A 244245-nucleotide genomic window follows, 5' to 3' on the forward strand; every position below is an offset into this window, starting at 1 on the left:
CCATTCTCATCAGCACACATGCTCTCTCTCTCCCAAGACCCTGCCCCCTCCAGCCACAGTCCCGTTGCTTTGCTCCTGTCACAGCCACACTCCTCACAAGAGTGGGGGACACTTGTTGCTTCTACCTCCACCCCCACCCTTCCCTCTTCAGCCTACCCCAGCCTGGCTTCTGCCCCACCACCCACTCCACTGCCCCTGTGCACACTAAACTCCCCAAACCCAAGGAGTACTTATCGCCTCGCTCACTCCCCGTCTCAGCAGCTTTAGGTCAGCTGACCCCCCCCGAACCCCTCCCCTCCCTGGGTTTCCGCACACAGGGCTCTCCTGGTTTTCTTCTGGGCAGCGGCCAGCAGCTCCTTCTCAGCCTTCTTGTCAGGTTCCTCTTCAACATGACTCTACTGCCAGTGCCCTTGTCCTCCCTCCACTTTTCCGTGGCTGTAGATACCACCCACATGGTGGCAGCCCACATTTCTGACTCTAGCGCATTCCTTCTCTTTGAGCACTGACTTCCAGAAGCAACGCCCACCTGACATTTATACTTGGGGTCTCCTGGACGTTTTGAACTCAGCCTATCCTGACAGAACCCTTGATTTGCTCCCGTGACCCCCTAGGCTTACCTGTATCACCTCCACCTTCCTGCTTGCTAAGGACTGATGCCTGATTCCTCCTCATCTTTCACGGCCAATTTATCCTCAAGTCCAGCAAAGTCTACCTCCAAAGTATACTTCTAATTCCACCATTTCTCTCAATTGCTGCCGTCACCCCGTTTTTTCCTGAACTACCATCCTCTCTTACCTGGATTCTGCGGTGGCCTTGTAACTGGTCTGCCTGCTTCCAGCTTGAGGCTCCTTCATTTTAACCTCCATGAAGCATTGAGAATTGTCATTTTAAATGTCATTCAGCCTTTCATTGTGTGCACGCGCATGTGTGTGTGCGCAAGTGTGTGTGTATGTGTGTGTGTTCAGAACGTTTCCATAGTCTATTAGGACATGAGTGATTCTGAATCTTTTCCATTTCCCCAGCTTCATCTTATGTCCTCTCCACTGGCCAGGCACTCAGATCTTCTCTCAGTTCCTAATGGTCTTTTCCTGCCTCAGGGCCTAGAATTCCTCCCTTGCCCCACAGCCAGCCCCCTTCTTGTCCTTCAGGATGGCCTGAGTGTCATCTCCTAAGAGGTTTTCCTCACTGTCCTGTCCAAACCAGCCCTCCCCCTTTAATTTCTATTTCAGTCCTCCATTTAGTTTATTTTCATATTAGCACTTATTACATTTGTAATTTATATTACATTTGTAATTATATTTGTTCATTTACTTTTACTTTTGTCATTGCCTCAAACATGTAAGCTGTGTGAGGGCAGGGACTATGATGGTTTCACCATTGTTGCCCAGTTGTACCCCAATGCTTAGCAGAAGGCTTGGTGCTCGGTAGACATACAATACAAGTTTGCTGAATGAGTGAACGAATACATGAATGAATGGTCTCAGCTGCTCAAGTCAGTTAGGTTCTGGTGGGGCTGGAATTGAGGTGTGGAGGAAGGGAAGACTATGGTTGGTAGAAAGACACTCCCTAGGTGGGATGGCCAGATTTAGCAAATAAAAACACAGGATGCCCAGTGAAATTTGAATTTCAGATAAACAACAAATCATTTTTTAGTATAAGTATGTCCGAAATTAAAATTTAATTGGGCATGCTGTATTTTATCTGGCAACAAAGTGAGCGAGGAGAGTGGGGTGGGAGAGCCTGATGGTGTCATGGGGCGAGGGACAGTAGGCAGAGCCGTTGGAGTCAGCTGAAGCTGCCTGAGACCTAATCAGGTGAGAGAGGAGATCCGTCCTGGTGAGAGGAAGAGGCAGCTCTGAGAGACATTGACTGAGATCTGGGTGGGGGTAGGGGAGCTGGTCCTGGGCTGGCGATGGGAATTCAAGTCCTTGCCCTTCTAAGGTCACAGGCAGAACCTGGCAGACCCTTCCTTTTCCATGACCTTCTGACTTGTTCTTAAATATAGTTCATTTCAACACAAGCTTACTGGATACCCTAGGGCATGCTGGGCACTGGGCCAGGTATTGAGGGCATGAAGATGAGTAAGACTTGTCCCTGCCTGAGCACCAGACAACATGATCCGGCTCCGGGAGGAAAGCCATCACCAGCACCCACTGTCCCCAGACACAAAGCTTTATCTCATTTAACCCTCCAAAGACCCCCACAAGGTAAGGCGTTATTGCTGCCATTTCATAAACAAGGAAATAAATGTTCAGGTGATTCTGTAACTTAGGAAAGGAAGTAAGTGATGGAGCTGGACACAAACTTGGTTTTCTGATCCCTTGGAGAAGAACTCATCCCTTGTGGAGGATCTCAGCCGTCAGAGCCAGGTCAGAGTCTGGTGGGGCTGGAGGTGGCGAGCAGAGGAAGGATTCTCCCAGACAGAGCGCTGCTTCCTGCAACAAGGGGCAGAGCACAAAATTCCTAACGGCGTCTTTAGACGCAGGCCCTGCAGAGCTGCTGGACACATGATAGGGAAGGCCATCAGCACACGTCCCTTGACGTCCCTGTCTTGCTGGCCTCTCCCAGTGACATTAAACATATTGTCTAGTGACCTCAGTCCCCCAGAGGCTTCTAAGCCAGGGGAAGAGAAGCAGTATGGAGAAGGGGCTGGTGAAATGCTAACCCCCTGACCCCTTCCCACCCCGAGGGCCCCTGTCCCTTCTGACTCTGGGGCTACAGCTGGGCTCATATTCCCTTGCTTGGAAACCCCATGTCTCATGGACTCTCGGATCAGGTGGGGCTCCGAGAGGGCCCCCTTGCCCTTCTCCCTCCAGGAAGACCAGGCTCTTCCCCCATTTTGACAGGTAGGCTCTTGTGGCAGCAGAGATCCCTGGGAAGGAGAGGCTGCACAGCCCATCTTGCTCACCCTTCCCAGGGTCTTCTGTGCCTAAAGAGTAGAAACTTCTGCCCACCTTTGTCCCTCCCACTGGCATTTGTGGTAACTTGCCGTAGCACAGATCTATGAGAACCAAGATGACCTTGGAACTTGTTCAACTAATTCTTTTTTTCTTTTTAATTACTTTATTGAAGTCATATTGGTTTATAACATTATGTAATTTCAGGTATACGTTATTATATATCAGTTTCTGTATAGACTGCATTGTGTTCACTACCAACAGTCTAGTTTTTATCCGTCACCGTACAGATGTCCCCATTAACCCCTTTCGCCCAAGCCCCACCCCCTTCCCCTCTGGTAACCACTAATCTGTTCTCCTTATCTATGTGTTTATCTTCCACATATGAGTGAAATCATACAGTGTTTGTCTTTGTCTGGCTTATTTTTCTTAACGTAATACCCTTAAGACCCTCCATGTTGTTGCAAATGGGAAGATTTTGTCTTTTTTATGGCTGAGTAGTATTCCATTGTATCTATATACCACATCTTTATGCATTCATTAGTTGATGGGCAATTGGGTTGCTTCCACGTCTTGACTATCGTGAATAATGCTACGGTGAACATAGGGGTGCATAAATCTCTTTGTATTGTTGATTTCATATTCTTTGGATAAATACCCAGTAATGGGATAGCTAGATCATATGCTATTTCTGTTTTTAATTTTTTGAGAAATCTCCATACTGTTTTCCGTAATGGCTATACCAGTGTGCATTCCCACCAGCAGTGTATGAGGGTTCTGTTTTCTCCACATCCTCTCCAACATTTGTTATTTTTTGTCTTGTTAACTATAGCCATTCTGACAGGTGTAAGGTGATATCTCATTGTAGTTTTGATTTGCATTTCCCTAATAATTAGTGATGTTGAACATCTTTCATGTGCCTGTTGGCCATGTGTATATCTTCTTTGGAAAAATGTCTGTTCGTTTCCTCTGCCCATTTTTTTGATTGGGTTGTTTGGTTTTTTGTTGTTGAGTTGTATGAGTTCTTTATATATTTTGGAAATTAACCCCTTGTCAAATATATGATTTGCAAATATTTTCTCCCAGTTGGTGTGTTGTCTTTCATTTTGTTCATGGTTTCCTTTGCCTTGCAGAAGCTTTTTAGTCAATGTAGTCACATTTGTTTATTTATTATTTTGTTTCTCTTGCCTGAGTAGACATGGTCTTCAAAAAGATGCTGCTGAGACCAATGTTAAAGAGAGTACAGCCTGTATTTTCTTTTAGGGGTTTTATGGTTACAGGTCTTACATTCAAGTCTTTAATCCATTTTGAGTTAATTTTTGTGTATGGTGTAAGATAATGGTCTACTTTCATTCTTTTTCATGTAGCTGTCCAGTTTTCCCAACACCATGTTTTGAAGAGACTTTCCTTTCTCTGTTGTATGTTCTTGGCTCCTTTGTCAAAGATTAGCTGTCCATAGGTGTGTGGTTTTATTTCTGGGCTCTCAGTTCTGATCCATTGACTTGAGCATCTATTTTTGTGCCAGTACCATGCTGTTTTGATTATGATAGCTTTGTAGAATATTGTGAAATCCGGGATTGTGATGCCTCCAGCTTTGTTCTTTTTTCTCAAGATTGCTTTGGGTATTTGGGTTCCTTTGTTGTTCCATATAAATTTTAGAATTCTTTGTTCTATTTCCATAAAGAATGTCATTGAGATTCTGATTGGGATTGCATTGAATCTGTAGATTGCTTTAGGTAATATAGACATTTTAACTATGTTTATTCTTCCAATCCATGTGCATGGAATATCTTTCCATTTCTTTATATCTTCTTCAATTCTTTCAGTCATGTCTTATAGTTTTCAGTGTATAGATCTTTCACCTTCTTGGTTAAATTTATTTATAGATATTTTATCCTTTTTGTTGTGATTGTAAGTGGGATTGTATTCTTGAGTTCTATTTCTATTAGTTCATTATTAGAGTTTAGAAATGAGACTGATTTTTGTAGGTTTTTTTGTACCCTGAAGGTTTTTTTTTTTTTTTTTTTTTGCTGTAGTTGTTTATTATTTCTAATAGTTTTCTCGTGGATTCTTTAAGGTTTTCTATATATAGAATCACATTGTCTGCAAAGAGCTGGAGTTTCACTTCTTCATTTCCAATTTGGATACCTTTTATTTCTTTTTCTTGCCTAATAGCTCTAGCCACAACCTCCAGTACTATGCTGAATAGGAGTGGTGAGAGTGGGTACCCTTGTCTTGTTCCTGTTCTCAGAAGGATGGCTTTCAGTTTTTCACCATTAAGTATGATTTGGCTGTGGGTTTGCCATATATGGCCTTCATTATGTTGAGATACTTTCCTTCTATGCCCATTTTATTGAGAGTTTTATCATAAATGGATGTTGGATCTTGTCAAATATTTTCTCTGCATCTATTGAGATGATCATGCAGTTTTTATTCCTTACTTTGTTAATGTGGTCTGTCACATTGATTGATTTGTGGATGTTAAACCATCCCTGCATCGTTGGTATAAATCCCACTTGGTCATGGTGTATGATCCTTTTAATGTATTGATGTATTCAATTTGTCAATATTTTGTTGAGGATTTTTGCATCTATGTTCATCAGTGATATTGGCCTGTAATTTTCCTTCCTTGTGTTGTCCTTGTCTGGTTTTGGTATCAGGGTAATGTGGGCCTCATAAAATGAGTTAGGAAGCATTCCATCTTCTTCACTTTTGGGGGGTAATTTGAAACGGATGAGTGTTAACTCTTCTTTGAATGTTTGGCAGAATTTTCCAGAGAAGCCATCTGGTCTTGGACCTTTGTTTTTTGGCAGGTTTTTGATTACTGTTTCTATCTCTTTACTTGTGATCTGTCTATTCAGATTCTCGGTTTCTTCTTGATTCAGTTTTGGGAGGTAATATGAGTCTAAGAATTTATCCATTTCCTCTAGGTTATCCAATTTTTGGCATATAGTTTTTCATAGTATTCTCTTATAATCCTTTGTATTTATGTGGTATCTATTGTAATTTCTCCTCTTTCATTTTTAATTTTATTTATTTGCACCTTCTGTCTTTTTTTCTTAGTGAGTCTGGCTAAGAGTTTGTCAATTTTGTTTATCTTCTCAAAGAATAAGCTCTTAGTCTCACTAATCCTTTCTATTCTTTTCTCAGTCTCTATTTCATTTATTTCTGCTCTAGTTTTTATTATTTCCCTCCTTCTGCTGACTTTGGGCTTTGTTTGTTCTTCTTTTTCTAGTTCTGCTAGGTGTCGTTTAAGATTACTTATTTGAGATTTTTCTTATTTGTTGAGGTAGGCCTGTATTGCTACAAATTACCCTCTTAGTACTGCTTTTCCTGCATCCCATAAGAGTTGGTATGTTATGTTTCATTTTCATTTGTCTCCAGGTATTTTTTGATTTCTCCTTTGATTTCTTCATTAACCCAGTGGTTGTTCAGTAGCATGTTGTTTAATTTCCACATATTTTTACCTTTCCCAGCTTTTTTCTTTTAGTGATTTCTAGTTTCATAGCATTGTGGTCAGAAAAGATGCTTGATATGATTTCAATCTTCTTAAATTTATTACAGCTTGCCTTGTTTCCCAAGATATGGTCTATCTTTGTGAATGTTCCACGTGCACTTGAGATGAATGTGTATTCTACTGTTTTTGGACAGAATGTTCCGTGTATATCTATTAAGTTCATTTGGCCTAGTGTTTCATTTAAGGCCACTGTTTTCTTGTTGACTTTCTGTCTGGATGATCTATCCATTGATGTATGTGGGTTGTTGAGGTCCCCTACTATTATTGTGTTGCTGGCAATTTCTCCCTTTAGGTCTGTTAAATTCTTTGGTGATCCTGTGTTAGGTGCATATATATTCATAAGTGTTATGTCCTCTTGGTGGAATGTCCCTTTTATCATTATATACCGCCCCTCGTCTCTCACTGTCCTCTTTATCTTGAATTCTGCTTTGTCTGATATAAGTATGGCAGCACTAGCTTTCTTTTGCTTGTCATTTGCTTGGAGTATCATCTTCCATCCCTTCTCTCTGAGCCTGTGTTTGTCTTTAGAGCTGAGATGTGTTTCCTGGAGGCAGCATATTGTTGGGCCTTGTTTTTTAATCCATCCAGCCACTCTGTGTCTTTTGATTGGAGAATTTGATCCATTTACATTTAGAGTGATTATTGATGTATGAGGGCTTAGTACTGCCATTTTGTCTCTTTCTTTCTGGTTGTTCTATATTTCCGTTGTTTCTTTTCCCTTGTATTTCTGACTGCCATTTCAGTTTGGTGGTTTTCTGTGATGGTTTTCTCAGTTTTCTCTTTATTGATAATTTGTGCCTCTGCTCTGATTTTTTGTTTAGTGGTTACCATGAGGTTTGTATAAAAGATCTCATAGATGAGATAGTCTATTTTCTGATAGCCTCTTATTTCCATTACCCCATGCAGGTTCCATCCTTTCCTGTTCCCCTTCTGAGTTACTGCTTTCACAAATTCTTTTTTGTTTCTGTTAGTTTGTGACTAAATTGAAGTGTTTATAGTTATTTTTGATGCTTTCCTTCCCTTTATGTTTTATGTTATAATGTGTTTGCTCACCTGTCCTGATAGAGAGCTGCAATTTTCTGAGTTTTTCTGTCTGTTTATCTCCTTGCTCAAACCTTGGTAAATCTTTGCCTTTTTGTTTCAGGTAGAAGGGCTTCCTTCAGCATTTCTTGTAAGGCAGGTCTAGTGGTGATGAACTCCCTCAGCTTTTGTTTGTCTGGTAAAGTTTTATTTCTCCATTGTATTTGAAGGATAGTTTTGCTGAATAGAGTACTCTTGGCTGAAAGTTTTTGTCTTTCAGTATTTTGAATATATCATTCCATTCTCTACTAGCCTGTAAGGTTTCTGCCGAGAAATCCCCTAAAAACCTGATAGAGGTTCCTTTGTAGGTTATTTTCTTCTGCCTTGCTGCCCTTAATATTTTTTCTTTGTCATTGACTTTTGCCAGTTTTAATATTATACACCTTGGAGAAGTTCTTTTTGCATTGATGTAATTAGGAGTTCTGTTGGCTTCATGTACTTGTAAGTCCAGTTCCTTGCCTAGGTTTGGTAAGTTCTCAGCTATTATTTCTTTGAACAAGCTTTCTGCTCCTTTCTCCCTCTCTTCTCCCTCTGGAATACCTGTAATCCTTATATTGCTTCTCCTAACTGAGTTGGATATTTTGAAGAATTCTTCATTTTTTTAAAATCCTAGTTCTCTCTCCTTCTCCACCTGAAGCATTTCTATATTTCTATCCTCTAATTCACTAATTCTCTCTTCCGTAAAGTCAGCTCTATTTTTTACAGTTTCTAGATTGTTTTTTATCACATTAATTGTGTTCTTAGTATCCAGAATTTCTGTTTGGTTTTTTTTTTTTTTTTTAGAGCTTCAATCTCTTTGGTGAAGTATTCCTTCTTATTATTAATTTTATACCTGAGCTTATTGAACTGTCTTTCTGATTCTTCTTGTAACTTGTTGAGTTTCTTTATGACAACTATTTTGAATTCTCTGTCATTAGATAGTAAACTTCTGCGACTTCAGGATTGGTTCCTGGAGACTTGTCATTTTCCTTCTGCTCTGAAGTGTTACTATAGTTCCTCATAGTGTTTGATGAATTGATCCATTTGCCAGCACATTTGTCATTATATCAGGTCACAGATTCCACCTGCCACTGCTGGGGGGTGGGGGCAGGAGCTGTGTTTTCTGATCCTGCCCCGTCTGCTGTAATTGTGCTGGTAGGGCCACTCTGCATTTGTGCAGACTGGCCGCAGCCATTCGGCAGGTTGTGCTCACGTGAGTGGTCCCTTTGCGCTCAGTGGGCAGGTCACACATCTCAGGCAGGGCCTCTGTGCTCAGTGAGTTGGTCATTCTCCCGCATGTGGGGCTGCTGTGCTGGGCAGGGGACTGGCTGAGCTGTAGCACTAGGCAGGAGGGGTGCTTTGCAGGGGCTGAGCCATCACCCTTCAGTGGGAAGCATTCCCATGGGAGGGACCGCCATGGCATGGTGGGCACTCCTGTGGGCTGGGCTACCACTCCTATAGTGTTCACACATGGGCCAGTCTCCGCCCCCACCCCCCCCCACTTACAGTCACATTGGGCCACTGTGTGACAATCTGAGACCTGGATCGCTGCTGCTGGGGAGGCGGAGGGGTGCACTCACCTAGTTCCACTGCTTCCCAGGGATCCAGTCCACCCACCTTCGTATGTATGGCTGCGTGGATCTTTCAGGCATCCTGTTGTCCATGTAGGGAATGTTAATGTATGTCTATTTAGTTGTAACTTGGAGGGGAGAGACAAGGAAACAACTCACTCTGCCATGATGCTGATGTCACTCCTCCAACTAATTCTTTTTCTGTCTCTCTAGTTCCCTCTGGCCCTACCTCTTTATTTTCCTTTGTATCTCTATGTTGTTTCCCAATTAACTAATTAATTAATTAATTTTCAAGGAGATATAGCTTGGGCATAAGGGATCCCCTCCTTGAGTCCTTCATGCGACTGACACATGGGATTTCTTAAAGTTGGATCCAACACCTAATGAATGAGTCTGGATGTACACTTTACACATTTTCCCAGTCATATTTGGTCTAATTCCTAGGGCTGCTCCCTACATGTGCATGCACACACGCAGTCACACATATAGACGCTTGCTTTTACATATTCTCTCACTCATGCTAGCACATGCATTCACACACAGACACAAGCATCTAGATGCCATCCATCTATCTATCCTGTAACAGAAGGCACTGGTGTATCAAGAAAAGCCCCCTTTCACTGGCAGTCTGTGGGAGAATTCATCCTCAGGGACTTTGTCAAAAAACATCCTGATGGGCCATTTGGGTCATGGAAGGCAGTCCTTGAGGGGGATGGGCTTGGACTGAGACAAAGCAATAATCAACAGAAGAATTTGTGGCGGAGGGCTGTTTAGCTTAGAAGGAATTTGGATAAGGAGGGAACCACAACGTGGTAGGAGGCTTGAGCCCAAGTAGAAGACAATTACCCATGGTGGGAATGTGGGGAAAGGGAATTGCTGAAAGACTTTTAAGGACAAAGAGTCTAATCATCAACATGATGATCTATTCGATTGTGAGGCAAAGGACTCTCCCTTAGTTACTTCCACATCTGCAGGAAAAGTCTACTGCAGCTACTGACCTTGGTGAGTAGTTTGGTGATGTTTTGAAGAAATCATGAAAAATGGACTGAATTAGGTGTTTTGTTTTTCAGTGCAGATGGAGAGTGGAAATGTCCATAGGAGGCAAGACAGAGAGAATTCCGCAGAAGCAAGAACTTGGAGCCAGAGGTGACTAGAGAGAAGGGAGGACACAAGGCCAACCGCATTCCCACCCCAAACATTCCTAGAGATATTGAGAGAGACTCTGGATTTCCCACTACCCATGGGATGAATGTTTGGGTTGATATTATCTCATCTCAAAGTACAAAATGACCCGAGCTGAGTTACATGTAAATGCACATATTAAAACAAGTGTGTGTTCACACTCACATGAGCATTTCTTTCTTCTTGATAGAGTGTGAATGAGGCAGTGATTTGGCAAGTATCAGGTTAATTTTATAAACAAAGACAGCCAAACCAGAATATTTAGGTTCAAAAATCTACCAGTGGCCTTAATTATCTGGTTTGGCCATCTAGACTCAGCAAATTAACCAGAAAATTGCTAAGGTCCTGCATTTGTGCTGGACAGACACAGTTTTAGGGTGGCCTGCCTCCTTGCAGATACATAGATATCCATCCAGATGTTATTATTAAGTATATCTCTCCACATGTTATTACATCTAATATATATTTGTAACCAACTCAGTGATTGTCCTAGATTATCTAGGACCAATCTTTCATACCAGGCTGGTTTTCTATAGCTACCTATCATGTGATGGAACCAAAGACTGAAAAACTAGGACATGCTAAACAAAGAAAAGGCCATTACTGCTTCTGTTCTCGTTAGTTTCCATTCTCTATTAATGTGTGCTCAGAAAATGCAATGAAGTTTACTATTAGCCTTAATTGCACATAACTGGCAAAGAAAGCCTGCTTTGAAAACAAAACCCCAAATAGGAAAATAAAAAAACAAAGGAAGAAATAGGAAGACGGCAGGTGTAATGACAACCTTTTGGGCCAAAAGAGAGGAGATTTGGGTTTGCACCTCAGTTTTGCTAGGGATTTGCTTTTGAAAATTTGTCAGGGTCATCACTGTTACTGTCATGGAGTCAGTGTAGGCGCTTTGGGGAAGTTCCTTCCAGCTCTAAAATACTGAGACTCCCCGAGAGTGTATAACTCAAGTAGATCATCAATGTTTACGAGGAGTGGTCTGATATGGTGGAAATAGTGCTTCTTAAACTTTAATGTGCAGATTAAACATGAATTGCCTGGGGATCTTGTTAAAATGCAGATTCTGATTCACTAGGTCTGGCTTTGAGATTCCTTATTTCTAACAAGCTTCTAGGGTTGGCCGATGTTGCTGGTCCGTGGATCATACTTGGAGAAGCAAAGGCATAAAACATAGTAGGTCTGGAGTGAAGTCCCAGGTTTCTTAACTTTGCTGCCCATAGTTTCTTATCTTTGCTGAGCCTCAGTTTCCTCTTTTGCAAAATAAAGAGTCTTAAATACATACTTCCCAGAGGATGTTGTGAGGCTATAGAAGATAACACATTTGAAAGCCCTCTCTACATTGTAAAGAGCCTTACAAATGTTTTTTGTTATTCTTGTTTCAGAGTTGCTGGCTTTACCTTCCGAGACTCCGGATGCTGCTGACATGGCAGGTGGACTGATGGAGTGATAGTGGTGTGCATCATGCATTTGCTCCACGGAGCGCTCACGTGAAGCTGTTTCCCTGGAAGCTGTTATTTGCAGCGCCAGATGCTCTCTGAGTCTCCCTCCGCCCTCTGATTGTCGGTCTGCTTGTGTTCCTGGCCCGAGACCCAGAGAGGCCACATGGCTTCCAGCTGTGCTGGGGCATCTGTTCACATTCCTCCCCCTCCCAGCTTGTGGGCTCTCACCACACGACTAGGGCTGGCCCTGGGCAGAACTCTGCACTAGGCAGTTTTTCCTCCCTGATTTCCCCTCAGGCAGCCAGTGCCATCATGCCCTCCTGCCCTCCTGCCCTCAGCTCACTCCACCCAACCCACCCCCATCAAACCTCAGGTCAGGAAAGCATCTGATGCTCAAACTCACAGAGTTAGCAATGGCTGATAAGACAGGGTGACCTCTCCCTAGGGGACGAAGCCAAGACGGGAGTGAGAACCACAAAGGAAGGGTTCAGGCCACAGTCCCTAGAAATGGCAGCAATTTTGGAAGGAGTTAGGAGGCCTCTCTACTACCTCTGAAATCCTAGACCATGGTGTCAGATCTGTATGCCTTGCCATTTTCCATTTCCAGCCAGAAATATCCCAGCCTTGCGGTGTTCCTGATTTTGCTCCTGACCCGCTTGGTTCTTGGCCACGTAAGAACTTGGGCACCCATGTCATTATCAGCCAGGGGTTCTCAACCTGCTTCCCACCAGGACAAGCTCGGCAGTGGGTGCTCACGTGAGGACACAGTCTCCTCCAAGTCCACTGGGCAATGAATACTACCTCTTAGCTATAACTCTACCCTTTTCTCTCTTATTCAGTCCAATCTCATCCAAGTAAGGAAGACTATTATACAGATAACCTTGATTTGCTCTGATTATTATTTTTTCAAGTACAGTGTTCCTAAACTTTGATGCTTTATTTAACATTGGTAACAAACAGTGACATATAATACTCTGTTGAGAACTCCGTCCATAGACTCTGTTGCTCCAACATTGGGGCCACGGACTGCCTGCTCAAGAAGGGGATTTGATTTTATGCAACAAACTCACTGAATACCTATTATGTACCAGGCTGCCAGCCTTTAAAGATACAAAGGTAAATAAGACATGGGCACAGTAGCCAGCTGGAAAGGGAGGGAGCTGTGCCTCTCCTAGGACACGGCATTCTCTCAGGCTTTTATCTCATCGACACCTCCTCTGGTTGCCATTATGGCTCTTTCTGCCACCTCTTTCATCCTTTCTTTTTTCTTCCTGGATGAATCTTATTTTATTTTTCTTTAAGTTTGTCAGGTTTAGCAATCTTCTCAGAAACTAGCATTTGAGTTTGTCAATTATTGCTCGTTTCTGGATTCATTAATTTTTGCTTTTATTTTTATGTTTCTACTTTCTTTGAATGTCCTCATGATTTTTTTAATTGAATACGTAGCTCATTAACATTCAGTATTATTTTATTATCAATAGAGTTTAGACTATACACTTGCCAGTGAAGACTGTTTTCACTGCATCCGCAAATTTTGATGTGTGTTATTATTGGGTTATAATTTTCATAACTATATTTTTCTTTGACCTATAAATTATGTAGGAGAGCACTTGAAGTTTGCCAAATAAAAATTTTATTTATCTTTTTGAAACTGAATTTTTAGTTTACTTCATTGGGGTCACAGAACATATAAAAATTATTTTTTGGTCTTTTTTGAGACTTGCTTTATGGTCTATTTTTGTAAATATTTTGTCATGTGTTCTTGAAAAGAATGTGTATTCTCCAGTTTGGGGGTACAAGATTTCATACATGTCCTTCAGACCAAGACTTAATAATAGGTTCTATTTTAATGATTTCTGATTTCTGTTCTTATTCAATTTTTGACTTCTTAAGCTTTGAGTTTCTGAAAAAGATGAATGGGACCCTCTTACTCAAATTGTGGATTTGTTAATTTCTCCTTGTAATTCTGTCAATTTTTGCTTCACATATTTCAAGACTATATTGCTAAACGCCTACAGATTTGGTTACTACTGTGTCTTCCGGACATAATATCTTTAAGTAATGATCCTCTTTATCCCTGTAATGCTTGGCTTTTTTCTTGCTTTGAAGTCTATTTGCCATTAATTATTAATAATATTATTATTGCTAACATTAATATTGCTACATCAGTTTTCTTTTTATATCATTTCACTTTCAACGTTTTTGTCTTACTATGAATTATGAACAAAATATAGATTGACTTTTAAAAATCCAATCTGAGAATCTCTGTCCTTTAGCAGATCCTTCATATCTATTCGCACTATACACATTTAATTGCTGGTATCCTTGGGTTTTAAGCAGGAGGTATCCAGGGGAACTGAGGATGCCATTGCCATTCCCAAGAAAATGAATGTGAATTCTTCTCTCACAGTTCTCCTGAGTCCTGGCCCTGGAAGTTACCTTCTCCTGCACTGATCTTACCTTCTTCTTCCATGAAGGTGCCGTCATCTTCGGTCCCGTCCTCTGTCCCCCACTGCTTGGCTCACACAATCCACAGGAGGGTGTTTTACTGGGGTGTCCATTGCCTTCAGCATGTAGGAGGGATGGACAAAGGGATTGACTTGGTTCAGCACAGGGAGCCCCACTAGCATCTGCAAGTCTGAGCCAAACCCTCTGCTCTCCCAGGGTTTGTCCATCTGGGTCTTCCTCCATCCTTTTCTCCCTGTGTCACTGTGCTTTCTGCTATCATAGTTCCCTCCACAACCCTGCAGCCTTGTGCACAGAGGCAGACACACACACACATGCACACAGACACACACACGTGCCTGAAGATTCTTATGCTGGCTCCAATATAAACTGGCTAGGGAGAATTTTGCTCTGATGAGTCCCATTAGCAGGAATACCTCTGCTTTTCTTTGAAGTTGGTGAAGCAGATATTCTTGTTTGAGGGTGGGAGTGGGAAAAGCAGAAGTGTAGGTAGGGACACTGATGTGGTGTCCAAATGGTGTTGATGGGGGAGACTAAAAAGCACCCATGTTTAACTCAGTTGTGAGTCCTGTGTTTCCTGCGCGCAGCAGGTTGGGCTTGGAGTGTCCAGACTCACTCCCCATCCAACCTGAGATTAGACCCCAAAAGGCTGCACTGAGCTTGAGTGGGGAGGTGATATCATTTCTGAAAGTCCCACCCTAGTGGCTTAGGGGTTGGAAACTGTGGAGACTGTGTGAGTGTCTGTGGTCTGGGGAAAGCCCTGAAAGGTAGGAGGCAAGGACCCTGACGTGCATGCAGTACATCAGGAGTCTGCAGGTGACGCGATGTGGGCAAGTCAAGAGAGGCCCCAAGAGACCTAGTGAGCAAAAGAGCACCTAAGCTTTTCCTAATGCCTCATTACCTTCTGGCCCAGCAAGAGGGGGCTCTCTTAGGGCCTGATCAGGTGCCAGGTGAAGTGTAGGGACCCAGGGAGACAGGGGTAACAGAGCCTGGGGGTGGGAGTGATGATGAGGACTTTGTATCATCAGGGCCATGGCCACCATCCAACCTTCACTGAACTGGCAGGATCTGAAGACCAGCTCATCAGAGACCCTACTGTGGGGTGGCGGCAGGGGATGGCTTCTATTGCTTGAAGGCCTTCTTGCTAGTGGGAAACAATCAAAGGGGCCAGGTTTTCTTGGTAACAAGAGAGTTCCAAAAACTCTAGCCTATGCTTAGGAACCAAAAAACCCCATTCAAAATGTATGTTCACACAAATCAGTGACCCAAATGATACATTGAAACAATTTCTAAACAATGTCCTATGGCCAATCATCCTCGTTTTCAGTAACTCAAGGATGGGATTAAAAGCCAGCGACGGTGTGGGTGGGCATGTCTGTATAACACCTGCTGCTTAAGCTAAGGGATCAAAGCTTCCACACGTGCTGATTGTGAGCGAGCTCTTTGCTCCTCATCTACAACAGGAACAGGGGCATATTCTTACTTGGTAACTCCCTCCCTTACTTCGGTTCCTCGACAAGCACACCCAGATATAACCCAGTCATCTAGCATCAGCTGGTCAAGACTGACTTGGATGGACAGAGCTAGATAACTACAGCATTCTTGGCTCTGGGAGCAGGGCAGCAAGAACACTGGGCTGGGGGCAGCAGGATCCCCTAATCTTAGGATCTCTTTATCACCCTGGATCTCAGGTTTTCTCCAGGCAGCTCAACACAAACCCAGATCTTTCGATCAACTCTGTGCAGACATCACCCCTGTGTCACCCACTAGCTCGGCTGAGACAGACTTGAGGTTTGTCTGTAGCATCTTGGGGATGGGGAAGAACTCTCTGTCCCCCTTGACCTGCCTTGGGTCCTGTCTCCTCTGGTGGGGGTGAGGAGGGGAGTCATCGGGAGCAGAGGGTACATGGAGTTCCCAAAGAGCAGCCAGGTGTCAGCCCCACTCAGAGCTCTGGAAGAAAGTATCTCAGCAGCGGGTGTGTGGGTGGGTCCCTTCCTCCCCAGCACCGGCAGTTAGAGTAATTGGCCCGATTACTGATTACCACCATGGCAAGTGAGGTGTGTAATTTCACTAGGGTGGGTGTGTGCTGGCGGAGGGCGGTCCTGAACCTAACAAAGTGAGTTTAGGAAAATGAAAGCTGGATTGTTGACAGGGAGGGCACACCTACACCTGGTGCCTCCAGGAGGAAGAATCTGCTCTAGGGGGCTCTTGGGGCCTGGAGTTGGGGGTTAGGGTGTTGGTGGAGGTACTAATGGTACCCTGAGATCTCCAACTTTGAGTCGCTTGCTTGCAGTGGGTTTATCTTGCTTATAGTGAAGCTAATGAACTCTAAGTCATGTCCAGCCCTTAGTTTGTCTTTGGACACCAAACTGGGGAGGATCTGACGATGGCTGCTACCCCTGCCCAGTCCCCGTCTCCCCACTCAGCTTTCCAGCCTGCACTTCATGGGTACAAAGTCTGGCTGAGGGCTTCATGCCAAGCTCATGGGCTCCAGGAGTCCCTGGGGAGCCATGAAAGGCCTGGATGGCAGGAGCTATGACGCCTCTGTGTGCGTCTCGCCTGTGGTCTCAGGCAGGCTGCACATACCACAGGACAGCGTGGTCTTAGCCTCAGCCTCCACCGTCCCCACTGGCCACACTGACCCAGGCCTCCCACCTCCACCTTGGCTTGGTTTCCTTGTGTCTAGGGACCCAGGGAAGAGGGCCTGATTGCGCAAGTTTGGGGCCAGACCTCTGCTGTGGGGGCTTTCTCTGGGCTCGAGAGGGAATCGGGGCCACAGGGTAGAGTAAACAGGCTGTGTTCCTGGGAAGAACTGCTGCCCTGACCAGCTGCTTGAGGTTGGGGGAGAGGGCCAGGGCTCCACACCCAGAGCTGTGGGCCAGGCCACACAGAATCATCCGGAGCGAGGGGAGACTGCACTCAACCAAAGGGTGAGCCCTCTCCTGTGCCTAATACCTCCCTGGCCCTTCATTTGAGCCTTCAGTCTGTCTTATCTTTGCTCGAAATCACTGACCTCGTCCTTAAAGTCCCACAGGGCTGGAGAAGCTGACCTCAGTGAGGCTGGGGACCGGGCCAACTGGGGGTTAGGCCAGAGGTGAGAGATAATACTCAACCTTTCTGAGCCAAACATTGAGAGGGAGCAGGAAGTTGTCCAAACTGGGCAAGGAAGCCCGGTGGTGCATGTGGCGGGATTTGGGTGGCTCGAGGGCTCCATCTGTCCTAATAGTACTGACTTTGGCTCTTTACCAGAATTGATTTTTAAGTCTCTGGTTGGTCAGAAACTTTCCTAGGATCATTCTAAGCCTAAGGAGGATATTTTGGGAAAAGAATGTCCTTATTTAAAGCTGAAAAAAGCCAGTGTGATTCTTGCTGTTCTAGTAAATTTATCAATCCCCTATAATTTTCTTGACCCAAAAGATAACAAACTGTACTCTTAAAGAAAGACTTAACCACATCCTTCCCCTGTGCGATCTCTTTGCTGCCCCTCTCCCTCCAAAACACAGCCTTACAGCCTGGCAGAAATGGTCAGTCCAGCCCACAACTCTAAGCATGGTTTCCCACCACTCTGAGTATATTGACCCTAAATAGTTCAGGCTGCCATCTCTGGGAAGCCCCTAATGACCTTTGGCTAGAAGCTCCCACAATGACACATGATACCTCTGTGTTTTGTGCCCCCAGACTCTCTCCTGTTCTGGGAGGTGATTGCACTCACAGAGGGTCCCTGAACTGGAGGGCCAAGAAGTGAGCTTTGCTGTCATGGGATCTTTCCCCCTTTGAGATCCTCCTCGCTCTGGGCCCCACCAGCATGAGTATAGCCATAACAAGGGTCCCAGGGTTAAGAATGGTCATGGTCAGGCCCATAAACAGCCCAGCTCATGGCCAAGTCAACATCACGGCAAGGCCAATGAGCCTCTTGGTTCCCTTATGTGCTGATCATTGTCTGTTCCTCACTCTACCTCTCCCCCAGACCCATTCTCCATCTTTCTCTGCTCTGTTCTGTGCTGACTCCTCTGGACAACATCTCCCTGGGCTCCCTTGCTGATTGGCTTCTGACTGGGTCCAGGCAGGGGAGGCTCTTTCAGGGGATCAGAGGAAGGAGAGAGAGGAGAAAGAGGTCAGGTATTTCTCCCTGCTCCTCCTTGCTTCAAAGTAATTCTTTGGCAATAGTTCCATGCCCCCAGACTACAGTTCCTGCCAGGTGGCCCATTCTCCATGGTTTCAGCTCTCATTGGTCTCTGGCTACTATTTCTTCCATCATCCCTCGGGCCATTGAGATCAAGGTGGTAATGATTTACTGCCATTCCCACACTCCATTTTCATTCCCCTAACCTTGCAAACACATCTACCAACTGACTTTTCTTCAAAATCTCTTCATTTGAACCCTCTGGGATGAATCGTGTTTCCTGAGATGACTGATACATCTCACTTCCTCCATTTCCCAAATAGACAGCGCTTCTCTGATTAACAGGATCCTCGGGTCAGTGCTCAGAGCCTTGCTGCCCTTACTTCTTCCAAACCTGCCTAAATGAGACAAGGGCTCTGGTCCACTCTATTCTTTCCATCTGGAGAAGTTGATTCTGCTCCGTCTCACCATCAGCCAGTCCCTTCCAAAGGGCCTGGTGGTGGACGTTGATGAACATTGTCAAGGCTATGGCCACACAAGTATGTCTTCTTCCCACATCATCAGTCAGAACTCCTGCGCATCCTCCTACCTGAAGGGGACAGTGCCAAGAGTGAACAGCAGGAATGATGCAGGTGGATATTGAACAGAACAGAAAAGAAAGACAGAAGCGAAAAAAACTGCATGGACATCCCAGACATTAGTCAAATAAGAGAAGTATTTCCATGCTGGGCAGGAGATGATGTAGCTTCTGGCGGGAAAGGAGAGGGAGAACGTAGTGCTCAAGAATAAAGCCCAAACTCCTTGACATGCATGAAATTCAATGACTTGCCCAGCCTGGCTCAAACTCAACTTAGTAGACTCTTCGTGCCACTCCCTCATACTCATGCACCCCAAGTTTTCCAGCTACTTGTTCTCCCCTAAAGTCTCTGAGCACTCTAACATCATTGTGCTCATGCTTTCCCCTCTGAATAGAAACCCCCTCTGCAGTATTTTTCTATCACTGTATAATAAGTATCACATAACATAATGGATTAAAAACAGCACCTGATCTCACCGTTCTGTAGGTCAGAAGTCCAGGTGGGCTCCACTGGGTTCTCTATTTAGGGCCTCACAAGGCCAAAATCAATGTGTCCTCCAGGGTGAGCTCTTATCTGGAGGCTCTGGGGAAGAATCTGCTGCCAGCCTCATTCAGGCTGTTGGCAGAATTCATTTCTTTATGACTGCAACACTGGGGTCACTGTTTCCTTGCTGGCTGTCAGCGGGGGTCTCTCTCAAATTCACCCACGTTCCTTCTCATTTGGTCCCTCCATCTGCAAAGCTGCAATGGCCCATCGGGCCCTTCTCATGCTTCACATCTCTGACTTAGTCTTCTGCCACCAGCTTGATAAAAGCCTCTGCTTGTAAAGGGCTCAGGTGATTAGATTAGGCCCACATGGATTATTTCCCTTTTGCCATATAATCATAAGAGTAACAGCAGGGGGTGAAGGTCATGGGGCCATCTTAAAATTCTGCTCACCACACTTTCTCTCCTTAGTTCAAACGTTGCAGAATTAATGACTCTTCTCACACTTCACTGACACTCCATTCGACCTCTTATCGCATTGTATTATTGAGCAATTTGAGAATAGGAACCATGCCCTACTCATCTTTGTATCTTCTATTGCCCCAATGCGTACCACTTAGGGGCTCAATAAACATTTTTTGAAAGACAAGAAGACAGGAAGGGAAGGAGAGAGGGAGAGAGGGTGAGGTAGAGGCTATAAGGACATAATGACAAGCACCTGAAGGGTCACCGGCTGTGAAGGATCACATTTCTATAAAGACGTTGAGGATACTAGGACCACTTCATTTTTTTTTGACTTTCCTCTTCCTCCTCCACCTCCTCTTTCTCCTCCTTCTTCTTCTTCAAACTTGGTTTGGAAAAGTTTCAGACTCAGCACTTATTTACTACCCTCGGGAGGCAAGAACTAATGTTTTATACCTTTGTTTCCTACCAAACTGCATAGTCTATTCATCAAAAGAACCAATTCAAGAAATTCGTCCTAAATTGTGTAAGCCCAGTGGTCACTCCCTCTCTCACAGGGCAGGAACCAAGAGGACAGGCCACAGAGGAGAAAACCTGAGAAGTGTGGGAAGTTTTCTGGCTCAAACAGTTATGGATGAGGCGAGGTCTCTGAGTTTAGCACCAAGGTTTTCAGGGGAATGAGAAAAACCCAATCCTTTTCTATTTGGAGAATCATCCATTTCAATAACAAGGTATCAGATTTCTCATTTGCATTCCACCAGATGAGGAGTGGGGGCAACGATCCCATTAATGCGGTCCTTCTCTTTCTTTAGTAATAAGGCATGGCCTGAAACACACCACTGATAAGGCAAGTAGCACCAAACCCAATGGCTTAGCCAGGCCCCAACTCCTCCTGCAGGGGTCCAAGTTGGCCCTTTCTTGCTCTTCCCACATGTTTCCAGTTTCCTCTTCTTCCTACTCCAGACCCAGGTACCAAAATGGAGAGAGGTGACCCAATTAAGGAAGTGCATCCTTTTCATGCATTGACATGAAAAAAAAAAAATAAAGGTGATACATGTATATGGTAAAAACCCAAACTATGGGCTGGCCCTGTGGTTTAGCGATTCAGTGTGCGCGCTCCGCTGCTGGCGGCCCGGGCTCGGATCCCGGGCGCGCACTGACACACCACTTCTCCGGCCATGCTGAGGCCACGTCCCACATATAGCAACTAGAAGGATGTGCAGCTATGACATACAACTATCTTTGAGGGGGAAAAAAAACATACAACTATCTTTGGGGCTTTGGGGGGGGGGATTAAAAACCCAAACTAAACAAAAAGATTAGACGAAAAGTAAAAATCTCCCTCCACACATTTCTCACCTACCCCAAGGTCCTCTCTCCAAAAGCTGTCATTGTTGACAGTTTCTTATAACTCCTTCCAGAGAAAATTTTTTATGGTACCTGCATTTTAGCCTCAATCATAATACTTCTGCAGTGAGTACACAGTTTAATTGGATCCTGATTTCCATAAAGATCATTTTCTCTCCTCTGAACTATTAAGCCAATTTAGAAGCATTTAGCAAAACCATTTTTCAAGCAAATTAAAGTATTAAACCTGTTTCCAGTTCATATAAGACAAAGATGAGGTGTTATTTTCATTCCCCCAGATAGCAGCTTCCTCTTTTCCTACCCACCGCCATGCCCCTCTCATTTCCCAGTTTATCTGTCTGCTACCCAGATGAAGGCAGTCAAAAAGTTCAGAAAGATATTTCAATATTTTCTCTCCAAAAGATAGAAAGTGGACAAAATCATCTCCTTGGCATTTTCCCAGCCTACCCTGACTTCAGCCCTTGATGGATGCAGCAAGAAGGCAATTACTGAGACATTCAAATAAGGAACAGCCATAATATCAGGGAAGCAGGAATCCTTGCTAGTTACAAAATAACGTCTTTGCTAGTTACATTCTAATTTACCTGTTAGGATGTAATTTGGAGGATTTATCGAAGTTGTGTATGTCGTGTGTGTGTAACTCTGTTTTTATTGAGGGTGGTAACTTTCCTGTTTATAAACAAACAGCAGAAGGAAGTGAGTCCAATGCTAGGACTGAGCTGAGCTGGGCCGAGCAAGACCTTAATTTAAAGACATCTCCTAAGAGAGATCCGAAGATCTAGATGTTGGGGTCAATGTTGGGCAAAGGTCTCCATCTACTACTTCTGGGATCTTTTCCACTCTCAGTCCCGTTATCTACATATCTTTACTCTATTTATGGCTTCACAGATCATCGCAACTCTCCAATCCTCTAAACTAGCTTTCAGACAGAATCTAAAATTCCTTTAGGTGTAAAGTCATTTACGAAACCTAAAGCAGTGTCTCCAAAAGTATGAACAATGAAAAGGTTTTCACTAGATGCTCCAGGGAACACTTAAGTTTGGAAAACCCTGCAGACTACACCTCCTGCTTGAAGAGTTCCAATACAGACTTGGACATGGAAGGCCCTGAGAAGTCCTGTGTTGAAGAAATCTATTTAACGCTGGATCATTTATTCATTCATTCAAATATTTGTTGAGTTTCTACCATGTGCCAGGTGTTACTCTAGGCACTAGAGCTATGGCAATGAATAGTGTAGATACGGTTTTTCATTTTGATTGGGGGAGCAGATAACACACAAGTAAAACTCTTAAAGATTGTTATGAAGAGTGCTGTGGTGGTGGGGCGTATCTACTCTAAATGGCATGGTCAGGGAAGACCCTCTCTGAGGACGTGACATTTGAACCGAGGCCTGAATGACTGGAAGAAGATCTGATGTGAGGATCTGGAAGAGCACCCCTGACAGAGGGGCTGACAAATGCAAAGATGCTCAGGCTGGGCTGAGTTTTGCATGTTTGGGGTCTCAAAGATGGAAGGCAGGTGCACCTGGACTAGAGAGAACAAGGAGTGGTATAAGATGAGATCTGAGAGGTGGGAAGGGGCCAGATTATCCTGGATCTTGTCATCTACAGCACAGCATTTACTTTACCCAGCATTTCCCAAACTTAGTTGATCATAGAACTTTTTTTTCTGTTATAAAACTATCTATTAACATCCCATAGAACTGGTATGCTATGGATCATAGTTTGCAAAACCCAGCCTAAAGCATTATCCCTCTCAGAATGTTTGCATCCTCTTGGAGTAATTGTGTTCTAACAGAGATTATTCTAACAGAATTAAGCTTTAAAGTTTTTTTAGACTCCAGGTAGCAAATGGGAGAGTATTTTCTTTTCTTTCCTCTTTTGATTTTTGTTTTAATGATAAAACATGTCCTGGTTGTCAAGGTTATTTTAAAAGTTCATAAAAGGTTATTTATGTAAATTATTGGGTTTTGTACATTTTAAATATTTTAATGCCAGTACTTCTCGAATGTTGGCTTTTTTTATTACACGCTAAAAAGGGTTTTTTTGGTGAGGAATATTTGCCCTGAGCTAACATCTATCACCAATCTCCCTCCTTTTGCTTGAGGAAGACTGTCCTTGAGCTAACTTAAGCAGTGCCAATCTTCCTCTATTTTGTATGTGGGATGCTGCCACAGCATGGTTTAATGAGCGGTGTGTAGGTCCACATCCGGGATCTGAACTGGTGAACCCCGGCCGCTGAAGCAGGAGTGTGTGAACTTAACCACTGTGCCACTGGGCAAGCCCCCTGAAAAGTTTTGAAAGCAGTATGATTGAACAACAGAAAGAGGAGGGAGGGACAAATAAGTTAAGATTCTTCTGTGTGGAAAAGAGATGAGCAAGTAGGACAGAGAGCTTTCAGCTATTATCATAGAGTTAAAGATAAAGGTCAATTATTCCTTATCCTCACTGAGGAATGAATAAGCAAAAGGGCACGAGCCCAGGAAAAGGAATTGAAATCAGCAATAAGGAAGAACCTTAAGACCAGCAGAAGAATGTGGCACTGTGAGGAATTACTGAGAAATAGCATAGAATGTTCTGGCCACTCAAGAGCTTTTTAGGGCCTGGGCAGGCTCCCCATCTGCCTGGGGAGATTTTAGGCTAACTTCCTGGAATCTCTTTTTGATACTAAGGCAGTGAAAGTGACAATAGGAGGGTAAGAAATTTAGAGAAAGGACTATTTTAGAGTTTAGGAAAGTTAACAAGAAATAGTTTCACCATGAGGAAGAACTCAGCTTCCAAAGCAAATCAATAATATTAAGATAAAAACAAAGGAATAATATCTGATGTTCATTGAGTGCTTGTTACATTTCAGACAACCTGCTAAGTGCTTTATGTGCATTACTTAATTTAATGTTCATGACACTGCTGTGAATTAAGAAAAAATTATCCTTATTATATAATCTAAGAAGCTAGGGCTTTGAGTGGTTGAATAACTAGCTCAAGGTCATGCAGTTCTTAAATGGCAGGACTGAGATTCAAACTTAGATCAGTTTGAGTCCAGAATCGTAATACTTCATTACTACTCTATACTGCCAAGACGTAGAGGCAAAACATTGATCATTAACTTGTTGAATTTGAAGGTAAGGTGGGGAAAAGGAACCTTTTTATCCTAGGTTGGAACACAGACCTCTAAGCTAAATTTTTTTTCTTGTCTTCAGAGGAAAAGAACATAAACCGCAGAACAATAAGAAGAAAACTGAGATGCTGTGGGTGGGCAAGATTCCCACCAAAGAAGGCGACCAGAAGTTCACAGGAAACATGGAGACCTTCAGCCTCAGATAATAGGAGGATCAATTTGGAAAGTAGAGCCTGAGGCCTGGGAATGTGCGGAGAGGTCCAGGCACTAACAAATCAGTCCTCATGGGAATAGAGTCGAGCAGATATGATTGTGCAGCCTTGGGAGGAAGCATGTGCCCAGGAATGACAGGGAAGGTCAGAGGGCGCTGATGAAGAAGACACTCTGACAATTGCCTGGAATGCCCGCATAGAACATGAGAAAACTTTAACACAAATTTAAAATGAGAAATTGGGTGGACTGGATAATGGAGTCAGCCTTCGTGTGGAGAAGCGGGAAAGGGATTCTATCCACTGAATGCTCCCAGCTCACTCCCACCACAGGCAATATGACTACTTAGCTTCTGCACCAGCGCATCTTTCATTGAGTTAGTTATTATGGACTAATGGGAACACATGTAATACACAAAGTGCATATTATGATTACACACACAGTTAAATACTAATACTAATATTACAGTGGATACCTATACACCTAGATTAAGAAAGAGAACACTATCAGTTCATCAGAAGCCCCTGTATCCTCCTCCCCCCACAGGTCACCATTATTCTAAACTTTGTGTTAATCATTCCCTTGTCTTTCTTTATAGTTTTGCACCTGTGCATGTATCTCTATTTATTAGATGATCTAATTTTGCATGTTTGAACATTAAATAAATGAAACCACTCTTTATATATTCTTCTGTCACTTGCTTCTTTTGCTCAACATCATATTTTTGAGATTCTCCCATGTGGATATGTGTTGTTGTAAATACCTTCATTTTTCACTGCCGTATGGCGGCATTTTTCAACATGCCACAAGTCATCTGTTCATTATACCGTTGATAGATATCTGTTTTCCTCCAAGGCTTTTTTTGGTGACTATTATAAATAATTTTTAGTGAAGGTTTTGAATCTCCTGGTGCACATGAACAAGAGTTTTTCTAGAGTTCCTATCCAGGAGTTGACTTGTTGTGTTGTCTGAGCATATTAAACCTCATTAGGTAGTGATACACTGTTCTCTAAGGTGGTTCCAATTTACCCTGCCTTCAGCAGTGGACGAGAGTTCTGATTGCTCCACATCTTTGCTAAAACTTGAGTTGACTGACTTTTTAATCTGGGAGGTGTGGAGTGGTATTTTGCTGCGGTTTTAATTTGCATTTACCTGATTACTAACAAGGTTGGACTTTTCCCCTCATATATTTATGGACCACTTGTGTTTCCTCTACTGTAAAATGCCTATTCAAATCTTCTGTTTATCCTTTTATGTGATAGTTTGTGGGGTTTTTTTAAAGGACTTTTATTCTTTATATATCCTTGATACTGATCCCTGGTTGGTTATCTGTGTGGCAAATATCTTGTTCCACTTTTTGGCTTGTCTTGTCTCTTTTGATGATGTCTTTTTAGAAATAGAAGTTCTCCATTCTAATAAAGTCAAATTTGTTAGTCTTTTCCTTTTAGTTTACCCCTTTTCTTTCTTGTTTAAGAAATCCCCCTTTCTAAACTTTCAATAAACTTTTAATTTTAGAATAGTTTTACATTTATAGAAAAGTTGCAAGAGCATTACAGACAGTTCTCATATACCTCACACCCAGTTTCCTCTATTATTAACATCTCACATTACTACAGTACATTTGTCACAACTAATGAACCAATATTAATACATCATTATTATCTAAAGTCCATATTTTATCCAGGTTTCCTTAGTTTTTCTGTTCCAGGATCCTATCCAGGATATCACATTACATTTAGTCATGGTATCTCTTTAGGCTCCTCCAGACTACGATGGTTTCCCAGACTTCCCTTGTTTTTGATGATTTTGACAATTTTGAGGAGTACTGGTCAAGTACTTTGTAGAATGTCTTCCAATTTGAGCTTGTTTGATGTTTTTTCGTGATTAGACAGGAGTGATGGGTTTTCAGGAAGAAGACCACAGAAGTAAACTGCCGTTTTCATCCTATCTTATCAAGTGTATATGCATTAACATGACATCAATGGTGATGTTAACCTTGATCACCTGGCTGAGGAAGTGTTTATCAGGTTTCTCCACTTAGAGTTATGTTCTCCACTCCTTTCTGCACTGTACTCTTTAGAAGGAAGTGATAATGCTCATACCACATTAATGAGGAGAGAGTTATGCTCCACCTCCTAGAGAGAAGAGTATCTATAAATTATTTGGAATTCTTCTGAATGGAAGAGTTGTCTATTCTCCCCTACTTATTTACTTATTCAATCACTGATTAACATTTATTTATTTATCATGGATATTTATTGATAAAACGTGGGTGATGGAAACCAAATTTGTGACTGTTGGAAAGAGAGGTTACAGATAAGCAAGGGACAAGGCTGGAGTAAACCTTGTGGATCTGGATGAGAGTTGAAGATGTTAATATGAACTCACGTTTAGCTTAGTATAGATCCTAATAGATAGATATAGAAATAATTATAGATGTAGGTGTGCCTATGTATAGCATATACACATACGTTTCCTGGCTCTGCCTGCTGAGAAGGTATACAATACCCAACAGCAATGAGCAACTTAACACCCAGATCTTGACTTCTAATACCATTCTCCAAAAAAAAAACAACCAGAGCTCTTTGGAGAAATGGCTGATTCTAGGACTGAGCAGGAAACATACAAGATGAGCATGGAGCATCTTATAGTGCCAGAAAGTGGTCAAAACCCCCCCACAATGATGGGGGTATGTCAAAGGGACACAAAAGCCTTCAGAGCTCCCTATGGCCAAAGCAGAAACAATTTGAGCAAGAAAATAAAAGATGGAGTATTGGATTATAACCCAAAGTATAAAAGAAATCCCTTTCTAATGTCAATATTCTCCTATAATATCGTCTAAGAGTTTTCTCTTAGAAGGTTTGTGTTTTCCCCCATTTAAACCCCTAATCAATTTGCAGTGGGTTTGTGTGTACTGTTAGAGGTAGAGATCCAATTTCATCTTTCTCCACATGGATAACCTGTTGTTCCAGCCTCATGTATTGAATAGCCCATCCTTTCCCCACTAATATGCAATACCCACTCTGTTACAAATAAGTTTCCAAACATTTGTGGATGTATGTTTCAATTCTGATTCATTGGGCCAGTTGTCTTTCTCTGCCCCCATATCCCACAATATTAATTATTAGAGTTTTATACTATGACTTGATATTGAGCAGAGTAAGCAAATCACGTTGTTCTTTTTTTTAAATCAGGAGTGTTTTTTCTGCATTTGGCACTTGATTTTCCAAATAAATTTTAGAACTAGTTTACCCAGATCCAAGAAAAACTTTTTTATTGGAATTGCATTGAATTCATAATTCAATTTGTAAATAATTGACATCTTTATTATATTGAATTGCCTCAGCCAAGAACATGGTGTATCTCTCCATCTATTTGACCTTACCTAATATATTTCTATAGAGTTTTATATTTTTCTCTTTGAAGAACTCGAACATCTTTTGTTAGATTTTATTCCTAGGAAACTTATATGTTTGCTATTATTGCAAATTGCTTCTTTTCACTCTTTTAATTTTCCCACCAGATAATTGATGGTACATAGAAATGCAATTGATTTTATGTATTAATTTTGTATCCAGCAATCATGCTAAACTGTTATTAATTCTGATATTTATTTGTAAATGACTTTGGGTTTTCTGCACAGATAATCACAACACCTGCAACTAGTGACAGTTTAGCTTCTTCCTTTCTAATCCTCATAGCTGTTTTTTTAAATTTCTTGACTTACATAAACTGGTTAGTACTTCTAGTATGTCGAATAGAACTGGTAATAATGGGCATTCTTATCTTGTTCTAGATCTTAGAAATATTTCAAAGTGTTGTTAAGTATGCTCTTTTCTGTATGTTTCGTCAGGTGCTTCCCATCTATGTCAAGTTTGCAAATATTTTTTTAAAAATCAAGAACGAATATTGCATTTTATTGAACACTTTTTCTTGCAACTATTTAGATAATCATGTGGTTCTATCCCCTTTAATCTGTTAGTATTTTACACCCTGCTGGATTTGGTTTGCTAATATTTTGTGTAAGATTTTCCTGTCTATGTTAATGGGTGAGATTCGCTTGTAATTTTCCTTTCTTTTACTGTTCTTGTCTGGTTTTAGTATCAAGATTATACTAGTCTCATAAAATGAATTGAGGAACGACTTTTCTTTATTGTCTGCAAGTGTTTGTATAAGATTGAAATGATAGGGTCCTTGAATGTTTGCTAGAACTTACTATATGCATCACCTTTTGTGCTCCACCTCACATCCTTCTGTTACCTCATTTACTCCAGCTATCACAACCACAACCAGCTACGCACTGGGGTAACCTGATGGCACCTTGCCTTGGCTGCCCCACCTATCTCTCACTTTCTGTCATAGGGCTTCTCTTCTACTGCTGTGAGGGGAGCCTGGAGAAACCTCTAGCACTTGAAGGTTTGCAAATCTGGAAGTTCAAGAGAGTTAACGCCCCATGAGGCAACTCATGACCAATGGAGTGTGGAAACTGGTGGATAAATGCTGACTTCTTCCATCCTTTGGGCAAACAATTCTTTTATTTATTTATTTTTTTGCTTTTTTGTTGTTGTTGTTGTTTTTATTATAATTTTTTGTTTATTGCAGTAACATTGGTTTATAATGTTGTATAAATTTCAGGTGTACACCATTATACTTCTATTTCTGCATAGATTACATCATGTTCACGACCCAAATGCTAATTACAACCCATCACCACACACATGTGCCGAATTATCCCTTTCGCCCTCCTCCCTCCCCCCTTCCCCTCTGGTAACCACCAATCCAATCCCTGTCTCTATGTCTTTGTTTATTGTTGTTATTATCTACTACTTAATGAAGGAAATCATATGGTATTTGACCTTCTCCCTCTGACTTATTTCACTTTGCATAAGACCCTCAATGTCCATCCATGTTGTCACAAATCGCTGGATTTCATCGTTTCTTATGGCTGAGTAGTATTCCATTGTGTATATATACCACATCTTCTTTATCCATTCATCCCCTGATGGGCACTTAGGTCGCTTCCAAGTCTTGGCTATTGTGAATAACACTGCAATGAACACAGGGGTGCATGTATCTTTATGCATTGGTGTTTTCAAGTTCTTTGGATAAATACCTAGCAGTGGCATAGCTGAATCATATGGTAGTTCTATCCTTGATTTTTTGAGGAATTTCCATACTGTTTTCCATAGTGGCTGCACCAGTTTGCACTCCCACCAGCAGGGTATGAGAGTTCCCTTCTCTCCACATCCTCTCCAACACATGTAGTTTCCTGTCTTGTTAATTATAGCCATTCTGATGGGCGTGAGGTGATATCTCATTGTAGTGTTTATTTGCATTTCCCTGATAGTTAATGATTTTGAACATCTTTTCATGTGTCTGTTGGCCATCTGTATATGTTCTTTGGAGAAATGTCTGTTCAGGTCTTTTGCCATTTTTTAATTGGGTTGGTAGTTTTTTTGTTGTTGAGATGCATGCGTTCTTTATATATTTGGGAGATTAAGCCCTTATCAGATGTATGGTTTGCAAATATCTTCTCCCAATTGTTAGGTTGTCTTTTCGTTTTGTTGATGGTTTCCTTTGCTGTGCAGAAGCTTTTTAGTTTGATGTAGTCCCATTTGTTTATTTTTTCTATTGTTTCTCTTGCCCTGTCAGACATGGTGCTTGAAAATATGTTGCTAAGACCGATGTCGAAGAGCATACTGCCTATGTTTTCTTCTAGAAGTTTCATAGTTTCAGGTCTTACATTCAAGTCTTTAATCCATTTGGAGTTAATTTTTGTGCATGGTGTAAGGTAAGGGTCTACTATCATTTTTTTGCATGTGGCTATCCAGTTTTCCCAACACCATTAGTTGAAGAGACTTTCTTTTATCCATTTGTATGTTCTTGGCTCCTTTGTCAAAGATTAGCTGTCCGTAGATGTGTGGGTTTATTTCTGGGCTTTCAATTATATTCCATTGATCTGTGTGTCTGTTTTTGTGCCAGTACTATGCTGTTTTGGTTACTATAGCTTTGTAGTATATTTTGAAATCAGGGAGTGTGATACCTCCAGCTTTGTTCTTTTTTCTCAGGATTCCTTTAGCTATTCGGGGTCTTTTGTTGTTCCATATAAATTTTAGGATTCTTTGTTCTATTTCTGTGAAAAATGTTGTTGGAACTTTGATAGGGATTGCATTGAATCTATAGATTGCTTTAGGAAGTATGGACAGCTTAACTATGTTAATTCTTCCAATCCAAGAGCACGGAATATCTTTCCATTTCTTTGTGTCTTCTTCAATATCTTTCAGCAATATTTTATAGTTTTCAGTGTACAGCTCTTTCACCTCTTTGGTTAAGTTTATTCCTAGGTATTTTATTCTTTTTGTTGCAATTGTAAATGGGATGGTATTCTTAATTTCTCTTTCTGCTACTTCGTTGTTAGTGTATAGAAATGCAACTGATTTTTGCATGCTGATTTTGTATCCTGCAACTTTACCAGATTCGTTTATTACTTCTAAAAGTTTTCTGGTGGATTCTTTAGGGTTTTCTATATATAAAATCATGTCGTCTGCAAATAGTGACAGTTTCACTTCTTCCTTTCCGATTTGGATCCCTTTTATTTCTTTCTCTTGCCTGATTGCTCTGGCTAGGACTTCCAGTACTGTGTTAAATAGGAGTGGTGACAGTGGGCATCCTTGTCTGCTTCCTGTTCTTAGAGGGATAGCTTTAAGTTCTTCACCATTGAGGATGATATTAGCTGTGGGTTTCTCATATATGGCCTTTATTATGTTGAGGTACTTTCCTTCTATACCCATTTTATTCAGAGTTTTTATCATAAATGGATGCTGTATTTTGTCAAATGCTTTCTCTGCATCTATTGAGATGATCATGTGATTTTTATTCTTCATTTTATTAATGTGGTGTATTACGTTGATTGATTTGCGAATGTTGAACCATCCCTGCATACCTGGAATAAATCCCACTTGATCATGGTGTATAATCTTTTTAACGTATTGTTGTATGCGATTTGCTAGTATTTTGTTGAGGATTTTTGCATTGATGTTCATCAGTGATATTGGCCTGTAATTTTCTTTTTCTGTGTTGTCCTTGTCTGGTTTTGGTATCAGGGTAATGTCAGCTTCGTAGAATGAGTTAGGGAGCTCCCCCCCCTCCTCAATTTTTGGAAAGTTTGAGAAGGATAGGTATTAAGTCTTCTTTGAATGTTTGGTAGAATTCACCAAGGAAGCCATCTGGTCCTAAACTTTTATTTTTGGGGAGGTTTTTGATTACTGTTTTGATCTCCTTACTGGTGATTGGTCTATTCAAATTCTCTACTTCTTCTTGATCCAGTTTTGGAAGGTTGTGTGATTCTAAGAATTTATCCATTTCTTCCAGATTGTCGAATTGGTTGGCATATAGCTTTTCATAGTATTCTCCTATAATCTTTTGTATTTCTTAGGTGTCTGTTGTAATTTCTCCTCTTTCATTTCTGATTTTACTTATTTGAGCCTTCTCTCTTTTTTTCTTGGTGAGTCTAGCTAAAGGTTTGTCAATTTTGTTGATCTTTTCAAAGAACCAGCTCTTGGTTTTATTAATTTTTTCTATTGTTTTTTTCTTCTCTATTTCATTTATTTCTGCTCTGATTTTTATTATTTCCCTTCTTCTACTGATTTGGGGCTTTGTTTGTTCTTCTTTTTCCAGTTCCTTTACGTGCATTGTTAGATTGTTTATTTGAGATTTTTCTTGTTTGTTGAGATAGGCCTGTATTGCTATAAACTTCCCTCTTAGAACTGCTTTTGCTGTATCCCATAAATTCTGGCATGTCGTATTTTCATTTTCATTTGTCTCCAGGTATTTTTTGATTTCTTCTTTGATTTCTTCGTTGACCCAGTCATTGTTCAGTAGCATTTTGTTTAATCTCCACGTATTTGTGGCTTTTCTGATTTTCTTCCTATAGTTGATTTATGGTTTCATAACGTTGTGGTCAGAAAAGATGTTTGGTATTATTTCAATCTTCTTAAATTTATGGAGACTTGTTTTGTGGCCTAATATGTGATCAATCCTGGAGAATGTTCCATGTGCATTTGAAAAGAACGTGTATTCTTTGGTTTTTGGATGGAATGCTCTGTATATATCTGCTAGGTCCATCCGTTCTAGTGTGTCATTTAAGGCCAATGTTTCCTTATTGATCTTCTGTTTGGATGATCTATCCGTTGGTGTAAGTGGAGTGTTAAAGTCCCCTACTATTATTGTGTTACTGTCTATTTCTCTTTTTATGTCTGTTAATAATTGCTTTATATATTTAGGTGCATCTACATTGGGTGCATAGATATTTACAAGTGTTATATCCTCTTGTTGGATTGTTCCCTTGATCATTATGTGATGCCCTTCCTTGTCTCTTTTTACAGTTTTTGTTTTAAAGTCTATTTTGTCTGATATGAGTACTGCAACCTCAGCTTTCTTTTCATTGCCATTTGCATGGAGTATCTTTTCCCATCCCTTCACTTTCAGTTTGTGAGTGTCTTTAGGTCTGAAGTGTGTCTCTTGTATGCAGCATATATATGGGTCTTGTTTTTTTATCCAATCAGCTACCCTATGCCTTTTAATTGGAGCATTTAGTCCATTGACATTTAAAGTAGCTATTGATAAGTATGGACTTACTGCCATTTTTTAACTTTTTTTTTCTCAGTGTTTTAGTAGTCCTTCTCTGTTCCTTTCTTCTTCTATACAGAATTGATGGTCTCTTTAGTTTGACCTCTGTCTAAAAGCTCTACTCTTTAACTCTCCTCCTCCCTCCTTTTATGTTTTTGATATCATATCTAACCTCTTTTTTGTGCATTTGTATCCATTATGTTATTATCATGGAAATAGATAATTTTTCCTATTTGTGGTCTTCTTTTCACCTTAAATCAGTCCCTTTAACATTTCTTGTAGCACTGGTTTCTTGGTGACAAACTCCTTTAATTTTTGCTTGTCTAGGAAATTTTTGATCTCTCCTTCCATTTTGAATGATAACTTTGCTGGGTAGAGTATTCTTGGCTGCAAGTTTTTTCCTTATAGCACTTTAAATATATCATGCCACTCTCTTCTAGCCTGTAAGGTTTCTGCTGAGAAGTCAGCTGATAGCCTTATGGGGTTTCCTTTGTATGTAACTTGACTTTCTCTTGCGGCTTTTAGGATTCTATCTTTATCTTTAATTCTGGACATTTTGATTATGATGTGTCTTGGTGTGGGCCTCTTGGGGTTTATCTTGTTTGGGGCTCTCTGTGCTTCCTGTACCTGGATGTCTGTTTCCTTCCTTAGGTTAGGGAAGTTTTCATCTATTATTTCTTGAAATAGATTCTCTGCCCCTTTGTCTTGCTCTTCTCCTTCCAGGACACCTATAACACGGATGTTAGTGCACTTGATGTTGTCCCAGAGGTCCTTAGACTGTCCTCACTCTTTTTAATTCTTTTCTCTTTTACCTGTTCAGCTTGGGTAATTTCTTCTAGTCTTTCGTCCAGCTCACAGATCCGTTCTTCTGTATCCTCTACTCTGCTTTTGAGTCCCTCTAGTGAATTTTTCATTTCCAGTATCGTATTCTTCATTTCTGATTGGTTCTTTTTTATATCTTCCATTTCTTTGTTGATGTTCTCACTGAGTTCATCTATTCTTCTCCCCAGATCAGTGAGCATCCTTAACACTCTTTGTTTGAACTCTCTGTCAGGTAGGTTGCTCATTTCTGTTTCACTCAGTTCCTTTTCTGGTGTTTTGTCCTCTTCCCTTACTTGGAATGTATTTCTTTGCCTCTTCATTTTGCCTCTTTCCCTGTGCTTCTGTGTACGTATTAGGTAGGCCAGCTACGTCTCCTGCTCTTGGATAGGTGACCTTATGTAAGTGATGCCTTAGGAGGCCTGCAGTGTGCTTCCCTCAGTTCTCAATGTTCCAGGGGTGACCCCTATGTGGGCTACGTGTGTCCTTCTGTTGTGGCCTATTTGCTCTCCCTGTAGGCACCCAGGGAGGCCGAGTTATGCTCCTGGCCAGCTGTTGTAATGCTCAGCTGCTTGTAGTTGTTGTGGGCCCTTCAGTCTCTTTATCAGGTATGGGGAGCCCCAGCAAAATTGGCTGCAAGTTCTAATACCACATTTGTGTTGCAGTATTTCTTTTAAGCGAGTAGGCCACCAGCATGGCAGGTTGTTAGGCTCAGGGCCTTACAATTGCTATAAGCCTCCAGCCTTTAGGTCTCTTGTCAGCTCTCTGAGGATTGCAGCTGGGTGGGGCTGGCCTCAGGCACAGGAGCAGCCAATTGTTTCAGGCTTTGGAAGGTGGGGCAAACCCCCTATGTGGGTCTTTGAGAAGCACAAGTCTTCTGCAGCTGACAAGCCTTGCCACCCACAGGTCCACACACACAGTCAACACAGTCCTGCCCTGTGTGCTCGCCCCGACCTCCCGAAGCAGACTCAGTCTCTCCACGGCGGGAGCCCCACACACTCCACCACTGCCCCACACTCTCCCCCCGCTCCTTGTGCACGCCCTGCCCCACTGAATTCGGCTCAGTTGCCAGGCTGCAGAGAATCTAGTCACCAATCTATGCAGGCCCACAAGTTGCCTGAGGGCTTGTTGTTGTGTGGGGCCAGTCTCTAGGGTGGGCTGCCTGCCCTGGCTGAGCTGGATTAAATCGGTGCTCTAGTGGATGGGGCAAACCCTGGGCTAGCACGCCCCAGGGAGAACTCCAATGGCGTCTGTGTCAGCATGCCCACACCAGGCCACAACAATGGCCGCCGCCAATGTCCCAGTCCCTGGAGAGGTCTCACCTCTCACCAAGATGCACTCAGGGCCTCTCAGGTGAGTCTCTTTTCACCAAAGCACTGTGCACCTTTCTTTCTGGTGATTTTAGGTTGCTTTCTGAAACGGGTGAGTTTGCGCATGGGCCCTTTAAGAGCCGGTTTTGATTTCTTTGTGAACCAGCTTTTCTGGGGTTACTCCCCAATGTTTCAGTAGCAGGCAAAGTCAGATATTATGCCACTCATCTCGATTGTGGTGGGTCCACAAAATGCCCCCAGTGGGGGCGCTCCCCGGCTCAGGTCCCCGCTCCTCCAGGGAGGGCTGCATACCTTTGTGCTGCTCCCTGGTGGCCGTGAGGCACTGCGGCTGGTGAAGGCAGCGTTTTTCCTCTCCAGAAGGGAGTTTCTGCCTCTTCTACCTCAATTAGGATTGTCCTTTGTTGCAGGAGTTCCTCTTATCCAGTTTTCAGTTCTGTCTCAGGGGTAATTTTTCCACGAGTAGTTGTAAATTGGCTGTGTCCGCAGGAAGAGGTGAGTTCAGAGTCTGCCTACGCCGCCATCTTGACTTCATCCCTGGTCAAACAATTCTAAGGTACATTCCACCTGGCAGGACTGAGCGTGAGCTGCCCATAGTGGTCACACCTTTGGGTTGGCTGTCCCCCTTTCCCTGTTTCATTTTTCCTAATTCCTTACTCACTCTCCAAAAAAACCACTTCACTGCCCCAAATAAACCATCTGCACCCAAGCCCTTGACTCAGGCTCTGCTTTCTGGGGGAAAGCAGGCTACAACATCTACTTGTGATTAAGCTGCTTGGGCTGCTATTTTCTTTGTGGGAACATTTTTAACTGCCAATTCAATTCTTTTTCTCTAATTCTTATAATCTATTCAGGTTTCTATTTCTTCTTTAGTCAGTTTTGGCAAATTTTATTTTTCTAGGAATTTATCCACTTCTAAAACTTCAAATTTATTGGCTAAAATTGTTTATAATAGTTTCTCAACTATTTAATTTCCACAGTATCTCTAGTTAGACCCCCCTCCTTTTAATCTCTAATATTGTTTATTTGCATCTTCTTTTAGTCTCAATTAATCTTGCCATGGGTTTGTCTCTATTATTAGTTGTTTCAAAGAACGAATTTTTGACTTTGTTGATTTTTCTCTATTATCTATCTTTTTCAACTTAATTTCTACACTTTTTTCTTTTCTTATACTTTTTTGAGGGTCATTTTGTTTTCCTCCCCTTAACTCCTTAAATAAGATGCTTAGCACATTAATTTTGAGCCTTTAAAATTTTGTCATGCAAGCATTTGCAACTGTAACACACAGACTCTGAAGCCACATTGGCTGAGTCCAGTCCCTGGCTCTGCTACTTGCTAGCTGGGTGGCTTCAGTTCGCTTCTCTGTGCTTCACTTTCCTTATTTACACCTGCCTCAATGGTTGTTATGAGAATGAAATGGATAAAATATGTAGAGTACATAAAACAACGCCTACCTGAGTAAATACTAAGTAAATGTTAGCAGTATCTATTTCTCTCTAAGTACTGTTTTTCAGATACATAGTATTGTTATTATTAAGTTCTTAGTATTTTTTCTTTTACAATATAATTTATTTTTCAGAAGTATGTTTTCCAATTTCCAGTTGTAAAGATTTTTTCCTGAATTTTTTGTTATTGATGACTATGGTGTTCATCCATATTTCCAGCTCTGCTCCCTTCCCAGACCTATGGGAGGATCACACTTCACTGACCCCTGATGTTAGTCACAGCCAAGTGACTTGTTTTGGTTAATGAAATGAGAGTAGAAGCATTTAAGAGAGCAGCGTGCAACTTTCCATGCTCTTCCCTTTCCTCAGGGATTGGGAAAACACATGTTGAGATGCCGGTGCCCCCAGATCAGAGCAATCTGGGACACTGAGCCACATACAGAGGGGGCAGCTGCCCTGGAGGGCTGTCCACACCTTGAACAAAAAAATGAACGTCATTGTGTCAAGCTCCTCAAGTTTTGATATTTCTACTACATCATAATTTAGCCTATTCTATTTGATATTATTTCTATTTTAATTGAATGATAGTCCAAGAATGCAATCTGTTTGAAAGCAGTCCTTTAAAGTTGTTGAGACTAGCTTTATGACCTCCCATGTGTCCAATTTCCATAAACAGTCCATGCAGGGCTTGAATAGTTTATTCTCTAATTGTTGTGTGCAAGGTTCCTTCAATGAATATTAGATCAAGCTTGTTAACTTCTCAATCCTCACTGATTTTTTGTTTCCTTAATTTATCACTTCTTGAGAGAGATATGTTAGTATCTCGCACTGTGATAGCGGATTTATAATTTTCTGACCATCCTGTCACTTTGTTCTATATTTTTGAGGCTATGTTGTTAATTCATACAAGTTTAGAATTATTTTAGCTTCCTGATTAGTTGACTCTTAATAGCATCTATCTGGAATTTTAAAAATGCAATCTATCTTCATCCTTTACTGGAACTTTAATTACAATTTATTGTGGTTATTGACATATTTTGATTTATTGCTGCCACCTTATTAAGGGCTTTCACTTGATTTTTGTACACATTACTTTAAATATACTTTTCTTGACTTCTTTTGTTCCACTTTACTTGGTTTGAAGGTATCTATTTGATGGTTATCGTAGCTATTTTTTATATTCATCCTTACTTTAATAAAGTCTGCAATTAATCAATTTCTGCATCTTCCTCCTGAACAATACAAAGATCTTAGAACACTTTAACCCTAATCATCCCTGCCTGACCTATATGCTTTCATTACCCATTCTTTTACTTCTAGACTTTCCCCACCACCCAGAAATTAGACATTATAATTAGTATTTTAAACAGTTACTATAGTTAGGATTTACCTAGCTATCCACCAATCTCTTTATTCAACTTTCCTTCTTGTATGTCAGATGGCCAATAGAAAATAATTTATCTTCTGCTTGAAATAAATTCTTGAGAATTTTCTTTAGTGAAGATATGCTGGTTGTAAATGCTCTCAATTTTTATTGGAAAACATCTTTCTTTTCCCTCATTATTGAAGGATGGCTGCACTGGATACAGAGTTCAAGGTCCACAGTCATTGTCTTTCAGCACCTTGAAGATGCTACTACATCCCTGTCTTCTACCCCTTTTTTGCTGTTGAGAAGTCAGCCAGAAGTCTAATCACCATTCCCCAGCAGGTGATCTGTCTCCTTGGCAATTTTCACAGTCTTCTCCTTTTTTTAAATTTTTTTTTGATGTTTAGTTTCCTATGATATTCCTAGATGTGAATTATTTTTTTTTTATCCATCTTCTTGGCATTCACTGGGCTTCCAGAAGTTCTCCACAGTTCTGGAACCATCTCAGCCCTTGTCTCTTTGAATATTACCTCTTCCATGTTCTTCTATTTTATACTAGAATTCGATTTTCTCTCTCCTTTATGTCCCTTAATCTTTCATATTTTCCATGTCTTCGTCTTTCTGGTCTATATTCTAGATAATTTTTTCAGCTCTAGCTTCTAGCTTACTAATTTTTCCTTAGCTGTGTCTAATCGACTATTTAATCTATCTAATCTAACTGAGTTTTAAGATTTAACATTTATTATTTTTTATTTCTGGAATTCTTTTTGGTTCTTTTCCAAGTCTAATTCGTTACTTATAGTCTCTTATTCCTTGCTCACTTTTTTGAGCTTCTCTTTTGTTTCTTTAATAAACCTATTAAACTTAGTTATCTTATATTCTGTGTCTAAAAATGGAAATATCTGAAGCCATTATGGGTGTATTTCAGCTGATTCTCACTCAATGTGCTTTATTTCCATGTGTGTTTTGTAACTTTCACTATGAGCTGCAATTTTCCTTGAAATTTCACCTGTGGCAAGTCTTTGAGTACTGGGATGAGGTTGAGTTCCTGCAGAGGATTTACATGTGATTCAGCCTGTGCAGTTCCAACCTAGGATCAGTTTACATTTTCTGCTTGAGTTTTTTTGGATCACACAGCCTATGAACTTGGACCACAAACCCAGATGAGCACTGGCTTGTGGTTGTGAATTCTGAGGGGATGTTTATTATTTTTCCTACCATCAGAATGACCCAAGCCAGTTTCCTTGATGTGCCCTTTTATGAGGAGGTTTATTTCTCATTCTCCTTACACAGAGAGTTCTGGGGTGTACCGTTTGAGGGCCTAACTTTATGCAGAATAATCCCTTGGCTGTATCTCCTGTCCCCATGTCCTGTGAAGCCATCAAAGGGAAAGCTCAAGGTTCCCAGGGTTCTAAATAGACTCTCAGGGTGAAGGCTGGCTTTGGTTCATGCTTGTCAACTTGTGTTCCTACTTTCACTTCATTTTGAGTTCTGTCAATTTCTTTCTTTTGTGCCAGCTTGGTGATACATTTAAGATTAATGGTCGTTTAATTAAAATTGTTGTCGTTAAAGTTATTTCAATTGAGAGGGTCATTCAGGGTATCTAATCCATTGTACTGTTAGAAATGAAACATCTTTTTCAAGACTGGGGTTGAGATGAAGGTAATGCAAACTTGACACATACCATTCTTTGTCAATTGTTCTGATTCCAACACCGCTTCTTCTCAAATGCCCTCTACTTAGAAGGTGTTTGCTGTTTGGGAGAAAGAAACATGGCGATAAATCCTTAATTACTGCAGATCAAATGCCATCTGATAGTTTAATACAGTAAGATAACAAGTGATTAGAGGGGAGACTATTATTAATAACAAAGCAGGAATTGTGTCTCCTCACATTCAGAGCTTTGACAAGGAAGTAAACCAGATGTAGGCACCAAATTAGCCTCTCTATATGGCCAGATTGCATTGTCACACTGACAGGGTATAACATATTAGTCCAAAGTTTAGGACTCATAGAATGGTGGAGAAGATAGGGGAGGGGAAGGTGATGTAGAGATGGATGTTTCTCTAGGGTTTCAGCTACCAACATGATGGAAGTGGTTGAAATACTTCAATCATCTCTAGAAAACAACAATGGATATTTTGACATTTGCATTTGGGATTTACTTTAAATTCTTGTCAAGATCAAGAATAAGGTTCTTGGGAGGAGGAAAAGAGGACAGGGTATGTCAGCATCACGGTGGAGTGAGTTGTTCCCTTTGTCTCTCCCCTCTAAGTTACAATTAAATGGACATTCAAACCAACAGAGGATTCCCCACACAGCACAGTGGGATGCCTGAGAGATCCATGTAGCCTTACATCTGAAAGTGGATGGATTGGATCCCTGGTAAGTGGCAGAACTCGGTGAGTGGAGCCCTTGCCCTCCCCGGCAGCAGTGATCCAGGTCACAGGTCATTATACAGTGGCAAGCATGTCTGTAAGATGAGGTGGCGGCAGCCTGGTCTCCGTGAACACTTTCAGAGTGGTGACTTGGCCCATGGGAGTACCCAGCAAGCAGCAGCAGCCTTGCCCATGGGAACGCTCCCCACCAAGTGGCAGTGGCTCAGCCCCCATGGAAGAGCCCTGCCCACCAAGTGCAGCAGCTCAGCTGAGCCACCCACAAGCTCAGAGTTGGCCAGCGCATGAAACAAAGTGCCCCTCCCCTCTTGCCTAGTGCAGCAACTGGCCATTGCCCTGCTGATTGCAATGGTCCTGTCCAGAGGAAAGCTACCCTATGGCAGAGCAGAGAAGCCCACCTGCATGTGAGTGCATGACCTACTAAGCAGCTGAGGCCAGCCCATGCAAACATTGAGCAGCCTTACCAGCACAACTTCCAGCAGACAGGGTGGGATCAGAAAACACAGCTCCTGCCCCCACCCCAGTGGTGGTAGATGGAATCTGTGACCTGATACTTCAACAAATGCACCGGCAAAGGATCAGTTCATCAAACACCATGAAGAACTACAGTAACACTTCAGAGCAGAGGGAAAATGACAAGTCTCCAGAAACTAATCCTGAAGTCACAGAAATTTACAATCTAAATGACAGAGAATTCAAAATAGTTGTCATAAAGAAACTCAATGAGTGACAAGAAAACTCAAAAAGACAGTTCAATGAGCTCACGAATAAAATTAATGAGCAAAAAGAATTCTTCACCAAAGAGACTAAAACTAGGAAGAAAACAAAACAGAAATTCCAGACATGAAAGACACAACTAATATGATAAAAAAAAATCGTCTAGAAACCATAAAAAATAGACCTGACATTACAGAGGGCAGAATTAGTGATTTAGAGGACAGAAATAGAGAAATACTTCAGGTGGAGGAGGAGAGAGAACTAAGATTTTTAAAATGTGAAGAAATTCTTCAAGAAATATCTGACTACATTAGGAAAAGTAACATAAGGATTATAGGTATACCAGAGGGAGAAGAGAGGGAGAAAGGAGCAGAGAGCTTGTTCAAATAAATAATAGCTGAGAATTTCCCAAACCTGGGGAAGGATCTAGACTTACAAGTACATGAAGCCAATAGAACTCCTAATTACATCAATGCAAAAAGATCTTCTCCAAGGCATATGATACTAAAACTGGCAAAAGTCAATGGAAAAGAAAAAATATTAAGGGCAGCAAGGCAGAAGAAAATAACCTACAAAGGAACTCCTATCAGACTTTCAGCAGATTTCTCAGCAGAAAGCTTACAGGCTAGGAGAGAATGGAATAATATATTCAAAATACTGAAAGACAAAAACTTTTAGCCAAGAATACTCTATCCAGCAAAACTATCCTTCAAATATGATGGAGAAACAAAAGCTTTCCCAGCTAAACAAAAGCTGAAGGAGTTTATCACCACTAGACCTGCCTTACAACATGATGAAGGAAGTCTTCCTACGAAACAAAAAGGCAAAGGTTTACCAAGCTTTGAGCAAAGAAATAAATTGACAGGAAACACTCAGAAAATCGCAGCTCTCTATCAGGATAGGTTAGCAAACACTTAATTATAACATAAAACATAAACAGAAGGAAAGCATCAAAAATAACTATAAACACTTCCATTTAGTCACAAACTAACAGATACAAAAAAGAATTTGTGAAAAGAGTAACTCGGAAGGGGAAGAGGAAAGGGATGGAACCTGCTTGAGGTAATGGAGAAAAGAGGCTATCAGAAAATGGACTATCTCATCTATGAGATCTTATATACAAACCTCATGGTAACCACTAAATAAAAAATCAGAGCAGAGGCACAAATCATAAATAAACAGAAAACCATCACAGAAAGCCACCAAACTGAAATGGCAGTCAGAAATACAAGGGAAAAGAAACAATGGAAATATAGAACAACCAGAAAGAAAGAGAAAAAATGGCAGTACTAAGCCCTCATACATCAATAATCACTCAAATGTAAATGGATCGAATTCTCCAATCAAAAGACACAGAGTGGCTGGATGGATTAAAAAATAAGACCCAACAATATGCTGCCTCCAGGAAACACATCTCAGCTCTAAAGACAAACACAGGCTCAGAGTGAAGGGATGGAAGATGATACTCCACGCAAATGACAAGCAAAAGAAAGCTGGTGCTGCCATACTTATGTCAGACAAAGCAGAATTCAAGATAAAAAAGACAATGAGGGGCGGTATATAATGATAAAAGGGACATTCCACCAAGAGGGTATAACACTTGTGAATACATATGCACCTAACACAGGAGCACCAAAATATATAAAGCAACTACTAACAGACCTATAGGGAGAAATTGACAGCAACACAATAATAGTAGGGGACCTCAACAACCCACTTACATCAATGGATAGATCATCCAGACAGAAAGTCAACAGGCAAACAGTGGCCTTAAATGAAACACTAGACCAGATGAACATAGTAGATATATAGAGAACATTCCCTCCAAAAACACCAAAATACACATTCTTCTCAAGTGCACATGGAACATTCTCAAATGTTTCAAAACTGAAAGCCATTCCTCTGAGAACAGGAACAAGACAAGGGTGCCGACTCTCACCACTCCTATTCAACGTAGTACTGGAGGTTTTGGCCAGAGCAATTAGACAAGAAAAAGAAATTAAAGTTATCCAAATTGGAAAGGGAGAAGTAAAACTCTCACTCTTTGCAGATGACATGATTCTACATATAGAAAACCATAAAGAATCCAACATAAAACTATTAGAAATAATACAACAACTACAGCAAAGTTTCAGGGTACGAAATCAACCTACAAAAGTCAGTTGCATTTCTATACACTAATAACAAACTAGCAGAAAGAATAGTCAAGAATACAAACCCATTGACAATCACAACAAAAAGAATAAAATATTTAGGAATAAACTTAACCAAAGAGGTGAAAGACTTATACATTGAAATCTATAAGACATTATTGAAAGAAATTGAAGAAAACATAAAGAAATGAAAAGATATTCCATACACATGGATTGGAAGAATAAACATAGTTAAAATGTCCATACTACCTTAAGCAGTCTACAGATTCAGTGCAATCCCAGTCAGAATCCCAAAGACATTCTTTATGGAAATAGAACAAAGAATCCTAAAATTTATATGGAACAACAAAGGAACCCAAATACCCAAAGCAATCCTGAGAAAAAAGAACAAAGCTGGAGGCATCACAATCACTGACTTCAAAATATACTACAAAGCTATAGTAATCAAAACATCATGGTACTGGCACAAGAAAACAGGCATACAAATCAATGAAACAGAGCCAAGAGCCCAGAAATAAAACCACACATCTGTGGACAGCTAATCTTTGACAAAGGAGCCAAGAACATACAATGGAGAAAGGAAAGTCTTTTCAATAAATGGGGTTGGGAAAACTGGACAGCTACATGCAAAAGAATGAAAGTAGACCATTATCTTACACCATACACAAAAATTAACTCAAAATGGAGTAAAGACTTGAATGTAAGACCTGAAACCATAAAACTCCCAGAAGAAAATATAGGCAGTACACTCTTTGACATTGGTCTTAGCAGCATCTTTTTGAATACCATGTCTACTCATGCAAGGGAAACAAAAGAAAAAATAACCAAATGGGACTACATCAGACTAAAAATCTTCTGCAAAGCAAAGGAAACCATGAACAAACTGAAAAGACAACCCACCTACTGGGAAAAAATATTTGCAAATCATATATCCTACAAGGGGTTAATTTCCAAAATATATAAAGAACTCATACAACTCAACAACAATAAAACAAACAACCCAATCAAAAAATGGGCATTGGATATGAACAGACATTTTTCCAAAAAAGATGTACAGAGGTCCAAGAAGCACATGAAAAGATGTTCAACATCACTAATTATTAGGGAAATGTAAATCAAAACTACAATGAGATATCACCTTACACCTGTCAGAATGGCTATAATTAACAAGACAAAAAATAACAAATGTTGGTGAGGATGTGGAGAAAACGGAATCCTCATACATTGCTGGTGGGAATGTAACCTGGTGCAGCCACTATAGAAAACAGTATGGAGATTTTTCAACAAATTAAAAATAGAAATTCCATACAATCCAGCTATCCCACTACTGGGTATTTATCCAAAGAACATGAAATCAACCATACAAAGAGATTTATGCACCCCTACATCACTGAAGCACTATTCACGATAGCCAAGATGTAGGAGCAACCCAACTGCCCATCAACTGATGAATGGATAAAGATGTGGGGTATATATATACACACACACACACACACACACACAATGGAATACTACTCAGCCACAAAAATGACAAAATCGGCCCCTTTGCAACAACATGGATGGACCTTGAGGGTGTTATGTTAAGCAAAATAAGCCAGACTGAGAAAGACAAACACCATATGATTTCACTCATATGTGGAAGATAAACTAACACACAGATAAAGAGAAGAGATTAGTGGTTACCAGAGGGGAAGTGGGTGGGAGGAGTGGATGAAAGGGATAAAGGGGCACATATGTATGGTGACGGATGAAAACTAGACTATTGGTGGTGAGCACAATGCAGTCTAAACAGAAACTGATATATAATAATGTATACCTGAAATTACACAATGTTATAAACCAGTATGACCTCAATAAAATTGTTAAAGAAAAAAAAGGGGACAGGGAAGTGGGATATCGAGATTACTTCAAGGACAGCACCCTGCTCAACATCTCCATCCCAACCCTGCAAGGAGCCAATAGCTGGCATTTTCATGACGGGGCACCCGAACTACTTGCTTAAATGTTCTCTCTCGACCCATCCTCATGCACATTTTGGGTTTCATCAGAGGGAAAGGCAGGGAGAATGCGGGGGAGTGTCAGCAAGTGGGATATTATTCTCCTACCTGGGTAGGTCCAAGTCAAAGACTCCTGACCATCAGCTCTGGATGGCCCTTAAACTTCCCAGCACCTGACAGATGAGGAGCCTGGTGATGAATAAGGTACAGAGGTATGTGAGGGACACTGGGGAGCAGAGGGAGGGCAGGAAAGAAAGTTCAAGGGAGTACTTGGCTTGTTCAGACAGAGAAGAAGAGTTGGCAGAAGGAGAGTTAAAGGTTAAAACCTTCCACTGAGGTAGGGCCTGTGAAGAAGGGATGGAAACCCCTGATGGTTCAGGCCTCTTCGCCACATTCTTTCTGGGCTTGGCAGCTTCCACTCAGAGGTCAGTCAAGCTGGACACCCCTCCTCCCCAGGTTCCAGGAACCCCAAATGAGCGACAACTCTCCTCGAGAATGTGGGTTGAAGGAAGGTCCTTGGTGGTGGCCAAGCTTACCCACAAATGGCCACCACACCTTTTCCTGCTGGTTGCCACTGCTCAGAGAGCCTGTCCTGTTTGCCTCTCTCCTTGAATCTGGTTGGGGGACTGTGGCATGAGACTATTGGCAGCTGTGGTCCCAGTTACAGACCATAGTGGAATTCTACCTGGACCTCGCCTCAGGCTCTGCTTAAATAAGCCAAGCGGGTCAAAGAATTTAGCTTCTCAGCCTTCAAGAGATTCTCACCGATACACAGTGTGCTTCCATTTCTCCACGAAGCAGAGGGAAGAGGAGTTTCAGGGTGATGGAAAGAGTGAGACGTGGATGTCAAGGCAGTAGACTTGGTTTCTAGTCCCTGCTTTGCAGCTCACCAATCATAAACGTAGGTGGGTCACCTAAACTTGCTGAACCCTCTGGGTCTAAATCCCACTGAGGTCTGCAAGGGAGGATGCGTTACATGATCCACTGGGTACAGGAGGACAGTATCAAAGGCTTCCTTTTTGATTTGTTTTTTTGTCTTAAAAAAATTAAGCTTTAATATGTTTAATATACAGACTGACACCAGCACCCTCACTTGGTCCTCTTATCAGAAAGTCACGGGTCAGGTATGCTGGATGAGGTCTCTGTGTGTGAGGAAGGAGTGTCAGGGAAGTCAGTAAAAAGTTGCAAAAGTATCAACAACATCATTTGAAATATGAATTTACATTCATTAATGTTAATGAGGAATCTCACCCTAACTGTATAGTATGACGAGATATGAGCTAATGATAGAATTTTGAAAATCATATTCAAATTTTTTTTTTTGCCAGTAGAGTTTTACAATCAATCAAGTTTAGAGACCACTTCTTGGCTCTGGGATGTGTAGATGATACAAAACAACACAACTCCACTGTCATTTACTCCAGAGTAAACCCCGCTGGAAGTGGAGGTGGACACCAAAAACAACAGTTTTGACAATGGTGACATCTTTCACAACACAGGACAATGGAGGCAAACACAACAGAGAGGGGCATCCGTGCTTTGTAGTATGTTTATCTCAGGCTAGAGGCCAAAGGCAATGGAGAAGAGCTGTCAACAGCCACATCTTCTGGAGTTGGGGCCCCAGGGAAGAGTTGTTTAACGCATTCCTGGGCTGCTGACGGAGTGTCCTTCCTGTTCTTCTGGAGAAAGACACAGGCGTGCCCAGGATGAGGCTTGCAGGGCTTCTGTTCATTGGTATGAAGAAAGGAGATCATTGCCTAATCATCTTCCCTGGAGACTTTCCTTTGGGGAAGGGGGGCTTCTTTTGAAAACAGTCAGCTTTTCCCTACTGACCTCTTCAGCAGTGATGTGACATTAACTGCACCGTAATCAGCGCCCAGGGTACCTACCCCCATGCCGCAGAGCCTCTCCACTTACCTCCCTCCCTAGGCTCTCCCATAAGACGCTTTTCCCCAGAAGAGCAAAATAAGAATTCCCCAAGGGTTAGGGGTCACTTTATCTCCTACTGGAGTCATAGTTGTTGCAAAACTTACAGCCACGGCAATAGATGTAGAAAGAACCCCAAGCCTCTTGTTTATTCCATGGATCTCTATGGTTGGAGTTGGGGCTGGAAGAGTCATCATTGTTGCTGGGGTTTGGATGGGAGCCCAGCAAATACCTGGGAGCCTAGGAGAGCTCTGGAGCTGCTTCTGCTTAGAGGTGGAGGGGGGAGTCTACACCTTCCTTTGTCTGGCCCCTAGGCTCTGCTTTACCATGCCTGCAGACGCTGTGTGTGGGCCAGCAGGCTGGCAGCCTAGGGCTCGAGGATGTGGGAGCAGGTGGGAAAGACAAGTGCCAAAAGCCCCGAGGAGGGAGACATGAGCTGGGCCACCGGGAATGGAGGCCTGGAGCCAGGCCGATTTGGATTGAAAAACCGGCGGTGCCCTACTCTTTCTGGGGCAGGCTGAGTCTGTGGATATTCACTTCTTATGGCCTTGCACACAACTCTCCTAGGGCTGTCTCGTTCTTGAGAAGTCAGGATTTCTGAGATGCCATGAAGCATCCTGAGGCTGAAAGAATCCCCCCAAGCTGGTGAATACAGAGCATGGTAAGATAACAGCTGAGTTAAGGCCACACAGGCAAACATTGAGTGGACACATACTGCCTCAGTGACCAACCCTGGCCTTGCCGCCTTGGAGGCAGGATCCTCCAAAGCCAGGGAGCCACTACGGGGTTCTGAGGGTGCTCTGTGTAAGTGAGGCTGGTCTCTCGAAGGCCTGTCTGGGAATCTCATGTTGCAGGTTCTAATTGAGAGGATTCCCACGGTGAGAGGGACTTTTTCAAACTTCGGGTCACAACCCATTGTGAGTTGTGAAATCAACTTGGTGGATCCCCAAAAGAAAGATGGAAGGAAGGGAGGGAGGGAGGAAAGAAGGAAGGAAGGAAGGAAGGAAGGAAGGAAGGAAGGAAGGAAGGAAGGAAGGAAGGAAGGAAGGAAGGAAGGAGGAGACAAAATAAAAAACCTCACAGGGGCCGGCCCGGTGGCGCAAGCGGTTAGGTGCGCGCGCTCCGCTGCGGCGGCCCGGGGTTCGCTGGTTCGGATCCCGGGCGCGCACCGACGCACTGCTTGGTAAGCCATGCTGTGGCGGCGTCCCATATAAAGTGGAGGAAGATGGGCACGGATGTTAGCCCAGGGCCGTCTTCCTCAGCAAAAAAAGAGGAGGATTGGCGGATGTTAGCTCAGGGCTGATCTCCTCACAAAAAAAAAAATAAATAAAAAAAATAAAATAAAATAAAAAACCTCACAGAGCATTTCTTGTTTCATAAAATTTATATACATGCATGGTATACGAGATCATGATAAAAACTTATTTCTTACTATGGGTTACAGTTAAAAATTTGAAAAACATTATTCTAGGAAGACCCTTTTGTTTAGGTTGATTTCATTGCTTATAGTTTTTTCCATTCATTCATTCCACTTTCACCATCTGGAACATAAGCAGAGAGAACAGTCCTAACAGGGGTTAGAAAAGATAGATAAGTTAACCTTTCCGGACTTAATATTTTTTTAATCTCTAAAACAAGGGAACTGACTGAGAGGACGGCCTGGTGGCTTCTGTCTCTATGAATCCATGACTCTGTGTCTCTCAGAATGTTCTTTGGGAGTTTGCTGAATTAGAGTCTTCCCTTCATTCCCACCATGCCCATAACCATAAAATATTTAAGGAGAAAAAAAGGCCCTAAAAAAGGGAAAAGCAAACAGTTAGATGGGAGTGCTCCAGAGAGAGCTCAAAGGGCACCTTTTTACCTGGAGAGCAGCCTCTGGAGAGCTTATAAACCTCTGTCCATGGGGACAGGGTCTCCGGGAACCTCACAGGGACAAGGTGATCCACTCCAGCTCTGGCACCATGGCAAGAGGTTCTGAGGGTGCCAGCCAGCCTTGAGGACAGTGACCAGGCTGCAGAAAAGAGGAGCTCATCTGCTAAGGATAAGGTGCAGCCCTGTGGCCTGACTGCAGGCCTGCCCAGGCCACCCGCAGGCACCCAGAGCCTGGTAGAGAGGCTGAGAAGCCAGACTCTGCCTTTCCCCAGATTTTGTGAAATGAAGTGCACAGGGGTGGACTCAGCCTGGCATCTCTGGAATCTCTCCTCCTAGGGAGGTCACACCTGGAAGGGCTCTTTTGTTTCTGCACAGACTGTTGAGTCTATAGCATGGTATCCTACACACCGCAAGCGCCTAGTAGATATTCCCTGATATAATTTTTCAGAGATGAATACTGACAAAAAACACAATCTGAACATCCTATAAGGACCACCACCCCTCCCAGGGACAAGTGAGAAAACAAGAACTGTTAACTTCAGGGAAAAGAAAGAGAAGATGAGTGTTTCCAGAGGTTCTGGTACATGTGTCCTGCAGCAGTCAAGCTAGAGGAGTTGAAAGCTATTAATTCTGTAGCACAGGACTGCTGCCTGTCATCAAAGTCTTCACAAGAACAGAATATGGATAGCAACCTCCCTTCCCAGTCCCTGGCTAGGGAGAAGCAAGATCAGGAGACAGGGAGTAATAACAACAAAAGCGGGAGAAGTGAATCTCATGTATTCCTGCTTCTCTACTTTCACAAAATTAAAATTCTTCCTAAGAATAAAGCTGAAGTGAAAAATCTACCTTTGTTCAATATAAATACAAGATGATTCATTATTAGGTGACAAACCAAGCAATATAGACAACACATGCTACAAAGACCAGAGAGTTGACAGGTCATTTTGGCCTGGAGATGTGGTGAGAGGCCTGATGTGATAGACAGGGCCTGAAAGAGAACAGGGTCTGGAGAGACAGAGGAGAGAGAGCAGTTCATCTTCCCCTCAGGTACTGGGGGAAGATGAACAGAACTTGGTTAAGGACACAGGGATGGGGCTGATGACAGCATGTGCTAGGGGCTGTAATGAAACCTATATCCTGCAAATCTGCCAAATCCAGAACCTCTGAGTTTTCCAAAGCTTGCTTACCTAGATTGTGGTCCAACAGGTGAAAAGCCCAAAGAAATATTTTTTGGGGGGGAGGCAGCATGGAACAGTGGAAAGTGCAGAGAGAAGTCCTGGGCTCAAGTGGCTCTGTCACTCTCCCGCCGTAAGAACTTCAACAACTCTGTACATCAGTGGTACAATGAGGAGAGTATTTTCTACTCCGTCTGACTCAAAAGGTCATGATGGACATCAAATGGAGAGCTGTGAAAAGACACTAACAGTCAGTTACCATGGAATAGTTAGTACTCATCCGCTATGACTTTTTTTTTTTTTTTTTGCTGAGGAAGATTAGCCCTGAGCTAACATCCGTGCCCACCTTCCTCTATTTTATATATGGGACGCCAACACAGCATGTCTTAATCAGCGGTGCATAGGTCCACACCCGAGGTTCTGAACCTGCAAACCCCAGGCTGCCGAAGCAGAGCATGGGAACTTCACTACAGCACCGGGCCGGCCCCCTCTACTACTTTTTGATAAGGTTTATTTTTAAGATGCCTGGGTCACCCATCTGGCCAATTAAGCACCACAAAAGTGGCTCCTGAGTGATCAACCTCTTACAGAGGCTCATGGAACTTCCTGAGAATGTCCCGAGGTGTTGACTGCTAGAGATTTCCTCTTATACTTTTTTTGCCATGAGAATCACTGCTAGCTTTCCCGTGATGCTTTGGGCAAGGGGATTTTTTTCTTTTACTTTCATTACAAGCAGAGAATCCATCCATCAGACAGACAGAACCTCCAAAGGGGCACGTCCTTCATCTGTTGCTCAGAATAGATGGTCCATTCCCAAGTTCAATCAAACAATCTGTGTCTCTTCTATTTTTCTTAAACCTTTCCAGAGAGACAGTTTCCACACTACTCCCTTAATGAACTGTTTCAGTGGTTAACACACTTCACTGTTTGAAGCTTCTGCCTTCTGTTTAGCTTCAGTCCATTTCTCTTGGTCCGATTATTGAGAGTTTGAGAGGGACTGGTTATCAGACAGTCTAGCATAACTGTTTCAGAGGCCAGGGCACCAGCGGACTTGCTGGGCTCTAGTACTGTCCTTCATTGAATGGCTGTGTAATGTTGGGCAAATCACTTAACCTCTCTATGCCTCAATTTCCCCCTATTTAGCTTGTCCCTCTGAGCCATGGTTTCCTCTTCTGTAAAAAGTGAATGGCAATATCTTCCCTGCCTAAAGGAGGTCACCAATGCTGGATGACCTTGTGGGCATCTCCATTGTAGAACATTATGTTGTAAGCACTGTTTAAAACTTATACATTCTCCTACTGGACAATGAGGTGGAAGAAGGAGGGAACCATGTCTTTTTCATCTATCCTGTAGCATCTAGAGTGGTGCCTAGTACATTGCCATGGAAGCAATTGGAGTAGAGTAATTTTTAGCCAAAATTTTTTATGGCGAGTTTTCCGCATCCACCTACAATTCCAGGTCTCAGGATGTACTCCTTACCTCCCTCCTTTCTTCACACCCATGTCGGGTAGGGGGATGGGGGGGGCTGGGGACCAGGGCCTGGGGAAGTTGAGACTGTGCTCGCTTGGATGAGGTTCGCGACGCACCGGGAACGTGGTCAGCCACGATCGCGGCCGAGAGGACATCGGGCGGGGGCGATGACGCAACTTCAGACTCCGTTTTCCGTTTACTCTTTTATCCTAGCGTGTGGGGTCGGGCTGGGCTCCCTGGCGCTCTGTAGCATTAACACGGCGGCGAGTGGCGCCCGGGATTTCCCACGAGCGCGGAGGGAACCGTTGGTGTCCGCGACAGCCGCCCGCCACCCCAGCGCCCCCCAGACGACGGAGGAGTCCTGGCCGGGTCAGCCTAGGTGCGGGTGACACACCTGGAAGAGGCGTCCGCAGCAGGCTGGGTAGAACCACGGCAGCGGGGATGGGGTGTGGGGGTGGGGGATAGGAATGCATCCCGGATCAACGCAGGCAGAAGCATGGACCTGCACACACATAACCATGGAAAACTCTCATGCACGGAGGGCAGAAGCCTGCCTTGCCCTACGGACGGCAGTCGTGGAGGACCACACCGGGCAGAGCCTCCAGGCGACGGTGCAGTGGTTGATTCCAAGTCAAGATGGTTGCAGCGCGGCTGGAGCGCCGGGCAAGCTGGGACTGGACCTGGGGGCGGGGCCCAGGGAAGGGGCGGGACCAGGGGCGGGGCCTTGCAAGGGGCGGGGCCAGGTGCTGGGCTGTCTCTGCTTGTCAAAAGGCAGCAGCCGAGCCAGAGGCGCCAGCAGCGCGGAGCAGCGTGCCCACCCGCCAGACCAGGTGCGGACCCCGGAGCGGCGGGGAAGGGGGTCCCAGGCTCGGGATTGGGCCCGGGCTGGGGGCGTCGGGGATAGTGGGCCTGAGTGCCCGGGTGCAAACACTAGAATCTAAGTCGCAGGGGCAAACTTGGCGACTGAGATCCGGGCTGTCGTGCCATGAGGCTGGGGCACTGAGGGGACACCGAGGTCTGAGAAAGAGCTGAAGTTCGAGCCAGGCTGGCCAGGGGAGCAGCGACTTCCTCCGCGCTCAGGCAGCCTAACGCAGAAATGCTCCACTAGCACACTTCCCAGCACTTGGGCAACAAGAAGCATTTGTTTCCTTCCTCTGTCGGGGCGCCCTGGCATGGAGTGGAGGAAGAGAAAGGGAGAGATTGGCTGTCGATGGTGCTAAGATGTCCTAGGGGTGGAGTGTGTGTAGCCTTATTATTTCGTAGGACCCAAGGATGATCACTTGCAATGGTAGAGTTGGATCTTTTAAGTAGAGCTTTTTTCTTTTTTTTTTTTTTTTAACCACTAATGATTTTAGACCTAGTTGGCCCTAGTGCACTGGATTTATTTTTTCAGGAGAGCCTGTCCCTAGATGTCCAGAGGAACTCAGGGGCAAGCATCTAAGCAAGGAGGGGCTCAGGGAGTAAGTTCTGTTTGGGGAGTGAGGGACCCCACCTTTGTGGGTGGAGGGTGAGGAGGATTCAGGGGAAGTATCTAGGAGGGAACAGCATGCTGTCTCGAGGGAGCAGTGGACATTGGCCCCCCTCCCCCCATGGACCACTGAGGCTGAGACCCAGGCTGCCTGGGCTGGGACAGCCCTGGGTCTCTGAGCCCGGGCCCTTCCCGCATCTCCTCCTCCTCCTTCTCCACCTCCTCTTCCTCCTCCTCCATGTGGTGAGTGAGTCAGCCTCCTGTCTGGGCTCAGTTGCAGCCAGAGGGGCCAGAGCCCAGGCAAGCAGTTGGGCAGGCATTTTCTGAGCTTTGCAGAAGCTCTCCTGGGCAGAGTTCAGCTCTGCTTCTGCTCCCTGCTGGAAGGCCGTTTTCCTCGTGGCTGGTGTGGCCACTCCTGAAGGGGACACCCAACATGGCAATGATAATGGGATGGCTATGGTATGATTCCAGAAGAGGTTGAGTGTGAAGGGATTATGGCTTTGTGGTAAATCCACATCTCTTATCCTTCTCCTAAGATCAGGAGGGGCATCCCAGCACTGCAGATTTTCCAGCCCCTCATTCCATTTCTGCCGAGTGATCTTGTTAGCAGCCGACGTCTGTTAGTGAGGTGGCTGTGCACAAGAAATCGGGAAGGTTCTGGGACTAGGGAAGCCATGGTGTTGGCAAAGAAGGTTTTTAACTCAGGCTAGGAAGTGGGGGTGGTTTGCTAAGGCGGGAATGGATTATCTGGACCCCAGATCCTCAACTCTATGAACTGAGAGTGTTTTGTGCTGGGGGACGTTCCTCAATCGGTCCCTGTCCAAGTGCTGGAGGGGGTTGTGGGTCCTTCTGAAATGGTGTCAGGACTGATGTGCAGCCAGACCAGGAGGTAGTAAGACTGCAAATTTTTCTCTGGCCTTTGTTTTGGGTGCTTCAGATCCTTGAGCAGCAATAGGAGCCCCAGAGCTGATTGCCCCCTACTCAGTGGCCTCTCTGGACCTATTTGAGAAGAATCCACAACCAGGCTGTGGAGCTGACTCAAACTGTAAAAAGCTGGGGAATTCACAGTCTGTGCCCTGGCTGGGTCCCATGGCTTTGGTTTGGCTGGTCCCTGGTCAGCCACAACTTGGACCCTTTCCAGGGTAAAGGAAGAACTGGAGAGTGGGATAAGGAAGAGAGTTAGGAAGCTTTCTCGACCCCTCTCAGTTCTTCAGCTAAGGTAGTCACTCGTCATTTGTATAAATATTGTGGAGGGCCGGCCCCGTGGCTTAGTGGTTAAGTGCGCGTGCTCCGCTACTGGCGGCCCGGGTTCGGATCCCGGGCACGCACCGACGCACTGCTTCTCTGGCCATGCTGAGGCCGCATCCCACATACAGCAACTAGAAGGATGTGCAACCATGACATACAACTGTCTACTGGGGTTTTGGGGAAACAGAAAAGGAGGAGGATTGGCAATAGATGTTAGCTCAGAGCCAGTCTTCCTCAGCAAAAAGAGGAGGATTAGCATGGATGTTAGCTCAGGGCTGACCTTCCTCACACACAAAAAAAAATTGTGGAAAGTCTGGTGCTGTTTGGGGTGCCTTGGTGATTTGTGTTTATGGTTTCTCAGTCTTCTCCCCTTACTCAACCTCAGACTGATCCTCTTTTTAGAACTAAGTCCTGGAGGAAGCACCAAGAGGACCTCTTGGACCCCCACCCTCCACTCTCAGAACAAATAGCCAGTGTGCAAAACCAATGTCTTCCATGTTTGGAGGAAGGCCTGGGGCCTAGTGGGCCAGACCAAGTGGCTATCCAAGACAGGACAGGGAGTCCCAGTCGTTCAGTTCTTTACCCCACATCCTATGGGGGCAGCGACCTCCTGGTCAAGAGCTGCCTCTGGAACCTCTGCTAGAAACCTGCCGTGGCCTAGTCGGGTTCTAGTGGCTGGAGAGTCAGAGTCAGGGGCACTGGAGACTCTGAGGTAGGACGGCATGCCGGTTTGTTGCTGGACAGGATGATTCTAGGACTCCAGCTTTCCATTTGTAGCTGCTGCAAGTCTGTTTTGGAAGCAGGAAGAGGGAAGTAAGGAAATAATGGGATTTGATTAGGAGCGTCTTGTATGCCCAGCATGGTGCTCGGCCCTCCGAGGGATGACAGGAAGCAGAACCCACGAGACCAGACCTCTTCCCCTGAGACGGTCTGAACCCCAGGGTGGGCAGCACTCTCGGGCTCTCTCTCCATTACTGTCTGGTTCTGAGAGGATCTAGCTGGACACAGCTGCTGGCTGTGGCTCTGGACCTTCAGGGCGTTGTTTTTAGTTATGCTTTCCTCTGATTCCTCCGTGCACGTCTCCTGTGTCAGTGCCCTCCTAGATGGGCTAGAGACAGTGACCATCTAATTTATTGTCCAAACTGGGATACTTTTGAGAGTGAAAGGGGACGCTATTTATAGTTATGTGGGGACATTAGAGATAAACCAAAACTGTCCAGAGCAAACTGGAACATTCAGTCATTCTAGTGAACACCACTCCAAACCCAGTGGAGGCCACAGTGATGAAGAGAAGATGGGTGGGTGTGGGTTTAATGAGGAGAAGAAGATGGGGGTAGTGCTTAATGATGAGGGGAAGATGGGGGTTGCTTCATTCTGAGGGCAGCCTCAACACCCCAGCCTGCTCCCTGGGGTGCAGCCAATTGCAGTCTTATCCTTGAGGGCAGCGCTGCTCCCAGCCACTCTCTCCCAGGACCCAGCCTACTGCTCGTGCGACTTCCCTTCACCCTTGACTAGTGACTGGCCTCGCCTTTGGTTTTCCTGCCCCACCCGTACCTCAGACAGGGACAGGAAGGCCTGCCAGCTCCCCTTCAGCTGCCCCTAGGGGAATTGGGGTTCATACTGGAGCCAAGACATAATCTCATGCTTCCTCTTCCCTCTTCCCCATATCTGCAGCCTCTTCATTTTGTCTGTCCAGCTTCCAGACCTCTGGGGGCCACACCATCCCCCAAGAAAGTCCAGCTCTAAAGCAGGTAAACAACCAGGAAGGGCAAGGTAGTCAAACCTCGCCCATGTGGGAAAAGGGCACAGGTCACTTGTAATCGGGTTCCTGGGAAATGTTAAGCAAAGTGGAGGTCAGAGCCAGAGAGAAGCTTCTTAGCAGCAGATGGGGTCAGTTCCTTTGGACACTGGAGTCTGACTCTCCAGTCTGGTCGGACTATTGGGGAAATGGTCCAGGGTGGGGACAGACTGTTCTTGCTCAACCCAAGCTATAGGCGTTGGTGGCAGCAACTGCATCCTGCCGTGGTGACGTGTGGAAGAGAAACTGCCCCCCTTCTGAATCCTTGGTCTTCTTGGTCCAGATGCTCGGGGCAGGCTCCCTGGAGAGTCCCCAGAGGTCGGGTGTGTGAGTGATTGGGGTGTTGGGCGTGGTGAGGTGGAATCTTCTAATGACTTCGTAATGACTCTGTCTGCTGTGGCAGGAAGGAAATCATTCTCATCAGCAACAAATGAAAAGGGCAGGTGAAGCCTTCTTGGGAAGTCTCGCCCTTTGAGGTAACTTGTGGGGAGGGGGAAGGGGAGAGACCCCCTGGGCTGGCAGGGGTAGGAGGAGGTGGCTGGTCGGTAAATGGCGGGAGCAAGAGGTAGAAGCAGCAGGCACTTGGGGAGTCTGAGTGTGTGTCATGCTTTTGCAAACCTGCCCTGCAGGTCCCACGCCAAGGAATAGACCAAGCAGTGTTCCCAGAATCGGATACCACACAAAGTCCCCATTCTGCACAGGGAGAGTCTTGGTCCTGAGCAGGGCGTGGGCAGCTGCACCAGCGGGAAAGTGGAGTTTGGGCAGGACCCGGCAGCCAGTTCCTGGGAAGCTGCTGCCTCTCACTGGCCTCCTGATGACAGATTGAAGCTTTGAGGTGTTATGCAAGATGTGACATTCCAGGCACTGTGGGGCACCCAGGAGGCCCAAGGCTTTGCTGGTGACACACCCAGTGTGTGCCACCTGCTGGCACTGGAGTTGTAGCTCCAGGAACAGCTACTCACTGAATGCTCAGCTCAGTTATACCAGGTGCCGTGCTGAGTACATGGCCCACGTGGCCACCCAGACCTGCCACATCCTGGTGAGATGGGAACCACTGTTATGTTCCTTTTACAGATGGGAAACTGAGGCTCAGTGAGGTTTGAGCAACGTGCTAAGGTGACACAGCTGGCGAGTGGGAGAGTCAAGACTTTCGCTTGGGTCTGTCTTAACCTCTGTGGAACTCTACCACGTCTGCATTCATGGGCATTCACGGGTGGCCACAGGGCGTTTAGGGCCATGACTTGCACACAATTTTTGTTGTTGTTAGTGCCATCTAGTCAATTCCAACTCCCGGCGACTCTGTGTACAGCAGAGCAGAACCCTGTGCTGTATTTTTGCTCCGTCCTCTCACCTTCTGGCGCTGTATCAGACAATGCTCCACTGCTATTCATAGGGTTTTCATGGCCCCTTTTTTCAGAAGTACATGGCCAGGTCCTTCTTCCTAGTCTGTCTTAATCTGGAAGCTCCACTGAAACCTGTCCACCATGGGTGGCCCTGCTGGTATTTAAAATCCTGGTGGCACAGCTTTCAGCATCAGAGCAACATGCAGTCGCCACAGTATGACAACCGACAGACAGATAGTGTGGTTCCCTGACCGGGGAAGAAACCCCGGCCGCAGTGGTGAGAGCGTGGAATCTCAACCACTAGACCATCAGGGCACATAATAGGCCTGCAGTAAACATTTGTGAGCAGCAGGGTTAGATTTGCTGACTAGTTTGAGCAAGTTGGCCTGGGAGCAAGCTCAGTTTGCCCACATGTGACTCCAGGGACAGTGGGCTCTCAGAAGAAGGCTCCCTCTGCCAGCACCCTCAGGCCTCAGTACCTCTCCGGCAGTCTGGGGTACCTTACTCAGGCAAAAATAGACAAGAACCTGAGAGAGGTAGCTCTGTGCAGAGAGATTGCATGGCATCAAAGAAGACTTGAATGGTCTGGAAGGCAAATAAGAAGCGCTCTTTCAGTTTCAAACAAGCCACTTTATTGATAACCTGCTATGCTAAGTGCACCAAGGAAGAAAAGCCATGGTCCCATTGGCCAACTGGAGCTATTCTCACCTTGCTTACGTATTCCCCTCCTGGCTACTCCTTCAGGAACCCTCCTGAGCCCAGGCCACCTGGAAGGAGAAATGGACTCGAGCCTCATCTGAGAGCTTCTGCCTGGTGCTGTGCTGATCACTTGTCTTCTTTAATCTTCCCAGCTTCTCTTTGGAGTAAGTTACTGTTGTTCTCTCCAGCACGTATATGGGTAAATCAAGGCTTAAAGAGATGCAGTAACCTGCCCATGGCAACAAAGCCAGCCCGTGACCACTGTTCCACACTGCTTGCTGGTGTTGGGCTTGACCGTACAAGCCACTCCAAGTGCCAGAGCCAAGAGACAGAGGTAGGAGGAGGAAACGCTTAGCTTGTTCCTCTGCTGACTTGTCCCTCAGCTGTGGTTCCCAGGGTTCCTTGGTATATGACTGAAATCTTAGGCAGTGCTGTTAGAAGCTGTGCTATCGGCCTGGTGGAATAGGAGAAACACGGGGTTCAAGTTAGACACACTTGGGTTCAAATCCTGGCTTTGTCACTTTTTAGCTTGTGACCTTGGGCAAGTTTCTTAATGTCTCTGAATCTCGGGTTCCTTATGTGTAAACTGGGGGTTTAGAGTTGCGTGAGGGTTAGAGATGATGTAAGTCAAATGCCTGGCACAAAGGAGGCCCTTGAAAAGCATGTGCAGACAGTCATTCAATAGATATAGACTTCATATCTAAAATGAACAAGTTGTACTAGATGAGTTTCTAAAGCCCGTTTCAGCTGTAGTAATTGCATTGTCCTTCACGTAGGGACCTGGTTTCTGGCTTACGTGTGCACCTGTCTGATGTGCTGTGTACAGGTGGCTGCGTACACGCCACTGCCTGACTCTGAGAGCCCTGTGCAGGGTCTCCCGGTGCCGTTGAAGCCCTTCCTCACTGGACTTCCACCAGCAGTGGGTGAGGGATCCCTTGGTGACACAGCTTCCCCACACTTGGCATTCTGTTCGTTTCAACAAAGAGCCTGGTGTTAGTGCTGAGCACATTCTAGGTACTCAGTTAATACCCACAGAGGTATATTTTTGCCAAGTGGATTGGAAGGGATGTATACTTTCCTTGGGCACCGATTTTGAGGAAAGGACATGAAAGTACCAGAACCGTGTGTCTGCCAGCTAGTCAAAGCACGTGGGGCCAGAGCCAGTGATGGGATGTACATCTGTCCAGGGCTTCTTGATCATTTAAAGGCTCCAAGGGAGGTGAACTGAAGTTTAACAGTCTCCACTGGCCAACTGTTCGGAGCCTGGCCTTGTTCTTTGACCCTCTGGCTTGTCCAATCTGAGAAGCAGGGGGTGGCTGGAGGGTTGGGGTGGAAAGAACAGGGGAGGTGCTGTGTGGAAAGGAGCAGAATGCCCACAGAGAATCCCTTCCCATTCCAAGGATTGAACACACTGCCTGGGGTCGCTGGGGAAAAGAAGAGTTAGATATACGTCGCGTCCTGGCAGCCACATAAACAGCCAGCTGCCCACCCACCCAGCCACCCACAGGACAGAAGAATGTGGCTGGCTAGGCAGTTGCATGGGCCACCCCAGCCCACAATCCTGTAATTACGCATCTGGTCTGTGCCTGCCAGCTCCAGGGGCAGGCGAGTGCCTCTGCCCTGGGTCTCATCTTGGTCACCAAGCCCATGCTGGACTCTGTGGCAGGGCCCCACCTACTCTTCAGCCACCCCCCACCCCCGACTCTGCCCCGGTGTCTCTCTCTACACCAAACTTTGACCCTTGTGAGGCTGAGATATCATATAATAGCTGACAATCATAATAAAACAATGGTTATTATAACTTCTATGTTCCAGGCACTGAGTTAAATGTTTTTCATGCATTTTCTCGTGTATGTGTCTCAATAGTCTTATGAGGTAGGTAATATTGTTATTCCCATTTTATAGAAGAGGAAACTGAGGTTCAAAGAGATTAAGAGGTTAAATTTCTTGCCCAAAGCCATCAAGTTCCTAAATCAGAACCAGAATTTAAATCCAGGTCTTTCTATGTCCCGAATATATGTCCCTCCTTCACTTGGCCACTGCCTGTCCCACATAGCGCCCTTCACCCAGCTCAGGCTTCTCCCTTCCTTCCCCTTCCCGTCTGAGGAGGGCTGGAAAAGAGGCAGCAGGTGGTGCCAGTGGAGGGTGAGTGGGACAGTTCCAGGCTGGCCAGGAAGATGCTGGAAAACAACTTCGGGGCAGAGTTCCTTGTTCCAAATGGCTCTGAATTTCCGGACTTCTGCCAGGGGCTGGAAGCTACTTCTGCCCAGCCTATTTGGCAAGCACACCGACCTCTTCGGTGCCATGATGTTAAGAAGTGGGGGATGGGTTGCCTCAGGTAAAATTCCATTATAATGAACTCCATTTGCCATCTGAATGGCTTTGTTGAACTGGAACTATGTTGACTTGTGTGCAGTGGAAGAATCAAGTATGCAGCCTGAGAAACTGGAGGTAAAAACGAGCTAATTCATCATTGGGTGTCTCTTAGTAAAGCTCCAGAAAGGTTTAGAACCTAGAAGGAGAAGAGTCAGACGCCCTTCTGGTTCCTCCTTGAATGCCAGTCTCCTGGATGGTTGGGGGGTGCGGGGGGCAGGGGGAGAGCTGTGTGCTGAACTCCACCTGGCAGTACTGTGACTCTTCAGTTGTGCATTTCGCCTACTCTATTGTGAGCCCCTGAGAACAGGTCTGCATCCCATCTCTGAAGTGTCACCACTCAACACAATACCTAACACATCACAGATACGCTCAATAGATGTTTCTTGGATAGAAACATATTTGTAGGTAGACCGGGTCCCCGAGCGAGAAAGGAGAGTTGAAGGGCAATTGCTTTGTGTGGCTAAAACATCTTAAAAAATAGCTGAGCTGCAACTCAGATGAATTCTCCCCAGTTATTGAACCAATTGTGTGCAATAACAGGCACTAACATTTCCCGAGCAGGTACCTCATGCCCGGCAGCGTGCTAAGCACTTCACACGCATTATTATCTCATTTAATCTTCATGGGCTTATGAGGTAGGTATTGTTATTCTGCTCATTTAACAGGCGAGGAAACAGAAGGATAGAGAGCTCAAGTCATTGATTCTGGTCACACAGCTGGCAGAGAGGGAAGCCAGGGCTGGCACCCAAGCAGGCTATCTCCAGAGCTCAGTGTCTTAACCATGTCTCCCTGACCACAAGGCTCTGCTGTCACTGTGGGATGGATCTGGGGACCAGGGCCAGACAGGTAATGAGTGAGGCTGGAGGGATGCAAACCCTGGTGGGGTGGACCAGAGGGCACAAGCCTGGCCTACAAGGGCAGCCTCACTTCAGACCGGCGGAGTTGCCAATGGAACTACAGCCCAGTGTGGCCAAATGATCCAATTTTTTTTTTATAGGAAGCTGGACATCCAGACTTTTTTCAAAAGTGAAATCTATTTTTTTTTTAAACACTGACAACTAATTTAAAAATTTATCATCACTGGTGGTGATCGGGGGGTGATGGTGGGATGGCGAACAGAACACATCCACGGTCAGGTTGGGCCTGCGGGCCTGCAGTGTGTCCTCTGGCAGTTTCTTTATTTTAAGCAGTGACTGTTACATAGAGGGTATTGTTTATATAGAATTCCTTCCTAAAGGCGGGAATGATCACTCTCCGTGGGCACTCCTCCCAGCAAGTGATAATACTTTAATGCAGAGTGTTTCTTTCTGGAGAGCTATCATGAAATCTTTCAGTCTATGATATTCCATGAATGAATTCTCTCCTTTCCTCCTTCCCTCCCTCCTTCCTCCCCTACTGTCTTCCCAGTTGGATATTTTCCCATAGGTATTAGAAAGAATGTTCTGGGTAGAGAAATCAAAAGGAAACTAACAGCCCAGGAAAGGGTCTCTAGGCAAAGAAAAAGTGGAATTTGGGGACTGGACTTAGAAGGCAACAAACGATGCTTGTCATGCATGATATGAAACCCGCTCTGCACTCTGGGCTTTCCTGGGCTGTGAGGAGCTCGTGCTGCCAGAGGGAGGATCGTGCTCCATGTAATATTTCAAAACGCTTCTTCACAGCCTTCTACTTTATACCTGGATTTAGTCCTCCTCTTCCTCTTAAATACCCGGGAAATAAGAGTAAACTAATAACTAACGTTTTTATGGACTATAACAATTTTTATAACACACTTTAAATATTTTATCTCAGGCCGGCCCCGTGGCTTAGCGGTTAAGTGCGTGCGCTCCGATGCTGGCGACCCGGGTTCGGATCCCGGGCGCGCACCGACGCACCGCTTCTCCGGCCATGCTGAGGCTGCGTCCCACATACAGCAACTAGAAGGATGTGCAACTATGACATACAACTATCTACTGGGGCTTTGGGGGAAAAATAAATAAATAAAAATTAAATAAATAAATAAATATTTTATCTCAGCTGCTACAACAATCTTGTGAGATGGGCAAATAGGTGTAGAATCCCCTTTTTGAGGCTTGGTGACGTAGCAGTGTTTTCTTCCTCTTTGTTCCTCCACTCCACAAGAAAGCAGTGGCCTTGGAGGCCTGAAACCCAGGGTGCAGAGAGCCCCCAGCTCCCAAAGGCCTTCCCTCACCTGCCGCCCTCACTCCCCACCTGGCGACCACAGGTGGGGGTAGGGGGGGCAGATAGTAAGTCCAGATCCCTTGACTAAGGTCCCCACCTCCCTGAAAATCCCGCTCCAGGGGGGTGCAGGGCGGGCATGGGAGAGGCCCTCAACTGATGAGTGGCCAGTGGCCAGCCTCCTCCCCAAGCCTACCCCCACCACCTGTCACCCTGAGCTATTGTTCCCAAAGCTGGGCAGAAAGTAGCTCACTGGAGGGAATTATTTCGTGTCTCTTAAACTTCAATCCTGGGCTGCTGAAGAGCCTGGCTGCAGAGTTGTGTTCAGGTCAGGGGGAGTTCCAGGAGAAATAAGGGGTGGGGGAGCAAATGGGAAGCAGTGGGTAGAGGGGCCGCCACCTTCCCCCAGGGGCGGTGGTGGGCCATAGCCACTGGCTTCCTCCCCTAGAATGCTGCCCACTGGGCCACCTGACTCCAGCAGACAGAAGGGAGCCTGCCCTGCCAGCTGGAGCAGAGTTTCACTCACAGCTCATTTAATTGAGCACAGGCTCTGAGCTGGTCCATCAGATTCCTTCTCCAAGGATGTTGGCCTCTGCTGGAAAGAGTGTTGGGTAGAGGGAGTGGAAATTCTGTTACCTGGTGCAGAGGCCCGGGTGGGCATCAGGCCTGGTTCAGGGCAGCCCGGGGAGGAGCCTCAGCTAACTGCTGAGGAGAGAAAGGGGTTGTTCCTCTGGAGAGCCTGGATGTAGCTCCTCCTGTGCTCTGAGGCAGCATTGAAAGCTGCTCTGTGCATCAAATCTGTTCCATCTTTGCCCCTGGGTACCAAAGAAAAACCAGGAAGAGGAAGGTGGCCAGTGGGTAGGGCTGGGGGAGGAGGCTTACAGTTTGGAGAAGGTTCACGGGTTGGGACAAAGGCAGCTATTTCCTACCACTTTGTGGCCCTGGAGAAGAATCCTCCAGACAGATTAGGCCATTTTGGCCTGAAATGTTGAAATAAGAAGGTTATCTTCAATTATAGATCCAAGAGGAAGGCTGGGCTTGTGTTAACGACAGCCAGCTGTGAGTGTGACATCCGTACTCAGGGTTTGGGCTGGCATGTGCACACATGTGTAGGGGACTTCCCACATGTGTCCATGTTGCAAGCTGTTTGTGACCATCGTGTGTTTGTGATTGATACCCTTCCTTAGAGTGATTCCTGGCAACAAGGAAGTGACCCTGTTGACTGGGAGAGAGGAGGGAGCCGAGCGGACTGTGGAGGCCAGTCTGGGCATCTGTGTGGTAACTCAGCTCTCCCCGTGCCCAGCAACCATATCTGGCCACTCTGGACAGACGGATGCACTGAGGAAGGATTGAGCTGGTGACCTGCGGCCGAGTCCTTCACCAACTTCCGTCTGCCCTCGCTGAACCTTTTGTTCTTTCTTTTGGTTTTTTCTCACAAAACCTCTTTTTTCTTATTCAGCTGGGCTGAATTTTCCAGAACTCGCTCTTCTTCCTCTCCCATCCAGCTCAATTACTGATGGTCCTATTCCCAGAGTAAAGGATTCCCCCCAAAGGAGGACAGGGGGTGATGGCTCTGGGTTGCAGGAGAGGCCCACTGCTTTGCTGACTTCCAGGGCCCTTTCTCAATGACCCAGTGTGAGAGAGGCTCCTTTTTATTCTCTTCACAGTGCTCAAGGTCAATTCGGGTTGAAATGGGAATCTGAATTGAATCTGAAAGTCTTCAGTTTCAAACTATCATTACAATAATTGAAAATTCCTAATATTGCAGACTCAATGGGTTTACTAGAAGAAGTACTCAGTAGAGGAAAGAATGGACCATACTTCTGACAGGTCTTTAAAATGAGTGTGAGCTTTTATTGGTTCATCTCTTCCTGGTGCCCCTCTCTCTCCAGCCGTCAGGGACTAGTTTCTCTGCCTCGAATGCGCCCTTTCCCTTTTGCCGCTTAGCCTTTGCACAGGTGCTGTTATCTGCCCGAAACCCTCATTACCCTTCTTAGCACTGCCACGTTAAACTACAATCCTTCCTGTCTCAGTTGAAAGGCTGAGAAGCGACCTCCTCTAAAGAGCCTGCTCTACCCGCCAAGACAAGGCCAGGTGCCTGCCCTCCCACGTGCTCCCATCATACCTGTGCTCACCTGTATTGTAGCATGGATTGTACCCAATTATAGGTTCCTGTCTGTCTCCCCAAGTAGACTGTAACCTTCAAGAGGGCAGGGGCTATGTCTTACTCACCAGTGCTTCTCTGACATATAGCGCAGGGCTTGCCACATAGTCAGTGCTTAAAACCAGGCAAGGGTCACCGTCAAAGATAAGGCATCGGAGGCCAGAACCAATGCCCACCACAGTGTGAGGCCAAGAAGAAAGACTGCAGCCTCCGTGGCGCTCCAAGGGGGTTCCCAAGAGGAAATCTACACAGAAGGATGGCTGGAACCCTGACCAAACAGAGGATCTGGAAAAGCTCTTTGGGGAAAATCATTCTAACAGAGGCACAGCCAGTGTCGCCTTGGGGTGACTGCTCTGCCCTCTAAAGAGAATGGAACCTCCCCCCTTGGCCAGGCCCTGAGAACTTCATGGATACATGAGAAGTGTCCACCTCCTCACTAATGACCCAGAAGATCGAGAGGATGTCTTTGGGTCAATCAGCCCCTTTTGGGACTGGAGCTGCCTGGTGGAGAGTTATCCCAGCCCTGCCCCTCTCAGAGGATGCAGGGATCCTTCACTGATTCTGACACAGGCCTCAGCCTCTATCCCAGGATAAGTGAATGGCCTTCCAGGGCCTCCAAGAGCTGGGAGCAACCAGGAGTCCAGGCCCGCTGAGCCAGAGCCAGCCCAGTGTCAGTGTTAGGGGCCACAGCGGGCCAGCCTGCTGCCAGGGCGGTTGCAGCACTGCCACTCCTGGCTCCAGTCCCCAGGCCCCCCACCTCAGCCTTTCCCAGTGCTCTGCCTTCTGCTCCAGGCGATGGTGGGCAGGAGTGGGGTGAGGTTGCCCTGGTAACAGACAGGGGGGCATCACGGGGCTGCTGAGCCCCAGGTCCCGCTAGGGGGAGAACAGATTGTGACAGATGTGTGACAAGCACTAGATGATGGAGGCAGCGGGAGAGAGATGGCACTGGGTGAGAAGAGAAAGGAAGGATGATGGGCAGAAGGGGTTAGTAATCAGTGGCACCTTGGGAGCCACAGTCCTTATCTTCCTTGTGGAGGAAAAGTCCAGTTGTGTGGCTCAGCTTCTCTGTTTGTTGGGGAGAGATTAGAATGATCCATTTTTCCCACCCTGAGCTGCCAGATTTTTGAAAGCCACAGGCAATGAGTGGGGTGGTCGGTTTTTCCCATTTCAGCAGAAATGTGGCTTTCTGGACAACGTTTTATTGGGGTGGAGCATTTGGAACGGAAGGCAGGCTTCCTGCCCTCCACAGCACCTCTCTGGGACCTATGAGTCTCCTCCTTTTCCAGGGCCTGAGCTCTCTGACGATTGTACTAACAACAGTGATAGCTCTAACAATGAGAGCTAACCTCTATAAAGCTACAGTGTGCCGGGCACCGTGCTGAGTGCTACGCAGAGATCTTGGTCCCTAAACAGCCCTGTGACCCAGGCACCGTCATGTTCCTATTTGTAGATGAGGACACAGGGGTGGGCTTTGGGGGAAGCTAGACAGTAGTCAGGTAGCCAAGGGTATCAGGCTGGCCAAGGTGGTTGCGGAGGTCAGCGTGGGTTCTGATACCAAGGATCCCGAATATCTCGGAGCTGGCGGGACCCGGGGTGGGGAGCTGACTTTTTGGTGCAGGAAGAGTCTGAGTGATTCAGAGATCATGTTGGTCCCAGAGGGAAAATAAGGCAAAGAAGGCTGGCTAGCGTGGCCTGGGGTGGGACGGGCCTCAAAGCTGTCTGTCTGAGCAGGGGTGGACTCAGGCCTACGTGGACTTGGGCTGAGGGCCCAGCACTAAGAAAGATGCTTAGCCTAAGAGAAGCACCCAAGAGCACTGAAAACTGGGCTTGAATAATACTTGGGAGAAAGAAGCATTTCTCTCCTGTTGTCCTGAGGCCACTTGGTATTTTTGAAAATCCCATTTAGCCATTGGCTGTATCAGCAACAGCAAGAGTTCGGTCTCCCCCGAGTTGGGCTATACCTGCTCTCTCTGTATTCTTGGTGCTGTCCATTTGGGCTGCCTCAGTTTCTATTCCTTGATCTCCAAGTCACTGACAAAGAGCGTCCTTGTCCCATCAACTCTGGCCTGTAGCAGATACCCTTGGGGAGTACCCCTATCCTCGTATCCCAGGAAAGCCACCCAGAGGAGGGAGAGAGAGCAGGCCAGGTACATCCCACTTCCCTCCAAAATACTCCCTGATTGTCTTGAGTCCTTGTCCATTTCTCTATGCCATGGAGTCTGGAGCCAGGAGCTGAAGTGGGTCAGGCAGGAGCGAGTGGGTAACCCTCACCCACCTCTTTGTTTCTCTGTATTGTTTGTGAGGGTGGAGTCAGTGTTGGGTGGTCCCACTGTAATCTCCATCACAGCTTCCTCCATGGCCTCTCCACAACTCCCCTCCTCTGAAGAATGAAATTCCAGCCTCCTCCCATGGCCCATTTTCTCCCCACCTCTGTCCCCCTGGAAGCTGGTGAGAGAGGTCTTGGGACTTTGCCAGGGGGAAGGCAGAGAAGCACTCTTCCTCGTTGTGTGCCCTTGGACGAGTCATTTCCTCTCTGATGGCCTCAGTTTCTTCAGCTGTAAAACCAGAGAGATTGGGCTGCAGCTTATGAATGGGCCGGTTCCCTACGTTTCATCAGCCACTGTCATTGCCCACGCTTTTCGGCAGTGACAGGACATGGCCTGCCTGTTACCTGGAGAGCAGTAATCAACCCAGAAATCTTGTTGACAAAGCTAAGGGCAGAGTTTCCACTGGAAAAAAGCAGCTTGCAGGAATAACTGTTGTTGATAAGAAGTGGAAATATATCTAAGTTATGTATCTCCTGCCCCCGCTGCCTGTGGCCTCATGGGTTCCTGCCTCTGGGTTCTGCTCAGCTCCAAGAAGCTGCTAGTGCTCCCGAGAGTGACAGTCAGCCAAGAAAGAGTCTTGGTGAATGGCCAGTAGAGTGCAAGTTTGTAGCCTGGTTTCTATGGAGTGACCTGCTAACTTTGACATTGTATGGGGTGTCAGTCCATGACCTTTATCAGGTTCTCAAAGGTGATGTCTAGTCCCCAAAGGGTTAATTAAGAAGCACCTTCTGGGGTAAACGCCTTCCTGTAATTGTTGGGTCATCCACCACTTAATTTCCCATGGTTCAGTCAGTCATTAAAAAGTTGGGTACACCTCATGGGTGTTCTTAGAGTTGCGGTGCTGGGAGACAGCCTCGCCTGGAAACAACTGAGCTCAAGACAGCGGAGGCAGGCAGGGCTGGTGGAGCTCACACAGCCACTCAACACTCTTCCACGGAGCCCTTTTCATGGGCGGGAAACTGCTCTTTCCAGGTGAAGGCCATGGAGGCAGACGCTGTCTGCACTCACCACCTAACTTACTGCCTTTGTGGGAATCATGATAATTCCTGGCAAATTTACCAGGTATAAATGAAAATCAAATGTCGCCCAGGCTAAGCTTCTTCTGCTTTTCCCCTGCAATCTCATTCACATCATAGACATTGTAGATTTTTATATTTTTTATGACAATTTTCTGGCAGATGAGGAATGGCCCCCTTTTTCTAATTTGCATATTGGCTCCATGGTGTGGCCCCGCCAATCTCTCCTCCAGAGACCCTGTGGGAATGGCCTAGTAGATTTATCTTAGGTTCATCTTAGATGGCTGCAAAGAGCTGGTCTAGCACCAGTGATGGAAAGCTACAGGGGCTACTTCATCTGTGCATAATGAAGAACTTTCTAAGCGTAGAGCCATCCAAAGAAAACGGATTGCCATGAAAGATCATTCCCCATCAAGAAAAATATTCAAGGACAGGCTAGAAAACTTGCTAGAATATTATAGGAGGGATTTAAGATGATTGGACTAGGTGGTGGTAAGTTTCCTTCCAATCCTGAGATATTCTGAGATGACTGGTATCTATTGGTTTGACTTTGGACATTGTAGTCTACACAAAATAATCTCCATCCATTCTCACCCATATTTAAAATATGTTTGTGTGTAGGAGCTGGGGAGACAATGGGGGCAAGAGGTAGTTTGGACAAGTTCTATTTATACAGTGCACTTTCCTCTCCCCTTTCCTTCTTTTTTGTTCTATTCCCCCTCAGCCTCAGTCCCCCTGAGACTGATCTGGAAAAAGAATGTGGTTATACATTGGGGATGGTGGAGAAGGAAGAGAGGGAATCACCTTAGCTGCCCATGATATTGCTGTGTCTGAGTTACACTAGAATAAAGAGATGACAAATAAAAAGTCACATAGGTCATCCAGTGTTCAGTACTCTATGCGCAGAGTTGAAAGGATGATGAAATGAGAAACAGCAAGAAAAAGGTGTGCATACACAAGCACATATGCAGTTGTAGCTGGCGTGCACACACGCCTATCTGCTCCAGAGAGGGCCCACATGTGGTTGACTCTGTGTGTGCCAATTTTAGGAAGAAGAATTTTCTCCTTCTCTTCTGGGAAATCACTTGGCTTTCTATTTCTTTCTAGAGGGAGGAGGAGCTTTGAGCCAATGTCAACAATTAGAAAACCCAGTTTTGGTCACTCCAGTCCCAACCTGGCTGAGCGAGGCCCCCTATCCTGGGCTCCCATTCTCCATGGGGCCCATTAGGGCCACGTCACTCATCCCCTTCCCGCTCCTTAGCATCTGGGGTGAGTGGGCCTCACCTGCGCCAGCTGTATGTTGGGGCTCATCTGGTTACTGAGGGGCCAGGAAGAAAGCTCAGTGAAATGGTCCTAAGGCCTCACCACGATGGGGATTCTGGCCTTGGAGTTGCGTACTTTCAGAGCTGGAAAAGACCCTAAGGTCAGACCTCTTGTCTACCCCACTCCTCTGAGTCACAGCTTTACCGCCCTCGGGACTCCAAGGAGGGTCCAGGGAATGTGACGGAGTTAAACTGAGCCCAGCAGCACACTGATCCTTGTCTTGCCAGGGCTCTGCCCAGGACCCCCCACAGGCACCACCCCCCGAGACTGTCCTAGGCGAGACTCTTCCCCGGGGATGCCCATTTCGCAGAAGCGCTGGAAGATGGCATGCTTGTTATGTGAGTTGTCTGGCAGATGTGTAGGAGAGACAGTGCTTGTGGCTTCAATGACTGGAAGGAAACACGTTATCTCATTTCTTGCTAAGGCAAGGTCAGGACTGAGGTCAGGCTCTGCCAGGGGTTTTGATGTGGGATGCAGACCCCGGAGGAATGGAAGCCAGGGGCTTTCTGCAGAGCTGAGCTCCTCCCCACTGCTTTTCCGAGGCTCAGTGCTAGGGGTTTGGGTATTTCTAAAGCAGGGGTAGGAGGGGGTTGCTCTGGGGACAGCCCCAGCAAAAGCAGTGGGATGTTCTATGTATTCAGAACATGAATTGGGAGTGGGGTGGGGGGTTGTATGACGTGGCAAAGGGGGGTGGTATTAATCTTTTTGTTCCATTTGTCCTTTTTTTACCCTGTGTCTTTGCCCCACTTTCCATGCACTTGGACCTAGAGGCTAAATCTAGCATAATCTCTCCTAAAAGGACCGTCTCGTAGTGCACAATTGCGTGGGGAGGGGAGGCCTGCCTGGTGAATGGGGTTTTCCTGGATAGGAGGGGCTGGCTGGCAGAAAGGGGATCCTGGCTGAGGCCTGCCATCCCTTGATCCTGGGATCCTTGGAAGGAAAAGCGCCACGATGTTCTTCTGACCTGGGGATGGTTTTCTCCCTGACTTAGTGGAAGTGAAGGGCGTCCAGGCCTTAGGGTTGGGGAAATGACTGAGATATATCCCTTAGGAGAGGCAGCAGAGCAGAGCCTCTAAGCTGCCTCAGTTTAAATCTAGGCCCCAAAGACAGTCAACTTCTCTGTGCCTCGGTTTCCCCATGCCTAGAATACAGATAATAGCAGTACCTGCCTGCGAGGTTGTTGTGAGGATTAAACGAATGAGCGTAGGGAAGAACTTGGAGCAGGGCCCGGCACAGAGCACTAGTGTCTGTGCTGATGGTTATCACCAGAAAGGGAGGAGTCAGGAGGCAAGGGAAGCACTTGGGCATTGCAGACAACCTGTCCTCATTTGGCCCCCGCCCCTGCCGTGGGACCCTGGCCAAGTCACTCAAAGTGCTCTAGACCTTGGTCTTGCCATCTATAGAGCGGGACCATTCCTCACCTCACAGAACTGTTATGAGGCTTACGTGTGATCCTGTGTGTAGAGCTCGGCAGGTTGTACATAGTCAATACTCCATGCACCTTTTTTTTAAACTCAAGGGTGGTGGTCCACCTGGGTCTCAAATCTGACTTCTGAAAATCTTAGGGGTTGAGGACACAAAAGCAGTGGTCCTTTCTGTACCCACTTGGTCCTCGCCTCAGTCTTCCTGAGGAACAAGCAGGGAGCCTGGGAAATTGATAAGGCCATGGGGTAGAATCCAGAAGAGCCTGGTCAGCTGGCAGTACAAGCAGAGGGAGCAAAGGCGAGCCTGGCTTGGGGGTAAGTGGCAATGTGTCTGTCTCCAGCAGGTACGCCTCCTCCGACCATGGTCCTGGGGAGGGGGCCGGCCTAGCTCAGATTGCCTCAGCTCACCATCTGCCGGTGTTTTCCTTGGCTGTTTCTTGGGGGCTGCCAGTGCCCGAGGGGGTGGCAAATGGGCTCAGTGGGCTAGCAGTCCTAAGATTGGCCCAGGTCTTGGAAGCCCATCGGGCTGTCCGCTTCCCTGCCTAGTAAAGGCACTAAGAGGCAGAGAAACAAAGGCTGGGGATCTGGACCTTCCCCATCTGTGGTTTGGCTTAAAGGCCTTTGCTAGGGCTCGGGGTCAGGTACCTGCACATCTATTATCTCCCCAGCCACCCCCTGTAGGTGTCAGTGAAGGAAGGAAGGAAGTGTGTGTATGGGTGGGGGTGTGTGTGTGTCTGTCTCTATGGGTAGACGAGCAGGGCTGGGTGTGGGTAGAAGTGGGGAGGGTGAAATTCTTGGTGACCCATGATGCAACTAAGACCCCGAGTCTGGGCACCAGAGTCAGCCCACCTTCAGCCTTCGCTGAGGCCTGGGGTGTTGAGCATGTCTGGGGAAGAGCTAAAAGTGGCAGAAAACATCCTGTTTAAAAGCAGTGCGTTGCTGTATTTAACCCCTGCGGCATCTGCTCCGCCTACACCCAGTCTCTGCAGACAGGAGATCCCAGACACCTTTCTTTGACGCCAGCACAAGAGGCCAGGCCCTGGGCTGCGTCCCAGCCCACACCATTTCCAGGTCCCCTGAGGCTCCTCTGCAATCTCACCTGGAGCGTTGGTCTCCTTCCCGCCCTCAGCAGCGTGCCAGGCCACCTTCTGGCTCTGCTTCCCTGAGCATCCCTAAAATGTAGGGTAGGGGCCATGGGAGCAACAGGGCTCCCTCAAAAGAAGCCCTTCCTCCCTCCTGACACCCTCTGCTGTGGAAGGAGAAGGAGAGCCTACAGCAGGAAGGCTGTTTCCTTTTGCCCACGTGCTAGTTGCTGCCCCCACCCCTTCCCACTGCTTCTTACTGCTCCCTGCCTCAAGGGAGGGCCGTTCCGGGCTGCTGCCGGGCTCCCACCCCTCACCCCTGCCAGCGATGACGTGGCACACCTGCCCCCAATAAGCCACTTCTGTCAAGTTTTCAGTCCTTGATCTGAGAATTAAAGTCCCTGGAAGGAGCCTCTCATACCCACTTGTTGGGCCCATTAGAGGACTGGCTACGGGGTCAGTGCTGATCTGTAGATACAATGTTTCCCCTTTTTCATTTCAGAGTCTTTTTGGTTGGAAGTGTCCCGGAGACCTCACAGAAAGGCGCCCAGGGCTGGACTTACCTGCCCCCTGCTCCTTTAGGTTAGTGTACCCTCATCAGCCACAACCTCCCTGGCTTTCTGTTTTCCAGGGACAAGGGTGGGCCTCGGAAGGTAATACTACCCGGGCTTTGCAAATGTGGGTCCTGTGTCAGCAGAATCCACAGCACCCCAGCAGCCCGCAGCTGAGCCCCAGAGCCATGCTGGAGTCAGGGCGGGAGCTCCGAGAAGGGCAAGGAAGGGAGGGGCTTGCTGACTCCCAGGCTGGGACCCCAGGGGGCTGTCCAGCATGGTGATGCTATCCACCTCCTATCCACCTCCCAGCTCCTCTTTCTCTCTCCTGCCCTCCCCTCTCTGCCTGTCATTCCGGGGAGGGCCAGCTCTCAGGCCATAGATGCCTGGGCATCTTTTCCACCTCTCGACTCTGGTCTTGGGCCCTGGCTTCTTGGTAGCAGCAAATAACCCCAAACAGGGCCGAGTTTTCTCTCAGTTAACCTGAAATGGTCCTGTTCACCTAGGCCTCTCGCTGCCAGGTCCAGCCTTCTGTCCAACCTAAGCCAGTGCCTGGGACCCCACCCCCGGGCCAGGAGCCTTCCTGACGTCAAGGCAGTACCTCACCCCATTGCAGGAAGGCGCTGTTGCCGTGCCGTGGTATCATGTTATTCCAACACCTTTGCATCAAAGCCTCTCCAATGAGCCCATGTGATGCTGAACACCTGTTAGACTGATTTGACTGATATTCCCCCCACCCCCACATCTGATTTCTCTTTTTTCCACCAAATTCACCGGATGTTTGGTCGCGTGGATGACACAGACTCTGTAGCAACATCATGATGACTAGGAGTTGCAACATCTCAGCCGACCTAGGGTTAAGCCACAAGCATCCTAGACAGTTTCTCCTATTGCCCCACAATGGTACTGGGCCTCTGGGATCCCTGCCCACATCTTGGGTGTGTGCGTCACTCTAGAAACCAGGCAGTCAGACTGGACTTGAGAGGGGCCATAGGGACAAGGCTGACAAACCCACAGGCACTTTTTCTTTTCTTTTTAGTTGTTTTAAAATTATAGGACAGGCATATAAAACATAAAATGGTGTTTTAATAATAATAAGATACCATATACCTGCCACTCAAAGAAATAGAATATGGCTACTACATAATGCCTCTGCATGCCCCTCCTGTTCTCACTCCCTGAAAGGTTTCTGTTAATCATTCCTTTGTTCTTTTTTTTTAAGTGTTTCTGTCTCTGAGCATATGTATATGTATAAACATCATAGTTCAACAAGGATCAGTCTAGCTGTGATTGGGATGGGCCACAATGTAGCTATTATTACATTTAAGTTCTCAGGAAAAGAAAAGCTGAGAGAGAAAGTCTGTCTGTGATCAGGGTCCCCTCTACCCCTTTGGGATTGATGGTATCTATCCTTATCTGTCCCACTTCCTTCCTTTGGCGTGAAGCTCTTTGTGGAATTTTTTTTTTTTAATTAAGTATTTGTTTTGTGCATTTTGTAATTGTAGTTGCTAGAGGTACCTCAGGGTTTGGGCTTCTCTGGCCTCATTTGTAAAGAGATTGATGATAATAGGACTCACCTCATTGGGGTGCTATGAAGATGAACTGAAATGAGACTCTACCGGGCTTTGAGATGCCAAACCTTGGCTCAGAGGTCATGGGCCTAGTCACTGAAAAGAAACTCAGAGCCTCCGAAGGGCCCCCCAAAATCTACCTCTCTTATGTCAGGGAAGGCTTTCTCTCTTATTTTTCTTCTGACTTGAGGAACCCTCCTGTCCTGGGGCCAAGGGGCCACTTAAACCTGTAATGACCCTTGTAAGGACTTATAAAACTGGGAGGCAGTGGCGTCTGACACAATTTGAGGGGAGGTCTGAGGTACCCCAGAAGCAGCTCTGAGCCTGACAGCAGTCGAGATCAGAGGTGGCAGGCGAAGCTGAGGCCCAGCTGCTTCCTGAAGAGGATTTCCCGAAGCTGTTACATTTTGTTCTCTCTCGTCTCTCCTTTCCTCAAGCGTGAAATCCATCTCTAGATGATTATGCCATTGATAAAAACCATCTCTGAAAACAAAATTAGTTAATCGCGTGTGACTCACATTACTCAGAAGGATGTTCGGAACAATCTGTTAAATTTGTATTGGAAAAAAAGAGGGATACGATTTTGATTACCTTGGTACCAGGACAGCAGGGCCCCAGGCCTGTCAGTCCGGAGCCGTGTGGCTGCGATGAGCTGGAACTGGAATGACAGGTCTGATTTGGGCCTGTGATCTATTCTGTTCCCCTCGCCCTCAAGAAAAGAAGGGCTGAGAGTTTCACTCTGCGTGTGAGGCTGTTGGAGGGCTCCCGCTTTTCTCTTGGAGGGTGTTGCTGGGCAAGATGTAGGCGTCTGAGCTGCTGTAGGTCTGCTACTGAGTGGTGTGCATACGTTCATTCATGTAATCCTTCCTCACATCCAAGAAAGTAAAGCGCCGTTTATTCTTTGGTGGGGTACAGAGAGGCGGAACACCTCACCTAAAGTAGCCACCTAGTCAGCGGCAGATGCAGCCTTTGAACCCAGGTGGTTTGATTCCAGGCCAGGCTATGAGCGGCTTCACCACAGGGCCCCCCACGGAGTCACTCCAGCCGTGGGTGAGGGAGCCCTGCTGCTGCTGATGGCCAGCGGAGTGTCAGGAAGGTGAGCTGGGGTAGGGAGAGCCATGAAGTGAGGGTGCCAAAGAAATCCCGCTCAGGCCTGGGCCCTGGGGAGCTGCACAGCTTTACTGAGCTCCCGGCAGATGGGGGTGGAGGTGTGCAAAGGATGCCAGCTGGCCCTGGCACTGACTCCAGCTCTGGCCACGGTCTACCTGCTGTTCCTGCAGGGATGGAGGCAATGGCAGCCAGCACTTCCCTGCCTGACCCTGGTGACTTTGACCGGAATGTGCCCCGGATCTGCGGGGTATGCGGAGACCGAGCCACGGGCTTTCATTTCAACGCTATGACCTGTGAAGGCTGCAAAGGCTTCTTCAGGTGAGTCCTCCCCAAGGGCGAAGGGAAGGAGAGGAAGCAAGGCTTCCCATGAAGAGAAGCCCTGCATTTTCCGTGTCTCTTTCCTCACTGTGTCCATGGAATATGCCAGCTGTCACAGCCACTGGGAGCCACAGGGTCTTGGGGAGGCGTATCTTCTTTCTCCCCTCCCCTCAGCTCCAGCTGTGTCCTCTGACCGTCTCAGGAATTGCTTTCCTGATTTTGCTATGTAGGTCCCCATCTTTCCATTACCCATTGACCCATGGTACCCCTGCGTTAACCCATGTGTCTGCCCTTCCGGAGTGAACCTCCTAACCAGTTGATGATCACAGCTTCTTAATCCAAGAGACAGGCATGTCCTTGGAGAATCCCAAGAGTTTGGCCTCAGAGCCTGCCCTCCCATCCAAATCAAACCGTTCCTTGGAATGAGGAAAACTGCATCCCTGGTTGTACATCCGTCCTTGACCTGTGCGCATGTCTTCACCCAGGTCAGAAAGCCAGCCTCAGAATGCCCAGGAATGTCAGTAATGTGCCACCTTCCTGGTTGATCAGGGCCAGTTTCTCTACCAGCTGCCTCTTCTCCTGAGAGCCCAGCATTATAAGTGCAAGAGTATGGGAAAGAACTGGAAGGGCCAAACGAAGGATGTTCCCATCCAGAGCCAGGGAGGGGGGATGGGAAATTGATGAATTGCAGGATGGATGGGAACCATGAGAAATTAACATTTGGCATATATTGGAGAGAGAGAAAGAGAGAGAGAGAGGTCTGGAAGAAGGCAGCCAAAAAAGAGCTTCTGTATAATAGTCTTGATTGGAGGTGAGTAAAGAGAAGGACAGGGCATTAGCTATCAAAGACAGGAGAGAGTGAATCAAGTCCAGAACAAGGACGCAGAGGTTGGCCTGGTTCTGTGAACTGAAGAGCTCACCAGCTTTGGGGGCCGAACAAATCAGAGGCCTCGGGACTCCCCCCCAGCTCAGGGACTCCCAGGCTTTATAAGGGCAGGCTCCTGACTCATTGCCTTGAGCCGCAGGGTGTCTGTGGGTCATAACAGCCTGTTTGGCCAGGCCCGAGTTGCCTGCTTACCTTCCCGGCAGGCTGCTCCCTAGCTCGGGGAACCAGACCAGCAGCATCGCTGGCTCCAGGTCCTGTTGCCACGTCTCTTGTTCCTCTGGCCTAAAGCCTGCACTTCCTGCAGGGTGGGCCTTCCAGAGCCTGGGCTGTGTGTCCCAGGTGCCACCTGGACCCTTTCCTGCCAGGGTCTGGGAGTGGGGAGCTGCCTTCTGAGTGATCATGGAGAAGGAGCTGGGTGCACACATCAGGGCCGCTTCCTCTCATCAAACTGATCAGAAAGGTGTGGGCTGTAGTGCCGGCTGTGTCATTAATTAATTGTATGTCCTTGCTCAAATCTCTTGACTTCTCTATTTCAGTTACCTCAACTAACTATATAGGTGTATTAATATCTGACCTCTCTTGTGTATAGCATTAATGTGAGGATTAACAAGATGACATACATAAAAGAGCTTTAAAAACATAAAGCACAATATAAGTATCTATTTTTTGAGCCTGATGGGTCAATACTCAAGTCCTTGGTGGAACCCTGCCCTAATAAAATAAGCAGAAGTCTCTCTGGCCATTTACCCTCCTTTTATTTTTTCTTTCACACACTCCCTCTCCTGATTTTAGAGTGTGTCTATGATCCAGGCATTGGGCTAGGAGCTGACAATATGGAGACTCTCACCAAAGGTCACATCTCACCATCTGCAACCTAGAGGTCTCCACCAGCTCTTGGGGCTGGTTTGGTTAGTTCATGGACCCCCACCCCAAATCTCCTCTCTTCCTAGGCATCAACCCCTGGGGTGCAGCTCTGGGAGATGGGACCCTTAGGAGGCTGCTTGTTGGATTAGGACATATTGGAGGTCAGTTCCTCACTATGCACCCCTATGCACCTGTGCTTGCTGCCCTCAGACACACCACTAGGCTCTGAATCCGTGCGAAGGACGTGTTAGGTATCTGGGTGGAGGGAGAAGAGGTTCCCCCATGCTCAGGGCCTGGTGTGGGAGATGGCAAAAGGGACAGGAATGGCACATTTGCCGTCTCTCACACCAGGTTTCCTTGTGCTGTTGCTGGCTGGTGGCCACAACCCCTGCCTGTAAGGCCTACCATTGGGGCACAGCTGCTTTTGTCTTGTTACCCTGTCCTCAGTCTGCCTTATGTCTTTACTGTCCCTGTCTTGATGACTGAGCCAGGCTGCACTTTCTGAAGAGCCAACATCCCTGTTGTTGTTTGGCTTGAATTTTGTTTGATACACACACACACACACACACACACAAACACACTCACACACAGTCGATCCTCATTATTCATGGATTCCATATTTGCAAATTTGCCCACCTGCTAAGATTTACTTGTAATCCCCAAATCAATAGTTGCAGCACTCTTGTGGTCATTTGTGGACATGTGCAGAGTGGTGAAAAATTCGAGTCTCCCAATGCTCACGTTCCCAGTTGATGTCAAACAAGGTGATGTTCTGCCTTCCGTTTCAGCTCTCCTGCTATAAATGTGTCCTTTTTGCAGTCTACTTATTGCCACGTTTTTTGCATTTGTATGCTTTTTGATGATGATTTCACTTTTTAAGATGGTCCCACACATAGAGCTGAAGTGCAGTCAAGTGCTCCTAAATGCAAGAAAGCTGTGATGTGCCCTGTGGAGGTAATCCATGTGTCAGATAAGCTTTGTTCAGACGTGAGCTACAGTGCTGTTGGCCATGAATTCAATGCTAATGAGTCAACTATATATATTAAATAAGGTATCTTTAAAAAGAAAACACACATGAAATAAGGTTATGTATTGATCAGTTGACGAAAATGTCAACCAGAGGCTCACAGGAACCTAGCTCTGTATTTCCCCTAGGAACAATGGTTCAGAATTCACTAACTCAGTGTTCATGGTGACTTTATAAAACATAACTACCACAAATAACAAGAATGGACTATGTATACATAATTTCTCCTCTTCTTTTTACCTCCTCTACCTACTTTTCCTTCTTTGCTTCATCCAAATTCTATTTGCTATTTTTCCATTTTAGTTTAGTTCAGACAGTTGTTTGAAAATCCTGTTGTGACTTATATCTGTTTGTGAAATTCTGATCCCAGGAAGGAAAGTCTATGTCAGTGGTGGGTACCTTCTCTGTGACATGCACCACATCCTTGGGAAGACAAAGATAAATGCAGTCCTTGCTCTCAAGTAATTCACTCAGCCCTTTCAGGCAGTTCCCAAGGAAAGAGCATCACTGTAGTATTGGGTCACTGGCAATTTTCCAAGCCCTAGGGGCCAGTAATCCTATTTGACTGTTTAGTGTTTGGTTGACTTCTAAGATAGTCAAACTAAACTGCTCTAGGAGCTAGTTGTGGTCATCCCAGCAGGTCCAAGACTCGTAGCCAAACCAAAGTATGATTATGAAGGTTGGACAGTGACCACATTCTATTGGTCTATGGTCAGGAATCAGAGACCATTACTGACCAGTTCCTCCTACAAACTATTTCATGTTGTTTCTGCTTCCTGCTCCTCTGGCATTCATGGACAGCCTCAGAGAAAATATTTCCAGTGTGAATAAAAGGTTGGCATGGGCAGGCTTGTAGATGATTATATGTCTTGGCTGTATATTAACAACCATAGTGTAAGTAAGGGCCAGAGGGGGCAAATACATAGGTCCACTACAAAATATAGATATAGTGGATGATCTATGGATGAGGTGGATCTCTGGTCATGGATAGCTTTGTCCAGGCTTTCATATAAAGGGAAAGGCATAAAGGACAGAGAAGAAAATCAGAGGGGCTCTTTTGATGAAGGGAATGAAGGTTATGGTGAAGTTTAAGAGGTGGTCCTGGGAGGCAATGTTAGGAAAGACTACTGTTGGTCTCTCCATCTTGTCTTCTTCCTCCCTGTTGATACTTCCTTAATCACGACACTGTGAAGCTGCGTGCTACAAACACCAAGCTAACAAAGAGAGTGTGGAGAAATGCCTTCTTGTTTGCTGGCCCCAAAGTTCTCAGGGACCTTGTTAATTATGGGTCTTGTGGAGTTCAGTGGGCAAAAGGCAGGCTGGTGAGCATCCAGGAACATGAGGAATGTTCTGGCTTTCAGGAAGTTCACCCCGCTGATATTTGTAGGAGCCATGATGTGAGGGGAAGCAGAGAAAGGGGGCAGATGTCCAGCCACTTAAAACTCAAAGTGCTTAAAGGCAATAGAGTAAACAGAGAGGAGGGAGGGAAAAGAGAGTGGCTGCCCAGGGCATTCTATGGGCACAAGTGAATGAGTCACCAAGAAGTCAGTGTTGCTGGAGAGAACTTTGTCCAGGTCAGCTCGGCAGCTGGCCTCCCTCCACAGCTGCTCAAGGATGTGAATGGAAGAGAATGAGGGGGGTTATCTGTGGATGGGCCAAGAGTAATCTTTGGAAGCTTGGGTAGAGGATGCCAGAATATTTGGAGAAGGAAGGCCACTGGAGTTGTCAAGAAAGGCAACTGCAAGGATCTGAGAAGATCTTGCATTTCTTTTTGGTCAGAGTTTTATTTCTTTAGGAACTCAGCCCTTCTATCAGGGCTCATTGCATGAATTTACTCTCGGCACGTCTTGGGGATCCTCTCTGTGCTTAGGCAGCATAAGGCCAGCAGAGAGTATGGTCAGATGTTACCCCACACTTCCAAACCAGCCAACTCAGGTGCTGCCTCCAGCTCAGTGGCTTCTTTGTCCTACAGGAGCCCTTCAAACAGCTTCTGCTTCAGGCTCTTGGACTTTTGGGGGCATATTTTTGGCTGCTGCTCTGGCTTGGATTGAGACATGGTATATTTATGACGAGGACCATATTGTGTGAGAATCTCAGAGGCTTTGGAATCAAACAGATCTTGATTCTAATCCCAGCTTTCACACTTATGGGCTGTGTGACATTAAGCAAGTTATTTAACTTTCCTGTCCTTTTTCATATCACCTGTAAGATAGGGATAATATCTATCCTGAAAGGTTGTTGAGAGCATTAGAGATAGGATGGGGAGTACCGGCATAGAAGGCTGTCAATAAGTGGTAGCTATTATCATCATCCCTTTGTTCTGTCTTAGTTTCTGAGAACAGACAATCCTTTCCTCTCCTCTATTGTGGAACCTGGAATGTGTGTGACTGTGATGTGTTGGCAGGGGTCTCTGAGAAAAGGTCCCTGAGCAGAAGGAGTTCAATATCAGGTGTGAGAAAGGAAGAACCAGGCCAGGGACTCTAAGAGTCCTTCACGTCAGTCATGGGCTCCGTGGGAACTGGCTGGTGCTCAGAGAAACTAGACAGTGGTCACTGTAACTCGCACAAGGGCTGTGGGTCTAGACATCAAGAGCAACAACATATAAAGCAACAATGTTCTGAGCCTCTGCTGCCTGCAGAGGTCTGCCCTAGGCACACAGAGAGAGATGTAAGACATGGTGTCTGCACCAGGGTCTCAGACTCTCACTGGGATGGTTAAATACTGCCTTCTCCAGCCACCCTTCAGCACTCCCGCCCACTGCCTCTCCCTGCCAGCTTCTCGCCCTTCCTTTTATTTTGTGCTTACTTTGTGTCAGGTGCTGCTTCTTTTATTTAATTCTTACAACAATCCCCCTCTGTAGGGTTGCTTCTGTTTTACAGATGTGGAAACTGAGGCATGGGGAGATGAAGTAACTGGCCCAATGTTGTGCATTAGGATTTAAACCCAAACAGATCAGTCTAACTAAAGCCTGTATGTCATTTTTTAGTTTTTAAATAGTTATAGTGGGTGGTGGATTTTTTAATAAGTAACGCCTATGTATGGTTTTAAAAAAGATGCAAACAGTTCAAAAGGGCATGGAAGTGAAAAGTAAGTCTCCCTCTCAACCTAATTCTTGGGGCCTCACCTCTTCCCCAGAAGCTGTCACTGTTGCCAGCTCATTGTGTTCGCTTGCGGATTCTTTGTGTAAAGTGTGGAAGTGTGTTTGTGTGTATGTGCACACACGTGCATGTATACTGTCCTCACTGTCCTGCATCTTGCTTTTTTGTGTGTGTGTGAGGAAGATTAGCCCTGAGCTAACATCTGTTGCCAATCCTCCTCTTTTTCCAATCCTCTTCTTTTTTTGCTGAAGAAGATTGGCCCTGGCTAACATGCCTGCCCATCTTCCTCCACTTTATATGGGACTCTGCTACAGCATGGCTTGACAAGCAGTGCGTCGGTGCACGCCCAGGATCCGAACCTGCGAACCCCTGGCCGCTGAAGCGGAGCGCATGAACCTAACCACTACACCACCGGGCTGGCCCCTGTGCATCTTGCTTTTATCAGCTAAAGAATGTTTCTTCAAGCTTGCTCCCAGTTCAGCATTCTTCCTCTGTCCTTTTCACAGTCACGTCGTTTGTGTGGAGGTACTTACTGTGAATTAATGAACCAGTCCTCTGTTGAGGGGCATTTAGGTTCCATCCTCCGCTTCGCCAGACAGTGCTGCAGGCACCACCCTTGTGCATGTGTCTTTGGGCCCATGGACTGGTCTACCCACGGGATGAATTCTTGGAAGTAGATTTACTGTGTGGAAGGCTCTGTGCATTTTACATGTTGGTAGATAGTTGCCAAATTGCCGTCCAAAAGAAGGGATGTGGGCTCTTTACCAGTGTTAACCTACCTTCCTTTAAAGTTGGTTTTTTTAACCCACCTGCTGAGAACACCTTGATGCTACCACATATAAAAGTGCTGTGTAGGTCCCACCTATCAGACCATGTTGGTCTTTCACATCAGGAGCTCCATCAGGCTCCTGTGTCCAGACCAGGCTCTGGGATTGCTATGACAGTCAGACCTGCAGCGGAGACAAAGCCCAGAGCTGGTACTTGGCCCCAGGCTTGGGTTTTATACCATGTGTCTCTGCTGGCAGGGGTCACCTACTTAGAAGGACCCTCCTGTCCCAGGTGCTTGACACTTTTGTGAGCTGCTTGTCTCTCATGTTTTGATGAATTGGTCTCTGGCACAAGAATCGGTCAATGTCCTCTCTCACCCCTGGCTTTCTAGAAACTGTGTCTATATTTAGTTGCACCACCCCTACCCCCCTTCCTGAGCTGGGGTATAATTGCCAACCGTCCAGAGGATGACAGGGTTCCAGGCTCAGGGAGCAGCTGAGGCAACTGGCTCCCATGGAAACCCGAGGCTCTTGTTTCTCAAAACCAAACCAGCTCACAGGCAATTAGTGTTGGGAAGAAGGCAGGGCAGGATGTGGATCTTCAGGACAAAGCACAGAGCCAGGGCTGGCCAGTCTGGCTGCCCTGACTCCTTGTGGGCAGAGGCTAGATGACAGCCACATGTGTGGAAGTGCCCTTACAAGGCGGGAGAATGGGGATGAACTGGGCCTCAGAGCCCACAGGAACCGTGGCCCAGCAAACAACCATGCCGGGTCGGACACACCTGCAAGGCAGCTGGATCTGCCTGTCAGAGCTGACGAAGGAGCTTTCCATCCCCCAACGCTGACCCCACAATCCAGACTGTGATGATGCTCTTTGTGATGTGTAACCTCCGTCTTCCCAGCTACAAGTCCAAGGCCTTTCTTCTGCTTCTGTATTTAGCAGAGCCAGGAAAGAGCTGGTTATCATATTTTTTTAATAATAATAATCTATGTAAGTTTTTAGGCTGCTTCTGCATTGCTCAAATAATGTGGGGACACACTGCAAGTTTGGTGGGCTTCCTTCCTTCCTTCTTCCCATCCTTGTGTCCCTCTCCTCCTTCCTTCCCTCCTTTTCTTCTTTCTTCTCCTCCACCTCCTCCTCCTCCTTCCTCTCCATCTTTCCCTCCTCTTCATTGTCATCATGGTCCTCCCTGTCCTCTTCCTCCTCCTTTTCATCTCAATGTTCTTGGGCTTCATTCTACAATTATAAAGCTGGACGCATGGGCACTGCTTTTCTTCCCCGCTGTATTTTAATTTAACCCAGCTCTGCGTTCTTCTGGATCCCTACCCTCAGCCTCATTAGAGTCCACTCCTGTTGTCAGGTGAAGTTGGGCTGAGCGGCTGTCCCCAACTCTCCTGTATGGGGAAGCCTGGGATTGGGCTTCAAATTTACAACGTGAGAAAAAGAAAAGAAAGATGGTGAAGTTCCAAAATCTCTTCCCAAGCAACCTTGCCATTGGGCGAGGAGCCCTCTGGTGAAGATCAGAGACAGGCCCCCTAGAGCCTGAGGAAGGAGAGGCAGCCTCAGAAGGATGCAGGGCTGCTGCCTCCAGGGCCTTGGGAGCCTCTCAGCCTCCAGCACACAGCTGGAGAGAGGCTTTGGCTCATGGGTCTGTGGGGCCCCAATGTGTGCTTCACTTAGTGACCATGGCCCTGGAGAATTAATAGGAAGAGCTCGGAGCCAGACAAGACAGTGGTGGGAGAGTAGAGCAGCCCTTCGGCCCCCAGGCAAGTTGCCTGGTTGTAAAAAAAAAAAATGAAAATGAGAGTTTGCTCTGAATTAGAAACTCCTGGTCTTTGTGTAGGTTTAGAGAATTATGGGCATTCTGGGGCCTGAGCATTTGTGGTAACAGCTGGAACCTCAAGAAGCACAAAGTGGAAAGGAGTGAAAGAGGAATGAATCTCACGTCCTGGAATAGATAGCTATGTCCCATGGTGATGACAGTATCTCATTTCTGGGTGGCCCTCAAAGTTCCCAGGGTACCTCCATAGTCTCCTGTCCCTCTAGAAAGCTGCAATAGAGGGATAGAGGCTCAAGGAGAAAGGCTTCCTGTTTCCACATAGGCACGCAAGAACCCGGTGTACAGTCTCTCCCTGGGCAGTCACTGCATGGGCTGGATGCAGCCCTCAGTGGACTGGACTTGGGGCTAGACCACCCCCAATAGCCTAGCGCTACTCTACCCCCCATATGGCCTGGTCTGCTGGTGGGTCCCTTGGATGACGAGGGTTGTGACAGGAGTGTCCTGGGGCCAAGGTCCAAAGCCAACAGCAGCTACTTCCGGAACCACTAGGTCGTCCTTTGCCTTGAGCTGTGCTCAAGGGCCAGCTGCCTGGAGCTGTTTGCCTGTGGGCTCAGCTTCACTGAGCACCTTGAGTCTCTGAGGATGAAACAGTCTGTTCAATCCAGAAAGCTAAAAGCTGAGCCTCAGATCCCTAAAGGTCCCAACTTGGGAGCCTTCACTTCTTGCTGAATCACTTCACTGATAAGTTTCTCTGCCTTACTGGTCCCATCTAGAAAATGTGGGGGTATATTAACAGTCTCTTGGGTCCCCTAAGGATCTTAGAGTCTGATTACCTGTGACCACCAGGAGAGCTGTTCCTCTGGTCTCTTCTCCACTGTTCCCATGGGTCAAGTTGGTTTGGCCCCCATCTGTCCATGTTGACTGATGGGTGTGATTGTCCTAAACCCGTGTGTGTTCTCACACATGTGAACAGTGAGCCATTTTTCACCAAGAAACGTAACTAGTGTGTGACATCTGGAGAAGATGACATTACCAGCTCATCCCCTGGAGAGGGAAAGGGTTGATCCTGGGCCTTTGCTTTGAAGGCTAGGGCGTCTCCACAGCTCCTTGGAAGATGCTGCTGCTCATGGAGAAAGTGATTCCACTACCATCTTTCCCTGCTAAATCCTGTCACCTGTCCTGCGGCAAAAAAGAAGGGCTTGCCCCTGCTGGGGCTGAGGAGAGTAAGAGGAACCTCTAGAACACGGATAATGAGAGGCCTCTAGGGGGAGTGTCCTTTATGTGGCCTCCCAAAAGCCCCATGCCGTGTGGCTCAGGAGAGAAAGCTGGAATTAGGAAAATGAGCCGTCATGCTGCACATGGCCACACAGGCACAAGTACACACTTTTTTACATAGGATACCAGGGATGTGCTGGCTTCCTAGCGAAGAATCTTTGGTAGTTTTCCGCTCTTACAGAACCCTTGCTTCCTCTGCCTTTTGAAAAGCCGAGGCCAGACCTCAGAGCTCCCACTCGCTCCTCTGGCCTCTTCTCATTCTGGGCAGGTTATCTGAACGTCTACAGCTGTGGTTGGTCCTTTTCTCCCTTCTCCATGCACCTGTGCACATGTCTGTTCCTGGATTGGGGATGCTTTCATTATAGATCTCTGGACCCTAGAAGACTTAAAGCCAAGACCTGCATCCTCGCCTCTTATCACGGCTCACTAAAAGCAGGGAGGGCTACTCTGCAGATTTCAGTATTTAAAAAATTTTTGCTAGGCTAATTCGCTCATCTATTTCCTGTGTAACAAAAAAGGAGGGAGAGCAGAGTGCTGTAAAAGTAAATAAAAACAATGATGGGAGCAGAGCAGGCAGTGAAGGAGGAGGGTGCGGCTGGCACACACAGCCACGGGTGGATGGGGGTGTGGTGGTCACAGAGTGGCCCAGGGACTGGGATGGGCCCCCGTCCTCTGTGGGAGAAATGGAGATCTGGAAGCCTCGTGCACAGGTCTCGGTGGTCACAGGCCCAGTAGGCTGTTCTCCTGCAGCCAGGGTTTAGAGGCTGGAAGGTGGGTGACCCAGGGGAGGGCGTGTGCTGTCTCGGCAGGCGAAGCATGAAGCGGAAGGCGCTGTTCACCTGTCCCTTCAATGGGGACTGCCGCATCACCAAGGACAACCGCCGCCACTGCCAGGCCTGCCGTCTCAAACGCTGCGTGGACATCGGCATGATGAAGGAGTGTGAGTGCTCAGGACCCGGGCGGGCGGCTGGAGCAGGACTGGCGTCAGCGGAAAGCTCTGGCTCCTGTGTGTTCAGGTTTGGCCAGAGAGGTCTGCCTGCCCTTCTTCCTTCGCTGCTGGCATCCGGGGTCCTGCGCTGAGGCGTGAGTGGGACCAGCAGCCTGGGGCAGGGTGGGTGGAACTCCAGGGTCAAAGGCACCGATGGGTCCCGCGAGCCTCTTTGGATCTGAATATGTGTCTCGGAGGCCTGGGAAGGGCCCCCCCAGTGTGAGGCCTGTGAGGAGGAAGGCAGGGCACTGCCTTCATGAGCCCCCGGGTGAGTCCTCCTCCAAGACATCATCACTATTCTCACAGCTCCCTGTTCCCTAGACCTGTGGAGAAAGGATGAGTCTCTAGGACTCCAAGGTTCTTGGGACTTTGGGAAAGAGGCTTGCCTGGCTGGGGAGGGGCAGGAGGGATGCGGAGAATAAATATTCAGAGCCTAGCTGGTGTCAGGTCCCACCCCAACCCAGCCTTCCAGGCACTCTGGTGCCGTGAGCAAATCTGGGAGCTGGTGCCCAGGGGAGACTAGGTGGAAAGATGTGATAAGGGGAAGCACTGGACTCTGGCATGACCCTCTAGATCCAGATGGAGAAAGAGGAGCGATCCTCTAGGACTTCCTGCCCAGCTCTGGGGTTGGAGGAGAGGGCCAACAGGGCAGATCCACATGTTCTGACTCACGTTAAAAACAACCCCTGGACTTTGCATCTGAGCTCAAGTACCAGTTACTTGGTAACCAGGGTAGCCATTGAATTCGGCAGACCCTGGAGAGGCTAGCCAGGCCCTCCCTGGGCTGGAGGCAAGGGCACTAGACCGGAGGCAAGGGCACTGGACTGGCCTGGGCATGGGTGCCCTCTGCACGTTCAGCCCCCACCCTGCCCCTGGCTCCCTTCTGCCTGCAGTCTGCACCCTGACCCCCTCCCCAGCCCTGGGCAGGACCTATACCCGGCTGAGCTGTGGGCCTGGGAGGCTCAGGAGGGGTGCTCAGATGTAGGCACCCTGGATGCCCTCCTGGCTATGGGGCTGTTTTCTGGGAGGGATGGGGGGGCAGGTACAGGGAAGAGGCATCCTTAATAAGGGAAAAGTCACTGGGTGGGGCTTAGGAGATGGGAAATGTCTTCCTTGATGGAAAAAAAAATTTTCTGTTGTTGGGGAACAGAGGCAGGGTGGAGGCCCTTGATAGGCTCCCCTCTGGTGGGTCACAGCCCCTCACTCCTGATTCTGGCTCCCCAGCCAATACTGGCAGCCCTGGAAGAAGTTCCCAGGCTGTCGTTCTTCCTTGCCCCCCGGGAACATGCAGGCCTGGACATGCTGATCACTCCTAGCCCAGTCCCCGGCCCCGCCCCGACTCCTGTGTTTATCCTGGAGCAGTGGAGGCTCAAGGCCTGGGTGCCCTGTGGGGCTTCTCACGTGTCGACTTAGTGGGGCCTGCTCTGTGCGAGGCACGAGGGTGGACTAAGATGCAGCTCGCAGCCCCAGCACCTGCACCCACGGATCGTACAGCCTCCACAGGGCAGGGAACCTGGCTCTAAGGCTCCAGCCAACCAAGACTGGCATGGAGTCACACCACTGGGATTCTGCCACAGGAGTTCTGGTAGGGCCACCCTCACTGATGTCCCAGAGCCCCGTCTCCTGTCTCAGGAGGAAGGAGATGTTCTATCAACTTAGAATAGGAAGAACACTTAGAAATCATGTGAGAGCCAGAAAGGTAAAAATATCAAGATTAGAGTCAGAAAGCATGTTGGAACTAGAATCCAACACCATGTCCCCTCCTAGATCCTTCTGGTCCCCACAAAGAGCGCTGTATCCATGGTGGTGAGCAGGCCTTGAGTGTATCAGGGTGCCCCTGCCCCACATGGTAGGTGGGCCAGCAATCCAGAAGTAGATGCTCACCACCAGCCCTTAATCAGCTTTATGCCTCAGCCACCTCAACCCCAGCCTCAGTCCTCCCACATGGAGCCCCCAGCTCCCATCCTGCTATAGCCCAGGGCAGCCCCAGGCCCCCATCCTGCTATACACCCAGTGGAGCTCCGTGCCCACCACTGTCGTGATGCCAGAGTAGGGACCTATAGTGAATTAAGGATGGGCTGATGGGGCTGAGCTCTCAGGGTCTGGGCCCCAGAGCCCCAGTTCAAGTTAAAGCCCCAGAGCCCCCTCCAGCTGTGGGATGCCTGTCAGTGTGCCCGGGCCTGGAGCTCCTAGTGCAGAACTCTAGGAGAGCTGCTCATTTGTCACCTGAGCTGGCTGTTGTCCCTAAGGCCTAGCCTCCCAGAGACAATTGAGTGTCAACATGGGTAAAACCACAGGACACTCCAGGGCTCCCATGAAAGGAGCTGCAAAACCAGGCTCCTATCTGGAGGGGGTGGGGGGTGGGGCCCTTCCCTAGAAGAGGCATGGGGAGGGGAAGGGGAGGAGCCTGGAAATGAAGGTTTATTGACCACCCACTGAGGGCCAGATACAGCATCAGGTACATGCCCTTGCTTGTTAAATTCTCACTACAATTCCTAAATATGTAAACACTTCTGTTGTTTTTAATTGATGAGGAGACTCAGAGGAATTAAAATATCACATCTCTAAGCTAATAAGACATGGGTATCCGCCTTCTAACCTTGGTCTGTCTGCTTCCAAAGTCCAGGCCCGTGGGTTCCATCCACCCCAGCGCAGCACCTCAGACACCCGCAGGGCCAGAGCTCCTCCACATGGGCTTCCAGGCACTGCCTGGGGCCCTCAGGGGTGGGCTGAGGAGGGCTTTGTTCCCCCTGAAGACTCCCTTTCTCTCTCTTGAAGTCCTAGGGGCCTCTACATCCTTGAGCTCAAAAAATTGCATAGCTGAGTTCTTGCTTCTTGTACATCTGTCCTGCACAGAAGCACATTTCGTGTTAATTTGCTTCATGCTCTTCCAGATGTGCGTCTCTTCTAGTCAGCATGAGCACTGCACCTGGCAGGTAGCAGGTGTTGAAGACTGAATGTTAGCTCCCCATCGTGCTTCTTTGTATGTCTCCATCTCCTGTGGGTCTAGAGATCAGGAAGATATCCCAAACCAGACACTGTCTGTGTCGTTCACTTGGAAAAGCTTGATGCCCTCTTCCTTGAGGCTGTCCGCAGGCCTCCAGGGGCAACTTGAAATGTTTTCAAGTTGTTTGTGCTTTCAGATCTTGACTCCCTAACTCGATTCTCGACTTCCTGGAGCAGGGAATGTCTTGCACGGGAATAACTTGAGCAAAGCCGTTTGCGCCCTCAGCAGGGAGCCTAGATGGAAGGCAGACAAGTTACTGAGCAGCCATACGGATTTCACCAAGTCAGTCACAGATCCTGCTCTTGATTCGTGGGAGAGCCCAGCAAATGCTCTTTCAGAATCTATCTGCTTTTATTCTAGGTCAAAGGCTTTTAACTTCAAAACAGGTGTCCTCCTACATGATAGTAGTGGTATTTTTAGTAGCAATTCATTGAAAAAAATGATAAAAAAAATTCCTATGAAATTAATAACCCCTTTAAACAAACGATTTATTTCATAAATCACAACAGCATCTGTATATGTGATACTTAAGACTTCTTCAGTCCTCAGACCGTGTCACCTGGAGGGAGCCCCGTGGATTGGCACCCCCGTTTGAAACTAGCAGATCTCAGCATTTCTTCCTCTAGGGTGGTGGTCGTGTGTGATACAAGTGATCCAGAGGAACAATGTCGGAAAGTTAAACTTGAATCTTCTTAACTGCATCCTTCTAAAGTAAATCATTTACAGACTCTGCTACTTTATTTTTTCACACTCTCCAGATTGACTGGAACACTTTGTGTGTTCCATGGCTGAGGACCAGAGTCCTACTGAGCAGTCATAGCCGATTATAATCAGAGGCGGTGTGGGGTAGTGGTTATAACCACGGACTCTAGAACCGTACTGCCCAGGCCTGGATAGCAGCTCCACCACTTGATGGCTGTGTGACTTTGAGCAACAGATAGAGCCTCTGGGCCTCCGCTCCCTCATCTGCAAAATAGGGATAATAGCACCTGCCTTAAGGGGTTGCTATAAGGACTAAATATATGTGAGTTAATATGAAAGAAGCACTTAGCATAGTGCCTAGTACATAAAAAACTCTCTATATTTTATCCATTTTTATTAACACTATTTTTTATTACATAAAACTCGATCACAAGTATGTCCTGCTCCCAACAGATTAGAAGTAACTCTCAAGGGGGATAAAGGCTCGCTTCTAGAGATAGACACCAACGAGAGGAGACGACATGTAGCTTCACAGAAGGGAGGAAACTGAAAGCCATGAAAAGTAGCACAAGAACTCAAAATCAAAGCAGGCTGAGTCATATAGTGCAGGAAAACAGCCCTAAACAATTCCGAGGTCATAACCTTGTTCCTGCAAAATACAGTAATTGTTCAGAATGATACCTCTGAATCATCAAGAAAAGGTTACATGATGTTACAGGTGTTCCGTTAGAAGGTATTCTGTCTTGAAAATATTTAAATCACAGTTATTTAAATTAAACTTGTAAGCTTTGCTCAGTTATCGGTGGACTGGCCTATGCCGTTCCCGATGTGGTAGGGTACATGCAGCATTGGTGCACTGTCCTTTCCTGAGCCAGGACAATGACCAGCACATAGTAGGTACAATCAGCATTGATGTGTTAGGTGTCCAATCTATGAGACTACTGAGCAAGCACCACGGCCAGGAAGCCACACTGGGCTGGCCTTGGTGGGGGAAACGCAGGAATTGTAAGATGTGACCCCTGCCCTTAAGTAGTCTACAGGCTAGTGAAGGAGACCTTGAACTTCTTAGCTCTCTCTCTATAGGCATTTACTGGAACCTGTACTAACCATAAATACTACAGAGTGGAAGACAATTGGATGCCAATGTGTATGGGAAAAACTAGACATACCACAGAAATAAGAAATGAGAGCTCAGTGCAGATGAGGGCAATCAAGAAAGGCTTCATGGTGGAAGAGGGCTGTAAGCTGGGTGCTGAAGAGCTGATAGACCTTGCACAGCTTTTGGGGAGAGAAGACCCAGCTGGACAGGCATCCAGCACAAGTGGAAATGCAGTGGCAAGAGTGAGCAGGTCGTGTTCACAGGTCAGAAATCCCAACAGGACTAGAGCAGACGCTGTGTCCACGGGCACTGGGAAATGAGCTTGGAAAGTTAGGAAGAAGTGAAATCATGGAGAATCTTGCCTTTAGTTTGGACATGGTAAGCAGGAAGGATCCAGGAATTTTCTGAGCAGGAGAGTGACACCACAGTATCACAAGGGATGGTTCAAGCCTGTGGACACCCATGGCATGGCTGGCAGAGCCAGTCCCCTCTAGCTCCGGTCTTGTCGCCTCCTCCGCCCACCCCTCAGCTGAGCAGGAAAGACCAGACGCTTGACCTTGGAGTCCCCAGGCTAGGGCCTTGCACGCTGCCTTGAATAGGATGCTCCCCACACCTTCCTCTCCACCTCACTTGACCTCTTCGGGTCTGAGCAGACACCCTCTGTGGGAGGGGAGTTGGCAGCTCTCTGGGCAGGTGAGTCAGTACCTGGGTGTGGCCTCCTCAGTCCTCCTCCTGGTATGTCCTACCTCAGCTGTGGAGAGAATGTGCCATCTTTTGCTGCAGGCTTCCCCTTTCTGCTGTGCATGAGGCTCTGGTGGCCCATTCTAATCCCCCATAGCCTCTCCCTTACCTCCTACAATTTCTCTCATCCTCCCCCCGCCTAAGAAGCCTGGGCCAATAAGCCTCTCTCGAAGCCCAGAACCCACGCAATCCCGTGTTCTGGTTCCTTTCCCTGCTGTTGTGAAACTCCCCAGCTCTGTGGGCAGAAGCCCGGGCAACACCAGCACAGAGCAAGTAGCTACAGGCCGAGGGCCGTGGTGCCCACTCCTGCTGTCAGAGTTCTGCAAGCCCCGGCCGGGAGTTCCGTTTGCCCGGCTGTTGTGCCAGGCATCCTTGCTCCCAGCCCCACCCTCTGGGCAGCTGCCCCAGCACAGGGAGGCAGGCACCACCCCCAAAACCCCTGCATAGCCTGAAGGTGGGGTAGGGTCTGACATCCTGACCAGCAGCTGGAGAGAACTTTCCAGATTAGAGCTGTGAGGTGTCATCTTCAGGGACTTCTAGAGGACTCTAAAGCTTCCTTGGGCAGAAATTTCAAGACTAGACAGGGTGGAGGAGGGGTTGTGTGGCAGGGAACCAAAGAGGCAAAGTCTAAGTTGGTCAGAGTAGATCAAATGCCCAAGTTCCATGTCTGGAAACCTGGACATGGGAATGGCCATGTCAAGGGGTCTTCTCAGCATCTCCTAGCTTCCAGCACAGTGACTGGCCACAGAGTGACTCTTTCACCCTCTCTGCATCCTGATGTCTCCCTCAGGATCACAGACTATGGGGAGAGGGGAGAAGAAACGAGAGCTAACATTTAATAGAGCATCTGTCCTACGTCAGGCATGCATTCAGTTCTCAAAACAGTCGATCCTTTGAGGTAGATGTTATCACTCCTCCACCCCATATACACACACTTTATGAAGGAAAGAACAAAAAAGGGACCTGAGAAGAGACTGTATGGTCCAAACTTCTCATTTTATAAACGAGAGAACAAAAGCCTAGAGACTTCAGTTTGCCCAGAGTCATACAACTTGTTCTTGAGAACCCAGAGTCCCTCAGGCCCAGACCATCCCACCTCTCAAATCCTTGTTTTCCTCTTCTCCCATGCACCTGCCTTTTCAACATAGAAAACTCAATTTTCCATCCATATCATGGGCTTGGAGTCCCCCATGGCAGGGAGGCCCCAGTGAGCTCTGAGTGTGAGGGGAACAGCCCTCCCCTCTTATGCCTTTTAGCACCTGGAGGAAGGTTTCTTGAGGAGCTGCAGGCCCAGCCCCCCTGACTCCCCCTTCCTGCCCCCACAGTCATCCTGACGGATGAGGAGGTGCAGCGGAAGCGGGAGATGATCCTGAAGCGGAAGGAGGAGGAGGCCTTGAAGGACAGTCTTCGGCCCAAGCTGTCCGAGGAGCAGCAGCGCACCATCACCATCCTGCTGGACGCCCACCACAAGACTTTCGACCCCACCTACGCCGACTTCGACCAGTTCCGGGTACCGCTGCTCGCTGGCTGGGAAGGAAGGAGAGCCACAAGTGTAGCTGGGATGTGGAGAGTGGGGTGGAGGGTGAGGGAGATTCTGGCACAGAACCCGGGAAGGGATGGATGCTGCTCTGTCCCTGTGGCCCTGGGGAGGCCTCCCCCTCCCGTAGGCCTTCCTCAAAGCCACTCTTGTCAGAGATCAGGGACAAGGTAGGAATGTCTCCCAGAAATGTGAGCTTCTGACATTCCATCTTTCCCCTCCAGCCGCCAATTCGCAGGAGTGAGGGTGGAGGGAGCTATTCCTTAGGGCTCTCCTCAAGACACATGCCCAGCTTCTCCGGGGAATCGTCGTCTTCCTCCTGCTCAGATCACTGCCTTGTCTCTCCAGGTAAGTGGGACTGCACCCCCAGGGGCCAAATGAGCCGGGAGAGGACCCAGAGCTTCCCATCCCACCTGCCCTTTCTTTTTCAGAAGAGGGGTAACTTGCCCAAGGGCCCGCGCTGGGGAAGAGGCCAAGCTGGGGTGTCTGTGGGGCAGGGTCTGCCTACAGAGCATTTGCTCTTTCCTCTGAGCCAGGCTTCTGCCCCTGGCTCTGTCCCTGGGGATGACCTGGTTCCTTTAAATGATATTTTGAGCCTGAACCCTTTGGGATTTTGTTTTTTGTTTTTGTTTATTTTCCCCTCAGTTTTATCGAGATATAGTTGACATATAACACTGTATACGTTTAAGGTGTACAACATCATGATTTGATATATGTATATATTGCAAAATGATCACCACAGTAGGTTTGGTTAACATCCATCCCCTCACATAGTCACAAAGATTTTTTTTTCCCTTGTAATGAGAACTTGTAAGATTTACTCTCTTAGCAACTTTCAGATATACAAAACAGTATTGCCAGCTATAGGCTTCAGAGCCTGGGCCCTGTGGAAGGTGAAATTTGGTGTGGAAGGAGAACATGTGGGTCTCACTGCAGCCCGCCTTACTCCTGAACCCTGGGGGACCACTAAGGCCTGGAGGACTTATCCCCTCCAGCTCATCCTTGCTTTCTTCTTATGGTCCTTTTCTACCTTCCTCTTCATCTTCTGCCTCATCTTTCTGCCCTTGTCATTTATCCCTCTACCTCCCATCCAACCCTGCTGCCCTCTGCTTGGGACTGGCAGGGATGGAAAAGCCTCCTCACCTCTGGTAACTAGAACCCCCAGATATGGTACTTCCAGACTCACTGATGGATCTGGCCCCAGATCCAGAACAGGTGGGAGGGGCCCCTGTGCCAACTGGACAGAGATAGCAGTGGAGCCAGACATCGTGTCTACCTACCCGGGAGTGACAGGACAGGGTGATCAGGGGATTGACTGACCCTCCAAGCCCCTTACTTTGTAGGGATCCCTCCTATGTGTTGATTTTCTCTACCCACCTTTCTGCTTTTTCCCTGGATGGCATTCGTATCGATGAAGGTCAATCTGCATGTTATACATTGGTCTGTATTTTAGCTTTTAATAATAATTCCATAATATTTAGGAGTTTTGATTCCCTCTCATAGGTTAATTGATTTGAGGTGCTCACCCCCACCAATGATATGTTCAGTATAGCATATATTTATTTAAAAATTCAAACTAGTTAACATTTTTAATTTTTAAAAAATTATTATACAGAAGTAATACGTGTTCATTGTAGACATTCAGAAAATGTAAACTAAATTATGTATGTGTGTGTGTATATATATATACACATATAATCTTTAATCTTACTACCCAAAGATAATCACTGTTAACACTGTGATGTATCTCTTTTCCATCTTTTTTTTTAACACATATGTATATTCAGAGATGAAATTGCACTATACACAATCTGGTAACTTTCTTTTTTCTTTTAATAGTATATTGTATCATATTTTCATGTCATTCAGTATACATCTAGAACATCGTTTTTGAAGGCTGCATGGTATTCCGGAATATGAATGTGCAATAATGTATCTAAATCCCCTATCATTGGATATCTATATTGTTCCCCAGCTTTTCATTAAGATAAGAATATGCTTGTGGCTAAATATGTGCACTTGGAATTTTTTCCTTATGACGAATTCAAGAAAGTGAGGTTACTGGTCAAAGAGTGTACATGACTGTAGGCTTTTGACCCCTGTCATCAAGTAGCTTTCTAGAGACTTGCACAAATTTATGCCTCCTTTAGCCTGCACAGGGGTTGCCTCATTCCCTGCATCTTTTCAAACACTTGTGTCAACATTTAAACAGATTTGTTTCTAGTTTATGGGTGAAAAGTGTAGATGTTCTACTTTGCAGTTCTTTGGTTACTAGTGAGGTTGAACATTGTTTTGCAAAAGTTTATTGGTTCCAAATTCGTTTTTGATTTGAGATCCTTGGGAACAACGTGTGGTCTGTGAAATCACCACTTGAGGAGGTCTCGTTTCTCGGAGTGTCTCTGATCTTTGATTTTCCTGCCCCACTCTACTGAAAGAAAAACAGGGGCCTTCTAGAGGGAAGCCTGGGCTAAAGAGTGGCCTTGAAGAGAGGCGGTCACCGTGGGATTCCCAGCTGGCCCTGCTGCCAGGCCTCAGGAGGTCCTCAGAGGGCCAAGCAGGAGGAGGCCTGGCTCAATATCCTTAAGTTGTTCCTTCTCTTCCCTCATCCTTCTCCAGACATGATGGAACCAACCAGCCTCGCCAACCTAGAGCTGAGCGAAGAAGACCCAGATGACCCCTCTGTGACCCTGGGTCTGTCCCAGCTCTCCATGCTGCCCCACCTGGCTGACCTGGTCAGTTACAGCATCCAAAAGGTCATTGGCTTTGCCAAGATGATCCCAGGATTCAGGTAAGAAGCTTCTGAGTCGTCTGGGGAAGAGAGTCAGAATCCTAGACTGAGCCAGAAGAAGGCTCGGAGATCCCCAATCCACTGCTTCCCAAAATAGAGACTCAGACCCTACCCCAGACCTCCTAAATCAGAATTTCTGGGCTAGGCCTAGGAATCTGTATTTTAGGACGTGTAGCCCATCCAGCATTACTTGGCAGGCCAGCAGTGGAGAGCTATCCATTCCCTTTGGATGATGGAATGGAAGCCCAAAGAGGTTCAATGGCCAATAACAGGATTTCTAGTGTTGGAACCATTGTGTCAGAGCCAGGTCTAGAAATCTTAGTTCACCACTGTGTCCACTCCAGTTGGCTTGGGTCTAATCTTGGTATTATCCCTTTAAATTAAACCTTCATTAATCCTCCACACCCAATTCTGAAACCAGGATGAAGTGATAGAGAGGAGAAAAGATTGGGCATGAAGACTTGTGAAGTAATTTTGGAATCCCAGAGGGAGACAGATTTACTGGCATATGTGACCTGAGCATCCTTTATCCAATTTGCCCTTCACCCAGAGCCATTTCTTAACCATAATGAGAACGTTTTGCCCAAATTGATAAGCATAAGGAATTTTACTGGAGTAGAGATCCTCCATTATGGATTCATTCACACAAATTTCATTCATTCATTCAAATGTTTTATTCTTTTGGTAATAATGGCATGTATAATACTTACATTTAAATAGTCATGCAGTGTTAAGTATTCTTAAAAAGATAGAATGTTGATGCTTTTAGTGGATATGTTGGGAGGTAGTTATATCTATATTTATGTATATTTTTATCTTCATTCATTCTAAAAGCTCATTTGGAATATTGCCATGAAATACACAATGTGGTTGAGAGACAGAAAAAAATAAATCAATATTAAGCATTATCATCATCATTTCAGGTAGTACCAAGCGTCGCAGTTGTAGCCAAAGGGGCAAAATGTTTCCTACATACTGATGCTTAGATTCAGGGCTAGAATACTGGGAGCTGAAAAATGGCCAGCTCTTGACAGTGGCCAGCTCTGGATGGAAACTAATATGAGGTGCCATTTATTCTTTCATGAATCTTTCTGCTGTTTAGGGAAGCCGTCAGTTACTGTCTAAATTACCACATTGCCTGCTAGCTGATGGTAATTCACAGAGCTAACCCCAGCACTTCCCAGTTTGTTTTTGCCTGAGACAGCTGTCTCTGTGTTATTTTATGCCTCTCACCAACCCAAATACCAGGGATTCTCCAATGCTCTTCCCCTGGAATTAATGTGAAAATTGTAAAAAAGAGAAAAATATCAAATGGCGTTGAGACACTCTTACCACATTGCACATTTTGGTTGTAGCAAAAGGAGTCAGGACCACTCTGGCAGGCAGGCAGGAGCAAGCTAGTGAGTGTCACCTGTGAACCAGCAGCGCGATGGGCCTGGGATTTACCCTCCAGAGCCTTGCCTTGGAATTGACAACAGATTCCACTCCGCTCAAGTTCCAATTCCCTCCTCCACTCTTCACATTACTGTTTTCAAACTCCATGTGTTCCAAAGTCTTGTTTTGTGTAAACAGCTAGAGAAAAAGCACTTCAAGGTGCCGATGGACACACTGTAGCACCCGGCTCCCATCCTGATTCCAGGGAGCAGGCCTCATCTACCCAGGGTTAATCCTTCCTTGCCCAGTGGGGGGTTGGATGAGAGGGCCCCCGAAGCCTGTCCAGATGCTAGGGTTTGGTGCTTCTAAGTGGTTGCGGATTACACACATGGGAAAACTGTCCTAAAAAAGAAAGTTACTCATTTAACTAGATTACCCCAATACAGCCCCCTCCACTAAGTAACCTGAGCCCCCATTTTTCTCCCATGCCCTTGGGCCCATCCCTTACCCTCACCACATATACCCTGACACACATAGCACCACCTGCCTCTCAATTTCTCTCCCCAGTGACTACCCTCTTACTTCCCCTTTCAAGCCTCATTTTCCAGACTTCCTTAGTCTAGCTCTCTAGTCATGGCCAGAGTGAGGAGTATGTGAGCAGGTACTAGAGCGGCCCAGCTACTGATGCAAAACCGGTTAAATTGATCCTGAAGATGCTTAGGCTGGCTTCTCTCTTTTCAGCCTGACTCGAGAAGTCCTCAAGTGGAATGTTTTCCAATAAAAATAGAGCAGGCTTTAGCAAGAGCTCTTGGGGGGACTCTGATGTGGATACTTTCTATGGCCAGACGGAGGTGATGCTGAGCCTGGCCTGGGGCCAGAGCCCAGGCTCCAGCGGGACCCGGGCAGGCCAGTGCAACGGCTCTCTGGTTCTGCCGGTTTCTGCACTTAGGGGTTCTGTTTTTCCAAGAAGTGAAAGAGCAGTGGCTTCGTCCCGGTAGCTTTGATCTTGCTTCCTGTAGGCAGGAGTGGAGGGTGTGGGGAGGGCAGGATGAGACTTCTGTGTGGGTAAGTGTGCTGGGGGACAGGTTGAGACTCCAGTGCAGGCAGGGGACCAAAGTGGGGCAGGACTGGATGGGCTGTACTGGGTGTGAACTGTGCACCACGGTGTGGCCACAGCCCTGCTCCCGCCTCCCACCTCCCACCTCCCCTGCATCAGCCTCTCAGTCTGAGCCCCGCAAATCTCCCTCCCTCAGCGCAAATCTCCCTCCCTCAGCGCTGCAAAAGAAATGCGTGGAGGAAGTGGTGTCAGGAGCAGTATCTAAATGGCCAGGAGCAATCTTGCCTCTGAGAACCAAGGACCCCAGGGTTTCACTGCCAAGAGAGGAGTTCCAAGCGAGAGGCCAGATCGGCAGGAACCCAGCCCAATGGGCTTAAATGCTTTCAACCTCATTGCCATTTCCATTCCCAGGGGCTCCTTCCAGGGTCAATGGCCTAGGGGTCCCAAGGCTTCCCTTGCCCTCTGCCCTTCCCTCTCTAGTCCCTCGTTCATCCATCCAACAAACAGCAAACTGTGAGGGATCAAAGTTGACTAGGACGCAGTCTCCAGGGGTTCAGTGTCTGATGGAAGAGATAGACATGTAAACAATTGCTGCCAACAAGATAAGAGGCTAAGAGAGGCTTGCTAGAGGTACCGTGGGAATGCAGGTGGGGAGGGGCTCGCCTCTGCCTGGGGGTGGGAAGATGAGACAGCAACACATTTCCAGAGTACATGGCAAGTGCCCAGAAGCGGCTGCAGGTGTAAAAACTGATCAGGGTATAAATATTACCCAGGTCCAGGGAGGAGGAACAGAGCCCGAGCTGGTGCCTATCACAGCAGCAACAGCTCTCTTACTGGTTTCGCCTTTATCTCCATCTCTTCCCCCACCCACCACCATCCTGGTTTTGGCTGTGAGCTGCACTTAGAAAGTCCCTGTATTTCCAGGCTAGGGGTGGTGATTTGAGGTCGTTCTAGGTTTGCTTTCATAGAAGTAGCATGTCTGGATCACAATAGGCAGTGGTCCCCCTGAAATCTCTCTGGCCAAGCATCTGTGGATGTTGTTCTCTTCTGGCCATCCATTTTGAGTGGGCCCTTGAACAAAGGGTTATGTACAAAGATATTCCTCACAGAACTACTTATAATAGCAAAAATTAGAAGCAACCAAAATGTCCAAAAATAGGTGAATGGGAGTCTGATTAAATAACTTATGGTATGTTGAAATGGTGTAACATTAGACAGCCCACTGTGAACTGGGCTAAAGAAATTTTAGTGATGTAGGAAGTGGGACATAGAATTAGTATGAACTCAAGTAGGTTAAAAAAAAAAAGAGAGAGGGGCCAGCCTGGTGGTGTAATGGCTAAGTTCACACATTCCACCCGGGGTTTGCCAGTTCGGATCCTGGGCACGGACCTACGCACCGATCATCAAGCCATGCTCTGGCGGCGTCCCACATACAAAATAGAGGAAGATTGGCAAAGACGTTAGATCAGTGGCAATCTTCCTCAAGCAACAAGAGGAAGATTGGCAACAGATGTTAGCTCAGGGCCAATCTTCCTCACCAAAAAAAAAAAAGAGAGAGATATTTGCATAGAAAAAAGATAGGCAGGAAATATACCAAAATGTTAATTGTGGGTATGAGTAATTTTAATTTGCTTTTATATTTTTTCTGTATTTTCCAAAGATTCAATAATGGACATGTTTTATTTTTATAGTGAGTTAAAACCCAAATGAGAGTGGTGTTAGTTTTTTTTTTTGAATGTGGATTGAACATTTAGAGAAAAGTGACAAGGATGGTGATACATCAAGACACAGTGTCATTAGGGCTCTCTATCCTGGAGAAGACACAAAGGGCACATAATAGCTTTCTTTAAACAGTTAAAGGGATGTCCCATGGCTAGTGGAGAAGTCTGGTTCTGTGTTCCTTGAGAGGACAGAACTACAAGTAGTGGGTGAGTGTGGCTTCGTGTGGGTTGTAGCTCAATAGAAGAGGCTCTTAACTCAAGAGCCAACAACCTCATGGCTGTATCCAGAGGCCGTGAGCTCCTTGGCACTGGGACAATCCTGCAGAGGTAGTGTGAGAGCCATCTGTCAGGAATACTGAAGAAGGAATTGTCCACATAGCCTCTAAAGAAGACCCTTCCAACTCTAACACTTTGTGATGTTTTTTTTCATTGCAGACCTTTTGCTGGCCATCCTAATCATGCCAGCCTTTTCCTTCTCCATCATCTATCACCTTTGACACAGAACTCTCATCAGTTGACATCCACTTCCCATCCTTTTACAAACCGAAGTGCAGCCACAGAAAGGATGATAGCCTATCTACAAGATATCCAGGTGGAAATACACAGTCAGGAAGAGAAGGGAAGAAAAACCAGAAGCAAGTTGATCTGTGGGCCCTGCTTTTTCCTTGTCATTGTTTGCATAAGCCCAGCTTGTGACTCAAAGTAGTGGAACTAGTCGTTGGCCTCTTGACTCATCAGCATGTATTTATTGACCCTCTCGTTGTGCTCAGGGCTCAGTGATCAGTGTGGGGGAAACACTAAGGTAATTAAGAGGTGGTGCTGGTCCTCAAGTAGCTTACAGTTAAGAGCCAGAGACAAGCATATAAAGACCAGAGCTGAAGGGGAAAGGGCAAAATAGCAATGTGCAGTGGGTCTTAGAATGGCTCTAATTCTGCTAAAGAGAATCAGGGGGTGGGGGTGGGGCTCCAAGGGACACCTCACCGGATTCAGGACCAGAAAGACAAGATGGAACAGAAGAAGAATGGCATTCTTAGCTGCCGCTGTTGCATGCTCAAAGGCAAGAGAACACACAGCATCTGACTGTGGACTAGTCCAACGATGCTAGAATGGAGGGTTGGTGGAGTTTGCGATGGGAAGCAGGGCTGGAAAGACAGATTGGAACCAAGTTATAGAGTACAGGCTTGATCCTGGATGTCTGATAATCAGGAGGATTTCTGAGCACAGGAGTGACACTTCCGTGTAGCAGCAGTAAGAAAATGAATGAGAGACCCAAGAGACTTGACTCCAGGATTCTAGAGGGAGAAGCTGAAAAGGACAGTGGAGCTCTGAACCAGAGCAGTCCTGGTAGGAGTGGGAATGAGGTCAAGGGATCAGAGGTGTCCTGGAGAAAGAGTTGGCTGAGCTTTAGTACTGGGAAGGACTGGAGGAGAGGTGGGGGGCGGGGGAGAAAGCATGGGAGTTGTTGAAAATGACTCTGGCCATACCTTTTGTAGACCACCATATTCATTCCATAATCCTGGGAGCTTCCTCAGGCTCTGTCTTCCTGTCCCTAATAGCTCTGGCTGCTTAGGCCTGGGAGATCCTGGCAAGTCACTGGGTTATCCTTGTCTTAGGACTTTCTTTCCTTTTCTTTGTCGTCCTTGTCTTTCCTTGTCTCATAATCACAGTCTTGAGTTGTTCTCCCTCAAGAAACAATCAGTCTTGTCCTTTCCAACTAGGCTGCAGACTCCTCAATGGAAGACCCAGGGCACATGCTGGTCACCTGGCAGGTGTATACCTGTCAAAACACTACGCTGATTTGCATGACTTGAAGGTCTTGACCAGTAACCTGACCCCAAAACCCCTACCCTCCCCAACAGAGACCTCACCTCTGATGACCAGATCGTGCTGCTGAAGTCAAGTGCCATTGAGGTCATCATGTTGCGCTCCAACCAGTCTTTCACCATGGACGACATGTCCTGGACCTGTGGCAGCCAGGACTACAAGTACAGTGTCAGTGATGTGACCCAAGGTGAGTCTGGGCTCCGCCACCATCCTCTCTAGCTCCCAGACTCTGGTTCCACCTTTTTGGGATCATGGGCCCCAATCAAGCACATCAGAGGGGATGAAGTAGCAACAGAGAGAGAAGGGCGAGGGTCAGGACCAGTTGGAGTGGGATGCAGGGTGAGGTGGGGTGGGTGGCTCCTCAGTTCTGCCCACAGCATCTGGCCGTTCTCTCTCATAGCCGGACATAGCCTGGAGCTGATTGAGCCCCTCATCAAGTTCCAGATGGGGCTGAAGAAGCTGAACTTGCATGAGGAGGAGCATGTCCTGCTTATGGCCATCTGCATCGTCTCGCCAGGTATGGAGCCTAGCAGTGAGGAACTCAGGGATCTGAGACATGGAGAGTATGAAGGAGGAAGCCTTGCTGAGGGCTAGCAGAGCAGTCTGGAGGGAGAGGTGAGCAAGGAGAAACAGACAGGAAATACCCACTTTGCTGGGTTTGCACAGCCCATATGGTGTGTACATGATGAAAGGTCACTCACTGCCCTTGGCCTTGCTCTAGAGAGATTGTGGGTGATTCATAGGTGTGATTCTGAGGAACTGGATAGATGGGGTTTCTCAGGCCACAGACAGGCCTGTATGTTCCCATTACTCAGGCTCTGCTCTTGTGTGCACTGGACTAAACTTTCCTGAGGTCCTCTGGGGGCAGGGTACAAAACCCTGGGGCCTGTGGATTGTTCTGCATAGACAGTTCCCCTGACAGATTTTGGAGGCAGTGTGCTGTAACCTTTGAGCTCTTCTGCCTGTTTGGGGTGGGAAGAGAGAGGGAGGCTAAGGAGGAGGTTATTGTGGTCCTGAGGATCTTGTACTAGTGCTGAGGCCCAAAGGGGGCAGCCCTGCCTCAGCTTGGCCTGTGTTCAGGGAACAAGGAAGTGGCCTCTGACCAAGGATGCTATCCTGGGCTGGGGGCCTAAGGAATGAACATGGGCTTCCCTCCCTTTGCCCAGCCGGCATTCCTTATTCATTCATTCATACGCTCAGCAAGGATTTATTGAGCACCTACTGGGTACCAGGCACTGTGTTAGGCATAGGGATTCAGCAGCAAACAGGACACAGACTTCTCTCCCGTGACGTGTAGGAGGAGACCTTAAACAAATACTATTTAACAACTAATTCCTAATGTGGAGGGAGTTATAGAAGTACATGATACTTTAGCAGGGTATAATAGAAGGAGGGAACCTGATTGTAGTCTTGGACAAGGAAGTAGGGGCTCATCAGGAATGGCCATCTTGAGGAAGGTCTTTTAAGCTGTTACCTGAAGGATCAGTAAGTCAGGCAAAGATAAAAGAGCTGAGTTCCAGGCAGAGGGAACACAAATGAGAAGCGTGGAGACTAGAGAGCATGGCGCATCAGGATATTCCTGGAAAGATGGAGCACAGAGACAGAGGGAGAGAGGTAAGGTGGACCCACAAATGGACATGGGGCTTGATCCTAAATGCAATGGGAAGTCGTTGAGGAGCTTTAGGGAGGACTGTGATGTTATAGGTCAGCAGTCATATAGGAGGATGCTGAGGTTGGGTGTCTGTGTGTGGGCCAAGGGTGATGGGGAGATTGAACAGTAAGGGACCCAGCTCAGAGCTCCTGTGCCTCCTTCGCCCACCTCCCTGTGCCCACAGACCGTCCTGGGGTGCAGGACCCTGCGCTGATTGAGGCCATCCAGGACCGCCTGTCCAACACACTGCAGACCTACATCCGCTGCCGCCACCCACCCCCGGGCAGCCACCAGCTCTACGCCAAGATGATCCAGAAGCTGGCCGACCTGCGCAGCCTCAACGAGGAGCACTCCAAGCAGTACCGCTGCCTTTCCTTCCAGCCTGAGAGCAGCATGAAGCTCACGCCCCTCGTGCTCGAGGTGTTTGGCAACGAAATCTCCTGACCAGGGCAGCCTGTGGTGGCGCCTGGGTGGGGCTGCTCCTCCGGGGCCATGAGCTGGGGCCTGGGGCTGGCTGCTGCCCAGCAGGCCTTCCTGCCCCCTCTGGAGTTCAGTCCCTCCTCTCCATCCTCCCCTCCTCGCCTGGCCCATCCTCTCTCCTGCCCACCCTAACACCAGGTCCCCCTTTCCTGCAGGCCACAGGCTGCCCCCAGTCCCTTAAGACCTCAGTCATGAAGAGTGGCTGTTTATTTGACCAAGAAGCTCAAGTGGGGGCAAGGGGAAGAGGGCAGAGGCTGAAGGCAGGGCCTCGCCTGGGGATGCCCCCATCACTCTAGAAGTGGCTGCTGGCTGGTGCCGAGGGAACAGGCAAGCAGGAGAAACACACCCATTCCTCAGGGACAGAGAAACCCAGACCTCCCCCTGCTCCAGGCCCACCTGTCCAGAGCCTGGGGAGGATCTCCCCCCATCCCCACCCATGAAAAATAACTGGCCACAACCCCACCCCACCCCCACCTCATCCTGCCACCACTCTGTGCTGTTCTGTCCCAGGGCAGCTTGCCACAATGGGGCCTTCTCCTTCTGCTTCCCCATCCCAGGCCTGTCTAGGACACTCACTGCCAAGGATGGACAAAAACAAGATGACTAAGGTCACAACTCCCCCTCACCCACCTCTATTGGCCAAAAGGCACTTGCCTAACCCCTCAGTGCCCACTTTATCCCATTGCCATAGTAGCATTCTCCTTGGAAGTAGCTATGGTAAGGTGGGCTTTCTCCCCATGCCTGGGGCCACTGGCCCAGAACCCACCTGCTGAGAGGCCCAAGGAGGGAAGAAAGCAGGGCCCAGGTGGTGGGGGACAGACAAGCTAAGCCTCACAGAAGAGTAGTGGGTGGTGGCCATAGCTGTCCCTATCACCAAGCCCAGGGCTCCTCTGCCTGGATCTAAAGGGTTGATTGAAGTGGGAGCTCTCCTTCCGACCACCCATGTGGCAGGACTGAGTTGCGTCCAGGTTGCAGTGAAGCAACAGGCACCATCCTCATTCTCACCCTGCCAGCTCCTTATCTCCCACCCCGGAGAGAGAGGACCTGCCGCAGGCTCCAGAGCCTCGCCCGGCGGCCGCAGTCACTGGTGTGGCCTCGCCCTGGGATGGCCAAGGGTAATCCAGAGATCGGCCCACTATCCCAAGCACCCCACAGTGTGGAGAAGCAGTGCCTGCTTTGCTTACCAGCAGGGGCCACGTCTTCTCCACCTGGCAGGGTGGGAGGGAGGAGAAGAACTTCCAGACCCAACAGCCAAGTCATGCTCCCCCTGTCCACCCAGATGTGGTTCCAAGACTGCTGGTCCCCAGGGAGAAGCAGGAGCTAGTGCCCCAGCCCCTCACAGTGTGGGTGGAGGGAGGAGATTGGCCTCTGGTGTCTAGTCAGAGAGAGCATCTAGGGGTGGAGCCATGTGGGGCTGGTTCCCTTCTTATTCTCACTCTACCACCCCAAAGTCAGAAGGGGCCTGTGGGGCAGGGCAGGGGTGGAGGGTCCATAACTGCGAACTCAGACCAGTCCAGGAGGTGGGAACTCTCGTCTGTTTACTTGGGGGTGGGGATCCTTGGTGAGTGAGTGAGTCGTAGGTGTGTGGGACCAGCACAGAGGGGGTTCTTTCAGGAGGCATAGAGGTCTTTCAGATTGTTGCTTGAGTTTGGGGAACACATTGCATTTGATGTCTCCACAGGAGGGAGTTAATGTCCGTAGGATGCCCCCTCCACCTGCGTCTGCTGTTCCCTGGAAACCCCCAGAGCAATCCGACGTAGCACTGCAAAGCCCACCTGGCCCAGTGTTTCTTCAGGTGGAGAAACACCTGACAGCCATGGTCCTTAGTGCAGAATACCATCCTTATGGCTGAATCTTACGTTTATTGAGCATGAGTTATTTCCAGAATCAGACTCCATTTTGTACTACGTTCGTATATAGTGGGTGGTAGGGACCACTGGTGAAGAGATATTTAGGAAGGGAAAAACTTACATGGTGAAAATTCTATACATTCATTATTGTTGTTGTTATTTTATAAATTAGGGACAGACCTTTGTTATTTGATTTTAGCTGCAGAATATGTTGGTCCAGCTTGCTATTCAGTGGGAGAAAAGGCTTGAAAAATCGCTAAACTAGTTCAACCCCCTTGTTAAAGAAAACTGACCCTGAGAGGAGGGCGTGACACACTCAAGCCCATAGAACTAGTTAGAAGTGACGCCACGACCGGACCCAGACTTTGGACTTGGATTCAGCGTGCGGTTCACTAGACCACACTTGAGCTCCGACCCCATTTCCCATTCCCCAGGGGCCTGACCTGGTCCCTTGGCGGAAGCTCTGGATTTTAGACAGAACCAGTGTAGATCCGGGACCCCGCCTTCCTTCCCTGGATTCTCACCCCGCTGATGCATCAGGAGGAGGAGGGACACCTCAGCCTCATCTCAATGTGAATCGGACCCCCACCCCCAACGTGGCCCTGGTCGGATGGGGTCTCTGCCTCAGCCCTGTGTCATGCTGTTGCCTTATCAATAAAGTGCATTTGTCTTTGTAATGTCTCCACCTTCCCAGCTCTCCCTCTGGTGCTGCCTCCTCCTCGGGACACACAGAGAACACCAGTCACTCTGCCCTGGGGTCCACAACAACCCAGCCCACTCCCCAGGGAAGTCGCGGAGCTGGGAGGGAAGAGAAGAGGAAAAATGAGACTTCACAGGGCTGAATTGGGAGAAAACCTTGTCATCTGTTCCATTCTAGAATGAGAGAATGTGAAGGTAGACATTTACAAATCTAAAACTCTTAAAGTATATTATTGGAAACCTGGGAAAATGTGCACCGAAATGCCAAGCAAACCAGATTCCAGGACATAGGAAAATCCTGCTGGCTGACTGGAAGCAAGTCGGAGAATCCGAGTGAGGCCCACAGAGAAGGCTGGAAAGCTGGGACTAAAGCAGCAGCAGAGGGCTGTACAGAGTGCCTCCTAAGTGGTTTCCAAAGAGGAAAAAAATTTGCCAGAAATTTGCCCAAAAAACCAGTGCAGAAAGCTTTGCTTATGGTTATAAGAATGGCTTATACTTGCACAGCGCTTAGTTTGTGGCAAGTCCTGCTGTAAATAAACGCTTTATGCAAACCAACTTGCTTTATCCTTATAAGGACCCGAGGGGAGATGGACTGCTACTACCCCCATTTGATAACCCCCATTTGATCCCCATTTGGGATAACTTGCCCAAAGCTACGCTGGTGGTAAGTGACAGAGGTGGGATCTGAACCCTTGGCAGCTGGTTCCAGAAGCCGCTAATTGACTGCTGCGCTATGCTGCCTCCCACTGAGTTGAGGGGCCTGACACATGAGAGACAGTCCTGCCAGCTCTCTACTAAGGAGGACGTAAGGGAGGTTCCTGTTCCTGAAGGAGGCCCTGAGATGGGGAAATTGGAGGTGCTGGATCAAACAGTGCTCAACTCTCAGGAAGTATTCAGTCACATGTGTTATGTCCCATCAAGGGTGGCTCTTACCTGACAAGCTCAAGAATGAAGCCCAGGCAACTGTTATATGTGTCTTATATTTGAAATGCTGTGCTAGTGACTTGGAGAACTAAAAATGATACCTATGTATAAACAGGACTCCCAAGGGACCCAGAGAGCTAATGCACTCCCCTCCGTTTCCCGAGGAAGTGAGGTTTATGATAAAGGGCAGCATCGCTAAACACAGCAGGCAAAGTAAACAACCAGAGACACAGCATTGTGATCTGTAAATGAGAATTATGCCCAACCAATGTATTTATTTAGGAAAAGTGGGCCTAGGAACCTGTGTGAGATTTACTTTAATTTTTCAGAGGTATCTGAAAGATTTCAAACCAAAGGCTAAAATGTATCACTGTGGGATGGGACGGGAGTAGGAGAATTTGAGATAGAGCCTGAGGGCTATTTTGTCATGAAAAATGAATGGGCTTAGAGTAAGGAAACCAACAGTGCATAGATGGGCATGCCTCTGGCTGGAGACATGTGAAGATGAAGTTCTTGGAAACTGTTAGGAGAATCTTAGCATCTTATGAATGATCTAGAGGAACACAGAATCTCCAAGGCTGTGTGTTACAATAAACTTTTCTGGGTAAACTGAGAGGAATGCACCCCAGAAAGACCTTCTGGTTAGGATAAAGTGATTTTAAGTTTTCAGATTCTAAACTCTGGTTCTACACCTGTGCTGTTCAATAAGGTAGCCACATGTGAGTATTTAAATCAAAATTCATTAAAAGTAAACATTTAGCTCTTTGGTTGCACTAGCCACATTTCCAGTGCTCAACAGCCCCAGGGCTACGGGAATGGACAGTGCAGATTCAGAATATTTCCATCATCGCAGAAAGATCTATTGGACAATGCTTGTCTACGCAGTGCGTTCTTAGCTGGTACCAACTGCAGATGATGTACTTCTGTTGATCTGTTGGGCAGAAAGCCACTAAATTATTTGACATTTCCGATCAGGGAATATCCTCCCTTTACATCAAGCAATGCTGCACCCGGACTGCTGTGAACTGGTCGGCTCCGCCAAAGGGACATAAAGGTAAAACATCTCACAGGCCATGGGGTGTAGGTTCAGAGCTTCACGTGGCATAAATAGGTCAGTGGTGTTCCGGGAAATATTGATTCCTTCAGCCCCGGGGGCAAGCGAACAGGGCTGTCCAGAGTGGCCAGAGCCTTCAGGTCAGTGTCTCTAGCTTCTGCTGGGGCTCCTTGAAGCCCTTGGAGGCTGTCTATGCAGTGTGGTGTCTGTCTGTCCCATGGCCCTGCAGGGGACAAGGTGATGAGTGGCATCTGGCACTCCTAGCATAGCCAAGGCGATGCCTCATCATGCCAACGTGCTATCGGTGCCTACTACTCATTGTAGGCAAGAAGGCTGTGAGGCTCACAGAGGAGTCTGTGCTCCAAGTGACCAGGAAGCACAGCAGGATGTGGAGCAGTGGCTGGCGGGCAGGGGAATGGATTTAGAGGGGGCCGTCACTGCTCCAGACAGCTGCTCTGAATCTCTGTCATATGCAATATACGAGATGGATTGCAAGTCGGGTTCCGGGGAAGCCGACTCTGAAATGTAGATTGAAGTGCCACCGGTTTACTGGGGAGAGGTCTCCAGGTCACCAGCTCTGCTGGCAGGGAAGGAGGTTGGATCAGGTAGAGGGAGCAGTTGGGCTGCAATGCAGTCTCAACAGAGGCCTTGACCAACCCTTAAAGGGAATTCTAAAACTGGGATGGCCCTTCAGATGGCCCCAAGTTGAAGGGAGGGAGCTGGCTTTTATATTGCTGCATCAGCTAGTCATTGGATGTAGGCTGTTCCCAGGAAGAGAGTGTGACCTTGGCATGACCTTAAGCTAGGGGGCTCTTTTCAGCCAAGGGCCAGTAGGACTGGGGCAGTGGTTGGGGGTGGGGGGGTTCATCACATTTTGTACAACCAGGTGGTCCTTTCAGAGTAGACTGCTCTGCCTTGGGGAGGGGCTGGAAGGCTTCCAAGGCTTCTCTTTGGCTCTAGGGATGGAGGGAGATAGCACAGTCCCTGGAGCTCCCTCCAGAGGAGGGTGTTTCCAGCCTCTCCCAAGCTCTGGACTATCTGGTGGTTTTTCCCTAAATCATCCTGAGCTTCACCACTAGGTGGTGCTACTGCCCTCCTGGGACAGATTTGAGCCAGTACCTGCTCTGGCTCTGTCTCTTCCCATCTCCTCCTAGCTTTGTGAAGGCGGCTGAGATCCAGCCAGGCCCTGAGTCCCTGCTACTGCAGACACCTGATGGTGTTTATCTTTCCTCGTGCCAGCGACCAAGCAGGACAGATAAGGGACCTGCTCTCTGGCTTTCCAGGCCATCTCTGGAGTCATAGCCAGGGGAGAATCTAACACTCACCTTTAACCAAGGGCCCCCGGAGGCTGAGCTCATGTGGCCAGGGCCTCTGAGCACCTTCCATGCTGGCCTCAGGTTCCCTCTGAGGTCCAGCCTGGCGGTGCAGTCCTTCCAATGTTTCCAAGCACAGACACAGCCCTGATCTCAGTGCTGGGGACAGAGCCATGAATAAGATAGTCACTGCCCCCAAGAAAGGCAGAGTCCAGTGGGAGAAGACAGACCTACAAACAGACCATCACCCAGCAGCCCAGACAGAAGCCACAAAGTGGAACACTTAGTGGCAGAAACTGCTGGGTCCCTCTCCTGGCTTTGCCACTTGCTACCTGTGTGACCTTGGGCAAGTTACTTAATGTTTTTGAAGCTCAGAATCTTCATCTATACAATGTGAACAATAATAGTACCCACTTCTAGGTTTGTGATGTGATATAATCTGCATTAAGCACTTATGGAAGTACCTGGGCATAACTCATGACTCATAAATGTTGGCTAGCATCCTTATTAGGTTGCACAGTGGAGGGAGGGTCCAATAAGTTTTCATCTGGAGTTGACATTGCTCCCATCCACTGACCACTGGTTTTTGCTGGGATCTCTGGACTGGCCCCAGATGGATGTCTTTGGCCCCTCCTCTGGATCTCAGCCTCCGGAGCTCTGAGATCCTGCTCCATGAGTATCTACCTGAGCTGCGGGAAGGCGTCATTGTGCCATCTTGCCACCAGGGGGCAGGTGTGCAACTTAATAAGCCAAACCGGCCTCAACTGAAAGAGCCCGCTGGAGAGCCAAGTGTGGGAGATAGGAAGGTGGGCACTGAAATCTGAAACACCTGGCACTCGAGTTAATACTGTCGCCAGCTTCTTTCAATTGTGGTCTTTCTTTGCCAGCTTCACTCCCCACGGTGACCACCGCCATCTCGACTTCACTGCACACATATTACAGACCCAAAATGAATGTCGGTCTTCTCTGGGAGGAAGGGTTATGCCCAGAGAAAGGGGAATCAACATGAGCTTTGAGAATCAGGTTTGCTCTATGTTTTGTTGTGTCATCGTTTCTCACTCGTCCACTCCAGCGTTTCCTGGACTCCTGCTCCTTTGGCGACCTACAAAGCCCCCAGTGATCCGGCCGGCCTGCCTCTCAAGGGTCACGTGTCACTGTCCAGCCGTTGCAACTCAAGCCACTGCCACATCCAACCACTTGCAGCTCTCTGCCCGCGTGCCTCGGTGGCCAGCCTCCACACCAGCAGTTCTCAAACATTTGGTCTTAAGACCCCTTTACGCTATTAAAATTAAGGCCCCCCAAAGAGCTTTTGTTTGTGTGGGTTATAGCCATCAATATTTACCACGTTAGACATTTAAGTTGAGAAATTTAAAAAATATTTATGAAATTTTTTTAAATAACAATAATGAATCTGCTATAAGTTAGCATAACAGTTTTCATTAAAAATAACCTTTTTCCAAAGCAAAACAAATTTAGTGACAAAAGGGTATTGTTTTACAGTTTTGCAAGTCTCTTTAATGTCTGGCTGAATAGAAGGCAACTAGATTCTCAAATCTGGTTCTGCATCCCATCTGTTAGGATATCACACGTCACGGAACCTCTGGAAAACTCCTCTGTACACAAGTGAGAGAATGAGAGTAAAAAAGAGAAATAATGTCTTACTATTATTATGAAAGTAGTTCTGACCATGCAGAGCCTCCAGCTGGGGCTTAGGGACCCACAAGTGTCCCCAGACTACACTGTGAGACTCATACAGTACCTTTCCACGTGTTGTTTCCCTGGCCTGTTACGTCCGTCCCTTGCTGCTCTTTTTTTCAACTGGGCAAGCTCCTTCAGCTCCTTTAGTTTCCAGCTCAGCTTCAGGTCTTGTACAAATATTTCTGTGAACTTCTCCATGCTTGCTCCCTACTTGCCCCTTCTGGGTAGAATTGTGCACCCACTCTATTGTAGAATGAAGAGTGCATTGTAGTGTGTTTTAAATTTCTGTTTTGCCTTTGGGGCTCCCTACCAAACTGGAACAAAGGAGAGATTCCATAAATATAGCCGAATAACTGAGGAATGAATGAATACGGGGCCATGTGCTACCCACCTCTGTCAGCATCTAGAAGATCTGATCTTCACAATAGATGTCAAGTTAAAAAAGTTCTGCTTGGGTCCCTGCTAGAAAATGAAATGCAAACAGACTTATGCAAATTTGAACACCTTCCCTTGAACTTTGGAAACTGAGAAGTTAAGTCCCTGTGGCTTCAGAACCCACGTGCTAACGACCTCTCCCTAAGTCATCTACCACATGGCCCTCATTCTGTATGTGGACAGTTTGTTATGTGGACCAAATGTAGATCTTAGCATTTATGCCCATTCATATTTATCTGATCTGATTTCTCCCACATCTTAGCCTGCCCAAATCTTTTGAATCCTCATTTTGTCATCCAATCTTCTGACCATCCCTCCCGGCCTTGCATCTTCCAAAACTTGGGTCTGCAGACCACGTACTGGGTTGGCTGAGACAGAGCTAAGACGATGCCCTCCTGTGGGTGGACATTAGCTCACTGACCAGAAACCCTTGCGTTCAGTTGTTCAAGACCTCCTCGGGAGCCAGGGAAGGGGGTGGGTAATGAGAGATTGAGTCACAGGAGAAGAGAGGAGTTGGAAAGACCCAGGCATCTGCAGGAATTTGGGGAGCTTGTCAATGCTTCCACAACCCCTCTCTCCTCAGGACCTGATAGTCTCTCGCCAAGTCTGAACAGATTTTATAGAATTAGACCAGATCTGAGCCAAGGATCAGGGATCCAGGGATATCTGATATAGAGAATGCAGGAAGAGGTGGATCAAGTATCAAATTCCAAGCTGGATTGTTTTGCAAGTTCTGTCTGAGCTGGACTCAGGGAAGAAAGACATAGTCTCCTGGATACTGGTTGCTGAGAGGAGAAAGGCGTCGGGCAGTGGGCAGGACTCTCCTTCGGCCTCCATACCTTGGTGGGGAGTGGAGAAGGCACACCTAGCCCAGACTGGCAGCCCTTATTTACCTCAATGGGGCCTCCCCACTGCGCTCTTCACTTGTACCCAAAATCCTACAGGGCATCTGAAAAGGCCTGTGCCACTCTGACCCAACCCCATCTACTTAAAAATCCTACGGACACCTGTGAACATCTGTGGAGCTGGTGTGGGACTAGGGCCAGGCGAGGGCAGGGGCCCCAGCTGTGTCTGCGCCTGGCTCCTGTTTCTCCATTTGCCTACCGGGACGGCGGGGTAGGTCAAGCAGCCCATCAGAAAAAGCTCAGCCACCAAGGCCAGCCCAGCCTGGGCACGGAGGACTGTGAATACCAGGTTCCGAGGGCCAGGGAAACCCCTTCCTGCTGTCCCTTCTGTTTGCTCTGCTGCCCCCAGCCCCCCACCCCAGTTCCACTGATTTAAATTTCTTCCCCTCTCCCACCCTGGAGCCCAGGGGAGCTGAGTGTCAGGGAGGGGATGGTGGAGCAGCCCTGGGTGATAAAGCGGGGATGGGGAGAGGTGATAAAGGGGATGGGAGAGAAGCCAGCCCCACTTCCTCTCTGATAGGGACCCCACCCCAAGGGGCTCCCTGCCTCCTGCCGTGTTTACAGGAAGGCCTTGAGGTGGTAGAGGCGTGGATGGGAGGGGAGGGAACCTTGTTGGTGGGCAGGATATCAGTGGCCTTGGAAGATGACCGTTCAGCTTTGGTTCGCTTGGCTGTTAGTTCATTCTTTGAGCAAAGGCTTACCACAGCTCCTCCCACCACAGGCCAGCCCGCTGCTAGGCTCTGAGGGCCACAAAGGCAGGTGGGGCACAGGGGCTCTCCCACCCAGTCTCCACACCACTCCTGGCTTGAGGGAAGCAGTCAAGGTAGTAAATAAGAGTGTGGACTTTAAAATCAGGTCATCCTGAATCTTGATAGTGTCTCTTACAAGCTGTGTAACTTGGGGGAAATGACTTGAGCTCTCTGGACCTTGTTTCCTCATCGATGAATGGGGACATAGAGTTTTTATGAAGATAACACGAAGGAAGGCTTGTAGCATGGTGCATGGCAGGACCTCGTCTAGGGTGGCAGGTACCAACAGCAGACACAGCATCGAGGGAGCAGGACTTGAACCAGCTGTGAGACTGCTGGCAATCTACCCTTGTTCTGTTGCTTTCTGTAGAGTGAAGATAATAATGGTGCTGACTTCATAGGTGTTGTGAGGACTAAAGGAGTTAGTTTACGGTGTTTAGAATTGTGCCTGGCATGTAGTAAGGGCTTGATAACCATTAGCCTTTATTATTGTAATTTTCATCACCATCTGGGGATCCTCTCCTCTAACCCATATCCTCTTCCTTATGAGGAGCATCGTCCCCCAACATACACACATCCCATGTTAGGGTTGGAGGAGGTGGAAGTTGACACGCACAGGTGGACCCCTCTTGTGAAGGATCAAGCTGGCCCTCCAGTGTGCTCACAGCCCTGCTCCCTCCCCAGCTCCATGTGCTACAGGGCAGCTTCTGTCTCCAGTGGAGCCATTGAGGCAGGAGAAGCTGGTGGAGGAGAGCTGGTTGAGGGGCGCCTGGCCCCAGGGCACCCTGTTGCAGGCCAGGGCTCTGCTCAGCCCCATTATCTCCTCCTGCAAAGCCTCCTCCACCCGCCAACCCCGACCGAGATTATAGACCCTCAACTGTCTCCAACTGCTCTGATTCAGGGATAAGGCTGGACCCTCGGCCCCACTCCACACATGCCCTGGCCACCCCCACCTTGCCAGAGAGGGTTGAGGGGAGCTGCTGCTTCCCTGAGAGCTGGGGAGATGGGGGGCACGTGCCCCAGGGGCTGGGGGCTGGAGACCAAGGATGGGGGCAGCCAGGGGGACACTGCCCCCCACCCTCAGGCTGCCTCCAGAGCACGAGGAGGAAAGCCAGTCTCTGATGGGAGAGATCTCGAAATCTCCCCGGTCTTCCTCTTGATTCAGTGCTGTTCTGTCTCTCTGTGTCTCCAGCCGCTTCTGCAGTTTCTGCCTCTCTCTCAGGGTGCTCTTTCCCCACCCCCAGAGCCCCGAAGCTGTACACCTGGCTCCTCACATCAGATAACCAACCACAGCTCCCCTCACCCCACCCGCTTCCAGCAGCCCCCTCCTCGCCCCCTGCCCTCTTCCTCTCCTGCCTCCCCCACCTTGTAGCTCCCTGACTCACCTGATTCCCCTGGGGAGGGCTGAGGTGGGGCCCCCAAGCCTTAAAGCCTTACTGGGTAATGAGGGTGTGAGAAGACAAATCTTCCTACCCCCCAACACACACATACATACACGCACGTGTGCACACACTCACATACACACACACTCACACACATGGAAACTCTATACCCCTGTGCCCTGCAGGAAACAGAGTGAGGGGGTGGGACCCAGGGACCAGCCTTGAGGTATGAGGAAAATCCAGCCTGAGGAAGTGAGGGGGTGGGGGGCTCACAGAAGGGGCTGCCTCTGGGGCTGGGGGTTCCACAGCTTCCTGCTTCTAGGCAGAAAGAAGCTTCTTCCCTTTTCCAAGGCTTCCTGCTTGAGTGAGGTCATCTGAGTCCTAAGGCTAGAGGCCTTCCCAACAAGGCCTCCCTCAGGCCAGGGTCTGGGTTGGGGAGGTGGATGGATGCATCTGGGCCATTTGATCTGGGACATTTGCAGCCTCCCACCCCCCAACAAAGGCCAAATAGGGAGGAGCTAGGGGTGGGGGCCCTCGTGGAGGAAAAAGTGCTGAGACTGGAGGATGCCAGGGGTTCTGGAAGCGGAGAAAGGGGTGAGAGCTGGGCAGGATGGTGAGAAGAGGAGTGGTGGACACAGGAGGGAGTGGGCAGGGACTGGTGGGTGCCTGGGAGCTGGGGCTGGAGGTTTTAATGCTTCTTGACAACAAATGAATCATAGGCAAATTATGTGGAAATGATGGCGTAAATAAAGATGTGTTATTTCAAGGCCCCAGTGTGTCGTTGTAGGAAGACAGCTGAGGGGGGAGGAGTGGGAGGCTGCCCAGGCCGGATGGTGCCCGTAGGTGGGGGCCCAGGTAGAGTTCCTGTGGGGGGCGGTAGAGGTGATGGCCCACTCACATCTCATGTCACCTTCAGGGTGATGTGAAACGGCAGGTGGCCGACCACAGCCCGCCAACCCCTCCCCCAGAGCAGAGCAGCCTCACATCTCCTAAGCTCCTTGGCGATCCCCCCAACCCTCCCCTAACCTTAATGGGGCCACTGCTACCCACACACATTGCTCCCTTTCCTCAGGGCCTGCTCTAGACTTTCCTTGGTCCTGTCCTCTGGGGACTGTCCCTCCAGACCCAGGACAAGGTCTTGCCCTCAGCACTGGCACAGGAGCCAGTGGACCTCCGGGAGCTTTCAGTGGACAGACCACCCTGGAACCCAGACAGGGAATCTGGGCTTTTTCCATCAGAAAAGCGCTCAGCTCACACCCACAGTGACAGTGCCTGGCACATGGACAGAGCCCAGTAAATATACCTGCTAGATGAATGAATTCGTGACCTCCATAAGGTTGTCAGGGCCTCCTTATAGCCCAGTCTAGGCTTCTGGTCAACCTTCATCCCCCCTCTTCACAGCTCTTCCCAATGCTGACAATTATTAAATGACTAGAAAAACGTATACACTGCTACCACCCTACACAGCCATTACCTCGTGCCCATATTTCCTCTCGATCTTTTTCTCTATGCTTATCTTAGGCTTTTTTTTAAATACAACTGCCATCACAGGGCATGCACAAATCTATATTCTCCTGTGATGCTATGTTGCATTCATAAACATCTTTTTAACAGCTTCATAATTTTCTATTAAGTGGAAATATAATTTACTCACAATTTTCCAATTGTAGGTGTTCAAATTGTTTCTAATTTTCCATATTATAAAGAGTGTGGTGGTAAACATAATTATGCACATATTCCACTCCCTCCTCCCTGAATTTTGGCTGTTGAAATCTAGTTTAGGGTACACTGGATGGGGTTATTGAGCCAAAAGGTAAAAACATTTTATAGCTCTTACTATATACCGGTAAATTGATTTCAAAAGAGGTCACACCTCCACCAACAGCATGTATATTTCACTGCACTCTCACTAACATTTGAAAACGGTGCCTACCTTCGTCTTGTTATAATTGGCATCACTTTGATGACAGTCAAGTTGAACATTCTCCTGCCTTTGCTTACTAGCTGTGTTTCCTCTTTCCCTGAAGAGTCGTTTCTGTGCTTTGAACTTTAGCCTACCACCGTTTTAGTGTTTCTTGTCAACTGGTGCGAGCTCTCCCTATCAGAATGATTTTAAATCGTAGTGGATTACAATCGAATGCAAATCTCTCCTTTGTGACATTCTCTCCCACTTTGGATTCTGACATGGCACTTCCCCTTGCTTCATTTAAATCTCTGACTGTTCCCTCTCAGCCTTCACCTGCTGCCACTCCTCTACTCCTGAAATCTTTGTTCTCTCCAGTTTAGGTATGTAGCCATCTTCCCGGTTCCCTTCCCTTCTCTCCTCTCTTCTCCTCTGCTCTGGTGGTCTCATCCACAACCACCTACAACTCCAGCTCTCACTGATGATCCCGATCTTTATTGTCCTTCCCTCCCCTTCTAGCTCTAGGTAGCAACTGTCCACTCAGCATCCCCAATTGTCCCACAAGCACCTCAACTCCATACATCCATAGCTTGACTCTATATTCCCCTCCAAACTGCTTCTCTTCCCATATTCCCTAGCTCTGCTGTTTGAATACCTTTGGGTTTGACGTTGGATTTGGAAGGGGAAGGAAGAGGGTAGAGGCTAGCACACCTGAAGGGGGAATGAGATTCTACCAACCTTTAGCTTAAAGGAGGAGGGCTGGGAAGAGGAGGAGAAGGACAGTTATCTAGGGAGACGCTGCTCTGCGACTCAGTTTCCCTGCTTGCCTATATACTAGGACAGGTTCCAGGTCTAGAGGTAGATGCTTGGAAGTCGAAGTGAGTGGCCGTCCTCCTAGAGCAAATTAGCCCTTCACGTTGACCTCACTGGCCTCCTCCTCTACGTCTTGAGCCTTTTCCCCAGCAAGGGACTAGAAGGGCTGAGGAGGTTAAGCTACAAGTTGTCTAACCCTGTGCTGTTCAGTACGGTGGCCACTAACCACACGTGCTATCCAGCCCTGGAAACATGGCTAGTCAGAACTGACACTTGCTACAAGTGTGAAATACACACGGGATTTCAAACACTTAGTATGAAAAAACGATGTAAAATATCTCCTTAACAATTTTTTGTTTTGATTACATGCTGAAATAATATTTTACATATATTAGGTGAAATAAATATACTATTAAAATTAATTTCTCCTATTGTTTTTACTTTTTTTTAGAAAATTTAAAGTTACATATGTGGCTCACGTTCCGTTTCTATTGGATGGTGCTGGTCTAGTCCCTCCCAGCTGGCAAAACACGGGGCTCCAGGCTGAGAGGCAGTGACAGGTCATAACAGATACAGATGCAGACCCCACTGGAGATGTGGGCCAGCCAAAGCTTCAGCCGGATGTCACCAACCAGTCAGACACTGAAGGACAGACTCTCAGTGGCAGGTGTCCCCCAGGAAAGGCAAAGCAAAGCAACGCAACGTTTCCTGGATAACTCTATAAGCCTGGAGTTCATGGAGCCCTCTGGGCAGGGGCTTGGCTCTCCTGAGCTGTTCCTGTGGATGCCCTGTTATTCCAGTAAATCAGTCACCCAGGGCCACCCCAGAGCTTTCGATCTCCTCACCTCAACAGTTCACGGAGAAGTTCTCCATCATTCCATTGGGCCAGGCCCTGGACCCCTCTCCAGAAGCCCATGGGCATGCTTCCTTCTGTCTGGAGGCCTGTCTCCCACCAGTTTGGGCTTATGCTCAGCCCACCTGGAGGCTAGAAGGGATGAGAGAAAAAGGACATTCTGAGCCTCTAGACACACTGCCTGGGTCGCAGGCATATTTTATGCTCCATTTCTATTGCCTCTCTTTCCTGATGTCCCACTGATAGGGGAACAGAAAGAGAATAGGAGGGGGCCAGAGTGGCGGACACAGCCCACTGGACTGCGCCCCTGTCTCATTCTCCTTTGCCTGTGCCCCAGCTGAGCCATAGGAGGGCACTGGGAGCTGGGGCAGCAGTCTGCCCCTCCTCCTCCCGCCTAGAAGACTCCACCTCTCCCAGGTCCTGGCTGGGATCCGAAGGCCCCAGGCAAGTGGGGGAAGGGGAGCCACTCCTACTTTCCCAGCAGCTGCTGCTGCCTCTTCCTGTTTTGCTAAAACTCTGGCTCTGGACCCAAGGGGGTGGGGGAAGTTACCAGCGGTTCCCGCCCCCCAAAAGGTCAACCTCGTCCCCCTGGTCCTCTTAGCTAGTTATTTATAGCCCCGTAGGCCCTGGCTGAGGGAGCTACGTCGCTCCTCCTTCGAATGTCTGCAGCTGTGGCCATTGCCCCAGGGATGCAGCCAGATGTGCAGATCACTCCAGATGTGTAGTGCCAGGATCTGGGAGAGGAGGCGAGGCCCTTTCTGCTGTCGGTATGGGCACTCCCTACAGCCTGGTCCAGACTCCACTCAATCCTGAGTCAACCTCTGAGTACCTGAGGAGGCGCGGGGAAGGTGCCACATATTTTCCCCATTGCCAGAGCCTGGCTGACTACCCCGTCCACCCCAGGAGGGTCAGCCTGGGCTATGGACCCATCTGGATTCTTTTGCATAAATTAGGTCAGTACTCATTTGAGACTGAGTTTGTAGGAGAAAACTGAAGCTTAGAGGGACAGAAGAGACAGGACGCTGTCTTTCGTTCCTAATGTCAGCCTCCAGCTCCATCCCTAACAGAGCCCAGTGTGCGGCAGGCTCTGGGCTAAGCCCTTTACTTCCCCATCTCATCCGTCCTCACAACGACCCTAATATGGCAGGCACTTCACACCTCAGTCTGCAGATGAGGAAAGTGATCCTCCAAGAGGTCAGATAACCCTTAAGATCACCCAGTGAGTAAGCAAACTCCAGCCCAAGCAGGCTGACTCCAAGTTCTCACCTTTGATCACAATACAACCCCACCTCCCTTTAGCCATTCCTCTACCCATTTTAAATGGTTCCTTGAAGGTTCAGTGTAGACACCTGGAGCCCAGCCTCAGGGTCTGCCCAGGGGGAAGAGGGGCGTTTGTCTCTCTGCCTCCCAAGCCCTCCTGTCCCTAGCCACTCAGGCCAAGCTGGATCCAGGGATGTGACATGGGCAGAAACTTCTAGAATCACTGTTCCAGGCACAGAGAGGGGCAAGCCAGAGCAGGACCCCTGCCCCAGCCTGCAGAGACCCGATGATCCATCAGGGCCCTTCCAACATGGAACTTCCTTGACACTGTGAAGCCAGCATCTCCTTTGCAGCATGGGTTGGTGGAGCCTCTCATCCGATGGTTCTCTCCACCCCAGACTCTCTGTTTCAGCTGTATCCTGCTCTCCAGGAGATGATGAATTCCTCAATGATAGGGGCTGTGGCTTCTCTTGCTTCTGTGCTCAAGAACCTGGCACAGAGTAGATGCTCAATAAATAAGATATTCTACTAAATGAAAAAGAGTATAATGGTGGTCATATTTGAATATAATGGTGGTCACCCCATTTCGCCTTCACATCAGCTTTTCACTCCTTTCATGCCTCCACTGCCCTGACACAGGGCAGCATAGTCCAAACCCACCCTAAAAGACACTCTTGGGGAGAGAGGTGAGTGTCCTTAGGGCAGGACCTCCTCAAGGTCTTCCCTAGAGATTCCAGGGCCAGAGGTAGGGGCCTCCAAAGAGGAGCCATTAAGGTTTGTAACAAGATGGGACCCTGCCCTCCAACCAATATAGCCACTGGGGCCACACAGGGTCCTGCTGGGGGCATGCAGCCAGGCCGAACCCCCAAGCCTGCCAGTGGGTGGACCACAGCATCCCTGCAGGGGCCCACTGGAGCGAGTAAGTGTGAGCTGGCTGCAGAAAGGCATTTTGCAACTCAGACGAATTTCTTCTCGCTCATGATTAGAGTATGGCCCAGTGGCTGCCTCCGTGACCATAATCTCTGCTGGCGCAGGCATCTCCGGGGCTGGGCAGTGCGGGCTGTGGAAGGAGCACTGACCTAGAAGCCGGGCAGTTCTCTGCCCGACACTGATTAACCATGTCATCTCCGACAGGTTATTTCCCCTTTTGGTCCTCAGTTTCTTCATCTGTAAAAGGAGTGGTTTGGATTAGGTCAGGGCGTCCCAAACCTAACCACAACTTAGAATTACCTGCGGAGCTCCAGATTGCTGGGTACTACCTGCTCCCCTGCCCCAAAGACTCAGATGGGGCCCAGGAATCTGTTTTCCACAGGTTCTTCTAAGTTATTTCGATATAATGCCAGGTTTGGGGGATCCTATAGACCAGCTCATTTTATAAATCATTTGCAGCTCTTAGGAGCAAAATTCTAGTAAATGGAATGGCCATCACAAGAGGTTTTGGTGCTATGGGGTGTTATCAGAGGGAAGGGTAGTTTTTTCCATCATCATCGTCATCATTACTATTATTATTACCATTTTGCCGTTGGCATAATTGTTGTGGAGAGATGTGCCCTTGTCTGTTTGTTTCTCTCACTAACAAGGCTCTGGCTTCAGTGGGCCCTTGCTTACCTCAAGGCTGGGAGTGGGGCTAAGAGAGGAGGGGAGGGAGGGATGGGCCTTCCCTGGTGGGTGGGGCCTCTTGGCAAGGGCACCTCTCTCTCCCTCTCTCCTGGGTGGAGTTTGGCCGGATGGGCTTCGGTACCCACCTCTGGGGCTGAGAGAGTGCCTTCCCACCCAGATTCCTCCCCCAGTTTTGTGTCTCAGCCCCAGAGACCGCTCCCTTCTGCTCCTCCCATCCCCACTTCCTCCCCAGGCTCCCTCAATCCTCACCAACCTCATTCTTCAGCCTTCTAATCTGTTGGCCACCCCTGGCTTCCTTGCCTCCCTAGCCTCACCCTTGCACATGCCATTCTCCCTACCTGGAATGTCAACCCTCTCCACTCCCCCCACACTGACTTACACTTTTGGGCTCCTTCAAAACCCAGCTCAAAACTCCTACTTCACTCAGGCCAGGATCACTCAGGTCTTTTTTTTCTTTTTTTAAAGGTTTTATTTATTTATTTTTCCCCCAAAGCCCCAGTAGATAGTTGTCTGTCGTAGCTGCACATCCTTCTAGTTGCTGTATGTGGGACGCGGCCTCAGCATGGCCGGAGGAGCAGTGCGTCAGTGCGCGCCCAAGATCCGAACCCGGGCCGCCGGCAGCGGAGTGCACGCACTTAACCGCTAAGCCACAGGGCCGGCCCACTCAGGTCTTTCCCCCTTGCTATGTACTCAGTTACACTTGGAAGAACAGAATCAGGAAACTGATTTCAACTCAGAGAAATAAGTCAAGATGATCTAAACCAGCTCCTTCATTTGATAGATGAGGAAACTGAGGCCCAGAGAGGTTGTGATTTGGCCAAGATCACACAAATAATGGGATTTTTTAAATGGTTGGCTTGGCCAGAGGCTTTCAAGTATTTTATGTGTTTGTTTTGTTTCCTCGATGCACTGTGATCGATAAGAGGGCAGAGACTGTGTTTTTGTTTTTGCCTTTAATGTATTTTATCTCCGCACGTGTGTGTGGGTTGTGTATCCAGGGGCTAGAATAAACAACTGCAATATTTCTTACACCATCCAGACAATCCTTGTAAAGCTCACAGTGGTACAGACTTTTGCATATATTCTTTATATGGTCTCAGACCAGCCCTGTGAGGTAGGTAGCCAAGATACTGCTATTTTACAGAGCAGGAAACTGAGACCTAGACAGGTGTGACCCAGGAAGTTAATGGCAGAACTGGGCCTAGAACTCAAGTTCGCTGACTCCCAGCGGCAGCCCAGGGCTGATATCCGCTATGCCTCTCTTCTAGCTCTCTCCTGTGTTCCCGGTTGGGGACCTGGGGCAGTCGAGGGGCGACCTCTGCCATCTTTTGCATTCATTGTGCCTTCTTCGCCTTGGGGTTGAGGAGATCCTGTTTTTGGCTTCCTGCCCCTCCCCGTCCTGTCCCACTGCCTTCTCCTTGTGTCCCCCCACGGCACTGTTGGCACATAGCATATACACATACACTCAGAACTGCAGGTGTCTAGGGCAACAGACCACAGGGGAAACCACATCACCTTTGTTGATGCTGGAGGGAGGTAGGGGGACGGGGGCAGGGACTTGCTTCGTTCTCTACACCTGTCTCAGTCCCCACGGTCATCTCGCCTCCCAACCTGAGCCATCTGGACTTGTAGCCATGTCCCAGCCATTTCCTGATTTATTGACCCAATTCTGGCCCAGGAGGAGGTATCACCTCTTCTCTCAGATCCTGAAAGCCTAGATGAGGATCTGCCTGGCTGCCCCCTAAACCCACACACCCCCAATCCTAGCTGGAATACTTACATAGCTCCTCTGATCCCGCCTGTGCAATGCAACCGAGAAAGGTGGGAACCAGGGACGAGAAGACATGGCTGGGGTCACTGAGGCAGGAAACTTGGCATCTAGAATGTCACACGTAGATCAATCAGGACCTCAAGTAACCAGGCTATGCTGGAGCAGAGGACCTGGCAGCAGCTTCTCCATTGTTTTGACCTGTTAGAAAAAACTGCACAGGCTCTGAATCAGACTCATTTGGGATTAAATCACTTACTGGCTCTGTGACCTTGGGCAAATCATTTCATTTCGTCTGTCTGAGCTTTAGTTTGCTCGCTAAAACAATGGGGCTAATAATGAGATATAAGTGAAAGGGCCTTGAACAGCACACGATACAAAGGAGATGCTCAATAAATCCTAATTATCTCCCTTCCCCTTCCTTCCTTCCTTCCTTCCTTCTTTCCACTTGTTACATCTGGTCCCATCACTTACTAGTTGTATAACTTTGGGCAGGCTTCTTAACCTTTATGGGCCATACTTTAATCATGAGCATAACAAGGATTATTGTTGAGAATAAATGATCCAATGTTTGCCAAGGGGCTAGAATAGGGCTGCGACATGGTAAGTAGCCAGCAAAACGTAGCTAAGAAAGGAAAGGAGAGGAGAAAGAAAGAGAAAGAGAAGGTCAAGTAGGCCCAGAACCCCAAAGAGAAGCAGAAGGGGGGGTGCCCTCAGGCTTTGTACTGGCCAGAGACTCTGGGAAGACTCGAGGGAGCCAAGTCAGATCCTGTGGGGCGAATGTCTTCTGCTGGGAGCTTAGCTGAGCAGCCAGTGAGAGGCCTGGACTCAAGAGCCTTTAAAAACAAACTTCCTATGGTAACCAGGGTAGAGGAGAGAGAGGTAGCCTGCATTTTTCTGCCTCATGTCTCTTAGAGTTCCTGGAGACTCTCTAACATACCCAGCAAGGGGTGTGTGACTTAGAAACTGGCTTAAGCCTCTGCCATCGGGGGAGGGATGGTGATGGAGTGGTAAGTAAAGCTGGCGAGGGACACAGGCCAATTTCCCAGATGCAGGTCTCACATGCTGTCTTTTGCTCCATCTATACGTTGGGGACAGTGAGTCCTGGTGTGTGTAGAAAGCCATGTGCTGGCTAAAACGGGGACAGACAGAGGCAGTGGGGGATACCCTCTTTGCTCAAATCTCTCAGAACCCAGTGATTAGGTCAAAAAGAAAAAGAAGGCTGACAAACGAATACATGAATGATACTCATGGTAGAAATGAGCAAACGAGGGCCTGATTTCAGTCCAGAAATAACTACAGGAGTCCTGGGGGTACTGGGAGGGGGCAGTGTGTGGCTAAAGGAGAGAGACAGCAGGGGAGAGGCTGAGAGTCTGAAGTAACCAAGCAATTTTTCTGGATGCTGTGGACACTGAGGAGGGATTTGGAAGGCAGGCGATCGGTCTCGAAGTGTGGGCTGAGAAGAACACACATGAGTGGAAGAACATGTGTCTTGCAGAGTCGGCATGGGGAATCATGGGAAAAAGGGTGTATTGGGGGTGTCCAGCTTGGGAATGGTCCTTGAAGACCATGAACATCTGTCCGAATTCAATAAGTAACCCATAGGGAGCTTGAATTCTGTGCAAGGCACTTAGCAAGACACTACAAGAAATGCACCCATGACTAAGGCAGTAGCTGGGCTCAGGGGATGTCCACTCTTGAACATTCTTGGAAAGAAGGAGGAGAGTTGAGACAAGTAGACTAGGTGGATGAAGGTCAATGTACAGAGAAAGACTGACAATGTGCTGGGGTGGGGTCCTGTAAGGGAAGGAAAGAATCTCCCTGGCTATGGGAATTGGGGAGAGGCTCCTAGAGAAGGTGGTATAGACCTTGAGGATTGGAAAGATTTCAGTAGGAGGAGAAAGGGACTGGGAGGACATTCCTTTTTGGAGGGAACATGATGAGCCAAGGTAAGGAAGTGGGAAAGCATGAGGACATGACGGGGAGCAGCAAGCAGCCTGGTAGGGCTGAAATAATAATAGTAATAAGAGCAGCTAACATTACTGAGCACTAAGTACTAGAAGGCACTGGGCAGAACAGCCAAAAAAAAAGAGAGAGAGAGATGTGTGTGAAGTGTGCTGCCATGTTGTAGGAGGGCTTGGATGCCAGGAAAGGAGTTTGTCAGGATAAGTTAACAAGTGCAGAGGGGTTGGATCTGCCTACCTAGTGAGCACTGGGACAAGGAAAGGGACTAACTTAGGAAGTCAGCTGCTAAAAATCCCAGGTAGCAACAGGTGGTGAGGCCGGAGCTGTGCTTGTGGGAATAAGGAATCTATGGTCAGCAGTTGGACCTCGGCATGGCCAAGCCCTCCTAGGCCACTGTGGACTCTTGCTTCCCATCTGACGTGGCTCTACCTCTGGCTTAGCCTCAATTTCTCCTTCTGTAGAATCGTGAGACTCTAGGGGCTCCTAGGATTGAGGGAGGTAGGATGGGGTCAGAGGGAAGCTGTGCCCTGCCTTCCAGGGGTGTTGCCTCCCACCACAGGAGAGCCTAGCCTTTGGGGTGGTGGACCTTTCCTCTTCCCAGGATCCCTTGTGTTTCTGACCCAGCAAATTGCCGGAGGCGACAGGGCTGATAGCCTAGGCCGGGAAGCACAATGGCCCCTGACCCTGAGGTCCTCAGCCCCTGACCCCTGAATCTGACCTTCCCCTCCTGCTAAAAGGGAGGGGGGCAGGGAGGGCTGCTGTGCAAAGCGGCCGGAGCTGAGTTTATTAGCTGAGGGAGGGCTGGAGGCGGCTGCATTCCGACTCACAGACTGGAACATTTCTGTGATCCGTTGTAATGCACTGGGAGACACTGGGCACATTGCTGAAGTTTGACTCATAGGGACCGGGAGGGGGAAAGTATGGGGGAGGGTTGTGGAGGGAGAGGAACAGGAGGAAGAGAGGAAGAGGAGAGGAGGGAAGGAAATCCCTTGAGAAATTTCTTTAAAAAAAGAAAACTTTCAAAATCCGCACCACCCCCATCCCCTTTTTCTTTTAATAGGAACAGGCTGGACCCTTCTGTTACCCTCAGCAGGCGTGGGGGGGTGGGGGGTGGCAGAGGGGGAGGGCTGGGCAGTGATTCAAATCAGATCCTGGAACTTTCCTCAGGCAAGTCGTACTTGGAGGGGTGGGGGGGTGTCCGTCTGGGATTCCTTGCGCGAGACTTGGGACTCCACGCGTGTCCCAGCATCCCTCCGTGTGGCCGTTTGCTGGTGGGCTGTGCGCTCATGTACTTGTGCGCGCGGGGGTCCTTCCCCGAAGCGTGTCTGTGTCAATGTAAACATGGATGCACGCTCGTGTACGTTGTGTATGCAGGCTGCGTGCGCTCAGGTATCGGGGTTTCCGGGAATTGTGCGCGGGTCGGGGCGCCGCACCGCGGCTCGGGCTGAGCAGCAGCGCGGCGGCCGCGCGCGAGTCGGAGCCGCGTCCCGCGTTCCGGGTTCGGCGCTGCCTCCCCGGCCGAGCGCCGCGCCCCGCCGCGATCTGGCCGCGCGGGGTGTCTGCCGGGCGCCGCGCGGGCCGAGGCTGCCGGGGTGGTGTGTCCCCGGGCCGCGCGCGCCTGCCCCCTCCCACCCCTCCCCCTTGGCCCGCTCTCAGACTCAGATAAAGCATTTCCTTCCATTGTCATCCTACCCGGCCGGCCGGGCTGCCAGGGCCCTCCCCCTCCCGGCCCCCTCCCTTCCTCTCGCCGTCTCACAGTCGCTCTGCAGCCTCCGGCGACTGGGGGGATGTGAGGCCGGCGCCCCAGCCCCCCGCCCCGCCATGAGCCCCCCGCTCTGAGGGCCCCGGCCCCTGGATGCACAGCCCCGGCGCGGGTGAGTACCGTGCGGCCGCCCCCCGCCCCGCCCGCCCCGCCCTGCGCGCGGCCCCCAGCGCCGCCCGCCCGGGCTCGGGCTCCGGCTCCGACTCCGGCGCGGGCTCCGGGCGGCCCCGCGGGCCCGGCCCGGCCTGCGCCCCCCGACCGCGCCCGTCCCGCCCGACTCCGCGGGGCGCTGGCAGGCTCCCGGCCCGGGCTGGTTCCGGGGCCGGAGGGATCGGGCCTCCGGCGGGCGCCCACATCCGCCCGCCCTGGGGCAGCGACAGGCCCGAGGGAGGCAGTTGGAGGCCCCGGGCCGCCGGTGCGCGGGCCCGGCGTCCCATCACCCCCATTCCCGGGGAGGACGGACTGGGGGACCGGGAAGGGAGGGACGGCCGCCGCGGCCACGGGAGGGGGCGGTGCTCCGTAGCGGAAGGTTTGGAAGCGCGAGGGCAAAGGGCAGGACCCACAGAGTTGGGGTCGGGCTGTTGGCACTGGACGTGAGCTCCCGCATCCCGCGGATCCAGGCAGGGCCGGTCCCCGACCCCTCCGCTGGGGAAAGGGATCCCTTGGAGGCAGGGTCCCGGACAGTGAGATTTCTCTGAACGCCGCTCCCCACCCTTGCTCACCCATCAGGGTGAAGAGACACCTGTGCCCAAGTGAGTTGTGAGGTGCCAGCAGGGGCGCGGCAAGGTGGGGACCGCAGGCTGTGTACTGAGGGGTGGGGAACAGGATGTGCGCCCCCCAGGCCTGGGGGTGTCTTGGTGCTGGGGAGTGTGCGAGCAGGCTGCAAATCTGGCAGCTGGGCTGAGCTCTGACGCCACCTGGAGTTTCTAGGCCTGTGGGCTGGGAGAGAGCCTTCTGGGGCCTGCAGGCCACCTCGCTCCCCCCACCCCCATTTCCTTCCCTCTGGCTGGCCACTGGGATCTGACCTTGCCAGCCACTGCTGCCCCTCCCACCAAGTCCAGGCCGTTCCCTTGTCCCTGCTGGCCTGCCTGCATACCCGGAGGCCTCCCCTTGCATCTGGACGCTGGCTGTCTTGCTGCTGCCCATCCCTCCCCACACCCGGATTCAACGTCTGCTTGAGGCCCAGCTCTACCTGCCAGTTTCTAGGGTGAGAATGGGGCATTGGCCCTTAGCAGCCCTGTTGGGAACTCAACATCTGAACTCATCAGCCTGTTCCCGAGACTTGCACTTGGACCATGGGGACCTTCCTCAAGACCCCTGCCCAGCCACTGGGCTGAAAGAAAGGAGACTGTAACTCAGTTCCCTACCCTTAATGGGGCACCCATTTCTCCCCAACAGGACCCCACAAGCCAGGTCCCTGAAGTGGCTTAGGCTGCCACACACACTTCTCTCCTCATGCCAACCCTCTTACACTTCCCAGGCTCCTTCTCCAGCTGCTGCAAGCTATCCCTTACCTGCTCATTGCTTAGCATCTCATTCTACTTATTCTCTGTTCCCTTACCCACCTCAATTAATAAGTAATTTTCTTCTTCTATGCAGTCATTTCTGAGGGAACTAAGGCACAAAGAAGTCCTGATGGGTTGTATCCAGTGAACCTAGACTGGAACCAGGTCTTGAACCTGCTGGGACTCCTCCCCTGCCTTTAGTTCCCTGATGTTCCTGCACCCGGCAGGGCCAGGCTCAGAGCTGCCTCTTGGTGTTACATCTGGAAGGGCCTGGGCAGGGTTCCCCTGAGGCCTCCGTGCTCCTTAGCTTGAGCCTATGGCTGAGTGTCTCTTTGGCCACCAGGACTTAAGCTGGGATCCTGAGGCTGGGAAGGTTGCATTCAGGTCTCGCACCGACCCTCCCAAGAATTTAAACTGGCCACTCTGCTTTGACACTGAAGCTCAGTTTCCTCATCAATAAGATGGGGAGAAAATTTCAAGTGTACTCCCAGATCACAGAGGAGGAGAGGTTGACCATAAAGAGATGCATCAGTGTCCAGTGTGGGGCTGTCATGCTCCTCACTTCCTTTAGGGATAACGGACCCCAGCTTTCGTCCTGGTGGCTTCTGGGCATGAGAGTTGGAACTTTCTCGTCCTCTTTCCCCTCCTCAATCCTGGTAGAAAGCCCTTGGGAGTGAGAAACTCATGTGCGATGGGCGTGGGGGTGGGCACCCTCTTATAGCCGTAGGCTTGCTTGCCCAAGGACCTGGAAGGCAGGATCCCGGCTAACCCCTACCTCCTTGGTCTTGCTTCTCCTGGCCTTTCATTAAGAGCTGGTCATTTTGAAGTTAGCAGGGGCCTTAGAGAAGATGAGCTGATGTAAGGCCCAGGGTCACCCAGCCAGAGAGCGGCAGTCCGAGCGGGGCTGGAAGCAGACCTAACTGCTGGTGCCCATTCTCCTGGCCTTCTCCTCCCCGGGCCTGGCTCAGGTCCTGCCCATGCCCACCCCTCACACCTTGGCCTTGGCCTGTTCTCAGCCAGACTCGAGACCGGGGCCTCCAGTGGTGTGTGGGGTCTTGCTGGAAGCAGGGCCGGAGTCAGGCCTGGGAGCTGGGGGGAGGGCATCGGTCCTCCCAGGCTCCGGGACTGCGTTTGTGTGTGTTGGATTCGTTCACTAGATGGGGCACTTCCTCTGGGGCAGGAAGCTTTGATTTCCTGTGGTGGGGGCATTGGTAGGATTAGGAGTGGGGGGCTCAGCTCTGGGCCATCCCTGATGTTGTTGTTTGGGACCACAGAGAGGCAGAGTTTCTGCCTAAGGCTGCTTCCTCCACCCAAGGGGAGGCAGGAAGGAGAGCACTGGTGAGGAGGCGCAGGCTGAGGCTGGAGAAGGAGGCCTTGAGGGCAGCGAGATGGGAGGGGGGTGGGCAACCCAGCAGGAAGCCTGGTCAGCAGGTGACCCTGCCGGGTATTGTGTTTCCCTGTGATATTTCCCGTTTCTGTGGTAACATTCCCCCGGGGACCCAGGCCTTTGGGCTGCAGGAAGGTGCCCCCAGACAGCCCTTTCCTTAGAGGCCTGCGTATTAGGAGGAATCCAGGCAATCTGGGGATCTAGGCAAGTGGGCTGAGCGAGCACTGACCCGGGGGCTGGGTGGAGGCCCTTTTGCATCTCCTGGGGGGGAAAGGAAGGAGGGGGGCTGTTGGACTTTGGGGAGGGCTCTGTGCCTCTCTTCATCCCCTCTCTCCACCACCCTCCCCCAGCAGTCCTCCCTCTACAAGGGGGAGGTAGACCGCATGCTGCCTGGGGCAAGGGGTAGGGGTGGGGGTGGCAGAGGTGGGAGGGACGTTTTCATCAGCAGAGCACAGCTCCTTTGGTCCTGGACCAGTTCCCAGAGGCAAAATAAATTCAGGATAGCATCTGTTTAGTGTGGGTCAGCATGTGACGGGTGTGTGTGCACACTGGTTGTGTGGTGGGGGTCTGCGTGTGTGCCCCTGGGCTGTGTATGTAGATGGGGTGGTTCCGTGGCAATTTGTGATCCATGTGGTGGCTCCGTGTTGGGTGTTTTGAGAGTATGCACACGTGTAGCACAGATGTGTGTCATCTGTACAGTGTGCACCTTTGCAATTTATGGCTCTGTGTGGGGTATGTGGGCATGTCTTGGGGGGATGTATACCTGTGCAGGAGTGGCTTTTTAATAGAAGTCCAGATGTCGGCTGGGAAGCACCATCTCATCCATGGTCCTCAAATGCCAATTTCTGGACTGTTTGCTTCAGAGTCAAAAATAAAGATCCTTAGGCACCATTCCAGACTGACAGAATCTGCAGGCGTGGGGCCTGGGAATATGGATTTTAACATGTGCTTCAGGAGATTCTGGTACAAAGCTGAGTTTGAGGACCACTGATCTGGGCCAACCTCTTCATTTTTTCTTTTGAGGAAAATGAGACCCATAGAAGGTATGTGGTTTGTCCAAGGATACAGGGCCATTAAGAGGAAGAACCAGAACAAAACTCATGCCTTTCCAGACCCGTCCAGGGCTTACCCGTGCATCCTGTGTGTGTGCAAGTGTGCACATGTCCACACTTGGTGTGATGAAGTGGACCGGCTAGGGTTGGTGCGGATGCTTACTGCGCCTCGACCTTGCCCCTGAGGTCCTGGCTTTCTGACCTTGCTTTTCCTGTTACATCCTGCTTCCTCCTCCCTAGGGAAATCCTGGAACCTAAAGGTGATGCCGGCAGCCAGGAGGCCCCATTTACTGAGCCAGTCATTCAGCAATTCATTCATTCATCGGATGCTTACTGAGCCTCGCTGTGTGCCAGGCACCAGGCACAGTAATGCACTGAACACATAGGCAGAGCGTCTGACCTCAGGGAACTTCCACTCTAGTGGAGGAGAGATAGTAACAAGTAAGCAAGTAAAGAAATGAGTATATCTATCTAGTTACACGTTGTGATCACCCTAAGAAGGAAATGAACTGGGTACAGCAATAGAGAACAACAAGGTGGGACTTCCTTAGATAGGGTGGCCAGGGGAGGCCTCCCTGAGAAAGTGACATTGATGCCTTCCCTCACCTCCCTAGACTAGAAGTGAGCCCTCAGAGGCTTCTGAGCCATGCTTGGGAACTGCCTGGGTCCAGATGAGGGACCTGGGCTGAGCGCTGGCTGAGGGTTGGAGCCAAATTGCCAGCCTCTTGCCTGGCATGGAAGACAGCCAGGTCTCCACTCCTCAAGCAGCCCCCAGAGGTTTGCAGGTGGGGAGAGGAGGAGGGGGAGCTGGACAGGGCTGAAATCGAGGCTGCCACATTGCTTGGGGGAGCAAACTTTTCCCTTCATGGGGCTGAGTCCAGGGCCCTGCGGACATGTTGGGTGTTGGGAAGCAGCAGCCTCTTGCCAGGAGCTCTCGAGCACCACCCCATTCCTGACCCTCCTGCCTCACCTTCCTCCCACCTCATTCCCTTCCTCTCCAGCTCCCTACCTGGGAACTCCTGTGCCAAGTCCCGCCCCTCTGGGTCTAGCCCGGCTGCCTCTGTGGCCACTGGGATTTATTTAGCCGGCTCAGGAATCACTGTGGCGAGAAGGGTCAAGACTTAGAGAGGATCTGGGCCCTGGAAGAGAGGACAGGCCAGAGAGAAGGGCTGGGGCAGGGACCAGAGAAGACAGGGCAAAGCGAGGGCTGAGGCCGGCCAAGCAGGGGCCCGGGCAGGAGAGAAGGCAGGAGGAAACCTCTGGCTGAGCACTCCAGAGCCTCCCCTGGGCCCTTGGAATCTTCTCCCCATGCTGGTGAGACTCCAAGCCCAGGAGGGCAGACACCAGCTAGAAGGCAATGCCCCTCTCCCGTCCCCCTGCAGTCCTGCCCCTTCTCCCTCTCAGGAGGTTGCCTTTCACATCAGCTGGCAGCCTTCAGACTCTCTCACCTCCAACCTCTTCTGGTAGGTTTTTCCTGAGGGGCCCGGAGCTGCGGGCTGCAGGAAGGTGCAGCCCTTTCCTTAGAGAGCTGAGTATCAGAGGAGCCCTCATGTAAGAGAAGAGGCCCTGTCTGTCCCTGCCACTGCCTCTGTTCCCACCACTGCCTCTGTCCCCGACACTGCCTCGGCTGGCATTCCACCAGGGACCTCCTTTAGGCTGTTCAGTGCACAATCCCCCTAGACTCGTGTGCCTCCCAGGCCTTGCTGCCCAAGCTCAACCCAGGCCCCTCCACAACCCCCACAGCAAGATGGGGAGGGGACTTCTCCTAATGAGGAGAGCCCTGGGCTAAACTCACCATCCCCACCCTGTCTCCAGACCACTTCCTTTTTTTCCATGTTGCCTGCAGGGATTGGAAACCCTGGTGGTCAGAGACCTTGGGCCTTCAGGGAGAGCCTCCCGCCTTGGGGAGAACTTGGGGGACCCCATCCCCCTTTAGGAGTCCAGCTCAGCTCCCTGCGGAGCCCATTCCAAGGAGCGCAGCTCTGGCTCCTCCAGTCACCCCCAGCCCTGGAAGTCCCATTCCTCCCTCCCCCGGCTCCCCAGATGGCAAGGAGAAGCGGGGCAGGCTGGGAGCCACAGGTTCGGAAAGAGTCCGGGTGGGGGAATTCGGCGGCTGGGCTGTAACCGGCTTGTTTTGCTTGCCCCACAAGCCTGCACGGGCATCCGCTGCGCCCTCCGGGGCGTTCAGGTTGTAGAACTGCTCTCAGAATGACAGGCTGGTGGCACCCGGTTGGGGCAGGGGTGAAGGGGGGAGCCCCAGGCAAGGGGGAGCTGGAGGGTTAAAAATAGCAGCAGCCGGGTTTCGGTTAGCAAATGTGGAGGCGGGGAGCTGGAGGCGGGGCAGGCGGCAGCAGTGTTTGCCCGCCGCTCAGGGCTGTTTCCCCTGGGTCCCAGGAGTGAGTCACGGTTGGAGAGCTCCAACCTGATGAGGTGCTGGCACAGTACCCCCACCCCCACCCCCACCGGGGCGAGGGGTTGAGCGCAGGCTTCATCCCTGGGCTTCTAGAGGATGTGCATGTCCCTTGCAGGCCTTCAGGGCTGACTTGAGAGTTGGGCCAGGGGGGTTGTGTGATATAAGGGAAGAAATGTGCCATTCTGAGGCCAAAGACCTGGGTTTGAACCCCAGCCGAATGGCTGTGGGACCTTGTGCAAGGCTGCCAAGGGCTCTAAGTCTTGGTTTCCTAGTCTTTCAAGTGGGGATTTTCTCATAGCCATATGTAAACACTTGGTGGATTCTAAAACGCCCTACAGATGTTAATTATCACCTTACACTCTGCTGTGCCCATTGCAAAGCCTGGCAGAAGGGCCTTCCTGCAAGGCCACAGAGGGAGGCATGGGGTGACCTCGGCAGAGTCCCTATTTCTCCTGCAAGCAGCTAAGTATAACGAGGCTCATGGCTCTCTGTGCCTCGGTTTCTCTGTCCGTAGTGGGAAAATAATAATAGTTTCAACCTCATGGAGTTGCTATAAAGATTAAAGTGAGTAATGTTTGCACCATGCCTGGTATGAAGTCAGTGCACACAGAATATTCATCATTATTATTAATGTTATTGTTCATATTTTTGAAGGTCAGACACAGGGAATGTTAAAGACATGAAGCACAGAAACTGGGCCCAGCCCCAGTTCACAGAAAAAAACCAGGCCAAATTCACTGTTCCAGATTCCTCCACCCATTAGGGCCTGGAACAGCAGGAATCTGTAGCCAGAAGTCACAGGGTGGACCCCGTGTCTCTTTCACTCCACTGCCCCCAGCCTCCCCCAGTGAGGCAGGACGCCAGGGGACTCAAAGGCCTTGCAGCCAGCTGGCAATGAGGAGAGTCTGAGATGGGACCGCCCCGATGGCCCCGATGTGGACTACCTTGCCAGCATCTGCTGGGGTGACCTTTATTTTAGCCCCTCCCTGGCAGCTCTTAAGAGGAACATGAGGCAGAAGAGGGATGGGAAGGTCAGTGATGTCAGCTGTGAGTATTCCCAGCACAGCGGCTCTGGAGGAGGCAGGAGGCATTTCTTTCAGGAAATGATCATTATTCAGCCTACAGGCATTCGTTAAGTAAGTCCTGACTTGGTGCCCAGCCCCGTGCTAGGCCCTCTGTGTGATTCAGGAGAGGCAGAGGATGCTGGGTTGTAGATAACGCAGAACCTCAGAGGATCTGGGGTCCAAAAATACAATACATGGAGTCGATGAAAGCCCTGTGTCCTAGTTCTCACGGGAACCAGAGGACGAGGCTCGACTCTGCTGCCCATTGGCTGTGCCATCTTTATATTTGTGTGTGTGCACATACCCATGTGTGTTCTCTTTTATTATTACAGAGGCAGTTTGTGTGCGTTGTAGATAATCAGACAACACAGACAAGCAAACATTAAAAAATAAAAACCATCACAATCCCAGCAGTCAGAGATCACTGCCACAATACCTCAGCGCACACTTGCCCATTTCCTGATACGCCTCTATACGTTGTACTTGTTACCAAAATGAGATCACACTGTGTGTGCTGTATTTTCAGTCAGTGATCTCCACCTTCCACGATGGTAAATTTGCATCTCATCGATTTCCCAGGTGGCTAGAAATTGTCCTTCTTAGCTGGTTTGTCCAGATCAGTACCCAGGACCATGCATCTGGAGATTGAGTTCCCTGAAGGCTATGTAAGCACCCTGGCTGGATTTGTGATCTGGAAAAACTCCGGCCGACCGAGTCTCAAGGGCAGCCCTGGCTGAAAAGAGAGTCATGTCACCTGGAGAATCTGCCCGACAGACCCGTCCTATCTTCCAAAAATAACAGGCAAAACGAAGCGAGTGGCAGGGCACATCTGGGACGGGGATCTCTGGGGTGTCTACTGTCATTAATATTAATGTGGCATCCTGTGAGTGCCAGCATTCATAGCTTGTTGCTATTCATGGACTCGCATCCGTGATGCCCTCAGGCCATGGAGCCAGCCCGGGACTCCGCAGTGGCCTCTGCCTTCCCCGCCCCAGGTCCAAGGGTGCTGTGTTCCTAGTCCCCAGGAGCCTGGCCCACAGGTGGGTGCTCCCTTCAGCTCTAGTGGGTAACTTCATCCCTTCCACCTGCCCATGGCCTGCCCTTGTGTGTGTGTCCTGAGAGAGAGAGAGAGAGAGAGAGAGAGAGAGAGCAAGAGAGCATCTCCTCCCAAGGGAATTCACTCCTGAGTAGCCACTGGGTGGGTGACTTGCTCTGGTTATGCAACCTGCATTTTGTCCAGGGCTCGCCAGTTTCCAGACTGCTTGCACACGGCGTTTGATCCTCTGCGGCAAACCCTGGGAGGTTTGCTTGTTTAGTTATGCCCTGCTGGAGGCAGCTTACAGGAAACAATAAAATGGTAACATGTACATATAAAAAGCAGGGAAAATATAAGATGAAAAAGGAAGTGAAGATGGGGTCAGGGAGTGCCTCCTGGAGACAGAAAGCACGGGAGAGACCCGGGCAGAGGTGATTCTCTCTGTCTTTATTTTTATTGTTGTTGTTCTGGATGGAGAACCAGCACGCTGTGGGAACATGCCGACTGGGGGTCACGCCCAGGCCTTCAGACGCTGGGACCGACCGCACTGTGTCCACCTCACTACCTAAGAGGATGTGGGTGGAACTAGTTGTCCACGCCACTGTGGTGATCATCGGCTTAGGTTCTGGAGCCCCAGAAGCCCCACTTACCATCTGTGTGACCTCAACAAGTTTCTTAACCTCGCTGAGCCTCAGTTTCCTCCTTTGTAAAATGAGGATCATAACAGTATCTCCCGTATAGGGTTGTTGTGAGATGGTACAAGTAAGATGCTTAGCACAGTAAACATTCAATACACGGTTGTTGATCATTACTAATATTGTTAATTAATAATTAGAATAAGATAATAATTATTAACATCAACATGATTAATATTAGAAGTTAAACTTTTCTCTGGCAGTCTCTGGAGTGGGCTGACTGGCCTTGTGGGTGACACAGGTGAGAAGAGCCGAGGAAGGCACATATCCTGGCTCACGTGCACCTGGAAGAGGCAGAACAGGCAGGCAAGCAGGAGTGGGGTACACGGGGTTGGGGGAGCGCAGGATCTGGCCGAGGAAGGCCCAGAAGCTGAGGGAGCAACAAGGAGGGCCAGGGAATGAATATGAGACCTGAGGGGAGAAGGAGCTGCTCTGAGAGGCAGCCTCGGGGCGGTGACCGTGCTTCCTGTTGGGGCAAGCGCTGGCCCTTGAGAAAGACTGGCTGGGGCTGGCTGCTAGGAGGGAGCAGCTGCTCTAAGTGGGGCACCGGGTGGTGGGGGAGGAGGAAGAACAAAGACACAAGCTGACAAAACCTCGACTCTTCTCCCCATATTACAGAGGGGGCCCCCATCTTGACTGTTCAGGATGTTTTGCTTATGATAGGAAAGATGGTGGTTAGACATCATGGTGAACTTCCTATCTCAGGGATTGGAGCTACTGGAGCAGGAGAGTGAGGGTAAGTGGGAACTTATGTCTTTGAGGGCTTTCAGGACCTGAGAAACCCTAGGGCAATTGGGACCAGGGGGCTGGGACTGGGGGAGCATGCCTGCTCGGGAATTCCCTAAGTGGTCCGAGCAGGCCTAGCTGTCAGGAGAAGGCTGTGGGTGACAGGAAGTGGATGCAGGCTCTCGAGGCGGCCACCCTGAGCCAGTGGCTTTGCCCTCCCCTTCACATCTTCACACAGCTCAGGCAGGGAAGACTGAGTGGCGGTCTGAGAGGCTCCCAGAGGCGGGCAGGGCTTGAAGTAACCCCTGTTTCTCTTTGCCAGAGGACGGCGAGGCTCTCCAGAGAGCGCCCGTCCCCGGAACCAACAGCCGCATAGCACTCAGAAGGCCCAGCTCCCCCGGCTCAGGGTCCAGCGGGCCTCCATCCATGAGGAAAGTCCACGGAGTGCAATAGAAGACCAGGGGCTGGGGGCAAGGAGCCAGGGAGGACGCTGTCCCACCCCCAGGGAGCTCGAGCTGCCGCTGCCATGGTTACGTCTGCTTCCTGTTTGATTCATCTCAAACAGCAGCAAGGGGGGGGCGCCGGCTCCAGCTCGGGCCACCGCTGTGTGGGGCTGTTTACAACAGCCGCATGTGGGATTCCCAGAAAGAGACTCCAAACCGGACATCCTGCGGCTGCAAAATACCCAGGTGTCAAGAGCTAAAAATAGCTGCCACAGGGCCCCAGGCGCGGGGAAAGGGGCATGCTCGCTGCGGAGGCGGGCGGCCGGCCTTACGGCCCTCACACCCAGCCTCCTGCTCGGTGCACAGCTGTGAGCCTGCAGGGCCTCAGTCCCCTTGCTGGGGACAGACAGGAGGCCTTCGTCTTGGCAGGCCCCGTCCCAGGCCGCTCACCTGTGAGCCGAGCCTCTGCCCCACGAACAGCTGGCCCCTCTGCCTGCACAGTGGAGCTTGCTTTGCTCTCATGGGAGAGCCTCAGAGGGACTTGGAAGCTTCTAGAGAGAGGACATGGCAGGGCACTCGAGAGCAGGGAAAGTGAAACCGGTTCTCCTCTAGGACCCCAACCCGTGGCCAGCCCCTTGTTCCCGCATGCAGTCCAAAATCATTGCTTGGAATCTGCGAAGTCAACAGTTGCTACCTGTAAGTGATTCTTCCGGATTGTCTTCACAGGGGCTCACAGATGAAACAGGCAGCTTCTGCCCTCCAACCTGCAGCAGGGCTCTGTGAGGCTCTGTGCTTTTTCCATTTTTTCCTGGGCCCAGTTAGGCCCTGCATTTGCTCTCTGCCCGCTGGCCTGTGGGGAGTGGAAGGGCTGGGGAGCAGTGGAGAGTATGGGTTGAGAACATGGATTCTGGAGCCCAGTTGCCTGGCTCGAGTCCCAGCTCAGCCACTTCCACGTTATGTGACTTCAGACAAGTTATTGAATACTACTGGGCCTCAGTCTACTGATCTATATAATGAGGATAAAAACAGTACTCACGTCATAGGTTTGTCGTGAGGGTTAGATGAGTTGGTAAACGTAAGGCACTTAGAACAACTCCTGGCACATAGTAGTGTGTTAGTTTACAGAAGTTCAGATGGAAGAGAAAGGGAAGAGACTAATCAGGAGAGGCAGGGGATAAGAGATGGGGCAGGGAATGCATCTGGGAGAAAATGGACTGTGGTAGAGGGCGGGAGGATGAGGTTGGGACCAGGCACTGAAATGCTTATGCCAGAAGGGAGGCTGCAGACAAGTTCAGGGGCAAATAGTATTAATCACCACCATTGAGGAAGCACTTACCATGTGCTAGGTACTTCACACACAGCATTGTTCATCTCCGATGACCTCTTCCAAGTGGATATTCTTATCCTCTTATGACAGATAGGGCGGCCAAGGCTTGACCAGGTTACATTGTGTCCCTGGCTCTCCCTGCTGGTCACTGAGGGAGTCAGAGTTTGAACCCAGCTCCATCTGACCTCAAAGCCAATGCCCTCTATGCTGTGCACCCTCACTGTTATCACTTCGTGTGGCAGGAGTTTCCAGCCAGCTTGCAGCCCCCTGGGTTCTGGATAAATTGGAGCAATAAGCAGCTTAGTGCCAAGACAATGAATGAGCCATAAAATTAGTAATAAGCAAGAGAATTTCTGAAAGGAGGACATAAGAAATTTAAAAAAGAGTTGATTCTAGGGAGTTGGATGTGTGAGAAACTTTTTGTTGTACACTTTTTCGGGCTCTTTGAATTTTTTTAGTATCTGCAAGTAGTATACTTCTTAATTTTTAAAAAATCATGGGCTTGGGGCTGGCCCAATAGCACAGTGGTTAAGTTCATGCACTCTGCTGCGGCGACCCAGGGTTTGCCGTTTTGGATCCCAGGTGCGCACCAACGCACTGCTTGTCAAGCCATGCTGTGGTGGCCTCCCTTATATAAAGTAGAGGAAGATGGGCACGGATGTCAGCCCAGCGCCAATCTTTCTCAGCAAAAAGAGGAGGATTGGCAACAGATGTTAGCTCAGGGCTAATCTTCCTCACCAAAAAAAAAAAAGAAAAAAAAATCCTGGGCTGTATTTTAACTCCTTGAAAGTGAGAACCAGGTTTCATTCATATTTCCATCCCTTCAACCTCTGGACCAGTGACCTCACATGGAGGTATTTAGTACCTGCATTTGGGATAGACTTCTTGGGTTTCCCCTGCACTGGTCTGCTCCGGCCTGGCTGTACCACTGACCTGCCGGGTGACAGTGACCTAGACCCTTCTGCTCTCTCTTTCCTCTGCAAAGTGGGAGTGTCGGCCTGAACAGTCTCTAAAGCCCTATCAGCTCCTAACCTTTTCAGGTTCTGTGACCTAAGTGCCTTTGAGAAGAGCTCTTCTCCGTGCTCGGCCCTCACTCTGTGTCGGAGGCCTGGCAGCCATGATGTTCTTTCTCGTGTTTATTTATTCTTGGATCTTCCTGAAGCCATTTCACCCCCAGCTTTCGTCTTCTCTGCCAACTCCCACGCGGAGTCTGGCTTTGTCCCGCCTGTATCGGGGAAACAGAATCCGAGCTGCAACTCGGGGTGTGGAGGGAGCGAGCCCTGAACCCAGGACCTGGCCTCCTGCAGCTGCCCACTTTCCTCTCACCTGCTGGGGCCCATGTCTTCCTGCTGCTCCTTTTCAGCCAGGCAGGAGACCAGGCAGTTGGGAACTGCCTGGGTGCCTTAAAAAAGACACCCGAGGCATTGGGAGGGGGCTTCTGTGTGGCAGTGCTCCTAGAGAAGCCCTGTCCGTGACAAAGGGCCTGCGGCACCTGGGCGAGCAGGTGGTCAGGCAGGGCTCAGGTTTCTGCTGTCTTGTGTAGGCCTCGGGCAGAGTTCCATCTGCTGGGCAGGTAAGGGCAGGGGCGGCAGACCAGCTTGTACAAGTGTGCGGGGGATAGAAGGTGGCGCTTGTGGCTGCTCTGGAGGTGGCTGAGGGCCGGGGGCAGGATTTCTGGGGCTCTTGGGTTCTGGGTGAGATCAAGTGTTCTGGTCTGGGAAGGGGACTTGGTAGGCCCAGGTGCCTCAGTGCCAAGTCAGTGGCCTTTTCAGCCCAACTGCAGTTGCTTCCAAAGGAGGTAGAAATGGGGGTAGCCAGAATTCCAGAAAGGAGAGCTCTCCCGCCGGCCAGGAGCCGTGTGGGGAAGGGTCCAGCCCTATGCAGTGTTCTCGGTCCCTCAGGTCCATTCACTGCTGATATTATTTCAGTCTGACCCCACATTAGTGGTAAGAGCACTCTGAGAGGGGCCGATGAGAAGGGTCCCCAAATTCAGCCTGGGATGCAGGAAGTCCACTTTCTGGTTTCAGTTCTGGGTGACTGGGTGCCTTTAGATAGCTTTCTTCTCTCTGGGACACAGGTGAGCTGTTCCCCAGGTCTTATCTCTGGTGCTCTGGGCTCTTCTAAACGCAGAGGCTCTCAGCACGGAGCCAGGAGTTGGGGGAGAAGCAGAACTTTTTCCAGGAATTGCTTTTGGAAGCAGCCCCTGTTGGCAACACACACACGCGTGCATGCACGCATGCAGCTTCTCCGAACAGTTTATGTCATAGATTATCATCGCAAAACATCCCTTTTGGGCCTGGTAACAAACACTACAGAGTTCAGGACCATTAGTTTTTTTTCCTATCCAGAGGGTGGATGGTGCCCGGAACAGTAGTTACCAGGGGAGTGAGGCGCAGAGAACCTGGCTCTGCTCCGGAGCATGAATGCAGCTGACCAGCCCTCAGGCAGGGACCGAGGGCAGCTAGAGAATTCCTGGGAGGCAGGGACTGGACTCTAGGCCTGACACGGCCTCTGGGAGTACACCCGGAAGCCCAGTTCAGAAACCTCTCTTGGGGGACCAGGTCCTGCAGAAGAAAGAAGAGATTTTAAGAGAGCCCGGGGTGGGGGGTTACCACATCCTGGGGAGGGGAGGTGCCTCCCACACCAGTGTTCCTTGGGGCTCACAAACCTTGAGAAATATTCAGGCCATGTCCTAGGCAGGGGCGCCAGGAGAGAGTCATTGTGTTTGATTCACCACTTCCTAACAGAGCCTGCCACGTGCCCAGCAAGGGGTTAGGCGCAACCGGGCATGCCTTACAAATGACGCCACAGAGACCATGATTAATGGAGTGTTGAGGTGGTGGACATGGAGTGGGTGCTATGGGAAGAGGAGAGGAGAGGAGAGGTCAGGGTGAGCTTCATGAGGAGATGGGCTTGGGCTGGACTTCAAGGGATGGGCAGAATTTGAACAGGTGGAGCAGCGTGTCCCTACCAAACATCGTCATCCACAGTATAGGACATCAGTGTTTGGGCACAGTTGGTCGGAGTCTCCCTGTGCCTCCTCCTCCAGCAGAGCCTGCCTGCAGGGAGTTCTCCTTTTTCAGCTTCTGGAAGAGGAACTGTGGCTGCCCCTTAGACACAGACCCAAAAGAGCAGCACCCACCAGTTGTCCTTCAAAAAATATCCCTTCTGCCCCAAGTCTGGCCTGAGGAGGGCTTCTGTGTGTCCACCAAATGCCCTTCTCAGATGGCCTCCCAGTCTCCTGGCATCCTGTCCCCTTGGCCCTGGGCTGGGCAGCAGGAGGGAAAGGTGTCCATCTTGGACAGATGGCCTCAGGACTCACCTCTCTTTCCCCACCCCAGCCAGCCCCTGGGCTCCTCAGGGCCTCTCTGCTGATGACCGGCGAGGGCCCTACTGAAGGGTTGCATGGGTTCTGAATTGGATGGGGGGGCCCTGGGCTGGGCTTCGGAACCTGGGAGAGATGGCCATTTCCAGAAGGAAAGATTTCTATTTCAGGTTTTCCAAGAAAAAGCGTGAGCTGTTCTCTTCTCTGGGGGAACAGAGGCTACAGGACACAGGATGGGGCAGTAGGAGAAAGTGGGTTCCTACGATGGGGTCCTTGGGCTGTGCATTCCAGACCCACCACTTCGCAGCTCCCACCAGATCTCACTTGACCTCCAGGCCATGACCTAGTCCCTCCCCCACTGTGGAAGCCTCTGAGCAGCCCCACTCCCCTCTTCCAGGCCTGCTCTTCCCCCACCCTGTCTCCCTCCTGGCATCTGTAGGGCTGTCTCACCAGCCATGCTCTCCCGCCTCCGGCCCCACTTCACCTCCCAGCCCTCTCCTTTCCCTTCGGGCTACGGGAGCCTCCACACTCCCCAGGGAGATTGTATCTGAGCACATCAGGCCAGGCTGAGGGCATTGCTGGGTAAACTGGGGCCTTCTTAGGTTCTTGCTGTGGCCTGAGCTCCAGCAGGGCAAGATATCTGAGTTGCACGGTAGATTGGATGGGAAGTGGGAGCTGGGACTGCTGTCCTCCAGCTTGGGAATTTGAGGAAAGGAATGGGGTGGAGTGTTCTCTTTTTGGTTAGCTTCTGGTGGAGGTGCCAGGTTGTGGAGTGCTCAAGCTGGTGTGGGGCCTCCTAGAGCGGCAGACAGCCTGCCTGGCTTGGCCCTCTCTCCTCCCCCTGCCCGGCCCCCTCCCTGCAGCCTCTTCACTCCGTCTCTCTTCTCTCTACAGATGGGACCCAGGTGAGCCCGGGTGCCCACTGCCCCCCTCCCGCTGGCACAGGTAAGAGCCAGGCCTGAGCGAGCCCGTGGTGGGGAGAGGAAGATGATGGAAAGGACATAAGAAGGGCGAGGAGCTGGGGCGTGGTTCCATGGGGGGGGGGGGGGCGGAGGTTCCTGGGGGAGGGGGCAAAGTTGGGGTTTCATGGGGAAGGGGTGAGGAGTGGGGATAAGAGAGACGGCTCTGGATCAGGCTGGCCCCAGTGCCAGGAAGCACAGGAGGAAGAGGAAAGGCAATGTGCGCTCGTCCTTGCTGGGCAGCCGTGGAACAGGAAGGCAAGCAGGAAGCTAACAGTCGTTCACAGACCCCCTCCTCACGCAGGCTCTGGGCGAGATGGCATGTTTTTGTTTGTCGGCTCTTCCAGTCCTCACGCTGGCTCTGCAAAGTGGGCATGGCAGCCCTTGCAGAATGGAAAGATGCTTTGTGCTGCTCGGGTGGGAGGGGAAAGACCCTCTCCTTGGTTCTCTCACGGTTCTTTGCCTCCTCTGCTGTTAGGATGTGCTGGGCAAGGAGGGGAGTGGACTTCTTGCTGCTCTGGCTTAGGACATGCCCGTGGGGCTGGGCTGGGCTGGACTGGATGAGGGCTGGCCCTTCCTTAACTTCAGCCGGTGTCCACTGGGGGCCTGCTGGGTGCAAACTACATACCCGATGCCTAACAGTTACACAGAGCAGGGAGAAATGAAGGTCAGGTATCCCCTTTGCTTCAGTCCAAAAGCTTACAGGCAGGTTGGGGAGACAGGACACACAAATAGAGAAATAGTAGTAGAATGCAATGTGTGACCAGTGCCAAATGAAGGGACAACTGATTAATGAGTTCATCCATTCATTGAACAAACATTAAAGTCACCACCTATTGTCATTTAGTCCTCCTAGATGCATAATTGTCTAAAAAATTAAATACAGAAATTGGAAAAAGAAACATTAATGAACCCCACCTCTGTGCCAGGATGCATTTTAGAGGGGGATAGAGATTTATTCGTTGATTCAACCAGTATTTTCTGGGTGCCTGTCATGTGCTGTTCTAGGTGCTGAGACTGTGAGCAATAAACAAACCAAGGCCCTGCCCTTGGAGCTGAACTCAGACATGGTCCCTGCCCATGTGGTGTTTACAGGGCACAGAGCCACCGCCATGATTGAGATCCAGAGGAGGGGGGGAAACGGGGTGCTGGGCTGCATCTAGGGAAGAGAGAAGACTCCAGCTGGTCTTGGAGGAAAGGGTAGGATCTGGAAAAGTAGAATCGAGGGATCAGGGTAGCACCAGCAGGGGGATATTGTGAGCAAAAGCTCAGAGGACAAAAGGTACATGGGCTTGTGACAGGACAGGAGCTGACGGCTGAGGTGGAGGTTCGTGTTCAGATGTAGGAGACAAAGTTGAGAGAAGCCGGGTCAGCACCAGATTGTGGAGAGCCCCAGCTGCTAAATCACCCCGAGAGGTGTCCCCAGGGTTGCAGGCAGAGCCCCTTCCACGTTCCCGGCAGCCTTCTGCTCTGGAGGCCCTGGCAGTGCTGGGAGTGAGGGCTGGGGCCGCTCACGATCTGTGTGTGGCCGAAGCCACTGGCTGCAAGTCTGGGTGGCCTGCCTTGGGTTCTCCAAGGTCCCTCTTGCATCATCAGGGGAGTCACCCCAAGAAGCCAGGACACCAGACGTGGGAGGACTGAGACCCTTCCTGGGGCAGGAATGTGTTGGCATTGGAGGCCCAGACTCAACCAGAATGAGAATCTGGGGTCCCTGAGTGGACACGTGAACACAGCGTGGAGGCATCAAAACCATGCATTGCCTGCTGAGGGCCGCATCAGCATGCACAGCCGTCCCGTCTGGACTCTTGACATCCGGAGAGTTGTGGCGGGCACCTCCCTGCCCTGCTCCTCTCTTGTCTCCATCTCATGGGCACAGAATCTTAGAGCAGATGCCCCTTAGCGACAAGCTACCGCAAGCCCCTCTTCCTTTGCCCAGTGAGAAACCCCCATGAGGGGAGGTGACCTCCTGGAAGCAGATGTGAAAATGGAGCGAGAGCACTCCTGGGCAGGACTGGAACCCGTGCTCATTCTGTCCTGATCTGGGTGGCCTCAAGCAGGTCCCTTCACCCAAGCCTCAGTTTCCTCATTTGGGGTAATGGAATAGTAATAACTGTGGGGGTGCTGAGGTGAAAGGATTTTGCAGACGCCGAGCACATGTGCTACAGATGTTAAGGTAATGATTAGTAATGCTGGAGTTGAGCCTGGAGGCTGCTTTTCCTGACTCCCTGGCTGGTGATTTGCCACATGCCTTCCAATCCCCTCAGCTCAGGCCCAGAGGACAACCTGTGGCGGCCCCGATGGGGGGGATGCCCGGCATTGGACCAGCTGAAGGAGGCCTCTCCAGAAAGGTTTCCCGCTTGTGTGCTGTCCCAGGGCACCTACTCCCACCCCCACCTGCTTCCCCTACTCCAGGATAATCGCCCTGCAGCCGCACCACCTCTGAGCTCCTCGGAATGTCTCTGCTGCTCAGCCCAGCCTGGCCCAGCTGGCTGTGCTGGCGTAGAACCTGGTCTGGCAGCTAGTTATAAATAGCCCCTGCACCCACGGCCTTGGCAGGCTGTTTCTGGCGTGGGTGCAGAGGACACTGGAGAAGAGGCAGCTGAGCCTGCCGTTCTCACTATGCCAGGCCCAGAGCTGGCGTGAGGACACCTGGGCCTGTGGGCTGCGCAGGCCCAGGGTGGCGGCCAGGGCTGGCTGTGGGTTTGCGCATGGCTTCTTTATCCTATGGCTCGGAACAGAGTAGGGAGGGTGGCGACTGAGGGGGCCTGTGAGGCCCTTTGGGGATGGAAGCTAAACAAAGGGGACTATTTGCCTGTCAGATCACTGTCTGTGAGCACAGCTCATTGGAGGGTGGCTGGGCCAAATCCTCATTCCAGGGGGCAGGAAGGGAAGGAGAGGGCAGGGCTCAAAATGTACCACCAGGGGGCCCTCAGCCCATCTCTAAATCCCCACAGCCCCCAGCAGCCCCGCTGGGAGAGGCAACATATTGAGTGGAAAAGCACGATGTTGGGAGTCAGAAGGCTAACTGTATACTTTATGTGACCTCCTTTCTCACGGATAAAATGGAATTGAAAATACCTACCTCGCGGGACTGCGGGGAGGATGAAGCGAGGAAGCGGCCCCCGGGGTGTTGCCACTGTCAAGCGAGCCTGAAGGAGGCCCATCAGGCTGTAACCGGGCCCCTGCAGACCAACTTTCCCGCTGACCCTGCCCTCTCTGTGTGTCCTCAGGCTGCCCCAGGCCCCGTGCAGACACGCCAGGCCCTCAGCCCCAGCCCATGGACCTGCGGGTGGGCCAGCGGCCCCCGGTGGAGCCCCCGCCGGAGCCCACGCTGCTGGCCCTGCAGCATCCCCCACGCCTGCACCATCACCTCTTCCTGGCAGGCCTGCAGCCGCAGCGCTCGGCAGAGCCCATGAGGGTAAAGTTAGAGCTCCCCGCACACACGGCAGCCTTGAGCTCAGCCCCCCGCCCCTCTCCCTCCCCTCAGCCTCCCCAGACCCTCGTCTCAGTCCTCCACTCCTTGCCCCTCCCTGGGCGGCCGGCCCTGCCCACAGCTCTCCATGGACACGCCGATGCCCGAGCTGCAGGTGGGGCAGCAGGAGCAGGAGCTGCGGCAGCTTCTCCATAAGGACAAGAGCAAGCGAAGTAAGGATGGGGGCCTCCCAGCCGGCGTTCCCCACCCTTGTGGCACGTGAGGGCTGGGGTGGGAGCGCCGCCAGCCCCGTCTCCCTCTGCTTGCTGGGCTCTGCCTGTGAGTGTACGTGGGGGGCGGGGGGCTCAGGCTTCTTGGCTTTTGCCTGAGGAGTCCCTGGGACGCCTTGTGCTGGGGGTGTGGGCAGGGCAGCGGGCAGAGAATGTGCCAGGGAGGCCACCTGTCCACCACCTCCAACCCACTCGTGGTTCTCTGCCCCTGCAGGTGCTGTGGCCAGCAGTGTGGTCAAGCAGAAACTGGCAGAGGTGATTCTGAAAAAACAGCAGGCGGCCTTAGAGAGGACAGTCCATCCCAATAGCTCCAGCATTCCCTACAGGTAGCTCCTTCTCCCACCTGCTCCCTATACGTCAACCTGTGAGCACAGACAGACTCACCCCCTCTTCCTCCCCACTGCCTGTCACCTGATCCTGACCCCTTGCCTCTAGTCATATTGCCTCCCCTAGCCCCCTGCCAGCTGACACCTGCCCTCTTCTCTCCTTTAATTCTCTCTCCCCACCCTACCTGAGGCCCTTCCTCCCTATACGTGCACACACACACACATACACACCACGCTGGCTTCCTTCTTCCACATGTGAGTCCCTTCTCTCTTTATGTCTTCCTCTAAGCCCCAAAACATCCTGATTCCTAGAGCAGGGTCCTCCCACAGGAGACAAGGAGTCCCCAGTGTGTCTGGCCTCACCCAAGCCCCGGGACCCTGGCTCCTATGCCTACATCAGAGGTCTGCATTGTGGGCTGCTGGTGGGATGGGTGGCCCAATGCTGCCACCTGGAGATGGCCCCACACTGCCCGGCCTATGCACTGCCGACTCCCCTAGCGGGTCCAGGGTCCACGCTCGGGAAGGAGCCTGTGCGGAATGAGGTGGCTGCCAGGTCTCTGGGCGTCCCCAGCCATCTGAAGCAGCCTTGGCACTCACTCCACAGAACTCTCGAGCCCTTGGAGACGGAAGGCGCCGCCCGCTCCATGCTCAGCAGCTTTCTGCCTCCTGTTACCAGCCTGCCCAGTGACCCCCCAGAACACTTCCCTCTGCGTAAGACAGGTGAGTGGGACAGGCAGGCGGGGACCCTTCAGGGAGTTAAGGGGAAGGGCCTCGGCCGAGGTCAGGAGTGTGGAGGAGTGGGAGGGCCGGGCCCGGCCAGGGGAGGTCAGCATGGGTGGTGTTCTAGTTTTCTCTTTGGCGCTGCCTTCTCTTACCTTAACTCAGAGATGACGGGAGGGAGGGCTGATGAGGAAGGTGGCTGTGGGGCCCGGTAACGCTGGTGCTCCCGCAGTCTCGGAGCCCAACCTGAAGCTGCGCTACAAGCCCAAGAAGTCCCTGGAGCGGCGGAAGAATCCACTGCTCAGAAAGGAGAGTGCCCCGCCCAGTCTCCGGCGGCGGCCTGCGGAGACCCTCGGCGGTGAGGGCCAGCAGCGGGGCGGGGGTGGCTGGTCTGGTCCCTTTGGGTCAGGTCCCACCCAGACAGAGGTCCCCCCCCCCCTCAGGGCTACGTGCATGGTTGTACAGGGTCTGTCCTCCACACTCGCTGGGGGGGCGAGTTGGCGCTGAAAGACAGCCCCTGCTCTGTTGGCTGAGCTGATGTCTGCTCAGAAGGGACACCTTAAAAAAAAAAGTATCCAAAGGCACCGGAGTCTCATGGTGGCCTGCCTTCTCCCTGCCCTTTTGGGAAGAAAGCAGGAAGCAGAGGCCACCCGTGGGGAAGGGGTTTGTACCTGGATATCGGGACGGGGTCCTGGCCTCTGACTGTGCTTTCCTCTCCCCACTCTCAGACTCCTCTCCCAGTAGCAGCAGCACGCCAGCCTCGGGGTGCAGCTCCCCCAATGACAGCGAGCATGGCCCAGGCCCCGTCCTGGGCGCAGAGGTAAGGCCTCGCCGGGCCGGGCTCTCCGGGGCAGTGCTGAGGCTTAGCCTTCTTCTAGGCAAGTGGCCCTGAGCAGGCGGGGGCCGCAGGGCCTGGACAGCCCCCACCCAAGCCTCCTGGGTGTTCTGGGGAAGGCGTGCGCAGGGGGAGAGGTCTGGGACCAGTGACCCTGCCCTGCTCCCCATGGCAGGCGCTCTTGGGCCAGCGGCTGCGGCTGCAGGAGACCTCTGTGGCCCCGTTCGCCTTGCCGACAGTGTCCTTGCTGCCCGCAATCACGCTGGGGCTGCCTGCCCCTGCCAGGGTGAGTGGCTGAGGCGCCCTCTCCCCGCTCCAAGCTCCCAGCTTCTTTCGCCCCCTTCTCCTACAGCCTCACCCCATCACCTTCATGTTCTCTCACCCAAATCTTCTCCCCTGTGACTTCACCCTACCTCTTCCCCAGGCTGACGGTGACCGCAGGACCCATCCGACTCTGGGCCCCCGGGGGCCGGTCCTGGGGAGCCCCCATGGTCCCCTCTTCCTGCCCCATGGCCTGGAGCCTGAGACTGGGGGCCCCTTGCCCTCTCGCCTACAGCCCATTCTCCTCCTGGACCCCTCAGTCCCTCATGCGCCCCTGCTGACTGGTGAGTCTCGCTGCTTCTCCAGGGGAGGGGCTGGACCCTGCTCCCTGTCCTTCCTGCCCCCTCTGTAGCCGCCCATCCTGTGTGTCTCCCTGCTGAGTCCCTGCCCCACACCCCATGCCCCTGCTTCCTCCCATTCCTCCCTGTGGTTGCCTCCTTATGCCCCACCCCACCGTTCTTTCCAGTGCCCGGGCTTGGGCCCCTGCCCTTCCACTTTGCCCAGTCCTTACTGAACACCGAGCGGCTCTCCGGGTCAGGCCTCCACCGGCCGCTGAGCCGGACCCGCTCAGAGCCCCTGCCCCCAAGCGCCACCGCCCCCCCACCGCTGGGCCCCCTGCAGCCCCGCCTGGAGCGGCTCAAACCTCATGTCCAGCTGATTAAGGTGAGGGGAACGGGGTGGGGGAAGGTAGGGAGGGGCTGCATAACTGGGGGCCCTAGAGGCTAAAAGAAGGGAGGCTTAGGGAGGGCAGGGACCTGGAGGGCCAGAGAGATGGTGTGGCTTCTGGGGGCCAAGAGCTGCATGGCCACTGGAGTCCCACCGAGATGAGTGGCCACCCAGCCCAGCCCACATGTCCCACCCCACACCCGGCACTCCAGCATGGCTTCTCAGCGGGCGTCTCCTCTCCCCAGAGGCCAGCCAAGCCTAGTGAGAAGCCCCGGCTGCGGCAGATTCCCTCAGCTGAGGACCTAGAGACGGATGGTGGGGGAGTGGGGCCGGTGGGGGACGACGGCCTGGAACACAGGGAGTCGAGCCACGGGCAGCATGAGGCCAGGGGCCCTGTTCCTCTCCAGCAGCACCAGCAGGTATGGCAGTGCCCAAGTGCCCCTCGGAAGGTGTAGTCAGGAGACTCTGGGGCCTGGCATAGCTGGAAAGGAGGGAGATAGGATATCAGCTCAGGGGACAGCTCTGGGACCCACGGTTGCCCTGCTAGATCCACAGGGAGGTACAGACACACACACATACGTGTGCATACATGCACGCACGCACACACTCACACATGCACACGCACACTCCAGTAGCCGGCCAGTCTCACAGGGTGAAGCCACGTGCCTTGTCCAGCAGTAAGGCTGGCCTTTCATGGGGCCGCACACATTCCTGTCCTAGTGCTTCTCCCCCGTGAGCGGCTGTGCTGTCTCCAGGAAGGTGGCCAGGGCGGGAAGTGGGGCAGAGCCAGGCTCAGGCACCTCACCCGGAACTCTCTCCCCATGTGAATCAGACCATGGGTATTAGTTTGCTAGGGCTGCTGTAACAAGTACCACGAACTGGGCAGCTTAAACAACAGAAATTTATCGTCTCACAGTTCTGGAGGCTAAAAGTCTGAAATCCAGGTGTTGGCTGGGTTGGTTCCTTCTGAGGGCTGTGAGGGAAGGAGCTGTTCCTGGCCTCTCCCTGGGCTTGTAGATGTCTGCCTTCTCTGTATGTCTTCATGTGTCTTCCTTCTGTCTGTGTCTGTGTCCAAATTTCCCTTTATTTTTTTTTTTTGTGAGAAATGTCAGCCCTGTGCTAACATCTGCCAATCCTCCTCTTTTTATGCTGAGGAAGACTAGCCCTGGGCTAACATCCGTGCCCATCTTCCTCCACTTTATATGGGATGCCGCTACAGCATGGCTTGCCAAGCGGTGCGTCGGTGCGCGCCCGGGATCCGAACCAGCGAACCCCAGGCCGCCGCAGCGGAGCGCGCGCGCTTAACCGCTTGCGCCAGCGGGCCGGCCCCAAATTTCCCTTTTTTATAAGGACAAGAGTCATATTGAATTACGGTTCACACTAATGACCTCATTTTTTTTTTTTTTGTGAGGAGATCAGCCCTGTGCTAACATCTGCCAATCCTCCTCTTTTTTTGCTGAGGAAGACTGGCCCTGGGCTAATATCCGTGCCCATCTTCCTCCGCTTTATATGGGTTGCCACCACAGCATGGCTTGCCAAGCAGTGTGTCGGTGAGTGCCCGGGAACCGGTAAACCCCGGGCCGCCGCAGAGGAGCGCGCGCACTTAACCGCTTGCGCCACCGGGCCAGCCCCTAGTCACCTCATTTTAACTCGATTACCTCTGTAAAGACCCTATCTTCAAATAGGGTCACATTCTGAGGTACTGGGGTTAGGCTTTCCTTCATAAATATGAAGTGGGAGCAGGACACATTTCGGCCCACAACACGTGTTAACAGTCCACACGCATGCAGTGGCTCACGCAGGTTCCGTGTCCTTAGGCAGTTACACAGTCCTTGGAGACCAGGAGATCCTGGTCAGAGCTGGGCCTGAGGCCCCTCACCTAGGTTCTGGCTTTGGAGTCCCGGGAGCCCAGGGAGCTCTGGTGGAATGGGGTGGTGAGTCTCCGGTGCAGACCTTTGAGGGGCTGGTGGGCAGGGGGCTCAGAGAGTCAAAGGCCAGAGTCCCGCTGGGAGGCAGGGCTAGAGGCATCCTGGAATCTCTCCAGAAAGGGGCCTGCCTGGAGGTTCCCAAGGTCTTGGGCCCAAGCAAATGGTACAGGATCCTGAGAACCTGAGACTGAGGCCCCCTGTGTCCCTCAGGTGTTCCTCTGGGAGCAGCAGCGACTGGCCGGACGGCTTCCCCGGGGAGGCACTGGGGACTCTGTGCTGCTTCCCCTGGCCCAGGGCGGTCACCGGCCCCTGTCCAGGGCTCAGTCGTCCCCAGCCGCGCCTGCCTCACTGCCAACCCCAGAACCCGCCAGCCAGGCCCGTGTCCTGCCCAGCTCAGAGACCCCCGCCAGGACCCTGCCCTTCACCACAGGTAAGAACCACATAAGCCTCGGGCAGGAGGAAGGGGCAGGGGCCACACGGAGGCTTGGGGTACAAGTCCAGGTCTGTGTCATGGTGTCAGGACATTTTTTGAAGCGACAGAGCACTTTCTTGGTCCTCCTAGGTCCCCACAGCGTCCCATGAAGTAGGTGGAGTGGGTGGTGGTTCTCATTTTACAGATGAGGTGACCCAGGCTCAGGACATCTAAGGTGACAAGCTCCTGGTCACATAGCAAGCTGGCATTGGGCCAGGCTACAAATGTGGCTCTCCTGGCTACTAGTTCAGGTCTTCCAAAAATGATGTTTATTATTGTTGTTCTGCTTGTCAAAAGAGCTCAAAAGCATTTTAGAAATTTTGAAAAATACAGGAAAGCATAAGAATAGAATAAAAATCACCGGCCAGTATCCCACCACCATCACTCTGAAACGCTGCTCTCTCAGTTCAGTCTTTGTTCTAGCCGTAGGTACACGTACTAATACCGCATACACGTTGACTACGTTTTGTACCCTGCCTTATTCAGTTAACGTGTTATGAGCATATCGTGATATAATTAATCTTTAAATATGAGATTTTTATGGTATTTCATCACGATATTTTATTTTTATTTAAAGATTTCTTGTTGGGCAGTTAGATGGTTACTCACTTTTCCTCACTTGAATTTTGTTGTACATAAATCTTCACTCATCCCTGGGATTGCTTCCTTGGTGTCCCTGGGTTAAATGGTGTGAGCATTTTGAAAAGCCCCGGTGTCCTGAGATGGGCTGCAAGTGACCCTCCCACTGGCAGGGTGCAGGGCCCTCCTCTGGATGTCCCGCTGTTCGGGCTGAAACAGTCACTTCCCCAAAACTGCATCTGCCTTGTCACATGGCCCAGTGTCACCGTGGGCTTCCCAGCGCCTGGTTCTGGAGTTTCTGAGGAATACTTTCTCTCAGGCCCACTTGGCAGCCTATTTGGGTCATGACACCCGGTGTGAGACCCAACATCAGGCCTCCCTTTGTCAGGCTCTGAGCTCTTGAGGTCATGGTAGACGTATTGGGCATGTGAGGAGGGTCAGTGTGTCAGGAAGGCAGTGGCCGTGTGGCAGTTGTATTGTCTGGGGCTGTGTTGGTGTGTGTGTGAGGTACCTGAGGCTGCCTGGGTAAAGGGTTTGGGGGTGTGCGGATGGGTGTGAAGGGGCCGGATGGGGTATGTGGGACCATGCGGGTGTCTGGTGTGTGTGCCGGGCCTGGATCCATGTGGGTGCTGGCTGCGGGGTACCGGCGTGTGCTCTGTCCGCAGCCAGTGGCCCAGGGTGGCAGGGTGGAGGGGATCTCCCTGGGGTCCGGGCCCTGATGCCTGCTCCCGGCAGGGCTGGTCTATGACTCGGTAATGCTGAAGCACCAGTGCTCCTGCGGAGACAACAGCAGGCACCCAGAGCATGCGGGCCGCATCCAGAGCATCTGGTCCCGGCTGCAGGAGCGGGGTCTGCGGAGCCAGTGTGAGGTGAGGAGGCGGGGGTGCTGGGGAATCGGAAGAGGTAAGAGTAATGGCAGGGAGGGGCTGGGAGGCCCTGGAGCCAGGGTGAGATGAGGGGCCAGGCAGGTGGTGGTCATGCAGGGAAGGGGCTGAGCAGGGCCTTAGGAGCTCTGTGGGCCCTTCCACAGTGTCTCCGGGGCCGGAAGGCCTCCCTGGAGGAGCTGCAGTCCGTGCACTCCGAGCGGCACGTGCTCCTCTATGGCACCAACCCACTCAGCCGCCTCAAACTGGACAACGGGAAGCTGGCAGGTAGGGGCCCATTGGCGCCTGGGGCCCCCCCACCTCCCCGGGCTCACCCAGCCCACCCAGCCCCTGTGCCCTCATGTCCCAGCTTTGCTCAGCCTGTGCCTCCAGCATCCTGGACATCCCCAAGCCTCCCCTAGGCCCTCTGCTGCCCACCCACACCCCGCCCTGTGCACCCGCCCTGGCCCTCTTTTCAGGGCCTCCCTGCTCCCGGCAGGCCAGAGGCTGAGAGGACTCAGCTCACACACACTGGGCCTCTCCCCACAGGGCTCCTGGCACAGCGGATGTTTGTGATGCTGCCCTGTGGTGGGGTTGGGGTAAGTGTGCCCGGGGTCTCGAGCGAGCATTGCCACGGGCTCTCCATCTCCTCCCTTCCGTTCTCCCAGGCCCAGCCCCTGCCAGCTTGTTCTTGTGCTTCTGCCAGACCCAGTGGGCCAGGGGCTGTCCCCTAACGCCCCTCTGCTGGGTCCTCGACCCGTCAGAGTCTTCCAAGTGAGGAGCTCTGTGCCTCGCACTTAGAAGGTGTTTGGTAAATGCTGAGTGAGGCTCAAGGGCAGGGCCAAGATGGGGGCTTGGGATCATCTCATCTGCCGTCATAAGACCCTGGTGGTCGGCATTGGCCGTTCCATGCTGCCGCCTCTGGGCAGAGTCAGGGCACCTGGCCTGGGGCAGTGGGGGTGCCTCCATGTCCTTGGCGATACAGGCACTCCCCTCCCATTCCCCAGCTTTCCTCCCTCGCTCCTCGCCCTGCCTGGGGGCTTCCTGCCTCCTCTGGCAGTGCTCTCCTCTCCTGAAAAGGCCCTGCAGCGGTTTCCCAGCCAGGTGTGTGGAGGCAGGGTTGGAGGCCTAGTTCTGGAGGGAAACGGAAGCTGTAGCTGGGGGGGGCTGTTGGGAGCCAGTCAGCGCCCTGTTCACAACTTCCCATTTCTTGCCACTTTCTGATTTTTCCAACTGTTGTTGCTTCTGTTTTCTCCTCCCTCCTCTCCCTCTCTGTCTGTCTCTCTCTCTCTCTTTCTCCAGCTTCTTGCGACTCTCTCTGCCTTCCTCGCCTCTCTTGGTCCGCCTCGCCCTCCCCATCTCCCCATCATGCCCCCCGGCCCCTCCCTAGCCTTGAGGCCCAGGGACTGGGTTTGGGGGGCCTCCCAGCCTGGGCTAGGGGCCCTGAGTGGAAGACAGTGGTGCAGACGGCCCCTCGAGCTCCGACCGTCCCGCAGGGCCTGAGCAGAGTCAGCTGGGGCTTAAAACCCCCTCCCGGCCCAAACCCCAAGTCCCGCCCAGGTAACGCCATGCCCCCTCCTCTGACGGGGAGGCAGGCACGATGCTGCCTGCAGAGTGCTGGCCAGACATGGGCCGGTGATGTGGACTGAAGCTGGGAAGGAGAAGTCATGCTGGGATTGGGGGACGCAGGAGGCCTTGCCTTTGGGCGGTGGGGCACTGGGGAGGCAGCACTGTCTGCCCAGCTCCCTGCCCCTGGGGTCCTGGCCGTGGGATGGGCACCGCCCCCTGGGCCCTGGCTCCTGTGGGAAGCCTTGGATGATGCGGGCCCTGACTCTGGCCCCCGCAGGTGGATACTGACACCATCTGGAATGAGCTGCACTCCTCCAATGCAGCCCGCTGGGCCGCCGGCAGCGTCGCTGACCTCGCCTTCAAGGTGGCTTCCCGTGAGCTAAAGGTAGGAGTTTGGGTTGAAGGTGGGCAAGCCACAGAGGAGGCAGCAGGATGGGGCAGCGGCGAAGCCCAGACCCGGAACCTCAGACGTCTCATTCCTCTTGGTTATCATCACAAGGTTTTGGAAGGGAAACTGAGAGCTTTGGGGACAAGATGAGATCTGAACCCTAGGCTCATGTTACTTGGCGAGGAGTCAAGCAGACACAGGGTCATGATCATCCAGGATCATTTAACAGAGGCCTGCTGTGTGACCATAGGCAAGTCGCAGAGCAGCTCTGGGCTTCTGTGCATTGGCACATTGGTTCTTATATAGACCAGGTTGCTGCCTGTGTTCGTTTGCTCTGGGCTGGGCACCTGACGGGGCTTGCCCTGAGGTCTACGCCCCCATTGTTTAGGAGGTTATAGTTCAAGGCTGTCACGGTGTCCTCAGTGTCGTAGCTCCTCCGTGGGGCTTTGCAGTTAAGAGCAGAGCTCCGGGTTTAAAATCCTGGCTCCACCATTTTTATATTTACAACCAAGCAACTTTGCACAAGTTGCTGAACCCACCGAAGCTTCAGATTTCCGCTCGTCTGTAAATAGAGATAATAATACTGTTTATTTGATGGAGATGTTGGGAGGATTAGATATCATTTACCTCAGAGACATGTTGTGAGGAGGAAGTCCAGTGGTTATAAAGTGCTTAGCACAGTGCCAGGCTCGTGGTTTGGGCCCAGCACACAGTAGCTGCTGTTACGACAAAGTGACAGCAGCCAGGACACACCAGGGTGAGGGGTTCTGTGTTCATGTCCAGCCTAGAAGCAGAGGATGTCCAGCCTGGGGGCCGAGCACCTGGGCACTTCAGATCCGGCCCAGCCGCAGTCAGATGTGCTGGCAGCTGTTCCCTGTGGCTTCTCGGGGCCAGAGCCTGGGGCTGGGGCAGGTTCATGGAGATGTGGGTCAGAGGGCTGGCCATTGGTTTACAAGCGTTCTTTCTGTTTCTAGAACGGTTTTGCTGTGGTTCGGCCCCCAGGACACCATGCAGACCACTCCACTGCCATGTAAGGCCTGGGTGGGGTGAGGGGCAGGCCCCCAGGGCCTTCCTGTCAGGACATTCCCCCCCCTTCCCCTGCGCCTTCTGAGCCTGGGCCGGGCCAGAGGCGGGTGGAGAGAAGAGGCTGGAGAGGTGGAGGCTACGGAGGGAATGGGCTGCCAGGACCTCTCTTCCCCCTCCAGGGGCTTCTGCTTCTTCAACTCAGTGGCCATCGCCTGCCGACAGCTACAACAACAGGGCAAGGCCAGCAAGATCCTCATTGTGGACTGGGTAGGTCTCGCTTCCTGGCCCCTTCAGATCCAAGAGCCCTGTGGAAAGAGCCCTGAGCCTGGTGTCGGAAGATGTGGCTTTGTGTCCTAGTTCTGCTTAGCCTCCCGAGCCTCAGTTTCCCCCGGTGTAAGATGAGGAAGGTAGTAACACCCACATCACGAGGCTGTTGGGAGGCCTGGAGGGGGCGCTTCAGGGGTAGGCGTTCGGCCATAACAAGCTCCTACAATGGGAGGGGCCCTCTGAGTGTTGTTTTTTGGCCTCTATTAGCTTATTTCTGCAGATCTAATCGTGTCTGCATTTCCCCTACACGTAGCGACAATAACAATAATAGCAGATAACATCAGCACACCGCTAATTGCATGCAGACACTGGCAGTTTTACATGTGATGTATTTAATCCTGACAGTAAGCTGGGTTACAGCTGAGGAAAGTGAGCACAGAGAGGCTAAGTAACTTGCACACAGCCACACAGCTAGTAAGCCCTGAGACTGGGATTTGAACCCAGGCTGGGACATGCATCTACCGCTCTAACATCCATCTAACTACTGCCAACTACCGCAAGCTGTACCGCTCTGCACTGACATCTGTGAGGGGGACGTTCCGCCACAGATGCTGAGGACAGCGGAGGCACTTTCTTCTCTTGTGTCCATGCACAGTCTGTGGGTCACCAAGTGTAGGGCCACAGCTTTTCCCAGGAGGGGCGGCGCGGGGTCTCACGTACCTGCCCCTCTGTCGCTGAGCTTGGTTTCCGGTCACCTGCATCACTCATGACCTTGGGCAAGACACAGGCGAGGCTTCCTGACGTGTGTGATCCTGCACTCTTCCCTGTGCTGCTGCTAAGCCACCTCACATGCTTCCTCTCGCTGGCTGCCCTGCCCTTGGCACGCCTCCTCCCCTTCAGGGTCTCATATTATAGCCACCCCATCTAGCATGTTACATACATATCTATACACATATGGAGAGGCTGAGGCTCAGAGGGGGCCAGTGGCTTTCTTGAGGCCATTCAACAGTGTAGCTCTAGTGTCCCGACCCCCAGTCTAGGGTCCTGACCCTCAGAATGGTTACTGACCTCGAAACCCTTCTAACCTGTCCCAGTCTCCATCTCTCTGCTTCCTGACCTTCCCTGACCCACTGCCCGTCTATCTCCCTGCACAGGATGTTCACCACGGCAACGGCACCCAGCAAACCTTCTACCAGGACCCCAGTGTGCTCTACATCTCCCTGCATCGCCATGATGACGGCAACTTCTTCCCGGGCAGTGGGGCTGTGGATGAGGTAACCGTGTGTCCACTCCACACCTTCCAGCCCCGTTGACACTCCCTCGTGGCCCTTACTCTGCCTCTGCACAGCTAGCTGTGTGATCCTGGGCAGATTGTTTAGCCTCTCTGATCCTCAGTTTCTCCATCTGGAAGCAAAGAGGCTGGACGAGCTGATCTTGCCGCACTAACATCCTGGGATTCCTCTCCTGGGCCCCTGCTCTCCTCATGTCTCTCCTGCTTCCTGTTTTCCAGGTGGGAGCTGGCAGCGGTGAGGGCTTCAATGTCAACGTGGCCTGGGCTGGAGGTCTGGACCCCCCAATGGGGGATCCTGAGTACCTGGCTGCCTTCAGGTAAGTGCTTTGGGGGCCTAGAGGAGGCCCAGTCCAGCAAGGCAGCCCTCTCCTGCCCCTTTTCCCAGCAGCACCAAGGTGAAGGTGATCAGCTGATTTGTCAGCCTGTTGTGTAATTACTAGACATTGTAAGTCAGCCCCGGGGTGGGCCTTATGGACTGAGACGAACAAGAGGAGAGGCACTGTGACTGGCCTCTGGGGCCTGCAGTCCCGATGGGAAGGCAGGAAACACAGAATGAGGAAGTCAAAGGATGCTTCATAAAGTCACACATTACCAAGAGCCTATGCTGAACGGAGCACTGGCAGACGGGCAGGGTGGAGCGAGCAGAGCTACCTCATTCAGTCAGAGAAGGCTGCCTGGAGGAGGTGGGCTTTGCACAAGAGGTGAGAAACTTGAACTGTGGAGAAAGAGGAAAAGCAGATGATGTCCCTATAGGGGAGTTGCTTAGGAAAAGCCATTCTAGGAGAGGGGCTTTGGGCTCTGGCAGGAGCCCTTATGGATTTTACTCTGGAGTCCCTGTATACCAATTGGGAAAAGAGAACCCTAGAAGTAGGTCTCCAAGTACTTTCCTGGAGATATTCTCCATGAGAACTAATTCTGTAGGATCCCTGGACTGAAGTTCCTGGCATCTGTGTGCCTGGAGCCCGGGCCTTGAAAGACACCAAAATGGACCCCAGTGTTGGGCCAGGGATGGAGGGAGGCAGCTGGGGATGCTGGCAGGGGCAGAGGATGAGAGAATGGATCTGGGTGGCCCAGGACCTCAGAGGGTGTAGTCACCCTGGTCAGCTCTCAGGTGGCGAGTGGTGAGGTGTGGTCCCCTCAGTCCAAAGTGGGGGCAGTTAAGTACGGAGCGTTTCTAGTCCCCGAGGCTTAGTGACCCACCCTGTCCTGTGGCCTTGCCTACTGTGCCCCACACACACACATTCACTCCTCTTTCATGCCCTCTGGTGCCCCATCCTTCGCTCCTTCCTGCCTCTTGCCAGTTAAGAGCCCTGGGTGGCTGAGCCCTTGGGCTGTGCAGGGACATGGATGGCCAGCCAAAGTCAAGGAAGTTGGAGGGATCCACTAATCCTGCTGGGAGATTGGGTGCTCCACAGTAACACTGGCACCAGGCAGGGGCCCTCGGCCTCTGCCCCCGACCCCCCTGCAGGTGTGTTGAGCCCCCGTCTCCTCGCACCCTCACAGGATCGTTGTGATGCCCGTCGCCCGAGAGTTCTCTCCAGACCTGGTCCTGGTGTCAGCTGGGTTTGATGCTGCCAAGGGTCACCCCGCCCCACTGGGTGGCTACCATGTTTCCGCCAAATGTAAGGAGGGCCCAGCCCAGGGAGAGAACAGGGATGAGGGCCAGGCTGGGTGGGGAGGACAGCCTGAGTCGGGAAGGTGGCATTGGCCGGCCAGGCCGTGAGTGTGAGGACTGGGGTATGGTAGTCCTATGTTCTGTGTCCAGTCCTGTGGCTGGACCAGGTGACCAGTCGGTTCACCATGGAAGGCCTAAGCCACATCCTGGGGGCTTAAGTCTAATAGACAGCACGCCCAGCCAAGAGGACTCCCCCTCCTCAAATTGTGTCATTCTCAGGCTGGGCGGGCAGCTTCTCCTGAGGGAGGTTGGGGAAGAGCAGCGTTCTCCAACAGAGGGAGCCCGCCCAGCCTACCGGGCCACAGGGCCTGGAGGACAGAAAGGAAAGATAGTGTGGCTTAGTGAAAAAGACACAGGCTGGTGCTGATGCCCCAGGTTCAAGTCCTAGCCCTGGCACTTACTAGCTGTGGGGCCTTGTGTGATTCCCTCAGCTTCTCTGAGCCTTGAGTGAGGCATGGGTTTTACACGGGATTCCATGTGAATGCACTTGGGAAAGGAGCAATTTATGCATGAGTCATTGTTTATAAGAAGGAAGCAAGCAGGGAATTAACAGAGGTGGAGGGGTAGAGCGGGTCCACCTCTCCTCCACCCGACCCCCTGTGCCTCCCCACCCAACCTCTAGGTTTTGGGTACATGACACAGCAGCTGATGAGCTTGGCAGGAGGTGCAGTGGTGCTGGCCTTGGAGGGCGGCCATGACCTCACAGCCATCTGTGACGCCTCCGAGGCCTGTGTGGCTGCTCTTCTGGGCAACAAGGTGAGCTGCCCGCCCCCATCCATGCCTCTGTGGGGCAGGGAGCCCGGCTCTCCCAGGACTGCCCCAAAGAGCAGCGGGTGGGGCGCCTCCCTAAGGGCTCGCATATAGGGTGGGGGTGGCCAGGCCTGGAAGGAGGGGCACAGAGTGGACCCCTTCCTCAGGTCAGGTCTTTGGCCCACGTCTCCTGCCCTAGACAGAGCCAGGAGCACGTGCCTGTTTGTGCCCGGAAAGCCAGGGCCCTCGCAGTGGGAGAGAGCTGGGCCTCTGGGTCCCTGAGAGACTAGAGGCCGATGTACTATTTCGTTCTGTAGGTGGATCCCCTCTCAGAAGAAGGCTGGAAACAGAAACCCAACCTCAACGCCATCCGCTCTCTGGAAGCCGTGATCCGGGTGCACAGTGAGTGTGGAGAGAGGACACCCGCTGACCCTAGACTAGGGGGAACCTCAGGGGTCTGTTGCCCCCAGTGACCAGGGCTCTCAGGCTTCCAGCGCCAGGCAGGCCAGGGCTCTGCTGCTGGTCTGGACTAGGCTTCCTGTGAGTCATTCCAGCAGTAACGGTAGGACAGCCCCCCATGAGTGGATCCCCTCGGAGCCCTCTGGATGGACCTAGTGGGACCACCAGACGGTGGCCTCCTCAAGGTAGGACTGGCCTCCCATCTCCTGCCACAGCCCCAGGCCAGGGCCAGGGCCAGGCCTATAGCAACACTCAGGCCTTGTTGGCCAAAAGCACTGGTTCCCATCTTGACCCTCAGTCCTGGCCGCAGGGGCCTTGGAAGCTCTGCCCACTTTGGAGGCTGGGTCTTAGAATAACCCCACACTTGGAAAGCACTTTAAATTTTCAACTTCAGCTCGGCATCTATGGAGCACTTTATGTCAAGACCCATGAGCTATGCCAGGGATACACAAATGAATACAATAGATTTCCCCACATCCAGGGCTCAGCAGGGGGAGCGTGCATGACAGCAAAGACGTGCTGGCACTTTGAATGGAGCCCTCACACTGGGCCAGGCTGAGCTGGGCGTGTTCCTGGACGTGATTTCTCACAACAGTGGGCAGGAGGGTCATGTCCATGGTCTAGATGGGGCAGTGAAGCCCAGGGTGGGTAAGTGGCTTGCCAACGGCCACGCAAAGTAGCCGTGGTGATAGTCAGCTCTCCCGATGCCCTGTCCTCCCCTCCCACACGCTCCTGTCCTGTGTGCGGGGCTGAGCAGTGTTGGGGGCTGCATGTGAATGGGACGCTGTGCTCCAGGAGGCCAGGGGCCTATGAGGTCACTCTGATACAGACCCCATCCAGGGGAAAGTGGGTCCTACTGGTGCTCTTAGGAACCCCACAGCTGTGGGAATGGGTCAGAGGTGGCCTTTCAGCCAGACGGGTGGGAGAATGGCTTGGGCACTGGCTGGGCCCCCTCACAGCCACGCTGCATCTGCTCTGCTCACCCTGTCAGGGCTGTGGGGGGCCAAGTTGGGGAAGGTGTTATGTTGAGAGTAGAGGCAGGTAAGAGAGAGCCGACCCCAAACTGAGGACATGCCCACTTCTCTCGGGCCCTTGGCCTGAGATGTCCAGCCTCGGTATCAGTCTCGGCCGCATGGTGTGGCAGGGTGGATGGGCTTGTTTCCCAACCCTTTCTGACTCGGCTTCTTGCCCCAGGTAAATACTGGGGCTGCATGCAGCGTCTGGCCTCCTGTCCCGACTCCTGGGTGTCCAGGGTGCCAGGAGCCGACACAGAAGAAGTGGAGGCAGTGACTGCACTGGCATCCCTCTCCGTGGGCATCCTGGCTGAAGAGAGGTAATGCCAGACTCCTGGCCGACATCCTCCCCACCCCTTGGACGCTCCCAGCTTAGATCCCAGAACCCGGCACAGCCACGCCAGCCTTCCCAGGCTTCCTAGGAAGCTGGGCTAAGGGCCCTTCCTGGAGCCCAACCCGAAGCCCCTGGCCCTCCTGCACCCTCACCCTTGTTCCTCCCCCAGGCCCTCCGAGCAGCTGGTGGAGGAGGAAGAACCTATGAATCTCTAAGGCTTCTAAATGGATCTGCCTGCCCACGCTGCCCTTTGGACCTGGTTCTCCTCTGACCTCTGGCAACAGTGCCCATTCCTGGGGTCTTCAGAGATCCTTCGGGCAGGTAGTTGGGGCCAGAGAACAGCCCCTTGGCACTCACCCCAAGGAGCCTGAGAAAGCCCCTGGGTCTAGGATAGGGACCAAAGAGGACCCTGAGAGGGGGCAGGCTGGGCAGCCAGCCAGGCCCCAGTAGGGCTCTCCCAAGAACAGAGTCTACCCCTCTGGGGTCCAGGCCCCCGGCTGGGCCCCCATTCCTCAGGACTGCACAGAGGACTGGCTCAGCCGGGCCCACCCATAACCACTATTCTTGGCTCTGTAGACCCCGGACTTTGCACACAGCCCCAGGCTCCACACAGAAATGTGAACTTGGCCTCAGCTAGGGTGGCCCTTCCTAGGCTCTGAGGGCTGCAGTGGGGGGAGGAGGGAGGAGCAGGAGGAGTCAAGGGGTCCCCTATCCCTGAGTGCAGGGGGAGTCCCTCCTCTCGCCCGCTTCCTCAGATGACTCTGGAAGCTTCCCCCCACCACCACTGGGCAGTGAGACAAAGCTCCCTCCGAGAGCAGTCATCAGCAGGCCTCCCATCTGGTCCCGGCCCCTGCCAGAGGCCGCCCTGCGTCGACCATCTCAGTGCCCTGGCGGAGCAGACAGGTGCTCTTGGAGTTCTGTGCTTCCTGATCCGATGGTGCCAAACCCTTCATCTCCCCTCAGAAGCACAGCATGACCCCAGGGATCCCTTGGTCACTGCCCCCCGCCATGAGCCTTCTCTCTTTTTGGGGTCTCTGCCACTCCAGCTCTGACCCCTGCCCCACATAGGACTAGCTTGGCTGAGGGCTAAGGGGGTGGGAGAGTGGATGCAAGATGTGAGGGAGGGGAGGCCGCCCTGGCAAAGTCTTCACGGCTTCTGGGGTCCAGGCCTGGGGCCAAGAAGGAAAGTATTTGTGTGTGTGTGAGAGAGAGTGTGTGCGCGTGCGTGTGTGCGTCTTCTCCAGGACTACCATACCCTGTGTATGTATGCATGTTTTTGTAAAAAAGAAAAAAAATGGAAAAAAAATCTGAACAATAAATGTTTTATTTGCTTTAAAGGCATGTGTGAAAGGGCCTCCTGGGGATGAGGGGTGTGCGGTGGGCCTACAGCAGTATAGCACAGCGTGTGTCTGACTCGATGTGGAGAAGGGAGCAGGTCAGGCTGGGGGGTGGTCCCCCTCCAGCTCCTTGCTCCTCTGTGGCAGCTGCCTGGCAGGAAGAATTCATTCTGAACACACCCGAGCTGCCCTCGCCTGCCCGACCTCGGGGTAATAAGGAGGCGGCAGCTTTGGGCTGAGTCTACAGGCAGAGGGCCCGTTGTGGGGGTGGGGGATACACACTCGGCTCACTAGGGCATCCCCAGTCATGAATCAGACCTGCCTGGGTTCAGGTCCCAGCTGGGAGCTCAGGTAAATCAAGTCACCTGGCCTCCTAGGGGCCTGTGTTGATCAGTTAGAAGCTCCAGAAATAGACACTGTTTATGGTCCTTTCCTGCTCTAATGCACCGTGACTGAAGCACATACGGAGCCTAGCAGAGAGAATGGGGCGAGGCAACAGGCCTGGACATGCTCATCCAGTCTCAGCAGAGAGGAAGGTGCCAGGGCTGCCGGTGCCCGTCTTTATGGTTGAGTCAGCCAGGCTTCTCCAGCCGGCAGGAGTAGAGGCCTCGTTACCTCAGACCCGGCCCCAAGCCTTCAGAGCCTGTGAAAATATGACGGAGAGCAGGTTTATCCCCTTCCCCTCTGTCCTGGCCTTGTGGGTGACAGACACTGGATCCCACAGGGGCTGCTGAGGCTGTGCCCATGGGCATCCTGCCCTGGCTGGGGGTGTGCTCAGAGAGCCTGAGGAAGAGAGCTGAGCTGGTGGGCTCTGCACCTGCCAAGAGGGACCAGAGGGAGAGGGCCTCCAGCCCGAGACACTGACACCCTCCCCTGCCTGCCAGGGCACACTGTGAGCTAAGGAAATGGCTTAATGAGACAACTAGAGACCCACCAGCACCACCCTTCCTGCCCACCGCTCCCAGGTCCCACCCCCCAAGAAACCACCAGAGGCTGTCTGATACAAATGGCCGCTGTATTTCTGCTAAAGTGACAGTGACACAGATAAGGCAAAGAGCTGAGGGGGAGGACACGTCAGGTAGGAAAGGAGTGGACCGTGCAAAATGGCAACCTAACACAGACAGATCTTCAAGAGAGCCCTTCCCTCCCGAGTCAGGTGAGCCCTTGGGCCAGGGGACAGGCAGGAAAGCCGATTTTGTCCTTGAGAAGGGAGATTAAAAAAGATAACAGCTCTAGGTGAAGGGCAGTGAGTAAGGCGGGAGTGGGGGAGGCATCTCCTGGCCTGGGGTGATCTAGGGCCACGAGGGGCCGATGTGAAGAGGCGGAGCCGAGATGGAGAGCTGGAGGTGCCCTGGCAGTCTTGAGGGGTCTTTCCAGTCTACGCCGTGCCACCCCCTTCCCCAAAGCCCTTCTGGGGGCAGGAGCACCTTCCCCAAGACCCTTAGTCTGGCCTCATTCGGGGAGACCTGCTCTGGGGGGTGCGGTACGTGTACGCGGGAGGACTTCAGGTGTTGTGAAGGAGATGATGGTCTGGCACACGCGTGGGAGACCGGCTCTGGGTGGAATGGGGTGGGAAGAGGGACACTGAACTCTCTGCTCAAGTCCCCGGGCCTCGGGAAAAGACCCAAATGTTGCCATCCTGGGACCGATGAGCTAAGCTACCTGACCCTGGGGGAACAATAGGATGGAGGTGCTGGGTGGGAGTTGAGAGGTCTCTACTAGAGATCCATTACTTGATCTGACCTCCCCAGGTTCCCACCCCGGCCTGAGGGAGAGCTCCTGGGGCAGCAGGGACCAAGCCACCTGCCCACTGCCCCTTGCCCCCAGGCATAGGTCAAGGCCCTATGTTGCCCTGGTCCTACTTACAAAGATTCCTCACTGAGTGCTAAGAAAATAGATCCACTTGAAAAGGTCTAAAGCTGCCCTCCAGCCAGCCCAATGAGGAGCAACACGGCAGGACCCCTTTCCACGGCACCCAGGTCTCCCCCAAAGGGGACGGGACAGCTTCCCAGGAGACCACAGTCCTCCTAGTGTGTATGTTCTGCTGCAGTTCTGGGGTCCCTAAGGGGTAGAGCAGGCCCACCCAATGTCTCAGAGGCTGAGTCCAGGTCCTGAGGACCCCAGGGTGCAGAGACCTCACCCCCTGGGTCAGAAATCGCTGAGGATGCTGATGTCGGCAAAGTCAGCCCGGTAGCGGTGGGCGTAGAGGCTGAGCAGGAAAGCCCACTTGAAGGAAATGAAGCTCCAGACGCAGGAGAGGTAGTAACTGTTGGGGTCTGTGAGGCCTGCAGGGGAGAGGAACCCAACCATGACTTGAGAGGGCCTCACCCATGACCCCAGCCACCACGCCACAAGCCCAGGGCAACCCCTCCCCACAACCTCCAAGAGAGGCTGAACCAATCCAACGAGAGATGGACGCTGATAGAGCACTCAGGGTTTGCAGGCAGGAGGCAGTGGGGATGAGGGAAGGGCAGGGCTGGCCAATCACAGGTCTGTATCATCTACTCTGTTTCTGTGACTTTTACCCTAGGCCACATTCAACCTGCTTTACCATCAGACTCCCTTGGGGCAGGAGAGGCCTTTGGCTACTTGCTGGCTGCAGCCACCAGGGGGTGCTCCCATCCCAGAGCTGGGCCGAGAGACTAAAGGGTGCTGCTAATAACTGACTCCTGGTGCCGACCTGCAGCGTCCACCAGGCTCAACACTGCCCACGCATTAACCCTTCACCCCCAGGGGGTGGGTACTCTCATCCTGCCCACTTTAACGATGAGAAAACCCAGGCACAGGAAAGTTACGGGATCTGCTCAGTCCCTTGGACATGAGCTTTGGAACCAGGCCTCGAATCCCGGGTCCACCCCCCCAACACTCCCTTCCGGGCCCGGCCCTCACGCTGGTGTTGGGTGATGGCCAACACGAGGAAGGTGCAGAAGGTGGCGACGGAGACGGCCGAGAAGAGGACGCCCACGAAGAAGAAGCCGCGCAGCCCCTTGAGCCACGTCCTCCAGTAATCCTGCATGTACATCACGTGGGTCACCAGGACCCACAGCGCGAGCACACCTGCCGGACAGACGCGGTCAGCAGACTTGGTCAGCGGAGGGATGCTGCAGTTCCCCGCTCCTCACCCCACCTCCAGCCCAGTAACCCCGGGACCCCAAGGGCCCTTTAGGTCCACTAGGCCAGACCTATTTACATAATAAGACTAAGGTAATGTTGGCCTTTTCATTCTTATTCTCTCATGACTGTGGAGTGGAGTTTTCCAGAAGCCACATGGCTTTGTGGTATCACAAGGACTGGAATGCAAAAGCAGATAAGAGAATCTAGCTGCCTTCTATTAAGCCGGACATTAAAGAGATTTGCAAAAATATAAAACCAAGCCATTCTTCTCCCTAATTTTTTTGTTTTGGAAAACATGAATATTTCTCACAAAGAAATGTTATGTTAACACAATGTTACTTTTACTATTACTTTAAAAGCTTAAAAATGTCCTCAGTTTTAATTTCTAATATGGTATGGATCGATAGATATAACCCACATAAACAAAATTTCCTTGGGGTTACACTAATTTTCAAGAGTGTAACGGGTCCTGACGTCAAAGCTGGAGAACCCTGCAGTCCAGCCTGCTTTGCGGGAGTTCCAGCTGCCAACCCTGAGGGCCCAGCTGTGGGAAGCAGCCCTCCCACCCTGGTGCTCCACCTCCACCTCGCCCTCAGGGGCCACATCTGCAACATCTCAAGGCCGGTGGCTGAGCTCTTGGGCAGCCAGGCTCTTCTCAAGCTCTGTGCATTGGTCTCGCCGGATGAGGAGGCCTAGTGGTGAGACCTCCCAAGGCCACCCAGCACCCAAGTGGCTTCTTCTTGCTCTTGGCCAAACTCCATGTCACTCCCTCCAGTTTGCTGAAAGGTCAAGCCAGACACCCCCAGTCTTCCCAGGGCCTGCCCTCTGGGCCTGGCTGGGCACTTCCCCTATGACGCCACCTGCCACTCAGCCAATACAATGAGTGCCCTCTGTGCCAGGCTGTGCCTGCCGGCGCAGCCCGAAGAGTGGAACAAATATCAAGTCCATTGGCAAGGGTCTGGAACAGAGCTGCGGGGTCCCTGCAAGGGAGGAAGAAAGGGGCAGAGGCTGCAAGCTCTTGGCCTGTGCGTGGGCCACACGGGCTGCTGGATCCTAGAGTCAGGAGACCTTTCAAAAAGGGAGGCACACGCAGTACATGCAGAACCGCAAATGTGCAGAGGAAAGATAGGCATCTGGTTGGGGAGAGTGGTTATCTCTGGAAAGCTAGAGAAGGCAGGCAGGCTGATCGGGAGGTGGTGGGGAGAGGGCTCTGACTGAAGCTATGATGTTTTATTTCCTAGGCTGGGTGGTAAGCATAAGGGAGTTCGTTAAATCGTCTACACTTTTCCACATGCCTGAACTATTTCATAGATTTTTTTTTTAAGTCAAAGAGAAAAAAAAAGGCAGGGGGGAGCATCATCACAGAGCTATGCTCTGGTTACCAGCTCAGAGGCTGTCACAATTCAGGTGGCCTGGCAAGGGACAGAAAACCACGAGACTGCGAGCCAGGAAGCCTGGGGCCTGGCACGGCTGGGCCGCTCGTGACCTCTTGGTGCTTCCACATCTAAAAATGGGTGAGCCCAAAGGTCCCAGCCTGGACACTTGGTGACCTCAGGGTTCCACACCCTTGTGAGGGCACAGGCCCCCCAGCTCCTGCAGCTTCCATCCCACTGTCTGACCCACAGTCTCCCAGCTCTGCCCCTGCCCACCCCTGACCTTCCTTGGGGGGATGGCGACCTGGAATACGAGTCCCTCCAGCCCTGAGATCAGAGTGAGCCCGGACAAGCGTCTCTCCATCGCTCCCCAGGCAGGAAGCTAGAGCAGGCCAGAGTGGACAGAATAATAATCCCACAGTTTCAGCGTCCTTCTTACGTGATCAGACGTGTGCCAGCCACCCTTCCCAGAAGTCTTTCCTAATCCTCTCTTTTGCATCCTAAGTGTTCATTTGGGGAAGCTGTTTGGTTTCTTAAAGGGGCCACAGGAAGGAGGTTTATTGTCACTGAGCGCATTCAAGGGAGAGTCAGATGGGCACCTGCCTGGGGCAGTTCCACTTGCCCTCTGCCTCCTCGATGTGCCATGGAGGGGGTGGAGTAGATGAGCTCTGATACTCTTTACCACTCAAAGATTCTGGAAGCCAGCTCAGGAGGAAAATGAGGTCAAAGCAATTCCTCTGTGACTCAGCAATTTCTGGGTTAGGAAATGCTGAAATAGGGGCCTGTGGAGATGCCATCTCTTAGTCCACTGGCCATGCTCCAGTGGTTCCCCAAAAACACTCACTCCCACATACACCCACGTACCAAATGGGGCTGAGCTGGAAGAAAGGGAAGACGGCCATCTTGGGTGTTCCAGGTCCCAGTTCTTTGTTAATAAGCAGGCAGAACCTTACCCATCTCTCACTTCCCCGCACACAGGCCTCGCCTCCAGATAAACACAACCAGGTCTGGAAGCAGGCCCATTCCCGCCCACCCTGGCTCCCACCACTGTCCCTGGAAGAGGGACCTCCCCCACCAACTCCACCCAAGGTGGCCAGTGAAGGAGCAGCAGCTCCCACCGGTCCCCTCCCACACTTCAGGCAGGAGGCAACGGTCCCTCGGCCCTGCACCCTTCCCTGGGACACTCTGCGACTCCAGGAAGCCTGGTCTGCACAATTCAGAGCAGTTCCCCAGGCCCGCCCGCTGCATGCCCATGCCAGACCTCACCCATCACTCCACCCAGGAGAGCAGGGCTCACAGCTGACAGGCTAAGGGCAAGGAAGGCGCACAGTGGGTCAGTGAGTGTACCCCTAGAGGCCTGGCTGAGGTGAGGAAACAGAAGCAGCCCAGGGGAGCCCAGAGGGAAACACAGACGAGTGGGACACTGGGCCTGGGCCCCACCATGTCCTTGCACCCCTGCCTGGGGAAAGCAGGCCCCGGCAGCCCAGCGCTCCTCTCGCCTGCCCTCGGCTCATGCAGGAAGAACACAGAGCTGTTTAGACACTGGGGCAATTTTCCTGTTCTTTTTCTCTTTCCTTGGTCTTCTAGACCTAGGGCAAGAGTCTGTGTGTTGCCCCAGGGTTCCCAGAGCAAAACCATTTCTTCTGCAACTGCCCTTCCTCCAAGCCACTTCTTCCCAGACACCCACCAGGATGGGAGCGAGTGGGTCTCCACCCACGAACGCTCTTCCCACTAGACCCAGGGGCTCCATGGCTGACCCTGCCCCAGAAACCAGCACCCCCCACCAGCCTCTGCCTGGTACACAGGAGGAGAAGGAGCATGCTGGGGCTACCCTACGGTGACTCAGCAGTTTCTCGGCTGGAAAATGCTAAGTCAGAAGTGGAGTGCTCACACGTCAGTAAATCTGCTGATCCTTCACCCTCAAAAGAGGAAGAAGGCTGACTGGCTACAGACTCTCTTGGGACACACTCAGGGTGGAGAGGGTGCATGGCCCTGGCCTGCGACTCCTCCCCCACCTGCCACACCACCACCACCACCAGCACCACCGCCACCACTACCACCACCAAGCAGCAAGCAGCTTTGGCTCTTCCATGGCCACCTCCTGGTGTTGAAGGTCACGGTCAGGGAGGCACCAGCACCAGGGTCCAGCTGGTTGCTGCCCTGGCACCTCTCCATGCAGGCACCTCCACAGCTGGCCTGCCTCAGAGGCTGAGCCTGTGAGGAGGGGGAGAGGGCAGAGTCTGGATCAGAGGGAAACCCTGGGCCTCCCTGTAGCACAAGCCAGAGGGCCTTTTCCACAGCCCTCAACCGGCAACTGCGAGATGCGAGATTTGGAGAGGACACGAAATTGCAACATTTCACCTGGGGGTGTTCTCAGAGATCATCTCTTTCAGTGGCATCTCCTCCCACTCCTTACAGATGAGGAAACTGAGGCCCAGGAGGTCACACGGCGAGGTAGGGCTCACCTCCACCAGGCCGGACTCTGACACACACAGCTCTGATCCCAGGGATGGCCTCCCTACTCATCCCCAACCAGCCCCCTGGTCTCAGGTCTCATCAATGCAGCCACACGGCCTCTCCTGGAGACACCACCTTCCCACCTTTCCCAAGGGGAAAGCAGCAGGGCTGGCAGGAAACAGAAAAAACTGCAAGGAGAAGAGAACCATGAGAAACATGCAGAAAGCAAGGAGCCAGTGGTCTGTAGATCACTGAGCAGAGCGGGGCTGGCTGCCCGCAGGGAGGACAGGAACCCACAGGCATGAGAGCAGCCCAGCCGGGGTGCCCACCGCCCTTCCTTGGTGGTCCCCCATGCTCTGCTGGGCATTGCATGGGCTGTGGTTACCTCTGCCCCTCTCATGAGCAGAAACCTCACTTCCCATTCCTTCTCTACCCAGGGGTGGCACTCAGAAAGCTCAGCGGCAATGAGTAAATCTAATTTCTTTTTTCTTTTTTGTGAGGAAGATCAGCCCTGAGCTAACATCCGTGCTAATCCTCCTCTTTTTGCTGAGGAAGACCGGCTCTGAGCTAACATCCACTGCCAATCCTCCTCCTTTTTTTTCCCCAAAGCCGCAGTAGATAGTTGTATGTCATAGCTGCACATCCTGCTAGTTGCTGTATGTGGGATGCGGCCTCAGCATGGCCGGAGAAGCGGTGCGTTGGTGTGCCCCCGGGATCTGAACCCCGGCCACCAGTAGCGGAGCGCGCGCACTTAACCGCTAAGCCATGGGGCCGGCCCAATCTAATTATTTTTCAGTTAGTCCGTTTAGGGCTCTTTGGGCAGAGGATTTTAGTAATGGAATAAGATCATCATGTGTAAAAGTACTATCCTGACAAGTATTTTTTTCCAAAGTGCTTTCCCCCCACATTATTTCATGTCGCTGTGTAACCCTGGACAAGCTATTTATTTACTCTAAGCCTCCGCTTAAGCCTTATCTGTAAAATGGGATGATAATAATAATAATAATAATGCCTACTTCATAGGACTAATATAAGAATTGAATGAGATGATGGAAGCAGATTGCTTAACACAGTGCCTGACACACAGAAAATAATAGAAAAAAATGTTAGCAAGTAGAAATAATGTTTTGTTTTCACACCAATTCTACAACACAGAGAGGTTAATTGTGTGCCCAAAGGTGCACAGCAAGTACCAAGCATTGGTGAGCATGGGGCCTCCACCAGCGCGCTGCCGTTCTCACCCTGGCACTTGCCTCCCCTTCCCTCCTTCAGGCACAGAAAGGGCGGCCAGCGGGGTTTAGTAGAGCTAGGCCAAGGAGCCACAGCAGAGGGGTGGCAAAGGGACACCAACGTGGTAGAAAGAAAATGTCCGGGTCCTATCAGATCCCCAGGTCTCCGCTGAGGACTCTACTGGGGTGGGGTCCACCTTGGTAGGCAGACGGGCTTACCCAGGAACCCCCTGCCCTCCCCCTTTCCACTTACTCCTTCTCTGCTCTCCCCCAGCCCCCAGGGAAGGGGCGCTTGAGGGACGGGGATCCCCCAGAACAAGTGTGTGTGTGTGTGTGTCTGTGTGTGTGTGTGTGTGTGTATGTGTGTGGGGGGGGGGTCTTCACACCTAGCCGTGTGAAGGGGGTGCGAGAGAACCGGCCGCGCAGGGTGGACGCTGTCCTGGGGCAACTGTCACCGGCAGAGAGGCCGCCGCGCTAACCTGGGGGGAGGGGAGGGGCGGCAGGCGGCGCGGCAGGCTGGGCCAACCGCAGAGGCGGGACGTCGGCGCCCCGGGGTCGCGCCGGGGCTCGGGCGGCATCGGGTCCCGGAGGCACCCGGAGAATGCCCGGGAGGCCGGGGCCGCGCGGGGCCTGCGCTGCCAATGGATGTTTTTGGGTAAACACCCCACCCACCCCGCGCCCCGGGGAAGCGCCGCCCGCGCGGAGCCTCCCGGAGCGGCTGACAGCGCCTCCCCGCCGCCGCGCGCCCGGAGCCGGGCCCCGGCGCCCCCCGCGCGCCCCGGGGTACCTGCGAGCCCCCCCATGGCCGCGGTCCCCGGCTGCCTGTAGACCACCGTCCAGACGAGGAAGATGGAGAAGCCGGCCACGGAGCTGAGGCCGGAGTAGGCGGCGCGGAGGCCGAGCTGCAGGCGGGACGGGGCCATGAGGCTGCGGGCGCCGGGCCGGAGGGCGACAGCGGCCGGGAGTCACAGGTGCAGGGCCCGGAGCCGGCAGCCGGGAGCCCGGAGCCGCCGGCCGCCCCGCGCTCCGCCCCCGGCCCGCCCCCCGCGCCGCCGGCACAGCGCCCTCCCCGGCCGGAGGCCGCCCGCGCCCGGAACCAGCCCGCACGTCTTGGGCTTTGCCAAGTGAGGTCCTCGGGCTGCCTCATCGTTTGGAGATGCCTGTAAAAAAGACAGGTTCCGGGGCTCGTCCTCAGACCTACCGTATCAGGATATTTGGGCCTTGGCGGGGCCCGGACGTATACATATATACCAGCCAGCTGCGGTGATTACTTTTAAAAGTTAATCTCTGAATAAGAGGCACTTTCTAGTTTAAAATTTAAGATTTAAATGTCTCATTTCAAATTAAGATATAAAAATTAAGAAATATATGAAAGTACACAGTGAATATGATTCCTTCCCCCCTGCCCTATCAACCAGGTTCCCTCCCCAGAGTTGCTTTACGCACATCTTGGAAGATTCTTCACGCTGAAGTTTGAGAACCCCTGTAACCAGCACCTTCTAACCTCAAACACCTTAGCCTCATCACAGCTACTCTTTCCTTTCACCTCCGCAAGCCTCAGGCCGGGCCCTCCCCCCCCCCCCCCCGTCAAATACTTACCAAACGTCACCCCTGCCCCCAGAATCCGACCATTCTAAAGTAGACACTGGAATCTATGGCCGGAGCATATGGAGCTCCCACCGTGGGCCCAGCTTCATGCTGCCAGTGGGAGGGAAAACCAAATATAACCCAGAGCCCTCGAGCACTTATGATCTAGCTGGGGGGCCCATCACATACTGCACAAAATACAGAGCCAATATCCCTTGCATTGGTTTTCTTTTGCTGCTGTAACAAATTACAACAAATTTAATGCCTTAAAGCAATACACGTTTATCTTACAGTTCTGTAGGTCAGGAGTCCAAAAATGGGTCTCACTGGGCTGAAATCAAGGGGAGGGCAGGGCTGCCCTCCTTCTGGAGGCATAAGGGGAAAATCTGTCTCCTTGCCTTTTCCAGCTTCTAGAGCACCCATGTGCCTTGACTCATGGTCATTTTCCTTCATCTTCAAAGCCAACAATCACATTACTCCAACCTCTGCTTCTGTTGCTACATCTCCTTCTCTCTCGCTGACTCTGCTGCCTCCCTCTTTTCCCTTATAAGGACCCTTGTGATTAAGAACCCGGATAATCCAAAATAATTTCCAGATCTCAAAACCCTTAACTTAATCACATCCGCAAAATCTCTTTTGCTGTGTAAAGTAACATATTCACAAGTTCTGGGGATTAGGACATACATATCTTGGGGGGGGGGCGTTATTCTGCCTGCCACGCCTGGAGGGATATAATCTCCATGTGCAGGGACCGTACCACTTTCCTTCACACCAACACCTAGAAGAGTGCCTGGCATGCGATAGCCCCTTAGTAAACATTTTTGAATAGATGAATGAGAGTGAATGGAAGTAAGCCTCAAATAAAGATAAAGGTGGTCATATACAAGAAATCTAGGCAGGGCAGGATTAATTGCCAAATGAGTGACATAAACCAGTGTAAACCGCATTTACTTCACTTCAGAATAATCTGGGGAGGTTCTTTAAAAAGAAAAAAGACCCCAAACTCCGGACCTGGCCTACTAAATTTGAATCTTGAGAGTATATTTCTTAATGAGAAGTGATTTTAATGTGGTGAGCTCAGCACCCAGCCCTCCTTAGGGAGCTGCTGACGGAGAGAGTTAGAGCTGGCCGTTCAGAAGAGGGAGCAAGTCCATGGTCCAGAGTACACGGCCACGGATGGTTTCAGCGCTGGCCGGCTAGGATAATACTGCAGGTAGTAGGAACAGCATGTGTACAGCCCAGAGGGAAGAAATAACATGGCAGCTTTGGGAAACTGTAAGTAGTTTGTGGTTTGTAGGTAAAGTGGTGGGTTTTGAGGTTAGAAATGTTCTGAATGTAAAGGGTCCTGCATGCTCTGCTAAGAAGTCTGTCCCCATCCCCATGGAGCCAGGGGAGGGAAGAAACAGTTCTGTATTCTAGAAATGTGGAGGGTAATCATTTGAGGGTGACTTGCCTATGAAAAGACTAGAAGCAGAAAGATCATTCAGACAAGTCCTTCATGTCTCTGTGCTTTAGTTACCCCACCTATAAAATGGGGACAGAAGTGGTATGTGCTTCAAGTGTTGTGATGAGGAGTCAGTGCTTAGAAGAATGCCTTGCACACAGTAGGTGCTCAATAAATGTCAGCAAGTATGATTAGTGGTAGGAGCACTGCTGCCATGTCAAGAGATGATGAGGGGAGTCTGAAAGGTGATCCAGGCAGAGGCAGTGAGAATTGAAAAGAAGGAATTGATTTAAGGGCTAAGCCGTTTGAATCTTAAAGGTCAGGTAGGAATTAATGAGCTGGGCAGACAGAAGGGAGGAGAGCAAAAATATTATGAGTGGACATACCAGGGGTATTGGAGAGCAGTAAGCAAACTTGTTATGATGGAGCGTGAGATTGTGTAAGAAAATAATGAGAATTATGTAATAGTTGTGTGGGCCAGGTTGTATAAGAAGGTGAAGAGCAGGCTGAAATTTTTTCTTAATTGAGGAAGCAATAGGGAGCTGTTAAAGGATTTTACACTCAGATGGGTCACCACTTACTGTGTAACCCTGAGCAGATTCCCCTAACTCAATAGAACTTTCTGCCCAGAAGAAAATATTCTATATCTACGCTCTCCAAAATGGTAGCTGCTAGTCACCTGTGGCTATTGAGTATTTGGTATGTGGCTAGCATGACTGAGGAACTGAAATTTTAAATTGTATTTCATTTTAATTTAAATAGTCACACCCGGCTAGTGGCTACCTTATCAGACAGCACAGGAACCTCTCAGGACCCCTGTTGAGCAGTCTATATAATGGGAATGATGATGACATCCCATAGGCTTGTTATAACCATGGAGATATATTGAGACACTGCAGTTGAAGCACTCGACACAGCAAGTCAACAAATAATCTTCGCTGTTGTTGAAATTGTTGTTATTATTACTGAACAAGTGTAGCATGATGTAAGCCATGTATTAGGAAGATTATCTAGACTGTGGTATCCAGGTTAGATTTGATGGTAAAAGAAAATTGTAGAAGAGAAAGCATTCACGAGGCTATTTCAGTGGAAAGGTGTGGGATAATTAAGACCGTATCTGGAGAAAGACCATGAGAATGGGAAAGAATGGAAGGATTATGGAACTGCAAAGCACTTGGGTGTGCATTGCACATTCTCTTCTTTCCACATCAGCTTCCTTTCCAAGGTACTTTCAGAGAGCACATTTCCATCCCAACCCAAGACAAACACCACTGCCCCCTCCCCCCAAGACAGACACCCACTCTCCCTGCCTGCAGCAGAGCACACTAATGCTCACCATTAGCATCTCTTCTTCTGGCACAGGACCTACTAAATTTGAATTTTGAACACTTTCCAGCTTCCTCGAAGTTAAATTGATACCATGGGATCGAGTTCTGAGCAATGGAATCGAAACAGAAGCAATGTGTGCCATTTCCAGGCTGGGCCCATAAAAATCTCCCATGTACCCTCCATCCCCTCTTCCCATTCTGTGACTTTAGAAGCCACATGTTGAAGACAGCAGCGGCACGTGATGGAAAGAGCCTGGGACCCTTGAATGAATGAATGGAGCAGAACCCCCCCATGCCCCAGACCCTCATCGGACGGTAATATGAGTGAAAAATACACCTTCGTTGTGCTAAGCCACTGAGATTTTGGATTGTTTGTTACAGCTAACGTTACTACCCTAATGCACCATCCCTCATTCCATTTCAGGTCATGTAAACATATCCCGTATGGACAACCTGTCTGAACCATCAATCCCTCTGAATTCACTTTTGAATTGGGCCCTACCAATATTAAGACAGACTCCTAACTCCCACCCACAGACATCTTGCCTGCTAAGACATTTCTTCCTTACTCCCCTGAAGCGGGCACATTCCAGACATACATCTCTTCCCACAATGCTACGTCAGGGATACCCCTCCCGAGCTATATTCCAGTTGATTGAGTTTATTGGACTTGTCAGAGCTTCCTCCTCTCTGCTCCTTCATCCCCACACTGAGGGACCTCTGATGTTCTTTGGGGCATGTCCTTGTTTACTTGTGCTCCAGCCCCAAACCTTGGCGTCATTTCTGAGTCCTCCCTTTCTTTCACTCCCTACATCCAATTCACTAGCAAGCGCAGCTGGGTCAGCCCTGTCCCTTCTCTCCATCTCCTGCTACCAACCTGGTCCAGCCACCATCATCACTACCTGCCCCCTGCAGCAGCCCCTAACTAGTCTTGCTCTGCTCATTCTTTCCCCTCCAGTCCATTCTCCAGCCAGCAGCTGGCGTTATTTAAAAATAGCAACCAGGGCCAGCCCCGTGGCTTAGCGGTTAAGTGCGCGCCCTCCACTGCTGGCAGCCCGGTTCAGATCCCGGGCGCGCACCCACGCACCGCTTCTCCGGCCATGCTGGGGCCGCGTCCCACATACAGCAACTGGAAGGATGTGAAACTATGAGGTACAACTACCTACTGGGGCTTTGGGGGAAAATAAATAAAAATTATAATTAAAAAAAATAAATAAAAATAGCAACCAGAACACTCCCCCTGCTTAAATCCTTCCAGTAGCTTCTCATAGCTCTTCGGGTAAATCGATCAGGGTCTTGATGATTACAGCGAGCCTCACCCTGCTCATTTCACTGCAGGCACATTGACCTTTCTGTTTCCCGAACTTGCCAAGCTTGTTCCTGCCTCAGGCTCTTTGTACTTTGTGCCTGGAAAGCTTTTCTCTGAGTGCTCATAAGCCTGATCCCTCATCCTTCACGGCTCAGCTCCAACGTCACCTCCTCAGAGAGGCAATCCTGTCCTCCCTACCTAAATATGATCCCTCACTCTGTTTCATTTCCTTCAGAGCACTTATCCCTCTGTGACATTGTCTTATGTATTTTTTTATCCTTTCCACCCCCACCCTCCCCATCTCATCGGAATACAACCTCCATGAGGACTGGGGCTTATCTGTTAGTTGACCAACTCCTCTCAGTTTGCCCTGGACTGTCCTGGTTTTACCACTAAAAGTCTCGCATCTCAGGAAATCCCTCAGTCTAGGGCAAACCACGATGGTTAGTCGCCCTACCACCTGCCTTGATCACTTCTGTATTCCCAGTACCTAGTCTAATGCCAGGTGCAGAGATAGGAACTCCACAAATATTTGTGCAGTCAGTAAAGTATGGCTAGCTGTCCATAAAGAATTCTTTGATCCCGGCTCTAGGGGGCAGCCTTCTCCAACCTTGTGCCTGGAGACCCAGCTTTGCAAGGTTGGGCTAAAATCTCCTGTGCATTCCGATGCTGGCGGCCCGGGTTCAGATCCCGGGCGTGCACCGACGCACCGCTTGTCCGGCCATGCTGAGGCCACGTCCCACATACAGCAACTAGAAGGATGTGCAACTATGACATACAACTATCTACTGGGGCTTTGGGGAAAAAATAAATAAATAAATAAAATTAAAATCTCCTGTGCATGAATTTAGGTAGGGAGTTCCACAAGATTCTCCCCAGAACTCACGTGGTCCTCTTGCCCACCCCCAGCCCTTGTGGGGTTCAAGGCTGAGGACCCTGGTTAAGGCAGCTTGTGGCTGACACAGAGGTGGATCCACTCTCCCCACCCTACCTCGGCTCCCCCTCCTGCAGCTTCGTCTTCCTCCTGAGGTCAGGCTGATAGACCACAGAGCAGAAAGGACTATTCTAGAGAGGAGGAGCAGGTGGCTCGCTGCAGGGAGGAGCTGGCCCCATCACAAGCATCCCAGCTGCCAAGGCTGCAGGAAGGAACCCAAGTGGAGGACTCAGATCCGGGGGGTCACTTTCACCCCACTCCCAGTGCTGTTGCCCAGGGCTGTGGCTGCCTTCTCCCCCTCGAAAGGGATGTCTTCACTCCTCAGGGCTAGAGAGAAACTGCTCACAGTCTGGCTTCTCACTGAGATCCCACTTCCTCTGCCGGCCCACTGACAGCCTGGAGGTCCATGCAGAGGACAGGATGCTAAGTGAGAAGATGCTGAGCGGAAGCAACAGGTCTCTGAGCTCAAGAGCTAAATGAGCATCAGAGGCAGCGAAGTGAGTAGAGGAGGAACGTGTGTGTGCAACTTCCATCTCCTGACCCGAACCCCACAGTCACAGGTACCTACTCCAATTCTCTTTTCCCTTCCACTGTGGGGTTGTTGTTGGGGGTCGGGGGAGAGGTAAAGCCTGCAATTAACCTCTCCATGGACTTGCACCTGGTGCTGTGGGGGGTGAGAGGATGCTAAGCTGAGCGCAGGAGGAGAGGTAGTAACTCTTGCTAAAGGACAATAAATGACAAAGCCTGGCATGAGGATTAGTACATATTTGTCCTTTAGATTTGAATGTGGGGATTGGATTCATTGAATGAGAAAGTCACCAGGAGGCTTGATTGGTAGACGCAGATCCCCCTCTCGCCCAGCTGCAAGGGCCCTGGTGAAGTACAGGGACTAGAAATAAGGCTGTCACCTGTGCCTAGTCCAGAGCATGGGACCCAGGAACAGCACCCTAGAGAGGTTCAAGCGGCCACATCTGAGGGGGCTTCCTGGAGGAGGAAGGGGAGGGATTAAAGATGGACTGAGGCAGTGCGAGGAATGGAGAACTGGGTGGAAAGGGATCAGAGAGAAAGACAGATAGAGGGAGCCGTGGGGGAGGTGAAAAGGACCCATGGCAGGACTGGGGGGAGACTCGGGCCGGCCCCGCGGCTTAGCGGTTAAGTGCGCGCGCTCTGCTACTGGCGGCCCGGGTTCGGACCCCGGGCGCGCAGCGACGCACCGCTTCTCCGGCCATGCTGAGGCTGCGTCCCACATACAGCAACTAGAAGGATGTGCAACTATGACATACAACTATCTACTGGGGCTTTGGGGAAGGAAAAAAAAGAAGGAGGATTGGCAATAGATGTTAGCTCAGAGCCGGTCTTCCTCAGCAAAAAAAAAAAAAAAGAGGAGGATTAGCATGGATGTTAGCTCAGGGCTGATCTTCCTCACTAAATAAATAAGTAAATAAATAAAAGGAGAGGGGGAGACTGGTTTACCTATTTAACTCCGAAACCTCTCTTGAGGGCCTCTGTACCCAAGGCCCCAACTGTGCAAGGCGTGCAGCCTTGAGCAAAGCAAGGCCAGCTTCTGCTCTCCGGAGGCTTTCGTTCTCTTGGAGGAGGAATCAGTAATAATTAGGCAATGATTTAATTTCTGTTGTGGTGAGTGCCAGGCATGTGGCAGGGAAATAGGGCCCTGCAGGGGGGGACCCTGACACAGGCTGGGTCTCTGTGGGGGAGGAGAACCAGGTTGGGGGGCGGCAGCAGGTGAGAAGCCCCTGCTTTGCCTGGCACTGAGGGGCCCAGCAGGCACCCACCCTCAGCTAAGGCCTGAGGAGCCTGGGGCCTGGGGAGAACTGAAGCTTAGATGAGGGGAAATGAGGGGAAATGCAGAGTCCGGTGGGAAGTCTGAGCAGCTGGTGTCTGCTTCTCCATCCTGGAGGCCAAGACTGATACCAGGAAAGGAGGGAGCTACCGGCTGTCTCTCAGGCAGAACTGCAGACTTCCTCTCCCTTTTCCGTTTCCCTCTCTGGACCTCATTTCTCTCCGTGTCCCTCTCTGGACTCCATCTTTGCAGCCTCCCCTGGGCTTTCACTGTGTCCTCTCTGGAGGGAGGAGATGGGCAGTGGGGCTGGTGTCCAGAAGTCTTTGGATTGTTCAGCTTCCTCTCTGGCCCCAACACTTCCCGAGTGGGATTTGGGGCAGGATTGGGGTCTGCTCTGATGCTAGGAAGGGGCTTCTCTCTCTGGCCTGCTTGCCTGATTACTCACCTCCTTGCCCCCACCTCAGCCGGTGCTCTGAATCCAGATAGAACCAGGCATCTCATGAGCAGGGACCAGGGCCCTACTAGGACCCCTGCCTCAGGCTCCTGCAGTGCCCTTGCCAAGTCCCTAAAGCAGGAAGGCAAAGTGGGTGCAGTTTGAGTCCTGAACAGAGGCCGTGGACCCAGGATGGGTTGGAAGATGGGAGCCATTGAGATTAGGGTTTTGGGAAGGCTGGGGATGTTGGGAAGAGGGAAGGGGAGGAGGTCGTGTGTGCGTCAGCCCCGGGAGAGGCTAGGAATGGTGTAGGTGGGGATAAAGGCAAGTGCAGACTGGGAGCTGGGACAGGAGTACAGGGGTGAGGGCAAAGGAGAGACGCTTCGAGCCTGAGGGCAAGTGGCCACAACTGGCCTGGAGCTGCCATTTCAGAACACTGATCACTCAAGTTCAGAGGCAGTGTCTGCTGGCCATACACACACACACACACACATCCGTTGAGAAGCAGAAGCTGGAGGGAGAAAGCAGCTGCTAATTTATGTGCGTTCATATAATCCCAAATCTGCCTGGCAGGCAGGCCTGTTTCCCTCCCTTCAGCACAGCTCCAGACCTGCCCCTGCCTTCTCTCCTGCTCTCCCAGCCTCTCCTTACCCTCCGGCCACCACCGTCACCACCACAGGCCTGTTCAGTGATTATTTCCTTGCCCCTGTCACACGTGGGTAGCTTGAGCACCAGCCAGAAGAATGTGCCTCCAGAAAAATGTGGGGTCCCTGCCCTCGGTCAGCTCCCCACTGGTCCCCAGCCTTGTCCAGCCCTGTGAACCTCCCTCTAGTGTGCCTACCTCCCCCACTTAGAGAAGGCAGGATCCCGTCTCTGCTCTGCCTCCCTGCTCCACCACTGTCATAAGTGGTTCACTAGCGACTGGCTGTGACCTGCTAGTCCTGGGAAGGTTTGGCTCGGTGCCCATCAGCGTTCCAGCTCCCTGCCTCTGCCCCCACCCCAGGAATGGGCAGGGAGGAGATGGGGGAACTGAACTGGAACCACCCTTGGGGGAAGGAGCCCAGGCAAGCATCCGAGGACCTTAAATCTTCCAGAGTCAGGAGGTAGAGCCCACATGTGGGTACCTGGGCTCTCTTCTCAGTCCCTCTCCATTGCCGGTCAACCATGGACAAAATAGAATGCCAGGGGTGCTGAGGGAGGCTGCAGCAGGCCCAGGACCCAGGCACAGCCCTGACATCTTCTGGTATCCAAGCTGGGCCTTTTCTGCAGCCCCACTGGAGCCTGTTAGTTAAAACTTCCTCCAACCCCCCACTCTCCACCCAACCAACCAACCTCAAATGACACAGCTGAGATTTGTGAGCAATGTTTGCAGCACAGAAGGAGAAAAGAGTAGGGGACAAGGAAGCAGTGAGGAGGGACGGAGATGGAACAAAATGCCCTGAAAATGAACTGGGAAACCAGCTCTTCTCCCTTCAACCCTGCCCTTTGTATAGGCCCTCAGCAGGCACCAGCTCACTTCCCAGTTCCCATTCATTTCATTTCCACCCAAAATCACTTAGCGCCTACCTTATGCCAGACTCTGTGCTGTGTAGGGAGGCCTGACCAAGTTAGTGTGCTAGGGGCATAAAAGAAAATTCCACTAGACTCTGTGGTCCTGAAGCCCATTATCTGCTCGGTTTTAGATCTCCAGTTTCCAGCAGAGTTCCGGCAGTTAACAATAGATGTTGAATGAATTAAAGATTCTGTGGCATTGCATAGGAAGGACTGAGGAAGGCAAGGTTGATCAGGGAGGCAGCACAATGTAGTGGTTTGGCGGATGGGCTCTGTAGTCAGACCACCTGAGTCTGGCTCTATCAAACTCAGCTGTGTGCCCTTGGGCAAATTACTTCACTTCTCTGTGCCTTCAGTGTCCTCACTTGCAAATAGGGATTGTTCTGAGGATTAAAAGTTGATGTCTATAAAATGACAAATATAGTACCCCGCACAGTGAGCGCTGGAAGAGATCATCCTTGGGCTAGAGGATGGAGTGGGGATGGGGCACACTGGGTGAATGCACCAGATTACTCACTGGTTGAATCAACCAGACTTGGTGGCTGATTGGATGTGGGAGAAGGGACCGAGGTATCAGGTTCCTTGCTTAGGCAGTGGTGGCGCTCCTGGAGCAGGGAGCTGAGAGAGGCAGGGCAGGGGGAGGGGCAGGCTGGCGTGGGAAGGGAGTTTTAGACCAGCCTAGTGAGAGGCACCTGTGAAGACCCAGGAAGCTGTGGGCTGCACAAGTGTAGAGCTCAGCAAAGAAGCCTGGGTGTGAGGAACTCAGCCCAGGGTCAAAGCCAGGGTCTGGGAAGCCCTCCTTACCCGTTCACCCTGCTCCACTATCCCTTGGGGGCCTCTGCAGTGCCCTGCCACCTGCCTGAAGGGAATGGGGCAGAGTGGGAGGAGGTCCATGCCTGGCAGAGAGCTCCTTGGATGGGTAGACTGCATCAAGGGACCCTGCTCTTCAGCTTCCATTATCTGCCTCTTCCTTCCCTACCTCTGGAGCCTGTGCCCCCAGGTGTGCAGGAAATGACTCTGGATGTGGGCTTTTCCACCTTCGTGGGAACTGTCAGTATATTTGAGAGGCAGGATTGCAGAGTGCACACAGGATCCTAACTACTCACTGCTCCACATCTTCCTAGTTGTGGGACCTTTGGCACATCATTTAACCTTTTCATGTCAGCTTCCTCATCTATAAAATGGGATAACAATGATATCTATCTCATAGGGTTGTTGTAATGATTAAATCAGTGCCTATAGATAAAGTATCAAGAACGGGGCCTGGTGCATGTTATCTACTGTTATTATTATTTATCTGCCCTAACACACCTGCCAGGCATCTAATGACAGTCAGGGAGGGTGAAGGCCGCACCAGGGCTTGGTGTGATTATCCCCAAGATGACTCACCATCTAGCTTGAGATGTCTTCCTCAGACACACTCCCCTCGTTCTCTGCCTCCTCCAGGCCTCCAGCTCAATCAAATATCTACTGAACTGTCATTCCACTGGTCAGTCCCCACCAGGGGATCCTGAGAAGGAAAAACTGGCCCCATCATCTGCCCTGGCAGGAGGTGGGGGGCTTGCCTGCCAGTTCTAAGAGTGAGACACCTGGAAGGCCCAATCCCGATGGTCCCCCCTGGCTACCAGTGGACAGGCGATCACTGCAGGCCATCGTCTCAGTCTCCCAGGAGAGGGGGAATGAGAAAGAGACGTGACAAAAGAAAGGAAAGGATGGAGTAGTGTTGAGGGGGGGACAGAGATGGCAGAAAGTGGGTTTGGAACACTTTCATTTTCACCGATTTGAATGACTTTCTTTGGATCCTTATACCTTCTCCCCCCCTACACACACACACATGCTCAATTTCCCTGTCTGTAGCTTCCTCTCTTAGGCATATCATCCAGGTTAGAAGGATGAATATGATGTATACACAATGCAGTATAGCATGGGGGTTAAGCGGAACCAAGCAACCTGGGTTCAAGGCCTAGCTCCACCATTTACTAGCTGTGTGACCTTGGCAAGCTACTTCATACCTCTGAGCCTCAGTTTCCCCACCTGTAAAGTGAGAATACCAGTAGTACTACTTCATAGGGCAGTGGCAGAGATTAAATACCTGTGAAGCACTTGGAACAGTGCCAGGCGCTCACAGGCTACGGTGGCCTGCGCAGAGGTCTGCAGGTGCCCAGCCGTCCAGCCTCACTCCCTGCTCCTTTTCCACATGCTCAAAGTAGGCGCAGAAATGGAGGACCCCTTTCTGACCCCACTGCATCTCTGGAAGCTCCTCTGCAAGAACCTCTAGACCAGGTCACTGGCCCCAGCAACCGGAAACTTCAATCCGTGCCCCCTCCCCCACCCCAACTCCTCCTCCTCACTCTTCCCCGTGCACACCTGTGCTGCCCAGCCTGTTTCTCCTCCCTGACAATATCCAAGCTCTTCTTCTTCCTTTCAAATTCCCAGAAGTCGGGCGGGTGGGTTTGGGCCTGGGGCCAGATTCATTCTCAGCTCCCCTCCTTCCCTGAAGGGGCATTCAGAACTCCACCACCCTTTTCCAAAGTGTGGACACAGCAGATAACCCAAGAGGGTGTTTGTTCAAAATAACAGATTTTTCCATTTCATGCCAATAGGACTGAATCTGAATTTGGGTGGATGGAATTTGCTTAAAAGCTCCCAGGAAGATTTTTTTATACACATTAAAATTGAGATTTTAATCACAATTAAACCCCACCCCATCCCCAACTCCAAGAAAATAATCATCAGTGGAAGTGGGGGCTCAGGCGTCCCAGCGCAGGGGGGATGGGTTGTTAGTGATGTCTTTCCCAACCCAGGCAGGCTCAGCAGCAAAGGGGGAGGGGAAGAGATGGGCAAAAAGGGAGCGAGTCCTAGAAAGCTGGGGGCGGGGCGTGCGTCTCCCTCCAAAACTCTCATTCACGTCCTGGGCAATTACGGGGCCGCGGGAGCCTCTGTCCTCCAGTCACTGTCTCTCCGTCTTCTCAGAAGCAGGAATGGGGCGAAGAGGGCGGCGCTGGGCCACCTGCGCAGTGGTGGAAACTGAGGCCCCGGGAGGAGACGGGCCTTGGGGCTGAGCCCGCATAGAAGGCTGGAATCCTAGGGCTCCCTCCACCCGCGGGGTCTCCGGGAAGCGCGCGGCGCGGGGTGTGGCCCTCTAAAAACCTCTCTTTTCGAAGCTCAGCCCCAACTCCAGCCCCATCCCTCCCGAGCGCAGTCCTTCCTCACCAGCCTCAATTTCCCTGCCTGCGCCCGGTGTGTGTGTAGAGCCGGGATTAGGGGGATGGGGGGAGTGTAGGGAGCGCAACGGTGGAGGCTCGGCGGCGGGATTCCCCACGGGAAAGCAGCCCAGTCCCTCCCCCGGGCAGTCGAGACCCTGAACCGAAACAGGAGGCAGGACGCCCCTGGCCGGGAAGCGGCCCCAGCCCGGATTTCCCTCCCGGGTGGGGCCGCAATGACTCACCCCCTTCCCCCTTCCCCCGGTTTCCTTGTTTGCATTTCTCCTCCCGGCCACGTGGCGGCCGGTGGAGCCACTCAGCGCCCCTATCCCGCCACCCTGGCCGCTGCGCCCCGCGCGCACACCCCAGAGCCGCTCCTGCCCGCTGGGCATTCTCAGGGCGCCGGATCGTGCCCGCGCCGCATACCCCCGAGTCCGGACTCCACCCCTGCCGGTGCTCGTCTCCTCCCCTACACCCTCCTCTACCGTGAGGCCGGGCGCCTCCTCCCCGCCCCCTCCGCGGTCCGGGGAGGGGAAGGGGGCGGGCAGCGCAGGGGGTGTGACAGCTCCCGCCCGGACCAGTGCCAGCTGCAGCCTCGCTTGAGCGCCCGGTGCCAGCTGGCTGTTTCGTCTGGGACGGAGGCGGAGGCTCGGGGCTCCTTGTCTCTGGGGGGGGACTCCCCCCCACGCCCCAAGCCCTCCACCCACCCAAGAGGAGCCTCTCCACCCAGCCCTGCCTCTGGCTCCCTTGGCAGCCGGTCCAGCTAGGAATTGGCCCTGATCGCTGCGCCTGGGACTTAGAGCCCGCACCCCTCCAGGATCCCCCTATCAGAGCTGACTGGGGGCTCACTGGCCCCCCCCCCCCCCACCCCCAGCTTTTTGCTAGAGCCTGCACTGGCTGTGTGAGCTTGAGAAGGAACATGAAGGTGGGTAAGGTGGGGTGGGGGGGAGGAGGAGCGGGAGGAAGCTGACACTGTGGGGAGTTTGGGTGGGAGAGAGAGGGTTGGTCAGGGGTGAGGGAGGAGAGGAGAAGAAGGTTTTGAGCTAAAGCTGCATTTCTGGGGGATCCAGTGAGTCCATAGCCTCATACTGGGAGGGGTGGAGATCCCTGAGGGGACATGGGCAGTGGGGTGGGGCAGAAGTCCAAAGAAGACTGGGAAGAAGGGCTCCATCTCTGGTGCGCCGGCTGGAGACCCCTAAGTGCGCCAGACTAGCAGGCCCCGGTGAAGGTCTTCCTGTCCCTCCCCCGGCTTCTGGCAGGGTTGCAGCACTTGGCCTGACCAGTCCAGAGGACTCTAAGGAAGTGGTTCTGCCTGGGGCAGTTATGCCCTGGTCCAGCTGCCCAAGCCCCATGGCTGTCCGCCTTCTTCCCCGTGTCACAGGTTGGCTGGCCAGGTGAGAGCCGCTGGCAGCTGGGCCTGGCTGTGGAGGACAGCCCAGCTCTGGGAGCACCGCCGGTGGGAGGCCTCCCGGACGTGGTGCCGGAGGGGACGCTGCTCAACATGGTCCTGAGGAGGATGCACCGGCCCCGAAGCTGCTCCTACCAGCTGCTGCTAGAGCACCAGCGCCCCAGCCGCATCCAGGGGCTTCGCTGGGTGAGTGCCCGTTGCCTGCCTGGGCCAGGGCCAGGAGCCAGGGCTGGAGGGGGGCCTGGATCGGGAGCACAGGCATGCTGCTGGTGGCCCAGCTTGATCTGGGGGCGTAGGGGGTACTATCGGCGTGGATGGTGGGTTGGGCAGATTGGCTGCAGTGTGCGTGGGTGCCTCACACAGCTGCGCTGTGTGTGTTTGTGTGCGTGTGGTGCCCAAGTGCCCCCATTTGGGCATGGTGGGGAGAGGAAAGGGATTTGTCATTTATCTGTCACCTGTGTGCCTTGAGTTAGGTGCTTGTGTGTTGTCCAGGTGGAGGGGGGAGGCATATGTGAAACAGTGGGGGCCAGGTCAAGTGGGGGTGAGGTAAGCTTAGTTACTATTCTTGAGACATCACTGTGGCAACATTCTCCTTTAGTGAGCTGCTGAACTGCACCGATTCTGCCTTTCGATCTTGGGGTGAGGTGGTCATGTGAACACTGCATGGCCTCTGGCTTTGGGGGGCTCAGGGAAGGAGTCTGAGAAGTTTGGAGAATCTGAGTTGATTGGAGCCTCTCTGTCAGTGAAGAGCATCTCTGGAGCTGTGAGAATGAAGGAGAGAGCAGGAGGGGAAAGAATGGTGGTTGGGGGGGAGGGCAGGGTCCAAATTAGCAGAGAGCTCCCAGCAGCCAACCAGACCTACTAGAGTGACTTCACCTGCTATTGGCAAGTCCCACTGAGTAGAATGACCACCACCTTCTGCCTCCCTCCTCTCCCGACCGCCATTGATATTTACCAAAATACGAGGCTGACTTGAAAAAACCAAGGCCCACCAACGGTGGCGGGGGGAGGGTCCTCCTCGCAATCAGAATGGGGAGGAGAATGTCCCTCCCCAGATCTCCCCCCACCCCTTCCTCCCTGGGTCTTCTTGATAAGGGGCCTCTTGGGCGTGGGTCCTGCTCAAGATGGGGCTCTGGAGGGGCAGAGGAGCTGGTCCCTCTGGGCTTAGTTGTCCTCTCACCTCCTCTGGGTCACTGGCAGTAGCTACTGCTTGGAGCCAGTGGGCTGGAAACCTCCCTCCCTCCTTCCCTCTCAGGCTATAATTACTTGTGCGTTTCCTGTCCCCTTCCCAGCTTGTAGAGGCAAGGTGGGGTGGCGTGGGGGGAAGGTCAGGTGTCAGGACAATGAGGTCACTGGAGGATCCCCTGGGACCCAAAGTCTGGGAGAGGGTGGAGGAGGCCGCCAGGCTGTCTCCTGACTCTCCCTGTCCCCCAGCATTGGAGGGCTGGTGTGTGGTGGGGAGGCAGGAAGGGTGGGAGTGAGGGTTGCTAGAGTGTAAATGGGGTCAAAGGCACAGAAACAAGGCCCCTTCCCTGCCAGGTGGGGGGGCACGTGAGGACTGGTGACTAGATTTTTAGGGCCGGGGCAGGGGCCACACCCTCTCTGATAGCATCTCTGGGGAATGGGGGTGGGTGGTTTCAGCCTATTGCCTCTGTGTTTCAGAGGCTGTGGGTACCTGTGTAGCTGCACCTCTTGTCTCTGGGTGATACCTTTGGCCCATGAAGGGCTCACGTGAAGGAACCGGTGCCGGACAGGGAGTATGCACACACAGGGTGACGGGTGGACGTTGTAGGGGAATGGAGCCCAGAGCCCCAGGAGGACAGTGCTGGGAGTTATTCAGACCATACCTACCTCTTGGGAACCCATCAACCTCCTGAGGTCTGAAGAGAGCACTTTCTGTTCCTACAGACCAGGGCAAGAAACAATGAAAGCAGGTTACAGCAGGAGGGCCTGAAGTTAGATGCAGAAAGGACTTACCAACTACAGCAAAGGGGACATTGAAATGGAATGGAAGAACATTTCCTTTGGAAAGCATGGGAGGGAGAGGAGATTGTCTGATGTCTGGGAGCCAACACAGGGATCAATCTATCTAGAGGCAGGGGCGAGATCAGGATGGCCTCTGGTGGGTCCCACGTGCTCAGAGAAGCCTGGGATGCTTCTCTTTGAGTGATTGTTTTGGGGGAGGCGGCTCTATTCTCAAACTCAGAAAACATGCTTTCATCCCATCTGTCCAAATAATGCTAATAGTTGATCCAATACCTATCCCAGGCACTCTTGTAAGAGCTTTACCTTTATCTTATGAAATAATCTCACAACAGCCCTGTGAGATAGGTACTGATGTCATCATCTCATTTTACAGATGAGAAAACAGAGGCACACAGAGGCTAAGTGACAGGTCCAGGGTTACACAGCTGCTAAGGCACAAAGCTGGGCTTTGGTCCCGGGCAATCTGGCTGATCCTGGCAATCAGGAGAGACTCCAGGCTCGTGATGTACTCTCTCCTGCTGCAGATGGTAACCCTGACACCCCAAAGCATCACTGTGCCCCATGCATCCTTTCCCTGTCCCGCCATGCACAGCCTTGGCCCGAGACCGTAGCTGTGGCCTAAGGGAACTGGTCTGACGGGTCCCCACGCGGCTGTCTGGCTCTGTGCCTGCCCCTCCAGTGCAGCTATGACGCTCAGTGACAGGGAGGGTGAGTGGGGCGGGCCGGTACCAGGGGAGCTAGCTAGTACCTCCTCCTCCCCCCAAGTCTTTCCTGTTCAGGCATGAGAGGAGGTGGTGGGTGAGGGCCTTCACCCCGACCCATACCAGCCACTTCCTTGCCACTGAGAACCCCTAAGCTGACCCTCAGGGTCATCAGATCAGGGCCAGGGGCAGCCGAGGTCCATTTCTTGCACTGTATCCATGTAATAGGTGCCCATCATGAAATAACAAAGTTTAATCAAATTACTTAACATTTACTAAGCAGTTACCATAAGCCAGGCCCTGCTTCGAGTGCTTTATATTATGAACTCCTTTGATCATTACCCTATGGGATCGGTATTATTACCATCAACCCCATCTTACAGATGAGGAAACTGAAGCACAGAGAGGTTAATAAGCAGCCCAAGGTCAGACAACCAGCTGGTAATGGGAGAACCAGGATTTGAACCCAGGTGTCTGGCTCTGGAACCCACACACTTGATCCCTGCCCCTGAATAGTACCCCACCCCCATCCTAGGAAGTTCCCAGTGCTGAAACTTTGTTTAAGACAATGCTTCCAAACTTACTTGCTCATGGAACATTCCAGAGGGCAGAATGCCTCTACTCTCTCGACTTCCATGGCACACAGTGGGGAAGCATGGGGTGGGCACCGTGGGCGATGGTAGGGCATGGTGGCTAAGAACACGGGCTTTGGAATCAGCATGGGGTGATCCTGGTGCCTCTGTTTACCAACTCTCAGGGCAGGTTGTATAAGCTCTGAGCATTCTCCTCTCAACTCTGAAATAGAAGACAAACATCTCCTTCCAGGGGCAGCGTTGGTAGCAGAGTTATTCAATAGGATCTTACATTTCTAAGCAGTTGTGTGACTCTGGGTAAGTTACTTCATTTCTCTGGGCTCCTGCTTTCCTTGGCAAAATGAGAGGATGCCTTCAGGTCTCTTCCTTAGCCCTGAGGGGCCAGAGCCCCCATCCTCTGAGCCTTGTGCTCATCCCCTGGGGCAGGACAGGAAATGGTTTAAGCAAGGCCTGCGGATCTGGGATCTGGGTCGTGACCAGCCTGACCACATGACCTGGCATTTCCCCTCCTGCTGTGCCCTCTGGGGTCAGAATAATACCAGGAAGGGAGTGTGTGCTGGAGCCTGGGTCGCGGGCACCAAAAGGAGTTGGGGCACCTGGGCATTTTGACATGAACAACAAGTCATTAGCACTGGGCACTGTTTGTTCCAACACAGGGGGCTGGCTGGGTAGCGTTCCTGCCCTTCCTCCTTCTCTGGCTCCTCCTCCTCTTCCTCATTTCCTGTCCTTGAATCTCCAAGGCTCTGTGTCTGGCACCAGGCTAGGCCTCATGACCGGGGCAGGGATACCCTTGGGACACCTAGAGACTTCCGCCCAGTGCTGGTCCAGGCGCCTACGCACGCCAGACCTCAGGCCTCTGCCTGGCGCACAGTGAGAAGGTGCCAGGATCAGGGAAGGAGGCTCTGGCCCCTGGCCTGATTGTTCCCCACTCCCCCAGCGAGGTCCTCTTCAGGGACCTGAGATGAGAGCAGCTGGGAAAGCAGGAGAGCGCTCCGGTGAGGAGGAGGGGAAGGGAGAGGAGCTGGGCAGGTGTGGCAGGTGGAGTGAGACCAAGAATGTGAGCACTTCAGGGTAGGAACTGAGTTTATTCCTGGCCGTCTGGCTCTCCCAAGTGTGCGTAATTGACTTACATGGGGCACTTCCCCTCAAGACTCTTGCTCCCTCGTAAGTCAAAGCGGACAGCAAATAGCTGCTCTGCCTGCTTCATATCTGATCCTGTTCCATGTAAGATCAGAGGAAATCATGGAGGTGGTCATGCATCGTAAACTGTAAAGGGCTCATAGAGGGTAGGGCATCCTGTCCAGAGATGTCCTGTTCTTGGGTGGCAGGAAAAGAAGGGCCGTGAGGGGCTTTCATGGCCGATACTCCAGGTCGTACGGGCCCAGGAGTCCTATGGCTCAGTTGATATCCAGGGCAGGGAAACCTTGTTAACCAATGTTTCTACATAAACCCGTCTTCCCGAGCCAGACCTATGTGCTGCCAAGTCTTACTCTTACCGGGTTCTGGACTAGTGGCAGCATCTTGAAGGAACAGCGCCTTCCAGCCAGCAGCCGCCCTTGGCCTCACAGATGAGTGCTAATAGCTAACATGTCCGTACAGCTCTCTGCCAGGCATGCTTTAAACATTTGATGTATATTGACTCATGTAATCCTTCCAAAAGCATTGAACTGGTATTGTGAGTGTTTTATAGATTTAACAGACAAGGAAACTGAGGCAGCGAGAGGTTAAGTCCTGTATTTGGGGTCACACTGCTAGTAAATTGGAATCCAGGAGTCTGGCTCTGGGGTTTGTGTCTTTTGTTTGTTTGTGTTTTTAATAAGGAAGATTAGCCCTGAGCTAACATCTCTTGCCAATCCTCCTCTTTTTGCTGAGGAAGATTGGCCCTGGGCTAACATCCTGGCCCACTGTCCTCTACTTGATATGTGGGATGCCCGCCACAGCATGGCTTGATAAGCAGTGCGTAGGTCTGCGCCTGGGATCCGAATCTGCGATCCCCGGGCCGCCAAAGTGGAGCGCACAAATTTAACCACTACACCACCAGGCCAGCCCCACCGGGGTTTGTGTTTTTAACCAGCTGGTGGCCCCGAAACCCGCAGAGGGCAGGAGACTTGCCCACAGCCATGTGGTTGGGGACAGACCCTGGCTGGGGATCAGGCCTTGGGACCCCAGCCCAGGAGTTTCAGGCCTCCCAAGCGGCTCACTTCCTGGCCTCTCACAAGCCTTCTTACCTCATATCCTCATGCTCCTCCAGCTCCATCACACCCCCCTAAACAGGTGCGGGTTCCCTGGCAGCCTGGGCACACCTGGGCCCTGAGTGAGCAGAAGGGGATCTCCTCTGTGGGGAGGCAGTGCTTGGGTCTGGAAGGAAGACAAGGGTCTGGCGAGAGAGTGGCAGGGTGGGAAGAGGCGAGTGCCTGGCGCACGGGGGTACTCAGTGAGTATTTGCTTAATTGTTGAATGAGTGGCTAAATGGATGTGTTTACAGTTGGGATGGGGCAAGAGTCAGGGTGATGGGAGAGAGTGGGGTCCAAGAACTGAATTTGAAGCCCGGCCTTCACGTGCACACCCTCCCCTCTGCCCTCAGACGCCACTCACCGACAGTGAGGAGTCCCTGGATTTCAGTGTGAGCCTGGAGCAGGTACAAGCCCGAGGGGTGGAGCTGGGAGGGGGCAGCACGGCCTGGGGGTCAAGGCCTGAGCCAGCTGTGCCCCTCACGCCCCAGGCATCCACGGAGCGGGTGCTCAGGGCTGGGAAGCAGCTGCATCGACATCTCTTGGCCACCTGCCCAAACCTCATCCGTGACCGAAAGTACCACCTGAGGCTCCATCGGTGAGTGGAGGCCTTGCCTGCACCCTCTCTTTACTGTGCCTGTCCCTCTATTCCAGCATCTAGCAGAACTGGGGCTGGGTCCAGGATGGCACCTTGCACATGGAGAGTTCCTCCCTCTCCCCTGCACCCTCCTACCATTTGATGCTCCTTCTTCTTCCCTGTCCGCTTCACCTCCCATAGGCAGTGCTGCTCTGGCCGGGAGCTAGTGGACGGGATCTTGGCCCTGGGGCTTGGGTTCCATTCCCGGAGTCAAGCCGTGGGGATCTGCCAGGTGCTGCTGGATGAAGGTGCCCTCTGCCATGGTGAGCGGGAGCCTGGGGTGGGCACCGGGGCTAAGCAGTCCTGGGGAGTGGGCATCGGGGATCAGGAGGGGTGGGCATTGCAGTGGGGGCCTCATACCCACACGGCCTCAATCTCCTCTCCTCTCCCATGTCCGGGCCTCTGCCCCCAGTGAAACACGACTGGACCTTCCAGGACCGAGACACCCAATTCTACCGTTTCCCGGGGCCGGAGCCAGAGCCCGCGGGGCTCCATGAGCTGGAAGAGGAGTTGGTGGAGGCTATGGCCCTGCTCTCCCAGCGGGGGCCTGATGCTCTGCTCACTGTGGCGCTTCGAAAGCCGTGAGTCGGGCACCCCGCAAACCCAGGTCCCACGTGGCGCTCAGCATCTGTGGTTCCGCGGTTTCATCTGTGAGGGGTTCCCTGACTTCTCACTGAGGGAAAGGACCATGGCTGGACCTGAAACCTGAGCTCTGGTCTGCATTCTGCTACAGACTTGCTGTGTGACCTGGAGTCCTCTCTCCCCCGCTGCGCCTGTTCCTTCCTCTGTAATTGAGGGTGTGGGTGTGGGGCAGGTGGCCTCCACAGACCCTGCCCACTCTGAGGCGTAGCAGTGGCTGAGAGAGGTGGGCATTGGAGTCTGCAGGCAGGTCTGGGTTCAAATTCCAGTTCCACTGGCTACTAGCTGAGTGACCTTGGGCCCCTGCATGCCAGCTTTCCTCTTCTGTCAAAGGAGGATGACAATGCCCACGTCATGGGGTTGTTGTGAGGCTGAAATAATGCATGTGCAGTGCTAGTGTGGTGTCTGGCACGTGGTGTGCACTCGGTGAAGGCTGGCCCATTATTGATCACAGCCATTGCTGAGGCCTGAGCTTGGGGGTGAAATGGCTCCCGCCTGGCCACAATTCATCGTTTGCTTCCTGGCCCTCCTGTGCCTGCAGCCCAGGTCAGCGCACAGATGAGGAGCTGGACCTCATCTTTGAGGAGCTGCTGCACATCAAGGCTGTGGCCCACCTCTCCAACTCGGTCAGTCCCCCAGCCCAGCCCCGCCCTCGCCCTGTGATGGCCAGAAGACACTTCCCTCCCCATCTGTCTAGAGCTTGGACATTTCCATCTACTTTCCTGCCCCCAGCGTCCTTGTCTGACAATCCTCCGGCCTCTCCCAGCCCATGTCCTCCCTTGCTTTGCCTCCTGCGAGTTCTGGGCCACGTGACCCAGCTGCATCTCTGTCCCCCGAGCACTCGTGTCTTATGACCCAACTCCTTACCCCAATCCTGGCCCCTCTTCCCCTGGACTCGTGCCACTGACTCTCCTCTCCCTGCCCCTGCAGGTGAAGCGGGAATTGGCGGCAGTTCTGCTCTTTGAACCACACAGCAAGGCAGGGACTGTGTGTAAGTCAGATGGGACAGGAGGCAGGGCTCCTGGGGCCTGGACGTGGGCAGAGGCCTAGGAGAAGCATGGGTGCCTGGGGGCGTGTCTGACCTGCTCTTCTCTCAGTGTTCAGCCAGGGAGACAAGGGCACCTCATGGTACATTATCTGGAAGGGATCTGTCAACGTGGTGACCCATGGCAAGGTGGGTGTTCCCTCCCTCCTTACCCCTGGGCTGTAACTGCTCCCTCATCCATGTCCACAGAGCAGTGCCTTTAATGGAGCCAAGGCTGCGCATCTCCCAAGTCTCCTCCTGCCCAGTGGGTCTCCCGCTGTGGGTCTGTCCCAGTGATGGCTAGGGGGGGCTGGGCTTGGCTGTGACCGAGGCCTGGCTGCAGGGACTGGTGACCACGCTGCATGAGGGAGATGACTTTGGACAGCTGGCCCTGGTGAACGATGCACCCCGGGCAGCCACCATTATCCTGCGAGAAGACAACTGTCATTTTCTCCGGGTGGACAAGCAGGACTTCAACCGTATCATCAAGGTGCCATTGCTGGGGGCGGGGAGGGCAGGGGACAGGAAGGGACACTTCTCTAGAGAAGTGGTGTGGGGCAAGGAGGAGGGACCAGAGAGAGCCTGTAAGGAGCAGGGAGAGGGAAGAGAGGGAGAAGCTTGGAGATGATGGCTGGAGGTGGGAGCACAGCCCTCCAGTGAGCCCCATGAACTCCAGCTCGGAGTGGGAGACCAGGGGGTGGTGGGGTTATGGAGGATGGGGGACTAGGGTGCAAGGGGAGGCAGTGTAATGGAGATTGGGCTCCATGGAGGGAGGCCAGGGAGGGATGGGGCAGAGGAGGGGCAGGCTCAGGCTGCATGATGGGCAGGGGTGGGAGTAGGGAGCAGATCCAAAGCTGTGGGCATTGAACAAGATGGGAGAAGGGCTGAGGGTCCTTGTGGGAGCCTTTTGGGGCTCAGGGTCTGGAATAGGGGAGGTCGGGGGAGAGACCCTAGAATGGTGGAAAGGAGTGGTGTGTGCTGAGCCCTGGGTGTGGCTTCTTCTCCAGGATGTGGAAGCAAAGACCATGAGGCTAGAAGAACACGGCAAAGTGGTGTTGGTGCTGGAGAGAACCTCTCAGGGAGCCGGCCCTTCTCGGCCCCCAACCCCGGGCAGGAACCGGTAACACACCACCAGGATCTCTCTTGCCCACCTTCTCTCCTTCTCTTTCCCAGGCTTTACTCCCTTCCCCTGTGTCATACCTCTGCCAGCTGGCCCACTGGGCGTGGAGAGTCATCCAGAGACTAAGATGCATCCCTGAATCGGCCTCCCCTCCACCCCAAGGGAGGACAGGGCAGGCGAATAGGGAAGAGAGATAGGATTGATTATTGATGTCTGCCTGGCTGTGGGAGTGGGGATGGTGGCACAAGTGCTATGGATTGGCCGTTTCTGCTAGGTATACCGTGATGTCTGGCACCCCGGAGAAGATCCTAGAACTGCTGTTGGAGGCCATGAGGCCCGATTCCAGTGCTCATGACCCAACAGGTAGGGGCAGGAGACACCCTGCCTGCTCTCTGACTCATCGGGTGGTCAGCTTGGTCTGGGAGAGGGCCAAGCATCCTGCATCTGACCTCATTGGGCGCTGGATTGGTCCATTCGGCCAGTCAGCAGAAAGTCCTCATTCCTGTGCTCTTGGCTTGGGTGGGGAGCTGTCACAGGGCTGGGCATCGCTGGTACCTTGCCCATGGTGGGGTTGGGGGCAGGGATGCTCCAGCTGTGCATATGCCTGTGCTTAGTAGACTTGACCTCTGAAGCCCCCACCTGTCCCCCCGCCCCTGCCCTACAGAGACTTTCCTCAGCGACTTCCTCCTGACCCACAGCGTCTTCATGCCCAGCACCCAGCTCTGCGCTGCCCTCCTGCACCAATATCCTTCCAGCCCCAGGGTGATTAGGATGGTGTGTGGAGTGGGGAGGAGGAATCCCTCATAGCATGGCTATGCCGAGCCCTCCAAAGTATCCACCTTGTGCCAGGCCCAGCTTGTAGGCAGGCCTTGGGCGTCCTGCTCCCCGTTTGCCTGCGGCGTGGTGGGGGGGACCCGCTGGATGTTGTGGTTCCCTTGACTGGCGCCCACCTTCCACGCGGAGCCCGCGGGAGGCAGCGAGCAGGAGCGCAGCACCTACATCTGCAACAAGAGGCAGCAGATCCTGCGGCTGGTCAGCCAGTGGGTGGCCCTGTATGGCCCCATGCTCCACAATGACCCTGTGGCCACCAGCTTTCTCCAGGTACCTGGGAGGGAGGTAGGGCTGGACCGGGCTGCCAGGGTGGACATGGCTCCAGCCATCTCAGTGCATCTTGGCTCCTCCCAGAAACTCTCAGACCTGGTGAGCAGGGACGCCCGGCTTAGCAACCTGCTGCGGGAGCAGTGGCCGGAGAGGCGGCGACACCACAGGTGATGCTTTGGCTCCGGGTTAACCTGTCATAGGTGTGCTGGGCAGCGCATCGGGGACTGCGAGCTCGCGGTGCACGCGGCGGGAGCGTTGGCGGTGGTTGCTCATTTGTCTAGTCCCGCTTCTTTCCGTTCCTTATTCTTACCAATCCCTGGCTGTTCACCCTCACGTCACGCGTCGTCCATTCTCATGCGTCACGCGGTCATTCATGTGTCATTCTCGTATCCTGAGCACACCTGGATGGTTCTCACTTCCTCCATTTGCACGTATTTATTACCGGGCACCATCAGTGCCAGCTCCTGCCGGCCCCTCCCGGTGAATCTCCTGGAGTTTACCTTGGTCTCCCCACACATTCCCACGGGGCAGCTGAGGTTTGGGGAGCGCTCATCCGCTGTGGCGCCTGCTCTACCTGATGCCCCGTCCATTTCTCCCGCGGACTCTCTTCCCTCCCCTGGCCTGGGAGAAGCACCGAGTCCAGGGTCCAGGTTTCAGGCCCCAGCTTTGCCCCTCTCTGGGCCGTGTTCACCAAGTCATGCTAACCTCTGAGCCTCGGTGAGGGCGATGGAATCCAGAGCCCCGGGTGCCTTCCTGCTCCTGGCCCCGTGCTGTCCTGCCCGCAGGGTCTCTGGCTCCCATCTCACCACGCTTCTCACTTGCTCCACAGGTTGGAAAATGGCTGTGGGAATGCATCTCCTCAGATGAAGGTGCCCGCCCCGAATTGGCTCCTGTCCCCTCTGTCGGAGCCCCAGCTCCTTCCCTCTGCTCCCCCGGGGACCACTCAGCTCCTCCTTCAGGCCCTGCCCGAGGGGCTCTGCGTGGGAAGTTTCCCCAGGCAGAGACACACCCTTGGGTCTGTGATGGGTGTTCACATGGCTTTGGGGACACAGAGGTCTAAGGTCACTCCCCCACCCCCACCCCCAGAGGCTTCTATCCTGACTGGGAGGTGACTGCTGCTCATAGTTAGAGCCCCTTAGCAGTTCCCCCTGGGAGATAAGGGATGGGGCCTGAAGGCAGCCTCTGAAGCCCCTGGTTCCTGGTGGCCAATGCCAGGAGCCCAGAGGAAGGCAGGCCCATCCCCGGGAGCCAGAGGTGGCCAGTGCCATTCCTGGCAGGGCCCAGGGGGAGCAGAGGGAGACAAGAAGATGTGACTGGAGCCGAGATTTGGTGAGGAATGGTGGGAGAAAGGACTGGAAAGGTAGGTTGGGGCTGGTTGTGGGGAGTGTTGCATTCGGAATAGAATCCAAATGCCCCACCTGGGCCTACCGGGCTCCTCTCCCACCTCGTCTCGTCCCCTTCCTCCCTGCCGGAGACTCTCACAAGCTCCTTTTCTTCTATAGGTGAAGTTTACTCCTTGGAACTTTCTTTCTCTGGCTCTTTGCCTGTGTGGATCCTTCTTATTGTTCTGATCTCAGCCAAAATGTGGGGTTCCCAGGGAGGGCCCCCATCTCCCTATCCAGAGCATCCCCTATGCAGACCAGTGCCCTGCCACGGCTGCTCCCCTCCGAGGTGTCCTCTGTGGTTTTCTTCAAAACATCGTCACTGTGTAGAATTGTTTTTTCCTTTGTCTCCTTGCGTATTGTCTGTTAGTATCTGTCACATCCCTCAGAATGCTGGCTTCACACGTGAGGGGCCTTGACCTGTTTCCCAGGGCTCACACGCTGCCTGGCCTGTGGCTGACGCTCAGGAGCCAGCGTGGACTTGTCCTCACAGGCAGGGCACGGTGTTAGGTGCGATGCAGCAGTGGGCTGGGAGAGCCCCCTGCCTGGAGGGGCTCCCAGTGGAGGGAGGGACAGAGCTGCCAAGCAATCTTATCTGTATAAGGACAAGGATGGGGGCTGACCCAGGGTCAGGGAGAGCATCCCGGGAGCTGACTGCTGGAGCTGAGAGCGGCAGGGTGTGAGGTGGAGGGGTGCCCGCCCATCAGCCCTGGAGATGGGAGAGTGAGAGCCGGGCCTCAGAGGAGGCCGGGAAGGTGGGCAGGGGCCGGAGCGTGCAGGCCCGTGGGCCATGGTCAGGGGTTTGGTCTCTGTCCTTACAGCAGTGTGAGCCATTGGAGCTATCTGAGCCAAGGATTGACAAGATCAGATTTGTGTCTTGAACTGGGCAGCGAAGGTTGCGCTTTATGCAGCGGACAGTGATGGCCTAGAAGCCATTAGGAAGCTGAACTGGGCTCTGGTCAGGCAGACTGGGGGAGGAGGGAGGGAGGCACCAAGGGGCAAGGGTGGAGGAGGATAGCTGGGCTGTTGCAGCAGATGACAAGTGAGGCGACCTGGGCAGGTGGAACTGGGGGGTTGGCCCGGGCTGGGGAGGGGGACACAGGGACACCCATTTCAAAGAAGAATCCCCAGAACAAGTGACAAGCTGTGAGGAAGCAGGGGAGGCGGGAACCTCAGTGCAGGAGAGTGTCTGGGAGGAGCAGTCTGGGAGGCAGGATGAGGGGTGCCGAGGGATGTGTGGAGTTTGGGGTGAGGGAGCACAGACATGGACAGATCCACGAGGCATTTAAGGCCAGGGCTTGGAAGAGAATTCAACACTGGTGGTGTGGTTTTGAGAGTCTTCCATGTGCCGGTGGCATGTGAGGCTACGAGGAATTCTGAGACGAGCTCTGAGATTTGGAAATCCGGGGAAGAACCGTGGACTGAGGTGTGAACCTGATCTCCACAGTCAGAGCTGGAAGGAGGGAGAAAGTCAGTCCCAGCGTTGGCAGAACAGTCGGGGTGGGCAGAGGAACCATGGTAGGGAGGCCTTAGCCCAGCATGGTTTGCTGCATCAGCCCACTGTGGTTGGGGTTCACGCAGGAAGGGTTGTGGGATTCGACAGGGCAGTGACACAGTTGAGGGTTGATGGATAAGCGCACAGAGGGAGAGAGGAGCAGGATAGCATTCCAGCTGGGCCACTTAGCAGCTGTGTTGCCTTGGGCATGTTACTTAACCTCTCTGAGCCTCATTGATTTCATCTGTAAAATGGGAATGCTACTACTACTACTATTTTTGTCAAAGGGCTATTGTGTACATTTAGATACTTAGAATAAGCATGTACTTAGTCTGGTATATAGCAAAGAGCAAACTAGCAAATGGTAGCCGAAGGAGGAGAAGAGAGAGAAACCAGAGCAATAGCTGAGGTATGTTCCTCTCAGAACAGCTCTGGACCTATTTGGCAGACAGGGTGACACACCTGTAGAGGGGGACAGACTTGTTCTTAGCCCTACTCTGTCTCTTCTCCTGGAGCCTTGGTCCCTGGCGCCTGACCTGGCTCAGGTTCACGCAGCAAGCAGAGCCCCCGGGGGGTGTGCATGCTGTGTGGGTCCCATGCTCCCAGTGACAAAAGCATGCTCTCCTTCGTGTCCTCCAGGCCTTACTTTCTCTCCCTCTCAGGCCCGGAACATACCTGTTTGGCTCCCCAGCCAGGACGAGCCCTTCCCCAGCAGCAACTGTGCCATCCGAGTTGGAGATAAAGGTTGGTGGTTCGAGCCAGCCAGGGGATAGCCGGCATCCTGCGGTTGTCATCCTCGACCTCAGTGTACCCTGCCAAGGATGGCACGCTGTACTCCTTGGGTCTCTGTTCCAGGCTGTCAGGCAGAGCCTCCCTCCTGCGCCCCTCTCCTTGGCTCAGGGCCTCCCACCAGTTCTGCGCAGCGTACCCACCCAGGCTTCTCCTTAGCCCCCTTGCCGCCTCCTCAGGGCCCCTCCCACTGCCCTCTCCCTCCTGGGGCGGGGAAACCAAGCAGCCTGCTCCCCCAGCTCAGCCCGGTCTTCCTCTCCAGTCCCCTACGACATCTGCCGGCCGGACCACTCGGTGCTGACCCTGCAGCTGCCTGTGACGGCCTCGGTGAGAGAGGTGATGGCCGCGCTGGCCCAGGAGGACAGCTGGACTAAGGGGCAGGTGCTGGTGAAGGTCAACTCTGCAGGCGGTGAGTTGTGTCTCTGAGTAGAGTGGCCCCAAGGGAGAGGGTCCCCTCAGGGCCATGCCCAGATCTCCCACATTAAGGTCTTTATCATCTTGATCAACGTTAATGATGGTCGGCATTTATGGGAGGTTTATTCCGTCTCTTCAAAGTGCCTTGTGTGTCATGCTTAAGAGCATGGACTCTGGAGGCTGCTGCCTGCATCTGATCTCAGCCCTTTACGTCACTGCCTGTGTGTCCCTGGGCAGGATACTTAATCTCTCTGTACTGTTTCATCATTTGTAAAAGGAGGATAATACGAGTACCTGCTTCATAGAGAATTGTGAGGATTAAACGGGCCAGTCTATTAATGTGTTTAGAATGGAGTCTGGCACATAGACAGCTCCACATGGGTATCAGCTGCTCCTATTACCATCCCCGTGCTTATATATTCATTTAATCCTAATCAGGATCTTAGGAGACAGGCACTTTTGTCCTATTTCCAGTCAAGGACACTGAAGCTCAAGGGGGTTAAGCGACTTTCCCAAGCTCACACCGTCAGTGTAGCTGGCCTTTGCCTTTAGGTAGTCTTCATTCATTTAGTCAGTCAGCAAACATCTTTGAGGGTCAGCTATGGGCCAGCAATGGATTAGGAGCTAGAGGTACCAGGTGAGATTGAGCAGCTTGATGGTTAAGAGCATAGACTGTGGACTCCCAGACCTGTGCTGGAATCCGAGACCTGCTGCTTACCACCTGTGTGATCCTGGGCAAGGTGCTTACCCCCTCTGAGCCTCCGTGGCCTGGTCTGTCAAATGAGCACTATAACTGTACCTATCACACAGGACTGCTGTGGCTACTGAAGGAGATACTGTGTATAAAGCACTTAGCATGGGGGTAGCATGAGGATTATGAAGACCTGCCATTGGCAAACGTGGCACATTAAAAACCACTGTTGTCTGTGAAGAACACAGCCCAGGTCTGACAGCTGGAGCCCAGGGATTAGGAGCATCCAGAGAATAATGGCAGGGAGTGGAGGTGAGAACAGCAAAGCCTTCTTTCTCCAGGAAGTAGGGGGAGAGGATGAGGTCACCTGTGCCTGTGCGCTGCTCTGGGAAGCACTGCCCTCTGCTGGCCATCTTGGAGAGTTGCAGTTGCCCAAAGCTGGTATTTGTTGAGACCCTGCTCCCGCGCCAGGCGCTCTTCAGAGAACTGATCTCCAGATGGTTTTGATTGACACTCATGTCAGTAACCAAAATTTTATTACAAACCCTCTACTGTGTGTATATTTTCCTATGTCATACACATATATTCCTACACTAACGTTATGTAATTATAAAGCTACACACAAAATAGAAATGCAAAACAGATGAGAAAAATAAATCTAAGTAGAAGAGCTAATATTTTCTCCTGGATGCATGGATGGCCTCGTGTGCCTTACCCTGGAGGCTACTGATCTAGGGACTGGGGACTCAAACATGACTAAAAACACAGTCCCCATCCACGGAGCTGGTGAAAATGAACACCGAGGCCCTTGTAAGTTGTTCCCAATTTCAAAGGGCTTTTATATGTATCATATACCTACAGCTGCTATTTATATAAATTATTTCATTTGACTTGTGAGGAGTCAGGGCAAGTCTATTGTCTCAGTTTGCCAAAGGAGGAAACTAAGGCTCAGGGAGGTTCCCACCTTGCCCAAGTTCTGCCCGTCACATGAAGAATCCCCTTTCATCCTCCTCGGGGTGCTGCCCTGGGCGGTGTATGTGCGTGGGCACGTGCACCTGTGCATTCACAGCACCCGCCCAGGACTCCAACCCGCCACTGGGAGAAGGGGCCTCCCAGCCTCCTGAACAGGCCTCCACCCTGCGTCCAGTTACTCCCTGGGCTCCCTCTCTGTCCCCACCCAGAGCAGCCTCTGCTCTCTTTGCAGATGCCGTTGGCCTGCAGCCAGATGCCCGTGGTGTGGCCACATCCCTGGGGCTCAACGAGCGGCTCTTTGTTGTCAACCCACAGGAAGTGCACCAGCTGGTAGGGACAGGCAGGGCGCCAGGGCCCAGGGAGGAGCTGTGTTTTGGGAGTGGCAGGGGTGGGTGTGGGGGACAGTCACAGAGAGAAGAGAGAGGGGCTGGCTCTGGCTGCTGCTGCTGGCTCAGCTGATGGGGGGATTCCAAAGGTTGAGGGAGGGGGAGAGCTGGTTGGGAGCTGTCAAGGAGAAAGAGGAAGATCTGCCCTCATTAGGTGCTCCCCAGGGGACAGGAGCCCTACAAGGAGGGGTCTCAGTGTTGGGGAGCTGTCAGGATGATGCTCCTTGGGAGGCCCCATTCTTCAGAGGCCCCAGACTCTCTCCTCCCACCCTGTACCTCTCCCTGGATTACTCAGGCTCCCCCCTGAGCACTCTCCCACCTGCAGACCCCACACCCCGAGCAGCTGGGGCCCACCATGGGCTCTGCTGAGGGGCTGGACCTGGTGAGTGCCAAGGACCTGGCAGGCCAGCTGACGGACCACGACTGGAGCCTCTTCAACAGTATCCACCAGGTGCAGAGGCAGACTGAGGCCAGGAGAGCGGGCGGCGGGGGTGCCCCGCCCGGCACGCGCTGATCTCTCGTGCGCCCCCCGCCCAGGTGGAGCTGATCCACTACGTGCTGGGCCCCCAGCACCTGCGGGATGTCACTACCGCCAATCTAGAGCGCTTCATGCGCCGCTTCAACGAGCTGCAGTACTGGGTGGCCACGGAGCTGTGTCTCTGCCCCGTGCCCGGCCCGCGGGCCCAGCTGCTCAGGAAGTTCATCAAGCTGGCGGCCCAGTGAGTGCCCGTGGGGTGTGTGGCAGAGTCCTGTGGCCGCCTTTTCTTAGGTCCCCCATCCCTGGTCAGTATGTTGCCAACTCTGCCATCCCTTTGCTTCCCTGGCCCCCTGGAGCCTCGGCCTCTCCACTCCATCCAGCCCCAGTTCCCGCAGAGGCAGCACTGGCCTGGCGGGCTCCTGGGCCCCAGGCCTGGCTCTGTGGGTGTGGCTGCTTCCCCTGAGGGTCCCTGGGTCTTCTGCTCACAGCCTCAAGGAGCAAAAGAACCTCAATTCCTTCTTTGCCGTCATGTTTGGCCTCAGTAACTCGGCCATCAGCCGTCTGGCCCACACCTGGGAGGTAGGTGCGCTCTGGAGGGGAGTCCAGCCCCTCCCCCAGTCCTGAGGTCAGGCCCCATGCCCGTCCTGGGAGTCTGGGCTGGGGATGGGGCTCTCATCGCAGAGCGGTGACAGCTCCATCTGCGTCTCCTTGGCAGCGGCTGCCCCACAAAGTCCGGAAGCTGCACTCGGCCCTTGAGAGGCTGCTGGTGAGTGCTGGGCCTCGGCTCCTCCCTCCAGAAACCCCGATTCCTGGCATCCCAGCAGCCTCTTTCCCTGTCCTCGGCTACTTCTAGGATTTCCAACCCCGGTCCAGGGCCTGGTTCCCTTTGGCCTGTGAGATTGGGGAGGTGGCTGAGGACTGGGGTGTTCAGCGTTATGGTGGGGGTGCGTAGTGTCTTATATCCCTCAGGACGTGTAGGTGTGTGTAGGTATGGGGACATTTGCTGTGGCTGTGAGGTCCTATGTGAAGACCAGGACAGGCCTGGTGTCCGGCCTGGGGTCTGAGTTGCGGGGGGACCATCAAGGGGATGCTGACTCACCTCAGGACTCAGGAAGCAGGTCCTGGCACCAGCACCCACGGTGTGCCAGGGCCCGTCAGCGGCCCCTCGGGAGACTCAAGGAGCCTGTGGGCCAGACTAGGCCAAAAGATGAGGAAATTGTTGGGGAGCTGAACCCCCCGCCCTGAGGAATTGGGGGGGCAGAAAGGGTTTGATGGGGCTCAGGAGAAAACTGGTGCAGAGGTGTTGTAATTAGCATGGCTCTGCGAGCTCTTGAGGGAAAAATTCACCCCGTGGGGCTCAAGAGCTTCACAGGGATATACCCACCAGAGAGAGCCGGAGACAGAGACAGTCAGACACAGGGACAGGGACAAAGGCAGAAGAGAGAGAGTTTTCCATGAAACCTCAGGGCCCCTGTGACTAATGGCCGTGAAGTTTCCTTGGGGGCTAATTGGAGGCTGGGAAGCCACATGCGCAGACTGACAGTCGCAGCCTCGGGCCCCCTCCCGCCTGCCACCGGGCCTGCCTTGGTGAGATCTGGGCTGAGAGGAAGCTGAGCTCCGTGGGGATGGGCAGACGGCCTCTCCTTGGTGGGGTGGGGCGTTTGGTTGTGCTGTGGTATGTGGCGGGTTACGGCGTGCGGGACCCTCCCTCTCTCACTGTGGCTCCTTCGCTCTCAGGACCCCTCGTGGAACCACCGAGTATATCGACTGGCCCTCACCAAGCTCTCCCCTCCCATCATCCCCTTCATGCCCCTTCTTCTCAAAGGTAATAGAACCAATGCTTACCAATGCTTACCTTCCCGCCTCCATCCCTTCCATTCCTGCACCTCTCTGTGTGTCCACCCAGCCCTCTCTGAGTGATTCCAATGTGCTTATGCCTTTGGGAGCACAAAGATGAACTAGTAGGTCTCAGGCGAGAAGCAGAGTTAAGACATGCAGACAAATAGTGGTGACATTAGATGGCCTATGATATGAGGCCTACGGGATGCAAGGAGATTGCTCTGGGAGGTCAGAGGGGAGCCAGAGGAAGAGGGTCATGTGGTGGTGGGACAGGCCCAAGGCTCCCCATTATCAGCCTATCACCTTTTCTGGGCTGCAGGAAAGGGAAGGAGTTTGGGGACCTATGAACAAAACCCATCTCTTTGCAGACATGACCTTCATCCATGAGGGAAACCACACGCTGGTGGAGAATCTCATCAACTTTGAGAAGATGGTGAGTTCCAGGACAGTGGGCGTCTGCTACTGGAGTGGCTTGGGGGCTATGACTATGGCCTTGGAAGGGGGCAGGGGTGGGAGATGGTCTAAAGTTGTTATTAATAATATAAATATGAATACTTCTTTTAAAATAGCCCCTGCCTTACTCCATTGCATACCAGAGGGCCTGGTCTCTATTAGGGGGTGCTGGGGTGACAGCCTCAAATATCTCCCTTCAACCAGAGCCCTCCAGGCCTCTTCCTCTCTGAGCCCTTCCTGACTTCTGTTCTTCTTCCCACTGCCTGGTCTCCGCTGGGCTCTGGGTGTGCTGGGGCAGAGCAGACATGACCCCATTTCCTACAGCCCCCTCGTCCTTAGGAGCATCCCGCTCAAAGAGAGCTCAGGGTCTCAGCTGCCCCCCAGGCCACGCCAGGGGCCTGCCCCTCAGGCCCAGTCTCATGGCCTTGCCTTGCCCGCAGAGAATGATGGCCAGAGCCGTGCGGATGCTGCATCACTGCCGAAGCCACAGCAGCGGTGAGAGGGCTGGGCCCCCTGGGTAGGAACCCCCAACCAGTGTCCCCTTCGAGGCTCCAGCTTGGCCTGTCTCCCTGACTCCCACCTGCCCCCACAGTGCCCCTCTCGCCCCTCAGAAGCCGCGTCTCTCACCTGCACGAGGACGGCCAGGCGGCGAGGATTTCCACGTGTAAGTGGGGGTGGGGTGGGTGCTGACAAGTTTGCCAGGGCGGCATTCACAGGCACCTGCACACATGATGCTGCTAACACCTCCTTCACAACACCTCTGAGGCGCGCAGAACGTTATCCTGACTTAAGGATGTGCAAACAGGCCGGGGCGTTGAAGGAACTCATGGAAGGCCACGCAATTCGTTAGCGGTAGAGCTGGGACCCTGGCACTTACTCCAGACCTGCGTTTTTTAAGTGGCCTTCAGTTGCATGGAATGGGATTAATTCTAATCCACAGTTCATGCCACCCTGTCATCATTGGGCCTGTGCGTGATGTTGTGTATGTACGTATTCTGCTGACACAGTGAACACCACAGGACATAAGCCAAGTATGAGCACGTTGACGTTAACTTGTGTCTCCCTGCACAGTGTATCCCTTTCTTGTCCGCTCGCCTCTCCCCACCCAAGGTAACCACTATCCTGAATTTTGAGTTACTCATTTTCTTATTTTTTAAGATAGCTGTATCATATATATTCATACACACACACATATACTTAAAATGCCTCATATATGTAATATATATCATGACAACAAAATATTCTTTTGTTTTAGTTGTTTTTGAACTTGGTAAGGGGTGTTATGCTGTATGTAACCTTGGGGTCCTGCTATTTTCAGTCTGTGCTCTGAACCCCAGTGCTACCTGCCCCCAGGTCCGTGGGGGCGGGGCAGCAGTCTTCAGGACTGGCCGTGGGAAGTGACCGGGTGGGTGGCAGAGGGCAGGAAGGCGATGAGCTCCATGGAGGGGGAAGGGATGGGCTCTACAAAGTGGCGTGGGCGCCCCCCTGACTGCTGTCCCCCCCGCCAGGCTCGGAGCAGTCCCTGAGCACCCGGAGTCCAGCCAGCACCTGGGCTTACGTCCAGCAGCTGAAGGTCATCGACAACCAGCGGGAACTCTCCCGCCTCTCCCGGGAGCTGGAGCCTTGAGGAGGGGCCTGGGGGAGCAGGCACTTCCTCCAGGAAAGCCAGGGCGCGCCCGGGCCAGGAGGCCCACAGGCTGGCCACAGCTGGGCAGGGCTCTCCGCGGAGCGAACTCGGGGCCCCGGAGCGGGCAGTGAGGACGCAGCTGTCCCCTGTGATGACTGGCGGCCAAGGAGGACCTCGGAATGAGCTGGGCCCAAGGCCAAGGAATGGGGGACGGAGAGGCCCTGAGTGGGTGGGAGAGCTGAGCAGACGCTGGGACTCTGTGTTCAATAGAGAGCTCTCCACACCAGGTTTTTTCCAGATTCTGTGCCTCGTGGCTTTGTTGTCCGGCCATCTCCAGGCCCCTGTGGCTTGTTTCCACAGTGGACTGAGAGCGCCTGCATGTGTGTGGCATGGGTGGGGCCGGTTGCCTGGGGAGGGCAGGGTGGGGTGGGTGGGGGCAGTCCTGCTTTTCTTTCCACAGCCTGTGAGATAAACAGCTGGGTGTGGTCAGGGCTGTTTGCACGGGAGTGGTGGTCCCTGAGGAGCCTTATTGTTACCATCAGTTACCGGAGATGCCTGTGTTCTGCCGCCAGCCCTGTGGGGTGTGGCGGAGACGCGAGACCTGCCATCTGGGACAGGAGCTGAGGAGGAGGTGTGCCTGCCTCCAGAGTGGACGCAGAGAGGCTGACGGAGCAGCCCACCCCCGTGCGTGGTCTCTGGGACCCGGGCAGGGCTCCGGGATGGCTGACTGCTGTCCACATCTTAAGCCCTGGCCCAGGACCTGCTGGAGCCTGGAGCCCCTGTCAGCGGCCGGCCAGGGTGACCCTCGGCCCTCCATGGTGGTCTGAGAGGACTCCTACAGCCCAGCTGCAACTACCTCCTTCTGCCACCCCCTCCCGGCTCTGCCTCCAGCGCAGCACTGTTGGGTGGTGCTCACGCTGAACTGAGGCCTCTGAGGGGTGGCCAGTGGTAGACAGGACTCTGAGGCAGAGGCTTCTGCGAGGAGCCCATCCCTTGCTGAGGCGTAACAGGCTTCCCAGAAGTCAGATTTCTTATCAGTGGTGAGAACAGTCCCATCAAGCTCTGTCAGCCTTGAGGCCTCTCTTCCCTGCCCCTTCAGCATGTCCCCTGGGAACCAGCTCCTGCAAGGACCCCTGCCAGGACGCTCACTTGAGGAAGCTCCGGGCGGGGCCTCCCTCCTCTCTGCTCCCACTGTCTGGCCTGAGAGGGACCTCTGGGCCATGGGGATGACCCCGGAGTAGGTATTGAGCAGCAGGGCCCCTGGGCATGTGGAGGAGGTGGGCTCATAGCTGGAGGGAGAGGAGGGGCTGGTGTGGCCCTGCACTTGCTCAGCAGGTACATCTGTGGGGCTCAGGCTGGACGCACCCCCACCTCCCCTCACCCCTGCACTGCCAGACCCCTCATCCTTGCGGTCCTGGACACACGTGCACCCCTTCCAGAAAGGTCAGAGCCCTTGGCGGAGGTGGCACAGCTGGGATTAGACCTCAGGTGTCTAAGTGAATGTAAGTCAATGAACAGTTCTCTGCCTCCATTTCTCCATCTGTAAGATGAGTGTGAGGATCTCAGTCCAGCTCTGAGTGACAAGTCCAACTGCAGCTCTGCCACTGCAGGCAAGGTGACAGCTGTGGGCAGCCTGTGTCCTCAGCCTGATGGAGGGGCAGCATCGCTTGGGTGAAGCAGGCAGAGCCCACTCTCCCGGGGAGAGCCTTGGGTGGAGCAGACGGCAGGGGTGACCAAGCCAGTTCCCTTGCTGTAGGCAGAGATGGAGGACCACAGGGCATAGAAGCTTCGAGAGCTAAGCAATCAGGACATGAGGCCTAAGCCTTGGTAAGTCAGGACTCTCAGGAGCTTTCTTCTCTTCTAAACCCTTTGTCTTTCGGGGTTTCAGCAAGACCAGCCAGCTGGCCACGGCCCTCGATGTCCTTTCAGACTCAAGGGCAAGACCAGCCCTGCAACCACGGAAGCCAAGCGTGGTGGGGGGGTGTCCCCCATTAGCGCTTCTCCTTTTCTTCTCTGTGGTCGCACCTACATCCTGATGGAACTTGGGCAACTTTTGAATCTCCCTTCAGTCTTGGACGGCCTGCAACCTCCCAGCTGCCTCAGTCTCTTGGGTGAGACGCCTTGTGAGCCTGTTGGTAGAGGCCCTGCCAGGAGAACAGTGCCCAGGGTGACAGGAGGCCACCCAGTGGGAGCTGGAGACCCCGGTGACTGGGCTGGGTCACCGTGGAGGGAGAAAGGCTCTAGGTCATGGTGGCCTCGTGCTCTGAGGGCTGTGTTGCCTTCTGTCTCCCTGACTGCCCAGGTGTGGGGTCATGGAGGGGCATCCTCCCATGTCCTAGCAGCCCAGGCTGCCTGTAGGGGGTTCCCAGTATGTATCCCTGCTTCAGGACAGCCATGATGGGAGGAGGAATTCAGGGGACTGCTGAGAGAAGGAAGTGTGAGATCAGACCTTAAAAAATCTCTTTTACCTGAAAGGCGCTAAAGCAGAGAGGGAATGAGTGTGTCCTATGGGGGAGAACGGGGCAGAGGAGCTATTCCTCCTCTCAGATACACAGCTCCCCACCCCTCCCTTATCCTTAGCTTCCCTGGCAAGGCCGGGGTCAGGCCGGGGGCCAGGCCAGGGCTGTCACAGTTGGGTGCACACCAGGGGCTCCCGCCTCTCCAGCAGACTGAGCACGATCTGGTGCAGGGGTAGGGCAGGCCGGGGAGCTGACTCCCTGGCTGCTTCAGCTGCTCTCCCTGGGAACCAGTCCTCCTCTGTCCCCAAGCCCCATCCCCTCAGGACCCACCCTGAGCTGGTGATCTGGCACCCTCCACCCCCACCGCGTTCAGCAGAGAGTCAGAGCTCGGGGGGCGTAGGGCAGACCTGCTTCCATGCCCCCAGCAGCCTGGGCCCCTGGCTGTTCTGCTTCCCAAGCGGCCAAGATTCTTCTTCTATTGCTGATATTCGCAGTATTTATCATGCTGGTAGATTCAGATTTGAATTGTGTTTCTTTCCAGCATATCTGTTATCTTATTTTTACTCTGGTGATAGCGCAGGTATTTTTACCCCGTTTTACAGTCAAAGAAACTGAGGCACAGGAAGATTTGCCTAAGGTCACGTAAGTGGTTAATAACAGGGCGTCTGGTGAAGGACCTGGATGTGTATCAGCCACGCCTGTGCCACAGACCAGATGCAATGTCCCTGAACCCCAACATTTTCTTCTCTTGTAGGAATAGACCAGGAATATAAATTCCTCCCTCCCTCCTTCATTTTGGAATACTTCTTCTGGGCCTGATAGGGGCTCTGTGGATGGGACAGGCCATCCTGGGCTCCTGGAACAGACCACCCAGCCAGGCAGACAGACACAGAATGAGGCCATCAGAAGGGACAAGATGCTGCAGAGGGCAAGTCCAGAGAGTGGTAGATGCCTCTGGCGGCAGGGTCTCTCTGCTCACCCGCAAGCATTTAGGGCCACAGCTGCTCCCATGCTGGAATGCAGCTTCACAGCCCCAGCTGTCTGGCCCCCCAGAGCCCTGCACACCGGGCTGCACAGCTCTGCCTGCCAGAGTTGGGGGTGCTCTCTGCTCACCCTTGGTATAAGTCACTCGAGCATCCTGAGTATCAGGCAGGTATAGTGGCTGGTGGTTGGGGCAAAATCTCTGACCTGGCAGTTCTTGATCCCTTCCTCCCTCCCTCCCTTCCTTGGACCCATAGGCCAGAACACAAATGCATTTCCAAAATGTATCCTCACCTTCTGCCCTGTACACAGAGTTCTGGGCTTCTCACACATCTGCCAGGGCTATGGGCCTGAACTAGGTAAGTGTCCTCTCCAGCCTGTCCGATTGCCCAGCAAATCCAGGCACCCCTCCCTAGGATTCTGGACTCTTTAAGACCCGAGCCCAGCCCTCCTGCAGCCCAGCCTGATGGCACCTGAGGGCAAAGGGGCTTGCCGCCCAGGCCGATGGGCGGTTGTCCGCTGTCATCCCTCCCAGGGATGGTGAAACTGGATCACTCTGAGAAGCCGAGTCTGACTCAGCTGGGCTTGGAGAGCATCTTCTCTTCCAAGCCTGAGGACTTCTGGGAGCAGGTGGGCTTGATGGGGCCAGGGAGGCAGCTGCTGGTGGTGGTAGGTAGACTACTGAGGCAGGAGATGGGCCCAGGGACCCCCAGAAGAAGGAAGAAGGCTGAGCTCAGAACCCAGACCCACTGTTTGTTTGTGGGATTCTGGTTTGTGTGTGTTTAGACTCTAACCGGTGTGGACCCTGGGCCAGGGGGCTGGACGCTTAGGGCCTTGCCTAACTCTGCTTGCCGTGCCCTTGGTGCTTGGGGAGGGCTCGGGGCCTCAGTTTTCTAGCTGGGGGTGAGTTGGGGGCAGCCGGAGCTGTTTCGGGGTTGCTGAGTGGGGGAGAGTGCAGGATTTCCTGGCACCCAGGGGACTCTAACCAGCAGAGGGGTGGAGGGAGGGTGACTTTTTGGCTGGGGCCATGAAAGCAGGACATTTTAAGCTTACTCTGCTTCCTAGAAAGGGGCCTATAAACCAGAGCTTGAGGCAGCACAGGTGGGTGTCAGGGGGTCCTCCTTCAGTGGGCAGTGTGTGGGCCTCAGCAGCCACGTGGCCTGAGGCAAGTCCTTTCCTTTCCCTGGACCTCGCTTTCCTTATTTGTGAACAAGGATTTGGACTAGAAGAGTTTGAGGATGTTTTCCCACTCTTAGTGTCTACGACTTAGGTAGCTCAAGGTGTCAAAAGGGGCGAGGGGACACAGATCCCTTTTGGTCATGACACTGCGGACCCCTCCAAGAATCTTCCCAGAGGTGGCCTCCAGCCAGACTGCCCACAGGAAGGAGAGCCAGCTGCAAGCACAATTTCATTAGAAGGGATCTCTGAGTTCCCTGACCCTAAATACTGCCTCCTGCAGCTGCCTGAGTGCATGGCTGCTCGCTTCTCCCCCTTGAGTTCTAATTGTCGGTACAAGGGCCCTGTTGTATAGATACGTAACCTGGGAAGAGTCTAATGGTCACTTTCAGGAGAAGATGAGGAAAGGAAGAGCCCTGAGACCATGGTATTAGGGGAGTTTTCACACCATGGGGTGAGGGGTAAGGTCCAGAGTATTCTCTAGGGAGTATTGCAGGGGCTCTGGGGAGTGCAGAGCCCCCAGAGTGAGAGTCAGAGGGAGAGGGAGGTGGCCAGCTCCCCGCGCTCAGCCTTGCTGGGGCCGGGCCCGCAGGGGCAACCTGTGTGCTAGACGGAGGTCCAGGCTGGACCCTCTCATGGCCCACGGAGGAGGTCAGCCTTCTCTGTCCCTCCTCTCTCTCGGTTCTTGGCTTCTGCACCAGGCAGCTGTTGGTAATCTCACCAAGCAGAGCTCAAGGCTCAGGAGGCCAGAGCCATGCATTTGTTCCCCATTGAGGCTCTCAGATTCCCGCAGAACAAAGTTCAGTTCCCTGGGCTGCAGCCACAACCCCCAGGAAATAGGTGGTCACCTTTGGCGACAAACCCAGGTGAGCTAGACAGCGGTTCTCGTTAAAGGGTCATCCTCAAGGCTTGAAAATACTCAAAGCGTACATTTTGAAAAAATTATTTTGGGAAATTATAAAAGAAATCACATTATGGAGAGTTTCGGTTAGAAAACTGCCACTGTCTCATACTTCGTGTTTCTGTTTTATTTTTTTGTGAGGAAGATCAGCCCTGAGCTATCATCCATGCCAATCCTCCTCTTTTTGCTGAGGAAGACTGGCCCTGGGCTAACATCCGTGCCCATCTTCCTCCACTTTATATGGGACGCTGCCACAGCATGGCCCGACAAGTGGTGCATCCGTGCGCGCCTGGGATCTGAACCCAGGCCGCCAGCAGCGGAGCACGTGCATTTAACCGCTATGCCATGGGGCCATCCCATTGTGTTTCTGTTTTAGATGTCGTTTTTTCTGGGAGGCCTTCCCTAACCATCTTATGGAAATTAGGTCTTCTGTGGCCCTATTTTTTTGAACACACACTTATTTAGTCTTATTATGGAACAGGCACTGTTCTAAGAGCTTTACAATTATTAACTTGTTCAATCCTCACAAGAACCCTGTAAGGTACTCTTACCAGGTCTATTTTATAGTTACAGGGGAAACCGAGGCACAGAGAGGTCAGGGAATCTGCCCAGGGTTGTACAGCTGGTGAGTGGCAGAGCTGGGATTCAAACCCAGGCAGTCTGGCTTTAGAACCAGTGTCCTCAGCATCCTGTTCTGCACCTATGATAGCTTTCAATGCACTTTGTCAATCATCTCCCTCCCCCTTCAGGTGCTGAGCTCCTGCCTTTGCATCCACTTTGCTTAACACAGTCAGTGAATGAAAGAATGAATGAGGAAGGGGAAATTGCTCATAATCCAACTACCTTAGCACGATAATTATAGTAATTTTGACAGATTGTAGATCTCCAGACCATGAGTAGGAGCCACTCCTGCCAGTCTTGTTATTGTCGTCTTTGTGAGGGCAGAACAGCTGGCTATGACCTCACACCTGGGTCAAGAGGCCAGCCAGGTGCCTCATGCCAGCGCTTGGCTCCTGGTTGGCCTCAGGCCGGCTCCATCTTGATCTTGCCCTTGCTCACTCCGTGGCTGTCTCTGAGCCTCGTTATCACGTCTACCTGTCTGATCCACTCCACTTTGTTCCCGTCTGTGCCTCCAGACCCTCTGAAATAGAAATTTTACTTTATAATCACTCGTACACAGTGTAAAACAAACAAGCGCAGGTGGCAAAACATGTAGGCAGGTGGTTACTTTGGGATCCTAAAAAGCAGGATAAAATTATCTTACAGTGTGGATTCAGAAGATGCTGGAATCCCAGGTTCTGTCTGATCTCTACAGTGGCTGCCCCTTTCAGTGGTGGTGTCACTTTGGGGTTTAGGTCCCCCCCAAGTTTCTATTAGTCCCAAGTAAACATACACTATAGCCAAAATTGTGTGTTTGCTATGAAAACACAACTACAAAATGAATCCCTACACCTACTGCCCTACACCTACTTCTACCTCCTGCCCATGAGCCGCCCCCTCATGTACAAGCTCTGGAGCCTCCATGGCTCATGGAGGGATCCATCTGCTCTGTTTTGCTCATCACCTTTCCTCAAGCTTTTATAACAACTTGGGCTGGAAGTCTCAGTTCGCTCATTCATTCATTCATTGATTCATTGCTGGTCCCGGCATGTGTTGACAGTTTTCTAACACACATTGGGTGACAATACAAAGCAGTAGAGGGGACCCATGAGGCAGGGTCCCTGTCTCAGGAAGTTCAGAGGTGAGCTGAGGAAACCCATGGATGAGAAGTGAAATGGCATTGCAGGGGTTAACCGACATCATGTTGGCAGCGACATCTGTCAGAGGTGGCTGTGATGTGTCAGAGGCACTCGGACAAGTGTCAGGAACTGAGTCCATAGGCAGGAGGGATCCAGTGGTTTGGGCGGATGAAGTCAGGCTTTGTGGAATGTGGGGCTCCCCCTGGGGCTGGAGGGGAAGTAGGAGATGGACAACCAGCGAGTGGGGGGAAGGCATTCCAGGCGGAGGACTGGCGCGGGGCTGGGCCAGCGGAACCAGAAGCACAGCCTGGGACTCTGATGAATGGGCCAGGCAGCATCTCTGACTAATGTGCCCCGGGCGGGCGGTGAGTGTGATGCTGAGTGTTGGGGCTCCCGCAAACTTAAGTGCCTGGAAACACAACTGCGGTACCCAGCATACCAACCAATGTGGGAGAAAATCAGACATGGGGCCATTCTAAGACACATTCAGTAAGAGGACACTATGGACCGAGGTGGCTCACAAGTGATCAGATGTGGGCGACCATCCTGGGCCTCTAACCTGGGGCACTCCCTGGCCACAGTGGGATGGAGGCTGGAGACCCAGCATCTCCAGGTGCCAGGGTCCTTAGGAGGTGACTCCAGGCCTCACCTGTGCTGGGTCACCTGCAGGGTCTTTCTGGTCTCTGGTCCTGTGCTGAAGTGACTAGGCCTTGCTTTCATAGAAGATAAGGGTTGGGGGGATAGGCTGGCCTGTGCACATGCCCCCTTTAGTAGCCTCCTGGATCAGTCTCTCCCATAGCCTGTTGGTCCTGACGGACTGCTGACCACCTTGGTAGCCCAAAGATGAGTGGGGTCTCCTTTTTTTTTGTGTATGTATGTGAGGAAGATCAGCCCTGAGCTAACATCTGTGCTAATTCTCTTATTTTGCTGAGGAAGACCGGCTCTGAGCTAACATCTATTGCCAATCCTCCTTTTTTTCTCCCCAAAGCCCCAGTAGATAGTTGTATGTCATAGTTGCACATCCTTCTAGTTGCTGTATGTGGGACGTGGCCTCAACATGGCTGGAGAAGCAGTGTGTCGATGCGCGCCCAGGATCCGAACCTGGGCCGCCAGTAGCGGAACGCGTGCACTTAACCGCTAAGCCACGGGGCCGGCCTGAGTGGGGTCTCCTTTAAACAGTGGCCTAATGCTGGGGCTTCTCTATCGTCTGTCCTACCAGAAACCAAGCAGTTCCAAGAACAATTTTCCAGCCCAGCCTGAACCCTGCCAGTCCAAGAACAGCATAGCATCAGGCATATGGTGAGCACTCTGTAAATATTTGCTGATGGAATTCCCATTCTCAGCACCCCTAACTGCTGACTGCCTCCTGGATCCTTGCCCAGGCGGATTCACCCTCTTCCCCACCCTCCACGAAGCCACAGCTGCACGCTCTCCTCACTCCCTGATGCTGAGAAGGCATCTCTGCTGGTGTTCTCATCAAGAGAATCCATCTACCACGCATCTCTCTCCACCCTCTCCCCACCCCAGGTGTCCAGGACCCAGCCTCCTGGGACTCCCACCTTGCTGGCTGCTCCTCACGGTGCCTCCTTGGAATGAAGAGCTTTCATTCAAGGGTGGAAAGTCGATGTGAGGACCTAACTGGGGGAGGACTTGGAAAGAGGAGCAGCAGTTTTCTGTCTAGACCAGGCCAGCCAGGAAGAGAAAGCTGTCTGAAATACGATTTAATGTCTGTCTCTATAGACATATATACGTGCATCTAAGCTTATGAGGCATCTCTGCGTAAATATAAGGATGCGTGTTCATTTATTGGCTGAACGGAATTTTCCCTACTGTCCTGTTTGCTTCTGCCCACGTCAGCACACATCTTGGGTTGTAAAGTCCTGGGGGTTGGGAATCAGATCTGGGAAGGGGGATCCTCAGCACCAGAGGCTTTCACGTGGAAGCAGGACAACATCTTAGAATTGTTCAGGGCATTACAACATCATATGAGAAGTGGAACGAGGTCCCTTTAATTCTGATGAATCTGATTCCAGACCATTTTGCATAGTAACCTAGACAAAATTAAGTGGTGGTTGATGTGTTTTGAAGGTGTGATGTTTATGGGGCGAGGTGGCATCGGTGCTCATGAGGATGGCCTCTCGCCAGAGGGATCTGGGTTTGAAGGCCTGCTGTATAACTTAATAATTGTGTGCTCCTGGGCACACTTCCCAACCTTTCTGTGCCTTGGTTTCCTCATCTGTAAAATGAGGATGACAATAATACTGTTAAGGGTTGTAGTGAGAATGAAGGAGATAGCACGCAAGAAGCTCTTTGTGTGTGATATGTGGTAAGTGCTCCACCTGTGTTGGTGGTTGGTGTTAAGGTCAATATTGTGGCTCTTGTTGGAGGACCCAGTCTGAAACACTCAGGTCCTCAGATGACCCATCTGGTTCTAGGGGGTCCGTCTCAACTGTCTTCCCTGCTCCCAGCCTTGCTTCTGACCTAAAATTCCTGATGGAGGGTAGAGCTCCCGCCCTCAAAGCTCCATCCCACAGTCAGTTCAGCTGGACATCAGGGCAACCCTAGCCAGACCCCACTCCCACTCTGAGAACTTTGGCCTCAGCCGGGGTCCACCCAGCTTGATGGGACAGACCATCCAATCCCACGTTCTGAGGTGTCATTGCTTCCTGGCCCAGCCAGTGACATTCTCCTCTATTCCCTAAATCAACTGGAGTCTGAGATATGTTCACGTGCTGCCAATCCAGGGAGGGTGAGGGTTCTGGCTGCCTGTGGCTCTGTAGCCTTCTCTCAGGTTGTGCAAATGAAGCTTATGCAAATCAGCCATTTCTGCCCCTACTTCCATTAACCAGGCTTTCTTCCTGGAGAACAGGGCCAGGCTTATCCCTCAGTTGTGCTTCCCGTGTAAGTCCTTTGTGAGGTGGCTTGCCCAGGCTGTGCTCTCCACCCCTGAGAGCCCGCATCTGGTCTCATCTCCACCCAGCAAGCGTTTCGGGGATTCTCCTTAACCCACCGCAACTGCTCAACCTGGGGCCTGGGCAAGAAGCCTCGAAATTAAAGTCTGAGAACTTGGAAGGGATCATCAGATCCAAACCCATCATTTCAAAGATGAGAAAACTGAAGATGAGAGAGAAGAAGAAAGTTCCACTGTCAAAGTAGCCTGGTTGAGGAGGACATGCTCCCCCACTCCCTTTCCAGAAAAAAGTCCCGTATAGAATGGTCTCACTTGTTCATTAATTTTGCCTTTTTTTTTTTTTTTTTTTTTTAGTGAGGAAGGTTAGCCCTGAGCTAACATCCCTTGCCAGCTCAGATTAGCCCTAAGCTAAAATCTGTGCCCATCTTCCTCTACTTTGTATATGGGATGCTGCCACAGCATGGTTTGATGAGCAGTGCGTATGTCCTTGCCCGGGATCCAAACCCACGAACCCTGGGCCCCTGAAGCGGAGCAAGTGAACTTAACCACTACACCACTGGGCTGGCCCCAATTTTGCCTTTTTATGAGACTTTTTTTTTGCTGAGGAAGATTTGCCCTGAGCTAACATCTGTTGCCAATCCTCCTGTTTTTTTGCCTGAGGAAGATCAGCCCTGAGCTAACATCTGTGCCCATCTTCCTCTATTTTGTGTATGGGTTGCCACCACAGCATAGCTGACAAGTGGTGGAGGTCCGCTCCTGGGATCCGAACCTGCGAACCTGGGCTGCAGAAGTAGAGTATGCTGAACTTAACCACTACACCATGGGGCCAGCTCCAAGACTTTTCTTTTTTGAGAGGGCTGAGAATCGCCATGCAGTGCTCTTCCTGGAAAGGGCATTTTACTTGGCAGTTTTCGCTTTTATTGGGAGAGGAAAACGTGGCAGCCCCAAGTTGTGGCACCTCTTCTCTTGGACTTGGGAAGAAAGGAGCCCTGAGAAACTTCACCTTGAGGGAGAGGAGTGTAAGTGAGGATGAAGGGAGGGGGCCCTGGGCTCCCAGGAGAGGAAGGGTGGGCCCTCTGGCTGCCTTTGAGAGGCCTCCTGCCCTTCCCCAGCCTCATAAACCTGGAACCTGTGAGAGCCTGAAACATGTAAAACCTGAGATGCTGACTCAGTGAGTTAGAGGCCCATTTGCAAGATATTTCTAGGGTGGTTTAGGTATGGGCGGCTTGATGGAAGTAAGAATAGCGCTTGTTTCTGAGCCATGCCTCCTAAATCTCTCCTTCCTATGACCCCAACCCTAGCTTGAGCGCTTACTCTTTGTCACATGTGTGATGACCATCTTATTATGGTCCTCATGCTAAGTACCAGGAATTGAAAAATGAAGTCAGCCTGTAACTCCTTGGAAGATCAGGCCCATGGTTTGCAGGTAGGTGGGTATTTGCAGGGCATCACCTAGAGATAAGCCTGTGGGTGCCCCTAATTTGGACAGGGAACCCCCCAAACTAGGCCCATCTTGCTGTGCCTTCCTTCATGACCTATTTTCTAGCTACCAACAGCTACCATTACCTGTTCTGAACATCTGGCGTTACCTGCCTGCTTAGTCACCTTCCCTCTGGCTTCAAACAGCTGTAGGGCCCCACCTTCTCTCCGCCTCCTATCCACCTGGGGTCCTTCCCTCTCCTTTCCTCCTGAAAGGATCTGGAGGTACCAGATCCACAAGTCCTGATGGCTTATAAAGGATCAGCCTGGGAAATAGGCTCATTTGAGAGCTGTGGCATTCACCTTGACTCTAGTGAAAGTCCGACGGCCAGTCCCCTTTTGGCCTCCAACTGGGCATCATGAGGGCCTGTGTCCCCCTGATAGTGGCCCTGCTATGCGGCCTGACCTGGGCTGGTAAGTCGCTATCCGGTGGGTGTGAAAGGGGTCCAGTATAAAGAAGTGGAGAGTTGGGGAACTGGGTGGAGGGTGAGGGTAGTGGGACAAGGGAGGGTCAGCTTTGTCCTAAAGCAATGGAGCACCTGAGCAGCCTCATCTGAGGAACAGGAGTTGTCTCTGGAGTGGGTAGACTGTGTGAGGGGGGGTGCAGGCTGGTGGACTAATATCATGGAGGTCCCTTCTTGACACCTTGGAAGACCAGTCCCAAACCTCCCCTTGTTCTAATCTGACTCTGGATCTCACCCAGGTTTTGTTTTCTGGAGTCACTGTATGGTATAAAGCTGGGGCAGTGGCCTGCTGGTTTTGTGTGGCCTGGCTGCCCTCCATCACTCCTTCCACTGCCTGGGGATGGAGGTTGTCTTGGGTGGGACCTTCCTGTGGGTAAAGCTTTAGGAGATGGGCAGGCTCAGGGGGAAACTGGAAGAGCCCCTGAGCAGGAGCTGGGCCACGTGCTCTCTGGGGCCGAACAAGTGGTCAGAGGAATCGGTCTTTGTCCTGGTGTTGGAGGAACTAAAGCATAGAGAAGGGTCCTGGCCCACAGCTACTAGCGGTGCAGGGCATGGGACCGGCAGAGGAATAGGAACATTTTCCTGTTTACTAGCTGTGCACAATGCTGACGCTGATATGTTAATTGGTGGTTAATGGGTGGGTAGGAATGAGTGCCAAGGGAGGAGGCTGAGCTGAGGGGTGTGGGGAGAATCCTCCTCTGCCCAGAGGAGAAGGAGTCAGAGCTTGATACCCATTCCACCCAACCCAGGTTGCCAGGTGTAATACTATGATGCATAAGAAGCATCCTACATCGAGTGAGATCTCAATGAATTGGGCTTTGATTACGATTATGATTGTAAATATTCCTGGGAGAGACTTACTCTTGGAGTCATTTCCAGTCAAGTTGTGGATAGTGACCCCTAGTGGGATTTTGGAGGGAAAAGCTGTTCCCAGTCCTCCCAACACTGGATGGGATCATGCATGTCTATACCAGCAGCCACTGCAGAGCCACCAGAATCAACTCTGTCTGGGCCCTGGGTGGTGGAGAGCCAGTGGTAGAGGGTGAGGGAGGGTGTGAGAACTTCTAGCTTAGTGTGAAGGAGTAGCTGCTGTGTATGGACGACCCAGCCTCGGGAAAGGAGAGCAACTTGAGTCATTTGGTCCCTGGGGAGACATCCTGAGGGCAGAGGCAACAGTGGCTTTGGAAGTGCAGGTGGAGTCCTTGCCCCTGGGGGTGGTGATTGACGGGGAAGTGAGGGTCCAGTGGGTGATGCCTCCTTTCCTAAGATGGGAGGGAAGAGGCTCTGCTCTTGTCTATCCTATTCCAACATCTCAGAACTTCGATGCAAGATTATGAATCATATGGGGAGTCATTGCCAGCCTCAGGTCCTTGGTTGTTTCAAGTGAAGCTGGTCCTGGGAATGAATCTTCTTGGTTGACTAGGTCTCCATGGAGACAGCATCTGGGGCCCCCACAGAGGCACAGATGTAGGATGCTCCAACCCTCAGAAGGGCTGAGTGCTGGCGTAATAGGGACATCGTGGCTTGGGACCAGGCTGTTTTGGTGGGCAGTATGGAGAGGGATGGGCATTCTGGCATATTCAAGTCTTGGAAGGTGCAGAGAAATTTAGCATTTCATGGGAGAGGGGAGATCCTAAGATCTTCACGGGGAATGGAGGGAGAATCTGTCTGAGAGAGGAAAGACCAACATGAAGAAAGGAAGAAAGAGGCAGAGAGATGAAGCAGAGGGACCAGGGGCAGACGGTTGCTGGAGCAGTGATTCAGGTGCCTGGCTGGTGAGCGAGGCATACACAGAGTCTGTGAAGGGGATGTGCAGGGTGGGGTTGCTAGAGTGAGGAGTCAGGGTGACTAGCTGTCTGAGGGTCCCCAGAACAGCACAACCAGGTGCCTGCAAGGAAAAGTTCCTCCCACCCCTCCCCTCCACCTTCAAATCCCAAGGTCGTCTTGAAGCACACCAAGTTTAGGGAAGTATAAAGAACCCCTGGCCCAGGGTTCTTCCTGGGGACAAAGTTGTTGAATAGAGATGACAAAGTCCACTCAGGGAGGGCCAGTGGGGGGTGTCCTCCTAAGCTTCACAAGCTGACTATTCACTTATGGCCCTTCTCAACTGGTGCCAGCTGCTGGAAGGGAGTGAATCCTTTCCTTGGACTCTGCTGATCTGGCCCATTAAAAACATTGCCCTGATTTGTCTGAATTCTCTCCCTTTGGATTCTGGGTGTACTGCCAGGCTGACTGAGCAGACAGCTGACAGAGCCTTCCTCCTGGGCTGAGAATTTCTCCTGAAGACCTTTGCATTCTGGTTCCCAGGGAGCATCATTTAAGATTCAAGAGAAGTTCCCCTGGGCTTGAAAGGACAAGTGGCCTTGGGCCTGGTCTTTTTAGCGACAATCCACTGGATCAGAGGCCTGCCTTCCTGGCCACATTGGAGGCCCTGTACACAACGTGAAGTTGCCTCAGGACCTGGGTTAACCTTGACCTGACACCTCTTTGATGTAAGAACACGGACCCATAGAGATGATGTCAGCTAGGTAACTATGGGCCTCATAAATGCGCTGACACCCCAGCCCCAAGGATGGCCCAGCTGAAACCCAGGGAGGGAGTCAGCTAGATTAAGCATATCAACCAGGAGGACTGCTCCAGCCAGTCTGAACACTTGCTGCCTTGAAGATAGGCATGGAATATTGCCACTTTTCGTTTATCTAATAAACACTTATATGTGCTACTTATGTGCCATGCACTGTACTAAATGCTTTATAAATATTAACTCATTTAATTCTTGTGAATACTCTAGGAGATGGGCTTCTTCATTATCGTACTTTTACAGATAAGGAAACTGAGGCAACGAAGGTCAAGTAACTTGCCCAAGATCACATGGCTAGAAGGCAGCAGAACCAGAAGCAGTTTGGTACCTGAGTTCAGGTTCTTGATGTTTCTGCTATGTCACCCTCATCAGCACAGTATAAGCCCTAATCCCAGAATCCAAACCGGTAACCAACCCATGTCCCTAATATTCCCCTCCACCCCAATCCAGGCTAAACTGAGATACTAAACCTGTGTGGAATCACAGTCAGAACAGAATCCCAAATCGAATCTAAGGCAAAACTAGGATAATTCTCCTCTTCTAATCCTGACACAGGCCTCGACCCTGAGCGTGGTCTTAACCCTACCCCCCATTCCTTATCCAAACATCAATACAAAATTGTTACTGTATCAATAAATTTAACTCAAACCCAAATCTTCACCACAGCTCTTAATTTAAACCTAACTAACACCAACCCTGGCCCCAATTAGCTGTCAGTTTCCTCATTCATACAAATTTTGCTGCTAACGGTAACTCTGACTCTGATCTTGACATTCTCTGTAACCCACAGCCTGACCCCTAAACCCAGCACTCGCTAAATCCAAACCTCAGGAACCTCAAATGGAAACAAAAGCTCTGTTATCACCCTTCAAGGGAAGGAAAGGGCCCCAAACCAGCAGTCACACTGGCTTTCCCCTCCACTGTCTTGGCTGTGGTGGGCATGGGGGGGCTTGTTTTTTTAGGAGTGGCAGTGGGTTTGTACTGTTTCTTTCAATTTTTTTTTTGTCTTAAAATTCCCCCTCTGACGGAAAGCTGGCTTCTGCAAGCCCTTTGGCTGGAGTAAGGGATGTGGTCTGTGGTTACATAACGGATCCTATTCCGAAGCCCACTTCTCACCAATACCCACCTCATTCCCCACCCTGAGCATAAATGAATCGGAACGCATTCCAAAGATGACAAAGAAAGGGAAAGATGTGTCATGGGGGAAATAGGGCACCGAGGAGACCAGATGAAGGCGAAAGAAGACCAAAGAAGCAGAAGCCATAAACGGGACGGGACGAGAGGCAGGGGATGGGTCCGAGGGGAGAGGGCAGGTGGGATCACTGAGTGGCAGTGACTCACATTTATCTACATGACAGGTGAATGGTGGCCTGCGGCCATGTCCAGCCCACAGACCTCTTTTCAGACCTCTGCCTGAATTTTTTAAATTGGAAAACTTCACGTAAAAATTAAAGCTTCTCTTGAAAAACCGGAGGCTCTGGCAACACTGAGCCTGTATCTCAACATGGCAGCGAATGGCTGGAGCTGAGGAGTGCCTGCCAATTTCAGGCAGGGCATCGCTCCCAAGTTCGTCACAGTCCCCACCTCTTCCTTCTGCCTCGCTAATTCTTTACTCGTTTATGTCACAGGTCTAGCCCCAGTAGGCATGTGAGTTTGTGATCCTGGTCTATAGTGTGAGCCCTGCACTATTTGGTGGGTGGTGGGTGGTGGGGACAAGGCTTATGTTGCTCCTGGGAGGCTGTGCATGTACTTCTCCTTTGCAGACAGCAATGACCTTCCCCACCAGGTGGGTCCCTGCCCCTGTCTGTGAACCCTCCTGCAGGGGGAACCTTGATGAGAATAGGATCCCCGTAGAGCTGTTTGTGACCTTTACTGCCCATAGGAAAAATGGAGTCGTGTGCATCTCGCTGTAACGAGAAATTCAACCGAGATGCTGCCTGCCAGTGTGACCGCCGGTGTCCCCGGCACGGGGACTGCTGTGACGACTATGAGGACCTGTGTACCGGTGAGGATCCTTGTGGGGGGAAGGGCCTGGCAGGCACAGCAGGCCGGACCATGTCCATGTGCAGCCTGCCCAAGGGGCCGCTAGCCTGGGTGTCCAGCAGTCCAGAGCAGCGTTCATGACAAGGACACTGAAGGGCTGAGCAGGGGTCGGGATTTGGCTGCCACTTGTCCCAGGTTTTCTAGGGTGTCCCCAACTTAAAATACAGTAGATGTCATTTACCTGGATTATCTGTCTGAACTATCAGGATTAACAATATCTTGAAAGTTTAAGTAATTCTAAAAAAAGCAAAATGATCAAAATGATATTTTAGCGTGTACTACATTACCAATTGTTATTTAACACATTAAATCACAAAAGTATAAAAATGGCAGTGAACTTGCTCAACTTGCCTGCCACCAGGAAGACTACATGGCATCTCAGTGACGGTCACAATTCACACCACTCTTCCCACAGCGAGGGGACCGAGTGGCCACAACTTCTCCAACCTGTCATTCCCCATCCAGTGATTAAAACGGGACACATGCCGCCCTCAAAAGCCAATTGTTCCTCTGCTACTCCAATGGCAGTTTTAAATGAATCATTTAAAAAAAATCATTGTGAATAATCCCATTGTTTGGATGTTTCCAATGTTTTAGACTCCCAGATAAATGATCTTCTGCTTTGTGACATGAAGCCTTGATAAGTTCACAGTCAAACCATGTGCCCCAACTCCTAGTCTGGAAAACATGGTCACTGAAACAAGGTCACTGGTAGTTAATGGCCAGCAAGACCACTACATATGGCTGTGCAGGTTGTGCACTGCACAAGGGCACCTGGCTGACAGGGCAAGTTGGCCCAAAATCTCATCTGTACTCTTTTCGCTAAGCCATGTGCCTTGGTGCAGAGCTGTGTTTGCTGAGAGAAAGGAGTGCTTTTCCTAATTTGCCCAAAGATGATATCTACTGACCCAGCCGTGTGCCCACAGAGCTGCTTCCACCCAGAAGGAACCTTCCTTCACTTACACAAAAGTACTGTATGTTCCAGCAGAGGTCCTGATGATCAGGCCCGGGTGGGGAGACCCAGGCTCAGAGCTCAGTGCCAGAATCAGAGCCCACCTCTTTTCTGCTGCCGCTGCGCCCCAGTCAGCAGACACAGGAAGGCCTGTTCACCTTGGACCATCAAGTGGCGTTTCAAGACAGAGACAATACCCAGCTTAGGGGCCATTTCATCTCTAAGTCTCTGATTTGCAACTCAGAATCCTTTTCCCATAGAAAAAAGATTATAAATGATGGTTGAGACTCCAGATCAGATGACAAAAGTCTATTTGGCATAAAATGTGGCTGACTTAAGAACCCTGTGGATTGCCAGCCCTCAGAACGTAGGCTGGCACAAAGCAAGTGATCAGAAGATGTTTATTGACAGAATGAATAACCTGACCTGTGGTTCTGATGCTAATAACACAATACTGTCCAGCGACCTCACTAATATATTCTGAATCACTTTGTATTAGTGTCGTTTCTTCGGGGGAAGTTATTCTACCGTATGATGAGAGAGGAGATCAGAATCCCCAGGAACATTCCTCCCTCTTCCTCCCCCCCCACCCCCACCCCACCCTTCTCTGCCTGGAGCCCAGGCTGCAGTCACCCAGCTTGAAGGCCCAGGGAAGGGAGCAGCAATAGGAATGTGCTTTTCTGAACACGCCCTCGCAGCCACAGTCCTTGTGGCCATTGCCAAGCGTTGCGAAGAAAGAAGGGAAGCTGGTATCTCAGGAAACAGTTCTTGTTCCCGGAGGCCCTGGGAGGAGTTCACCCTTGACCCTGACTGGGAGTTAATTATAGGTAAGGGATGTCCCCAAGTGAGGGCCTCGTCATTTGGACAGTGTCAAGCCTATCCATCTATCAACTTTTCATTAAAGAAAAGTCATAACCCAAATCAGAGTTTTCAGTCCAGAAGGGACCACCTCCTGCCTCCCCTCCCCATCTCAGATGAGCACACAGTAGCAGAGAGCTTAAGTGGCACAGAAAATTGTCACCTGGGGAAATTCTTTTCACTTTTTCTAGCAGTTTTCAACAATTCCATTTCCAGGTTTTCTCCTCCCTCTCTTGGTACTCCTTCATTGTACCTTAGCCTTGGTTTTGTATTTACTTCCCATGCACATGCTTGTCCCGGAGGCTGGGGGAGCCGAGACTCAGTGATAAGGGGAGGGAACCCTCTGGATGGTCGGTGACTTTACTTCTCCAACCTACAGGTGAAGAGGACCTAGAAGAGGCAGAGCCATTCCTGGAGCTGGAGGAAGAGACGGAGGAGGCCCCGGCTAGCAGTGAGCCCACCTCCACCTCCTGAACTGAACAGGGGCAGGGGTGGGGGTGGGAGGCTACCTCCTTCAGGATAGAGGAGGGACATGAGAGGGTGACAAGAAGGGGCAGCCATACCAGCGGCAACAGGCCCAGGCCTAAGCCAGAGGGACCCCAAAGGACGACCTGGAGGTGGTGAGAAGGGTTCACTGGACTCTTGGGGCCTGGGTGGGAAGAAGGCTCGGGGCCCCAGCAGCCTGGGGGCAGGCAGGAAAGAGAATCTGAGGCCTGCAGAGAGGCCAGAGAGGGAAGTGGAAGAGATTTTATCTTTAGAGTGGGAAGATTATAAAAACAACAGGCCAGAAAGTAGAGTTTGCATCAGAAAGGACTTCCTGACTGTGAAGGAAGCCTGTTTGTTTAAGCTTGTTTGTTTTTCTGACCTGGAGAATTTAATGGGAAGAATAAAGAGAGCGAGGTCGAGGAGGGGACTGGCCATGACGGAGCGACCTCTAGAGGTTGGCCTGGGGCACACCTTGCCCTGTTCCCTCAGACTTGTACTCCGCACCCAATTCCTGCCGGGGCCGCTGCCTAGAAGCCTTCGACAAGCACCACTCTTGCCACTGCAACGCCCGCTGCCAGGAGTTTGGGAACTGCTGCGAGGATTTCGAGATCCTGTGTGCCCATGGTCAGTCTCCTGCTCCCTTTAGCGTAGCTCCAGAGACAGAGGAACTCTCTAGAGCAAGAGTTCTCCAGGTGGGGTCCCTGGACCAGCAGCATCAGCATCATCTGAGAATTTATTAGACATGCAAACTCTAGGGCTTCACCCCAGACCTACTGAACCAGAAACTCTGAGGGTGGTGCCCAGCTCTTGGAGGGCTGTTTTAACAAGCCCTCCAAGTGCTTCCGATGCATGCCAAAGTTTGAGAACCTTCCTAGAGGAAAGGGACAGAGTGGACGTTTTGTGGGCATTCTGCGGGCAAGGCCATGTGCTGATTTTAAGGATCCTTTAGGCCCCAGGCCCCTGCCCTCCAACCACTAGGCTGCCTGATTGCAGCCCCTCTCCCTCGCTGCCGGCTTCTCGAAGGCGCCCAAGAGGGGATGCATACAGACAGCTGCCTCCCCTGGCCTTCCCGCTGGCTCTAAGACCACTTTCTCCAATTCCTCCCAGAGGGCTTCTCCCATAGCAGTGATGCCATAACCAAGGAGGAGCTGCAGAGCATCTCTGAGAAGATCTACAAGGTGGACACCAACAAAGCCCAGAAGGAAGACGTCGTTCTCAACAGCCAAAACTGCATCCCCCCCTCGGAGACCAGAGACCAGGTGGACCACTGCCCGGAGCCGTGAGTTCCCTTCCCTCCTCTTCCTGCACAGTCTCTCCCCAGCTGTGCTCCTTTCCATGCCTCAGCTCTTTTCTCAAGGCAGGCAGGATCAAAGGGAGAGGAAAAAATAGGTCTCCAGAGACAAATAAAGCCACCTGGAGGGACTGTGGGTATGCAGTTGGGAGGGTTTCTGTGATTGGCCAGGCTGAGACTAGAACTGACCTTCCAAGAGATGAAGTGGCAGAAAGGAGACCTCATGGATCGCCTTCAAGAGTATCTGAAATACCCCCTCTGCTCCTGAACCCAACCCTCGTGTGCCTGGCCCTGGCCCATCTGGCAGTTCCTGGAGGGTTTCTGCTCCAGGTTCAGGCCTCTCAGTGGGCCTCCCTCCACCTCCTCCAGGCTCTTCACCTATGTCAATGAGAAGCTGTTCTCCAAGCCGACCTACGCAGCCTTCATCAACCTCCTCAACAACTACCAGCGGGCCACGGGCTGCGGGGAGCACTTCAGTGCCCAGCAGCTGGCTGAGCAGGATGCCTTCCTCAGGGAGGTCATGAAGACGGCAGTCATGAAGGAGCTCTACGGCTTCCTCCGTGACCAGAGTGAGTGAGCCCTCCCCGGGCCCCATGAGGCGGTGCTGAGGACTTGGGTCTGTCTGCAGGAAAGCCAGGCACCTCTCCGGGCTCCATGGTGGGGAGGTAAAGAGAGCAGGCGGGGCCTACGTGGAGGCCAGTGTACATGTGGAAGGGGGCAGGGAGGGGGCCAGAGGGGAGCCCAGAAGAGATCACGGGCCCAAGTGGGAGCTGAAGAATCCTGTCTGGCTTGGAGGTCACCCCATCTGTTGACTTAATCTTTGCTGCCTCCTTTATCCCCCAACTTGGTGCTTCAGTCTCAGGGTTCTCTGCAGGGCAGGGAGCCCCCCACTCCACCCCAGGGCACTTCTCAGCTGGTCCCAGAGTCAGCACCACTTCTCAGGCACGTAGAGTCCCTGACTGTTCTCCCTCCTCCTGCACTAAGTCCAGGAAGGAGGTCGGCCCACTCCATGTTTTTGTTGGGGAAACAGCAACAGAACATCAACAAAGGTTCAGAGAGGGAAGTTCTACCGGGAAGGGCTCTGGTTGGAGTGGCTCCAGAGAGAGACATTCCAAGCAGACCAAAAACGGTTTGGGCCACAGGACTTCTTGGCATGGGGCTGTGTTTGTTAGTGTCCTCCAGATTCCTGTCCTGAACTCCAGGCAGCTGGGCTCTACCTCAGGGACGGCTCGGTCCAGGTCTTCCCTCTCTGGCTGTGGGATCACCAATGCCCAGAGCTGCTGCATTCCAACCTCTCGCCTCCCATTAAGAGTTAGCAACACTCTGTTTTTAGGTAAAGCCAGTGACACAAAAGTAATCTCTATGACGAGGATGCAATCCTGCACTGCCCCCTGGTGTTCTCTTTGTAGTAAATATATGAGAGAATCCTGGAGGTCTAGACTGAGCCCCCTGACTTTTCAACCAAGAGAAGCAGAGGCCCACACAGGCTAGGTGACTTGTCGGAGGCCAAAAAGGAAGTTGTAAGCAGAGGCAGGACTGGAGCCCAGGGTTCTGATACAGAGGCCAGGCTGCTCCATCACTCATCCTGTCTTCACCTCTCTCCCACTTATCCTTCAAGTTGTAGCTCACATCCCAGCACATTTATGAAGCAGCGCCTGCCCCAGCTCACAGCTGGCCTTGGGAGTCTCTTCAAATGTCAAGGGTTTGGAGCATGGCCCAAAATAGCCTTGGGCCAGAGAGACTTAGTTTGACTCCCTGCTCTGCCACTTGCTAGTGGTGTGATCCTGGGCAAGTTATTTTCCCTGTCTGAACCTCATCTGTGAAACGGGGTTGTCGGGGAAGAGGAAGAATCCTCCTCTGCCCTTTACCTTAAGGTTCTTACGGCTGGCCAAATAATTAAAAGACAGGTTAGCAGGAGAAAATAATACCAAGTTTAATAACATGTATACATGGGAGAAACCAGGGAAACTGAGCTTCTCAACATAATAGCGGTGATTCTCATCTTAAATACAATCTTCAGCTAAAGACAAAGGAGGACATTGGGGGTGGGGAGGGATACAGAAGGGAGACAGAAATTACAGTAATCAAGGCTATGCAGATTTAAGTCCTCTCCTTCCGTACTGATAAGAGTTTCCACAGATAAGGCCATCCCCCTCTCTTCCTAATACAGAGAGAGAGATACCTTTACAAATGGAGATTTCCCTTATAAATGTAAATGTTTGTCTGACAACTCTTTTCAGGGCCACCTATAAAGAATGTGACCTGGGAGAGACAGAAATTTTGATAAAATGGGCTTGGTGCCTTTCCTATCGCAGCATCTTATTTTACATTATACTACAGCCATCATATGATACTGGCTCCTTCCTGAAACAGATCTTCTATGTGAAATTCTTTAGGCAGTTTGGGAGGGGAAACTCAAATGTTCTTCCTGTTCTTCTGAGTCTTTATTGTCTTCAGCTCAAAACAATCTGTGTACCAGAGTGGTGCATCTTGGGGTGATCCTGCCCTGAGCACCATCAGGGTCTTGGAGGGTTAATGCATGTAACTCACCCAGTGGAAAGCCTGGCACCCAGTCAGTGGTAGCCATTCAGATTGTGAAATCATTCTCTGTTATTTTGTGTATATTTAGTCTTATTTTCCAACTGTGTTTTAAATCCTTGAAAGGAGGGAAGATGTCTGGTATCTCTTTTGTCTCTTCCACACACAGTTCTGGGCAGTAAACAGTCAATATCTGATGGCTCCCTAATTTAGATCCCCAGCCTTGAATATTCCCTTGGGTCCCAACTGACTTTTTGACATCTCCACTTGGCTATCTCACTAAAGAGAAGGCACGGTTCCCGCCTCTTCCTCCGGACTGGCTGCTTTCTCAGTCTTCCCCGTCTTGTAAATGACACCATAAATCATCCAGCTGCTCAGGCCAAAAGCCCAGGAGTTATATTCGATTCTTCTCTTTACTTCACTGCTCCCCACTCCCATCTCCTCTGTCATGTCCACCCTCAAAATCTATCTCTGATCTGCCCACTTCTCACCCCTCCTCCACGGTTGCTGCCGCAGTCTCAGCCGCCACTACTTCTGACTTGGACAAAGCATTAGCTTTAAAATTGGTCTCCTGAGGGGCCGGCCCTGTGGAGTAGTTGTTAAGTTTGGCATGTTCTGCTTCGGTGGCCTGGGTTTGTGGGTTCAGATCCTGGGCATGGACCTACACCACTCATCAGCCAAGCTGTGGCGGTGACCTACATATAAAGTAGAGGAAGACTGGCACAGATGTTAGCTCAGGGACAATCTTCCTCATGTGAAAAAAAAAATTGGTCTCTTTGCTTCTGCTCATCCACCCCATTTACCTTGTTACATACACAACCAGAGTGATCCTTTAAAAACAAAGCTCCTATTACATAATTTCCCTGCCTAAAACCCTTCAATGGCTCTCCCACCACCAAGAAGCTATAGTGTCATTAAGAAATTGGTCTCTGGAGTAGATTGTATGGGCTCAAGTGCTGTCTCTACCTCTTATTAACTGGGTAATCTGGCCTGAGTTATATAACCTTTGTCTGCCTCAGTTTCCTCATCTCTAAATTGGGGATAATTAGTACCTGATGTGAAGATTCAATGTGAGGATTGAGGCACATAGAACGGACTCAGTAAATCTAATTTGTGATTGTTACTGTTTGACTGAGATCCAGCCTTCTTGCCATGGCTTGCATCAACTGGCCTCTACCTACCTCTCGTACCTCCCTTCCTTCCACTCTCCCCTCCTGCTCACTATGCTCCAGCCACACTGACTTTCTTTGAACTCCAAGCTCAATCACACTGGAGCACTTCCTCTTCCCTCTATGTGGAAGAATCTTTCCCCCAGATCTTTGCATGGCCGAATCCTTATCTTTCAGGTCTCTGATTAGTGCTGCCTTCTCAGAGAGGCCTTTTTAATCTTTCTTTCTAGAAGAGCCCCCACCCCCATCCCCGCCTCCAGTCATCATGGGATAATCTGCTTTATTTTCTTCATAGCACTTGTCTGAAATCATATTATTTATTTATCATTTATTTGTTCATTATTTGTCTCCACTAGAATGTAAACTATAAAGACCTTGTCCTGTGGTTCCCTGCTGAATCCTCAGCCTTTAGATCTGGGCCTGGCACAAAACAGGTGCCCCATCGATAGCTGTTGAACGAACAATTGGATCTACTTGCTGGTTGAACCTACATGTCTCTTGCTGAAGCAGGTGGCCCTTCCTTGCTTCCCAGGATCTGGCCCTGCCTTCCCCTCTCCTAAGTCCTCTGTGTTCCTCTCCCCAGACCGCTACAGCTCGGAACAAGAGTTCGTCAACGACTTGAAGAACATGTGGTTTGGGCTCTATTCCAGAGGCAAGGACAAGGGGGATTCAAGTGGCTTTGAACACGTCTTCTCAGGTGGGATCACTCTGCTTGGAGAGAAAGAGTTGGAGGGATGAAGAGAGAGGGCATTCCTCAGGAGCAGGGCAGCATCGGGCTTTAATGAGTCAGCAGCCAAGCCAGCTAGCAGGGAGGGACCCGTCTACTCCCAGGCTAAGAGGGAGGGTGTGAGAAGCCAGTTTTGAGGAACAGTCTCTTCTGGAGCACCTAAGGGAGAAAGAAGACCAGATACCGGGGATTCTAAGGGGCACATGTAAGAAGGGAGATGTGTTTGGGGCCATGGTTGTCTACCTCTGAAGGTCCTCTCCTTCCATGGCTTGGTCAGCTGCTTCCCAAGAGGGCCATAGTTTCTCTCCCCACAGCCCCACCCCATAAAGCTCCCACCAAGTCTGGCTTGCCCCTGGAGAAATGGCTGAGAGGAGTATCTTAGATTGGTCACCAGGGTCAGCTGGGAGGAGGAATTCTCCCAAGGGCTTTAGTCGGAAGCGGGGGGCCTTTCGGGATGGGATGTGAGGGACTCTGGGAAGTTGGGGCAGGGAGCTGAGCAGGTGGACATTCTAGTAGTTAGAAACTGGAGAAGGGGGACGGCTTTGGCATGGGAGTGGGAAAAGGGTTGGAGGGGAGCCCCAGATCACCCACCTTGGACTCTGTACTATAGGTGAAGTCAAAAAAGGCAAGGTCACTGGCTTCCATAACTGGATCCGCTTCTACATGCAGGAGAAGGAGGGCCTGGTTGACTATTACAGTTACATCTATGACGGGCCTGTGAGTACCGAGTGCTGACCCCATGGGCTGGAAAAGCTTTGTTAATACTCAACTTCCTGCCCTCATTCTGCATGCCAAACAGTCAGACTTGTCTCACACTGACCCTCACTGGCAGCCTAATGGGGATTGTGAATATGGCTTCCCCATCTGCTTGAGAGCGAGTTCAGCCATCTAGGACTCTGGGCTTCCCTTCCAAACAGTGAAGGCTCCAGAACTGCAGGAGGCAGGAGGCAGAGGGCACCATCTCGGGATGGGAGGTGGGGACAGGGGAGATTCTCAGAGAGGGGAACCAAACACATGCAATGCCCCCCTACCCGAATTTGCTTAGAATGCCCACATCAGCTGGAAGTTTCCGCCTGGCTAGTCTGAGTCAAACTCCTTATATTTTATAAAAAAGAAGCATTGCTGTCCTGTGCCAGGAAATAATTTGGGGGCAATAAACTGTCCCTCTCTTCCACAAGTGAGGGCCACAGGGAACAGCTATGCCCTGCTCCCTGGGCATCCATCATATTGATGCTGACTCTGGCCTCCCCAGGAGATGTGCACTGGCAGCTCCAGACAGAGGGTCCCAGCAGGGCTCAGACACCTTAGCAGGGCAGACTATTTCCTCAGTTGATTTAAGGAATCCAGCCTCCCCGGAAAGCTCAGAGACCCCCTAATGGGCGTTCAATGAATCCATTTGCCACCTCTCAGTCTGACTCCCCTCCATGGCTTTCACCAGACCCCCTTTGCCACCCTTCTCTCGGCAGTGGGATTCTTATCCTGATGTGTTAGCCATGCAATTTAATTGGGACGGCTACTATAAGGAGGTGGGCTCAGCTTTCATCGGCAGCAGCCCTGAGTTCGAGTTTGCGCTCTACTCCCTGTGCTTCATCGCCAGGCCAGGCAAACTGTAAGTACTAGGCCAGCCAGGCCTGTGAAGTGGGCAGGGCTGCAGGCTGTCCTCAGCCAGGACAGTCAAGGGACCTGCATTCTGCCACTCAGTGGCTGAAGGGGCTTGGATAAGTCACTGTTCTGGGCCTCACTGTTCTCACTTGGAAATGAAGCTATTAGATTTGCTTGGTGGCTGCCAAACATCATCTTAGCAGCAGAACCACCTCCCCTCTTTTTCCCAAAGTGAAATCTTATGCAGGACCTTAACATATTAAACAGTTAGAGATGGAGTTGTCCTGGGGCTCCAAGCCTCCCTATTTGGTCCCACAGCTGCTTGGGGGAAACCTAGAGCCCAGAAAGTACAGTTGGTAACAACTGGGCCTCACGTTCTCTAACATTTGAGGACTCTGGGTCTGACTACTTCTGAAACCCTAAGCAGACATTTAATTTCTGGGGGTTTCAGCTCTAGAATCTGGGATTTTTGAATACGGCTCTGGGAAAGATAGAGCAGTATTCTTTAAGAAGATGGAAAATAAGGCATAGATTTTATAAGAATTTGTATTTTTTTAAAATAATTTTATTTATTTATTTTTCCCCCAAAGCCCCAGTAGATAGTTGTATGTCATAGCTGCACATCCTTCTAGTTGCTGTATGTGGGATGCAGCCTCAGCATGGCTGGAGAAGCGGTGCGTTGGTGCGCACCCGGGATCTGAACCTGGGCCACCAGCAGCGGAGTGTGCGCACTTAACCACTAAGCCACGGGGCTGGCCCAAGGCATAGATTTTGAAAGGGCTCCCTGCACGTGGGGAGCTGGAGGCAGTGGCTGAAGCAAGCTGTGGTAGCTCTCTTAGAGGCCATTTAAAACATGTGGAGCCCCTCTGCATGGGTTGGGCTTGATCATTCCAGCCTGGGGTCAGAGGTGGAGTGACGCAGGCCCCTATAATTTAGCGATCTTTCCCCACAGGTGCCAGTTAAGCCTGGGTGGCCATTCCTTGGCCATCCAGTCCTACACCTGGAACAAGTCCACCTACGGAAATGGCAAGAAGTACATCGCCACAGCCTACGTGGTGTCTTCCACCCAATAGAGCTCAGAGCCAGCAAGGGGCATGAGGGCAGTGAGAGCTCTTGCAGGACTGAGGTGCTATCTGCTCTGGGCTGGAGAGGGGATGGAGGAGACTGGAAGGGATTCCCAAATCCAGAAATGCCCATACGGGAAAGAAAGAAAAGATACAAATTAGAAATATGTGGAGAAACAGTTAAATTTTTGTCCTCTAGCATTTTGGAAAGAGCCCAGATAGAGAAGGTGGGAGCCCTTGATAGCTCTTTGCCCTGATGGGAAGTGGAACCATGAACAAGTCCTTGACCTCTCCAGGCCTCATGTTTCTTTTTAATGTAAAGGGAAGGGGTTTGCCCCTTTTCCTCTTTTTGGGGTTGGTAAGAGGGCAAACCTAATGATATTATTACTGTGAAGGTGTTTTCAATCATTCTTAGGAAGAATGGCAGGTAGAAATTCAAGATTACTATAATGGCTGTTATTGTAGACAGCCCTGCAAACTGCAGTTCAGCCCTATGTTGGGGCCTCAAAGAAAGCAGTTCACAGAAATCAAGCAGTGGGTATTTGGTCTTTTCTATGGTTAGATCCTCTCAGAACAGGGTCTGGGAGAACTCTGACGCTGGATGGAGAAGGGAGTGGATTGGCACAGTGAGTGGGCTGGGGAGGGAGTGGACTTCTCCAGGCCTAAGTGTTTTTGCAGCCAGCTCAGTAACTGCATCGAGAAGCTTCCTGCTTGTAGATATTTAGTGCAGTTACAGAGCCATATTTGATCCCAAATAGTTTCTGAAAGAGTTCCCTTCCTAGGAGGAAGATTTTGCATCAGAAGAAGAAAGGAACCTATGGCTTGGTGTTATGAACATAACTATTTTAAGGCTTATCCAGCAGCCATAATTTGTATAAACTCTAGAATGGAAAACCATGGAGATGGAGGCTCCCTCTTTCAACCTCAATTATGCATTTCTCCCCTGACCCCATTGGGAACCAGAGGCTGTCTCACAGAGTCAGGCTTGAACTATGGTTTAGAAGGTTTGAGTCTCCAATTAAAGTCATTTAAGAAAACTTGAAATGTGTCTCTTCTTTGTATATGGCACCCCTCAACTGTCTGTCTCCCTGCCTTTTCCCTGGAGCAGGGCTGGGAGCGGTGCTTCTGGCTTTAGTGTCTCTTCCGGATGGCTTGAAGAACGTGGTATCTCGGTGAAGTCCCTGAGGACTCACCAAGTCTCTCTAGCCAAGAGAGAGAGGGAATTCTTCCTGGTGGACTTGTAATATGAAGAGTGAAAGGAGTGTACTTCCGGCTTCTGGTTCCACATATAAGTAGCTTGGAAGTCACCACTCCATCCTAACAAGTAAAAGACTGAACAGACTGAAAAATCAACACTTCTTCTTGGATACATAAGAGACGGGAGGACACAGGCAACTATTGCCCTCAAGACTGGAAAGACAGGCAAATATAGGTTGGAAATAAGAACACAGATTGGAATAAGATAGCAAAGACATGGCTTAGTGGAGCAGAGACTCTCAAGCAGAAAACGCTGCAGAAACTAGTGCTGGGGTAGGAAAACCTGAACTATAATTGATGAACTGCTGGAGGCTCAGTGAAGACTACTCTGAGAGTTAACCCCAGGGGACCCAGTCATGGGGGGGCCTCTCACAATATTGTGAGATTTATCTCCAAGAGCTCTACCAGGTTCCCATAGTAAATCTCTGAGAAAATCCCCTTGGGCTTCTGGCACAGGGAGAAGAAAAGGAAACATTTTGAAATATGCCAGAGCACTCTGTCCTTCTTAACAAGGCCTGTTCTTGGGGAAAGTAGTTAGCCAGAGGCTAACCTGCTGGGGTGTTATCAGGGCATAACTGACCTGGGGAAGGGAAATTCCCAACTCCAGCCCACTCTAGCCATCCTGTCCCATGTAAGGGGGGAGAAAAAACTGAGAAATTCTTGTGAAGTTCACACTCCAGAGGCATAGGCTCACTAACCAACTGAGACCTAATCATAAAAGGAGAAGAAAGAGAGAAAGGAACAGAAGAAATATATGAAGCCATAATGACTGAGAATTTCCCCAAATTAACATCAGACACCAAACCACAGAGGCAGGAAGCTCAGAGAACACCAAGCAGAATAAATGACAAAAAACTATACCTTGGCATATCATTTTCAAATTAAGGAAATCAAAGACAAAGAAAAAAATCCTGAAAGACCCCAGAGGGAGGGGAAAACACCTTACCTATAGAGGAACAAAGATAAGAATTATAAATGACTTCTTCTCAAAACCATGCAAGCAAGAAGAGAGTGAAATATTTAAAGTGTTGAGAGAAAAAACCCACCAACCTAGGATTCTGTAGCCCATACAATTATCCTTCAAAAGTGAAGGAGAAATAGACTTTCTCAGATAAATGCAAATTGAGGGAATTTGTTACCAGTAGACTTTCCTTGCAAGAAATGTTAAAAGAAGTTCATTAGAGAGAAGAAAAATAACATAGGTCAGAAACTGGAATCCACATAAAGAAAGGAAGAGTATCAAAGAAGGAATAAATAAAGATAAAATAAAAGCTTTTATTTTTCTTATTCTTAATTGATCTAACAGATAAAATTTGTTCAAAATAATAAAAGCAAAAATGTATATGATTATATATACTTATGTGTGTATATATATACTTGTATGCTTATATATATTAGGTAGGTGTATACACACATTTATATCTAAGTAAAATGAATGACAGGTACAAGGGATGGGAGGAAGGAATTAGGATTATTTTGTTATTATAAGGTACTCACACTACCCATGAGGCATTATAGTGTTATTTGAAAGTGGACATGGATTAGTTATAAATGTATCTTGTGAACTCTAGGGCAACCATTAAAAAAAGTAAAAAAAGAAGTATAACTGAGATGCTAAGACAGAAGAGAAAATGGAATCATATAAAATGCTCAATTAAAAGCATAAAAGACCTGAAAGACAGAAAAAGAGTTGAAGATAAAAATAGGAACAAGAAATAAGGGCAACAGATAGAAAACAGTAATGAATGCAGTGGATATTAATCCAACTATATCAATAATAACTTTGAATGTCAATGGTTTCAATGCATCAATTAAAAGACAGAGATTGTCATAGTGGATCAAGAAACAAGACTCAACTATATGTGGTCTACAGGAAACCCACTTTAAGTATAAAGATACAGATTATAAGTAAATGGATAGAGAAAAATATACCATGCTAACACAAATCAAAAGAAAGCAGGGGTAAGCTATGTTAATTTCAGACAGACCAGACCTCAAAGTAAGGAAAATTATCAGGGATAAAGAAGGGCATTACATAATGATAAAGGGATCAATTCTCCAAGAAGACATAACAATTCTTAATGTGTATACACCTAACAACACAGCATCAAACTACATGAGGCAAAAAATGATAGAACTAAAAGGAGAAATAGAGGAATTCACTATCATAATTGGAGATGTCAATATCCTTCTCTTATAGAAATGGACAGATCTGACAGGCAGAAAATCAGTAAAGACATAATTGTACTCAATGACACCATCAATCAACTGTATATAATTGACATCTATATACCACTTCATTCAACAACAAAGAATATACATTTTTTTCAAGTTCATATGGATCATTCACCAAGAGAGAACACATTCTGGGCCATAAGACACACCTTAACAAATTTAAAAGAACAGAAATCATACAATGTTTGCTCTTAGACCACAATGAATTAAACTAGAAATTAATAACAGAAGGATAACTGGAAAATTCCAAAGTATACAAAGATTAAACAACACACTTTTAAATAACACATGGGTCAAAGAAGAAACTCAAGAGAAATTTAAAAATATTTTGAACTAAATGAAAATGAAAACAACTTATTAAAACGTGTGGGATGCTGCGAAAGCCATACTTAGAGCATTGAATGTATATATTAGAAAAGAAGAAAGATCTAAAATCAATAATCTAAGTTTCCACCTTAGGAAACTAGAAAAAGAAGAGCAAATTAAACATAAAGTATGCAGAAGAAAAGAAATAATAAGAATTAGAGCAGAAATCAATGAAATTGAAAACAGGAAATCAATAGAGAAAATCAACAAAACCATAAGCTAGTTCTTTGAAAAGATCAATAAAGTCAATAAGCTACTAGCTAGGCTAATTAAGAAAAAGAGAGTGGTCGCAAATTACTAATATCAGAAATGAAACCACAGATCCCATGGACATTAAAAGGATAATAAAGGGAGCCAGCCCCGATGGTCTAGTGGTTAAAGTTCTGTGCTCTCACCACTTCGGTGGCCCAGGTTCATTTCCCGGTCATGGAACCACAGCACCTGTCTGTCAGTTGCCACGCTGTGGCAGCAGCTCACATAGAAGAACTAGGACTTACAACTAGGATATAGGGGCTTTGAGGAGAATAAAAAGAGGAAGATTGGCAACAGATGTTAACTCAGGGTGAATCTTTCCCTGCCAAAAAAAAAAAAAAAAAGATAATAAAGGAATACTATGAACAACTCTATGCCAACAAATTTGATAACCTAGATGAAACGGACCAATTCCTTGAAAGACACAATCTGCCAAAACTCACACAAGAAGAAATAGATGATCTGAATAGGCCTATATCTATTAAGAAATAGAATCAATAATTAATAACTTCCCAAAACAGAAAGCACCAGGCCCAGATGTGTTCACTGGTGAATTATACCAACAGTTTAAGGAAGAAATTATACCAATTCTTTACAATCTTTTTCAGAGGACAGAAGCAAAGGGAATACTTCCTAACTCATTCTATGAGGTTAGCATTACCCTAATACCAAAACCAGACAAATGCATTACAAAAATAGAAAACTACAGATTAATATCTCTCATAAACTTAGATGCAAAAGTCCTCAAGAAAATATTAGCAAATTGAATCCAAAAAAGTATAAAAAGAATTATACACCATGACCAAGTGGGATTTATTCCAGGTTGCAAGGCTGGTTCAACATTCAGAAGTCAATTAAAAAATGGGACCTTAACAGACACCTACCAAAGAAGATATACAGATGGCAAACAAATATATGAAAAGATGCTCCACGTCATATTTCATCAGTGAAATGCACTTTAAAACAACAACTAGATACCACTACATACCTATTAGAATGGCCAAAATCCAGAACACTGACAAACACCAGATGCTGGTGAGAATGTGAAGCAATAGGAACTCTCATTCATTGCTGGTGGGAATGGAAAATAGTACAGCCACTTTGGAAGACAGTTTGGTGGTTTCTTAAAATTAAACATTATCTTACCATATGATCCAGCAATCATGATCTTTGGCATTTACCCAAAGGAGTTGAAACAAAAACTTGCATGTGGATGTTTATAGCAGTTTCATTCATAATTGCCAAAACTTGGAAGCAACCAGGATGCTCTTCAGTAGGTGAATGGATAAATAAACTCTTATACATCTAGACAATGGAATATTATTCAGCTCTAAAAAAATGAGCTATCAAGCCAAGAAAAGACACAGAGGAACCTTAAATTCATATTGCTAAGTGAAAGAAGCCAATCTGAAATGGCTATATGCTGTTTGATTCCAACTATATGACATTCTGGAAAAGGTAAAATTATGGAGACAATAAAAAAGATCAGTGGTCGCCAGTGATAGGGGTAGAGGAGAGAGATGAATAGGCGGATTTTTAGGGCAGTAAAAATACTATGTATGATATTATAATGATGGATAGATAGTCATTATGCATTTGTCCAGACCTAGAGTGAACCCTTGGTTAAATTATGGACTCTGGGTGACTAGGATGTGTCAATGTAGGTTCATTCTTTGTAAAAAAAAATTGTACCATTCTGGTGAGTAATGTTGATAATGGGGGAGGCCATGCATGTGTGGAGGCAGGGGGTATATGTGAAATCTCTATCTTCCTCTCAATTTTATAATAACCCTAAAACTTCTCTAAAAAAAAGAAAAGTCTTAAAAAAAAGAACGAGTGGAAGGAGCACTGCACATAGACTATGGGGGTAAATGGAGACTGGTGGTCCCCAACCCCAATAACCTGCCTCCTTGACCACATACACAAGGAACATAAGGATGCCTCTGGATGCAGCTTTTTGTGGTTGCAGAGATTAACCAAACTGAGGAAGGAAAAGGTGCTATAGAGATCCACAAAGAGATTTCTCAGCCATAAACAGATTATTTAGGCCACAGATGCTAGGAGAATGCCAGATATGAAGGAACACCTCGGGCAAGTTACAGAGTGCGGATGGATGAAACACGGCCTTGCCCTGCCTTTCTTCAGGGGAGCTGACAGTCAAAGGAGCAAGATGGGAGTCAGTGGAACACTGTGGTCACAGGTGCCAGCCCTGAAGTCAGATTGCCCAGGTACTTCGTCAGCTGTCACTTGCTGGCTGTATGGGCAAATTTCTTAATTATTCAGATCAGTTTCCTCATCAGTGAAATGGGGAATACCATTGTTGTGAGATAAGGAATGTAAAATAATATGCTTCTTTCTTTTCTTTTTTTTTTTTTAAAGCAGATGTAGTTTTATTTTTTTATTTTTTATTTATTTATTTTTCCCCCAAAGCCCCAGTAGATAGTTGTATGTCATAGCTGCACATCCTTCTAGTTGCTGTATGTGGGACATGGCCTCAGCATGGCCAGAAAAGCGGTGTGTCAGTGAGCACCCGGGATCCGAACCCGGGCTGCCAGCAGCGGAGTGTGCACACTTAAACGCTAAGCCATGGGGCTGGCCCTGCTTATTTCTTATAATAAATTCTTACTTGTCTCACTCTACAGATTTCATTTTGCACTGGATGAGGCAGTTTACCTTCCTTGCTATCAATCTTTCCTTTATCTACTGGTGCCCAGTATTTGTGCTCCTTACAGATCTCTTCAGAGGCCTTCCAGTTAGTCAAGTAGGAGACACAGACAGAGATGTAGGAGAGAGTTACCATATCTCAGGGTCTGGACCTTAGCTTTGTAGGAGGGAGGAGCTGGAACTAACATTTGTCAACTCTTACTATGTCCCAAGCTGGGCTAAGGAGGCCTTTTACATATATTTTCTCACTCCAGTAGGTATTTTTATCTTCATCATTTTAATTTTACCTAGACAACTGAGGCTTACATTAAGCCACATTCTCAGTAAGTAGTAGAATCAGGATTGCAAAATTCAACCCTTTGCCTCAGGCTATAGTGAGCCTGGAATCCTATCAGTATTGACTCATTCATTCATCCATTATTCCTTCAAAGAATACTTATTAAGGCCTGTGATGGAGGTTACTGGTTGGCGGTCATATCTGCTCTTCCCTTGTTCTTCTTTAATCATTGAATTCCCAGTTTTTAGATGAGCACGTGACTACCAAGAGTAAAAACTCTCAATCTCCTTGCAGCCAGGAGTGGACATGTGTCTAAGTCCTGGCCAACGGCACGCAAAAGGGAGTGTTCTTAAAGGCCAGGGGGTACCATTATTCTCACTCTTGCCCTTTCCTGCTGACTGGATTTCAGACAAGATAGCTGGAGCTTGGGCAGCCATCTTGAACCACAAGGGGAAGCCACATACTGAAGATGGTGGAGCAGCAAGGTAGAAGCCTGGCTCTGAGACTGGGATTATCATACCAACCGAGGATTGCTTATATTCAGTCTTCTTCTATATGAGAGAGAAATACTATTCTCTCATGTTTAAGCCACTCTTATTTTGGGCTTTCTTCCACATACAACCAAACCTAGTACAGTTTCTCTGTAACAGAAAGCCCCAAGGTTCATTAACGTTCTTGGTAAGTTACTTAGCTAATATTCCCTTTCCTCAGATTCATATTGACTGTCAGAATCTTTATTTAACCACTTGAAAGGCTGCAATAACTGTTTTGGACATTAATACCATTCACAAAATTAACACCATTCACAATCATTAATTGCAGTATTTTACTCTTGCAATAACATTCATATATATTTCCACTGACCATTAGAATTCAACATATAGAACATATATAGAGATTGTCTCTTTGAAAATGACTATTCAGATATTAACAGTAAGTCCAACTGAGATGACTGGGGTTTTTCCTTAGTAAAAGCAAATAAGTAAAAGAGACATAAAAGAAAGGTATAACTTACCAATCTTGTTGAAAACTATTTGAAGACAAGTGTCAACAGAAGTGGGGAGGAATGCATGGAATCTGGAAAAGAACTTAAGATGGCCCAGGTCTGAGCTCACAGGAGAGAAGGCTGCCATTATAGGCATTGTTCTCTGGTAGGACAATGGGAGCCTCAGAATTTCATTCAACTAACTCCTCTCGCTTTGATTCTGTACTCATTAAGCAACTGTCTGATTATTATATGACGAGAGAGAGGGAGGGAGGGAGGGAGGGAGGGAGAGGGGGAGAGGGGGAGGGAGGAGAGAGGATTCACCTGAGGGTCTCTGAGGTTTCACTAGAGCAGCCAGCTGGCCCCCTTCTCGCTCATCTTAACCCACTCTGCCAGAATTAATTTAAAAAATATAGCTGCTTTGTTAAGAATATCTACAAATCAATATCTGTTTTAAAATTATTTATTATTTGATTAATTTTAAAACACAAAAACTCTTACAAGTCAGTTATCTATCCCCCTAACACAAAATCAAAAGAATCATTTCATTAGTAAATATTTTGATAATACACTTAATGATTTCACTACTATGACTTTAAAATACAGAGATATCAAGTAATTATACCGGGGGAAAGATGTGCTAATGATACGACCTTGTGAGGGAGGACCGTACAATGGCTTTTCATTGACCATTACCTGGATTAGTGGTTCCCAGCCTCCACTGCATAGCTATATCCTGTGCTTTAAATAGTCATGATGCCCAGGCTCAGTAATAAAATCAGTCTCTGGGGATAGGACGTAGAAATCAGTATATAAATATATATGTGTACATATTTTAATGCTCCATAGGTGATTTCAGAGTTCGGCCAAGCTTCAGAGCCACTAATCTGGAGTTTTTGGCTAATGTTTGAGATCACAGAGCTGTCTCAATTTGAAAGTTTCTGTTTGTTTTTGTGGACTTTTACAATTATTTTTGTTTTAAACTTTAGAGTTATGAAAACAAAAGAAAGCTCACTCATACAGGATGCAGAAACAAGTGTTAAAAGCTTTATACTCTTTCTTCTCTGTAAGCCACTGCACATCTAAAGACAGACATTAATGCTGACACACGTCCAAGAAAGACAGAGATAGATACACTTAAAAAGAGTTCACTTGCCAAAGTGCAAGGGAGTCAAACTGAAGAACTGGTTTGCCAAACACAAGTACTTAAAGGAAAAA

At 50.9% G+C, this 244245-nt stretch overlaps 5 protein-coding genes across 15 annotated transcripts; 4 read left to right on the forward strand and 1 right to left on the reverse strand.

Annotated features, from left to right (window-relative positions):
* Positions 1-2966: 2966 nt before the first annotated feature.
* HDAC7 (histone deacetylase 7) lies at positions 2967-163841 on the forward strand. Of its 9 annotated transcripts, XM_058558411.1 has the most exons (27): positions 136008-137276; positions 138322-138405; positions 143256-143306; positions 146551-146738; positions 146875-146965; positions 147237-147348; positions 147953-148068; positions 148301-148426; positions 148797-148888; positions 149079-149189; positions 149328-149508; positions 149691-149887; positions 150136-150309; positions 152029-152248; positions 153605-153738; positions 153900-154020; positions 154282-154331; positions 155579-155686; positions 156664-156719; positions 156895-156982; positions 158137-158256; positions 158493-158590; positions 159777-159895; positions 160571-160704; positions 161016-161100; positions 162352-162490; positions 162674-163841. In XM_058558411.1, the coding sequence occupies exons 1-27, from the start codon at positions 137225-137227 to the stop codon at positions 162717-162719; spliced, it is 3093 nt and encodes a 1030-aa protein (XP_058414394.1). In that variant the 5' UTR covers positions 136008-137224; the 3' UTR covers positions 162720-163841. The 9 variants fall into 9 exon arrangements, with proteins under 9 accessions (XP_058414400.1, XP_058414395.1, XP_058414397.1 ...); XM_058558412.1 differs by lacking the exons at positions 136008-137276; positions 138322-138405 and adding an exon at positions 126898-127015; XM_058558414.1 differs by lacking the exons at positions 136008-137276; positions 138322-138405 and adding an exon at positions 127327-127500.
* Positions 52561-107584, forward strand: VDR (vitamin D receptor). Its single transcript, XM_058558419.1, has 10 exons — positions 52561-52602; positions 72721-72800; positions 75621-75768; positions 86276-86406; positions 93329-93513; positions 93765-93888; positions 96157-96328; positions 102340-102491; positions 102705-102821; positions 104140-107584. The coding sequence occupies exons 3-10, from the start codon at positions 75623-75625 to the stop codon at positions 104397-104399; spliced, it is 1287 nt and encodes a 428-aa protein (XP_058414402.1). The 5' UTR covers positions 52561-52602; positions 72721-72800; positions 75621-75622; the 3' UTR covers positions 104400-107584.
* Positions 163842-164839: 998 nt separating the features above from the next.
* On the reverse strand, positions 164840-172975 carry SLC48A1 (solute carrier family 48 member 1). Its single transcript, XM_058558420.1, has 3 exons — positions 172802-172975; positions 166731-166898; positions 164840-166126 (listed from the first exon to the last, which is right to left on the reverse strand). The coding sequence occupies exons 1-3, from the start codon at positions 172935-172937 to the stop codon at positions 165990-165992; spliced, it is 441 nt and encodes a 146-aa protein (XP_058414403.1). The 5' UTR covers positions 172938-172975; the 3' UTR covers positions 164840-165989.
* A 6116-nt stretch (positions 172976-179091) lies between these two features.
* RAPGEF3 (Rap guanine nucleotide exchange factor 3) lies at positions 179092-207867 on the forward strand. 3 transcript variants are annotated; one of them, XM_058558422.1, is made up of 29 exons: positions 185344-185533; positions 186479-186529; positions 186986-187198; positions 192877-192930; positions 193015-193121; positions 193302-193423; positions 193573-193741; positions 194341-194425; positions 194730-194790; positions 194897-194973; positions 195167-195313; positions 195831-195943; positions 196218-196306; positions 196608-196686; positions 196894-197044; positions 197129-197211; positions 197874-197913; positions 200584-200665; positions 200973-201119; positions 203020-203117; positions 203499-203624; positions 203711-203892; positions 204140-204230; positions 204367-204417; positions 205389-205476; positions 205859-205923; positions 206384-206438; positions 206536-206607; positions 207452-207867. In XM_058558422.1, the coding sequence occupies exons 2-29, from the start codon at positions 186524-186526 to the stop codon at positions 207568-207570; spliced, it is 2772 nt and encodes a 923-aa protein (XP_058414405.1). In that variant the 5' UTR covers positions 185344-185533; positions 186479-186523; the 3' UTR covers positions 207571-207867. The 3 variants fall into 3 exon arrangements, with proteins under 3 accessions (XP_058414404.1, XP_058414405.1, XP_058414406.1); XM_058558421.1 differs by lacking the exons at positions 185344-185533; positions 186479-186529 and adding an exon at positions 179092-179176; XM_058558423.1 differs by lacking the exon at positions 186479-186529 and having other exon boundaries at positions 185478-185533.
* Positions 207868-219502: 11635 nt separating this feature from the next.
* On the forward strand, positions 219503-236035 carry ENDOU (endonuclease, poly(U) specific). Its single transcript, XM_058557572.1, has 10 exons — positions 219503-219630; positions 224144-224266; positions 226494-226565; positions 227090-227224; positions 227708-227879; positions 228261-228460; positions 232182-232295; positions 232936-233042; positions 233792-233934; positions 234880-236035. Exons 1-10 carry the CDS (start codon positions 219576-219578, stop codon positions 234998-235000), a joined length of 1242 nt encoding a protein of 413 aa, XP_058413555.1. The 5' UTR covers positions 219503-219575; the 3' UTR covers positions 235001-236035.
* Positions 236036-244245: the final 8210 nt, after the last annotated feature.

This window comes from Diceros bicornis, chromosome 17, assembly GCF_020826845.1.
Source record: "Diceros bicornis minor isolate mBicDic1 chromosome 17, mDicBic1.mat.cur, whole genome shotgun sequence".
NCBI lineage: Eukaryota > Metazoa > Chordata > Mammalia > Perissodactyla > Rhinocerotidae > Diceros > Diceros bicornis.

Bases quoted from the DNA above. Each gene is read 5' to 3' on its own strand.
- HDAC7 (XM_058558409.1), top strand. From the start codon at position 138,009: ATGCTCGCTGCGGAGGCGGGCGGCCGGCCTTACGGCCCTCACACCCAG. The intron at 147,349-147,952 runs GTAGCTCCTTCT...CTCACTCCACAG, and splicing joins AGCTCCAGCATTCCCTACAG to AACTCTCGAGCCCTTGGAGA. The intron at 154,021-154,281 runs GTAGGGGCCCAT...CTCTCCCCACAG, and splicing joins GGACAACGGGAAGCTGGCAG to GGCTCCTGGCACAGCGGATG.
- SLC48A1 (XM_058558420.1), bottom strand. From the start codon at position 172,937: ATGGCCCCGTCCCGCCTGCAGCTCGGCCTCCGCGCCGCCTACTCCGGC. The intron at 166,899-172,801 runs GTACCCCGGGGC...TCTGTCCGGCAG, and splicing joins GGCCATGGGGGGGCTCGCAG to GTGTGCTCGCGCTGTGGGTC. The intron at 166,127-166,730 runs GTGAGGGCCGGG...TCTCCCCTGCAG, and splicing joins GGCCATCACCCAACACCAGC to GCCTCACAGACCCCAACAGT.
- VDR (XM_058558419.1), top strand. From the start codon at position 75,623: ATGGAGGCAATGGCAGCCAGCACTTCCCTGCCTGACCCTGGTGACTTT. The intron at 93,889-96,156 runs GTAAGTGGGACT...ATCCTTCTCCAG, and splicing joins TCACTGCCTTGTCTCTCCAG to ACATGATGGAACCAACCAGC. The intron at 102,492-102,704 runs GTGAGTCTGGGC...TCTCTCTCATAG, and splicing joins TGTCAGTGATGTGACCCAAG to CCGGACATAGCCTGGAGCTG.
- ENDOU (XM_058557572.1), top strand. From the start codon at position 219,576: ATGAGGGCCTGTGTCCCCCTGATAGTGGCCCTGCTATGCGGCCTGACC. The intron at 232,296-232,935 runs GTGGGATCACTC...TCTGTACTATAG, and splicing joins CTTTGAACACGTCTTCTCAG to GTGAAGTCAAAAAAGGCAAG. The intron at 233,043-233,791 runs GTGAGTACCGAG...TTCTCTCGGCAG, and splicing joins GTTACATCTATGACGGGCCT to TGGGATTCTTATCCTGATGT.
- RAPGEF3 (XM_058558421.1), top strand. From the start codon at position 179,093: ATGAGCATCAGAGGCAGCGAAGTGAGTAGAGGAGGAACGTGTGTGTGC. The intron at 197,045-197,128 runs GTACCTGGGAGG...GGCTCCTCCCAG, and splicing joins TGGCCACCAGCTTTCTCCAG to AAACTCTCAGACCTGGTGAG. The intron at 197,914-200,583 runs GTGCCCGCCCCG...TCTCCCTCTCAG, and splicing joins ATGCATCTCCTCAGATGAAG to GCCCGGAACATACCTGTTTG.